The sequence below is a fragment of the Mesocricetus auratus genome, unplaced genomic scaffold (assembly GCF_017639785.1).
Source record: "Mesocricetus auratus isolate SY011 unplaced genomic scaffold, BCM_Maur_2.0 Super-Scaffold_100014, whole genome shotgun sequence".
NCBI lineage: Eukaryota > Metazoa > Chordata > Mammalia > Rodentia > Cricetidae > Mesocricetus > Mesocricetus auratus.
Window position 1 is genome coordinate 73,879,830 of NW_024429197.1, and position 288,358 is coordinate 74,168,187.

Genomic DNA, 288,358 nt, shown 5'->3' on the forward strand with positions numbered 1-288,358 from the left:
TGCGAGGGAGCGTCAAGTGTCGCCGAAGATAAGGAGGCTGCTCTTGTGAGGAGCTGGAAGGAAGCCATCACTGCTGGAAGACAGAGCAGCATGTGCCTTGGGGCAGGAAGTACTGGTGCCTTGAAAAGGGAGCAGCGTGCAGAAGCCATGCCTCGGGCAGACATGACATGGCAGGGGGGATTTTATATTTTCTAAGGTGCTGGGGGAAGAAGGCACCCTGAGGGGCCCAGCTGGGAGTGAGTTTGTCCCCAGACAGTCCTAAGGCCCCTTATGTTGGTAAGGGGGCTGGACCCCCTGGAAAAGCAGGAGCTGGACTTGCCCATCCTAGACATCTCAGACAGCTGACTCCTAGGAGCCCCCTCCCACCATCCACATGCACGCCTGCCGCTCTGCACAGCGGTCCCCTTTATCTCTCCCACCCCTGGTCTTTTGTACACGCTAGTCCCTTCGCCAGAAATGCTTTCCTTCCTTCCTTCTGCTGCCCCAGTTTCTCTTCGCGTTTTCAGGCCAGGCCGAGTGCAGCCTCTTCCAGGAAGCCTTCCTGGATCCTCTAGCTCCTGTTCTCCCGTGGTATTGAGTCCTAGCTGCTCAGAGATCTTCACAAACACTCCCCTAGCATCCTTTCAGTCTCCTATCAGTCTTGGCAGACCCGAGGAAGGAGTCTGAGTTCCATGAAGCAGAGCTTTGACCCACGGGTAGGTGGGTAAGAGTGGATGGCCTGTCTTTGGTAGCCATTCTGTGCTCACAGTGACATCATGGATCACTATCCTGGGACTGTGGCCCTGTGTGTCATGTGCATGGAGTTAACATTCAAGTAGACACGATAGCCACCCCCCCCAGGGAAGAGGGGGGCATGCTTAGAAGAAGCTTGCAGGATCTCAGGGCCTCTTTAGGCTGGGCCTGTGCACAGCTCTGCCCGGTGCAGGAGAAGACTCACAGAAAACCCCAAGCTAGAAAGCAGAGGGAGCCCACTCCCAGAGAGACGGCTCACTAGGAAGAGCAGCCCCAACCCATAGAAGGGCGGAGCGAGAAGCAGACACAGAGCTGGGATGCAGCTCAGCTGGCAGAGTGCTCACCAGCATGCTCAAAGCCCCGGGGTGCAATCTCAGCACCGCTTGAAGCCAGACATGGTGGGACAGGCCTGCCATGCCAGCATTTGGGGCATAGAGCCAGGAGGATTGAGAGTTCAGTGTCGTCTTTCAATACATAGTGAGTTTGAGGCCAACCTGGGGTCCATTAAAAAAGGAACCAGTGTGACGGTTCAGCAGGTAAAAGCACTTGCCGCCAAACCAGAAGAACCGAATTCGCCCCCTGAGTCCACATGGCATAAGGAGAGGACCTACTCCTGCAAGTTCTCATCTGACCTCAGCAGGACTCCAAGGCGTGTCTATACGGTAAACTTCAGGTATCCGCCTGTTACAGTCTTGCAAACAACCTGTGGGGGCCGGCCTCAGAGAGCCCGGCCAGAACAGGAGTTCTGATCCTGTTGAAGAAGCTGCTTAGCCTCTCAGTCTGTCTCACTGTTTGTAAAGCAGGGACAGCGGCTGTTTTGGTTCATTCAAGGGAAAGAAGAAAAAGTACCCATAGTCAATAGCTGTGAATTCAACCCTCCAAAACAGACACAGAGCATCCTTGAGCAAGAAGGGTCCAACACACTGTTCAGCATCCTTGCCCAGAAGTGTCATCACTCTGAGAGGAAAATTAATACCAGGGACATTCTTCCTGGCAAGTCTTTGATTCCCCCGCCACCCAGAGAGGCTCATTACTACCAATAAGTCAAAGTCTGGCTTCAGGGTGCCAGCATTTCTCTTGCCAGACTCCCATCCCTCCACCAAGCAGCAGGGGCAGGCAGGACTTGTTTGGGGCAGTGGTAGTGATCCCTGCCCCCACACAGAGCCTTGCCTGATGGGAGCCCGACACAGCTGCTACAATCTCCCGGTGGGGAGAATGGCCAGGGTGCCACCCATGACTCTCCACCTCTGCTCCAAGCCGCTGGTGTTTTCCACACCGCCCCAGCCAGCACCTCCTTCAGCTTTCTGTATGAAAAACATGGCCATGGCCACTTGTTTCCTGCTCCGGAGGACTTTGTGAAGCAAGTCCTATAGCCTACACCTTTTTATGAGCAGTCACCGTAAGCGGGAACATCTTCCAGCAGGCCCTGTGAGATTCTAGCTTTCATGCTCAGAGTGAGCACTGAAAAGCGAGCAATGCGATGATGGAGAAACTGTCTGGGCAGCAGAGGGAGCCCTAGACTGCACCACTCCTGCTCCTGACAACAGGGAGCAAGCCTGCCTGAGCCCACCAGAGAGGAGTTCTGGGACTAACCAAGAGCACTGACATGTGGGTATACCTGGACCAAGCAAAGCCCAGCTTCCTCCCTCTGGGAACCCTAAAGTTGCAGATGACTGGGTTGGTCCCAGCAAGGACAATGTCACCTATCTTTGGGAACATTTCAGAGTGCTCTATGGAAGGAGCTGATGATCTCCAGAGTCCTTCCATCATGAAGTTGAGGGTTGGGGTGGCGGGGGGAGGGGGCAGGGAGGGGAGGACCTCCTGCTCTCCTGACCAGCTCCCTTGCCTCCTTCCTGACTCCTTCCTTTCCTCTACCCACTTTTGCTGATTCTGGACCCATGCTGGCTCAGAGGCCATGCTCCTGTCCGCCATCAGTGTCGCCCTGCCCCAAGTCACATGGAGAGCGGAGCAGGAGACTGGGGCTCCAGGGAAGGCCTCTGATGTAGCCTGATGGGAGACGGGAGACTCTCCACAGAAAGATTGGCAAGGTGTGGCCGTCACCAGCCAGGTGGGAAGTGGAGCTCCTGGCCAAGGTGACAACGTGGAGATACGCTTTGAAGGCAGGGACATCAAGCGGGAGCAGAGGACAGGAACAGCCAGCAGGTGAGATTTCGAAGTCTCAGCTTAGAATTCACTCAGATACTAGAGGGAATCAGGGTGGGGTTTTCCAGGGAAGCAGTCTAGAGCTGGGGAGGGCAGGGACGTGGTGGGGGAGTCTCCGGATTGAATTTGTCAGGTCCTCAAAGAGCCACCTTGAGTGTCCATTCCTTTGCTTCCCCCAGACCCAGGCTCTCAGCCTTCTCCGTGGTTCCTAAGCTGAGGTAGAGGTGCCCAGAAGACGCAGGGCTCACCCGACAAAGCGCCTTTGTGGCCAGCCCCGAGGCCACGCTGGCACGGAGCTCTGCCGCCCTCTAGTGAGGCCTGGAGCTGTGCCCTCTGAGGACCAGCCACCACTCCATCAGTGTCCCCTGAGCCTCCAGCTTCCCTGGCCCTGGCCCCATCAATGGAGCAGAGGCTGGCTGGGGAGGGCGGGGCACAGAACCAGCCCTAGCTGTGGATGGGCAGCTAGCAGCACAGGCATGGGCCACCAGGCCAGGGAGGGGCCTGTATCCTCAACCTGCTAAAACGAATAAGCACGGGCTGCAAAGGATGGCGTTGGTGAGGGGGTGGCGGAAATGGTGATGGTGTGCGGTAGCTAAATGGCCACGTGGCCACTGGTGATGAAAGCGTTGGGAGTGACAGATTATGGACAGTGCTGATGAAGGTACAAAAAAGGAGAACCATGGGTAATGGAAAGTATGGCTAATGTAGCTCTAAAGCTACTAGAATGTCTTGGCAATGCTTTTTGGTAGACGTGTGTGTCAGTTTTTTTTTTTTTTGTAAGCACAGACAGAGCAGGATAACTGAACAATGGCATACGGATATGCTTAGCATTAGTGCACACCACCAAGCAGAAACACTAAACACAGTGATGTTTCCCCCCTCACCTGAAACATGTGAACATGCCACACATTGTCTCAGGCAGATCTGTGTTCATTCTGAGGCATGTACCGTGGCATCTTACTACAGATTTACTCCCCTTCCTCTCGTGGTTTGGGTATCATTTCTTATGAAATGTTAGTCACAATTTTATTGCCAATTCTATCCCTTTTTAAGACAAGGTCTAAGTATGTAATCCTGACTGGTCTGGAACTATTGAGACCAGGCTGGCCTTGGACTCACAGAGATCCTCCTACTCCTATCTCCTGAGTGTTAGGATGAAAGCCATGTGCCACCATGCCGGGCATTTCTTTTCAGTTCTAAATTGTGCTCTTAGGTTATTTCTTGGACACACAAACACAGACATACACACACACACACACACACACACACACACACACGCAAAATGACTCTCTTCCCAGTCTCTGGATTGCTTTTTACTCTCTTAAATTAAGTCTTTTAATAAACAGAAAAAATAATTTCAATATGCCCAATGCACCACTATTTTTGTGCTTGGTGTGCTCTATGTGTATGTGCACCTGTGTGTGTGCGCCTGTGTATGTGTGTGTGTGTATATATATGTGTGTGTATGTGTGTGTGTGAACTGTTTTGCACTTTGCCTACTCCAACATCATGAAGACATTATCTAACTTTTCCTTTAAACATGGCTCTAATACATTTCACATTACCTTTGTGGGTAGTCTGAGGGATAGTACCATGGATTCCCCACTGTGGGTGCACATTTGAGTGCATGTATGCCTATGAGGAAGCCCTGTTCTCCACTTTATTCCTTTGAGACAGGGTCTCTCACTGAAGCTGGAGCTAGGCTGGCTGCCAGCAATCCTCCATCTCAGTCCCCTAGCACTAGGGTTACGGTTGAGCATGGCCACACCCAGATTTTCCTCACCTGTGTGCTGGGAATTTGAATTCATGCCCTCATGCTTTGTGTAGTCAACACTCTTACCAGCTGAGCCAGCTGCCCAGCCCCAATTATGAAAGGAATTTGAGCATCCTTGGGTGCTGGTGTGAGAGAGTGCCCTGAAACTAGCCCTCCAAGGACACCAAGAGACAACTTTACCAATGTGCACCATGGTCGTGGAAGAAAGAGTAATCTTAATCATTAAATAGGATGTTAAACATAGATTTTTTTATAGATAACCTTTTCTTCAGTTAAGGAGTATCCATTGTATGCCTCCTTGCTGCTTGGAGCTTTTATTTTAATCATTAACACTGTTACATTTTATAGTTGTTTTCAGTATTTATTGGGATGACGTTTTGCATTTTTCTTGCAGTGTGTTGAACAACACAGGTTAATTTTCAAGTCTTATGCATTTTATATCTCTCTGTGTTTGACTGGATGACAATTCTTTGGGATTTTATTATTTGTAGTCATTAGAGTTAATGCCTGTCATTTTCTTTTGTCTAATGTCATTGTAAGGCCTGGATATCGGGGACTAATTCATTAAAAACAAAATAAAACAAAGCAACAACAACAAAAAGCAAACTTGGAACTGCTCCCTCTGGTTCCAGTGCTGAGTTTGTACAAGACTGACATTACTGCTTTATTTTTGGCTTTTTGTGTGTGTGTGTTTGAAAGATTACCCAGAGAGGGCCGCTGGGCCAAGAGTTTCCTTTGTAGGAAGGTTTTCAATCACAAATCCACCTTGTTCAACAGATATATAATTACACAGATAACAGATATCTACTCATTTTCCCCATTTTACTAAGTGTGTATCTTAACAGATTTGTCCACAAATTTATGAATGGGACAAGTTCAGATTTATTAGTATAAAGTTACTGATAGTAGCATCTTATTCTTTATTGTGTATAATATCCATAGTGAAGTCCCCTACTTGTTCCTGATACTGAAATTTTTTGTTTTCTCCATCCTCTTTCTGTGTTAATTAGCTTGGTATTTATACAAGTTAATGGTCTCATCCAAAAGCCAATTTCTGCTTTTTTTTTTTTTTTTTCGAGACAGGGTTTCTCTGCGGCTTTGGAGGCTGTCTTGGAACTAACTCTTGTTGACCAGTCTGGTCTTGAACTCACAGTGATCCGCCTGCCTCTGCCTCTCGAGTGCTGGGATTAAAGGCATGCGCCACCAATGCCCGGCTCAACTTCTGCTTCTTCATCAAGATGGCGTACAAAGCAGAGGAGGAACTGACTCCAGCCTCCTTGTCGTCACTTCCTGACTCTGGTGGGGAGAGGACACACATTCCCCTGGCTCCTCAATGCAGCGCTTCGGTGTCCTTAACAACACTGGGCTCATCTAGATGGAGTCCAACGGGCTAACTCTAAAAATGTGCTTTTGCACCATTCTCGATTGTGTGGTGCCCTTAGAGGCCTGCAGAGGGTGTTCAATCCCCCAGAGCTAGAGATACGGGCAGCGTGAGCCGCTCGATACTGGTGTTGGCAACTGAACTTTGGTCCTCTGTGAGAACAGGGACTTGCTTATAACTTCTCAGGCCCCTCTCCAGCCCCCTCATTATCATTATTTCTTAAAAAGACAACTTTTGTCTTTGCTGGCATTTTGTCTCTGCTCTTAGCCCCGCCATTTCTGTCCTTTTCCTGTGTTGACTATCTGTGTTTCCAGGTTCCTGAGATGGAACAGGGATGACTGGATTTTGTCTGTTTTCCTTTCTATTTGCATTTATTTATTTATTTGTGGGTGCATGTGGGGGTGCACATGTACCACAGAGTGTGTGTGTGTGTATGTGTGTGTGTGCAGTCAGAGGGCAGCTCACGAGAGTCTGTTCCATCGCATGGGTCCCAAGAACGGAACTGAGATCTTCAGTCTTCCCTCAAGTCACTTCGCTCACCAAGCCATCTTCCAGGTTCAGATGATTTCTTTAAACAGATTTTTAAAACCGTATTTTATGTTTAGCAATATAATATACACATTAAATAACACCATAATACTATGATTTGATATAGTTTCAAATGTTTTTTTTTTAAGACAGGTCTCATTATGTATCCCTGGCTGGTCTGGAACTTGCTATGTAGATCAGACTGGGTTGGAGCTCACAGAGATCTGCCTACCTCTGCCTTCTGAGTGCCAGGATTAAAGGCTTACACCATCGTGGCTGGCTTGATATTATTTTTTAAAAAGTGGGGACAAGCTTTCAGGTTAGAAAACCTCTCTTTTCCTGTTGTTGTTGTTTTTTTGTGTTTTTTGTAAATCACTCTTTCTAAATGGGTCAATGAGAAAAAAGATTTGGTGAAATTTCATGTCCTGTTCCTAGTGCATTAACAGCAAATGGAATTAAAAAGAGTGGTGGCCTCAAAGGAATAACATATGTTCAATTCTTTGGAGTGCAAAAATGTTTTTTGCTATTTCAAGACACAGAAAGTTGAATTTACAGATCCATTCCAAAAACAGCACAAAAATCAGGATGGGGTTAAAACTAGAAAAAAAATTAGCTTTAGATGCTCTTTCATGATTGGTACATGGTGACAAAGCATCTTGCAGAAGCAACTTCAAGAAGGGCTTATTTTGGCTCACAGTTTGAGGGCGCACAAGTCATCACCATGGGAGAGTCATGGCAACGGCAATTGAGATGCACGGTCACATTGCATCCAGTCAGGAGGCAGGGACTGACGGACGCTGGAGTTCAGCTTGCTTCCTCCTTCTTACTCAACCCAGGGCCCCAGCCCATCGATGCTGTCCCCAACAGTTAAGATGGGAAGACCTCTCTTCATGAGGGTGGTACATTCCCGTGGCAGCACAGAAACAAGCTATCCTAAGGGACAAGCTTTTTTCTTTTGGCTATTTGCCTTTTAGTCTTGCTGGCAAGCTCATCTAGCCTGTCTAAGGCTGCCACCATTCTTCCCTGATGTCCAAACCCAGCTTTTTCATCCTTCCAGCGTGGACTGAAGACAAGTGACTCTGCGACTTGCCTCCAGGCCTGCAGTGGCAGATTGGGAGTGCTGAGGCCTCCAGACTCATGATGGAGCATCTTTCGGGGCTCAGCCTTTACTGCATGAAGACAGATTGCTGGAGTACATAGACTGTGTCTTGTGAGCCAAACTAATAAACCCCTCTTCAGTACATGTGTACATGTTCCTCCCATGACTTCTCTTCCTCCAGAGACACCGATGCACGCACCATCTATGACAGTGGACTTGTCTATTTCTCCTCTGTGCTGGGATCTGAAGAAGCTGGTTCTAATGCCAGCAAAAGGATGCTGCAGCAGAGGCAGCAACAGAGTAGATGAACTTGCCTGCAAACTGAAGGCAAGCAGGCAAAACAGCAAAGTTTCCTTCTCCATGGCCTTTTCTCCAGGCTGCCACCAGAAGGTGCTACCCACATTTAGAGTGTGTCTTTACACCTCAAACAATCAGATCAAAAGAATCCCTCAAATGAGTGCCCTGCTTGTGTTTTAAATAATCCCAGATCCTGTCAAGTTGACCACCAAGAGTAACTGTTGTACAGGTTATCATGGATTCCAGACTGGTCTTGAACTTGCTATGTAGCTTAAGAGACTTTGAATTTCTGATGTCCATGTCTCCCTCCTGAGCGTTGGGATTACAGGTATGTGCTAGCTTTTGTGGTATTAGGGACTCAATTTAGTTCATCCACGCTAGGCAAGCACTCTGCCAGCTGAGCTGCATCTGTCTGCCACACCCTTAGGGGAAGGCAAGACTGATACCCAAGATTGTCCTCTGACTGCCTGCCACACTCGTGCCATGACATGCTCATACATGAACATGTATTCACACACACACACAGAGGGGGGTCTTTACAGTTATACTTACATACTCCATCTACTATTGTTCTTGACTATCCAAAGCCTGACTCTTCCCTTCACCTCCACCACCAGCCCCGAGTAGAAGTCAAAGACTTAGCATACCCTATGGCAGACGTTGCCCATGACACCTCCTGTGCTCTCTTATGTTCTTTTTCTCTTACCGACTCAACGATGGCAACCTGACTGTCAATTCCATTTGTGACCCTACTGGCTTCCTGGTTCTCCGAGGACCGCTCGCCAGCCCCGAAGCCTCTTTCCTTGCGGTGTCTCTGCACCTCTCCTCTGGCTTCCTGAGGCATGGGCTTCACTTGGAGCAGCTCACCTGCCCTCTCACTCCATGCGCCCTCAGCCACAAACCTCGGCGCTTCCCCAAAGACTCCACGCCGTGGTTTTTACCACCTGTCACCTCAGCAGCAACAGGTCTAAAACCATCTGGTCAGGCCTGGGGTCATCCTGGCCACTGGCAAGGAAGAGTGATGGCCCATCCTGAGCACACCCAACATCTCTGCTGCTCGGGTAAGCCAGACAGTGGGGTTTAACACCACACTGGCTTTGGATTAGCTTTGGCCTGGCATAGTTGAAGGCACCAATGTTTAACCAGATGCTGGGAAGCCGATGTCAGCTCAGCACAGAGGCTGCCCAGACAGGTTTTCTGTGATCCTCCATTCCTGGGGCTTGTGCTAACAAAAGGCTGAGCTATTGGGAGAGGGAGGGTATGTGTGCCAGAGAGCCTAGATCTTTCTCTGGCTCTGTGGCCTTGGCTGAGTCCTTCCCACCCCTGATTTGTGTCTCTGTGACAAAGAAGGATGGCCTGGGTAGTCCTCTGGATCCCTCCTGAGAAGACTGGCCACAAGCAAGGGATCCTTAGACTCCAGAACCCCCTAGCTAGAATGCCCTGGCACGGGACTTTCCCTACCTCACGGGGTGGAGTGGGTAAATCTTTAACTCGCTACCTCTGGGCAGGCTGGAGTCTTTCTGGATGACTGGTTGTGGGGGGTTGGGGATGAGGATGTAATGTGTGTGTGGACAGGGGCTGTGGTGGGAGGGATACCGAAAAAGGAAAGGAATCGTGTGTGGAACAGGACATGGAGGAACGTGGGTCTCCTGACGGGTAAGCACAATTCATGTGAGATTCTGAGCCCTTGAAGCGTGCCCAGAGGACAGTGAGGAAGCTCGGGGTAGTAACTCTCTTTGTGGCCACAGAGACCCAGCACGGAGCCAGGAGCAGGGGCCAGAAGGACCAGAAACCCCCATTCAAGTGGTGCTCAGGTAAGTACGCATGGGCTAGGAAGCACCTGGTCCAGGAAGGACCAAAAGCATTATCCGGATGGGCCATCTGGTCTCTCTTGGATGCCAGGGTGCGTCCCATGAGCGCCACAGAGCTGCGTAGAGGGGAGCAGAGTGTTCTGCGCTGCTCAGGGACCCGGACTCTGCAGGTGAGAAGTCTTCCACAAGGGACACTGTGGAGAAGACCCGGGGAGGGGCGGGGGACGAGTGGAGCAACATTGCCTTAGGACCCTTCTCTCCTCAGATTGCTCCTCCTCTACAAAGTGCCCCGCCCTCCTTTTAGTTGTCCCGCTCCAGAACGACCCCTCCCCAGATACCCCGCTCATTCCAGTGTGTTCGCCTCTCCAAATGCCCCATTCCTGCTCGGTGCTTCGCTCATCCCACAGGGTCCCTCCCCTCCAGGGTGTCTCCTCTAAAGACCCGTCCTCCAGAGTGTCCCGCACCCTTTCAGACGGCCTTTCCCATCCTGGTGCCCTGCCCCTGTGCCACCATCCCTCCAGGTGAGCCCCCCAGGTGGAGGCCCCGACATGGCGTTCCGCTTCGGTGCGGTGCTGGACGGGGCGTGCACGCAGGAGGACGTGTTCAGGGTGTGCGGTGTGAAGCGCCTGGGCGAGCTGGCGCTGCGCGGGTGAGTGGGAGTGGGCTGCGAGGGGCGTGGGTCCCCGCCCCGCCCCCCCGCCTCCCGGGCCCAGCCACGCCCTTGCCGCCCGCAGTTTCTCCTGCACCGTCTTCACTTTCGGCCAGACGGGCTCGGGGAAGACTTACACTCTGACAGGACCTCCTCCGCAGGTGGGTGACGGGATTGGCTTCTGGATCCCCCCACCCCCCCGGTCGGTTTGTGGGCGGGACTCCGGGATGGAAGGGGAGTGCTCAAAGATGCAGCCTCATCGGTTCATCACAGTCTTGGTATCCGAGACACCGAAGGCTCCCAGGGACTTGCAGAGTTTGGAGCCTTGTATTCTAAGTTGGGCAACTTCAGTTACTTGCTTTCAGTTAGTTCGACTGTGAGCTGGCACTGATGAACTACAGACTGTGAGATTCCAACGAGATAGTCGGGGCGGGGTGGGGGGGCGTGGCACCGCTTCCGGCGCAGTTAGTGCACTGCAAAGAGGGTGGACTATGCCGCTGCCGCCGCCGCCGCCGCCGCTGCTGCAGCTCAGGCTGGCTGTCTTTGTCCTCAGGGGGAAGGGGTGCCTGTACCCCCCCAGCCTGGCTGGCATCATGCAAAGGACCTTCGCCTGGCTATTAGATCGCGTGCAGCACCTTGGTGTCCCTGTCACCCTCCGAGCCTCCTACGTGGAGATCTACAACGAGCAGGTAGGCGAATGGCAATCCACCTGCAATGAAGCTCATGAATTTCAAGGACCAAGGATGCTAAGAAGCAGAGCGGGAGGAGGGACTATTGTCAAAGGGCTATGCGCGGATGGAGCCTGTTTCTCCTCCCTCCTCTCCCAGGTTCGGGACTTGCTGGGCCTGGGGACTCCACGGCCTCTGCCTGTTAGGTGGAACAAGGCTCGAGGCTTCTATGTGGAGCAACTTCGGGTGGTAGAGTTTGGCAGTCTGGAGGCCCTGATGGAGCTCCTGCAGATGGGTAGGATGCTTCACAGAAACTTCGGGAGCAGAGATTCCTCAACTCCCTCTGAGGCACCCTGGGGATGTGGGCTGCTGGAATTGGGACTTCAGAAAGAATTCTTGAGGCAGAGAAGGGCCAGCCAAGCAGCAATTCAAAGATGTGGCAAGGGCACCTACATGCTGTCCCCTTGCCTTCCAGATAGTCTGTGCATGCCCCTTGCTCACGTCCCTTGGTTTCAGACCTTCCACTCCTGCAGAGACTAAGGGGGTCCTACCCCTTAGCCTAGCTTATCTATAAGCTCCTACTATCCAACCTTAGTTACTCATTTGAGCATTTACTTCGAACCCTCCACCTGCAGTCACCGCAGACACTGGGACACTGGGTCTGGTCCCAGCATCGCACTGCTCTGCTGATCTCTGCTTTTGTTTCTCTGTCTTTCCACACAGTAGGAGAGTTTCTTCTCTGCCAATCTCCCGCTTCCTTCCCCTCGCACCTGTCAGCACCGGCTCCCTGAGCAGGTCCTTCGTGCCTCTGCTGATACCTCTCTGACACTCTTGTTCCTGGGGGATGGCCCTTCATTGGGATGCCCATTCTTTTTAGCGGCACAGCTCCTGATGTCCCCTTCCCCAGGTCTCAGCCGCCGTCAGAGCTCCTCACATACCTTGAACCAGGCCTCCAGCAGAAGCCATGCCCTGCTCACACTCTATGTCAGCCGCCCAACTGTGAGTGCCCAGCCTGGGGAAGGGCTGGGGGAAGGCTACCCAGCAAAGCTCTGTCTTTGCATATGTAAACCGATTCTGATCTTCTGGGTGTATGGGGGGAAACCTTTGGCCTTGAGACCTTGTGACTTCGATGGAGACAGTCTTCTCCAAGTTCCCATCAAGCCCTGGCCCACCAGCCTCAGCAGGTACCTCCTGTGGACCCTGGAGAGGCTCCTGTTGGGGGGAAACTGTGCTTCGTGGACCTGGCAGGCAGTGAGAAGGTGGCAGCAACGGGATCCCGAGGGCAGCTGATGCTTGAGGCCAATAGTATTAACCGAAGCCTACTGGCACTGGGTAAGAACGGGGGCCTCCAGGTCTGACTCCTGGGTCCCTTCTCTGCTCTGGATCCGTTGCGACACTACGGAGACCACAGGACTTGTGGTTACAGAGGAAGGCTGGAGCACTGGCATGCAGTCTGAGGCTAACTTTCCCCCTCTGGTTATCATTAGCCTGTGCATTCTGAAGCCAGCAGCATCACACATGTCCTTGGGAGACAGGCTCAGTAAGGGGAAAGGAATGGCTCTGTGTGCACAGCTTAATGGCTGTCCAGGTCCCCAGGGGTCTAGTCTCAGTAGTTGCCTGCGGGTGGGAGCTTCTGGTGACATTCCTTCTCAGTTAGTTATTTGTGGAGGTCTCTCAAGTCTCTACTGAATGTTGGAAAGTGGGTGGGCAGCACATCCGTGCCTTCAGAGAGCCCCCAGTCTGCTGCGGGACACCACTGTGCAAAGTGGTGAGATGCCAGCCTGGCAGAGCTCCCCGCTCTGTAGCAGCCTGGCCAGACAGCTCTGGGCGCACAGCGCAATCTCTCTGTGCCTTCCTCTTCCCACCAGGCCACTGCATCTCCCTTCTGTTGGACCCGCAGAGGAGGCAGAGCCACATTCCCTTCCGAGACAGCAAGCTCACCAAGTTGCTGGCAGACTCACTTGGGGGCCGTGGGGTCACCCTCATGGTATCTGGTGGTATCTGGCAGCGGGGCTGGGCCCTGAGGAGGATCTCTTCCAGATAAGCACTCAGGGGAGGTTCTCTCTAGGTGGCCTGCGTGTCCCCATCAGCCCAGTGCCTCCCTGAGACTCTCAGCACCCTGCGATATGCAAGCCGAGCTCAGAGGGTCACCACGCGACCACAAGGTCCCAAGGTGAGCGGGCAACAGCCTGAGCCTGACTGATCATCCTGGTTGAAATCGAGGTGGGATTTGGGTTGGAATCCTGGGAGTGACGTCATGGTTGACATCAGGGTCATAGCGGTCATAGTTAGGGGTCTATGTCACAAGTCTAGGGGTGGAGACTGAGTTGGGCTGTCATCAGAGTCTACCCAGGATTTCAGATGGTTAGGTCTAATATGGGGTCTGCTATGTGGTTAACTTGGGGATCACAATCTAACCCAAGACTGGGGCAGACAGAACTGAGCTTGGCCTTGGAATCAAGTCAGATTCTGAGTCCTTTCAGGAGGACCCAGTGAGGACAAGGAGCAGCCTGGGCCAGCCTGCAAAGCTGGCAGGTGAAGCAGGGCCTGGAGTTTGGCCTCCACAAATGCCCACACCAGGAAGCCTTTGCACAGTGCCTCAGCCTATGCAGCCGTCAACAGTGGCCCTGGGTTTCTTCCTTGGCAGTCCCCTGGAGTAAAGCCTCCCCAGCAAGCGGAGGCTGAGCTGCTGCAGCTCCAGGAGGAGAATCGTCACTTGCGGTTCCAACTGGATCAAATGCAGTCCAAGGGTATGAGCTCCCTGGGGGCCAGGAAGGGGTGTGGCTAGAGTGTGGGTTGCAGTCCAGCAATGCCCTGTCTCCCTGCAGCACCAGGGCTCCATGGGGCCCGGGAAGCCTGGGCCCAGCGGAGCCTCTATGGGATGCTGCAGGAGTTTATGCTGGAGAATGAAAGGCTCAGGTAAAGCAAGACGGGGCCAGGCCAGGGACTCTGTCCCTACCCTTCCATGCTCCTCTGCCCTGGCCAAGATACTACCTACCCATCCCTGGTTCTCTGCTCTCCACGGTTCCCACCTTCCTCGTGGGGCTGGCTCTCATCACCTAGAGCCTGCTCCCTGGCAGGAAGGAAATGAGACAGCTGCGGAGTAGCCGGGACCTGGCCCGGGCAGAGGAGCATGTCCTGGCCCAGCAGGTCCATGAGCTGGAGAGGTGAGTGTAGCCATGTGGAAGGCCTGGGATGTGGGAGCTGGCAGAGGGGACTTTATGAAACAAGCGAGAGTCAGGTTCCTGATTCTGTCACCTGCCTGCCTTGTCACCCTCGACCAGTCATATAACCATAGATCGCCTGGGCCCCTCTTCCGGGAGATGTGGTCTCAGCTTGGCTGCCTTACAGGGTTGTTTGTGGGTGAGGGGCTGAGTTCAGAGAGAGGTGTCAAGGCTGCAGGCTCACACCCACTCTTCTCCATAGGCACCTCCATTCTGCTTGCTCCCTTCCCCAGCAGGGCTCCGCCCGCGTGTGCCCCTGCTCCACAGGCCCAGCTGCTTCCTGCCATGTGAGTCTCCCTGCTCAACCTGGGTGGTGGGAGGCAAACTAGAATGTCACAGAGTCACTAATGTGGCCTCTCGCAGGCTCTGCCACCCCTCTGCTCATGCTTCTACATCTGTCCTCTGTGTCGAGTGTCCCTGGCCCACTGGTCCTGCCCACGGAGGGAGGGCTATGTGCCACAGGTAAGAAAGGGCAGGAGGACCCTGGAAAACTGCAAACACTGATCTGGGGTTCCGCAATCCTGGTGATTCCAGGGCTCTGGACTGGACACGGGGGTGAAGGCTGGGTCCCTCCCTCCCCAGGATGTGGAATGTCTGCTTGTCCTTCTCCTTTAGGAGTGTCCATTCTCTCCCTCACTTACTGTTTCATTTACACATGTTCATCCAAGTCTTCATTTACCTCTTCATCCATTTACCCATTCCTTCGGGACATCTCCCTAAGCTAGCCCTGGGCCCACCTCTGTTTTAGTCTCTGCCTTCAAGGTGCTGCCAGTCCCTGGAAAAGACATTACAAGAACCATCTGTTGCCCGCAGAGGACATGAGAGATCCATCTCTATATAATGGCCTGTGGTTCCTGGCATCCTGTGCAACTTATATAGCTAGGGTCAGCATTGGGGAAACGGTACCCAGACAGGAAAGCCCGAGGTCACCCAGTACGGGCTTTCATCTTTTCAGCAGGCCCTAGAGCCCGAGGCCCCAGGTCACAGGTCTCTGTCTGCGCGGCCCCCGCCCTGGGTACCTCCACCAAGCTCTGGCTCTTCCAAGCCCCCACGAGAGAGGTGGGCCAGACCTGGGTATTGGAGCGGGAGGGGGAGGCCAGGAACCACTAGGCTCACTCTTGCTTCACACCCACCAGGTGCCATAGTGACTGGACACAGACACCAGTCCTGGCAGAGATGCTGACAGGGGAGGAGGTGGTACCCTCTGCACCACCCCTGCCCACCGGGTCCTCGAACATGCCACCCGCTCTAAGAGGTGAAAATTTGGGGTTTAGTGCTTTGTGGGTCACAGGCTTCTTACCTTGAGCCAGGGAATTACGGAAAGTGATTTCTAGTCCCCAGTCTTTGGGTTTCATGGCAGAGTCCCCTCCTCTAGTCCTGACCTCTACTGGAGCCTAGGGACTTGGGGAGAGAGTGCTTGAGGCCTCCACAGAAGAGCCTGGCCTTTGAGTCTCGTTGTTCCTTAGGAGGATCTGGGATCTCGAACCTGACCCAGAGGCTGGAGGCTCTCACACACCAGATGAGCAACCCCTTGAACCTTGGCCAGAAGCAGCCACAGCCCAGCGAGGGCATGCAGAGTCCTGGCCAAGGCCTCTCTCTTCGTTAAATACTGCCAGACTGGCTCTACCCACTGGGCCTGCATGTCTCTGTCTGTGAATGGGAAATAAATGTCTCTGGGTAGAGCTGGGGGATTCTAAGGCGGTACGACTGCCCCCACCAGACCTTGAACCTGAGCCTGGGTTCAGGAGACACTGGCAGTAGGCGGGGATATCTGAATAAAGAGCGGCATCAGCTCTAATCTGGTTGGTCTTATGCTCTGGGTGTCATCTCGGTGGCCATCACTCCCATGAGGGGTGGTCCATGAGGGGTGAGGGGCTGGAAGAGGCAGTAGGCCTGACAAGCAAACCCCAAAGACTTCAGGGTGCTGTAGCACATCCAGAGTCTGGGGGGCCGTGCCAAGGGCACAGGGGAGCCATGGAAGGCTGATGAGAAGTCCCCAGCTTAGGTCTGTGTCTTGGCCATGTTGACCCCATGGGAGGTAGAAGCAGCACCCTGATAGAGGTTGGCAGAGAGAGGGAGACACATGGTTTGCAGGACATCCAGTTGGAACTCCTCTGAGACCTGAGCCATGGAACTAGCCAGGGCTCCAAGCAGGCAAGCCTCAGCCATAGGCCTGTGGGAGCCTTGTGGAAATAGCAGGCCAAGCTAGGTAGGGAGTTTCAGGGAGCCTCTAGAAGCCTGGGTCGGTTGGAGGGCTGCTGGACTGTCCTGGATATCTCCTGTCTTCTGAATAGGGTAGCCCAGCTATGGATACCAGGACCCGTTTCTCCACCACACTCCCTGGTACAAGACCCAGAGAAGATGACTCTGGGCTCTCTTATCCAGCATTCTAAAAAGAGGACCCGAGTGTCTCCAAAACATGTTCCTTTTGGGAATAAGGACAAAAAGAGAAAACCTCAGGGTGTCCTGAGGCCCCTCTGAATATGGTGTGTTGTAGGCTTTTCTGTGTCTTCCCGAGCCCTGAGTCTGTGTAGGGAAGGTTCTGGAACCTGGGACTATCTAGTCAGCCTAGGCTGCAGCCCTCGGTGAACAGATGCTGAGAGGCATGGCTTGTGAGTGGACACTGAGGGATTTCAGCAGAGGCCAGGGTGTCCCTAGAAGATCAGGGTCAAAGCAGAGTCTAGAGACAAGGTGATGACCCAATGCAGGCAGGCCACATGGTCTCCAGTCATTTGTCACTTCTCCACAAGTGGTCCCGGGCAACTTAGCTGCTCAGAGAGTAGGCAATCTAGTGTCCAAAATGGGCACAACAGTGATGCTCCTTTACACGGCTCTTATGGAGATGAAATTCTCCAGAGGCTTCTTCCCTTGCCAAGAGTTTGGTCCAAACAGTTCAGTAGAATTGCCAGTCCTGATCTGGAGATGGTTCTGGAGTTGACAAAGTGCTTGCCTCACAAGCATCAGTCTGCAGCGCACACGCAGACATCAAGGTGTGGGGCGGGTGAAACGGCGCAGCACGTAAGGCCCCGCCTGCCAAGCCCGGTGACCTGAGTTCAATCCGCAGGGCCTCCCTGTGGAAAGAGAGCCATCTCTGAGTGCCCTGACCCTCACTTGAGTAGCAGGGAAACTGAGGACAGACAGACACACAGACACACAGACAAGCATGTACACACACACACACACACACACACACACGTGCAGTGGCACATGTTTGCAATCCCACCTCTGGCCCCCATATGCATGTTCACACATGTACACACAGACACATTCATACAAACTGCTCACAGGTGCATAGGGGAACCTGCCTGGGGTGTGGGCTGTTCTCATAGAACACAGGCAGTGTCAAGGAGCTCTGTCTGGGCAGGGGTACGGTTCTCAATACAGGATTCTAGAAAGGTCTTGAGGAGGTGATGCTTATGCAGAGACCCAAAGGGAGAGGGGACCCCAGTTGGCAGTATAAGGTCCCCTTTCCTGACACTTCCACAGCACCGTATCAGTGTGGGTGGCTTTGCAGCTCCCCCGTGGCCCCTGAACCCTTACCTTACCGCCCTGAGTGTAGCCCCGCCTGCTGGGAGGTCCTCTGCCCCAGGCAGAGGAGGCCCTGGCACTGAGCCTTCCCCATCCTCCCGGGAGGCGGAGGATGGATGGGGACCACCCATGGGGATCCTGGCCACAGAGGTCTCAGCAGCACTTGGAGGACCCTCTTCAGCCAGCCAGGTGCCCCGTTCCAGCCCTTAGCTCAACAAAAGCCTCATTTCCTCTCCACAAGACACACGGGACTCTGCTGACCTCCATTGGCCCTGGCTGCCCTGTGCCTCCCCAGGGGATGGTCCCTATACTCCCCGGGGTTCCACAGGATCCTGGTCCCAGGTGAGACTTCACATCCGTGTGGCCCTTCGTGAGATCTGCAGACACCAAAGGGCTCCTCTGGAGTATGAATGCAGACTGCTGGAATCTGGAGGCTTTGGCCCCCATTGTCTGAAGAAGGCTGCCAGTACCTCAGAACACTGGAATTGAGGGAGGCTCTTGGAAGTCCTAGGGACTACACATTTCCCATAATTCCAATTCCTTAGATCTCTGTGAAATTTTAAAACATCGTGTTGAAGTTGGAATGGATCTGGTGGGGAGGAGACACATTTGCCCAAATTCATATTCACAGACAGGGAATTCTTCAGACTGGGTCATTGGTGACATGGTTCAGCAGGTAATGGCATCTCTCTCCAAGTCTACTGATCAGAGTTCAATCCCGGGGATCCCTAGGTTAGGGAGAGAAGCAACTTCTGAACGCTGTCCTGACATCCACGCATGGCAGAGGTGTACCCATAGACACATACAGACATGCACATAGAGAGAGAAATGACTCTCAGACTTCACAGTGGAGCAGGCCCTGTGCAGCCCCAGAGATGGATGGAGTGCTCTAACTGCTGCTCCATGGACAGGACCTTGGGCAAGCCAGGTCTGAATGGTCCCCAGGCTCTGAAGTCTCAGCAGGGTTTGCTCTTTCTCAGTCCCAGTTTCCCAGCTATGGGAGCCTGGATGAAGATTAATCTCTCTGAGCCTCAATTTCTTCTGTGAAGTAAGGAAGATAAAATTACTCTAAAGGGATCCAAACATCTTGGGGATGACAGGGTTAAATGTTGATGCTTACAGACTGAAGCCCCAAGCTGCATAGACACCATCTGTTATCACTAGGTCACCATTAAGGGATGCTCCCAGCACCAGCAGGGACCTGTCATTCCTGTGCCTGCCCAGAGAGAACTGGGCTAGCCTCCTGCTATGACAGATGGTGACATCATCTCTGCTGGTGTCTTCCTTCACTAGATGCTCTGGACACTGATTCTGTAGGGACAACTAGGGCCAGGCAGAGGAGAGCCAGGAAAAGTTTCCATAGTCTTCCTAAACATTAGCTGGGGAATTTTCACTTGTCTTTCTCCAGGAAAGACCAGTGGTACTTTTTTAACGACCCTCACTGGCCTTGTGGTTGCAGGAAGGGACAAGTTTATCTTTTCACACGTTAGATGAGTGCACTCACATGGTCGGCTGGGATCGGGAAGGCCCTGAAGTCTTGTTTCTATGGGCAGACAAGTCCAGCCTGCAAAAATGTGAGACAGTGACAGCATGTCCTTCCTGGGCATCCACAAAGACTTCACAAATTCCTTCTGGAAGCCTTCTTCCTGGTGCCATATCCCAGATGACGAGCCTGGTCTCCAGTACTGCTGGGTCTCTAGGATGCTCTGAACTCGGCAGTGTTCCTCTTCCATGTGAGTGTGTGTGTGGTAATGTGTGCACATGCTCATATGTGTGCAAGTACATGTGTGTGTATAGATGCACACTCACATGTGCTTGTAGAGGCCAGAAGTCAACCTCAAGTACAACTCTCAAGTGTCATTCGCCTTGGTTCTGGAGGCAGGCCCAGAATTTGCTGATTCAGCCAGGCAGGTGGACAGTGATCTCTTGGAATCTACCTGTGGACAATGCCTCTCATTACTGGAGCGTACACACACACACACACACACACACACACACACACACACACACTGGCCTCACAGTGACCTCTCTATGTGGCTTCTGAGGACAGAACTCAAGTCCTCATGTTTGCATGGCAAGCACTGTATTGAGTCACCCGCCCCAGTGTGTCCCACTCTCTAAGACATCTCTCCATACTAAGCCACCAGGTCCCTCCAGTCCCAACTAACAGCATCTCGGGGTTGACCCACTAAGCCTAGCTCTCTCCAAGGAACAACAGCAGGATGGGCTAGTCATTTATCTTCATATGTACCTTTGGACTCTGACTTAGCCAGCTTCACTCAAGACAGAAAGCAGTCACAACGGGCATGAATGACTGGTAGCAGGGGCCATGGGTGTCCTGGGAAGTGTGGCCAAGAGGTCCTGCTGGTAAGGATGTCAGCAGAGCGCCTTGGGGGTCAGATGCTGGTTTTTAATGGTGACTTACCTGCAGGTGGCCTTCTTGACACCTGCTCTCTCAGCTTCAGCTTTCCTACCTGCAAACAGGGCTACCAACATCTTCAGAGCCTGAAGAGAGACTTCAGAGAGACAACCTGCAGGACACTCAGGTCTCCTGGGTGCCCGACATCCTGCTGTCCCCCAGTAGAATGTTTAAGGGCCTCTCTCAACCCTTCAGCCCTCTAACAGGCACGGAGATAGGCAGGTCAAGATGGAGGCTTACAAGGGGGTTACAGCAGGCTAGAAGGAAGACAGGCTCTAACCATGGTTTCTGTTTGTGTGTTTGTTTTGTTTTTACATGCCTTTGATGCAGGCCTCTCTCTGCTCACCTCTTTGGCTTTCAATAAGTTCTCTGCTGCCCCCTGGTGGACAACAGACATTCATGCATTCCGAGCACAATTCCAACCAGGTATGGAGGCCAAAGCCGAGCAGGCTCAGTGCCCTGTGCCAGTAATAACGTGGCTTTCTCAAGGCCACACACTTTGGGGATGTTTCCACGAGTGTCTGCCATGGCCTGTTTCAGCCGTGTCACTTGAGTGAGTACTACTGTCCTACTGGATGTTTAGATGAAACAGCCGGAGCCAAGGAGGGAAAGGACTGCCCTATAGCCCCCTGTAAGTCACTGGGGACTGATACCCAAGTCTCCAGGTGCCCCCCCAACTCCTTTTTTCTTTTTGACAGGGTCTCAGGTAGCCCAGTCCGGCCTTGCATTTTATATGTAGCTGAGGACGACCTTGAACTCCTGATCCTCTTTCCCTCGGCCTCTCAAGTGATGGGACTACAGTAAGTGCCACTATCTTTTCTGCAGCTGTAGGGATTCCAACCCAGGGCTTCACGCATGCTGCGATCCTGGATTTGCTCTTGGGTAAGGGGCAGGGAGTGAAGTTGGGCAGCGAGGACCTCCTCTTTCAGCTGGCACAGCACCCACCCCCCTTCCCTCTGGAGGCTCTGAATGGATCGCCCGTGACAGGAAGTGGGCAGGGCCTCCACCCTGCCACGCCCTGGGCGCTAAGCTTGCCCACACCCGATGACCTTGGTTCTACCCTGAGGCCCCTGCTGGTCCAGCCACAGCTTCTAGTGTCCAGTCCTTCCCTCTTCCTGGAAGCCTCCTGAGTTCCTGAGTACTTACTGTCCCCCAACCCCTTTCTTGTCTCCCCACTGATCTCCCGTGACCCCGGATATGATGCCTACCACCTTCTGAAACTGTGCCCAGGGCAAGGAGCAAGCCCCAGGCCTGCCAATCCCCTCTGTCCTCCAAGTTCCCAGCTTAGGGCTGCTTTTAATTTTAATTACAAATATTTCTACAACTACTTATTTTAGGAGCGTGCACACGTGTGCACAGGAGTGTAGGGGTCAGAGGACAGCTCGCAGGAGTCAGTGCTCTCTTTCCATTATGTGGGTTTTGAGGACAACACTCCAGTCATTGAGTCAGGAAGTACGTTCATCTACTGAGCCATCCCACCTGCCCTGGTATTTATTTATTTGTGTGCTGTATCCCAAACGCATTTCTCTCTCCATTTTCCTCTTCTGGGACTTTTGTGACTTCATCCCCAGCGCTGAGGTGACTTCCCTGGGCCCTCACGCCCCTGTGCACGCATGTCTGGCCAGGCCCTCTCTCAGGGTGAGTCCTCCCCTCCTGGCCTCTGTTTCCCGTCACTGTGCCTGCCTTAGATGACTTCCTCATTTGCCTGCTCCTCCTCCATCCCTGTCAGGGTCCCTATCCTGCTCCTAGTGACAAGCCTGGAAGAATAAACACTTGAGTAGCCGAGACATAAGCGTGGGTGTAGACCTGTTAGGGCTGCACCCGGCCCCCCATGTGCTTGTCTGGAAACTACGGCCTCTAATGTCTGCTGTACTGGTTATCCTGGAGGCCCCTGGATGGGCAACGTCCTCCCCACCTTCAAATCTTCCCGGAATCCTGAGGATTCCTGTGAACTCTGGGTCCCCTGGGGGGGGGGGACTCTCAGCTCCCATACTCTGAGAAACAGAGGAGGAGAGGGATGGGGTCCTCGGCACTGCCTGCTTTCTGTCCCCGCAGCCCCTGTTAATGTTTAAAAATGGTTCAAAGTTCAGATGGCCTTGGCTGGGGTCCTCTCTGTTTGCTCTCGTTAATAATCTCAGGAGTGCAAACATCTAGAGCAAGAGGGGAGATCAGCACCCTGGCCATCCTCTATGCCCTCCTCACGCACATGGGCATGTTGAGTACTCAGTAAAACAGCTTACTGAGCTGTCCTTGCAGCTTTCCCTCACCCCGGCAGGTTGTACTATGAGCATATGGGCTTGTCCCAAACAGTCTGAGGTCAGAGCTGGCATGCCCTGAGTGCTTTAGGCCTGCCAGGAAGGTCAGCAAGGTCATGCTGGAGCCTAGAGAGATAATTCAGCGTTAAGAGCACTGGCCGTTCCAGAGGCCCCAGGTTCAATTCCCAGCACCCACGTGGCAGCTCATACCTGTCTGTAAGTCCAGTTTCACGGCTTCTGGCGCCCTCACACAGACATACATGCAGGTAAAACACTAATGAACATAAAGTAAATTATATAATAATTTATTATATATTATTATATATACCATTGTAAATATATTGCTATGTGCTTACATAAATATATAAACTTATATTTATTATAGTATTGTGTGTTGTACTACTACTATTAGTATAGTAATATCAAATAGGTTTATATAAATGTATATATGGTTATGTTGCTGCAATGTATGTAGCCCAGGTAGTAGGACAGTTCCTGGAGTGGGCATGGCTGCTCACAGAATGCCTCTACAAGTGGGTCTCTCTTGCCCTCTAAGTGGGTCACATGACAGCTGCTCTGTTCTCATTTACAGATCAGGAAAGAGGGAACGCTGTCCCCAAGCTCCCACAGAACAAGGACTCAAGATGCCTAGCTTCTGCTTCTCTGTTCTCCCTCTCAGTTCACCCCGTGTCCACCATTAGCCAACCATGACACACTGAGAAACCGGGCTGCCGAGACGGCTTAGTGGGCAAGGGGCTTGCGGCTAACCTTGACAACCAGAGTTCCATCCCCGGAACCCACAGGGTGGAAGGAGAGAACTGAGTCCTGCAAGCTGTCCTCTGACCGCCACATGTCCCCCCGACACAGCACACGCACCGAGGCATGTGTACTCCCGAGTAAACTATTCCCACATGTAAATAAATATTTTTTTAAAAGTCTGAGAACCAGGGACATAAAGGAAGGTAACTGTGCCAGGAAGTTAAGCCAAGACAGTTGCTGTGTTGGACTGTGCACGGAGGCCTTGTGCTCTCTGGCAGGCAGAGCAAGACAAAGCAAATTCCATCCATGGACAAGCTTTCTGTTATGATGCACAGAAAATCCTCCATCTACGAGTAGACACATATGTGCTCTGGATACCAGCAAAAGGGGACTTGTTGGCTGGGCCTCGCAGAAGGTCATGGCGCACCATGTGCCCAGGCACTGACTATGGGAGGGACCCCCTGAATCTTCCAGGCCTCTTGTTCTCTGGAGACAGCCGTGGCAGGGACTGCTTGCTGCATGCAGGAATCTTCCAGAGAGGAGCAAGGGGGAAGAAAGGATGGTCGCTGGAACCCCTGGAGGAGACAGGAGCTCAAGGGCAGGGATCATAGTATCATGGTCGGGAATCTGAGCTCTGGAGATAATGGTGTTTTAAAAAACTCCTATTAGAATATATAAATCTAGAGGCTAAGGATGGCGCTCAGTTGGTAGAGTTCTTGCCCAGCATGCAAGATGCCCTGAGTTTCACCCCCACCACAGCATAAAACAGGCATGGCAGTGCATGCCTGTGACCCTGATACTCAAGAGGTGGACACAGGAGGACCAGATATTCAAGGGAGTTCTGAGTTGGAGGGGAGTTCAAGGCTGGCCTGAGCTATAGAAATCCCTGTCTCAAACAGAGTATGTTTGTTGTTGTTTCTGACTGAAAGGTGACTGTCACCTCCCTTGGGCTGCAAAAGACTCCAAATCATTAGGAACAAAACAAAAGAGGTGTGCCATCCTGTACAAACTTGCCTTAGCCGATCTCATCTAAAAGTAGGATCCTGCTCTGTGGGTCTAGACGACATGCATTCTACAGAGGCTGCATGTTACCCTGCACAGACACTTCAGCTCTTACCACACTCCAGGGTTAATGCTGTTGCTCACTGGGACCAACTCTGTCAACCTTCACCCCAGTACTAGGATCCAGGTACTGATGCTAGCCCGATTATTGGTGAGGACATGAGCACTAGAGGCTCACACAGCAGGAGGACCACAGGAAGCCCTCTCCCTGTCTCAGGGTGGGACCCTGAGTCATCCTTGTCTCTCCTGGGATATTCATGAAATGTCTGTGAAGGGGGTTACACAGGCTTCCGAGGCGGGTGTGGCGTTCAGCTGGGTCCTGACACTTTCACTGGGGGAGGCAGTGCGGCTCCGTGAAGGGACAGCATCCGTCCTTACTACAGTTATCTCCAGGGATACGAGAAATTGGCGATGAGAAAGGACCTTGCAGGGAAGGATGCCTGGGCCTGGTCTTGCTCTGCAGCCGGCTTCCCCAGGCCTCCGTTTCGTTGTGTGAGAAACAGGCCAGAGCAGGCTGCCTGTTCCTACTGGCTCACTGGCATGAGGTCCAAGGGGAAGGACTAGAGGGAAGGCCATTGCCCGACTCCCCCACCTGTGCTTCGGGGGGGGGGAGAGTTGGGCCTACAAGGAAGCCTTTCTGGGGTCTGAACCTTCTGAGCTTGGCCAATGTCCCTTCGGAGTAAGGAGCCATAGCTTCCTGTCCGGAGAGTTGGACCTGAGCCAGGCTGCATGGATCGATCAGAGCTGGCTCAGGACCCTGGCTGGCCTTGGCTGAGCAGAGCAAACACCAAGGCCATCACTTGTCTCCGGCCCCTTCCCCAGCTTCAGTCTGCAGCTGCTTCTGGCAGGGAACTTGTCCCTTGCTCCCACACCAAGCTGTGAGAAATTAAGGGCCAAAGACTCCGGAGCCATGCTGGGTCTCGGGACCCTGTTCCTGCTGCTGGCTGCCTGTGCCGCTTCCAGGGCTGACCCTGTGCCTGCACTTCCAGACATCCAGGTTCAGGAGAATTTCAGTGAGTCCCGGGTAAGCTCGGCTTCCCTGGCTGAGATGGCCACAGTGGTGGCATGTCCATGCCACTGGGACTTGTGGGCCAAGGCCTGTCTGTCTTGGGGTGCCTGTCTTCCCCTTGTACACAACATCTCAATCCCTAGGGGCCCTTCCTGGCCTGACTGTTGGGTAGGCTAATCTGGGATTCTCTGGAGTCACAGCTCCCTCACATGGCACTCATTCTGTGGGGCCCTCTGTGAGCCTACCATCTTCCCAGTCTGTCCGTCTTCTTGGACTCCCAGAGGAACCCACACATGGCAGGTGGCACAGGATGGGTATGGACCGGTGAGCTTCGGGGACAGGCTGTGGGCTTATTGGAGGAAGAGAAGCAGGACACAGGTCGATGCAGCCGGGAGAGCTGGGAAGGGCTAGCCCAAGGGCACCCTGGCCTGTGGCAGCCATGGCACTACATGGACTGTGGATGTGCAGGTGTGTGTGAGTGTGCGTGTGTGCGCGCGCATGTGTGCCTGTGTGTCTCTGTGTGTATGCTGTGCGTGTGTGTGTGTGTGTGTGTGTGTGTGTAAGTATTGTAGAGCCAGAAGCCCCAGCTTTGTCCTCAATCATAAAATGGGTGGGGGACTGTGTCTCTCAGAAGTGGGGGGCTCTCAGAACTCTCCAGGGGTCTCTCAGGACAAGGAACAGGTGTGCTGGAGGCCCAGGGGTTGGAAGGTCAGCACCATCGGAATGGTGTCAAGGGGAAGAGGTGGTTGGCTGGTCCTACAAGGTCCTATCAGGTTTGTGGTGTCTCCATGGCCCTTGCTCAGGCTGCCTCACAAGGTGGCTGACCACTCTGTATGGAAGGTACGCAACCAGAGCCTCGCAATCCTGAGCTGTGGCGGCTAGTGACCTCAGAGTGTGTCGTCTGGACCCCACTTGCCCACAGGGGTATCACAGACACTCTACATCTGTGGAGTAGGCCTTGTGTAAGGCAGGGGGACGTTGCCCACCTCTGCCCTAACTATGCTGTACCTGGAGCTTCACCATCGGCCTTAAGACACTGCTGGCCCTGGAGGAGGGAAGGGGAGTGTGGGCATGTCTTCTTGAAGGCCTGGGTAAACCGAGGTTTCAGCCTGTGGTTCTTCTAGATCTACGGAAAATGGTTCAACCTGGCTGTGGGTTCCACCTGCCCGTGGCTGCGGAGGATTAAGAACAAGATGAGCATCAGCACACTGGTGCTGCGAGAGGGGGCGACCGGAGCTGAGATCAGCACGACCAGCACCCGGTGGCGGTGAGTGGGGGCAGGGGTGACCAGGGTCTCCAATCTTCCGGTGAGTGGGTGCAGGGGTGACCAGGGTCTCCAATCTCCATGGTGAGTGGGTGCAGGGGTGACCAGGGTCTCCAATCTCCATGGTGAGTGGGGGCAGGGGTGACCAGGGTCTCCAATCTTCCGGTGAGTGGGTGCAGGGGTGACCAAGGTCTCCAATCTCCATGGTGAGTGGGGGCAGGGGTGACCAGGGTCTCCAATCTCCATGGTGAGTGGGGGCAGGGGTAACCAGGGTCTCCAATCTTCCGGTGAGTGGGGGCAGGGGTGACCAGGGTCTCCAATCTCCGCGGTAAGTGGGTGCAGGGGTGACCAGGGTCTCCAGTCTCCGCGGTGAGGGGGCAGGGGTGACCAGGGTCTCCAGTCTCCATGGTGAGTGGGGGCAGGGGTGACCAGGGTCTCCAATCTCCATGGTGAGTGGGTGCAGGGGTGACCAGGGTCTCCAATCTTCCAGTGAGTGGGTGCAGGGGTGACCAAGGTCTCCAATCTCCATGGTGAGTGGGGGCAGGGGTGACCAGGGTCTCCAATCTCCATGGTGAGTGGGGGCAGGGGTAACCAGGGTCTCCAATCTTCCGGTGAGTGGGTGCAGGGGTGACCAGGGTCTCCAATCTCCATGGTGAGTGGGTGCAGGGGTGACCAGGGTCTCCAATCTCCATGGTGAGTGGGGGCAGGGGTGACCAGGGTCTCCAATCTTCCGGTGAGTGGGTGCAGGGGTGACCAAGGTCTCCAATCTCCATGGTGAGTGGGGGCAGGGGTGACCAGGGTCTCCAATCTCCATGGTGAGTGGGGGCAGGGGTAACCAGGGTCTCCAATCTTCCGGTGAGTGGGGGCAGGGGTGACCAGGGTCTCCAATCTCCGCGGTAAGTGGGTGCAGGGGTGACCAGGGTCTCCAGTCTCCGCGGTGAGGGGGCAGGGGTGACCAGGGTCTCCAGTCTCCATGGTGAGTGGGGGCAGGGGTGACCAGGGTCTCCAATCTCCATGGTGTGTGGGGGCAGGGGTGACCAGGGTCTCCAATCTCCATGGTGAGTGGGGGCAGGGGTAACCAGGGTCTCCAATCTCCATGGTGAGTGGGGGCAGGGGTGACCAGGGTCTCCAATCTCCATGGTGAGTGGGGGGCAGGGGTGACCAGGGTCTCCAATCTTCCGGTGAGTGGGGGCAGGGGTGACCAGGGTCTCCAATCTCCATGGTGAGTGGGGGGCAGGGGTGACCAGGGTCTCCAATCCCCCCCACTGTGTCCTGGGATCTGAGTCTCAGGTATCACTGCTGCCTGCCCGAGGACCATGTCTCCAACACAAGGCTTCTTGTGCACCCTGCCTCCCCTTGGGAATTCCTCGGCGGGGGGAGGGGGGACAACTACCCCAAGGACCTAGCCAAAGAGTCTCAGGCCAGTAGGTCTAGGGTGGAGTTCCTAGAATATTCATTCTTCCCTGTGCCAGACAGCCATCATGAAGATTTGCCCCTCCTTCAAGCCTCTCCCATTTATCCTCTATCCCCTGCTGCCAGGGTGGTCCAAGCCTCCCCCTCCCTGCCTCCCTCTCCCCTTCCTCCCTCCCTCCCCTTCCCTCCCTTTCCCCTCCCTCTCCCCCTCCCTGCCTCCCTCCCTCCTTGTTTCCTGCAAGCCACCTACCATCCTTTCCACCTTCAACCTCAGTCTTTCCCTCTGATCCAGCCTTCACCAGGCAACCAGAAAGACCTTTTAAAAAAGGCCATACCTGCTGGAGAGAACTTTCCATGGCTCCCCAGTGCCCTCAGCACTAAGAGTGAAATCTTGACATGGCCTCTAGGCTTCCCAGCCTTCACCTCACCCTGCTCTGTGCTTGCCCATGGCCTTTGAACCCTCTGCAGCGGTTGCTTCAGTTTTCAGTGTCCTCCAGGCTTTGCGCATTTCCCTGCCTCCCGGCCTAACTCTGAGTCCTTGGGATGCCAGTCCCGCATTACTTCTCCCGGAAAGCCCCCTGGATCCCCAGGTTCAGGCCACATCTCAAGGCCTCTTGAGTACAGTGTTTCTACATCCTGCTCTGAGTACATTGCTTGCATCTGGCCCTGGCTGGGCTTCCTGGCTCACGTTACGACAAAGGACAGGCCTGTCTGGCTTTCCTCTGTGTCCCCAGACTGGGGCACAAGAGCTCTTCACAGGACAGAGAGTGATTTCATGAAATAGCGATAGCTAAAATACCATGAGAGGTGTTGTGCGACCTCAATGTGTCACCCCCGCTGGGGACATGAGCAGTGGATGAAAGCTGAGCATGGTTTGCCACTACCACCAGGGTAGGGTGCAGCAGTGACTTTCTTGTTCACCCAGCAGGAAGCGTGACAGTACCCCTTTCCTGTGTTCCTCATGCAAACAAGGGGGATGTCCAGGGGCTAGGATGACCATGAAACAAGGCATTTGGAGATGTCCGTTTCCAAATAAACATAAAAAGGACCTTTTGGCTTGGTCATTGCCAGGAGAGGTGTCTGCGAAGAGGTCTCTGGGACATATGAGAAGACAGACATGGATGGAAAGTTCCTCTACCACAAATCCAGTGAGTGTGGGGACACACCACAGTCCCCTCTCTTCTCTCTCTACCCTTGCAGCCTTCCTTCCCATGTATCTGAGGCGTCATCCAGCCTGCCCTCAAATGCTTGGCATTCCACAGCTTCTCCCATTGAGCATATGTCCAGAGCAGGGAGGGGTGTGGGATGCCAAGGGTGACATCAGCAGCTCCCCACGAGCAGGCATCATGCTTGGTGCTAAGTGACAAAGGGACGTGGGTCCAAAGTTACTACAACTGTCTGTGGAGTCTCCTCCATGTGCCAAATCATTGCACATGAGATCAACACCTGAATGTCTGACAGAAGAATGGCAACACTGAGTGTGTGAGCAGCAGTAAGTAAATGGACAGGCAGATGTATGACAGAGGAGTGGGCTGGTCCTCTGAAAGACAGGTAGAAGGAAAGACAGACAGAACCGAAGGAAACCAGGCATGGTGGTTCATGCTTGCACTCCTCACGATGAGGAGGAGGAGGGCCATAAGTTCTAGGGTATCTTTGGCTACCTAGCAAGCTAAAAGGCTAGCCTGGGCTGAATGAGACTCTGCTTTAAGAAATAAATAAGAAGGAAAGAGCGGGAATGGAAGGAGAGGTAACAGGGAAGGGGGAGGGAGAAAGAGAACGGGAGGGTGGGAGGAGCATGGAAGGGATGAGAAGAGGAAAGCGGGAAAGAGGAAAGGAGCCAGGGAGGGAGGAAGCAGAGGAGGAAAGGGCAGATGGAAGAGGGAAGGTGAGTGAGAGGGAGGCTGACCCTGGACGGGACATATGGCTGTGGGGTGGCTTGCTGAATGCAGGAGGGGTGACGGCCTCCAGGGTGAAGAGCCTGACCAATCTCCCACACAGAATGGAACGTGACCTTGGAGTCCTATGTGGTCCACACCAACTATGACGAGTATGCCATTTTCCTCACCAAAAAGTTCAGCCGCCACCACGGGCCCACCATCACCGCCAAGCTCTACGGTAAAGGCCTCAACAATGAGTCTGCTACTTTATGGACCATGGGCAGGGAGCAGGAAGCTTGCTTTTTCCTGGGGAGAGAACTCTGGTTAGGGAGGGACTAGGGGTCCTGGATTGAGGAAGAAGAGCTCAGCCTCCCCGGTGAGGCAGACGTCTCCTTCCATCTCTAGAAGGAACTCCGGGGGCTGCGGAGACAGAGCAGTGGTTAAATCCCATGAGGCCGAAGTGGGATTCAGAGAACCCACATAAACAGCAGGTGGGCATGGTCACCGCCTGTAATTCCAGTCAACAGGGGACCCCCACACAAGCTGGCAAGTGAGACTCACTGAGTTTGACTGAGAGACCCTGCCCCAATGAGTAAGGCAGGAGAGCAGTGGAAGTTGATTTCCTTCTTCGGCGCCTAGCCTTCAGCTGCAAGCTGCCCACAAACACAAGTGCCCCCATGAAAATGGACAGGGGCAGGGAGAAATAGCTCCAGAGCCACCAGGGCTCAGACAGAGCCGGCAGGAAGAGCCCTGACCTACAATGGGTCTCCTCCCCTCTCTCGGGAAGCCATTTTCAACAGTGTGTCAAGGAGAATTAGTGGCTCAATCTTTCCACACTTTTCCCTGGACACAGTTACCCTAGTGGGCCAGCCCAGGTGCCCTAGTCTCTAGACATTTCCCCCGCTTTCCGTTTGCAGGCCGGGAGCCACAGCTGAGAGACAGCCTTCTGCAGGAGTTCAGGGAGGTGGCCCTGAGCGTGGGCATCCCTGAGAACTCCATCGTTTTTATGGAGGACAGAGGTAAGTGGTATCTTGCCCACTCTGAATTTCAGTCCTCTCTTCCTTCCTGCCCCCAGTGGACACCTTCAGTCCCTGAGTCTTTCTTATAACACTCAGAGACAAAAAAGGCCGCAGAGAGTTCCTGTGCTTGCCCCAAGTCTCAGAGCACACACTATCAGAATAAACATTTGACCAACTCCATTCTTATGCCAGGGTCATGAGTCTCCATAAGGGAACCCACAGACACTGCTGAGCAGACAGCAGACCCCTGGGTTTGAGAGTACAGACTCCATAGAGTACCTCCATTTATGTTAAGTGCTTCAAGCAGAGAGGTGTGGCTTCTGGCTAGCCTTCCTAGAACCTTACTTTTCCTCATCTGTCAAATGGGATAACAGTGCTCTCCCTCAAGAGCTGCTGTGAGGAGTCAGGGAGATAAAACCATTAGGGACTGCAGCATGGTGCCTTGGAAGTGCTCTGTAGATGCTACTGCTGCTGACCTTCTGGGGACACTGATGGGGTGATGCTGGGGTGACAGTGGTAATGATGGCACAGCCACCAGTCTTTTGAGTGTTCCATCAGTGGCTTTGAGTGGTGCGAGGAGGGCTCTCTATGAAGTGCTCTAATGCACAGGACACGATGTTCACCCAGTACCAGAGATCCGTGTCTAGGATCTGCCTGCCTTCCCGAACCTGGGCCTCTTGCTCATTCTTCTTTTGTGTCCTCTGCCTAGGGGAATGTGTCCCTGGGGATCTGGAGCAAGAGTCCACTTCACTTCTGGTGAGTGTTCCTTCCGCCGTTCCCCAGCAGCCATGTTCCAGGCACTCTGCACCATCAACACGTCAGTTAGCCTTCTGGAGTTTAAGAACTTGCCAGCAATATCAGCTTCTCGGGCACAGGAGCAGAGACAAGGCCAGTGTTGGAGGGGGGCAGGGTGAGGCACACAAGCAGAGTCACAGCAGCCTGTCACCTTTCATGGGGCAGTGTGCAGCTTTCCAGTATTGTTCCCCAGTAGCCTCTCCACACTGGGACACTGGAAGGCTTGGCCAAGATGCTGGTTTCTTGGATGACAGTGGCTGCCTCTTTGGAGCATCCAGACCAACATGACCACTGTAGTCCCCAAGAGTGACAAAAACATTGAACCTGGTCCAATGGCTAGCCGAGGTCTGCTTCTGCATGGCCATGATCTTTAAAACCTCATCGTTAAGAGAAATTCAATAATCTATCTCCAGGATAGGCAAGAGAGACTTGAACTTCATGTCCTTGACCAGGCAGCCCAGCCTGATGACAAAGATCCCCTTGTCTTCAGCTTTGTCTCCATGTTATTACAGGGATCTCACCAGAGATGACCTCTAAGACATAGTATGCAGCCAATTGAAATTACTTATTCCAGGTGGCCAGGACCACACACAAGTGTTTGGGGGACCTGGGTATACGCATCTCACTCTGTGGTTGCATGGGGGGAGGACTTCTCAGAAATTAAGTAGTTTGAAGCAAGTAGTTTCAACAGAAGCTAAGTTAGTTGAGGCATCCCGACTTGGCTCCTATGATAGAGCTGGGTAATTTCCCATGGGATTCTCCATTAAGGAGGCCAGATTCTAGTTAAACCTGAAATGGTCTCAGCAAGAATACAGGATGGAGGACCTCTGTGCTGTCTTGTCCATCGTCCATCAGCCACAACCACGGCGGGATCCTCCATGGAAGATGCTCCAAGCCTCCTTATGCTTACATTTTACTCCCAACATTGAAATTTCCTTTCTTCGGTAGAAATGTTTCTATAATGAACATTTTTCTCCCCAGGAAAAACACACGAGCCATATTTCTGGATCCTTGCTGTCTTAGGGTTTCTATTGCTGTGATGAAGCACCATGACCAAAAGCAACTCGGGCAAGGGTTTGCTCACACAGGGCAGGAACCTGGAGGCAGGAGCTGATGCAGAGGCCGTGGAGGGAGCTGCTTACTGCCTTGCTCCTATAGTTAGCTCAGCTTGCTGTCTTACCGAAGCCGGGGCAGTGCCACTCACAGCAGGATGGGCCCTCCCATTTCAAGCTTTAGTTCTGAAAATGCTCTCTTGGCTTGCCTACAGCCCGATTTTATGGGGACATTTTCTCAGTTCAGGTTCTCCCCCGTCCCAGATGACTCTAGCTTGTGTCAAGGTGACATAAAAACCAGGCAGCACACTTGCCAAGCATAGACTGTGTTTCTGCGAGTCTATCTTGTGGCCAACAGCTCCGGTGAGGGGAGAATTACTGGGTTGCAATCTTTCCCATGACCTCATGTCATTTATCCACTAGGCTCCTTATCCTTCTTTTCTGGAATGCCTATAAAAAGTTTTGGTTTTGTTGTTGTTTGTTTTTAGTTTTGATAATTCATTTTCCTTCATAACTGGGCAACGTAAGTTTTCCTTCAACTCAGAACAGTTTCTTCTATTATTTCTACTTTTTTCCCTTCCTTCCAAAACACCTAGGATGTGATTTATTTCCTGCATATCTAAATGGCAATTTATTATGTCAACTGTGAGGTTAAACCCAACATCTTTCCCAACTCTAATGATTTCCATTGCTGCTGGTGGCTGTTATATTAGTGGATATCACTGAGAATTTATTGGTTGCTTTATCTTTTTTCCCATTTCCTGCCCTCATCCTTGTGAAGTGGAAATAGTCTTTATTTAATCCAGTTCCTCTGAGTAGCTGTGTCATCTAGCTTGTCCCTTTTTCTTCTGTCTCTCCTTTTTCACCAAGGAAGGCCTCTAAGCCACCAGGTTAAGATGGGCCTGGATGAGACCAGGGGCCTGAAAGCTTTCAGTTGCCTCTTAAAGAAACAATCCTAGATTACCACAGTCTTAGACCACCGCTGTGAGCAGAAAGGCAGTGACCAGCAGTCTCCCTACCCATCCCTTTTAAAATTGGCCTCAGGGGACTCTACAGCCAGATACCCTCTTGAGCATGGCACTCTGTGAAGCCCTTTCTGGAATTCAGGTTGATACTGGGGCGGTCTAGTCTGTTCACACAACTCCAGTGGTTCAGGTGCAAGGCAGTGAGATCTCTGCAAAGCTGTTGTCTCCTCTCTCTAGAGAGCCCGGAGGGCGGTGCTGCCCCAAGAAAATGAGGGATCAGGGACTGGGCCACTGGTAACTGATGTCCTCAAGAAAGAAGGTAAGGACTCCCATCTGTTCACCTGCTTCAGCCATGCTCTAAAGAAGAGAGTCTGTGGCTGTCCCGCCCTGGCTGCCTCAGCACTGTGAGGCCCATCTCTCCGCCACAGAGTTGACGGTTGCCAAGATAGGGCAGATGAAGCTCTCTACCCTGTGGAACTGGAGGGAGAGGAGCAGCAGATATGGTCTCAGGCTCAGGAGAGCTCAGCTCTGCCAGGAGTGAATTTCTGTCCTGCCTGTATGCTCACCAAGCCTTGGTTTTCTCTGCTATATAATGGGATGCTTGTCTCCTGAGCTGACCATTAGGGGAGGGACATGAAGATGACTCGTGTGGATGACAGTTCTTTTAACTTGCTCAGCAAATGCCAAGCCTGCCCCACCTGAGGCCTTGCAGGGCCATTGGGTCTGTTGGCTCTTTGGTTTTAGTGGGGAGACTTTCGAGGGAACAAATAATAGGCCCAAAGGAGAGCATCAAAGGGCTGGTGATCTCAAGTAGACAGAGGTGAGGTGAGGAGGGACGCTTCCCACGCCAAGGGAATTCAGGCGTGTCCAGGTATCAAGAAGGGTTTTATGGGTCACAGGAGAGCAAAGGCATGGGTGGCATCTGGCTGAAAGGGTCAAGGAGGCTGTTGGGGAAAGGGGGGACCAGCTATTCTCTGGGCAGATAGGTCTTTGGGTCACTGGTAAACCTTCCATTCTGGGTATGGGGTGTTTCCGAGTCTTTGGATTTGGATATTAATCGAGTTTGACCCATATAGGGGTGAAGAAGGTAAGGGGCACCTGTTTCTCATCCAAAGGATGGGTGGTGCACATGAGACACACGCATGCAGACACACAGCACTGTTAGAACGGGTGATGTATATGTAAGCACGCATGGGCACACGCATGGGCACACGCATGGGCACACGCATGCAGACACACAGCACTGTTAGAACGGGTGATGTATATCTAAGCACGCATGGGCACACGCAAGCACTGTTAGCACAGGCGATGCATACAAAGTCATACACAGGCACACGGCAAAGCACGCATGGGCACACACAAGCGCTTAGTAAGAGCTGTTCTTCTGTTCCTTCCCAGATTCCTGCCAGCTCAGCTACTCCGAAGGCCCCTGCCTGGGGATGATAGAGAAGTATTACTACAATGGCGCTTCCATGGCCTGTGAGACCTTCCATTATGGGGGCTGCCTGGGCAATGGCAACAACTTCAACTCTGAGAAGGAGTGTCTGCAGACGTGCCGGACCGTAGGTAGGTGCATTTCGTCTCTGCACCCTCCTCCCCTCATTCTCTTATATTTTTGGTTGTGAGCCTAGCCTTTAACGGCTGAGCCATCTCTCCAGCCCTCCTCCCCTCATTCTCATGGTGCCACAGGCCACCTGACCATGAGCCCCAGTTAAGGTTTCTCAGGGTGGAATCCAGGGGAAGCTGCTCATAGGATCTAGATGCAGGTGGCCTAGGTCAGTCACGTCCCCACGCAGCACCCCATTCTGTAAAAGGACCACATGCTCTAGACGTTCAGGGCTCTCTGTCCCTGTCTCGGTAGTCCTGCCCAGCTGCAAGGGTGACTAACACTCCGCGTCCCGCTCTCTTCCACAGCGGCCTGCAGTCTCCCCATAGTCCAAGGTCCCTGCCGTGCCTACGTCGAGCTCTGGGCATTCGATGCAGCACAAGGGAAATGCGTCCAGTTCAGTTATGGCGGCTGCAAAGGCAACGGCAACAAGTTCTACTCCGAGAAGGAGTGCAAGGAGTACTGTGGCGTTCCTGGTGACGGTAAGAGGCCCCGGCCGTCCAGGGAGGCTGGGAGGGGAGTCCTGCTAAGACATGGTGGCTGGAGAGTCCAACGATGGATTTTTTCCCAGGTGAGCAGCCTGGTCCACGCTCTGGGCCTTAGCTTCTCACCTGGGAAATGGGTTAAAGCTAGGACCACGACCTAGGCTGTCCTAGCTGGACCAGAGAAGATGGCTAGGCATCAGCAGAAGGCAGGCAGGGTAGCTGAGGAGCCTGGTGGAGTGAGCCTCCAAGTTTTTCAGGCTAACCACATGGACCGAAGGGCACTCCTTCCCTTGCTTAGTGTCAAACCCAGGCCCTTGTCGCACCTGCTGTGCGGCCTGCATCCGAGAATGTAGCGAGGTGGTTGGGATAGATGACACAGAGACCGGTTGATTGCTTTAAGAAAAACTTTATGCTTCCCAAGTCAGCTTAGGAGGAGACTCCAAGTCCGCTTAGGAGAGAGAAGTCTCTCCAAGAAAAAAACGCTTCCCCTTTTTAAGGACTTCTGCCATCCATCTACATACAATTCTTTCCAGACTTCTCACCCTCCTGGCTGGTGGTTTAATCTCCGGCCCCAGAATCGGGGAGACACAGCAGGGGAACAGGAAGAGGCATCTAGCCGTATGGGGTGTCAAAGTCATGGTGTTTCAGTGAGCCCTTATCTGAGCCCTAGCAAGAGCTTTATAGCACTGACTTGTTTTCAGTAAACATTACACAGCTGCCTGCTCCCAGGCTGAAGGGGAAGTGGGTTTCTGCTCAAGGTCTGGTGTCCCCACAGGCCCTGTCACATGATAGGTGCCATGTGGTTTTGTTTATTTTTAATGCTTTTGTTTTGAGTCAGGGTCTCAGTGAGTTGTTCAGCCTGCCTTGTATTTCCCCAGTAGCCCAGGAAGGCCTTGGTTTATCATTTTCTTGAGTAGCTGTGAATACAAGCCATACCACCAGGCCAGGCTTCAAGGGAAATTAGAAGCTGGCTTCACAGTCTTGTAAAAAGGAACAAAGCACCCACCTCTCCAGCTTCACAGTGCCCACTGTATGGTTAGCGCTCGGCCAGGGGGAGCAGCTCTTAAAAGGACGCTCAGGCTATGATGGCCACTTAACATTCTCAGGGCCTTGCTATTCCCACTGGAAAATGGTACCTACAGTAAGTCAGAAAGCCAGGCTGTCCCATTCATCAGCCTTGGGAGAGAAGTCATTTAGCAAGTGATGTTTCATCCCAGCCCAAGGACCCATCCTGAGTTACTCTGTATCCGCAGGGTATGAGGAGCTCACACGAAGCTGAAGATGCCAGTCTGCAAGCCAGAGGATAGCCACTGTCCATCCCAGTGTGGGCTGGCCCAGGTGGTCTGGGTCCAAATAAAACAAGCTGTCAACTCCTAGCATTCTGTGTGCTGGCATCTCACTGTCACGGTGGTTGTAACCAGGGGGTGGGGGTGTGGCGGCAGGAAGATTAGGGCATGAATAACCCAGCCTTCCCAGGAGAGACAGATGCATGGCTTGCAATGTGACAACTTCCTGTAGAACAAGATCCTGGCTGTGCACCACAATTCTGCAGCAGTGTAGAGTAGGGTTATTTTGTTTTACTTCAACAAACAGAAAAAAAAGAAAGCCCAGGAACTCCAGCACTTGTTTCTAGAAGAGGTTGGATGGGGGCCACAAAAACCCAAGGACAAAGAAATAGTGGTGTCCTGGAGTGCCCAGGTGCCTGAGGCTGTCCCCATCCTTGCCACACCCAATTCCTTTCTAGTAGTTCCCTCCAGCTGCCAGCTTGTCTCACACACATCCCAAATCATCTGGAGCGGTGGTATCTGCTTTTTCTCCACCTTGATCTAGAGTGCCTGTCTCCTGGGGTCCCCACCCTGCCCTGTGCCCTCGTAGATTGTCTACTGGCTTTCCCAGTGCATCTGCAGCAGCCAGCTGGGCCCTGGACCAGAGCTCAAAGCACTGGGTTGGGCTGGATTCTTGCCATGTGGGAAAGAGAGGAGTTGATCTGGCCAAGGTAGCACGAGGACAGGCATGGCCCATGACCATGCCCTGGGGAGCCTCGTGTAATTGGCACTAATTACATCCACCCAGAGCCCCGATGGTGGGCAGATGAGCAGAGGGTGAAGATTCCCAGCTTGATAATACTCTCCAGAGGAAAGCCATCTCTGCAGGAGAAACAAGGGGGTAGTCCCCAGCGTGGAGGGCCAGTTCTGCAAGGGGATTGCTTTTCATGCCTGAGAATTTGCTAGTGTTCTGTCAGCAAGGGAGGATGAGAGTCTAGAACATGCAATAGCTCCCTGAGATACGCACAGATCCTACCTTGTCCTTCAAAGTCTGGAATTTGGGGTTTCTAGTTTCCAACAGAAGAGATTATCTGAAGGGACAGTATTAATGATCACAGCTCTGGTTTGAAGTGGACAGGATAGAAGTTGGTAGGGAGACAGGCAACTGTGTAGAAAGAAGTTTCCGGAAGGTCCCCCAGCTGGGGCTAACAAACATCATCACAATGTATATTCATCCTCATATGCCAGAGACAGCTACCAATGGGAATCTGAGCCACCACTCTGAATTGGGGTGTTTTGGATTGGTCTGGAGCACAAATCTTTAACAGAGGGTAAGGCTCCATATGCTGGCTGGCTCCCATCAGTGGGTGGAATGCCAGGTTCATGGGGTATGCAATTGTATAGTCCTGAATTCCCTATTTCATGAGAACAAGTGTCCTCATGGAAACCTGCTCAGTTCCTGGAGGCTTTGAGATAAGAGCCTTCTGTGTAGCCCAGGCTGGTCTCACATCTCTGAATAAGAGCCTTCTGTGTAGCCCAGGTTGGCCTCACATCTATTTGCTCTGCCTCTACCTGTCCAGTGTTGGGAACAGAGGTGTGTGCCACCACACCCTGGGAAGACACCAGGGCTAGGAGCTGTGTCCTAAGGTTATGTTACCTGGGCTCACTTGTCCTACCTCCAATTTTCTGTGACAGTGTATGCTCTCTCAGGACAGGCTTCCCCTGGGCTTGCTTTAAACAAACAATAGTGTACCCCAACAACACAATTATCCCTCTGGTAGAATGGTGGTGAGGCCTGCCTGTATACAACCTAGTGCCAGGAATCCACACCACTCACCCCAAAAGGGACCAAGATTCATTCCCTCCCAGGAGGCCCCTACCCTGAAGAGGCACGCAGCACATCCGGTCTTGCTGTGGGGTTTTTGATAATTACTAGTCAGGGTTACTTGCTATGGTATGGGTGCAGCTGCTTAACAACCGCCTTCTTAATGATCATACAACCCAGAGGTTAGCCCTTTGTGGTGAGGCTCACAGGCCACAATCTGGCATTATTTGACCCCCAAGGTCAAGGCAATTCAGAAAAATCTGTGGATGCCACCAACTTCCCGATAGCTTCAGTTGTGGAGAAACTTCTTCACCAACTTTACCTGCTGGCACACAGATACCCATAGTTCCTGTGTAGAAGCTTCCTTGGGGCATGCCTGCAGGGCAGAGCTGTTGCCCTCTGGGAAGGGGCCAAGTATAGAGATGACAACTGCCCATAATTTGATAGGATTTTTTTCCAGAAGACTCAAGTGACTCAGCTTCTGAGAGTGGGGTTACCCACTCTAAGTCAGAGACATGGGTGGAGCCTGATGTGGGGGGTTGCTTTACTTACCTGGAGACCAAGAAGGCAACCTTCCTGCACTGGGCTCCCTTGAGGAGTTTTCTGCCTCCCCTCTACACAGGCCTCGGTTCATTTTCTGGTGGGATCTTTTCTCACTCAACTTTGGATCTATAGAAGAGAAGCATGAATGTTCTCGACTGTGACATCGGGGCCAGAGTTGTGGGAGCCCACTGTGTACTTAGAGCTCCAACGCTATCAAGACTGGGCTAGTCTTCCCCAGGAAATGAACGGTAGAGATGGCAGACGTCAACACACATGCACTGCAGCTGTATTAAAGGCACAAGAGCCTCACGGATGGCTCTGGGTTCCTCTTTGATTTGTGCCTTACATACTGAACCAGCAGGACCAATTAAATCCTTCCCATACTCTGAGACAAACCTCTACAAGCCAGCCCACAGCAGACCAAGGTCTCCTTGGATACCGTTACCCACATGCATCAAACAGTGGCTGAGCCAGGTCTATGCTGTGACAAGCAATGACCCTTAGTTTAAGAGTGGGCAAGTGTGACCTCAGAGTATGACAGGCTGAGGCCACCTGGGTGCCTGACTTCTGTCCTCCTCACCCATGCCTGTGCAAAGCGGGCAGCATGGCCCAACTCCAACCCTAAGAAAGGCATCACACACCGGAGGTTCCTAAAGGTTGTTTTATTGTAAAACCATGAATACAGCACTGACATGAACTTGTGAACGCACTTAGACGACTGATCCTCTAGTTGTTGGAAGGATCTCTTTTTGCCTTGGCAACAACCAACTGGGAAATGGTTTGGGGGTCGGGGAGGAACCGAATCTTGGGCTGGGGCTTTTGGTGACTTAAGGAACCCAGTGGAACCTTCCTCTTCTCCATTGGAGCATTCCACTTTTGAACAAGAACAAGACAGGTAAAAACAGCAACATTGAAACAGCTCAGTTTTAAATTTTATTACTTTGTAAAAATCTTTTTTTATTTTTCTGTTCCTTTCCTCCATTTAACATCAGTAAATTTTTAAACATCATGAAACCAATTTAGCTGTAAAATGGAGAAATGGTATCCAAACCAAAAACAAAACACCCCAAAGGGCACACAGAAAACCCTAAATAAACCCACAAGTTTGGCCTTGGGAGTTTATCACAAGAACTGGCGACTCAACCCCCATGCAATGTGGCTCCTTGAAGGGCTGCTGTACCCACACCATTGATACAGGAGGCCACCGACAACATGTGACACTAGGTAACTTTTTTTTTTAAAATACAGTACATGGTACACAGGGTCCCTAAGATAGCCCTGCATAAACCCCCGTGAAGAGTTGAGCCAAGCACTGGCTGTTTATAAAAATATTATGTTGCTACAAAAGTATAAATTAATGCTACTGGTATTAAGAAATATTAAACACATAAAACTTATAAGGATTAAGAAAAATACTCATTAATACCTGTAGAAAACTCTGGCCTAAAAAAGATATTTTTTTGTGTGTGTGTTTGCTTTTTTTGTAAATTTTTTTGTGTTTTTAATTTTTTTTAAAGATGACTTGAGTTTCTTGCACTCGAAGCGAGACACGGATGTGTCTATGGTATTGCCTAGAACGTCTTTACTACTGAGACAGGATGGGGGGCGCACACATGTGGTCACTGAGTAGGGGGGGCAGGAGGGATGGGGGCACCAAGGCTTTCTCAAGATTTACCTGATGTGAACTGATCACCCACACGAAGTTGTGGGGAAAAGAAAAAGACAGGATCAGGAGACAACTGAAAATAACTCATGCCTCTTAAAAAATATCTCTGCTCCAGGGTGTTCTACAAAATGGTTTCCTGATGCTTAGGGTCTGGAAGGCCCTGTCACATGACTCTTGCTCTTTGCCAGCTGGCCAGACCCAGCCTACATCAGGTCACAAGCTTGAGCCCTGCTGGGTGGGAGAAGGGTCCTGAGAGCCTGCAGACACCTGGGTTGTGGGAGGAGCCCTCCTTCCAGGCGGCCTGCAGATTCAGGCTCCTAAGAACAAGGCTGGGCTCTGCCCTTTAAGGAACTTTGGTTCAAAGAGTCAAGGTGCCTAATGGGAGGCTTGGGTGGGTAGGACCTTGGTGAGCCTTGATGCCGATGCCAACCCCAAGCCTAGAGATTTTTCCCATCTGGGAGTGGAGACTCAAATGCACCATCCTCTTCCACATGAGGCCTATATCTGCTCAGAGACCACAGGTTCCCTTTGGTCAAAGTCAGGGCTCTCTAGACTGCCGTCCTCGGACCCAAATGAGACAGGAAGGAAAACAACCACAGCCATAAAATCCCCCTGGAGGCCCCAAAAAAGGGGAGATGGGAGGGGAACACAAGAGGAAACCCTGCATCATTGGTTCGCCATAACTGGCCTAGCAAACATTAGCCACAGTGAAAGGGAGGGGCGACCTCCTCGCCCGATCTCCCACTGCCCTGGAGACAGGAGCTCCTGTGCCCTGTCTCCAGGGCATAGCCTGAGCCTCAGTCTCTTGGTTCTGCCCCCCAGAAGCCTTCCTCTAGATATATTCCAGACACAATAGTGCCAGACCGCTGCCAAGGCCAGGAAGCTAGATGCTTGGCACAGCTTATGGGGTAAGGAGTTTCCTGTGAGTTCTTCTTCAAGCATGACGTGGCAACGTCTGGGGTGGCATCTCACAGGGTTTCCCTTCACATACATCCCAGCTTTGATCCTTCCTGGTGGCCCTGTGTCTTCAGAGTGAGTATGTATGGTGCCCAGACTCTCCTCAGGTGTCCCCCTCCTTGGGCAATGTAGCCTGAGGCCAGAAGTGGGCTCCAAAGGCAGATTCAGCTTCACAGTGGAAAACACTCCTTGTAGAATTCTTCCATTTCTTCAAAGTGCAGGAGATAAAACTTGTCAAACTGAAAGGAAGACCGTGGGCCAGCCTACACAGCCGGTGGCAGGTCCTTCCTAGAAACCTGGAGCGGAGTTCCCATCACATCACCAGCTGTTCTTCTCACCAGGAAATGGGTACCTTTGCCTCAGCCAAGAGCCAGCCCCACAACACTGGCCAAATGTGAAGCCATCAAGTGGGATGCTGACATCATTCTCGCTGAGGCCCCCTAGGGACGAAGGGCAGACAGCTGTGCTCAGAAAGCACCAGCCTTGCCCCTGGGTGCTGAATGCCACGCAAAGGCAGCCTGGCAGGTAGACCTGGGTTCTGGGAACAGAGCCATGCTGAGAACAAGTACTTCCGTGGGCAACCACTCCTCACAGACCTGAGACCTTTTGAGTGTTGAATCCCAGGCAAACAAGCCACAGACCTTGGCTTGGGCTTCACTGGTGAAACAAAGCGACCTCAGATTCACAGAGAGCCTTGCTAACGAAGCACATCTTCTCTACTTCCATTTGGGTTCACGGATGTCAAAGCAAAGACCATTTTTGGTCAGGTAGTCATACAGCTTGAGGTAAGCCGTGAGAACAGGATAGAAATGGCCCAGCTTCCTGGTCTCCCAGCCTCCACAAGCCTATGAATCAGGAGGCAGATGACGAAACCATTCTGAAGGTCAAGGCCAGCCCAGGCCATTGGAGATGAACTGGAAGAGCCTATCTTAGTGCTTTGGCTGAACTAGAATTTGGTAAGGTGGATACTGCTGCTGATGGGGCCTGCGGCTGCACCTGGGAGATCTTTGGGATTTATTGAGCTATGTGTTGCAGGATGTGCGCTGTGAGATGGCCCACAAAACAGTGGACACCGGGCACAGTCTTTCAGGTTGGTGACACTAGTAAGAAATGATTGACAGCCTGCCACCTAGTAATCCTTGAGAATGAGGCAGCCTGAGAGACAGGTTTCTGAGGACTAAGCGGGACTCGCATTGAACCTACAGAGGCTATCTAAGCCCAAGGGTAGATTCAAGGTGCCAGTGAACTTGGTAGGAGGTGATGACCTATGACCAGACGCCTGGAGTTTAACACTAAATTTTTTTTTCTGGAGGGCGAATGCTCCATGTTCCGAAAAGAATGCCTGAAATGCACATCTGGGCATGGCTGACGATTAGCAAATAACAGCAGCTCTGCCTGAGGCTCTGTTCTCACTGACTAATAAGCTTCCAGTGTGGCTACAAGTGCCAGGTGTGGCCCCTTTCCCAACAGCTGAGAGAGACTGGAGGCATCCATCATTAGCTATCCAGAGCCCACCTCCTGGAATGGCCCCTGGCAGTCTGAAGACACTCCTACATTCTTCAGCTCTAGTCTGGATTTCTCCACTGTGGGCAGAGGTTTCTCTGATGGTTAGACCCAAGTTGAAGACATTGTGATGAAATCACCTAGAACTTTCCCTGGAGTAGACTGTTATGTACGGTGGTTCCTGAGAACATAGCTTGCCAGAGCGAATGTGGAAACAGCCTTCTCCGGTCTGTTTGTATATCTGACTCTGTGGGAGAGCTCATCTAGTCTTGTGTGTGAGGCAGACTCCAGGCTGAATCCTCAAGGACAGTGCTCTGGGACCTGGAGCACAACCGGGAGCCTTCGAGTCTTTAAACCCATCTTCACGCCCCTCCTGCGGGGGCACCTGGGGCCAGAGCTGTGGGTACAGTGCTTCTGAAGTCGAGGTATCTTTCAGTTGGGGAAGGGGGGGCAGTCCAAGCCCAGGATGTAGAGGTGCTTTTGCAAGTAGCCCACAGAGGTGGCCATCCTTAGTCTGATGTGTACGCCTCTCCATCCCACAGTTGCGGTCACCGGAGGATCAGGGACACCGAGGTCTTTATTTATGGGGTGGCTATGCTCATCATCCCGTGAAGAGAATGGGGTCCCCTCTTGGCATTTGGACTGTGTGGAGAAGCACTAGCTCCTGGCCAGGGGGATCAGAAGCAAGGGCTAACAATCCCTTTCACAGCATTGAGTCAAACACATCCACCCACAGGATGTCACCCATTGAACAGCAACACGCCGTGTCCCACCACGGCCCTGACTGCAGGTCTGAGGTGCCTGTGGGGACCTCTGAGGGCTATAAACTCCCAGAAGCCCTGAGGTCTGGGGAGGGAGGAAGGGAGGGAGACTGTGGTTCTGGCAGACACAAATGTGGGGTAGGTCACAGTCCCTGCAGAGCTGGGGGTCAGACGTGGTGAGCAGTATGAAGGACTCTGAAGGTGGACATTCACACTTCCACAGGCAGGGGCCAGGCAGCGGCTCTCTCGTTGACATTCAGGACCCCTAAAGCCACATGCTGCCCACCATGGCTTCCACCATACCTCACAGCCAAGGAACCACGACTCCTCTCAACTCCCTACTCCAGACACACAGCCACGTCCTTGGTCTTTGTTGTGTGAGTCCTGAACACGGCCACTGAGATGAGCTAGTTTACAGTGTGACTTGAGAACAAAAAGGACAAGTAAAACGAAACAAAACTCCAGAACATAAGTTACACATTCAGTGCCTCCCAGGAGAGCCTAAACCAAATGTGAAAAGAAGCTGAATCCCCCAAAAGATAAAAGGTTGCTAAAGCATTGGAGTGACAAACAACAAACAAACAAACAAACCCAAAGAAACCTTGAGTGTAGAGTCAGCTATACATCTCTGCAAAAAGATGTCTTTTTTTCTCTCTCTTATATTAAAAAGTAAAACATCAGCTTTATATTTTAAAGTCTCCTTTCCTGATCTGGGGAGATAGATAGTGTGTATTCTAAGGCAGCTGCCCCAGACATCCGAGAGGGAGGTCACAGGTACAGCAGCTTAATGCCCTGAAGGTGAAACAAGAAACTAAGTCCAGTGCAGAAACTGTCCATCTGATGCAGTTTGGAGAATCTGTCAGAGCAGCTGGGGCAGAGCATGGGCACCGTGGCTTGAAGGGATGGAGGATGGAAAGGAAGGGCTGGGGTTGGGATTGGGAGTTCCAGCCACTTCAGCCCTCAGCTGCCTGAGTATTTTACAATCTCAGCTTCTCTCACTCTGCACACCTGAAAACGGAGTCCTTAGAGCCCCTGCCCGAGGAAAGTGAAACCATCCCGCTTTCCCAGTCTCTCGGCTTTCCTGACACACCCAGCTCAATGCACACACGCCTGAGGACGGGCATGCATACTTGCACCAGGTTTGTGTGTAACTGTGTGTGTGTATGCACGCATGTGTGAGTGCATGTGCACTTGTGGAGCTTCTCTGGATGTGCATTCAAGCATGAGCTCCGCATACCCTTTACCCATATAATGTCACATGTGTGGGTGTGGACACATGTGCACACACACTCACACACACACACACACACACTGAAAAAAAAGCACTTAAGTTTCCAGGGGGCATTTACAATGAGGTTCCACAGTGTTTAGAACTTAAATTTCTTTGTGACAGTGTTGTGTGTGTGTTTTCCTAACGTCTTTCTTCTTTTTGTCTTTTTTGTTTTTCCCCAAAGTTGAGTCTTAAAGCATGTTGGATTTCAAAAACATGAGCTTGTTCATGTCTTCTGGACTAAGCAGTCGCCTCCTTTTGATCAGAAGTGCTTGTTCACACATATTTACACACCCGCTTCGAGCCCCCACAGCAGGAACAGCCAGGAGCCAGAAGGCGAGCTTGGCGAGTTTCGTGTGCTTTTGGGTCACGCACGACCAGTACTGGAAGAGGTCGGGAGTAGCTTGGAAGAGGGGCTCCTGAAGGTAGTCATACACTTCGTTCTTGCCCAGCCGGTCATCCTCCTGAGCTGCCGGGTGCTCCCCAGTGGCTGAGCGTGCCTTCTTGGCGGCAGGCTCAAAGTCAGCCTCCTCAGCCCAGGACTCCTTCACCTCATTGATGAGCTCACACACCTTGCTGATGATCTCCTCATGCTGGTAGGGGGGCACCGGCCGCAGTTTCTGCTGAGGATCCAGGATCATGGCCACCTTGTGGGCTGGGTGCACCTTGAAGTTCTCCTTGAGTGCTTCTAGAAAGAGATGGCACAGTTTGCTGACAGTGCCTGCGTCGTTGGCTTTGGCTGTGAACAGCTTCTCTAGCCGGACATAGGTGGGCAGCACCAGCTGCAGGGTGGGCTGGCTCTCGTTGCTGAGCTCGATGACCGCCTGCTTCACAGGTGTCAGGATGGCGGCCAGGTTGCTCAGCAAGTGCTTGTTGAGGCTCTGAATGAGGTTCATTTTCTTGGCACGGCTGTAGAACTCACAGATCTGCTCATAGCGCTCGTGCACCAGGAGCAGCGAGTCTGTCACTGAGTTCCAGCAGGGTGGGGGTGACGTCTCCTCCAGAGAGCCGAAGGTCTCCTTGGCCAGGCCCGTAGAGCCTGCTAGGTCCTCACACACATTGAGCAGCTCGATGACCTCATGCATGCTGCGGGCCTGCAGTGTTCGCTTGCTCAGCACACTCTGCACCACCGAGTTCAAGGCACAGGCTGAGCAGCGGAGGCACATGCCAGCCTTGGAGAAGGCGGACGTGCTCACCCGGCAGTCCGTTACATACACGGTCCGGATCTCCGACATCACAAACTCTGACAGCACGTTCTGCACCCAGTGATGCACCAGGTCACCGCTGTCACGGATGTCCGCACCCTTCACACCTAGCACGTAACTCTTGATGTGGTTGCCCTCGGCCTGGTAGGCTGTGAGGATGTAGCAGGAGTCGGGGCCCACACTCTGGGAGTGGCAAGTGACGCCGATGCCCAGGCAGGCATTGCTGCCCAGGGCACACGTCACCTTCACCTTCACCTGGTTGTACATGCGGGGCAGGTGCTTCAGTGCTAGCGTGTTGAAGTTGCCCAGGATCTCGGTGACTGAGAAGGCCCCGTAGCGGGCGCCGCTGTCTACCAGGGTTTGCGCCAACTTGAGGAACTCCTTCCCACTGACCACGCTCAGGGCACCCAGGTCGGCGCACATGACCCGCAGTAGCCGTTCCGCAATGTTCTGCCGCTCCTTCTCGGGTATTACACTGTTGGGTGTCAAACCACTGGCTGTGGCTGGCGGGGGACACACACACACACAGAGAGGGAGAGGGAGAGAGAGAGAGAGAGAGAGAGAGAGAGAGAGAGAGAGAGAGAGAGAGAGAGAGAGAGAGAGAGAGAGAGAGAGAGAGAAAGAATCACTTTTGACATTCAAAGGTGCTTAACCTGGCAGCAGCAATACCTAAAGGGCTACTATGAAGAATAACAAATAGATTTTTGTCTTTCATACAAATTGGTGAGGTCTGCTTTTATCAGCATAGGGATAAAGTTCTATGATTGATTAATAATGCCTGCCATGGGTATGACAATCGTAGACAGTGACATGTGTGTAACATACTTGCCACACACACCAAACACCTAAACCTCTGAATACAACTCTTTTCCTCAACAGGAATTACATAGGAATCTTAGAGTGAGTAACATGTTTTATGGCCAGGGTCACGAAAAGAGCTTACGAAAACCGTGAAAATGTGGGGCTCTAGCTGTGAGTCTGGCTTTGGGCACACACGTGCCCGCCCTTGCCTCCCTTTGCCTCCCCACACGTTGAGGATCCCCGCCCGAGTCCTAAGCACGAGTAGGCTTTGGAGGCGAGTGCATCATCTCCAGCCCCACAGGAGGTGCAGACGCCAACCATGGGGCACAGGACATGGCTGCAGGCCTCCAGGAGCCCCGGCTCCAGCATGCTGAGACCTACTGTTGTTGGCGCTGTTCCTCTGGGCCTGCGGCTTCCACTTTTCCTCCACGGCAGCAGGTGGAGATCGGGACTGGTTGGAGGTGACGTTGTTTTCGTTGTCAGCTGCAGGCACAACAGGAATAATGGGTCACGTTAAAGGGTGAGAGGAAGCTGAAGAGTAATACAGGAACATGTGTATGGGGGGGCAAGGGTGACAACACATGACCACAGGGAGTTGAGTTCAGGCTTCTCAGAGACTGTCTAGTCTTTCAAAGCCTCCTCTGCTCACTCTGGAAGCTGAGGCCAGTGGTGGCATGGCTACCACACAACTTCAGGAAGGACTATGGAGAGGACAGGGAAGAGGCAAGGACACAGAGGACCCTTAGAGAGGACATGAGACCTCTGGGTGTGCTATACCCACCACAGCCACAAAGCGCAGCTCTGAAGTGAGTGTGCGCTTAAGTGCTCTAAAGCGTCTCACGCTCTCTTACTTCTTCAAAGCGTGAGGATGTATTTCCAGTGTGCGACTGCATTAGACAAACTGTATTAAATGGGCGCCCCACCCCTACTTAACATGCTAAGAAGCACAGAAGTGTTCCACTGGACATGGAGACAAGGCTCAGAATTAAAACAGGTTTGCTCAGGGCCACACAGAGTGGCAGCAGGATGGTTACAAACACATTTCAATGATGAGGACCGGCAGAATCCAGGCCTCTGAAACCAAATCTGCCACGGACTAAGGGCTGCCCCATCCCTGCTCTCACATCCTCAGAGTGAGCTTCAAAGGTGGAACGGCTGGGTCAGAGAGATGGTGCAGTGGTTAAGAGTGCTTGTTCTCCCAGAGAATCCAAGTCTGGTTCCCAGGACTCAGTCAGGCAGCTACAACTGCTGTAACTCCAGCTCCTGGGGATCTGACACTGTCTTCTCACCTCTGTGGGCACCTGAATTAACACGGCATATACACTTGCAGACACATACATGTACACACAGATTTCTTAAAAAAAAAACAATCTTGAAGAAGTACAAAGCCTTGGGAAGACAAATTACACTCTTCGTGGAAACACAGCAGATCCGGCACTCACGTCCTGTCCAGTTCTAAGTATCCAATACAGAAAAGTACAACCTACAGCTGGACAACCAAAGAACCCAGCATGGTACAAAGGATAGAATTAGCCGATCAGGCCTCAAGAATAGCAGTTGTAAACATCATAAATACATTCAAGATCATGAGCTAAATGTACATTTTTCCACCAGCATTAAGCCACAGACTAACTGAAATAGAATTAATGTGTTAAAAGTGTGTGTGAGGCCAGCAAGACGACTCAGCTGGTGAAAGTGCTGTCCACATGGCCCAGATTGAGTTCCGCACCTAGAGCCCGCGTGACGGAATGAGAGAACTGAGAGGCAGGCTGGCCTCTGACCTCTCGTGCGCATGCCCCTCACCCCCCACAATAGATAATGTGAGGGAAAGAGGGGGAGGGACAAAGTGGGTTGGGGAGGAGAGGGAAGAGCAAAGAGCACAGGAGATGAATAGCACACAAGCATCAAAATTACATCAAATACAAAGTCTCCAAATGGTAAAGACAGAAACTCTTAATTATTAAAACTCAATAATAAGTGCTGTTTAAGACATCTACTGAAATGTAGAGCTAGAGATAGCTGAAACATAAAAGGTTAAATGAAGACATGCCAGGCAATAAAAGGAAGGCGGAACACGGGAGACACATTGTAACATTAGGTAATCAGACCGGAGCAAACGTTGCCAGGGATAACAAGAGAATCTGCATGATGACAAAGTGGCCAATTGACCCGGAATATACAAGTCTAAAACCACACATAGCTTTAAAAACAAAAGTGAAAACTGAATTGACACAAATGGACGAACTACTACCAGAGATCTGACATATTTCTCTTAGCAACTGTTACCGAGCATAACAGTGTTGGGGACGAGCACACGTGGGCTGAGCAGACAACAGGAAGTCTACCTGCAGGCTGGAGAGACAGCTCGGTGGTTAAGCATACACACTGATCTCCCAGAAAGCCTGCGCATATTCCATAGTCTCACACTCTGTAATTCCACCTCCAAGAGACCTAATGGTCTCCTCTGGTCTCCACAGGTACCTCACACACATGTGCAATTCACTCACCCAGACACATAACACATAAAACATAAATAAGATTTTTTTAAAGAGGTCTAATAATAAGTAACTTGAGCCAAAGGTAAGGAGATGAAATAATTAAGCAGAAGCATAAAATGAATGAAATAGAAAATGGATAAGCATAAAGAGCAAAACCGGTGAAAACAAAAGCCATTTCTCTATAAAGATCAATACAATTGATGAGCCTCTCATCCGAGGATACAGATCATTAGGATCAAGAATGAAAAGGAGTCATCACTACAGAGCCCACGGATGGCAAAGGAGCTAAAAGTAGTAACTATGAACTTTGGGCCAATGAATTCAACAAGTCAGGCAAGATAAACACCTCAAAGCCACAAAGAAACAAAGTTCATCCCAGAAGAAATTGATAACTTGAAATCATGTGTTCATTAAAGAAACAGCTCAAAGCTAAGTAATTTCCCATAAAGAAACCTCCCGACCCTTAAAGGTTCATCGGTTGATTTTATAAAAAACAAAAAACAAAAACAAAAAAAAACAACTTAGTAATAATATAAATTCTAACAAATTATTCTCTAAAACATGGGTAGTAAGACTATCCCACAATTCATTTTATGAGACTATTACTGCTGTCATTTGTATTTTTGATGATAGCTTTCTGACTGGAGATGGAATCTTTTAATTCAACATTAAAAAGTATTCTATGTGCATGCATGCTTTACCTGCATGCAAGTCTGGGTAGCACATGCAAGCCTAGTATCTGTGGAGACTGGAAGAGGGTCTCCTTGGATCCCCTTGAACTAGAGTTACAGATGATTTTAAGCTGTCATGTGGGAGCTGGGAATTGAACCTGCGTCCTCTGCAAGAGCAGCCAGTGCTTTTACTCACTGAGCCAGCTCTCCAGCCCCACGATACGAAATCTTACAGTAGCTTTAACCTGCATTTCCCTGAACACTAAGGATGTTATACACTGTCAAGGTTTTATTAGCCATCTGTATTTCTTCTTTTTGAGAACTCTGCTTAATTCTACAAACCCCCTTTTAATGGCTTGTTTCCTTCATGTTTATTTTCTTAGTTCTTTCTAGACACTAATCCTCTGCTCAATATACAGACACAATGTTTTTCTTCCATTTTGCAGGCTGCCTCTTTTCTGATAGACTCCTTTGCTGTACAGATGCTTTCTAGTTTCAGGAGATCCCATTTATCCACTGTTAGTTGTATTCCCTATGCTTCTGTGAGTCCTAGTCAGAAGGTGTCTATTGAAGCATACTCCCTACTTCCTTCTCTGGCAGCTTCAGAGTATCCATTCTTATGCTGAGGTCACTGAATTGAGTTTTGTGCAAGATGAGAAATTGGGATCCAGTTTTGCTGTAAAACCAGAAGAGACATTTTGGAAATCTTGTTTCTCAAATGAATGAACAAACAAAAAACTAGAAATCAAACTACCTGGTATATTTTCCCTGGGCATAAGCCCAAAAGAACTTGTATCACACCACAGAGATACTTGGATATCCATTTTCACTGCTGTTTGAGTCACAATTGCAAGGAAATGAAAGCAGCCTAGACGTCCATCAACTGATGAATGGATAATGAAAAATGTGGTACAGATACACCTTGGAATTTCATCCAACTATAAAAAATTAAATTATGATGTTTTCGGGTAAATGACTGGAACTGGAAAGAAAATTCTACTTGAATGAGAAAACCCAGACCAGAAGAAATGCTACACAGTCTGTTTCAAATGCCTATTCCAGCTTCCACACTTTAGCTTAAACTGGAAGCCTGGAGACTAGAAGGAGGAAATTGGGATATGGGAGTTCCTTTTAAAGGATTGGGAGGGGGCAGGTGGTGGTGGCGCAAGCCTTTAATCCCAGGATTTGGGAGGCAGAAGCAGGCAGATCTCTTTGAGTTCAAGGCCAGCCTGGTTTATAGAGTGAGTTACAGAAGAGTCAAGGCTACACACACAGAAACCTCTTGAAAAAAAGGAGGGGAGGGCCAGAACACAGGAGAGAGAGAGACAACCCCAGGGGTAGAAATGTTTAAGTGGGGTGGGGGAGTGGGGGTCAGGGAGAGAGGGTGGGGGAAGGTTAGCCCAAACAGAGGCACCATGAAAATGTCCTAAGAAAATTTACTATTTTGTAATCCAATTTAAAAATATAAAAGCAAGATTAATGACAGACACCCATCATGGCTTGATGATGCTTCTCCTAGAAGCAGTGAGTCACCATACAAAATTCAAGGTGCCAGGTGTTGGGTACCTTCCAAAGGGTTCGTCAGGCTCTTGTCAGTCTTCTTGGATGCCATTCAAAACAGAGTGTAGCACCCTGTGGTTTGAAGTTTGTGAAGTCTGACACCCTTCCGCTTCCAGGCATTTCAGGAGAGGGATACTCAGCCTGTACCTCCAATAGGTGATGGAGTAATCGGCACCCGTCAGGCTGGATCTCAAATGTACCACAGTCTGCGAATACATCACCCCTGTAACCCTCGTCCTGGGGAGGAAAGGCCTGATAAACTTTTACAGTGGGAACCAGGGAGTTCTGAACCCTGGAGTGGCTAAAGGCATCAGAAATCAGGTGGCCACCTCCGGAGTCTAAAACACAGACTTGATTTATTCTCTGGAGTCTCCTGGTGTCTCTTAGCTGTGCTTTCCAGCCCTCCTGGTGAGGTCCGCAAGGGCTGAGCTCCGAGGGGCCAGGCCCACTCACTCCACCAGGACAGACCACAGCTTCAGTATGGATGCCCACGTGATCTGGAGGGAGCTCACCCCTGGGAGAGAATACTGGCTTTTACCGCTGGTTTCATAGCCTTGGCAAGTGGATTAAACTACTTTTGCCTGGGATTCCCTTTTCTTGGTGAGCATACGCGAATGTGGAGGCGCAGGTAAGCGTTCCGGTCTGTGTGAAGGCTGGAGGATAGCCTTGCCTGCTGCTCCTCAGGGGCCACTTGCTCCCTACCTTACTTTTCCGTTCGAGACAGGGTCTATCACTGGCATGTGCCCCCCTAGACAGGCCAGGCTGGCTGGCCAGGAAGCCCCAAGGACCCATTCACCTGTTTTTGCCTCCCGTGTGCTTTGCCGTGCCTGCTCTGTGTGGCTTTGTGGAATCAAACTCGGATTCCAACTCTTACAAGGCAAACACTGCTGACAGCGCTTTCCCAGCTCTTCAGAGTCCTTTGCGGTGAAATGGTGTTAAAATGGCATTTAGAGGCCACTTTGAGAGTTAAGTGGTGAACATGTCTAAAACTCTCAGACCAAGGCTGGCAGCAAGGACCAGCTGAAATGATGCCAGTTAGTTCTAACGAACTGTGCCAGGGATTGTGTTTTCTGGACCTTTATAAAGGGGATGGAAATGTCAAACTTGTAGAGTTTCATGTACCACAGTCAACACATACCCCTGACACACGGCAAGCTACCATTCACTATAGGTAGCATTGTGACTGCTACTCCAACTCCTGAACAGCTGCCAAGGCAGACGGGTTCCCTCTAGCACACACGTTTACTAGAGTGAATTAGCCTGAGCCATTCCGCAGCTCTTAATGAGATTGGTGTTACTTGAGGCCGATTCCCCTTATCAGCAGCGCTGTGAACTGCACAGCTCACAACGCTTAATTTCCCTCCACGAAGTCAATCCTTTAATCCCGATTCAGCCTGGCTGGGATTCTGTCTGGCTCTGTACTGGATTGGGGGCAGGCATTCTCTGGCTGCGCTGGACCAGCACAAAGCAACTCTGAACAAGCCAAGATGCTGGGGAATAGTGGGACCACTTCCCGGCTCAGCCATCATAGTGGTTTTCTTTTCCAGCTGCCACATACAGACTCACGCCTAATTGTAGCTCCCCCCAGCTGGTGGAAACAGGGGAAGCCCAGGAGAGAAAGAGAGACAGAGACGAGAGACAGAGAAAGAGAGACAGATGGAAGGAGGCATGAGTATGAATTACTGTGGGAGGCTGGGCTGTGAGATCAGGAACCAGGCTTGGTACCCAAAGAGAGGGACCATGGCTACCACCACTCCAGAGCTGTCAGTTGCCCTCGAGGGCGTGTCTACATGCTTTGAACCATTTCTGGCTGATCACGGAGTCAATGGGAGATGGGAAACACCCGGAAGTGGGGCCAAGACACCAGGCAACAGGAGTCTGTGTGTCCTCGCTTCAGAGATGGGGACAGTTTACCACCTGAGGTCTCACAGCACCTGGGGAGCAGAACTAGAATCCCAGAATCCTGATCACCACTCACAGCTCAACAGTGTTTTCAGAGTGATTTATAAGCACAGGGAGGCCCCCAAGACACCATGAATTAGTGCCTCATGCAGAGCACACCCCATGAAGTGAGTGGATGGAGGGTGGAGTAACATCACATTTTCTAGTGCAAGATGGAGTCTGACTCTGTGTACTGGTTTGAATAAGGATGGCGCCCACAGGCTTATATATTGAATGCTTGGTCCTCAGGGAGTAGCACCACCTGAGACAGATTAGGAGGTGTGACTTTGTCAGGGTAGCTGTGGCCTTGTGGGACAAAGTGAGTCACTGGGGGGGGGGGGAGGGCTTTGAGGTTTCAAAAGCCAAAGTCAGGGTTAGTGCCTCTCTCCTCCTGCTGCCTGTGGATATGGGTGCTGAGCTCTCAGCCAGCTCACCAGCGCCATCCCTGGTGACACTGGACTAAACCTCTGAAACTCTAAGCAAGGCCCCAGTGAAATGTTTTCTTTTATAAGGGTTGCCTAGGTCATGGTGTCCCTTCACCACAAAAGAACTAAGATGGTACCAGGAACTGGGGTATTGTTAAGACAGGCCTGGCCATATTGCTTGTGGGTGGAATGTTGATTTTGGGATTTTTGGATTAGGAAATCAGTTGAAGGCTTTGAGTGGGGCTTAATGGGCCATATTAGTAGACGCACAGAAGACAGTTCTAAGAGTGACATGAACTCTAGGGCCCAGCTCAAGAAGTTTCTGAGGGGAAGAATATTAGTAAATGGCCTAGAGATAATTTTTGTGATATTCTGGCAAAGAATGTGAGTACTTTTTGTTCTTATTTGAAAAATCTGCTTGAGTGTAAATTGACTGTGTCATGTATTTATTTATTTTTTATTTTTTGAGACAGGGTTTTTCTGTATTGTTTTGGAGCCTATCCTGGAACTCGCTCTGTAGACCAGGCTGGCCTGGAACTCACAGAGATCTGCCTGCCTCTGCTTCCCAAGTGCTGGGATTAAAGGCATTCACCAACGCCTGGCTGTCATGTATTTATTAGTGGCCAGTCTTGTCCAGATCTACAAGGACACTGAGCAAGGAAAAATACAAATTATAGAGTTTGAGGAGAAAAGGAGTATTGGGAAATGTAATAGAGTGAAGTCCTGTGCTCAAGAACAAAAAAAAAAAAAAAAAAGAAAAGAAAAGCTTGAAGCTAAATGGGATAAAGAGAGTGGTGACCTCAGGGCAAGACCCCATCCAGCTAAGCTTCCAACGTGTAAAAAGGAATTAAAGAAAAGATTAAGCAGTGAAGGAAATCATCAGCAACAGAAAGCTAGAGCAGGTGTAACTGAACACGGTGCCAAGCTCCAACCCCAGCAAGCATAGAACCTGGCAGCGCTGGCCACGTGGCTCTGGCTTTAGAGCTAAGGATAGAAGAAAGGGGTTGTGGTATCTCCCTAAAAACCTTTCTCGTGGCTAAGGAAATCTGCTGAGGCCAGGCACGTGCCAGGGGTGTCTGTGAATGGAGGTCCACAGAGGCCATTGTGTGAAACTGTGAAGGTGAAGACTGGATTGTGCTGGAAACCCCAAGATGTTGGAGATGCCAGAGTCATGAGATTCCCGCCAAGGAGAGCTGCAGACTGGGTGTGGAACCAGTCCAAGAAAGAGGAATGCGTTGCAGTCAGCAAAGCTGGCAGGACTTGGAGATCTGAAGAGCATGCTGACATCAGACATGATGAAGGGGAATGTGAAGTCTGCTCAGCTGAGCTCCAGTCTTGCTTTGGTCCAGTATTTCCTCACTCCCTTCCTCCCTTTTGGAATGGTAAAGAATATTCTGTGCCATTGTATGTTGGAAGCATGTCATCTGCTTTTTGATTTTGGCTTTTGCAGGGGATTACAGTTAAGAGACTGTCATAAATCTTACAAGACACTTAGAACTTTGGAGTTTCAAACAGTGTTGAGACTGTGATAGACTATGGGCTTTTGAGGTTGGATTGAATGCCATTTCTGCATTAGGATATAGCTACCAGTCTATGAAGGCCAGGGAGTGGAATGTGGAGGGCCTGTGAGGCGCAGTAGCCCAGTGTCTTAGGTCCAGAAGCCTGCGGACAGTCTCAGCATCCTCTGGGCTAGTTCCTTCAAGGGCTCCTGTTTGAGCACTGGGGCTTCGAACAGGCAGAAGTCAGTGAGTGCACTGCCTGGGGAAGGCCCAAGCCCAGTGTACCCCATTGCTGGCCTCTCTACCAACAAACACTGCCCATGCTGACCTAGAACCACATTCAATGCCCATTTCCAGGTCTCTTCCTGGCCAGCAACCTCTGGGAAGCTCTTCTTCCAGCACCCCCCGCACCCCATCCTGAGCCTGAGCTGAGATCCCAGAGCTCAGAGCAGCCAGTGACGAAGGACCAGCTGTCTGGGGCTCAGAGGGTGGGTGCCCAGGAAGTGACAGCATTGCTGTGTGTGCTCTGGGCGGGCTCTGCTGGCCGCTCCCATTTGTGTGTTTGGGGGTCCCTCTTGGCCTTACCTGCGTGTGACTGCATGTGCTCCAGGAGGTTGCTGTAGAACTGGAACTGGATGCCACAGGCGCCGCATGTGTAGGGCTCTGGGGAAGACAGGTGACATGTGACGGGTGACTCGTACCCAGGTATCCTGACACTGGGCTGCAGGAGGTTTTGAAGGTGGGGATCCAGATGTAGACTTGGGGCGCTGGGCCCTGCCTGCCCACTGGCCTGTCACTGGCCTGGAGAGGGCAATGCTGGGGAGAGGCAGAAGCCCGCAGAAGGGAAGAGAGCAGACACAGGCTGCCCGTCAATGGGCCTGCTCTTCACCGAGCTCACTTCAGGCCAGGCGCTGCTCGGCGTGCTCGGCAAGGGCAACACCCAGGCTCCAGAGCTCCCGGGAAACACACTGTCCCTTGGGGTCTACAGCTTAGCTCTCTGCCTGTGGGGCCACACAGGGGTCTCTGCTCATAGAGGGGACAAATGAACAAGGAAACTCACAATGGGAGGCGAAGAAAGCAGGGTGGGAAAGAGGAAGAGACGGGACAATGCACAGTGTGGGGGTGACTGGAGAGGGGCAGGAGGGCGGGCAGAGGGGCACAGGCTGCACCTGCACCAGCTCTGGGTGGCCAGGGCTCCCGCCAGCACCTGGCAAAGAGGGAGGACGAAGGGAAAAAAACATTGTTAGGTAGAAGGGGAGGGACAGAGGGAGGGAGGCGGCTTGGAGGAGGGGTCCTGAGGCTGTCTGGATAGCCAGGAGCAGTAAACTCGGCTTCCTTCCTGTGTGCTCAGGGTTCCAGTCTACCTGTCCACACCTCTCCACCCTCCTGGCCCCTCTGCAGCCTCCCAAGGCTGGTGCTGGGTGTTCCCCGGAGGGTGGCCCAAGGCCCGTCTAAGAGAGGCCAGCAGTGCTCATTCCCTGCCCTGCCTAGCCCTATTCAGCCCCCAGCAGGACCAACACGTACTCTGCAGGAGAGGGAAGGGATTGGAAACCAGAGGGCTTGCAGTTTCTGCAAAAGAGAAACAGTTCAGCTAACGTTTGGTTTTCCAGTCCTGGAGCTGTGAGGTTGTCACACTTGCTGAGGCAGGGGCCGCTCTCAGTAGGCACACAATCTGTGTGGGAAGGCGGGTGAGAGGGTGCCAGCAGAGCGAGGACACTCAAGGAGAAGGCAGGTATCACGTGGTGTGCGAGGGCCATTCGCTTAGGGTGCTCTCACAGTGAGGCTGTGCCCGTAAGTGGCCACACACTTGGCGGCAGCATGTTGGAAGCTGTTTCCGGGTTCTGACCCTAGGATGCCTGCGCTTGGTACCAAAGCACGGGAGTGGCCCTGGCAGAGTGTCTGCTTCAAACCCCATGCCTCCTGGCATTGCCAGAGGGTGAGCGTGACAAGCCCGCATCGTAGCAGGCAGCCAAGTGAAGTGCAGGCGAGCGTGGGGGTCCTGGCTCCACCTACAGTGGGGGGGACCTGGGGCTACAATGGACATATCCCGAGCCTCAGTTTCCTCATCCAGAAAGTAGAACTAAAAGGAACACAGGATGGTGGGATAGGTGAAAACAGACACGACACACAAAGCTCCGAACGCATGCCAGCCACGTTGTAAGCGCTCAATAAACGGTGGCTACCAGTAGCAGCAGCAGCCCACGCAGTGCCGCTCCCAAGCAAATGTTAGCCTTGGCGGCAGGAGAGCTGCAAGGGGTATGTCATGGCGTGGCTGGGAGCCCAAGCCATGCCAGGAGGACTTGGTTCTAGTTCCAGACTGCCACTCAATCCTCTGTGGCCTCGGACGGGTCATGGCATCCCTCCTGGATTAACCCCTTAGAGGGGCTCCAAGGATCACAGTGGCACCCCTGCATTGGTACTTGTGCTGATTGCTTGGTTTACATCAAAGCAAAGCAAGGTAAACAAATCTAAAAGCAACATGCCCTCCTCTCCTGCCTGTGATCTTTGGGGCTGTCTGTGCTCCTTAAGCACTTACAGCCAAGAAGGAATAGGGGCTCATCTAGGGCACACACAGCAGGCAGTGGAGCTAAATTCAAGCCTGGGTTCCAGGGAGGTTGCGTCTATTACTAGGCTGAAGCCTCCACCTGGTGTTTGTGCTCCGAACCACTTGCTGAAGCCTATGGTGGCCAAGATGCACCCCTTACCTGTGCACATCAGGCAGTGCTGGCATGGGGGCATTCACTTGGGCCTAGTATTCAGGGAAGTCAATGGCAGAAGGCCTTCCCGTCCTGTCCTGGCCATCACTGTGCATACCAGCTTGCTGTCCCTTTCTCAGACAGAGTGCTGGTGACCACCCACAATCCCGCCAAGGGTAAACCCTGGAGTTCAAAGCTATCCGTCCTGCAGGCCCCAAGGTGCCACTAGGATCCAGAACAAGGCAGCCACCAGGTGGCAGCAAACACTACCGGGAGTGCTCATGCAAAGCCATAGCACTGCAGAGACTAGAAGAGCATCGTTTGGTTCTGTGGCTCCAGGTCCAGTGTGGGACCAGAACCTGGGACCTCTGGCTTCTGTAAATCATCTTTCTACGGCACCCTGCTTGCATCTCCTTTAAAGAAACCTGCTACAGCATTACTTTTAACTTAGCAACTGGCACTCTTGGGGCTACCCAATCTGGGTTGGGTGAATTGATGCCTGAATCTGGGACTGAGGAAGTTCCCCTCTCCTGTGCAAGGGACACAGGCCCCTCTGCTCTTCACAGGCCCCGCTGTCTCTTGATTTCACGACTCGGCTCTCATGTATCAAAAGACCCCAGGCAGAGGTGCCCACAGTACAGGCCATACCCGTGATGTCACATCACAGGCGCACTCACCGCTGGAATTCTGTGAGTTGCTATTGGTCTCTTCAAAGTGGTTCTGTGCTTTGCCTTCCACTCGCCGGCTGAAGGTGCTTTCTGTTGGGTGGGTAGAGATGGAGAGGGACAGGGAGAGAGGGGGGGGGATATGACACAGGGAGGGGTCAGCTTGTCTGTCAGGTCAGAATGAGCAGGAGGCTCCTGGAACTGGGAGAATCCAAGAACCCTGCTGCTCCCCGAGCCACCTGGTCCCAAGAAACTCTCTAGGTAGTGTCTGAGAGGGTTAGGGATGGAGGGGGAAGGAGTGACCGGCCTAAGGACATGCCCATGAAATGCAGCCAATGAGAAGAGAGCAAACAGGTCAAGGGCCCCACATTTTACTCCACATTTACGCGCGCGCACACACACACACACACACACACACACACACACGACAAGGACGAAGGGGGTAGTTTCATACTTTTCATACTTGCTCAGGAAAGGCCCAAATCTAGGTGAGGAGGGTTGGACTCATGCATGGGAGGGACAGTGCTCGACTCCTTGTGAACCATGTCTCCCACCTGCCCAAAAGCTCACCGTCTCCCAGACTCTCTCTGGAAACCCCATCATACAGACATGGGTTTGGCCAAGCAGAACTATAGTTATGGCCCCATCCACAGAAGATAATACAGCCTTTGCCCAGTGCTCCAGGTACTACAAGGCATGGTTGGTCCAGGGGATGAGGGTCTCGGGAAAGTCAATGAGATACCCAGTCAGCCCTGTTCCGTTAAACAGTTTGGGTGAGGCTACTCAAGGCTCAGAGAAACTGACTAGGATGTGAGCCACTGAACTTTAATTAATGTATCCTCCAAAACACGGTGGGGAGAGGGCTTCTAGCAGAGCTCCATTTTAAAGATTGGATCCTGCAATATCCTTCCAAGTGGTGTTTCTGGGAAGTCACTTGGAGAAACACCACTCACCAGGTCCACCCTGCCCAACTAAGAGCTGGGTGACGGTGCTCTGGGTCGCAGGTGACGTGGGTGATGGATGCAACGGCAGCCGGAGGCAACTCGGTTCTTTTGCCATCACCTCAAAGTCTCCCATAGCCTGCAGAGGCTGCTGGCATTAGGACCACGCCCTCTCTGTGTCCATAACAGCCTGGGTTGATGCTCCAGAGAGCATGTGAACTGGCAGAGGCCCATTCATTCTCTCTCTACAGAGGGCGAGGGGCTCTCACTCTTGAGCACCTACTGTATACCAGACAATAGGTCGGAACTTCGCCATCATGGTCTCCTTTACTCCTCCCAACACCATGAGGCTGTGCAGTACAGCCCATTGAACAGACAGACAAACCGAGGCTAGCGGCTCTGTCCACCAAGAGCACGTGAGGCTTGACTGGAGGCAGGCGCTTCCCTTGTGAGAAGGAAGAGAGGCCCTTCTCTACCGTGGCTTGTGTTCACAGGAGCACAGGCAAGGAGGCAGGACCCTTGCTCTGACTAGCACATGGGTTAGACTCAGTGCAACTCAGGTCACCAGCTCCTGTAATAAGTCCCTCATTGCTCGACTTCCCTGGTGCAAGGGAGCTGCTTAGAAACCAGTGTGTGGTATTTCACGTGTCACATGCACACAAACAGCCATATTCTCCTGGACCACGGCAGTGACAGTCTCCACCTGGCATCTCCACAGACCCTGCCACTTCCTGTCCCAGTCTGCCGCCCTCAGACTTGACCAGACAAGATCCACCACAGGGCTTCCGAGTCTGGTAGAGGCAGCCGCTGATGCGCCCATGGCTTGCTGGACACTTGCCTGAAGATAATGACATTCAGTGAGTGTCAAACGCCAGTCCCCACAGGCAATTCTGAACAAGAGCTCAGGGCCTTTGAAAACCCAGCCACACCGGGCGTTGGTGCCGCACACCTTTAACCCCAGCACTTGGGAGGCAGAGACAGGTGGATCTCTGTGAGTTCGAGGTCAGCCTGGTCTACAGAGCGAGTTCCAGGACAGCCTCCAAAGCTACACAGAGAAACCCTGTCTCCTCAAAAAACAAAACAAAACAAAAACAAAGAAACCAAAAACCCAAACTAAGCCACAAAGCCCAAGAGGAGGCCAAAGCAGAGAGCCATGATGGTTCCATCTGGTGAGTCCGTGTCTGCCTCTGAGAGCATCATCACTGTCAGGCTTTCTCCCTTTCCAGGCGCTGAGGACTGAACCCAAGCATGCCCCCCACATCACTGTCACTGACCTACCTCCCCAACCCTGTTTCCTTACTTTAAGACATGCCTAACTAAGTTGCCCAGTCTGGCCTTGAACCCACTCATAGCCCACTCAGGGCTTGAACTTTTGACCCTCCTGACTGGAGTCAAAAAACACAACTGTTACAACATGGTACTTGAAAATCCCACACTTCAAGGTTGGCTGACTCCCCTCCTTTTGGGAGATCAAGCACATTAAACAAAAGACCACAGCTTGGCCCAAATTAACTCGTAAACCACGAGAAAGGCAGGCACCACTAATTACCTAGCCAGCTCACCAGTTCTCAAACGGCACCAGTGGCTCACCTATCTGACCTTTCAATGCGATCACTCGGTTTAGTGGATCGTTTCGGCCTCCTGAAGGCCACTGAAAGGCCACAGCACCAGAAAGTCTAGCATCATCTGTGTAGGTGGCTCAAGGCTTTCCTCAGGCAAATCCGAGACCCAGGATCCCTGGTAACTGGTACCTAGCACATAGTAGGTCTTATAATCTGGAGGAAATGACTGGGGACTTCACTGCTTAGTCACCTTCTAGAGCCAGGGCTCCTTTTAGCATGAGCCTGGAACTTCTGGACTGACATCCTCTGGTTTCCTGCTGGGTCTCTATCTACAGGAGGGTTTCATGGGGAGGGGACTCTAGGAAGTGGGAGGCCAGGGAGACAGAGCTCCAGTCAGCTACCCTACTTGATGGAGCAGCCTGAGATAGTTTTCTGAAAGGCGAACATGCAAGCTCACGCCAAGGGGTCCAGACAGAATAAACAGGGCTAGACAGTCACAGACAGCAGAGTGATCACAAAGGTAAGTGAGCCTGCCCTGGGGCCATTGCGGCAGGGGTGGGGCAGGGAGCGGTGGGGACTGCAGAACAGGGGAAGTGCACAGACACCAACTGTGAAGGAGGCACCCACCATTCCCTGCAGGAACATAGCCTAGGCCAGTGAGACATCTCAGCACAGCCAGAAACCCCGAGTTCCTACATACACTCTTCTCATGTTCAAACACTTCAAGTTACTCTTTAATATCTTTAATAGAAAGCTTTTAAACTTCATAAAGGCCAAATAAAACAGACCCCCTTAGGCCATGATTTGGGGAAAAATAAACTACTTTAAAAATGTTCATAAAATTTGTTGTTTAACCCTGCAATTGAGGTCCATAACTTGGTCTGCCAGGTTCACAGGTGTCGAGAGGCCATGGGCCCTAATCTGTACCAAAGCATGATGGGACCTCCAGTCTTGTTCCTGCAGGGGAACAGCTGTGGCAGATGATGGGCAGGGAGCCAGGGAGGCACGGGTAGGAAACAGAGGCCATCCGTACCTGCAGTTGCCTTGCTTGCTGGAGATCCGGAGTTTGGAGTTCGGAACGTCTGAGTTTGGGTAGCTGGAGGGGTTCGGTGTAAGAGGGTGGTGCATCGGACCACGGAGGCTGGAGCTTTTTTCCCGGACTGGTTCGTCTGGGTCTTCGTTGCCACGAAGCGTGGAGACGGGGTGACCTCTGGATGGGAACACTCAGAACCCGTGTCTGGATCTTCCGGTGGCTCCCACCCAGGGGCGGTACCTGAGAGGGTCATGCTCTCAGTCTCTGAGGGCCTTCACAGCCTGCCAAGTGACTGGCCTCTCAGGCCACCCGTCCCAGAATGCCCGCTGTGACACACCCACGACCAACCTGCCCTCACTCTATGGAGAGTAAGGGCTCACGCTCTTACCCACAGCCTGAGAACCTTTCAAAGTTGTTTTCTTTTCACTTTAAGGAAACCTGACCTCCGGTTCATGCTCAGAGCTAGCTGCTGGTGCCATGGCTTCTGTGTAGTTTCTGAGTGTCTACATCCTTAGGCTTAGGGCTTCTGGACTATGACTTCAAACCCAACTATATTTTCCTAGAATGTTGGTTTCTTGGCCCTTTTCCTTCATGGGAGTCTGGCTCACACTCGGTGATAACAGGCAGACAGGCAGCATGGGCTGGGGTTGAGTGGTGGAGTAGGGAAGGGACTGGGGTTGGGAACTGTTGTCCTTAGGAGACTCAGGCCCGTCACAGTCACTGTCCCCCGTGAGGCTTGGGAAGTCCTCTACAGAGCTAGACTTCTCAGGCGATGTCCTCCTCTGGTGGTCCTGGGTGCCCTGAGCCTGGTCCTAACCCGCCCCACTGAGAAGAGCAGCAGACAAGGCTGCTTCCTGAGACCATGTAATGTCTACAGCTATGTCCCTTGAAGGAAAGAAGGGGAGCTGGCAGAGAGGGGAGGGATCCTGACGCCCTACCTGTGCTTAGGGCTTGCGGTCATTGCTCTAAGCCAATTTGGTTTTCTGGCTCTGTGAGGCTGGTGGGGCATTGATAGAATACTGCTCTCAGGGCCGTGTCCATCCTGGGACATATCAGAGGCTGAGATGAAGGGCTTTGAGCCGTTGTCAGCGCTGAGGCAGAAGTTACGGTCCAAGGAATCCAGGCCCCATGCGAACCGTGGCTCCCTTTCACGAGGAGCTTAGCACAGCTCAGAGATGCTTGCCTTTTACAGGGCTGCCCGTGCCAGGGGAACGGGAGTCATTCTGTGGCAGCCCTAATGAGCTCCAGACTGAGGAGGTCCCGGGGCCTCAGTCTGAGAAAGCCCAGGGAGCTGTCACAGGCAAAGGACACCTCAATGTTTTCTTTCTCTCCCTTCTCCCTTCCTCACTTGAGTCAAACAGGAAGGAAGGCTTATCTGATAGCCCCCCCCCCCCCGTTATCCCAGAATAACCCAGCACATTGAACACCATGCTGCTATCTGGGTCCACCCCTGACTGCTCCACTGTCTCTCTGTGGGAGGGCAGTTTAGGAGCCATAGCTAGTGGCCTTTACTGAGGCTGGAGAAGTCAGCTCATGGTGGAAGCACAGCTCCATGACTTCTGGCCTCAACAGTCCTGGATTCTGTACTATACAGGGAATAGTTCCCCTTCCGACCTGTAATGAGGCAGGATGACCCTGACTGGGCAGCCCCCTGGGGATTCAGTGAGACACCCAGAAGCCAGAGACAGAGAGAGACCCTGAAGTAACTGTTCCTCACATTGCCTACTTAGTGACAGGCAATCTAAGCCCAGGAGCTCCAAGGGGACAGCCAGCAAGAAGGTTCTCGGTGGGACAGGACCTGAGGCCAGCCAGAAGCTCAACAAGACCTGTGAGTATCCCCTCCATGCACCATGAGACACTCGCCCATACGTCCAGAGCCCTGGCACAAGGACAGAGTCCATGAGCTGCCCGGCCACCTGCTTTCCTGAGAGACCCACCTGTCATGGCAGAACCACTTCTGGGGACTGTTTTGCAGTTGATTCCTGCTGTGAAAACCCTAGCATTCCTTACAGCAGGGACCTCAGGGACCTATGAAGCACTTGATCTAATAAGCCATCGTGTTTGCTCCTGCTGCCCTGCCAGACTCTGCCCAGGCCCCTCACCTCCCCACTTTCTCAACTCCTCCACTACCTGTTCTCCTCCAAACGCAAGGCCGTTGTCCAAGCTGCTTCCTTTCATCCCCTGACACTTTGACTGTTGGGCCTATGTGCTTACGTGCTGCACTGACAGCGTGTCCTTAGGGAGCCCTCCTCAAGAAGGACTTTCTTGACCATCTGATCACCTCTTCCTTTCCAGGAACTGACTGCCATCAATGCCGATCGCTGTGACCTTTGATGGCTCTGCTTTGGAAGGCCCGAGAGGTCCAGTTTGTCTCCCTATCTTCATGCATTGAGTGTAGAGCTCATCACAGGGAGTGACCAGGAAGAATCACGCCATCCGCGAATGAATGCACAGAATAGCCGCAAGAGCGAAACTTGGAATGCGGAAGCAGAGGGCCTTAGAGTCAGGAAGCTCAACACGAGAGGCTGTCACAGAGCCACGAGGCGATCCTTACCCTCCCACTGCCCCAACGCATAAAGCACACGGGGCCACGGAGGTCAGTTCACCACCTCAGGGTCACTCAGTGGGTTGGTCCCGAGCATGGATGGATCCCATCAGTCCACTCCATATGGTGACCTCACACGGAACACCATCAGGCTGGAGCTCCTGCCTGCCTGGGCTTGTCCCGGGAATGAGCATCTCCGACAGGCTGGCTACTTTCCATTGCAAGAAACACACATAAGATTTTTATACGCCACACGCCTAAAAAATGACAGGGCGCCAAGTCTCTCGTGCAGGAAGACAAAAAGTCAACAAGAGAAAAGCAAGAGGCGAGAGAGGCATGGGCTGTCTCTAAACTTAAGAAGCGGAGCTAAAGTCTGGGAATCTTGTGCTCCAACCCCGAGAGTGGGAACAAGTAGAAACCTTCATGGAGTCTCGTCCTGGAAAGAGAACTTCTGGCTATGATGCAGTGACTGGGACAGGACTGGTGTCTCTGATGAAGCTAGACAAAGAAACCACAGCGTGTAGACCCCATCAGCAGATGGAGTGATTCACAGAGTCGACCTGGTGAGTCCCAGCTCAATCCAAAATCTCTACTGGAGATAGTCAGCTCAGAGGACAGAGCAGGGCCCAATGGCACACCCACTCACTGAACCTGAACCAGAGGACAGGGGTCAAGATCAGGAGGCTGGACACCACAGGGCAGAATAAAAGAAGAGATACTTGAGCCAAGAAAGAATTCCAGAAATGTGCAGTAGGGCCTCCTTAAAGGCTTCGGCTGACTACTTCTAAATCATTTGTCTGCACTGAGAAAGCAATTATTTGTGTGTAGGTGTTCATTTGTGCGTGCATGCATGTGTGTGTGCGCGTGAGTGTGTGTGTGTGTGTGTGTGTGTGTGTGTGTGTGTGATGTGGATGAGGACTCAGAGGTCACACAAGGTTAGGAGATCTTTGGGACTTTGGCAGAGTTCCAGAAATGCCATGCCCTGGAGAGCTACCACAATGCTGAGTAAGAGCTACTCCTGTTGCTCTAACCTAGCTTAGAAACAAGACTCTGAAGCATTAAGTTGATCTATAAGGAAATTAATTGCCTTCCAGAACAAAGGCAATGCTTTCAAAGGAAGAAAACACAACCTAGTCAAGTCCACAACATGCCATCTACAATGAGCAGCACAAAACAATTACTTATGAGAGGAACCAGGAAAATGTAGTTAAAAATGAAAATGAAAACCATTCAGAAGAAACACAGAAAGAAATATGATGAGATAAAGACCTTAAAGCCATTATTATAAGTGCGTCAAAAGAAGACCAGGAATATAACTGCGAACAAGGAAAGCTATAAAAAAGAATTTGCAGAAATTAGACAGTACAGGAGAAAAGATTAAAGAATTTGAGAGCAGGGCAAACCGAAGCACAGAGGAATACTTAGGCCGAAAAACTAAACACAGACTGAACCTACTATAAGCACCACAGATATCGAATGCACGTGCAATTAAAGTCCTAGGAGAGGAAAAAGAAATTAACAAAGGAAAATAATCTCTTGGTCAAAGGTTATGAATCTCAGCAAAAGTCAGATTAGTTGCCAGTTAGTACTTAAAAGGCTTCAGAGGGCTAGAAAGACAACTCAGTGGCTATGGTCTAAATTCATGACAGACTATAACACATCAAAGATGTGTACCATCAACCACAAAGTGAAAATAAGTTAATAGCAGAATATCCATGGAATAAATTTAAAAATACTTCATTAGTACTATAGCAGGCAAGAAAATAAGAGTGAAAATGAACAATATGAACAAATAGAAAAATATATAGTGCCAAATGAAATCCAATCATATCAACATGCTACATTAAATGTAAATGGATTAAATTTCAATTAAAAATAAATTGTTTATTTATTGTACCACAACTGTATGTTCTTTTTTTTTTTAAATTAGGGTTTCTCTATGAAGCCCTGGCTGGTCTGGAACTCACAGAGAACCTTGGGACTTTGCCTCCTGAGTGCTGGGATTAAAGTCATGTACCATCATGCCTGACTTATATGTTCCATTTTAATTTGAAGCTTAAAATAAAAGCTTTGAACATTCTAAAGAGGAGGAGTACAGATTTGATACAGTGAATGAATGAATCTAACAGCAGACATCCAAAGAAACTAGTCAAAACTGGATGCATCTTAAAGAGGAATGGAAAAACCCAGACTGGGAAGTGAGGACTTTGAGGCTTTTGGCTTTAGTATCTGCTAAGGCAAACCAATTTATTTTTAAAGTCAAGGAAGGACACACAGACTTGAAAATTATCAGCTAACTTAACCTGACACTTCAAAACATATACCAAACTTACTCATAATTAACTAATTAATTTTGGTCAAGTGAACACGAAACGTGGCAAAGAGAGGCCATGTAGATCATAAAACAAAACTCAATAAATTCCAAAGATTATAATCATAATATATATTTAACCATAACAGAATTAAATTAAAAATAAATTCAATTTTAAATAATTAATTTATTAATATATGGAAGGGGAACACATTTTTCTCTATGATGTTTCCTATGATGAAATTACCAGGTTTGACAACATAAGTGTTGTATTTCTATAAAATTATTTATAGAAAGCAATTCCAACTCTATATAAATTCTTCAGAAAATGGAAGAGAAAGGAATTTTCTTTGGAGCTGCTTCTATGAAACAGGATTTTTCTGACACATAATAAATACAAGGAGGTTATAAGAGTTGGAGTTAAAGTGGCTCAATTCTCTTGGAAAACAGCAGCTAATCTGTGGGTATGCATGTGTTGTGTACATGCATGCTGTGAGCACACTCACCTGTGTGTGCAGATATGGAGGTCAGAGGTCAGCCTGGGAAACCTTTATTAGTCCACCACGTTGTCGTTGTTGTTCACGGCAGTGTTTCTGAGATAGGGTCTGCCACTGACTCTCCAGAGCTCACTGTTTTGGCGAGAAGGGCTGGCCCGCAAGCCCTTGGTACGCACCTCTCTCCACTTCTATTCCAGTGCTGGGGTCACAGGCACGTGCTGCCAGCGTTCAGCTTTTAAGTGGGTGCCGGGGAACCAAGCTCAGGTTTTCACGCTTGCACTTGAAGCACTTTTTACCCACAGAGCTACCCATCAGTCTCAACCACTAGCTATTCTCAAACATATGCCTACCAGATGATCTAGCCATTCCACAAAGACTTGAACATGTAGTTATGGGAGCTCCATTCACAGGAAATCCAAGGTGGAGATGCTCCAAACACTCAAGAGTAAACAGACAAAGGTCTATCCAGACCGCGGTGCATTGTTTCTGATTTGCCATTCGGTGCTTTGGCCAATGACAGACCATACTATGTGGTGGTTTCACGATGTCACACCATTTAATAAAGCCACAGTTGTCTTAGCTTGTGTAAGTTGCACTCTGATGCTTGCACAACACAATGCCCTAACGATCAGCGTCTCTCAGAATGTGCCTGATCTTAATGGAGATACGGCTGCATTCACAGTGGTCTACTGAGGACAGGCTACACCTCCATAATGGAGCACATTCTGTCAGAGTCCACATGTCAGGAATGCAAACTCATCAACAACAACACGAGCAGACTGGTGCCTGCTGGGGATGGGAACGTGGTAAATAAGGGCACAAGATGACTGTGGATTTACATTTGCTATCTGAATTTTGGTACATCCATTGACCAAAGGTTACCACTTTTACACTATAAATGGTGGGAGCTTAGTTATGGGATTAATATATTTTACTGGTGGCATTTAGTGTTTTAAAGACTCATTAGAAATAGTTACTTTATTTTGTTGCTGTTGTTGTTTTTGTTTTTTCAAGACAGGGCTTCTCTGTGTAGCCCTGGCTGTCCTGGAACTCACTCTGCAGACCAGAACTCAGAGATCCACCTGCCCCTGCTTCCCAGTGCTGGGATTAAAGGTGTGTGCCACCCCTGCCCGGTCAATATTTACTCTCTTGATTAAGGACCCTTGATCACCCCACTGGTTGATCATGGGGCACATTCCTAGTCTAGGATTATAATTCCCTGCCCTTGGGAGAGTTTGTTTAAATGTCAGGGAAGATCCTGAGAAAGTTTACACAGAAGTGAGTATAAAACATGACCTTGAAAGCAAAGTAACTGATCAAACTACCTAGACTCTTCTGTAATTTAGAATTCCTCTGCAAAACCGTCTCCTGCTGAGATGGCCTCTTCAGTGTGCACTCCTGTGTATGTATGTGTGTACATAATCAGAGTTGTACACACTAAATATATACTAACATCGCTGGGAAGGCATCTTCAGTGTGCTCCTGTGTATGTATGTGTATATTATCAGAGTTGTACACACTAAATATGTACTAACATCACTGGGAAGGCCTCTTCAGTGTGCTCCTGTGTATGTATGTGTATACATAATCAGAGTTGTATACATTAAATATACAGTTTAAAAACAGAAATTCTGACAAAGAGACATCCTAATATTATAACATTCTTCAGTTCATGTTGTACTCTGATTTTCTGATATTCTCAACCTATTTTAATAAAACATAGGCTTAGTGACACATTAAAAAATGTCATCTACTACACTAGCAAAACAACTCAAAATAAATAAACAAACATGTTAAGAATCCACGCAATCATCTTAACAGAAGAAAACGCCACACAGCCCTGATTTACAAGGCCCAGCTTCCAGTAAGCGAGTGACAGGCAGCTACGGGAGCCTGCGGTGGCTGACACAATAGGTGATGATGAAAATGATGACACTTAGCAGTGAGCAACCGAACCCCACGATGGGGAGCAGGCAGGTGCACCCGCTCATTTCTTCCATTCAACACTGTGCAGCGAACCCTAAAACGGGACTGTGGAGCGCACAGCCCCCTCGGATATCACAAAGAACACTGCCCATGATCAGAGTTGCTTTTTATCAGTGGGTCACTTCACCACGGCAAGAAGGAACCTACGAGGACTGACAAGCAATTTTAGTAAACTTGCAGGACACAAATCCAGAGTGCAAAACCCTACCGTTCCTACGGAATAGCAGGAACAATCGGGAAATTCAAGTTCAAGAATTACAGTGGCAGCAGAAGATTCAGACACCTAACGAAACAGGTGTTGAGACTGAAGAGTACACACGTGCAGAGAGAACCAAAGCATGCCCAGCTCCATGGAGGGCTAGCCATGGCCAGGGGTTGCCTGGGAGATACAACACCATAGCCATGAACAGGTCCCGAAGACACGCCACCACTGGGCGTCTACAGGTTCAATGTCAACCCCCCCAAAATGTAACTGATGTTTTCCTTTCTCATCATTATTATTTTGGTAGAACTTGGCAAGCCTCTAGCATTTACATGAAAAAAATAAAGTTCCTAGATGAACCATACATTCTTTAAAATGAAAGGATAAAGTGGAAAATCTAAGGAGAGCTGTTTTAAGACTTCCCAAAGAGGTGCAGTAAATCAGAACACATGTGCACGTATAAAGGTAGAAAAATGAATCAATAGAAAAGAAAGACAGTAACCCTGGATGTTCAACGGGCTCCAGCAAGGGCACCAAGCCACTGAACAGGAAAAGGTAACTTCCACGGAGGCTGTTAGACAAGCAGGTGTCTACATAGAATAGGACAAACCTTCTATCTCACCTCAGTCACGGGCTAACAGCCCAGCTCAACCGCAGACCTGAGTGTGGAAGTTAAAATGACCTAAAACACTTTTAAAAGAACCTCACCACCATGAAGTAGGTAAGGATGGATCCAGAAAGCACCTACTGTAGAGACGAATGATAAATCATGCTTCATAAATGAAAATCACCTGCTTATCAGTGGGTGACGCATGGAAACTATCAAAGGCTAGGAGAAAATATCCATGAGATGGAGGATGTGGACCAACTCTAAGGTAAAAAGAATTCCTACAGCCAATGAAAAAAGGGCAAACAACTGGAGAGAGAGAGAGAGAGAGAGAGAGAGAGAGAGAGAGAGAGAGAGAGAGAGAGAGAGAGAGAGTAAGAAAGAGAGGAAGAGAGGGAAGGGAAGTGAGATAATACATCATCTACACAAATATTTACCAGACTCAAATAAGAAAAAGGTCAATAAGTCCATGCAAAAAGGGTGAACATCACCAGTTACCAAGAAAATAGACATCAATTCCACAAGATGCCACTGTCCACACACTAGAACAACCAGAAGCAGACAGCCTGATGCACCCCAAACCCTAGAACACTGGGCCAGCAGAGTTCCTGGGGGAGGCCGATGCTATGGGCATTTTGGAAACGGTTTGTCAGTGCCAATAAAAAGGAAACAAACCTACTCCCCCATAGCTCCACCCCTTGTTTGGTATTTATCCTGGGGACGACCCACAGGCCCACAGAATGTGTCACACAGGCCTCTCAAAGTAGTTCTATTCATGTCAGCCTAAAGCTGGAATTAACCCAAGTGAGCAGGCAAGTGATCAAACAGACTCAGATTCTGCACAGTAGGGGATCCATCAGCAGTGAAAAGGGAGCCGATATCGTGACACACGATATTAAGAATGTTTTGTGAGTGAAATCAAAAGCAGACATAAGTGCACACATGGGACTCAGGAGAACTTTCGCAGGCAGCCTTCTGCATTCGCATCAGAAGCAGGGACACATGTCCATTGCCACCACCCAATCACACCTTCACCGAACCCAGACTCCCACACACAGATCTAATCCTGAGGCCATCAAAACACTGTCTCCTGCCCAGGCTCGCAGAAACCATCCATTGTTGAAACTAGATCAAATCTAGTATTTTAAACAGGTGTTTCTAAAATCCGCAGAAGACATCAGTGAGTACCAGAGAAACATTTCAATAAACACACACAGAAAAAGAGTCTAAAACAGAGAGAAAAGCCAAATGAAAGTCAGGACGAGACACAGGGAGTCCTTTGGGAGGGAAGCACCAGCATGTCAGAGAAGTTAGGGTACAAGTGGGGCTCCCCTTTCTGTGCCAAGGGAGGCTGGAGAGCTTTGGAAGGCTTACCACTGCCTGGTGGGGTTCAGGACCCACTCCCCATCTAACTGACACCATAACTTTATCAACACACTCTGGGAATGAAAGGACGTAGCATAGATACTGAATCCCAGCTGCCTTTGGCCTTGTGAGTAATGCCTTTCTAAGTGCATTCCGGGTAACATCCTCTTTGGCACTTGGCAGCAGCTACCCACAAACAGCCCAATGCCTGGGCACCACTATCAGGAGTGGAGACCAAATGGACAGGGCGGTACCCACCCAGTAGAACTCTGACACCCTCTCCAAGGTCTAGCTACACAGTATGCATAGGACCACAGTAGATACCTACCTGAAAGTACCTGCCTGCTGCAGATGTCAGTTCAGACTCTGGCATAGAAAGACCCCCAAGAACTCTTCACAGATGGGAAACTTGGGCCCAGAGAAGCTAACCAGGCAAAGGGTCACACAACAGCCAGGCATTGAACCAGATGAAGAACCACAGCCCAGTGTAAACACAGGATTGAAGCTGCTACCATCCAAAGAGGAGGGGGCCCCAGCCTTACCACCCTGCCAGCAGTGAGGAAATCCTTGGGAAGCCACTGATCTCACTGTGCAAGCACTAGACACCTCTCCCCCTACTCCATTACCCTCAGGGAGCCGCCTGCCTACGCTGCTCCTGAAGGTCTGCAACCACCCCAGACAAGTGGCTTTGACGCTGTGACGTCCATGGCTACACCTCTTACTCTACCCCAGATCTTCTCAGTCTCAGAAAAGGGACTGATCCCCAGTTCTACACTGAGATGTCCACATAGGGAAATTAGCAGAGGCTCTTGAACATCCACTCGGACTATCTGACTCTTCCAGAGGCCATGTAGGTCCTGCCTCATTACAACTTATGTGTCTATTTGCATAGGAGAGGGTGAAAGGCCCTCTGGCTGTCAGACGGACCTTCCTCTGACTGTCATCTGCAGAAAGACACCCGGAAGTCACCGGGCAGGCTGACAGGCATCCGGAAAGTGGAGGGCCGGGGTACCAGATGGAGATCCTTCTTATCCTTGTCAGGAGAGGAGTAAGGGATTATGGGTCATGGCCACCAGGAAGCACATGATGCCCGGTCCTGGCTTTCAGGTCTTCTGCCTTACACATAAGCACACTGTCTGCTTCCTTAGCTTTCTACCACCAAAGCATAGGATTGTCTTTCCCAGCCACCCTGCCATCAGGTAGGTTGGGCCTTGGTCAACTAGGAGGAAAGCCACATCCCAGGATGGATACTATGGGGGTGGGAGCAGGTCAGGAAGTCCACATGTGCAGGTGTTTGGAGATGTGGGGACAGGGCCCACCAGGTTATTGGACAAACAATATTCACTCTCCTGATGTCCAATATGAGTGCCAGTCCTCTGAGCTACTGTGAGAGCTCTACCTGATTGGGGCACGCCAGACCCCTGACAGCCCAGACCCAAGCTCACCTTGCTGGCACCTTCTCTGGCAAAGCTCCAGAGTTCTGGCCAGTGGCTAACCCCACCCCTCCCCAGGTCTCCCCATCCCCCAGCTAGAGAAGGGACTCACTGATGGGGGCGTGTAAGGCCACGTGCTCCTGGTAGGGCGTGTAGTACTTGTACTGCTTCCCACAGAACTCACAGGTGTAATTGCCGGTTTCTGCGGAAGGAGAAGGAGGTATGAGAACAGGTGACCCCCACCCCAAATAAAGCACCAGCATCTTTAGTCCTCAAACCCCTCTTCACTGGGGACCACCATCAGACTCAACTTGGACTGTGGAGTTGAACTGTTCAAATCCCAGTGTGGTCTCTCCTGTAACCTCTGACAGCTAGTGTTCTGTGTGTGGTGGTAGAGGCAATTGCACGTATACATGTGTGCGTAGGTTATCATACATGTGGAGGCAAGGTCAGCTTTGGGTGTTTTTTTCCACAGCTGTTTGCTTGTTTGTTTATTTATTTATTTGAGACAAGCCTTCTTGCAGAACCCGGAGATCACTGTTTTCAAAGAACTGGCTGGCCAGTGTGCTCGAGGAAGCTCATGCTTTTGTCTTCTCCATCTGGGATTAGATGCTGCACCTGACTATACATGGGCCCTGGAGATCTGAACTCAGGTCCTCATCCCTGCGTGCAAGCATGTTACAAACTGAGCCAATTCTCCAGCCCCTCAACGCCTCCATTTTCTACCTTTAAGAGGGAGGTAACAAAGAGCCATCTTCTTGGATTCCTGTGGAGTAAACCGACTGAAATGATTAGAACAATGCCTGCAGCCTTGGTGCCAGGGGACCCCAGCTGACACGCAAAGTCAACCTTTCCACAAGCCCTGCCCACTGCAGGGGTCACTACCGTGGTCCCTTATCTCCACCACTTGGTCCTCAGGTATTTCTACCCACCGGAGCTGGGGGCACACTTCTTAGTCCTCACTAAGCCTAAATACTTATTATTTATTTATCATTGCATGTGTCTGACGACATACGTGTGTATGTATGTGTGCGCTACAGAGCCCATGTAAAGGTCAGAGAACAACATGGGTCCTGCAGATCAAGTTCAGATGTTAGGCATCAGGTGCGCACTAACCCTTGCGCCAGCTGACTGGTCTATCACTAGACTTTTATCTGTATATCTCTCTAGGGTCTGCCTAAACTCTCCTTTGAAGAAGTCTGACATAAAACAGTTCATTTGGGGACATTGACAAACACTGATAAACACAAGCTTTAAGTTCTTTAATGGCGCAGGTGCTGCCTTCTGCAATGCCCCCCCCCAAAGGGGGACATCTTCCCCGGGGGCACCACCAGCTGCCCCGCCCTGCTCCACAGCACCTTTGCCCTCCTCTAGGGCGTTTCTCTGCTGCTCCCATTTGTCTGGCTCCTATGGCCTTGAATTAGCCAGCCCTGGTCGATATCCTCTTTGTAACCTGGTGTATTCAATCGACAATACTTTGTGGACATCTTGCCCAATCAATAAGTATTGATCTCCAGGACTGCCTTTATCGGCTGCATGGCTCCCATGGGACTTGGGAATTTGCTGAGCCAGTTGCCCTACACCAAGGGACATTCAGACTGTTTCAAGTCACTGCCCCCCCCCTTGTTTAAAGAAACTGCTGAAATCCACATCCTTGCAGGGGCTTTTGCATATCTGCTCATTAGTTTGGCACAAGATTACAAAATACAGCTCAGAAGCCTGCGTGTCACCGGGATAAAGAGGTGGGGAGGCGCTGCTTCCGGAGGCTTCTGGTAACCAAGTGCCATCACCCAACCACACACCGCATCCCTGTCCCCTCTATTTTGCATATCTGACCTGGGAGAGAGGGCCCAATTACACTGCAGGTTTAGTCTCCATTTCCTTGACTTCTAAGGAAACTGACTGCTTTTCTTGGATAATTAACTATAGCTTTTCTTTTGTGAATTTCCTTTAAGAATCACTACATTATTTGTGAATTTGTGACATCAACATTTTGTCACTTGTATTACAGGCAGCTTTGTCTCTGCTGGCTTCTTAGTCTCCTCTGCTTTCCTTCCCAAAATGGAAGCTTTGGGATTTGAGGTAGTTAAACAATTTTTGGAGCTGACTCACGAATGCCGAAAAGGCACACATTTTAGTTTCTGTCAAGGTTGTTATATCAACTGTATTAATTATATTACTCCAATTTTACACAACCTTGTCTGCTTGCTCCAGCAGCTAAGACTAAAGGTTGCAATAAGTCCTCCCATTCCACTGCTTCCCTGGATTTACTTTGCCATTTAAGTACATTATTGCTCTGTGTATGACAGCTTATGGCTCAAATTTCTACTGGAGGGCTGGGAACGGAGCTGTCAAATTTCCCCAGCATGCAGGATGTCCTAGGTTCCCTCCCTAGTTCTGTGTAAACTCATCATGGTGGTAGCAGCAACAGGAAGGCAGAGGGAAGAGGACCAGAGCTGTAAAGGATCCTCAGCTTCACATGGCGCTCCAAGTCACCCTGGGCTATGTGACCTGAGACCCAGTCCTAACACACTGCTCCCAAGTGGTTCCTGGGCCACAGCAGCCTGACAGAAACCCAAGTATCTCAAGACTGCCGAGGACCTGCTGAGAGAAAATTTCTGTGGGTGTGGCCCATAAATTTATGTTTTAATAAGAACATTCTAATGCATGGGAAAATTTAAGAAGCATTGCTTGAACATTTAATTAAACCATTTTATTAGTTCGTCTGGTATTAATATTACTAAGTTTCTAGTGATCTGTCAGGTCGTGCTTTCTACTTGTTTGCATGTGTCTAATGACATGTTCTTACACGTTCCTATACTTTCATTCATTAAGCAGGGATGGCACTGCAGTAGAGGCTGAGCAGAAACTGTCATGTCCCTGTCTTCAAGGAGCTGTGTGGAAGGGGAAACACGATCAAACCATCACACGACTTTCAAACATGCGCACTCAGGGAAACAGACAGTGTCTCAAAAAGCCGTGACGGGGCCTTTAATCTCTTTAGGGGAGTAGGGAAAAGTCCCCAAGAAAGACACAAAAAAAAAAAGAAGCAAAAAGAAAAGATAAGGAGTGAACTAGGTGCGATGCTTGTAAACCATTAGTGATTGGGATTATTTCAAATGAGCTTGACAGCTCCCGTTTTCTCACTGGAGAGATTATACCACTCGCTTTTATTGCAAAGATCGATTGGGTTTTATATGGTGAACATTCCTAATCCCCCTTAGCCTGAAATGCCCCAACAAGATACCACAAGTAGGAAACTCCATGCTCTGAGTCTTTGTGTCACACATAATGTCATTACAAATGTTTAATGGAATCACTTAGAGGTTATCTATTCACATATATGAAGGGCAAGTAATTCTGTATTTAGACTCAGGTCCCATCCTAGGATATTACATTATGATATAAAAAAATCTAAAAATCCAAAACATTACTGGTCTTAAGCATTTTGGCTACTGGACAGCCAACCTGCATGCGTTTTCCGTTTGTTTGTGTTTCACACTCTCTGGTTTGTCATTCTGGGCTCTGGTTGTTTGGGATATGAGTTCTTTGCTTTTCCATTTCATCTGTGTTACATTATTTTTCAATAGTCCTTATTATTTTAGAAAGCATATGAGATCTATCTTTAATTGTTAACGGGGTAGAAATAGCATTTTGATGTCTTTTATGGCCAAGAAAGGGAACTTATAGGTGCTTATTAAAATGAAAAAGTATTTATTTGTATTTACATGTCTCTGTGTGTATGCGAGTGCTCATGGAAGCCAGAAGAGGGCATCAGATTCTCTGGAGCTGGGGTTATAGGTGTGTGCTATGAACTGTTGGATGTGGGTGCTGGGAGTTGAACTTGGGTCCTCTGGGGGAGCAGCATTTAACCATTAGCCCTCTCTCCAGACCTGTTCTGAGACTTCAGCACATACAAAACTCGCCACAAAGTCTCATAGATCAACCACTGGTTTCTAGTCTAGAGAGTCTGATGCCACAGATGTGGACTAGAGTCAGAGAATTCACGTTGCACATAAACTTCAAGGAGCAGCTGACCCTGCTGGTATGGGAGCACAGCTGAGCAGGGTGGGATTAGTGAGTCTTTCCTGTGCATAGCGCTGTGACACTTTGTAATGTACTATTCACCAACCCATCTCTCTCTTTCTGCTTTATTCTTTGTTGGGGTGGGCAGGGTCTCACATAGCTCAGGCTGGCCCTAAACTCACTATGTAGCTGAAGATGACTGTGACATGCACAACCATGCCTGATTTATGGGGTTCTGGAGATCAAATCCAGGATGGGTTTATGCATGCTAGGTAAGTACCTTACCTACCAACTGAGCTAACCCTGGTTCTTTTTGGTACTCACCTCTGTATTTAAGCTAATTGTTAACATACACTCAACTTCCATATTTGGATTAGGTTAAAACTTACTTGTTAAGAGTTCATAGCTCTCTCACACTACAGCTACTCAGGTACCTACACATGCTCCATCAACCAGTTCCCTGAGTGAATACTTTCACAAAACGTTTTATGAATCCCCTCATTTTTATTTGAATGCCAATTCCAATTTTGCCAGGCATAAAACTCTTACAGTCTCTTTCCTTCCAAACACACCCACTTTCTTTGGATATACAATGTTGCAGAGAAGTCTCAAGAAGTCTACGTGGAACTCTAGGTATAACTTGCTTCTTAAGTGCAGATATCTCAGTTTTCCTTTCTGTCTTGTACCTTTAAAGCCACTAAGGTCTACTGACATTTAGGATCTCCTTATGTTGACTCTGTCCGACACCATGGCAACCCTTCCAGACTCACACATACAAAAGCTAAAAACATTTTCTTCTATTAGATCTTTGCATTCTTTGCCTGTCATGCTGGTCACACCATCCGTCACCTGGAGGCGGTTCCCCGTTTTCACACAGTTCTTACAGTCTTCTGTTATCCGAGGTCCCTGATGTCACTATCAGTTCTGTGCAGGCCAATTGTGTCATTACTGTCACGGGGCTTCCCATCCTGCCCTTGATTGTGTTTTCCTCTGTTCTGTGCCTCTTCATCTTATCCCACGACCCCGGGCTCCTTCACCACAGGGCCATCCAAAGGGTGAATTGTCCCTCTCCTATCTACAGGCTAACGCACTGGCCTCCACTGTGATGGCATCTGGAGTTGGGGCCTTTGATAGGTAATTAGGATTCGCTGAGATCACGGGGTAGGAACCACATGATGGGACTAGTGTCCTTAGGACAGACACCAGATCGCAGTCTCCTGTCTTCCTCCCTGACACCGTAAGTAATGACTTAAGGTCATCTGCAAGCCAGGAAGAGATATCTCACAAGAACCCAACCCTCGGGGCTTCCAGTTTCCAGAGCTGGAGTAGTTACTCCTCAGCCTTTGGGCTACGGTCTGTTGGTTGGTTGGTTGGTTTTATGGCAGGCCAAGTGGGAGATGAGTGGTGACAATCTCCTCCTCCTGATACATGGTTCTTGCTGTGTAGTCTAGGCTGGCCTTGAACTTGAAATCCTCCTGCTTTCGTATTCTTAGTACTAGGCTTACAAGTGTGTGCCGCCATAATGAACCTATTAGAATTTCTTATATGTGGTGGTGGTTGTACAAAATGTTTCTGTCTAGACTTTGCAATGGACAGTGTTTAGAGACATACTCTCCCTGGCTTTCCTGCACCTTCTTTTTGGAGTGGAGTTCTCATTGGTCTTGTGCTTTTGTTTCTGCTTTTCAAGCTGTCTCCCTTATCCAAGCACAAAGACCCCGTGAAACCTGCTTTCCTGTCTCAACAGATGATGGGAACCATTCTCCACGTCCCTCCTGCCCACAGCCGCAGCAGTCATCCTCAGCCGGTAGGCATCGGGACCGACATGGACGCCATTCTTCCAGCTGCGGCCCTCTCGCACACCACAGCTCGGCCTCTTCCTCGCCCATTTGCTCAGCCGGTTCCGTGTGGAAAACAGACTTTCCTGTGGGATCCTCCTCTTCCTCGGACCTTCAGGGCCTTCCTCAGGGTAACCAGGATACCCTTGTCCTATGCCTGGCTTACTTTTTAGGGATGCATGGCACCGACTTCTCAAGAAGCAGCATCCTCAAACTTCCCACACAGCCTCACTCTACAAGGGCCCTGGCACGGCTGCAGCACAGCAGCAATCTCTGTCCCGCTGGGGCGAGCTGGGTGTGTGCTTGCTGTCAACCCTTGTCGAGTTTCCTCAGGGCAATCCCAGTGCACTCAGTGGGGAGTTCTTCAGACCCTAGCAAGGGCTGCCTATCAGATAAGGCACAGAACACGGCTCACCCTGCCTTCTTCTTGATGGGCAGTCTGCACACTTAGATAACGTGACAAGCACCATGCTGATTCACCTACAGTAGAGTCCCACCCCATCCCTGATTCAACCCTGAAAGGGAGGGCTGATGAACTGCACTGTGGAGTACATCCAACAGACTTCAGAAATAAGGACATCCCTCAGCTTGGTGTAGAGTTTGGGATGTAGGTTTGGACTAGGTCTCGAATACCTGTCCCCGATGGCTTCCCCAGTGACATCCCTCGTCTCACGCCCTGGACAAGGGACAGGAGCTGGGCTAGACGCTACTGCACATATGCTGTTGCTGTGGATGCTTTGGGTTCTAATTGTCTGCTCACTTCCCTACCATCCCACTTCCCTGGTCTCCACGTGAATCACCCGCGTGCAGGGCCATGTCTGTCATTCACATCTGTACAACATCCAAGACAAGTCTACCGAAGACACACAAGTTACAAGCGGGGTTCCTGTCTTTAGGGGTTGTAGGGAAAAGTGTCCATGTCTGTAAGTGGCTGTCCTACTTAGTTTTGTTCACTGAAATGCCCCTTGAAAGCCCTCAGTCATTGCCCTCGGAGCATCTAGTATGTTCCAGGGAATGTGCTACAGTGCAAGCGGTCTGTGATCTCATTAACATAACACCAAGTCTGCAGGGAGGATTTCCCTCACTGCTGTGGGAAGCTAACACAGGTGGCTAACAGACTGCGGGGGAGCCATAAATGAAAGGATGAAGCGAGGCTGTGGACTGGCTGCGTCCACCATCCTGACCTTGACTTCACGCTGCCTGCAGCCGCTTGCAGGCTAGTGTCCTGAGAAAGCCTAGACCAACCTACAGGTGGGCGGGCGCACGCTGCAAGGCGTGGGCTCCAGCCTGTCTAGCAGCTGGCTCAGGCCACCTCCCTCACCCAGCCCCTCCAGCCCCAGGTCCCAGAGTCCCGCATACTTGGTCCAATTTTCTGGAAAGGCTCCGGAGGCTCCTCCTTCACCTCATCCGTGGCCACGACACCTTGGTCAAAGGGGTCTGTGGGAGAACACATGGCCTTAGCATGCTGGTCACCCAAGACACAGGAACCCAGTTGGAGACAGAGAAAACGGACAGCCACAAAGACTTACCTGCCCGATTCTCGGGAGCCCCTTCCACACTGAACACTGCACCCAGGCGGGAGGAAAAAGCAAACAGGAGCCCTGTTAGTCCCTGGCCGCAGCTATCTCTTCCAGTCATGCATAGCTTCACGGGGCTGCCTGTGCCACCAGGAGGCCTGACCGGCCACGAGGAAACCCAGGAAGGCAGGGCCTCAGTAGGGCACATCTCCATCCTGGCCCATTCCTCCTAACTAGGAGCAGGAGCCCACCCTAGACACCAGCATGCATTGAGGCTGAAAGGGGACAAGAGACAAGGGAGGCGAGGAGGCATTGTGGCAAAGGCAAGCCCTGTGTTATATCACTGCTCAGCGGCCCAGGTGCAGGGTTAGACAGGGAACCCCAACTCCTTTCTGGGGCCAAGCCCCTCTCTAGGAGTCTTAGGACTCTGTAGATGAGTCACTTGAATTTATTGTTCTAAGTTCCACCCCTACAATCTAAGATGCTCAAAGGACTAACTGTTTTAATTTCACTACAGCATGCAAACACCCCACATAAAACTGTAAAATGACACGAGACGAAGATTCAACGTTTGACTCATTTCGACCTATAAAAAAATCCAGCAGTTTCATTTGGATCAGTTACAGAAGTGAACATGGATATGCAGGGACACTCCCTCCCCAGAACCCTGCAGCGTAGGTCCCTCTCCTAAGGGCTCTGTCCTGAGGAGACAGTGGGGACAGGGTCCGCCCAAGAGTGAGGGGCCTGACTCACCATCCACAGCATGAAGATCTCGGTGCTCCTGGAAGCAGCTGTAGTATTTGTATTTCTTTCCACAAATGTCACATGTGTACCTGAAATTGTCTGGGGGAAGGAGCAGAAAGATAACGGTCACTTGGAACCAAGATGAGAACAAGCCATGGAGAACTTGATCCTGAACTGTGTGAGAGCCAACACTACACACATTTTCTGAGCTGAGGAGGCCACTGCTACTCACTGCCTGGACCTCTCTCTGAGCAGCTCCTCCTCCATGCTTAACCAGGTCCTGCTCTACACCTCCCTCAGCCTCCATTCCAGGACAGCCTTAGAATGCAATGCGTTCTGGGACTACAAGGCTTGGATTGTGATAATAGGTGTCCTTTGTAGAGATCCAAAACCATAAAATGCCTGGGAGCCCTGATTCCCAAACTAACCCCTAAACCCTCCCTGCAAGACCTAAGTTCTCCAGGACCTGGTTCTAGATGGATCTCATCTCCCATCACAGAAGAGTAACCGTGACTGCAGCTCCCATGGCGAAGTCCAGATGTAACCGTGAGCACCGTGTTAGCCCCTTCTCTCAGCAAGTCTTTTCAACAGAGGGAAGAAGCTGTCTCCCATTAATGTATGAGAAACTAAGAGGACGTGATCTGCCGTCCTGCAGTAAAGTGGCTTCAGCGACACGGTGGTGCCCCTTGCAGCCAGTGTTCACACCCTGTGTGACTCCTCTTGGGGTGCTTCTTATTGGAACGCGGTCAAAGGGATGGGATGCCACTCTGGAAGGTGGGTGACAGGCAGCCAGGGTGTTGGCCTTGTGCCTGTCCCTTGCTCAGTCTGTGGTTGGCTAGTGTGTTCTTAGTTGAGCAGTGGAGAAACGCAGATGGCAAGGAACTGAGTTTGGCCCTCTGTGAGTGGCTCTCGGGAACTGAGTTTGGCCCTCTGTGAGTGGCTCTCGGGAACTGAGTTTGGTCCTCTGTGAGTGGCTCTCGGGAACTGAGTTTGGCCCTCTGTGAGTGGCTCTCGGGAACTGAGTTTGGCCCTCTGTGAGTGGCTCTCGGGAACTCAGGCCCTTGGAGCAACAGTTTGAGAGGTACAGAGTCCTGCAGCCCCCACCTCTCACTGGAGCAAAGCTAGGAGAAAGCACCCCCAGCTGAGCCCAGGACTAAAGCTCTGACCAAACATGCCGTCCTCCTGTGGGAGTCTCTGAGCCAGACGACCCTGAAAAGCCACACACGAATTCCCAATCATAGGAACTGGGAGAAAACCAGGGTTGATTGCTTTGAGTCATTAAGTTTTATAGATTTGTCAGCTAACACTGGTCCAAGTTGCCTGTTCCCTAGGCCTCCCACAGAGAGGCCAGCAGCAACCAGACCTATACCTCTCCCTCCAGGGCATACCCTCTTGCCTTTGAACTGGCTCAGACCTGGTCAAATGTGGTCCTCTGGTTGCTCTATGGAGAGCCCACCAATCTGATCTCCCTGAGGTCCCTAGACAGCATACAGCAGCTCGCTCAAAGCTGTACAGAAGGAAGAAGAGAGCCAGGGGCCAATATTCACTGAACACCAAGCCAGAGTCAGGGTACACAGTCAGGGTTCACAGCCTTTCTCTGCTGGGATAAACCATGCTGGGTGCTTTGTTCTGGACTCATTTCCTGCTCCTCAGCATCCACCACAGGAGCCAATGGAATACTCCACGCCAAGGCTGTACCACTCTGCAAAAGGGTGGGCGGTTTCTGCCCCCCCCTCCGCCAGCTGAACTCAGGGACATGAAGGACATTAGATTAGCCATCTTTCCTCCCATCTCCGCCCTCAGTTTATCCCTGGAACTGGTGGTCCCTGAAGGTATCTTAGCAGTCACCAAGGCTGCAGAGAGGAACTGTCACCAAGGAGCCTATGGCTTAGGCACTTGTAGACATTCACAGGAAGTAAGTTCCAGGGTCTTCCAAAGGAGAGCTGGTGGGGTACAGGGGATGATGGTAGGTGTGGTCTCTGGCCCCTCATTTTCCCTACCTCATTGTTGAGGTGGGGACCCAGATCAGGTGACCCTGGATCTGTTCTATGTCAGCATCACCTCTTTTCCCATGGCAAGCCAGGCAGCTCAGAGAAAACCTGTCCTTCCATTCAGTCCCATCTGGACCCTAACCCTCAGCTTCTCCCACAATTTCGTCATCTTCTCTGGGGCTAACTCCAGATGAGGTTTCCTCCTGACCTTCCTCTCTCAGGCTACCCGGAACTGCCTGCCCTCCGCAGCTGCTCACTCTGCCCACAGACTGTCCTGTCAGCCAGCCCGCTTCTCTCTCCACAGGCCACAGTTTCCAGCTCTAATAAAACACATCCCCACAACTTTCTGTCACTGAACCACCCCCATCTGCCCTGCTGAATCTACACTGTCTCATGTTCCAAAACGTTAATGGAGGAGTTGAACCGGGAGACTGAGTTATTCCCAAGGGAGTCTGCCAGTGAAACCGTGTTTTCGAAACAGAGCCCAGCATCTAGGGAATGCCACCATGGACCTGCTATAGGACGCAGATTCTGGAGTGAGATACCTAAGTCCAAACTCCACTCTACCATTGACAAAAATATGACTGACTTTGGACACACTCCCTAATGCCTCTGTGACATGGGAATAACAACAGCTCCTTGTAACAAAGAAAGGAACAAGATCTAGCTGTAGGGCATTCTCTTAATTAGTGATTGATGGTGAAGGGCCCAACCCACTTCAAGTGGTACTATCCCTGGGCTGGTGGTTCTGGGTTCTATAAAAAAGCAGGCTGAGCCAAGCTCCCCTCCATGGCCTCTGCATCAGCTCCTGCCTCCAGGTTTAGGTAAATAAAATGTCATGTGGCAGGGCTTCCCAAAGAAGACCTAGGAGATGAAGATGGGAGCTAGGGAAGCATATTGCAGGGACTGGTCTTTGACCCTCTCATACTGAAAGACCGGTGAGTGGGTGGGTGTGTCTCTATGTCTGTGTGTGGCTGGATCATCTCCCAGCTAAACATACACAGGTCATTGGACTAGGAAGCATAAGGCCTGCCTCTATTGCTAACAAGCTGCCTGATCTCCACACCCGGGGACTCAGGGTCTTCATGTACAAAGTGGCGGCCAGAGCTGACCTTCTCCACAGGAACCTTTAAGCTCTACAGCCCTGTGCTAGGGCTGACCCATCGGCTCACTAACAGAGAACAGAAAAGACAGCACCCTGGCCCTGGGGAAACGGCTCATACAGAGGAATGGAAAAGTGAAGATAGGTCTAAACTTTTTCCCACCACAGCACCAATACTAGGGCATCTGTAGAGAGGAATCTGGGCACAGAACAACAGCCCATTGACTGGCTCCCAGGGACACCAGAATAGCCGTGCAAGGAAGGGTACACAGGGAAGGTCTTTACTGTGTGGCTGACCACAGGCCGACCTCGGGGGTCCAGGAAAGAAGGGAGGAGCTATTGAAGCAGACAGAGACAGGGCTGGCCTGGGGGTGGGGGTCAGCTGTCGGTGCCTCCCAGATTCAGTCTATGGCAGGTGTCCAGGCAAGCTGAACACAGAGGGTCGTGTCAGCTCTGCTCACCTCTCCAGAGTGAGTGGCTCAAGAACCATGTTCTCAGGGCTTAGCCTCAGGTGGGGCCTTTCTTCAGCTCAGGCTAGTTCATACTCTAACCTCCTTTTAAAAAATTTGTTATCTGTAACTGTTTTTAACACAAGTAACAGGTGACATTCCCTGGGCACACCCTGCCGCCACCTTTACTGGCAGGACTCTAGCCTCGTGCTGTCCCCTTGGAGCTCCCCCTACAAGTGAGGGGCTGAGGATGGAAATGCCGTGCCCCTGGACAGTCTCCTTACTGTCCGGTTCTCTACAGAAAACACTTCTTGGCCCCCACAGAACAAAGTATTTAGGTCTTAAGCAAGCAGCTTGGCCATGTTCCACCCACAGAAAGCCCTGTGGAACTGGACCCTTGGCTCAAGAAGCGTAAAACAGACGCTTTCAGGGTTGCCCAGTCTCCTGAATTCCATGGCGCCCCTGTCACCTACGCCTGTGCGTTCTGACGTGGCTTCACTCCTCGGGGTTGAGAGCTCTGTGCAGCTAGCCATGGATGGCCGGACCCCACTCGCCCCCACTTCTGCGCGCAGCCCTTTATGTGAGTGCACTTATTAGCCACGCCTAACACTGGACATCGGGGTGGCCTCTGCTTCAGAGTTGCTGGGGACAACACACTAGAACATTCTAGTTTGCATCTTCTGATGGATCTAGACATATGTCCCTGTGGGATAGTCACCTAGGGTAGAACTCTTGAAGATCATGCTGTGCTGGGGGTGGTGGTGGAGGGGGTTGGGGTGGAGGGGGTGGGGTGTGGAAGGGCAGAGGTTTCACCTCGAAGTGTACCCCATGGGCTGTCTGCTTATGATCCCATGGAGCTGGAGTTGAAGGGAGGGCAAGCAGGACCTGTGAGCAACTATCACAGGGCCCCAGCATCTGGAACCCTAGGACCAAGCACCTACGACCAACTGTGCCCAAGGCTGAGGGTCTTCCAAGAGAACTGCTCCCTAGCACAGGCTACAGAACCCCAGGTCCATGAGCCAGGGTCCAAAGTACAATGAAGGTTCCTCCCAGAGATGTTCATGATGGCACAGGACACCCATTGCAAGATTTCAGTTATGCCTATGTGGGTGAACTCAAGGTTTCCCCAAGTTACTTGGCCACAGAACCCTTCTTTTGAGAGAGCCCTCCTCAGAATGTGCACGCTGTGGAACCCACTTTGAGAAGGCCTGTTCTGATTTCTGAAGGCCTGTCTGGTCCTGAGGCCTGGCCTCCAGCAATGTGTTTCTCAAAGGCTGTCCCAGGGAGGAGGTGACAGCTCCTCTCCAGGCCCTGTGCTTGGTCCCCACACACCCAGGAGGCGGGAAAGTACTCACTGCTCTGGGAGGCTCCCTCCCCTGAGGCGGCTTCGGTATCTGTGAGAGACAGAGAGAGAGGTAGAAGAAGGAGATAAGCCAGTGAGCAAAGATGATGGCAGTGGCAGGCTGCACCGAGGAAGAGACTCTGAATGGAGCAACTGAGGGGAATCGGGAACTGCTGTCCGTCCATGGATGCTATAAGGGACAAAGGCTAATCCCTGCCCTGAGGCTCAAGATCACCCAGGCCTGAACTGGCTTCTCTTCCCTGCCTCCTGGCTCACGAGGGGCAGGCGCCAGTTCATTTGTCCCCCGAACTTCAGAATGGGGAACGGCTGGTGGCCCCTCCCTTGAGCTGTCAAGAGGGACACAAGATGATGTGAGCACATGACCTTTCGAGGGATGGGGAGGTGACACTCCTACTGAGCGTCCCCAGAGCCCTCCACGCCAAAACCAGGGCCCTGATCTCACACGCACGGTCTCACACACACACACTCACACACACACACACACACAACACACTCACACACACTCACTCACACACTCACACTCACACACACTCACTCACACACACACTCACACACTCACACACACACTCACACACTCACACACTCACAACACACACACTCACACACACACTACACACTCACACACACTCACACACACACTCACACAACACACTCACTCACACACACGCACTCACACACACTCACACACACACTCACACACACTCACTCACACACAACACACACACTCACAACACACACACTCACACACTCACACACACTCACTCACACACACTCACAAACAACACACACTCACAACACACACACTCACACACACACTCACACACACACAACACTCACACACACCCACACACACTCACTCACACTCACACACTCACACACACTCACTCACACACACACTCACACGCACTCACACACACCCACACCCACACTCACACACACTCACACACACACCACACACTCACACACACTCACACATGCAGACAACACACACACTCACACACTCACACACACACACACGCACGATCTCACACACACACACTCAACACACACACACACACACTCACACACACTCACACGACATCAAGAAGGCTTCTCCCTTCCTCCATGCCCCCCATCCTATGGCTGAAGGAGGATGAACTCTCAGTGTCCCTAGGGACACGGCGAGCATGGGGCAGGCAGCAGGGCGCCACTCACCTCGGTGTGCCCGCACGTGGGTCTGGAAGCAGTTGTAGTACTTGTACTTCTTGCCGCAGATGCCACATTCATAGGACCCTGGAACACAGTAGGGGAAAGGGCTGGTGAGGACCCACAGTGTCACCAGTAGGGATGGTCCACTGGCAGACAAAAGGGGATTGAGGACCAGCAGGGACAGCACTGAGATGGGGTTCATGAAGCGTGCGCCTTACACACCTGTAACCATCTCTCTTCCCCGGCTTCCAAACCTGTAGGATAAAGGTGACACCCTGGCTGAGTCCTGCAGTTACACATCGAGAGGAAAAAGGAGAGGGACCCAGAGTGCGCTGTGATGGCCACCATACCACAAGGATGCCACTCCTGAATTTGAAGCCGACCTGTTTCCAGCATGGGACAGAGAGGAAGACTACAGGCTTCAGATCAGGCCACAGGGGCTCCAGCCGCCATTCCGCACCTGGCAGCAATCTGACCGTGGTGATTCCTCCAGACACAGCAGGCTGTGGTCTGGGCACCTCCCTCCAGCTGGTTCTCATCTCTGCCTAGCAAGTGTCCTGCCCCACTACAGACAAGCTCCTAAGGACAGCTGCTGAGGAGCCACGGTGCTCAGCACACAACATCCACGGCACATGCACACCTGACTTCCGCTGCTTGGAGCCTTTTCCCAGGTGCAGAGAAGTAAAATGGCTGACCATCAAGTGGACCCAAAAATGACCATGCAGAGCCTGGGACCAAGTGCATGGCAGGGAGGGTGGACACGGCTAGCAGGGATTAATCTGGCAGGGACCCCAGGTAAAGAGCCTGCCCATCTCCAACGGGCAGAGCTCTCCTGCAGGCGGGAGGCTACCTGGGCCCAGCATCCACTTTCTAGAAGGCCAGGGAGCATATGCAGGAGGTGTTGGTCCCGGAAGAGTCATCCTCAAGCTGATGGGTCTGGGGGCCTAGGCATGCGCCTTTTCAGGAAACGTCAGGCACCCACAGCTGAGGTGGGTAAAACCACTCCTTTAGTGTAGGCCCAGAGACGGAGCCTGGCTCTCACAGTCTGTGCCTGAGTGCCTTCTCTGGGGAAGACCAGGGGCTAAGGGAAGAACTAATACAGGAGGACCACGTTCCCCGGAGACACATGGTCACCATCACTAACTGCCACTCCGTTTCTCTGTGCCGAGAAGCAGAGACTTCTGTCGGGCAGCCTGGGAGACTGTCTGCCAATCCCGCTCCCCCACTAGGACTCACTCTCACCTGTCTGAGGCTTGGATTCCAAAACAGAGAAACCCTGTCTCGTAAAACCAAAAAAAAAATCATTTTATGGCTGGGCGTCACCGCAACATGAGGAACTGTATGAGGGGTCGCAGCACTAGGAAGACACAGGTATGACGCAACGGAGCGCGCATTTCTCTGCATTCAGCCCTGAGCTGGCACACGGTGAGGACAAGCGTTGCATGGGGGCTTGCGGCTATACTCATCGACCAAGTGATAACTCCCTGACTCCCTTCCTGGAGCCTCCACCCGCCCTGACAGTTTCTGCCAGTTTCTTCCCACCAACCAAGGATTCATTGGGCATTTGCGATGGCCAGGCACGGAGGCTCGGCTGTGAGACAGATGTGACCCCTGCCCTCCATCTAATGGGGGCACAGAGGTCAGCAGGCCTGGGGATAACTTGGTGATGGTGTTGTGACAGCCAGAGTAGGACCTGGAGGCTGGAGGTGGAACCCTGGCCCAGCTGGAGGGAGGAGTTCAGTCTACAGTCAATACTGTTTATAACCAGTGGCTTTACGGCAAACTATCTCTTCTGCTTGTGGAGAGCTGAGGGTTCACGCTGCCTTGTGTGAGGCCGCCGATCATCTCGCCACCCCTGACAGAGTGAGGATGAGCGGGAGGGACTCCTAAGCTCACCTTCCAATCCCCCTCAGTTCCGGAGCTCCAGAGTCCCTGTGGGTAGAAGGTGGTAAATGGACAGAGAGTTGAGACGCTCGTGGTGGCCTCATTGAGCAGCGAGGGCAACCAACGAGAGTCTACATCTTAACTCCCTGCGAGCCAGTCAGGAAAACCCCCAGGATCCCGCTCCATAAAACAACAGCCATGGGAATGAGTGGTGTACTGGGAGTCCTTAGTGTGAGGCCTGGTACGCAGCAGGTACTCAGTGAGTGAAGGCTGCGGCTACCACCAGCATTTCAAGTGTTTTCTTCAGAACCAGATTTCTGGAATGCCCAGGAGGAGGAGGGTCACAGGCAGCAGAGACAGAGGAAGTGCTCAACACATGACCCTGTGCTGGTGGGAGACAAGGCTGCTACAGGCTGGGAGTTCCTGCAGGGAAGGGACGAGCCGCCAAACACAGGTGGCTGTGAGACCACTCTTTTCCCATGGCTGTCGGTGACCCATAGGAAGTCCTGGTGAAATGGTACAGGGAGTCTAGACCACCAGATTTCCACATGTCCTGTCATCCCTTGAGGGTAGACTCAAGATCTGCTCACAGTGGCCGGACGGGGGAAGGGAGAGGGGGCCCCTCAGGCCCTGAGATACTAGCAGAGTTCGCTTGCTCAGGGTGTGAGGCTGGCAGCCGTGGCCAGCTGTGCCCACCCTCCATGCTGACCCGACCAGGCCACGTCCCTCAGCCATCACGTACCAGATGCATATCTCAAAGCTTGGTCAAAAATCCAGGTCCCTGAATACCGGCTCCGAACAGATCCACCGTGGGGGCTGCCTTCTGAAGCTTTTCCATCTGAATTACGTAAGAAATCAGAAAGAGCCCTTAATGTTGGGGAATGACTGAGCTTATGGTCAAGGCCAGCTGGGGGAAGGGGGCGGCCAGGCACCTGGGACACCAGGGCCTCAGTCTCCCTAGCTGACATCAGTAAGAGTAGGTAGGGCCATGTGGCAGCCTCCCCACTTGAAAACTTGTGCTGGCTGCTGGGTGAGGTGGTACATGCCTATAATTCCAGATCTCAGGAGGCTGAGGCAGAAGGATGGCAGGTTCAAGGTTAGACCGTTACACTACCTAGTGCATCTTAGGCCAGCCTGAGCTAAAGAGCTAGGCCCTTTTTCAAAACAAGTAAACAGGGCTGGGGAGACAGCTCAGCTGGTGTAGTATTAACTTAAAGTGTGAGGATCTGGATCCGATCCCCAGAAATCACATAAAAGACACTGTAGTACACACTTGCAATCCCAGCACTGGACTGAAAGATCCCTGGTACTGGCCGGACAGCTAGCTTATCACACTTGGTGAGTTTTGGGCCAATGAGAGGCTCTGCCTGGATCCAAAAAAAGGAGGGATGTGGTACCTGAGGAATGACACCTGAGTACCCGAGATTGTCCCGTGACCTCTACACACAAGCGTGTGCATGCACACATACACACACATATATGTACACCTCCAAACACACACACACACACACACACACACACACACACACACACACACACACACACACACTAGTACTGACCATGGCCATTCACGTGTTCTCCAGGGCTGCTAGGAGGGCAGAAGCAGCTGACAGGCCAACCCCCCTGAGGTTTTGTGTTGTTGGAATTCTCATTTGTACATGGGCATTACACCCCCCAATAAAAACTTTCCAGTAAAATGATCCTTAAAGGAGACACATGGCATGCTTACTTTGACCTCTGGTCACCTGCCATGGCCACCACTGACCACTGCCCCTACCCCCACCTCCACCCCAGCCCTGCTGCCCTGTCCTGCATGCCTCTGCTTCTGCTGGAGCCTTTGTGAAGCACTACAGTGGCTGTCACCTGGAGCATCTCGGAACAGGGCTGGCTCAGACCATGCTTGGGTGGAGGGGCAGAGATGGAGGAGGCACCCTCAGGAATCTGTCCAGGCTGAAGGGCTGGGGTACAAGACGCCAGCTCGGGGCTTCTCCCATTAGCTTAACACATCTCCAAAGCTCCAGAGAAGAGGGGTAACTATTATCTCCATTTTTCAACGGGGGGGCTGGGGGGAGAACTAGGCGGTGCCACATCCTGACCCAAGGTTGCTCATCTCGGCTGAACTGAGTGTCACACCATCAAGTTCACAAGGGACATCCTCAGGGCAGGCCTTGCTTCCCTTCCCCAACACCCTTTCAGTCCTCTGGATGACTGGTGAGCACATGGTCCTGGAGGTGCCCGGGCCAGGGACTCTAGAGCTGGTGAGGCCACACGGTCAAAGCCAGTTTCCAGGATGCCAGCACAGCCAAGCAAGCTGTATTCTCCTTAGTGGTGAGGCCACACTCCTCTAGAACAAGCATGACCCGGCACCACTTACAGGCCTCGCCGATCTGGGAGGGACTATTTTGCTCTAAAGGGGAGGGCTGACAGGACTTGCCTGCCCAGTTTAGTCTTTCCCTGTCCCTGTCCTTGCTGTTGCTTTTGCTGCAAGATGGTTCCCTGGCCACAAACAGATGCTTGCCAGAAGCTCCCACCCAGCACTTGGCTACACCCCTGGCAGAGGCGTTGACTTGAGGGAGAGGGATGCGTGAGGGGCCCAGAAGAGGAGGAAGTATTCTGAAGACAGGAAATGTGGGTAGGACTCTTGATTCCCAAGTGTATACCCAGCTGCCATCCCCAGAGAAGACTGGACATCTAGACAAAATACAAAAGGTAGACATGCGAAGGAAAAGGATATCTCATGGACATCCCATGGATAGCTACCCCCTCAGTGCCCAGAAGCCATAGCAGCTGGTCCCAGAACGCGCTAAAGTCAGCATTTGGAGTGGGAAGTTGTGACAAGTGGGATTCCAAAGGCTCTCAAGGGCTTGGCCTCAAACTGGACATCCCCTGGAGCAGGGTCTTCTAAAAGGGGCGCCTGAGGACAGTGGCTTTAAGAAAACTGTTTCCCTGCTGTCAACTCGAAAGTACTTTCCCCCTGAACCCAATGAGCCAGAACAGGGGGAGGAACTGCCCAATGGTCTCCTCTGTCACTCTCTCCTCCAGCCAAGGAGGACCATCCCGCCAGAGCTAACCGCTAAGCACTAACTGCTAAGCGCTAACCTGTCATAGGGCCACTGCTCTCCCTGGAGCAGGACAACGCTGAAGTCCTGAGCATAAAGAAGTGACTGGATCAAAAGACCGGGGACAGTTCCTGTTCTTCGTTCAGGGATCTCCAATTCCCCCCTTGCACTCAGAATAAAGATGGGGGGCTAGGGAGACGGCTCAGTTGGTGAAGTGCCCGAGGTACAAGCATGAGCGTCCCCACACTCACACAAAAGCCAGGTGGGGCACAGCATAGCAAGCAGTCTAACCAAACAGGTGAGTCACAGGCGCAGCAAGAGACCTCGTCTCAAAACATAAAGGTGGAGAGGAAGAAAGGAACCCCACACTGACTGCTATGTCCATATTCTTGCCTGTGGACACACATGCGCGCGCACACACACACACACACACACACACACACACACACGCACACACACGCACACCCCTCCCTAGCAGAGCTGTAAATGAAGAGGCCATTACAAATACTGTCTGAAGATAGACCCGCATGTGGTTTTTGGCTTACATCTTGGAAGGAGTTCAAAGAATCAAGTGACACATGAAACAAACCCCATGGTCTCTGCTCCCTGGTCACGCAAGCCAGTGCTCCGAGCAACCTTCCCCACAAACACTGAGAATCACATGGAACGAGGACGAATCCCTGTCTCAATCTAGCGGTAAGAAATACTAATTCACAGATCGACGAGCCAGTTCAGAAAGAAAGGACGCCTTATCCATTTTATCAAGAAGTGTGCTTTTGATAACTTTTTATTTTTACACTACTATTTATCTAAATTTGTTTTTGCCAATTTGCATGCTAATCATAACCCAATCTGGGGGAGAAATTAAAAGGTTTTAAAATGTAGAGCTTTATGATCCCAGGGAATTTTTTTCCTCCAGAAATTTCTATTTCAATTTATGTACCTCTTGTTGTGGCAGATGAGTGTGAAACAGTGATCAATAAAAGACTTTCAAGCATAAAAATATATTACATTAGGATAAAACCCCATGGGGGAAGTGGACTAGAAATAGGAGTTCAAGGAGAAAAAAAGAAGATATAAAATTTCTGTCTGCTAAAAATGAGCTTGTTCATATGCCTTTTTAAAGTGACAGTGGCGGGTCCTAAATAGCAGTGGCTTCGTGATTTCCACAATTCTACTGTTAAAAAACAAGACAATATTCCAGGAATTATAACCTTTGCAACTGGTGAAAAATGCAAGACATTCTTTCAGGAGGCACCAAACAGAAGGTGTCTGATGCATGGTCTGTGGATTCCTCTCATTGCCGCATTCACCCTGGGAGTTCAATGCCCCGAGGCCTCCGCTGATGCCAGAACCTATCTTATGTTTTAGCCCACTTTTGAAGATTCTCACAACTATAGTTTCCCTCTTGTCCTAACAATCCCGCAGATTTAAACCACCGAGCATTCCAAACACAGTGGGGTAGACCCCAAGTCTCCTAACTTACAGCCGGGATCCTTTTCAACAAGGATTCTCCACTCAGGCTCCTTCCCAGTTTACCCCAGACCCAGAGTCAATAGCAAAGGAAACTGGCCGGGCGGGCAGCCAGAATTCCTTTCCTCGTGGCTGTAGCAAAAAACTAAATTTTGGTTCTGGCAGGCTCCGGCACCAAGACCTGCCAACAGCCTACTGAAATAGGAAACTCGCTATCAGCTGGCTCTACCTAGTAGGACCTGGCACCTTCACCTCCTGGACTTGTCAAGGACGGAAGTCCACATGGCTGCGTGAGTAGCTGTGGAACTCGTCACTCCATCCAGAGCCACAGACTGGGGTTCCCTCTTCCTCCTCCATTCCCTCTCCAGGGATGGCTTTGTGGGCATGAGCTCCCGTGCATGCATGTGCGTGCATGTGTGTGTGTACGTCCATGTGTGTGTATGTGTGCATAAACTGTCCTTCCCCCTTGGGTGTACCTACTCATTGCTTAGGACACCTCCCTGCAGAACCCAGTTTCCATCTGACCCTGATTCTTCTCTTATAGCTTGGATGGCCACCATTCATCCTTTGTTTACCCACCTCTAAGACCAGAAACTCATTCTCTCACAGGTTTTTTTTTTTTGGTTACCAAACAATTTCTGTCACAAATGACTTCCTGGTGGCCACTCCATGCTGGTTGGGCCTCCTGGAAGATGTATGTTTAGTGTGCTAGAATGCTGTAGGCTGTGGATATCTAGCCTCCATCTCCCTGCCTCCTGCTCCCCTGCAGGCTCTGTCGAGTCTCTAGGACACATAGTCCTCGGCTTTGCCTGTGTCCTTTCCCACGCTGGTTAACACCTGGAAATGACCCGGTTGGTTCAGACTTCACAAGAAGTGGAGTGCAGTGTAGGCAAGACTGTTCACGCGCTCTGTCTCCATGAACACGAACCCTCCCTGGGCCACCCGGCCTCGGGCTGGTCCACAGTGTAGAGAAGAGCACGCACTGAACTGATGGTACATTCTGAAAACTAGGACGGTGCCTGCCATCCTTATCTGCTGGGACCAGACAATAGTCCACACTGACGTCCCAACTGTGGTGAGCCCAGCTGGCCTTCCTTATTTCCATCTAGCACAATGTTAGCAAACAGGTTTCCATTTCCAGTTTTCTGATTTCAGCCACCTGGCAGTGTGCTGTGCTGAGGGTTCTGAGAAACACTGACAGAGCAATGTACATGGGTTTGTTAGTGATGCTTACCATGAACATGGAATTGGTAGTAACAGCAGTGATGTCTGCCTATGTCATTCGTCATACAGCAGCTGAAACCTCAGAGTCCAGCCCCTCCCAAGTCTATAGTGCAGAGCTATGCCTATAGCTTGTCAGATGGGCAAGGCATCTATTAACTCATCCATTCACTTCCGGTTTTATTTAATAACACCGTCAAGCTCAATATCAACTCGTTTTTGCTAAGAAAACGAACCGTGGGCCTGGCCCATAAATCCTTTGCCAGTCGTAACTGCATTGACAGGCTGAGAGCAAGACATGCCCTTCTGAGCACAGGCCCTCTCTAGGCAGAAGCCAGCCTTCTGGTCATAGACACCTACGGCAGGATTCTCCCAGCCAATGTCATCCTTGTGGCCATGACCCTGGTTCCTCCAAGGGAGATAATGGTTGTGTCCCTGGAAAAACCATCTGACAGCTTAGGTCCAGTGAGGACCTCGGGAGGCTTCCAATGCCCAGAGCTGTGTGAATGAACAGGGACACCAAAGCCTGTTTCTGAGCCCAGAGTGTGCTATGTGAGCAATGCACATGCTTGCTACATAGTGCCTGAGGAGCATGAACTCAGCACACTCAGACACCAGAGCACAGGAGGGGCCCTCACTAACACTTTCTGTCTCCTTTCACATATGCGCAAAAGCAGGCGTAAGCACGTACTGTCGGGAGAGTGGGCCTTTTAAAAACAGGAGCAACATGCCACCCGTGTGTTGTGTGGCTAAGGACTCTCCTGCTTGCCACACGATTTGCCTCCCTATAAAATGGTAGGGTCAGGTTAAGTGGTAGCATGCACAGTCCCAGTGTCCACATATATACCCTGCAGAGACTCCGCCAGTCAACCCTTCACTCTTCAAGACCCTCAGCCCTGAAGTCTCCACGGCCATGGGTGAGACTGGGGCTTCAGGTAAAATCCACTTGCTGACCCTCTGCACAAACCACACAGCAAGGAGGAGAACCTGCCTTGGGGACAGGAGAGGACCCACATGGTCCTCTGTGGCACAGTTTTCCAAATAGTAGTTTGCCTGGAGGTCATCTCTGGGGTTCCTACAACTTCTTCCAGCAGGTTATGGGGAAATTACCCAAGTTACTCAAGACTTGAGTTTTGGGGAGGTCAACCTAGAAGGGATGTGGGACTCATCCAATACTGACTTTCCTTCTCACCCCCAACCCCCAGTCCACATCACACTGACTTAGTTCTTAGACTAGGAGAAACGCAGGTACCAAAGAGTACTTTACATCACCTGCTGTGGGATATTTGCACGCTGTGTAAAACTCTACTGCTGTGATTGGTGTAATAAAAAGCTGACAGCCAATAGCTAGGCAGAGGAGGGTTAGGTGGGGCTGGTGGGCAGAGAGAAAAGGGGACCAGCCAGCCAGATGTGGAAGAAACTGGAAAGCAGGGTAGACGGTATGTAGACGAGGTAAACAAGCCTCGGGGCAGCACATAGATTAATAGAAACGTGTTGATTTAAGTAAAAAAAAAGCCAGCTAGAAACAAGAGCATTCACAGTAAGTCTCTGTGTCATGATTTGCGCATTGATGGTCCAAGAAAGCCTAATGCTTTTGGCACCTAATGTGAGGAGCATATTTCTACATAGAGTCTGAAAAGGCCGGGGGGTGGAGGGACTTACACAGCTTCCTAGTAACCCAGTGCTCGTAACACACAGAGACTCTGCCGTACAGGGAGCACTTAAGCAGCCAGCATGTTAAGTAGAAACAGCAAGCCGAGTAAAATCACCTGCCACAATTCAGGCACAGCTTCCTAGAGCTGGGGCAGTTAAACGCAGCTCTCTGCCAGGCCTGTGGGCATAAGGATTGGCCCTAACAGACCCAAGGAGGGGACAGAGCCAACTGCTGGAGCCACACGGACCTCGCAGAGCCAGATTGGAAAACAAAACCAAAACAAACAAACAAACAAACAATGAAATAAATCCCTCTAAACAGGTTTCAGTGTGTTTAAAATGTGTATGCACTTAAGAAAGAAAATGGGTACAGACAGTCATAAGAAAGAATAGTTTAAAAATAATAAAGTCTTTAAAGAGAGAGTAAAGTAATAGAAAGGAAAAAACCATGTAAAGATGGGAAAAGCACGGGGCGTCTGGATCCTGTGTGGTGCTGTGCTGACTTTGAATTTTTTGAATATTGATGAGTGAATGACATCTGCTGAGAGACATGGAATTGTAAAAGGGACTGCTGAATAAACCTGCCTAGATACTTTAGCGATATCTTACCTTTAAAGTGGAATTCAGAAAATGTATTGTGTTGGGAAAAAGGCTATGTTTTTGTTTCCACAGGAAATGGAAGGCTGTCGATTCCTTCAAGGTTAACAGAGATCAGATATGATAGGGGGAGACATCCTGAAAATCTTGACCATAGACATAAAGAAATAAATGAGGAAAATCTACAAGACAGGTGACATATATACTGATCCCTCTACATGGGGACAGTTCTGAGACTGGACAACAAAAGTTTCAACTAGTTTTCTCAGCTTTGACCATTGTCTCAGAGTCCCCCAGAGATTCAGCTGCCCCCAGACAACAGGAAGCAGTCTAGAGAATACAATGCCCATATTTCCAACAGGCGGGGTGAGTGATTTTGGTAACTTTGGTAGGTTATGGATATTTGTCATCATCTAGTGGGGATATAGGAGTGTAGGATAAAAGGACAACTGTTAATCTCAAATATTTTACACTGGCATGGATTTTTGTATATTGACACAATTTGAAGGTTAATTTTGTTATACCATATAAGTTTCTGCTCTTGTTTAAGGTATTGTACCTATACAGCTCATTTAAAAATGTAATATGAAGCTCTAGTCCTTGAAAGCTATTATTACAAACTCATTAGGATAGTTAAAAAATTCAAGTTAGTAGTCATCTATAACAATCAAACTTGTAGTCATGTTAGGTATGTTTTCAAGGTCAAACAGATATATGTTAGATAGACAGGTGATCTTCAAACACTTCAGAGACCCACAGAATAATAACATTTAAGATGTTTAATAACCGACGGCTTTTCATGACAGTGAAACGCGTCTGCTCCTTCCAGCACCAGTCTACTTCATATAAGGATGATAGGTGTTGAAGAACTTCCATGTGGAGTTTGTTTTCATTGTGGCAAAGCTAGCCATTTGGGCAAGAAACTGCACTTGCCTCAACTGCTGACCGTACACTGTACAAACCCGACAAGCAAGACACAAAGGAAAAAGACTGCCAAACTGCCAAGACAAGGTGATACAGTCCTTCAAAATTTCTGCTTCATAGAAAAGCCTGCCAGACATTCTAGGCCTGTAGGCCAAAGACGGATGCCCCAACATTGCAGAGCAGCCTTGGGTGACTGCCCAGGCAGCCAGATGTCTCTGTCATTTCTATAGATTTGGATGTGGCTTGCACAGCACTTCCTGTTTGTTCAGTTTTCCTTAGTTACGATAGAAGGTAACTTAGGTACGAAACTTTACACTCACCAAGGTAAGATAAATAATGGCTTATTTTCTCTGAATGTTTCAAATATAAATAGACTGTGTATTATTGTAAATGTAATTCTTACCTGATAATTTTTCTTATTGTGTATAGTTTTGCTATGTTGGAGTTAAAACCTTTCCTTTTTATTTAGACAAAAAAGGGGACATGTGGGATATTTGTACAGTGTGCAAAGGTATCGGAATGATTGGTGTGAGAAGAAGCTGAGTGACCAGTAGCTAAGCAGGCCTTCCGGGCACAGAAAGAGGAAGCAGGAGATAACCAAGGCGTCAACGAGACTTGAGGGAGTCAGACACACAGCATGAAAGAAAGGTAAAAGGCCACGAGGTAGGATGTAGATGAACAGAAACTGGTTTAATTAAGTTATCAGAGCAGGCGGGACAATCTTAGGCTAAAGTCTGAGCTTCCATAATTAATAAGAGGTTTCCACTGCTGGTGGCCCAAAGAAAATTCCAACTACGATTGCCAACATTCAGACTATACTACCAAGAGTTTGTCCACCCATCACAAGGCACAGCACCAGGCACTTAGCACATATCCTACTATGTCCTCACATAACCCATGAGTCTGTATGTTGTGCACTGTAGTACACAGAGATCTCACACCATGAGTCGGAGAACCTAGATGTGCTCTCCATCACAGGCACCTCAGATACAAGTTCCTTGGTCAATACTGTCCACTAATGTTTTGGTTCCCACACCCAGGAGGTGGCCAGGGTGGGTCCTCATCTAGCAGAGGAGGACACCACTGGACAGTGAGACCGAAGACCTGGCTGTTGAGCAGCAGCTGAGTGAGAAATGAATGCTCGGGCTAGCAGAAGGCCTAAGGTCCCAGGGCCTCCACCATGTGGGCTGCTGGCTGAGGGGAGGCTGTACACATTTCCCTGGCCTGCCTGCTACAGGCCTCCCTGACCGAATCTGCACTCAGTTTCCCCTCACAGGACATCTGGGGCTGGGCTTAAAGAGTAGAGACATAATATTCTTCAGTGAGAGTAAGAACACATTCTCTCCTCCATTCACAGATCCTGGAGGAGGAAGCTTGGTCCTTGGCTTTGGGGAGTGAATGCTGAGGGGCAGAGGTCAGGCAAGGTTCCCCACCAAGCGTCTCCTTACGCCCAATTGTCCTTCGTAGTGACCTTGGGATGTGGGCACCTCCTGGCCCCTCAGATGATGCGGTCCACATGAACAGTTCTGACGGCTGTGAGAGCCTCTCCCTTCTGACTCTAGCAGCCAATGGCCTCCTTGGTTTCACCTAGCACTTGCTCTCCTCTGCCATCTGGTCATCTGTGAGAACAGCTAACTTGTGTTAGAGTCTACAGACGAGTGGAGTCCTGCGTGGGTCACAGTGGACAGAATGTTAAGAAGAAATGAATTTTCAGGGCTCTGAGTTAGTAAGATCCGCTACTTTTGAGACTTTCATTACTGCTGCGTCTCCTAGTCTCATCCCGACGGTCACAGTACCACAGCCAACACAACTCGCCACAAGCTGGCACCTTGCTAGGCACTGTGGAGTAGGAGTGAGGAGCAGAAATCAAGCAGGTCCCAGAGATCCAACCTCTAGGGGGCTCCCAGACTTGGCAGGGTCAGGCACAGTCCATGTAGACCCCTCTGACCATGGGAGACCAGAGAAGGAGGGAGGTGGCCCTAGAACTGGCCTTGAAGGACATGCTGGGCTTGGGAAAAGGATAGTATTCCTAGAGGGGGGAGAAGGAAGAGTAGACAGGATGTCAGGAGGAGCACTGTGATGAGAGGTCTGGGGTGATCAGAGATAGGATGTCAGGATGAGCACTGTGATGAGAGGTCTGGGGTGATCAGAGACAGGATGTCAGGAGGAGCACTGTGATGAAAGGTCTGGGGTGATCAGAGATAGGATGTCAGGATGAGCACTGTGATGAGAGGTCTGGGGTGATCAGAGACAGGATGTCAGGATGAGCACTGTGATGAGAGGTCTGGGGTGATCAGAGACAAAGGGACAATGGGGGATCTCGGTGCTGTGGCCGCTGCTCTGGATGGCAGGAGTCAGTTCCAAGGTTTGTAGGGAAGGACGACATAGCACGATGTCTTTGTGCTGCGGCTTCCTTGCAGCCAGCTGAATGGCATGTGTCAGGCAGAGAGACACGAAGTATGGCTGGTCATGGGATGCTGTGGTGATGCGCGTGGGGACATTGAGTATGGGCTGGAAAGAGAGAAGCCTGAGGCCTAAGGAGAAAAGGCGTCAAGACTTGCGGGCGGACCTTGGAAACAAAGGGCATCTCCCCATGATGTGAGCAGCAAACAGTATGCAAACCACGAAGACAGAGGAGCTTAAAAGTCAGGAGGGGCAGGCCAGACCTGGACCGTGAAGGGCAGATGACGATGGTGGAGGGAGCAGCATGCCCATGAACACTCTGGGCGTGGCAACCATGGAGGAAGGTAAGGATGGACATGTACATGTGGTGCCAGTCTAGGACGCAGGCTGAGGAACATGAGCCTTGTTTCGCTGTCCCTGAGATTCAAATCTGTGGCTCATGGAACAACGCTAAGCCACCAATATGTTTTGTTTGGCAGATTTCAAAAGCCAATCTGAGAGCCAATGTTGAAAGCCAAAAGAATTCACACCCATATGTTCACATATTGGGCATAGGATCCGAGCAGGGATGGGACAAAGCTGAGTCCCGGTTCCCACTTGAGAGGTGACTCTCAAGAGGCTGTCAAGCATTGAGTGTAGGAGTGGCTGCCCTCTCTGCATAGAGCAGTTGGACACAATCCCCAGCTCGTGTCCTGCAGGCTCTATCTGCATATGCTAAATCAGCCTGTTAGGCCTTGTGGCCATCTGAGCCCTTGAATCGTCACTGCCTGAGAGCAGGTTATTACAGCACTCTTCCAAGTATAGGAAGGCGTCTACCTGTCACTGATCAAAAGCAGACCAGGACCAGCACTGGGGACATCCCCAAGAGCTCCCATTCAAACCAGGGACAAGGCAGATGGGACATGCATTCAGGATACCAAGAAAGCAGTAAGGGCTTATGCTGGTCCCCAACCAGGAGCTTGGGGGCCTGAAGGTGTGATGGATGCATCGGGCCAGCATGCATCCATCACATTCTAAATATCTGAGCTCAGCCAAGGCTTGACAGAAGCATGGGGTCTTGTCACATCAGGAAGAAGGGGAGCTCTCCAGGCTAGAACTCAACATGCAGAGGGAACTCGCAGGAGCTCTGCTCTCTCCCTGCAGCAGAGCAAGACACAGAAGGTTCTGTCCCAGAGACCCCAGCCTCTTTCTGGTCACGCATTTCTACCCTGGCCCCGTCCCCACTTGGGCACTCACCCAGGGTCTGCTGGTTGCGGACGCCGCCAATCACCACACAGATCTCGGCAGGCACATCCCCAGTTCCATCCTTGCTGACCGCCTTCTTCTCCTCCTTGGCCTCGCCCCGCCAGATGACCTCCTGGACGTAGTCATCCGGTAGCTCCGTTTTCACCTTCACCTCCGTCATCGTTCCCTGCTCGGCACTCAGTGAGGCCTCAGCAGGCACTGGCTCTGTGCCCTCCACCTTGGCGTTCTTCTGACTGCGCTTCAAGCGCTCCCTGGGAGAGAAGAGAGGCCGTTCAGAGGGCATCCGCAACGGCGCACGGGCACACGGGAACCCCCCAGCTCTTAGCACTGTACACACTCACAACAACGCTCTGTACTGGATGGAAAGGAGGGCTCCTCGGCCTCCTGAACCAGCTCCATTTCACATCTGGGTAAGTGGAGGTCATTTGTACAACTGGAGTTGCAAGGAACCTCAAAGGGCACCTCTGGCTACTGGAAATGTATACCTGTCCAGCTTGAAGCTGGGGGCCTTCACAGATGCAGGGGCTGTTCAGGAAGCCTGGGCCAGTGCCTGAGACGCTATTTCTAGCAAGCCCCAGGCCAAGCTGGGGTCTGGTCTGCCAACAGCATTCGAGCATCGTGATCAGAGCATGCCAAGTATCTCACTCTGTTTCTGTTCCTTGGCAGCAGGACCATAGATCACATCCAAGCTCTTCTCTACTCCCACTTTAGATGGGAAAACACCAGTCCCAAGAGGCTCTCATGGTGAGGATGTCAGGGAGCCAACAGGTTTGGCACGGGGATGCTCTCCAAGCATTCGAGAACATCTCAAGGAACGGGCTCAGATGGAACTGGCCAGGAAGCTCAGTGCATTCTGTAGCTTGGAACGGAGCCATGACTTGCTGAGGTCACAAAGGCAGGCACAGACGAACACACGCAGCCTGGGCTCTGGCACCCCACTTCTCCATGGGCTCCCACATCCTTTCAGTAGGCAAACTATCCTCACGACTCCTGTTTTAGAGGTGAGTGAGGCACGGTAGGCCCAGGATGAAAACCAAATCTCATTCCAGGCCCAGGTTCTTTCTTCTGCTCAGAGAAGCCTAGACTCAAGAAATCCTCAGGCCTGCACACATGGAAAGCCAAGAGGGCACTGTGAAGGCATGGGGCCTGGGAGGCAGGGCCTGGGAGGTGGGGCCTGGAACGTGACCTTGGATCCACCTGGACCCTGTGTGTCTCTGGGTCTCAGCAGCTACCATAGTTGAGGAGCAATGGCTACACTGTACAAGTCGATTCTCCAGTTGTAGCTGCTCCCAGAGGGGCAAAAGATTGATGCTGAGCAGAGAGAGACTCCTTGAGGCCGGCTTACAAGGGAGGCACAGAGAAATGCAGCTGGGGAACTACTCTGAAGCAAACTGTGACCACCCACCCCCAGATTCACACATTAATATCCAAACCGCAAATGTGGTTGTTTCTGGGGCTGGGATGATTAGGAAGTAATTAGTGTTAAACGAGATCTCCCCATGGTGGAGCCTTTATGACGAGGTTAGGGACTTTATAAAAGCACTCCTGGGCCAGCAGCAAGGCTTAGCCAGTAAAGGAGTTTGTCATCCAGCCCGATGACCTGAGTTTCATCCCTGGGTCTCATAGGCTGAAGTAGAGAACCGACTCCCACGGGCTGCTCTCTGACCTCCACACACTTTATTACACGCCCCCCCCCCAACAAAAGTTATTCTCTCCAACAGAGGACACAGTGGTTGCCTGCAAGCCTGGTGGTAGTGGCCCCTCCCCAGAGCCTAAGCCATCTGAGCCCTGAGTTAACTTCAGGTCTCCAGCCTGGTGAAACACTGGCCTGGTGTCATTAACCACCCAGGCAGTCTGCTACCACCATCCAAGGAAATCAGGGGAGGGGCCAGCTGTTACTTCCCTACTCACCCCCTCACCTTAAGGTCAGGGTCTCCTCATCTGAAAGCACAGATAACAGAATTGTCACATGGGGTTTAAACAGTGAATACACAGAAAACAGCAGAGTACTTGGCCCATTAATAGTGACTTGCTACTAGGTCATGGTGAAGCTGTCTGCCAGGAGACCTCACCAGAGCAGAACTCTCACTGGTGTTTCAACTTTCATGACGGTCAGCTGACTCAACCTCTGTTCTTTATAAACTACTCAGTCTTGAGCATTTTATTACAGCAACAGAAAACAGACTAACACAGAGAAACATCAACCTCTGTTCTTTATAAACTGCTCAGTCTTGAGCATTTTATTACAGCAACAGAAAACAGATGAACACAGAGAGCATGGCATAGATGCTAGCACATGGACTACAGTGAATTCAACCCATGGGTCTCCAAACTGCAGCTCCACCACTACTGAGAACTAGGAGTGAGACCGCAAGCCTTCGTTTCCACTGTAAGGAGGCTAACGGGGGCACTGGCCTGCAATGGATGTCCATACAAATTTCAAATAGTAGTTATCATCATGACAATGACATTGGTTCCTGATGTCACTCTTGCCACTAGGAAGCCTTCCTAGCACGATGGAGCCATAATTCCTCTGTGGAAGTCATATCTCCCTCCCACAGTTGACTCTCAAAGTGACTGGACATGTTGATGAATTCTCTCTGGCACACTGTCCAGTGTCTGTCATCACCTTGTTCTAGTTTCTTCATAGCCCTGGCTGCTATTTGAAAATGTCTTGTCCATTAATGACTCACCAAACTGTACACCTCTAAGAGCTGTCTGGGTAACACTGTATCTCCAGCATACAGTAGGCATACGGTAGATGCCCCATAAATGCTGTACTTACTTAAAGATCAAGAGAAGATGTACCTCCTAGTAAATAGGCATTGGGATTTTTGCCTGTTGAGACACACAAGGGCCCACTGGGAAAGCAGATGGTAGCCATCCACATCTACAACAGGCCTGGGTGGAAATATACCACAGGGAGACTCCTGAGTCTAACCCTGATTGGAGCTAACTCAGGACTTGAGGCCACATCTCCTGACCCCTGGGACCTCCAGCCAGGTCACCAGGGTTCTGGAGGGAGGAAGAGGGAATGAATTCCTCCCAAGGGCAGGTAGACTCTTGGTTCCCACTCCCACTTCCCTACAGCACACACACACACACACACACACACACACACACACACACACACACACACACACACACGCCACCCCGCTACAGTCTAGATAAGTCAGAGCTTGCTCTGGAAATCCAGCTGCTGCTGTGTGAGCAGCCTGACCCTGACTCAGTCTATGGATGGGGATCAAGTGAGCCACTCTCTCACCACAGGTGTGCACAATGGCACAGCACAGAGCCACCGGCTCCCCTTCTGCAAACGCTCGTGGTGCTAAGGACACAGGCAGCTTCCATCTCTTCCCCGACTCCTGCACTGAGATTTACAAGCCCAAACCTCTCTTTTCCTCAGCTGCTCCGCATTTAATTAGGTGTCCTAATAACAACAGCATCACACAAGTACTTAGATCACTTTGAATTAGTGGTGCAGCTCCTTCCAACTTCTTTAAAATTTTTTTTCATATATCATTTTTTAAAATAGAGCTCATTATTTTAATTATATCCATTTAAATGTACAGTGGAGCCCTTGAATATTCTCAGCACGAATCATTAGGTATATTAGTGGAAAAGCACTCAGAATCTATCTACATGCTGACACTCCATAATCTATTCTATTTGTGTCGCTGTAAAATAGATTTATATATAGATAACTACAAAATAGTTGCTCAAGATATGCTGTGAATTTTATATTTAACCCGAGTCACACTTCAACATAGAATCCAAAGATGGGCACTAAACGGGTATTTCTCAGTAAGTACCTGCTTTCCCTGGTCACTGGTTCCCGCGAGCGTGAACTGCCTGGAGAGAGGCCAGACCAAATGGTCCCCTGCCCAAGGAGGTGCTGAAAGCTCCTGCCATCTCTTAGGTAATGGTCCTCCAAGTGTGTTCCTCGAGGGCTTAGGTGTTCTGTTGCAAAGGCTCACAGGCACCCAGGAGGCTGGGACACTAAGGGTGGCCTTGAGTTTGACTCTAAAACCCCATTCCCTCCATTTTCAATAGATACAACTTTGTTTTGTTGCCTGACATACAGATATTTGAGTTTCTTCCTTGTAGTGGGGTGACTGGTGCTTCCCCAAAAGGTATGTCTAAATCCTAACCCCAGAATCTGTGATCATGCTTTTTCTGCATGTGTATGCGTGTGTACGCACGCTCATGTGTGGGCTTACATGTGTGTAGGGGGAGGGGTGCTAGCATGAAGCTGACACTGGCTCTTCCTTGCCCACTCTACCCTTTACCGTCAGGGTCTCCCCTACACCAGAGCTCATGGATCCATTAGGTGTCTGGCTCGCCAGCTGACTCTGAGGATTCCGTTTCTACCTCTCCAGTGGTGCTGGGATTCCAAGCATGCCACCACGCCCATCTGGTCTTTGTGTGAGTTGCTGAGATCTGAACCCTGGTCCTCGTGCTGTGTGGCAGGCACTTTATCCACTGACCTATCTCAGCAGCCCCAAATGTGAGCTTATGTGAAAAAAGCAGATGTTTGCAGCTGTAAGGATGTTGGAATTGAACCCGTCCTATAAGCAGCTGCAAGTGTTGCTGAGAGCACAGATATTTGAGACACAAGAGGTTCCAGAGAATTGGAGGAAGCTATTTGACACCCAGGTAGATGTGGCCATAAGTCAAGGACCAACGACAGCTGTAAAAAGTAAGAGGAAACATTTCCCCCCTAAAGGCCTCTTGAGTGAGTGTAAACCTGCTGGCCCACTGATTTCTGACTTGTGGCTCAAGATTTTGAAGGAAAAGACCTCTGTTACTCTAAGCCACCCAGTCTGGGGTGCAACAGGCCCTTCTTCTCTATAAGGGACATATTCAAGATTCCCTACTGTGTATTACTGAAGCGAAGGCTGTGTTGACATTTTTTTCTATGTGCCCCATAGCGCTGTCACACAGCTCCAAAGACACACCATCCTTCCACTGTGCTTGTGGTCCGCTCTCCTCTGCATCATGACTTTGGGAACACTACTGAGTGGCATCAGGGATACTTAGCCGCAAGCTGGGACAGCTGAGATGAGAACCAAGATGACACTGGAGAGAAGGGGTGGGTGGCACACTGGCTGGCACCCTGAGCACACCAGGGCTGCATGGGATTTCACAACACCACTGAGAACTGACAAACTTACAAGCTACGCATTTCTGATCGTTTTGTTTAGCATTTTTTTGGATATAGTTCTGAAGCCACAGAAAGCGAAACTGAGCAGCAGAGCGGGCTGGGGGACTACTGTACTTTGCTGATAGGCCACAGGGAACAAACACTGTACAGAAGCAATTCTGAAGCAATGGCTCCAAACAGTGAAGTCTATGAATCCAGCCCTCCTCTCGCCCCAGAGCTCGCTCATCATGTTCCTGGCTTATTGTCCCAGGCCATATGGCCAGTCTCCTGAGCCCAAAGACTCTGAGTGAAGCCCCAGAAACAATCTCCTTCCTCTGAGTCTTACCTGGCTGTTCAAGAACACATAGACACCCACTCCAAGTCCTGAGTTCCAAGTCCTGCTGCCAGACGGGGAACCCAAAGCACAGAAGAGGGCAACAACCCAGTGCACACCGTGAAAGGAGGACATGCCAAGGCCATAGAACTTTTCACGATAACCAACTTAGTGTAAAAACAATTCTGGCTTCTGCTGTTGTCCAGTTATCATAAACCCTACGGCCTAAGATAACATCATCAAGAAGATCCGAAGTTCCAAGTCCAAAGGCATGCAATTTCTAAGAATGTTGGAGGACAAGTTCCAAGTGACCCCAGGTGCCTGAGCCTGACAATGCTGCTCTTAGACACAATTTCTACACCACCCCACCAAAACCACTACCATATGATGATGTTCTGCAGTCCCAGAAAACAGAGGCATCAACTCCCTGGACTTGAACCCTGCTACTGCTGACTCCCTCAGACTGATGTTGCAATCCCTTTTGCCTTTTGAAATGGGGTCTCACTGTGCTGCCTAAGCCAGTCCCACACTTCTGAGCTCAACTAATCCTTGAGCCTCAGCCTCCCGAATGCCTGGGACCATCAGCGCAATGATTCCATGTCAGGCTTTCAAGTTGCTCTTCCTGAGATGCACAAAGCCCACACAGAGGTGAACCCCGCATGCTCAGGTGTGTGCCTCCCTCTATAAGATGGGTGTGTTCACCTGCACCCCCAGATTCAGCCTATTTCTTCCAAAGGTGCCATTTACCCTGATGCCCATTCATTTAAAACAGCGTTAATGGTGAGGAGGGGAAACCCTCTTCTTGCAGCATGCAAATTGTGCCTTGCTTACTTCCTCCACAATAAAACTTCCCTATGACTCAGGCTACGTTTAACTCCAGATCATACAGATGCAGGCATCTGAAACAAACTGAAGCACACAGCGCATGCCTTTGGCCATTTGATCCTGCGGCAGAGGCTGACCTCAGGTTTGCCCTACTGCTGATGACATGCGTCAGAATGCTTCCTGTGGGTTATCACAGACCCTGTCTTGGCAATACTTCTTCATTCTATAAAGCTGTGGGTCTCCACTGCAACCCCAGAGCTCTTTTCTGAGGCCCCATGACCTCTAGGGTGTTAAATACAACTGTCCCCTCCCAGTGCCCACCCCATGTCTATCTTTGGCCGCTGATAGTGCCTGCTCCCCCACTCAACGCTTCCCCACACTCTGCACTGAACTCTCCTGAGGGCCTCCCACCTTCTGGCCACTCTTGCATGTTTTGTGGAGTCCTCACTGCCTCACCTTCGTATGCTAGCACACCCAAGGAGCAGTGGTACAGCCCTCTGTGCCTCCACACCAGATTCAGCCCTACTCCTCTTCGCCTCACCCCAACCAACACACCCACCAACAAATCCCACCTGGAAAGTGTATCCTGACATTCTCCTTAGGGGGTTCAGCCACCCCTCACCTGGAGCCACACACATCCCTCACCCCGTCTTGTTGTAACTGCCAGCTTCTCTCCTCTCCACTGCTGCTCTGAGATCATGTTTGACAGCTACATGGAGTGATGCTGACACTTACAATCCAGGTTGTAGCACGTCTGGTCTCAGAACCCATTTTTTTCTCCTGAGTATTTTCCCAGCCAACACTGTCTATAGTCTCTTTGTCAACTTCATCATCTGTCTCTCCATCTAGAACGTGAGCTACAAGAAGACAGGACTTGTTTCGTTGGTTCACTGTCCTCAGAAGAGAGGTGGCACAGCCTGGTCACAAGGGAGGCCAATGGCAGCCCATAGCCTCGGACAAGGGCAAGCCCTTTCTATGGACAACTAATTCCTGTCACCACTGATGGTGCCTTGTTTCTGGAATGTTCAGAACTACATGGAAGGATGTCTCTTACACGCCTCCCTCTTTGTGTTGTGGGCAGGAGATGGTCCAAGGAGGCCAATTTTGTGAATGAATGAACCGTGTTCTTTTACTATCAGCTTATCTTCATTCTTCCAGGTGAAGAATTGTTCTCCCGAGGGTCTAAAATGTGGCACATGGATACCTGTAATAGACTTACTGACAGAGTGTAGGGTTACCATGTGTAGTGGTTTGAAAGAAAATGGCCCCAAAGGGAGTGACACTATTAGGAGATGTGGCTTTGTTGGAGTAGGTGTGGCCTTGCTGAAGGAAATGTTTCACTGTGGGGGTGGGCTTTGAGTTTCTTATGCTCAGGATACCACCCAGTGTCTCAGTTGACTTCCTGTTGCCTGTAGGATGTCGAACACTCAGCTACCTCTCCAGTACCATGTCTGCCTGCACACCACCATACTCCCCACCATGATAATGGACTGAACCTCTGAAACGCTAAGCAAATCCCCCCTTAATTAAATGTTTTCCTTATAAGAGTTGTCATGGTCATGGTGTCTCTTCATAGCAAGAGAAACTCTAAGACATCATGGAAAACACTCCTGGGTGAGGATTCGGCCCTGGAATCTATAGGCTTACTCTGATCTGATGCACCCTGCTTCAAGCCCTCACCTGCACCTATGCTTCCCATGCAACTCTGAAAGACATCCAGAGGCCACAGGTCCACTGGATGCGCTTGTCTTCTGTGCCTGGGCCTGGTGGGGAGCTTGCAAGGTCTGCTGAGAGAACAATACAAACAGAAGATGGCTAGACACCAGCACATCAGTGCACACAGCAGAGGTGAGGATGGTGGTGATGCTGTGATGACGGTGTGGGGAGTGGTCATGGTGATGTTGATAGTGATCTCTACAGTGTACACGGTGTGGGGAGTGGTCATGGTGATGTAGATCTCTGTGGTGTACACGGTGTGGGGAGTGGTCATGGTGATGGTGATGGTGATCTCTATGGTGTACACGGTGTGGGGAGTGGTCATGGTCATGGTGATGTAGATCTCTGTGGTGTACACGGTGTGGGGAGTGGTCATGGTGATGTTGATAGTGATCTCTACGGTGTACACGGTGTGGGGATGATGTAGATCTCTAAGGTGTACACGGTGTGGGGAGTGGTCATGGTGATGGTGATGTAGATCTCTATGGTGTACATGGTGTGGGGAGTGGTCATGGTGATGGTGATGTAGATCTCTATGGTGTACACGGTGTGGGGAGTGGTCATGGTGATGTAGATCTCTACGGTGTACACGGTGTGGGGAGTGGTCATGGTGATGGTGATCTCTATGGTGTACATGGTGTGGGGAGTGGTCATGGTGATGTAGATCTCTATGGTGTGGTGTCCAGGTGTGACACCTGGTGCTGGACAGCTGCTCCTACTATTTCTGTATGGTACCTTACAAGGTATGCAGTTCCTTTAATATTACAGGTGAGAAGGTAGGGACGGGAATAACAACGTGAGTTTGCAGAGCCTCTGGGTTCCCTAATGACAGAAAGAAGATTCTACCAGGGTCTGCCTAACTCCAACGCTGAGACTTTTAAACTACTTGGACAGGTTTAGTTTTCCCTTCTCAGGAAAAGAGAGAATAGTAAAACAGATGTTGACTGAATAAACAGGTGTGGAGCTAGCATCTACGCAGAACTGAGACAGTGAAGACAGGAGGAAATATCTCCTGCTGAGAGAAAACTACCAAGGCTTGGTGCCCACTGTCAACTTATAATTCTCCCTGATGCTGCTCAGGTAGTTGCTTGGTACAATGTGTCCTTAGGACATACAGCCAAATGACAGACTTCTGACTGAGGGACTTGGGAGGGGCCAAGCACTCTGGAGTGAGACCTCAAGTTGGAGAGACAGGGGACTATCCTGGGGTCTGTATTTATTATTCTGCCCAAGTTTCCAATCCCTGCTCCATTATCTGCCCCTCAATAACCCTCCAAATTGTCTATGCTTCCATTCCTGTCATGTATCGCTGATATATTTTAATAAATAGTCAGAAAGAAAAGATTAAATTAATAGATTGGAGCTATTAACCTATTAAACAACTCTTAACATTCTAGAAACTCAAAATAACCTACAATGCATAAATACATCATTACTTTGAGATAATTCTTAGGCACTTAATTTTCTTCAATGCACAGTGTCAGTCAGCCACAACACTGACTAATATTGCCACTCAGAAAGACAACGTTAAGATTTAAATATTAAGAGAAAATTCCCTGGTTAATTGAAAAACTAAAGCAGGAAAAGGAAATAGTCTCAGGCAACCCCATCAAGTCGCACATGCCAAGATTCAGCTACTGGGTTGTTCTGCTTAAAGCTCGGCGCTTACTTCATAGGCACTGGGGCAAACGGGAGGCTGGTCCAGACCTGGCCATTACAAGGGATTAGCAGCGTTAGTGGCATTTTAAACACATGGGTTTCCTTTGCCAATGGGCCGGGGAGTACAGTAATTCTGAACTGTCCCAAATGTGTCGTGCTCCTTGCTCTCACACAGAATGACACTGCAGCCCCAGCCACTAGATCTACACAACAACCTCTGAATAGACAGATGGGGAATAGAAGCCATACAGATGTCTGTGCCCAAGGTCATACACAGCCTTGCTTCAGGATACATAGGCTCATGGTGACGGATCCCAGAGGGCAGGCAGCTCCATGGGTGTCTTTCTGCCCATTCAGGGTACATAGGCTCATATATACAGATCCCAGAGGTCAGGTAGCTCCATGGGCGTCTTTCTGCCCACTGACCTCATTTCCCAACAAGCCTATGCTTAATAATTTTCATTCCTTTCCTTTCTTGCCCCTCTCCAACTTCTTCCTAAGATTGACAGAAGTTCCTCACAGGATGGCTGCTCTCCTCTTGGTCCCCTGCTAGCAGATGCTCTATAGTGCCCCCCCTGATGTGTTTCCCCCTCAACCCCCAGCCAGACTTTCAGACTAGTGGGCCACACACAATGTCTGCTGTACCCAGCCATCTCTCCAGAGAGCACCCAGCTCAAGTACACAGCCCTCAGACCCGCACACTCTACTGTGCGGCTACCCTCACAAGGGCCCCGAGGATGAGAACTTGGTTCACAGCAAGCTAACACTGGATTCTCTAGCCTGCTTACCGCCCCCTCTCTTTATGTGTTATCAGCAACACTAATACGGACACCAAAACAGCTCAGAAGATTAAAGGACAGACGTGCACCAGGCACCCTGTATGCTACCACACACAGCTAACTCTCGGTCTCCTTAGACTCCACGTATCCACATTCCAAGTGCTAAATTGTTGGTGTGTGTGTGTGTATTGGGCACAGACAGAGTTGTATCCTTGTCATAACTCCCTAAGCTGTGCATGCAGTCTAGCAACCCATTACAGGGCAATTATACGGTACTAGAATGAACAACCCAGAGGCAATTCAAAGCAGATGGAAAGATGTGCAGAGATTATAGGCAGAGGTAGCACATTTTCAGAGGGGCCTGCGCATCATAGAACTTAGTATCCTTGGGGTGGGTGGTAGTCCTGGACCTTCCTCATCCCACACAGACATCTGTCCGTATCAGGGACCCAACAAGTAGTTATTTTCTCTAGTCCCTACAAAGAGGACAAAACGTGACATTTTCTTGGACCATGAAAAAGGACGGGCAGCCTTTCAGTCCATCGGTCAGATGCTTTCTACATGAAGGGAACAGGGGAATTTGCAGCCCCAATGAAAACAAAAGAAGTGGTGGGCATGGCTGCTCTCCAGCCAGCAGCAAAGATGAGAAACAGACAGGAAGGAACCAGGAGGCAGCTGTGGAGTGGGGGGGGGGGTCTTTACCACTGTGCCTCGAATGCTGTGGGAGCAAGAAGCAGCTGAGCAAGGGCGCTTCCTCCCCATCAGCAGAGCCAGGTTCTCAGGAAGAGCCCCCTCAGCCCATGGAGCACACACAGCAGGATGCAGAGAAGAGAGCCAAGCAAAAGTCCCAGGACACCCTGCTCAGTTCTCTGTGCAAGGTCGTCCCAAACTCAAATGCCCTTTGGTGAAGACGACCTGTAGAACCCAATTCATGTGAGCGAGTTTGTGCATTTCTCTGCTGTCTCCATCAGGCAGCAAGGGTTGCATATGAACTTTCCAGAATCTGCTTTACTTACAGTCTAGGTTTAACAGTAACCGATTAAGCAAAGAGTGAACCCTGCCTACCACAAAAGCAACAAGTCCGGCGGAGCAAGGGCATAGACCTTACAGTCGCCCTTCATTGGCCTAGAGTCTGGCAGAGAGAGAAGAGCCATTTCTGTCACTGAGAGCAAAAGTCTGAAGCCAAAGGAAGATGCTGTCTGACTGAGCAAAGCAATTCTCAACGAATCTCTTCCATCTACACCATACCACTCGCTAGCACAAGGTGACAGTTACTATGAAAAGTCGGTGCTAATGAAATGGGTTTGTCTAGGACAATCTTTATTTTACTGCTGAAAACCAGGATGCTAAACAAGAATTACTCCCTAAAGAATAGAATGCAGGCTCACACATGAGGTCAGGATGACACAGTCAACTGGTGAAAGGCCTTGGCTTTGAGGGTAAGACTCAGTTAAGCCCAAAGCCATTTCACTGGATGGGTAACCTTGAGTGCCTTCAACTAGATATGAAGGAGGTTCTGGGCACCGTTTTAGAAAGTGTTTTAAGGAGCCAGGAAGGCAAGTGTGATGTCACGAAATGGTGACCAGATCTCAAGGGTCCCTCAACAATCAAACTCCATCCACACCCTGTCCCCTACACCCTGCCAGCATGGTGGCAAGCGAAATAGATGTCTACTGATCACCTTCAATGGCTAGGCATTTCGTAAAGACAGCCATGTTACCAGCACACTGTGTGTGGAACTGACACAACTTCCACCATTCTGATGAAGAAACCAAAATGCACCAACGCAGGAGGTCGGGTATCAACCAGGCGGTGGCAAACACCAGGATCTAAACCCAGGCAGACTCCGTGTGAGCTGCTGGGCCCTCAGCATGGCTAGAGGGAAGGCAAGAGAATATGTACAACCAACCAATCAACCAAGCAGGGAATACCAAGGTCGGGGAGAGGGGCAGCATATAGATATGACTGCCAGTGTGGGACTGTCCCAGGACCAAGCAGGAGGCTGTGCGTTTCCAGATGTAGGCTCCTCCCAGCCAGTGTCCCTGGAGCAGAAAACACAGCAATCTATCATGTGCTTACCTCTATGGCTACCTTTTTCTGCCCTGTGGGTCTGACCCCTCAGCAGTATCTCTTCTAACATCTTGCCCCCTGCCCCTACTCCTGTCCTCTTAAAGGCACAATGAGCCTTTTCAAATCATAGTATCAGCTCTGCTCAGAATCCCTAGTGGCTCCTGATGTTGAGCACAGTTAAGTGTCGAGGTCCTGGCACCTGCAAGTCTCTCTGACCCGAATGCACTTCTCTCAAAGAACCACTAGCTTAGAAATACCTTATAGAATGGGTGAGTGCATGAATGAGACCTGGCTTCCTTCCATCGGGGTCCTGTGCACAGAGACCTGGCTTCCTACCATCAGGGTCCTGTGCACACCTGCCATATGGCTGACCCTCTCTTATCTCTGGCTGTCTGGAGGGTTTGACTACATCATTTGGATCTTTCCACGGGCCAAATGGGCACAGTTCTCTAAGACAGTATGACTGAGGATGTCTGTATCTGCTTAATCACAAAGCCTGCATTGCCTCTAGAACTTTCCAGTTATGGTCATCTACCCCTGGGAACAGGTAACGTTTGGCTGTTGTGCAGGAACATGCACAGAAACCTGCACATCAGCAGCTTTCACCCAAACCCTGGATCACTGTGCTGGGAACAGCAGCCCGGCCTGGGTTACGAGGAAGTACTGCAAACTACATTTGTCTGTTCCTTAACACCAGGAACACTGTCTCTCCTTGTCTCCCTCAATTTAAGTCTAATTCCTTAGCAGACCATGCTGTTGGTTTTGGGGGTCAGCCAGAAGCCCTCAGGAAAAGATAACAAAACTGAGTGTACTAGGCCAAAAAGGGGGCACAGGGATAACAGGGCACTTGGTACAATAACAGGGTGCCATGACAGACAGGGAGCATGGGCCTACAGAGGGCACTGTCATCCTTCAGGGTCATTTCTGCTCAGGGTTTTCTAGTCTTCACTTGGGGGGGGGATGTGAAACCTTCATTTTTCCATCTGAAACTGGCGTGGTAAGCTCTAATGTACCAGTGTCCACCATACCTGACCTGTCCAGGGTCTCACTCTCTAGAGGCTTTATCTCAGGTTCTCTTAATGCCACAACATGTCAGTGACTCCTGGGGATACACTGTGTGGCCATTTAGAGCATCAGTTCTCAACTTGTGGGTCACAACCCCTTTGGAGTCTAACAACCATTTCACAGGGGTCATGGAAGACCATCAGAAAACACAGATATTTACACTGTGATTCCTAACAGTAGCAGATTACAGTTATGAAGTGCAATGAAAATAATTTTATGGTTAGAGGTCACCACAGCACGAGGACCTTTTAATAAGGTCGTAGCAGCAGGAAGGTTGGGAACCACTGCTCTAGAGGCTACTGTTAATTCCAATCCCAGAATCATAATACTTACCCAGGAACCCTCTCCTTTTCCTTTTCTATGGCCTTTTTAAAATTTTGAAATAGTGTCCCCCTAAGTTATTCAGGCCAGTCTTAAACTCATTCTGAAACCCAGGTAGTCTTTGAACTCATAATCCCTCTGTCTCTCAACCTTCCAAATAGCCAGGGTTACAAGTCTATAGCACCAGGCTCAGCTACTACTCAATAGTAGCTTCTCTACTCCTCTCCGACCCCTAGCTGGCTACTGAACTCCTAACTGAGTCCCTTTACCTGGAGAAACAGGAGAGCAGAGTGGGCAAAGCCATCAGAGAGGTCAGGCCTGGCAGGCAGCCGGGCCTCCTGCACCTTTCCAACTGAGCACCCTGAGGCACATCCATCCCTCTACCTCAGCTTCCTCACCAACAACCCAGAATACAAGCCTGTCCCTCACAGGGGGTTTAGTCCCTAAATATACGTGGTGGAGAGCCCAGGCTGGTCAGGAAAAGACATCACATATGACCCTTCTACCCTTCCTCATCAGGAATCAATAATCCATCTCCACACTCGTGATTATGGTCACAAGATTCTTGTCAAGGCACAGCCACTACTACCAACACTAAGGGAAGTCGCATCTATGTGCTCTGGCTACCAGCACTAAGGGAAATCACTTCATCTATGTGCTCTGGCTAGCATGCCCCAGATGCATGCTCTGGAGCAGAAGAGGTTAATGTATTAGATGATAAACACAAGTGCCTCCTCCCTGGTTGAGCGACAGGGTGGGTGGGGCTTCACTTCTGTGCGTGGCTATGGACACAACACTTTGAACAGTGCCTGGCACACAGAAGCCACACTAGGTGACTGGATGGTTTACTATTTGATCCCTCTAAGCACACACACACAGCACACACACATAGCACACACACACACAACACACACACAACACACACACACAGCACACACACAGCATACACAGCACACACACAGCACACACACACACATACAATCACAAAGCACACACACAGCACGCACACACACAATCACACAGCACGCACACACAGCACACACACACAGCACACACACACAGCGCGCGCACACAGCACACACACAGCGCGCGCACAGCATACACAGCACACACAGCATACACAGCACACACAGCATACACAGCATATACACACAGCACACACATACACAGCACACACATACACACAGCACACACACAGCACACACAGCATACACAGCACACACACAGCACACACACAGCACACACACACACATAGCACACACACAGTGCACACACACAGCACATACACACAGCACGCAAACAGTGCACACACACAGCACATACACACAGCACGCAAACAGCATACACAGCACACACAGCACGCACACACACAATTACACAACACACACACAGCACGCACACACACACAGCACACACACATACACACAGCATACACAGCACACACAGCGCGCACACACACATACAATCACACAGCACACACACACAGCACACACACACACAATCACACAACACACACAGCACACACACACAGCATACACAGCACACACACACATACACACAGCACACACACAGTACACACAGCATACACAGCATACACACAGCATACACAGCACACACAGCATACACAGCACACACACACACACAGCACGCAGCACGAGCTCTACCTCAGCAGGTGCAGGGCAGATCCAGAAGAAGGTGGGAGCAGCTGACCACACCCAGCTTGAGTGCAGGAGGGGAGGGCACTGTCTCTGACAAGTTCCAGGCCTGGCAAAGGCCCTTGCTCTCCTGATGGCCCTGAGCAGGAAAGTCCCTTGCAGTGGCCTCAGTGTCCCCACATGTACAATGACAGCAGTGACTACCCAGGCCCTTCTAGTCCTGAACCTAGGGAACCACTGCTTGGAGGCCAGACTCACACACAAAGTCCACCACCAGGTTCCAGGAAACGCTGCACCCAGAGCCATGCTGGCTAAGGCTGGCTGTAAGCTTCACCACCAATGCTACCAACAATGTTCACAGACCTGGTCTGACCAACCAACCTGAGCTCTTCAGGTATTAGCAAACACACCCAGACTTACCAGAGAAGAATCTTAAGCCAGGAACTGTCTACATTGGAGTAGCCCATGGGTATATACCTGTGGGAGACTGTGTGGTAATACCCACCCCACTGTGGGTGGCAACATTCCCTAAGCTAGGGCCCCAAATTGTATAAAAGTTTGAAACCAAGATGAGCACACACAAATGAGCACAAACGCTCACCTTCATCCCCCCTGCTCTTGACAAGCCGTTTCAGGACACTGCTACACTGGCCTCTCCACCATCTACCGCATCCTGCTTTGTGAGGGAAAATAAACACGCTCTCCTCTAAGCTGGTTCTGTCAGGACATTTTATCATAGGAACATAAATTATAAAAAATCTCTCCTCCGTTCCAGCCCACACACTCTGTTCCTGCATCATCCTCACTTAACCCTTATCTTGTATTGTAAAATGTGTAGCCGTACCTGACCCTCCTGATGGTCAGGACCTCACCCCGTTCACTGTACAAAAGGCTGCTGAAACAAAGATGAGAGTGTGGCCCTTCAGCTCAAAGACCATTCTTCCCAAGATGTGTTCCAAGGGACACGCACCACGTGACTGAATCCCAATAAAAGTTCATTAGGTTTAGAAAACATGACATTATCAACCCTTCTCCCCACCCCAAGAGAGTGCACACCCACATTTAAGCCTAAAAAACGTCCCATAGCAAGCAAAAAAACCAAAACCAAAACCAAAAAAACCACTTGACTTTGTTTATTCCAGTGTCATCCCAGTAAATTTGGTCACAGAAAGAGCCTTCTAAAGTCCTGACACAAAAAGCCATCCACACTCGGGGCCCAAAGGCAGATTTTTCCAATAGGCACTCAAAGCATGACCCTCCAGGCTAGCAGGTGACCCTGACTGTCTGGGCAGGGAGCCATCTCTCTCCTCTGTCCTTTACTCCCTTCTGCTCCCAAGGCCCCCAAACCAAGGCCACGTGGTCACTCGAGCTCTACGCAAGGCCAAGCAGCAGCACTGGTGTTAATCTCGCCAACTGGGCAACACCAGGCCTTATGGATGTGTCTGTATGTCCTTCTCCCTACTCTGGAAAGACGACCCCGCTCTCCTCTGACTGTCCTCTCCCATTTCCTGCCAACTTCAAGGATGAGGATGGACCCTTCGCCCAGCACATGGATGGCCCACTGCTTTGCTTTGGAGTGATGGGTTCAGACAAAAAGCCCAGGTCCAACTACGGGGGCCCAGGAGCGCCATACTAAGTTGGGCTGGCACCCTAAAATTGCCACTCATCTGCTGAACTCCCCACTTGTGCTCACCCTAACTTTAGCAGTCACTGGCTAAGTTCTCCAATGAGTCACTGTCACAGATGCCCAAGGAGGGCACATGGGAAATACTGCCCACCAGGTCATATCCTTGCGGATGTGTGACTGCTCCTCCTTCCAGTGGCCAAGACCAGGGACAGGAAGGGGTATGTTGTGGTGAGGGATGTACCTGCTAACCGTGCTTTTCCTTCCAGCCGCACTGGCTCCGTCAGCCTGCAAAAGAAACCCAGAACACCTCCATCAGCCAAGGCAGAAGACACAGATGCTGGCAACCACTACTACCCTGTGCGGTGCCCACAGAACGCTCGCCTTCAGAGGGGTAGCCGGGCCACAAACTGCCATTCCATCCCTCCAGGCAAGAGAACTTGTCCTCAGTAGCAGGAGGGAGTGGGGACACCTGCCCACCCCCATCTGCTTGGCCCTTTAAATCAAGGAGAGCACCCACTGCCAACACAGAGCCAGTAACTGCACACCCTGGGGACTGGTGAGAAGTAAGTAACTAGTTAAATCTGAGATTGAATTGCTCTGCTTTTATTTTCAGCTGGGATTTCCAATAAAACAGTGGCTGCAGATTTATTCCTACCAACCGGAGGGGAAAAATCCCATTATGTTAAAATATTCTGTCCCCCAACCCTATGAGGAAAGCAAGAGAGGGCCAGCTCTTAATCTTTTTATTTGGGGGTGAGGGGGATGGGGAGATAAAGCTGACCAAATGAAAGTTCCACAAATCAGAAAAGTCTGGTTCAGATGGAGAGACCATGACTCTGGGAGTTGCTTCTCGTCTTACGAGGACCAACTGGCAGCGGCCTGGGGTCATGACTCTTGGTCAAGGGCTCAGGAGGACTTTGGTACAGAAACCAAAGGAGGCCACAGGGATGTGAACATGAACATTGCCACCACTGGCTGAAGGCAATGTCCTTCTTGGCTGTCTCCAAACGCCTGCAGGCATAGTCATTCTAGAACATGTCCAAAGCTCAAGAGCACGTGCCCGTTACCCAGAATCCAGACAGGCTGAGAGAGCTCACACTGCATACCCCACGTTTTCCAACGCTCCTAGCAGGGTGTGCGGCTACCCTGGTAGATTTCAGTGAGGAAACCCACACAGCCACCATGCATGGATTCCCGAGTGATAACCACACACCAAACTCCCCTGTTCCCGACCCCGTCACCAGGCAAGTCAAGTTCTACTGCCCAAAGGACATGATCTTTTTGTGTGCAAGCTTTCTAAACTTCAGAACTGTGGATGAAGGGCTGAGGACCTAAAATAAAAACAGCAGCTACATTTTGATGTGTGCTTACAAGGAGCTAAAAACTGGTGAAACCATGAGGCTAGGTAGGTTTGATTCGAACAGACTATTGATATAATAAACAAACAAACAAATAAATAAGTAAATAAATAATGCATCCTCAAAAGGCCATGTTTTCAGTTTCTCTTAAAAACAAACCAAACCCAAACACCAGGTGACCCAGTAGTTACAGTCAGTCCAGCGGACACCAGGTGACCCAGTAGTTACAGTCAGTCCAGCAGACACCAGGTAACCCAGTAGTTACAGTCAGTCCAGCGGTGACATTTCTGCTTCTCCATAGTCCCCATCCCTCCCTCCTGCCTCAGATCTAGCACCTGCTTGGTTCCTGTGAGTGTCCTACGGCTCTCCTCACCCACTTCTCAGTGAGTGTCAGTGTAGGGCATGGATGCCTCCTCCCTGTAGTGCTCACTGTGGGTCCCACGCAGAGGCTTAAGGACTTTATACAAAGTCTCACAGCTATGAGTCCAGACCAAAGTCACTCCAAAAGTCACCTTTCTCGACCCTAGTGTTTGTCCTCTGCCAGTGTTTGGGAACAGCAAAGTAACATCGTGGAGCTCCCAGTCGCCACACAGGGACAGTGGAAAAGGTGAAGGCAGGAAAGGTGCCCTGAGCACCAATGGCTTGGAAAGAATGACAACCTGTGATGTCAGAAGAAGCGGGTAGGAAAGGTCTGGCATTTCACAGAAGCAGAGCAACGGGATCAACTACAGCTGCTCCCCACACCCTGCACTCCTCAAACTTGATGCAAGGCTGCCTTTGTGCTCAGGCAGGTTCCACAAAGCAAGAGACCTTTGGCCCTAAGAGATTTAAGCAATTGTATGATCCCAAATAATCTCTTGCCTTTCAGACTGAACTCTGGGTGTGGGTTTAGAACATTTCATATATACTTTTAATGTTGTCTCTTCCATCACAACTTTTAAAAGATTATTATTTCTGTGTGTGTGTGTGTGTGTGTGTGTGTGTGTGTGTGTGTGTACTGCATGTATACAGGTGTCCGTGGCAGACAGAAGGTGTAGGAGCCCCTGGAGCTGGAGTTGTAGGTGGTTGTGAGTTGCCCTATGTGGGTGCTGAGAACCAAACCCTGGTCCTCTACAGGAGCAGCAAGTGCTCTTAAATGCTGAGCCACCTCTCCAGCCTTTTCCGCCACGATTTTGTGTCGGGTTGGCACAGCACAGTAAATCTGCAACAGAAGGGGGACAGATGCTCTGCTGGGCAGCACACCTGACAGTCTTCACCTGTTTTTCTGTCACTGACTCTTGGCTTCACATAGCTGAGGTCACTCCTACTTGTTCTATACAAATGAATGGCAAAGACAGAATGTTCCCAACTATTCAAACTATTGTTGAAACAAGTCCTTTTGTGGAGAACGTGGGGGTGGCGCCAGGTACCAGAGCTGCTAAAGGAAGGACTATCTAGACTGGGGAATCTTCATTCTCATGTGCAGATTCTGGGACAGAACGGAGGATGACTGGGCAATGAATATAGCAGGGATGTCACTATCACAACAGCACATGGAAAGCACAGCTTTTTATGGCAGGTGTGAGAAAAATAGGGTCACATGGGTTAAAATATTTAGTATGGATTTGGCAGTAATAACTACTAACAGCCCCAGAAGTGGTTACAGAAGCTAACACTTACGGGGTCTAGGAAATCAAGGCTCAGCAAAGCAAAAGGGTCTGAACAAGCTGCGGAGTCAGGCTGGACTTCCAGAATGCTTTGCTCAAGATGGCATCTCACTGGCTTCAATGGCCCAGCTGACACCAATTACTGTTTAGCATCAAGCCTAGGGAGCACCCAAGCTGTAACAGCTCAGATAACGTGACTGCTGTGGTCATATGCCATCGTCTACTAAGAGACAAGTGCTCCAAAAGGAGGGAGCTTCTAGCCCTGGTTCTGTCTGGGTCCTTACTCTGAACTTCAGGCCAACTCTTCTTCTAGACCTGAAGCTCTCCACGGGTCAAAGTGGGGGTGGGCACAGAGGGATAAGTCAGATCCCACCCCTCTCTGTCATCTCTGCCATTCTATGTTGAGTGGACCCAACCTTTAGGGCCAATGAGATATGGAGGGGGTGGAACCATGGGGAACCCTCCTCCTCATTCTTGCCAGCTGGGAGTAGAGATGGTAGCCCTCCAGCCCCTATCTGGTTCCCCAGCTTCTCGAACAGCTCCACCCATTTCTTATTCCCAGATTCTCTCCAGCACCTGGGCAAGGCTATTTTTGGTTTCCTTCCTCCCTCTTCTTTCCTCCCAAAAGCACGTTAAGTTGTTCTTTTCCATTCTCTTATTAAGGGTTTTCTTGGAAAGAAAATATTATTCCAAACCCAGAAATTTTATTTCTAAATTTGTGCAAATGTAAGTTGTAAGACATTAGCTGCATTTCACATTTTGTGCAAATGGCAGAAACAGGCAATTCGTGTGCTACGGGGATGGGGGCTGGCCAACGATTTCGATAAAATAAACCCTTTTTTAATTTAAATGCTAATGCACTGAATTAAAATTTAATAACTGAGGAAATTGAAAAGCCGAGCAGGAATATTGGAAATAAATCCAAGCAGAAACAGCTGAAATTAAAAATTCTAGAGAGTGGGAGGACAGCAGCTAAGCTGTCTTATATGATTACATTTTTTTTTCAGAATGAAGCAAAAAAAAAATCCTATCTCTCGCTGGCTCTAGGGCAGTAAATCCACAGCGCTGTGATTTATTGCTCAATTTTCCTGGGGGAAAAAGGCTTTCTTTCATGCTGAAATATTTCATAAATTTCAAGCCAGCATAAATTCTTAATTTAAAAGTTATGGAGGTCACATTTAGTGCACGGGTACAGTTCCAAAATCTTAAAGGCACAGCAAACAAAAATTTTAAAAAGCAAAAGGAGGGGTAAAATATGAGCATTCCCCCCTCTCTCTCTTCCCCTCCTTTTTTTTCAATTTGGCTTTAATTCACAAGCTGAGATTTCATTCTTAAAGATTCTTCCTGAATGGACAAAACCAGCACATGGAGAACTGGTGTGTGTTTGGAAATCAGCTGTAAAAGATAAAGAGATAAAGATTTAATTCAGTTATGAAAAGGGTTTTTTTTGTGTGCATTTTTTTTTTGGAAAGCCACTTGAGGAATTCTGGTAAAAATTTCCTCCTTTCCCTGGCTGGGAAGGGGTGGGGGAGGGGGAGAGTGGCCAATGTAATTGCTTCTCTTAGATCTCCAATCTTTTGTGCACTGTGATATATTCATTTGTTATACAGCTGTTCAGTGGCGGAAAGAATGCTGGGGCGCCCATAATTCTAAGCAAATCAATCAAAAATTAATGATTTGTCATGCTTGCACAATGGAGGAAAAACAGCTCCTTGGGTCCTGGCTGCCTGATCTCCAGGAATGAAATGACTTTCTGTGATAACAGAGCAGAGACAGGCTGACGTGGTACCACGAATGTGACTCCCCGCCTCCGAGAAGGTGGAAGGGCCACCACCTTGGAGTGGGCATGTGCAAGATGGCGCCAGGACAGGCCCCTGCGTGGTACATTTCCATAGTGGTATAATTAGGTTCTCAGCTTTGCCATCCCCCGGGGCAACTTGAAGATCACTTCCTTTCTGGACTGGCTCCCCTTCCCCAACAAGATTTAATCTATCCCTGTGCATTACTCTCCCAGCACCATCAGAATCTTCTACCAACTCCACCGGACAATGACCACCCTTCTTGGAGTGCCTGATGTACCCAGACTCGCAGGCAAAGACCACATCCCACACATGGCCATATCTGCAGCACCCAGCTCAGGAAAAACACCCAGCAAATACTGTTGATTTGTTAATAGGGATCACTGCTCAGAAAACTCCATTTCAAGGTTGTCCTGGTAAACAAACCACACTGGGAATGCAACACACATAAACACACACACACACACACACACACACACTCACACATATGGAGACAAGAGGTCAGCATGAAGTATTTGCTTCAATTACTTTCTACCTTATTTATTGGGACAAGGTCTCTCACAGACTCAGCTACACTGGCTAGACAGCAAGTCCCATGATCCTCCTGTCTTCACCTCCTCGGTGCCGGGATTACAAGGGCATACTGTTCTTTCCTCAGTTCTCATGGGGGTGCTGGGGTCCAAACTTAGGTCCTCACGCCCGTGCTGCAATCACTGCACCAGCTGAGCTACCTCCCCAATCTTCATCAACTGAGTTTCAATGATGGTCCACTCCTTACTCACTCTAAGTATTTCATAGAAACCTACTATGTGTCAAATGCTATGCTGAGTTCTGAGCAATCCTGACTCCAGTGGTCAGTACAGTTTGCTCTTTGTTATATCCCCAGGAACTGGAAACATGCAAAGAAAAGCTTTCTGCATGCTCCATCATACCAACTCACATGAAGGTCACATTCTTAGGTGTCCATAAAATACATATGTGTCTATGTCCACATTTAGTATGTATGTTAGTTCAAAATTTAAATTAAAATAAAATTCTGTTTTTATGTCAACTGGTACACTCAGCCCTGTAGGAAGGGTGAAGCCCTACCAGCAAGAAGCAGCTGTCAGAGCCCCAGGACCTGCCCAGGGGACAATCCAATGTTCCTTACTATTTATGGAGGACAGTCAAGGAGCTGGAGCCATGTTAACATATTCCTTTCCTTTCCAACAGCCAGCACAGCCTCTAGATTCCTTCCACAATGAGCAAGGACTCAAATAAGAAGTCACCTGTTCATCACCCACAGAGTGCCTTCCCACTGCAGGATATTTGATCACACTGTATGAAAGGTGCCTTCTGATTGGTTTAATAAAGAGCTGAATGGCCAATAGTGAGGCAGGAGAGAATAGGCGGGGAGTTCCAGGGAGAAAGAGGAACTGGAGAAGAATCTAGGTGCATGGGAGATGCCGGCAGAACGGAGAAGTAAAAAGTCATTGGCATAACAGATTAATAGAAACAGACTAATTTAAGTTGTAAGAGTTAGTTGGGAACAAGCCTAAAAGCCAAGTTTTCATAATTAATAGTAAGTCTCCAGGTCACTATTTGGGGGCTGGTTGTTCAAGAAAGTCCAACAAGATTCATTATTCCTTCCACAAGCCATCGTGACCCTCACAGCACTGCAGTCAAGTGGCAGATGCTAGGTGTTATCAGGAAAATATGTGTCACTCTTAAAGGGTTCTATGCAGGGCGGGCAACCGTGGAGATGTCAGGGATGCTGGGCTCAGGGCCGAGCTGTGTGTGAGCAGAACTGAAAGTGGTCAGGACAGGCACCACGGGGAGAACTCTAGAGGAGGCGAGGGTTCAGCCATGAGGTAGCAGGGCCAGGGAGAGTGCCACAGGCCAGAGGTGTGGCTAGTGACCAAAAAGGGTACTGATGGACAGGGTACGTGAGAGAGACAAGGAGAAGTAGCGAAAAGTCAGTTCACAGGGGCCCTGAGAGGCAACTAAAGAGTCTTGGTTTTTAAATTTTGTTTTATTTATTTATTTATTTATTTATTTATTTATTTATTTATTTCTCCCCTGGGGAGCCACAAAAAGGTTTTGGCAAAGCAACACCATCTGACTTCCTTCCATTTCAAAGAGACAGCAGTGGCTGCTGTGTGGGAAACAGATCCTGAGCAGGAAGCTGGCCAGTCTATGGCTGGGCCACAATAAGTGATAGTGACTGGCGTGTGGCAGCCGAGTAGGTAGAGGAAGCAGGACAGGACTCACTCAAGAAATGGATGTGGGTGGGGAGAGAGAAAATTGCAAGGAAAAGTTTAAAAGACATGGAACCAGAAGACCAAGGGGACAAAATGCATTGTTTTCTGGTATGCGATGTCAAAAACCCATGGTACATGGGAGGATAGAGGGTTGTACCACGTGGACTGTGCTGAAGACCCTTAGGAGGAAACACCACCATTAACCACACCCTTCTCATAGCAATTAACCAGCAGCCATGGGGACCAAAGAAAAGTTTCAGTGTCACATGGCCATGAGCAGTTGGCTGGGTTCAGAGAGTTCTCACTCTGTGTCCATGTGCACTGGGACCTTCATGGCCAAACCTCGGAACAAAATGTGGCTCTGAACAAAGGGGATGGAGTCCTCCTACCTCACCTCCAGCCCCACTGAGGCTCAGCGAGCCCTTACTTTTATTCCTCCAGTGTTCATGAAAGCAGGCTGGCTATGCCAGCGCAGAGCCAAGACTCTGCATGTTATAAAGGGGGTTCTGTTCCCCCAAATGGAGTGTATCATGATCTCCCCAGTTAAACCTCTTTTCTCATACCACACTCAGTGATTTGTTTTATTTATATGGTACTTGGATTTCACATGTGTATCTTCTTTCCCAACTGAACATGGTTCTCAAAGCCACCGACTGCCCCCTTGATTCCAAGCCGAAGTGGTGAGTAGGGAGAGACGGGGGATTTGGAGAAGAAAGAACTAGAACTCAGATGAATGTTGTTTCCAGTAAACACATAGGTGTTGAAGCAAGGCCTTGGGCGACTGAAATCACACACGGTCTTTGCTCACTCACACAGACATTTCTGTGTATTACTACCTACGATGGGCTGGGCACCGGAACATTTACTGGGGACCCCTCAACAAGAACAGTTGAGAAGAGAGCCATGGTGAATAATGACTTCCCGTTACCACCACTGGCTACAGTTATCATCAGTGTGCTCAAAAGAGAAAGGCAGGGTTCCAAGCACATCTCTAATGCCAGGCTCTAACAAGACCGTAGGGTCCACAGGGCTTCCCTGAGGGAGGGAAAGGGAGCGAGGCCATTAGGGCGGGTGGGGGGAGTAAAAGATGTAGGTTTGAATGGAGCTTGCATAAGGCGAAAAGAAGGGACCAACGCCACACAAGGTGCAGCGCAGAGGCAAGGACACCATATTGTCCGTGTTGCAGCCTCCACCTCTGGGTGGGGCACCCATCTACCAGTGTGTACAGGCTCTCACCAAGCACTCCCGACTAGTCCCCTCAGCCAGAGCTCAGGCTGTCCTATGGACACGGATCAATCAACTAAGATGGCATGAAGAAAATGCCCAAATACCACAGACACACAGGTGCTGAGCAGACAGTAGCGAGATTTTGTTGCTACTTCTCAAAATAGAGTTCTGTGCTGTTACGAAGTCCCTGCCACTCTTCCAGGGTATGCCGAGGGTGGGATCACCTGCTTGCACAGACCTGCACAAAAACGAGGAGATAAGATACAAGGTCCCTCTGGTGGGACCTTAGAAGTGGCAGCAGTGCCCCTGCACTGCCAGATAGGGACCTTGAGACTGCACAGTCCTGGTCCCCACTCTGGGGACCAGTTGTCACCAACACGCCCGGAGCCCCAAGTCTGCTCATGAATCCAAATGGTGCTGTGGCGGCTCTAGTTCCCCACACTGGGTGGATCACAGAGCTTCTAGATGTTGCTTCAGAAAGCGAGTTCTCCTGGGTCAGGCCCAGTGAGGTGCTATGGTTTTAAATGTGTTAAACTCATTTTATATTTTCAAAGGGCAGACCGAGGTAGCACAGGGGACACTTGTTCATCTTTCATCCAAAATGAGGGCTTTCAGGAGAGCAGACACAGTTAGAATCCTGTCTTCAAAGTAGCTCAGACCAGAGATGTTGAAAGTAGGTAGAGGTAGAAGTAGAAGCCCAGGCAGGGCAAGCTCAGGTCTGGACTAAGAAATCACAAAATCCTTACAACTATCTAGACAAGTTGGGACTTCAGGATGGCCCAACTCTTTTCTCTGTAAATGAAGAAGGGAGGTATTGCGTCCATTTCTTCCTGCTGTGGTGAGGATGAAATATCGTCATCAGCCACATGCTCCAAGCGGGGTCTCCCATCATAGCGATGGCAGCACAGTTAGCAGCAGGAAGAGCTCTAGGAAAGACAGCGTGGCAATGCAGGCACGTCCTCTGCCACTCGCCAAGGTGGGGACACTTCTGACGGCCAGGCAAAGCCTCCCAGTGGGCTGCATACAGAGACCAGTTGGGAAAAGCTCACAGGACGTGGGCCAATGGCAGCCTGACTGCCAGGTTGCAAGGTGACCTTGGAGAGTGACTTTCTCTGTCATGTGGAGGGGCCACACTCCTCTGGGTGCATCAATGCAGCTGCTTGTTTTCTTAAACGAAAAAAAGAGAAAAAAATCTCTTTGCAGTCACATGGTTAACCTCTCAGTTTACAGAAGAATGAGTCATGTGACCGAATTCCACAAAAATTCTCTCTCCAGGTTTATGATTTTACAGAAAACTCCAGGGAAAACCGCCTGGAGCCAGTTAAAACCAGATCAGCCATAAACCACGTTCTGGCACACTCTCATCATGCCAAGACTTAGATTACTCATTAAATACGTGATAAATATTCACTTCAGATTTGCAGGGAGTGGGGGAGGGGCGCACACAAAAAGAGAAAACTATTTTTTTTCTTGTTGTTTCCTGAAGAGAGAAAAAAATCTATTATAAGTACAGGAAGGGCTTTGAAGTCTGAATGAGATGACCAAGAATGGCGGGACAGGACTGTCTTTAAGTGAGATGGGTACGGTAGAGGCCACCCTACAATGCTTCAAGAACAGACTCAGGCTTGAGCACCCTGTAAACTGCCCAGACAGCCTTGCCAGGGAAGAGCAAGAGTCTATATGGCCTGCTGGGATGAATGCTCCTGACCCCACAGCTTGCCCATTTGCCCAGTGGAGTGCCAGACTGGAAGGTTCTCAAACCCTCTAACACCTACGTGTGAAACCAGGTAGGCAGACTTGAATTCAAATTCTGCCAGGACAATTAGGCTCTGTGACCTTGCTCCAGTCAATCAGCCCATCTCCTTTTCTTCCCATGTCAAACAGAGATTAAAAATCATCCCGTTTACAAGGCTTCCAGGACATTCTCAGTCATATTCCATGACCCAATGACCCAAAGAGCATCATTCTGATGACACAGATGGTAAGATGTAAAATTAATGCTTAAAAAAATACCAATTACTCCAGAAAGACAGATTTTGTATAGTGATTTCTCAGTATGGAATACGGAGGTTGATGGCTGGGTTTAAACTCTGGTTGCACAGCTCAATGTCTGGGTGACACATTAACTTTTGACTCAGTTTCCTTATCCACCAAAGGGGGATAATAACAGCGGTCACATCACAAGATTGCAGAGGACTGAATCTGTGATACAAAGCTCTTTAAACAGTGGCCGGCACACACTGAGACCTGCACAAATAATGACCTCTTACTGAAATGGTTTCTCAGTAGTGGACGTCATAAAACTATCATTTGTTGCCAGGAGTGGAGAGGCTCACCCACAATCCCAGCAGCCAGGAGACTATAACAAGGGGTCAGAGTTCCAGGCCAGCTTGGGCTACACCACAAGACCCTGTTCTGAAGTGTCCTGACTCTGCTGTCTCTCTCTTTGTCCTGCTGCCAGGAAGCCCTCACTAATCACAGGGACAACTTGGTCCTACAGATCCAAGGACCCAAGCTGCCCAGGTCCACCATCAACTTCTGCAGTCTTGTTCCCAGCTGCACTGTAGACTCCCTGAGGGTCGTTAGCTGTTTTGTGCTCCTTTGTAGCACCTGAGTATCCAGAGCTGGGGCTGTGCGACATGTGGGTGGAGCTTAATGGGACCAGTGGACTGGTTGAAAACATAAATGAATTGTACTGCCAATACCGAGAGAACTGTGGCACTAACCGGGGTCTGGGGAATCATCTAGTCCAAGAATGGCAAGCAGGTTTTGTTTCAGTGCCAATTTTAATCAATTAGTAGTGGCTGCCTGGGACAATGTGCCCAGAGGATTCTGAGCACATTAGAGTGCCTCTAGAGAGTGCTCTGATCCATTACTGATGTGTGCAGGAAACTAAGTTGAGGATGGTAACCTGCTCACACCTCTAAGCTAGCCCAATACTTCCTTTGAACAGATGGAGTCTCCTGACCCCCAAACACCCCTTTCCAGGTCATCCAACGCAATGCAAACTATCCCAACACAATGGAGTTTGGGACTTTTAAGTTTTGGAGAAAAAAATGTACATACATATATATTATATATGTACACGACACAGAGAGAGGGAAAGAGAGGCAAAGTAGATGTTCTAAGATTTTTTTTAATAAGGAAAAAAATTTAGAACACATGCTCCAAGTTGAAATCTTACGAATTCCTCTTGCAAAATAACTCCTGGCCAGCCAAGCACAAGCTCTATAAATACATCACAAGATCAACAGTCCAGGAAAACGGGAGGGGGGATGGGGAGGAACAACTGCATGAGTTTTTTTCAAAGTCAAAACAGTTCCTCTCTCGTTTGGAAAGGAAGAAGTCACCCACTTCCCAACAAAACCAGAAGCCACACAAAGCAAAGAAGATGGTAACGCTTCACATCCTGGTGGATGCTGCTAGGAAATCCGGGCAGCCAGAATATTTTGAAATTATTCTATAATTCTGTTTTCTTCTCAAAGGCAAGAACAAAAAATTGCTGAACTCATTGGGGTAGCTGTGATGCTGTGACTTTTCATGTCGGCTTCCATGTGACAGTGTGGTGTGGAGCAGCCAGTCGGGGTGTCCAACTGGTTATGTCTCCCAGGGAATGGGCCAAAACAAAAAGATGAAAGGACAAACAAGCAAACAAATACAGGTGATTTAACTTGGACATCTGAGCTCTAACGGGACTGAAAGCTCTTTGAGCAGAGCAGCATCTAGGGGCCTTCTGCTGGCAGCCAGGACCTGGAGAGTCAAAGAACTCATGTTGCCAAAAGTTAGAGCTGTTCAACAGCAGTAAAATTACAAAAGCTACCCAAAAGACCACAAAGGGAGGCCTGCAGTCACACAGGAGACATCTCATGAAGCAGAGAGAAGAGAAAAACCCCAGGCTTCTACTTCTTCTATTCCAATCTCCCTGCTGAATATCCTATGGGACGAAGGAGTTGAAGGCCAGACAGCAAAGATACCTGGGAAATGTAGTCCTCTACCAAACACCACAACTAGGAAAGATGACATTGTTAGGCCTCGGAGAAGACACCAGGATCTCAGGGTTGCAGTGGAAAGTGTGTGATGTTTGTTCATAGCCTCCACCCCGACACGTGACGGGAGATACCTGCCTGCACAACCTTCATGAATACTTTTACTTCCAGCATTTTCTGAGAGCCTACTGTTAACCAAAACCATGTAAGGCTAGATGTCCCAATCCCAGGGGATCCAAGCACTAGGGAAGAACCCTTTGACCCGACCACTACCTCGGGGACAAAGCTCCTCAGGTTCCAGACTCTTCCCCCTTCCAGGCCGCTCCGGATCACTGCTACTTTCTGTTGCTGTTCAAGTTTGCTAAAGACAACAGCAATCCTACCACCCTAGGGCACTGCTGCCGCCTTGGACATCCCTGTCCTGGCTATTGGAAAAGCCTTGATGTAAACGCACTCTATGGAAGACTGCCTCCAAGGCTCAGTCCCACCTCCCCTGAGCCACAGGGGCCACCTCCCTCCCTGTTTTGTTAAAGCACTTATGGACTGAGCCATTCAAACAGTATTGATCAAGCAGCTGGGATACTCAGTCATCTTTTTATGACCTGTCTTCTCAGCTGGACCATCCATCTTCCCCCGCAGGGGCCATGCCTCTGTATTCCCTGGCGTCCAAAGACGAGCCTGTCTCCATAGCATCCTTAAAGGGGAAGATGATTCAGGTTCTGCGAAGCCTGGGTCTGGTAGGGAGGAGGACATGTCCCATCTGCCCCATGCATCCATTTGCTTAGTGATGGGGACTGCTACACCCATGACTTCACTCGGCTGCACAGGCTGGAGTCATGGTTTCCATGTCAGGGAGGAGTGAGCAGGCTTTGGGTCGCTTTATTGAAAGTCAGACACCTAGGAGCAGTGCAGGATTTAAATTCTCATCTTCTAAGACAAACTCCAAGTTCCTTTATTTTCCTGGGTCCCACATCTCATTTCTCTTTCATAAGTTGGGTTAATTGGATGAAATTATTCAATGAAGAGGAGTTCATAAGCGCAAGGCTCGTAGATCAATGGCCAGCACAGATCAAGCTCTATGAAAGTCACAACTCCATGGACTTCACCATCACCATCCATGCTGCTGTATCCATCACCAGTGAATTTGTCTCCACAATCCAAACTATCACAATAGTCACAGTAAGCAAAATACAGAAGCAGAGGAGTAGACCAGGGAAAACTAGGAAACTGCACAATGAGTTAGGACTTAACAATTAAAGAGGACATTTGAAGACATAGCAAGATTCTCAGAAGTCCACCACAGCACTAACCTCCCTGTGCCACGGCCAACTGCTGGATTCAAAGCCAGGCTTGCATTTCCTCTTCCTGTACTCACATCAGTTTCGCTAGTGGGAGTGTTCAGTGTAGATTTGCCGTGGATTCATGGCTTTTGAGCCGGGTAGCATGATGCATGCGTAGAAAATAAGGCCTGGAAGGAGTATACAAGGCCGTATGTGTTTGAATGCAGGCTGCAAGCCTCCATAGCCTTATCTCCTCCTTTAGCTAGGCTGGATATGGGGCTAGGTGATCACAACCACCAAGTGTGAGCTTCCAGCTTGGCATGGAAAAATGAGCATTCCAGTCACTAGTTCATGGCTTGGTCCAGAATCTACCGCCAAGTCAGCAACCACCCACCCCACCAAGATTTAGAATGAGGGCATAGACTCCAGGATCTCACTTTGTGGAATGGCACCTGTGAATATCATACAAAAGAAGAAACATGATTCACACACAAAGATGCCCACTGTACTGCTTATATAGAACTTGGAGACAGCCAATAAGAACACCAGCAAACCCATGCTTCCGAAGCTCTCAAGACAGATGCTTGGAATTGGTAGAGCTATGTAAAACACACATGCTAAACTGAAGTGACAAGGGCTGTTAAAACTACAGAAACCTTCACATAAAGTAAGTCAAAACAAATGCACCAGCCGTACGCACAAGATCCCCAAAGTAACTGTCCTGGAGGGGCTAAAACGGAATGACATTTCCCCTCCTCCCTGTTCAGCCCCTTTACTGCTACTTATGAGGAAAGCCTCAAATAATATAAGTAATTAGGCTACACATCTACAGGGTCTGGCACTGGAGCAGTGTCACTGAAGTGTCATCCCACTCGAGAAGGAAGACTTGCAACTTTACAAAACCCTGGGGTGGGGCCGGCAAGATGGCTCGGTCAGTAGAGGCGCAAGCTAACACTTGAGTTCAATCTCTGGGTCCAGCATGGTGGAAGGAGAGAACAGACTCTTAGAAATTAATCTCTGACCTCCACACATACTTGAGTGACACATGATAGTGTCCTTGGAGATCAGAGGATGGTGTTGGATCTCCAGGATGTTGAGTTACAGGCAGTAGTGAAAACTTTGATGTGGGTGCTGGGACCTGAACTCTAGAAGAGAGCAGCAAGCTCTCCTGGATGCTGAGCTGTCTCCTTCCAGCCCCAACTGTCCCCTTCTGAGGTGGCTTGGAGCAGCAAATCATTAAGCTAAGTGGCTCTGTAATACAACGCGCACACACACATGCTAGGTAAGTTTCTGTAACACAAATGATGGCAATCACTACAGCAGGACACTGCTGCTGTGCAGAAGACCCTCTGCAGGGGAAAGTCTCATCATATCCGGTATGAAGATCTTGTCTAGCGGCCAGCCTCATTACTGGAGTCACTCATTCACTTTACAACCGAGTAAACCAAAGTGTCAAAAGCGGACAGGTCCTGCGGGTGGTAGAGCGGAACCAGACTGAGCACACCTGTGGATGACAAAGTGATCCAATCACACAGTGCAGGCTGGAACGAGAATGGAGGTAGGCCACACTCCGTTTCATCCTTACCAGGTGACTGTGTGGCAGAGGTTATTCATGAACTAGTGATATAGCTCAGTCGGCAGAATGTTTGCCTAGCATTTCAATCCACGGCACTGCACAAGCCAGACACAGTGCACGCCTGCAACACTAGCACTCAGAAGGGTCAGGGAAGGAAGACAGGAAGTTCAAATATAACAACAAAATATCCATGTCATTTTCCTGCAGCTTCCTAGAGTTTCTAGCACTATTACAATTTCATACAAATAGAGGATTCAATTAGTAAAGTCACATGTCCCCAATATTTGAGGCCAAGCTTGTCTGGCCCTGAAGCCCACATACTCAACCATCAAGTCATCCTATCTTCCCCTAAAGGAAAGAAAACAAGAGCCACACAACAACACAGACTCTAACATCGGGAAACACGCAGAGTCACTGCCAGATGTGGTATGCTTCCACAGGCCATCAGCAAAGGCATCAGATGCTTCATGACAAGGTGGAGGCTGAGTGGATCTCCAGTACGGTAATAGAAAAGGTGTGTGTGGTGTGTGTGTGTGTGTGTGTGTGTGTGTGTGTGTGTGTTGGCAGGAGGGAGCCCTTTAGTCTTAGATACTTCTAGAAGATCCCAGACCTTCCTAATGCATCTCAGACCAGCCTTCATCACTCACCTTTTATGCTCCCTATTTAAGGGCCACCATCTTTGAGTGAAACTCTGTAGGCCAAATATTTCATTTCCTTTATTCCCTTTTCCTGGCTTCACAAGTGTTGTAAAAAATTTAATGAATCTATAAATTGCTCATTGGTTTAAAATAAAAAGAAAAAATAGCTAATGGAATTTTAATGAAATGCCAGTTCTACATAGCTGTTGGCAAGCCCAGGGTTGAGACACCTGACACCAAGTAGCCCAAGTTGGGTGTCACTGGGAATGAGGATGGATGACAAAAGGAAGCTCCGAGCAGAGCTACATCTAAAGCATGACAAGACCTCTCCACCCCAGATTCGCCATGAGGTGACATCTGTCCTAAGGGAACATGGTCACATGTGTTACCCAATCTCTCTCTCTCTCTCTCTCTCTCTCTCTCTCTCTCTCTCTCTCTCTCTCTCTCTCTCTCTCTCTCTCTCTCTCTCTCTCTCCCTCTCTCACACACACACACACACACACACAAGTTCTTCCATGGGCTGAGCACAAGAGGCACAGCTGGAAAAATGCATCACGTCTTGAAAGGGTCACAGCCACAGAACCACAGAACTTCACCCATCCAGAAGCAGAAACCGGGCAGAGGATGCATACAGAAGAAGACACTTTGGGCTCGGTTGGTACAAGGTTCCCAGGCAGAAATGCTGATCTGATCCCTGCTCTGTGTCAGGCGCTGAGCCAGAAGCTCTACAAAAACCCCGCCCCTTCAGATCTGGTGAGGACAGTGAAGTCACACAGCTAGTCCAGCTCTGTCCCCGATCAGGTTGTCTTCTCTCCCACCTTAACTTGGCCCCGGATGGCCTTCACACCAGGACAGCCCTGGAACATCCTCTACAGCCCTGTCCTTCGCCCTTGGAGACAGGAGTGGAGCGCTTCTGATGTCACTCTTCCCAGAGGCCCCGCTGTTGAGTTGCCTACCTGACTCTTCCCCAGGCTGAGCGCAGCCTAGAGGACCAAGGCTCATTCATCAACCCCTGACCCGGCCCCAAGAAGACACTCAGGCAAATGCTAAAGATGAGTAGGGTGACAGGAACTGTCACCCCAGGGCAACCATGTCATACAACCCTTGGGTTCAAACCCTAGGATCTGGGCCAATTCTGCCCAATCTCCCTGGGTTCCCACAACCTCCTAAGAGACAGCACAAACAAGAACGGAAAGAAAAGCTGTCTCCTTCATCCTTTGGCCTCCATATCCTTGTCTTCATTTTCTACAAGTGAATACAGGTCAACCAATCACATGAGAGTCACGGTCAGCAAAGGCAGGGTACGAGAAATGAGAAACTACAGGACAGGGACAGGGAAGAGCCATGGCACACTTAGGAGAAGAGACAGTGCTAGGGTCGTTCTCGCAACAGCCTAGACCAAGTCTAGTGACACTAAGAGAAAGAGGCACCAGCCCCCAGCAACCAGACACAAAAAATACCTGGAATTACAACCGTGGCTTTTGGGTTCCAGAAATTTCAAAGCCTCTTTCTCTTTGTTTTTCCCCTAAACCAGTTACAATTAGCATGGAGGGGGGATATAATTACGTTGTTAGTCTAATTGCGTGTTTGAAACAGGATCTACGGGGGTTTAATGGAAGATTTCAAGGGGGGCAGATAATATAAAAAGTCAGGGTAATCACAGAAGAACCTTGTAATGTGACTTTCTTCTCAGGTAGAGACAAGACCTCCCCACGCCGAAGCCTCCTGTGTCAACTCCCTGGCCTGACTGTGTGGGGAACGACACTAACCAGACGGCTCAACGTCGCTGGAAATTGATTTTGGAAATGTTGACCTAGTTAATCAGGAAACAATCCTAGTGAAGCCCTTGCTTTTGGAGCCATCCAACTATTATTGGCAGTGACACAATTACACGTCTGAGGGTGGTATTTTCCCAGGTGGAGCCAGCGTCTGCGTGCCGGCTGACACGGGCCCCTCCACTGTGCTCGGGGACCACGCGTGTCGGCTGACACGGGCCCCTCTATTGTGCTCGGGGACCACGCAGTCCACTGAAAACAGAAGCCAGATGGGATGAAAAGGAGAATCTGCTTCAAGGGAAGAATCTGAACGAGGGGCAGTAAGCACCTTGGCAACAGAGTCATTCGAGTTGGACGACCCGGCTGTGGGATGCTGAGGAGCCTGCTGGGAGGATGAACTGGGTGACTAAAGGAAGGCAGCTGCTCTCTCTCCAGGCCACAGAGAGGAAAGGAGGCTTTGGGGAAAGCAACGCTCACTTCCTCTTCAGGACCGCTCCATCTATGATCCCGAGTTATGGCTACAAGGAAAACGTTCCTCCTCTAGTCATTTTCTCAAATGCAGGTAGCATCCTAACAATCCATAGATACCTCCATGTGGAAGTAGTTATGTTCCAACAGGAAGTCCAAAACCCAGCAAGCTCACTGCTGTGGTGGCCCCAGGTCTGGAAACCAGGCAGCTGGGATTCTAGCTTCACTCCTGCCAGGCTGAGAAAACCGACAGGATACCAGCTGCATTGCTGCCCTTCCATTTCCTGTGGTGATAAATTGTCTACTATTTATTAAGGCCACTGAAGATCAGAAAAGCAAAGCAGCCAGGCCACTAGCTCTTACCTCTACCTCAGGCTGAAAGGGTTAATCCTGTCTCCATGAGCTCTCACCAAGCCTCAGACTGCTGCCTCTCCTCAGCGTGGCTGGAGAGAATCAATGCCTTCCTTTCCTCAATGTGACTGGAAAATGAATGCCAGCTCTGAGACCCTGTTCTTGTCTTAAATAACTCTCTTGAGTCCTGGGATTAAAGGCGTGAAGTCTGTTACTCTTTTAGACAAATTCAATCTTGTGAAGGCCTGGGTGGCCTTGAACTCAGAGAGATCCATCTGCCTTTGTCTATTGAGACCTGGGATTAAAAGTGTGTGCCAACACTACCTGGCGTCTATGGATAACTAGTATGGCTGCTTTGCTATTTATCAATATATCACCACAGTTTCCACTTCTGGGAGAAGGGCAAAGGACAAGGAGTCATGGTGACCCAGCTTCCAACTGCTAAGAAGCATCACACTTCCCAGTCAAGGCGGTGATCACTCTGACCTTGGGTGCACCTTGCATCAGTGGGGGCAGAGCCATCTCAATTAGTACCCACTGGCACTGTTTTCAGTACCTGCCATGAGATCATGGATAGAAATGCCTGATAGAGATGAATGAATGGCATAGCCAGGGCCCCTAAGAGTGACTACCAGGTACTCTGATAAAACAACACGCGATGGTTGAATTTCCCAGGATCCTTCCCGAACCTCCTAATTCCCAAGGCCACACACTTCCTCTGCTCCACTGTGGAGCAGTGAGGCCTAAGGCTGTGGAGACCCTTTAGGGCCCGGATACATTCCACAGCATTGATAAGGGCATGGATTCCAGGAAAACACCCCACACTCAGGAGTCTCAGGCAGGGCAGGCCTTGTAACTGGCAGCCCAGGAGAAGTCAGTATGCTGGGTTTTCTGTGGAGTATGCTGAGGACCCACAGTACACAAGCAGCCAACATCCCACAACTCTGTTTATGAGGGTTCATAGTACACGTGACCCAGTGTAGACAGACTCACTGATACCTGAAGATGGGAGGGAGAGCGGTCTGATGCTGAGGGGAGCCCCTACCTAGCCAAATGGTCCTTTGGCTCCACCATGGACTGTCCTTGTCAAGAGAGCCAAGATGCCCACTAGAGACACATCCATCCTGGACCTCCCTGTTTCCTAGGAGGGATGGGAAGCTGACACTCTCCTTAGAAAGCCTCGGGTCAGGCCTGGCAGCTGAGACCTGACGTAGGCGGAGGGCAGAGTCCCCATTCGGCTCACTGATCGGGGCATGCGGCGATGCAACTGGAAGGTTCTACCGGGCATCTGTGGCACTCCCTGTGCTGAATTTGGGGTAAGAGGAACACCTCAGAAACTCCCTGTCCAGAAGGGCCAACAAGGCAGCATGAGTCACTAGGACACTGTCCACGCTGACATGACTGGAGTTCCCACTCAGTTAGCTGCAACTAGCACCAAGACCTGCGGCCATCCTTCTTGTGCTGACACAAGCACTCCAGAGTAGTTGCTCCCGCCCCAGTGTCCACAGGCAGGGCAACTGAGAGTATCTTGCTCCAGAAGAAGTCAGGCTCAAATACAGTTGTGTCTGAATTCAGGGTTCCCTGGATGATACTAACCACTGGTAGTGGAAAATTCACTAAAAAACCCAGGCTGGACTTGATCAAGCTTGCCTCCTTGCTCCCTGAGCCTCTGCCCTCCACACCTGAGCACTGTGTGTGACTTTGATGGCTAGTATCACTGGGGAATGAAGCCTCCTTCAGCAGGGAGACCAGAGACTCAACTCTCAAAAGATAAAGACTTGTGGAGCAGAGGCAGCCAGGCAGACACTCCCAGGGGGCACACCTTTCCAAAACCATCCCCGACAGGGGAGGCTGCTGAGAGAAGTGGGTGAGCTCATCTTGCCACATACTTACAGAAAAGAGTGAGCGAGCACGGAGGGTCTCGGATGACCAAGCCGTGTGTGAGGTCCCTCTCAGCTCTGACTCCAGAAGGCTGTGAGATCCAAGGAGATTCATGGTCTCCATCTCCTAGGTCCCACTTCCTAAAGGACACTGACATGCCCTCTTCCAAAAAGACAGGAAGGAGCATGCAGTCACTCAATTAACACAGCAGCGCCCCCCACCTTGCTCTGGTAATTACATACGAGGGAGGGGCTGTCTTCCTCCCTCTAGAAACCGTGTTTCATCAGGGAGTGAAGGTGAGGTGTCCTGAAGGAGGAAAGGGCTGTCTGTCTGTCTCTGAGAACTCCCAGCAAGTCCCAGAGGGCCCTGTTTCATGGGCAAACAAATTCTAGACTCTTCACCAATAAATTGTCTGAACCCTTTTTGAATGGCTTCTCCCATTTTAATAATTGCAATTGCTGCATTTTTTTCTCCATAAATTTAATTAACTTGCTACCTGACCTTGGGTTAGGAGTCACTGCCTCCCATTCAAACTCAGTTTCCCTCTCTGTAAAACAGAGCTAAACTCTTGGCTCACCTACAGCTGGAACATCCCAGAATTCTGTGACAGGGATAGGCCATGACCTTGATAGTACAGGCCACTGCAGCTGGAGGCTCCCTGGAGGGCCACGACCCTCCCACTCAGAAAGCTGTGGCCGGGCAACAGTGCAAGCTCTCCAGGCCTTGTCTCATTCTGTGTGGACGGCAGCACCAGCTAACCTGGTGAGGTACTCTGATCCCCACAGGACCTCAGAGCTCCCATCTGCCTTACTCGGCCGTGGGATGCAGAGCGACTCCAGATCAGGGTCTGGATCCAGGGCACAAGCATGAAGCTGAGATTGTAATAATAATAACTGACATTTATATCACGCCTTTCATCCCCAAATCCCAAATTAATTAACTTTTTACGAGACATTTTTAAACTAGTGCCATTTAATAAAATTCTATTAGGAGAAGTCTTTTTTTTCCCCAGCCCTATATTTTTATTAACAGCCACCAAAAATATAATTTACAGGCAACTGAAAGCCAGTCAAGAGAGGGAGAGGAAGAGGACAGTTCTGTCAAAAATGAAGCAGGAAGGCTAGTGCTGCCTGGAAGGGTTGAGCTCTTGATCTTGCTGTCAGGGGCCTGGGAACTCTGGGTGGGGGGGTGGGGTGGGGTCCCATGGGTCTAGATTGATTCAGCCCGCCGTCATTCATTTCCTATTTATTGATCATCAGTGTTCTGTAGCCACCTGGACAGCAGCAATGGAGAAATTAGAGAACAAAGAAGTCAGGGCCCTTTTGCTGATGGAACGAGCAGCCCAAGGGCTAGAGAGGCATCCAAGAGCTAATTATCACTGCATTGGGTGCTGAGAGACCCTCTCCTCCTCACAGCAGCGCCAGACATGGGTCCTGGAGATGGGGCATTGGAGGCGAACAAACACCACCCTGAAAAATGCTTACTTAACCTGAAAAATAGCCTCGTGCCTGAGCCAGGCATTGGGAGGGAAGAACCCAACCCAGGAGGCAGGAATAAAGCATCGTCAGAGGGTTCAGAAGCCAGAAGAGAACTCAAGGCAAAGCAGTGGGAGGCAGGGGGGAGATGGAACTAGAAAGGTAAGGGAGTGGGAAATTTCATCCCAAGAAGAGGGGCTGACCAAGGCTCAGACAGGCAAGAAACAGAAAGACACAGGTCCTTCTACACAGCTGGTCACTGGGGTTTTTGGGTTTTTCCCCATCCGTACATACAGCCTCAGTGTCCAGTGTGGCCACCACAGCCCCATGAGGCTATTACGCCATTGTGATGGGGTTCATCCCCAAAATGAGACACACCGTCCTTGGAAAACATGAACTGACTTTGGAGACGCTCTACAAGACGAGAAACATGCACTACCTTTGTAAGGGTTTTTATTATGATTACATGTTGGCCAGATAACCCTGTGGAGAGACTGGGTTATATGAAATACGTTATTCAAATTAATTTCACCTGTGCCATTTTTCCGTTTTCAATTCGGCCACTAGAAAATTTAAAGCGACACGCACAGCTTGCTTTGTATTTCTGCTAGATGGCTGTGTGATCTGTGTTTAAGAACAAAGGCTTTTTAAACAAAAATGTAGCTACCTAGCACAGGGGAGGGGGCAGCAGGCCCTCCTCCAGGGCTGGCTTAGGCCTGAGCCTATTTCTCTGATCCTCTTCCTACTCTTCAACAAAGCCAAGGAGAAGAAAAGGGAGGAATTCCAGGGGGTTCCAACTGTGGGGGGCTGAGCAAGGGGCATTAAAAGGCCATTGCATCTCCTCTGTCTGCCATCACAGCTGCCAGCCAGACTTATCAATGAAAAAATGCTAAAAGAAAACCAAAAAATGTAACCACCACCCTTCATAGCTTTATTTTTAGATTTTAGAAACAGAGACACCCCTCTGTCGCCCAGAATGGCCCAGAACTCACTAGGTCACCCAGGCAGGTCTGGACCTCCAGCCTCTAAGTATTGTGATGTCAGTGATAAGGGGCCTGCTAGGCCTTCAACTTCACTGCCTGGAGCCTGATAAAGACAGTGGGGTAGGCAGTCCCCAACACTTCATCTTCAAACCTGAAGGCCAAGCCCTCTTTCCTGCTATTGGCTAGGGAAACACAGCTCAGGAAGCAGAGTGTCGGTATTCTAACAGCCTCCCTGATGCTCCCTATTCCTGTGGTTCGGCTAGCAAACAGAGCATAAAAACTGCCTGCTAAGCAAAGACAAGACATTTGGTTACCACAATCACCTCCCCCCACTCCCACCCCTTGGACAGATCTGTCTTCCCAGTGATGCTCCCGGGCCAGTGGTCCACTTGGTGAAACCTACCCTGAGCATCCTTCTAAACACATTACACTTTCATTACCTACCCTTGTAGGTTAAAAAAAATCACTAGAAGCGGAAGATTACACAAAGTTTGAGGTGACTCTGAAGCCATGTTGCCACCTCTCTTTCTGTTGTGCAAACAAGAATTCTTGATTGCCTCCTTTGAAGTGGCCTGAGCCCTGCCTCCCTGCTATTAAAAATGGAGTTTCACAATGGCTCCAAACCAGTTCTTCTAGTTTTCCTGAAAGAACTCCTGCTGTCATTCAACCACAAATAAAACCTTTCATGAAACTGTAAATGCAAGGGAACCCTGCCCAGTGAGGTGAGCCCAGGAAGAGTGGGGTGAGTGCTGGCTCCTGCTTCCCACACATTCCCTAAGCACCTACTGCAAGCAGGGCCTGGAGGTGCACAGCTGCAGGGGGAGGGGCGTCTGCTCAGCTGACAAGTGGCCGCACACAGAAGGGAACAGGCACACCAGGAACCAAACACACACAACGCCCTGGGCTTCTTATTTACTGGTAAAGTCTAAAGCATGCTACATCAAAGTAAAAGCTCTCGGTGTCCAGATTCTCACTTTCGCAAAGTCTAATTAACCAGGAAAACTAAATATAATGGGTGGGGGTGCAGAGGAGATGAGGGAGAGGTGAGGACGAGGAGGGGGTAATGGGGAAGAGATGGGAAGGGAATGATGAGGAGGGTGGGTGAGGAGAATTAAGATTCAAGCATGCAAAATTATCTCCCATCAAGCCACTTTTTTAACATAAAGATTTTAAATAATAAAACGAAGGTAAAAATCTACAAGTTCTATTGGTTTCCCTGGGAAAGTGAGGCTCCGAAGTTTCAGCCTGCCCACTCTCCAAGTCTGATTCAAATCCTGCCTCCACCTCTGCTATCTGCTAGGAAGAACCCTTCCTACTCCAGTCTTAAGCCAGATGAGGAAAGTCAGTCTTAGCAGGGTGCCAGAAGTACTAAGTGTCCCAGGCACCCTGGCTGCAGGGGATTCAGGACCTCTCCACCCCAAAGACTGAATAAGCCAGCACTTAAAGCCTCTCCACAGCAGAGAACAGGACCAGGAAAAGGGCCAGAGTTTCCAGAGCCTAAGACCAAGTACCAAAGAGGAAGAGAAATAAAACAAGACACCTAGACACTTCCACTAAGACTCCCAATCTGAAGACAATGAGGAAATCCTTAAGGGCTCCGCAAAAGAGAAAGCCTACAGAGAAACAAAACCCAGGCCAGCTAGCTAAGACCAAGGGTACAGTGGCTAGAGACCTGGAGAACAGTTCCCAACCCAACACTCAGGGCTGAGACAATGTCCTTTCAAGCCTGCACGATCTCACCCACACTGAGCACATGAGGGGAAAGTTGAGATTGTAAAAGGAATACCCAACTGGACCAGAGAGCTAACTCTAAGCGGTGACAAAGGACTCCAGGTGGCTTAGGACCTCCCAAAATAATACAGATGGATTTCCCTCCCTCTTAAAACTTAAAATTAAAATTCCGTATTCCATTAACCAAGAAGAGACTGAAGAAGGACCAGCCAGGTACAAGTGCATAGAAAGGTTAATTCTACTGTCCAAGTAGAATTAACCTCTTTGCGAGGGGCTGGGGTAGAGTGTTAGTAATGCTAATTTATTCTTGCTCAAGTTTAAATATCTTTGTTACAGATTTACCCATAAGAAATTAGAAATAAGGAGCTGGGAAGTGACAGCACATGCCTTTAGTCCCAGCACTCTGGAGGCAGAGGCAGGCGGATCTCTGAATTCAAGACCAGCCTGTTCTACAAGAGCTAGTTCCAGGACAGTCTCCAAAGTCACAGAGAAACCCTGTCTCAAAAAACCAAATAAGTAAATAAACAAATAAATAAATAAATAAATAAAGTGAGAAATAGGACCACGACTTCCAAATAATAAAGAACACGAGGTGGAATAAGTGCAGGAGGACAGAAAAAAAAAAAGATGCGAGTGGAATTAAAAGGAAAAAAAACTTTGGCAACCCAACAAAATTGGGGACAGGAATCAAAATGAGGCATAAATGAAGACGTTGGAAATTTAAAAAGTAATCGTATTGAATATGGATGGCATGCAAATTCTCCTGTTAAAAACTGGGCATCACAAACTGGGTGATGCAGGCAGGTCAGCAGCTAGAAAGAGACACGAAATGGTGAGAGAAACAGGGGGCCTGAGGAGATGGGGAGGCAGCCATGAAGAAGGCTGGCCAGCACACGAGGGGGTCTCCAACATTCCACTTGTGTATTGTATGTCAAAGCAAAAAGTTTTATTGTTCAGTAAGAAATTAATAAATTACACCAGACCCTTGTCTATAATATGTGGAAATCACAATAGGACCCTAGACTAAAACAAATTTATAAAGAACAAAATCTTCTTCTTCTTCTTCTTCTTCTTCTTCTTCTTCTTCCTCTTCCTCCTCCTCCTCCTCCTCCTCCTCCTCCTCCTCCTCCTCCTCCTCCTCCTCCTCCTCCTCCTCCTCCTCCTCCTCCTCCTCCTCCTCCTCCTCCTCCTCCTCCTCCTCCTCCTCCTCCTCCTCCTCCTCCTCCTCCTCCTCCTCCTCCTCCTCCTCCTCCTCCTCCTCCTCCTTCTTCTTGGTTTTTCGAGACAGGGTTTCTTTGTGCAACAGTCCTGCCTATCTTGTAACTCATGTTGTAAACCAGGCTAACTTCAAACTCAGAGGTCCACCTGCCTCTGAACAAAATCTTAATGTATCAAAAGATGCACAATAAGGAAATTTTGTATCTCCATAAAAAATGCATGGATGAAAACTGCAGGAAATGCATAGAGAAATGAAGGGAAAGTTTATTAACTAGGAGATGGGGTACTCTTCCCAGAAATGGATAGATCATGATTAAAACAACAAACACACACAGATGAGACAATAAAAAACTTTAAAAATACAGTTAACCTGCTTGATATATTTCACACACTTTTATAATATAATATAATATAATATAATATATATCCAATTGATGATGTGAGAGACCACAAAGAAAACCTCAATTTTTTAAAAATTAGAAGTTATACAGGTCGTCGTCTCTGACCTGACCGCAAAGCAATAAAAGTAAAAATTAAACAAAAAGAAAACCACAAAATTTTAACCACTTGGTACAGTAACCTGAAGGTCATTTAAGGGAGTTTTTTTTAAAGAAATTAAAGAATGCAGACCCTTTAAAAATAAACAATGAGGGTACTATATAGGAATGCCCCAGGGGTATTTCTGAAGCCATCATTCAAAAATGGTAACAAATGAGAAGGGAAAAAAATAGAAAAAGGAAATGAGTGAAAAATAAAAAGTTGAAGGAAAGAAAATCACAAGACAGAACAAGAACTCTGAAATCAGTAATCAGACAATTACCTGCCTGTCCCTCGTAAGTCTAAGTAAATACAAATAAATTCAAGATGTTAATAAGGAGGGCTTTATATGCATGTGGTTTAAAATGTACATGGGATTTTCTAAATAAATGAAAATTATACAAAACTGACTCAAGAGGAAACAAAAATCTTGAACAGGTAAATAATCTGAGAGAAAAATAGGAATTATAAAATTATTGAGACTAGGGCTGGACCGATAGCCTCCAAAACAATACAGAGAAACCCTGTCTCGTAAAAATAAAAAAAAAATTTATTGAGACTATACAAATAATTCCACAGGCAAATTATACTAAACTCTCAGTTAAAAACAAACAAAAACCTGTTTTCTGAATTGCTGGGCAGGAGGTGGTGGGGGGGAAACGGGACATTCAAATTCTTGCTACAAAGCCAAATTTTCTATTGAAACCAACAAGAAATATTTGTGTTTAAATTTTATGCAAACCATACAAATCCAAACTTCTTTTAAATAAATGTTAGCAAAAGACTGTGACTAAATTTTACATAAATCTTACAGATTCAAACTTTCTTAAATAAATGCTAACAAATAAAATATGGCACCAGATTGCAAAAGCAATAGTATTTCCAAAAAGAAAGATTTATTTTACTAGGTGTTTTCTTTACACCTTTTTAATAGATACCTCTCAGAAACTTCCTACAAATAATAGTAGAACAGGGACACTATTCCGGTTAAAGTTGGGGATGTCCAAAAGTGTCCGTATTCATCAACGCTGTTCTGGAGATCCTGGCCACTGTAAAAAGACTGGGGGAAACAAAACAGGAAGTATAAATACTGAAAAGGAAGAGGTAAAGTTGCCATTGTCCATAAACACAGCTGTATTCATCAAAAATCTAAGAGGACCAACTGGAAAAGTATTTTCAGAACAACAGAGATTCCTAACCAACTAACCAGGTGCAGGCTACATAGGCCCAAGTCAGTATCCGTGATAATGAGAAATAGAACCATAGCTCAGGGGTAGAGAGCTCACCTAGCATGCCTACCACCCTAAGTTCAATTCCCAGCACAGAGCTTTGTAACAGCAAGCAGCAAACTGGGTGAGAAGAGTGGCTTACCCAGGGGACGATCGTGAAGTTTCCTAGAAACCTCACAGACACAACAATGAGGAGAGCAGTTTCCGTACAGGAAGTTGGCACACCATAAATATATCACTTCCTCCAAAATGAATCCACAGCTCCAGCGAATCTAGGTAGAATCCTACGAGGATTCCTGGGAGACCTTGTGGAGGCTCACACTGCTGGCGGCTGGTACGAACTGTGCACATCTTTCAAAATAATAACCTATGGCCTCATTAATACAGCACTGAGCACCTAAAACAGGTGGAAAAAAACATCAGGTAAGCCAGCCAGTGCATTTAAAAGAACAAGTCCACAGACAGCCCTACAGACATTGGAGGATTCGGGAAACTCTGAATATATCAGGGCAAGTCGGGGGAAGGACAGCTATGCAACTGGTCGCACGGCCCTCAAGAGAAGCTCGGAAAGCCCCACTGCTTCCGGAGAGTTCTCAAAATCACGCTTATCTTTAATCCAGCTATCAAGAAGGTCACACAGGTCCTAAGAGACCCAAGATTAGACAGGAAAACTGAACCACCTAGTGACTCCGGCTTCTCCTCCTCTAGAGGCTGGAGTAGAGAGGCGGTGTGAACCAGGTCTATGGATTAACAGTATGCTTCTGCATGAATCTCCCGATCTGATCACTGTGCTGTAGCTAGCAGGTGAACGTCCTCGCTTTCAGGGGCTGAATCCCAGAGTGTGTAGTGGAGCTGGCTTAAATGTTGAGAAGTCAAGTCCTATAAAAGTAGGGAAGGCAGGAGAAGGGAGAGGAGGACCCAGCGGGAGGGAGTGCTAAGAATCTGGGGAAAGTGAGTGAAGAGCTGTGAGTATTCTCTGTACAATTCGTACGACTTTTCAATAAGCCTACATTACATCAAAAAAAAAAAAAGGTTTCTGAAAAGGAAAAGTCAGAGTTGGGATAGTTACATTTCACCCACGCATAACATAAATCCTGCCTGGGAGTTGGAGGCACCAAATCCTCTGTTACCTCCAGAGAGGGGAAGGAGGCCAGGAGAGCAGGGACAGCTCCATTGTCAACTTTCATTAAATGACTCAGGTACCATTAAAAAAAATAAAGTGAAGAGATAGGAGTGAGACACCTGGAAAAATAGAGACAAGTGAATTCCAGATGGATTAAATAGCTAAATGGGAACTAGGAGGGAAAACACTAAGAACTACTAAATACAGAAAAAAATCGAAAATACTGGAATGAAGAGGTACCTCTAAGCAAAGTAAAACAAAAACAGTATGAGACTGGAGATCCTTGGACTGCTCTGTCGGAAGCGTCAGGTCACTAGGTCACTAGCCAGTGCTCTGGGTCTGCTCTAAGCCATTTCCATGTGTATCTCACCCGACCCTCAGGGACCAGATGGCACAGGTGTGAAGTCGGCACTCAGAGAGAACCTTGGGTCACGGGCCAGGGCACCCTCCACACTCCAGATGCAGAAGTCCCAGGTCCATAATTTATGGTAGCACAAAGCAGACAGACTCTAAAAGATTCTCAACCGTTCCTTCCACGCTTCGCAACATCACCACAGTAGACACTTCATTTCCTGTCTTTGGATTCACACCACCATCCTGAGGATGGACTAGGCTATAAGACAGCTTCACACCAAGTCACTGGCCCATCCTCACCTTAGCGACCAGGGCTCTAGCCAGGCTGTCCACAGAACTGTCATCCTTGCTCATCTCTGGTGTCTTGCAACCTTTGCAAAATCAGGCTTTGGATCAGCAGTCGCTCTGGCCTGTGCCTGCGCAGAGGAAGGCTTGGGGGACCCTGAGCATGACTTGACAATTACAATCCTCATTCTCCTCTGCACTGTGCCCCCATGGAAGCTTTTGGAAGTCGCCATGGCAAATGAGCTTACATGGCATGAAGGACCACGCCCTGCCATGTTCAGACTACTTTCAGAGCTGCCCAAGCCTCCCCTCCTCCAATCCTCCCCTCCACCCAGGTGACACCAGCTCAGAACGTACCTCCATCCAACATAAATCCAGCAGATGTACCTCCATCATCAAGTACCTGAAACCTGCCAGGGAGAATATAACCAAAGGAGTCCCTTTCAGAGAGCCCTCCTGGGCCATGCACCCTTCTAGCCATCCTCTTTGGGGAAGCACACTGTGTCTGAAAGTCCTCACTGAGGACAACTCTGCTTCTCTTGAGGGCAGCATCCAGTTCTAGGAGCTTCCCATTAAGAGATCACTGGGCTTAGGGACCACCTCGTACACTCTGTCACTTCTTCACAACTGACACAAGATATTAGACAACTGTTGTTCCCTACTCTCAAAGAAGGTGGCAAATCTAGGGAGTGACACACACTTGAGTGTCCTCTTCACTGATGTCACTCACCTCCATGGCACTGTCCCACCAGTCTCCTCCAAATTATGGCAGTGACACAGAAGCCGCTCCTGTGGGACAGCCCTCCCCCACTAGTTGAGGATTTCATAGTGACACTAAACACGTTACATCATGTGCTGAAGTGTAGAGGCACTCATTGCTTCTCACTGTCACCCTTATGCCTGGCCTCAATTTTAGCAGCAGCAACAGTCTAGCCACCAGGGTTCATTCATGAACGAACCTCTTTTACTCCAGGGTTTTCCTATCCCAGACCCTCCCACATGTAACACCTCAGGCTCCCGCCTCACCAGAGACGCCATCTAAACCTCAAGCCTCTATCAGTCCTGGATCCCCGTAGGGTTCTCACCTCAGTGACCACGGCTAACCTTGCTTTGTTCTTGGTAGCTTTGAGGAGCCTTCCTTCCTGGCTTTCCTTACCCTCACTCTCCAGGTGAAGCCACGAGGCCCACAGTCAAACGCCCACAGACACGGTTGACCTGGTCCAGACTTGCTCCTGGCTCCTGACTTAGCATTAATGCTGGGGCAGCTCAAACTCTGTGCAAAGGTTCCTACCCCCACTCCCACCCCCCAAGACCATTCTCCGAGTCCCTTCCCATCAATCACTGGTGCCAGGCCTAGAGCTGAGCTTGGAAAGCTGTGCTTCATCTTCTCACCCTCCATCGCCTGTGTGACGTGCAGAAGCTCAGGGCTCCACCATCCACCTCCACCTCTCTCCCCAATGCCCTTCCACCACCAGCACCGCCTGTCTCTGGGGCTCCATCTAAGTTTCCCAGTGTCCTCATCTCCACTGTTTCTTCTTACAGCAGCCAGGAGATCCTTTTAAACCCCAAGCCAGGACCTGTTAACATGCCAAGACCTTGCCCAAACAGAAACAGAAACAATAAAAAAGCCAACTCCTCCTCAGTGGCCTCTGAGATGATCTGTCATCCAGTTACTTCTTATTCCCCCCACCTTCCCACAGGGGAAGTGGCTTCCTCCAACACACCTAGCTCATTCCAACCTCAGGGCCTTCCCACTTACTGTTCTGCCCGTAGATTACTTTCTCCTATTAATCATGAGGTTTGCTTCAGAGTGACTTTTCCTGGCTGGCTCCCAGTCTCAGCACTCTGCCTCATTTCTAACCCTCTTCATATCCCAAACCTAGTTACTCATCCCAAAAACTTCCTCATGCCTAGGAAGAAACCAACTGAAGGCTACTATTCTCATGGCAGCAGGGATGTTGGCGGGCTTTGACCCTGTCCCCGTTGCACAGCTGGGAAAGGTAAGACCTAGGTCAGAGCAGAGTATACCAGGACACAAGAAATCTAGCTCTGTACTCTGTTCACCCACCACTGGCCCCTCACAAGAGCAGTAATGCTAACCAAATTCCAGAGCCAAGAATGAAGAGACAGGAACAGGTTATTGCCCATGCCCAGGCCTGTTTGGCTGTGCCAGTCTCAAGGCTAGTTTAGAGACACCAAGCTCTCCAGAACCATCACTGTTAGTATTCAAGCATCTGTACTGGCCTGCCCTTGGGGTTCTGACAGGATATGCCCTCAGCTGCAGCCACTAAGAGCATCACCTGTGCACATTCACTACATTCCCTTTAAAAGGGCCCTGCCCACCTCCCATTTTTCTCTTTTTTTTCTTTGTCTCTGTCTCTCCCCACTCTCTTTTCTTCTACTCCTGTCCCCAGAGGCCAGTCTCCCTTCTCCCCTTCCCCCTTTTCCCATTCAATTAAAAAACCCTCCATCCAAGCTCCATCCCATGGCTTCTTTCCCTCGCTTTCCACTTTTTAAATTACAACAATCATGACATCAGAGAATGTCAAGAACCACCACGTGGGGATTTCCAGTGTCCGCTAAAACATCATCCGTATGTCCTCACAAGATGAGACATGGAAAAACTGAAACCAACTCTTCTTAGGATTCACTAGAGAACATCGGCAACAGAGCAAATGGCACCTTATAAACTGGGCACGCAAATGCAGACCCACATGGCTATGGTTGGGTCTTAAATGTCCCCCGAGCGCCATGTGCTGATGTTGGCCCAGGCCTGTGGCTACTGGAAAGGAAAAGAGCCTTTGGGAGGTAAAGAGGCTAAGAAAGGTGTGAGGCATGGGAGGGGCTCCACTCTGGTTTATAGCTCCCACAAGGGGAGCAACTGTGTTCACACCATGGGCTCCCTTCCATACGCCTGCCTCTCCTCAAGCCCACAGACCATGGGCTGAAAACCCTGAAACGGTTAGCTCAAATCGTCCTTTCTTCCTTGATGCTCACCTTAGCAAAGAAGAGCTAGCTAACAACAGAGAGAACCTCTTCACACAGGGCTCGGGCTGGCTCATACAAGGCTCAGGCTGGCTCACACAGGGCTCAGGCTGGCTCACACGGGGCTCAGGCTGGCTCACACGGGACTCAGGCTGGCTCACACGGGACTCAGGCTGGCTCACACGGGACTCAGGCTGGCTCACACGGGGCTCAGGCTGGCTCACACAGGGCTCAGGCTGGCTCACACGGGGCTCAGGCTGGCTCACACGGGGCTCAGGCTGGCTCACACGGGGCTCAGGCTGGCTCACACGGGGCTCAGGCTGGCTCACACAGTACTCAGGCTGGCTCACACGGGGCTCAGGCTGGCTCACACGGGGCTCAGGCTGGCTCACACGGGGCTCAGGCTGGCTCACACGGGGCTCAGGCTGGCTCACACAGTACTCAGGCTGGCTCACACGGGGCTCAGGCTGGCTCACACAGGGCTCAGGCTGGCTCACACGGGGCTCAGGCTGGCTCACACAGGGCTCAGGCTGGCTCACACGGGACTCAGGCTGGCTCACACAGGACTCAGGCTGGCTCACACGGGGCTCAGGCTGGCTCACACAGGACTCAGGCTGGCTCACACGGGGCTCAGGCTGGCTCACACGGGGCTCAGGCTGGCTCACACGGGGCTCAGGCTGGCTCACACGGGGCTCAGGCTGGCTCACACGGGGCTCAGGCTGGCTCACACGGGACTCAGGCTGGCTCACACGGGGCTCAGGCTGGCTCACACGGGGCTCAGGCTGGCTCACATGGGGCTCAGGCTGGCTCACACAGGGCTCAGGCTGGCTCACACAGTACTCAGGCTGGCTCACACGGGGCTCAGGCTGGCTCACACAGGGCTCAGGCTGGCTCACACGGGGCTCAGGCTGGCTCACACAGGGCTCAGGCTGGCTCACACGGGACTCAGGCTGGCTCACACAGGGCTCAGGCTGGCTCACACGGGGCTCAGGCTGGCTCACACGGGGCTCAGGCTGGCTCACACGGGGCTCAGGCTGGCTCACACGGGGCTCAGGCTGGCTCACACGGGGCTCAGGCTGGCTCACACGGGGCTCAGGCTGGCTCACACAGTACTCAGGCTGGCTCACACGGGGCTCAGGCTGGCTCACACAGGGCTCAGGCTGGCTCACACGGGGCTCAGGCTGGCTCACACAGGGCTCAGGCTGGCTCACACGGGACTCAGGCTGGCTCACACAGGACTCAGGCTGGCTCACACGGGGCTCAGGCTGGCTCACACGGGACTCAGGCTGGCTCACACGGGGCTCAGGCTGGCTCACACGGGACTCAGGCTGGCTCACACGGGACTCAGGCTGGCTCACACGGGGCTCAGGCTGGCTCACACAGGGCTCAGGCTGGCTCACACGGGACTCAGGCTGGCTCACACAGGACTCAGGCTGGCTCACACGGGGCTCAGGCTGGCTCACACGGGACTCAGGCTGGCTCACACGGGGCTCAGGCTGGCTCACACGGGACTCAGGCTGGCTCACACGGGACTCAGGCTGGCTCACACAGGACTCAGGCTGGCTCACACGGGGCTCAGGCTGGCTCACACGGGACTCAGGCTGGCTCACACGGGACTCAGGCTGGCTCACACGGGGCTCAGGCTGGCTCACACGGGGCTCAGGCTGGCTCACACGGGGCTCAGGCTGGCTCACACGGGGCTCAGGCTGGCTCACACGGGGCTCAGGCTGGCTCACACGGGGCTCAGGCTGGCTCACACAGTACTCAGGCTGGCTCACACAGGGCTCAGGCTGGCTCACACAGGGCTCAGGCTGGCTCATACAAGGCTCAGGCTGGCTCACACGGGGCTCAGGCTGGCTCACACGGGACTCAGGCTGGCTCACACGGGACTCAGGCTGGCTCACACAGGACTCAGGCTGGCTCACACGGGGCTCAGGCTGGCTCACACGGGGCTCAGGCTGGCTCACACGGGGCTCAGGCTGGCTCACACGGGGCTCAGGCTGGCTCACATGGGGCTCAGGCTGGCTCACACGGGACTCAGGCTGGCTCACATGGGACTCAGGCTGGCTCACACGGGGCTCAGGCTGGCTCACATGGGGCTCAGGCTGGCTCACACAGGACTCAGGCTGGCTCACACAGGGCTCAGGCTGGCTCACACGGGACTCAGGCTGGCTCACACGGGGCTCAGGCTGGCTCACACGGGGCTCAGGCTGGCTCACACGGGGCTCAGGCTGGCTCACACAGGACTCAGGCTGGCTCACACAGGACTCAGGCTGGCTCACACAGGACTCAGGCTGGCTCACACGGGACTCAGGCTGGCTCACATGGGGCTCAGGCTGGCTCACACAGGGCTCAGGCTGGCTCACACGGGGCTCAGGCTGGCTCACACGGGGCTCAGGCTGGCTCACACGGGACTCAGGCTGGCTCATAACAATCAACAGGACCACTGGCAAGTATGGGGAAGGAACAAGCCCATGCTCACCTCCCTGAGCCTGTCTGTTTCATCAGGGGAGGGTCTGAGAAGCATTTGTGATGTTTGCTTTCTAGAGGAACAGGCCCACTCAGGACTGAGCACTGCACAGAAGGTTCTAGAGCACTTTCCAAACACGTTGCTGTATCAGTTGGCTCCTCTCTGAGAGCCCCACATGAAATCACATGGCCCAGGCAGGCACGATCAAATGAACACAAGAAAACCCAGCAGGACCGGAGACACAAACAAGGAGGACGCTGCCCTGTGACACCCACAGGTTAGACTGTGCTGTGACACCCACAGATTACACTGTGCTGGGCAGCAGTGGAGGCTGTTAAAGGCACTGTTAAAATCAATTATCAGTGTTAACAGTGAGCTCTTATTGTAAGTACTTCTGTGTTTATTTTCCTGTAAATAAAGATATTGGGGGATGGGTGACCTGACTCCCTAAGTGTCAATTGTTAAGACGTTTCTGGAATTGGCTGTCTTGGGAAAAGGGCTGTCTGGGGTCCAGGAAGATGTCTCGGTTGGTGAAGTGCTTGCTGTATTTGTATAAGGAGCTGAGTTTGGATCCTAACACCCACGTAAAAGCCAGACATACAAAGCCTGTTTCTAACCCCAGCACCTAGGAGTTGGGTGAGACAGCAAACCCTGGAACTCACTGGTCAGCCAGCTTAGTCAATCAGTGAATTCTAAGTTCAGAGAGAGAGACAGAGAGACAGAGAGACAGAGAGAGAGACCCTCAAAAAATACGGTGGAGAGCAAATGAGGAACACATTCCACGTCAACATAAGGCCTGCACACACACATGTACACAAACATGAACACTCATGTCACAGACAAACCACAAAAAAGGAAGAAAGGGAGGGAAGGAAGGAAAGAAGGAGGGAGGGAAGGAAGGAAGGAGGGAGGGAGGAAAGAAAGAAGGGAAGGAAGGAGGGAGGGGAGGAGGGAGGGAAGGAAGGAAGGAAGGAGGGAGGGAGGAAAGAAAGAAGGGAAGGAAGGAAGGAGGGAGTGAAGAGAGGAGGGAAGGAAAGAGGGAGGGAAGGAAGAAAGAAAGGAAGGAAGGAGGGAGGGAGGGAAGGAAAGAAGGAAAAAGAAACGGAAAGAAGGAAGGAAGGAGGGATGGAAGGAAGGAAGGAAGGAAAAAGAAACGGAAAGAAGGAAGGAAGGGAGGAAGGAGGAAGGGAGGGAGGGAAGGAAGGAGGGAGGGAAGGAGGGATGGAAGGAAGGAAGGAAAAAGAAACGGAAAGAAGGAAGGAAGGGAGGAAGGAGGAAGGGAGGGAGGGAAGGAAGGAGGGAGGGAAGGAGGGATGGAAGGAAGGAAGGAAAAAGAAACGGAAAGAAGGAAGGGAGGAAGGAGGAAGGGAGGGAGGGAAGGAAGGAGGGAGGGAAGGAGGGATGGAAGGAAGGAAGGAAGGAAGGAAGGAAGGAAGGAAGGAAGGCAGGCAGGCAGGCAGGCTATCACTCAATGCAGCTGCATGACCATGTACCAGCACCCGCGGCTGAGATCACTCCATAGACACCTTGGTGAAGCAACATGACAACTGCAGCCAATTGCTGTCCAAGCTCAACCCCAGCTCCTAAAGTGTGCTACCAGCCAGGACTGTTTCAAACAGCTTTCACCAGATCTTCCCTGCAACCATTTCCACAAATGCCTGAGGGATGGTAACTCCCCTGTGGCCCAATTCAGGGACCACTGTCACTAGTGCACAAGGGACAAGGCATGATGTATGCAAGCAATCCGACACTTGCAACAAAGTCAGCCGGTGTGACTTCCCTTTGGGGGGACATTCATTCGCAGACTGTTGGGCTCCCTGGGGCTGTCCAGGAGGCACCTCTATCCTGCACCCTACTCCCTCCAACTTTAACCCCAGCCGACCCCAGAGTTACCCAACGAAGCTATCTTGAGTTATAGCTTTTGACAGAGTGCACTGAGCTGACACCACAGAGGAGGAAGCAGAGGCGGTGGCCACAGCAGGGCGGCTGGTGGACCCACAAGTGGAGGAGCTGGAAAGCGGCCGGCAGCCTTGGCAGCTACAGAAGCTGGAAGGCTGGGGTGATGAGAGACCCTGAGAGGAGCAGGGGAGGCAGCCTGAGTGCAGCAGAGCAGAGAGCAGTGAGCAGCAGGGGAGGCAGAGGGGGCTGGAGCCAGGGTGTAACAAGGCATGCCAAAAAAATATGCAGAGACACAGTAGACAGTAGACTTAGACATGAGTTACATTTGTGGGTTTAAAATAACTGATTCATGCACTAATTCTAATGGAAAAGGTAGACACTATACAAAACAGGTGGTGATTTGAATAGAGAAATGAAAGCTCTCAAGAATCAGAAGGCAGTGCTAGGAGATTTGATGGGGAAGTCTGTTGGGGAAGTCTTATGCTAATAAAGCACTGTCTGGCCAATAGGAATCTAGATAGTTGGGGCTAGGAGTCGAGGAGGATTCTGGGAAGGGGAAACACAAGAGAGTTCGAGATGTAACCGCCATTGGGGTAGGAAGCCTGGAACCTCCCCGGTAAGAAACATACTTAGATTAACAATTATGGGGTAATTACTTAAGGCAGAGCTAGCCAGTAAGAGACAAACAAGGCCAACAGCTTCATAATTCATATAGCCTCCTGTGTGTTTACTTGGGACTGATAACGGCTCTAGAACCAGGCTGGCGGGAAAGCGGCTCTGAAACCAGGCGGGCAGAAAGGCTTCTCTCAAAGAAAAAGCTTCTCTTAACAGAAGTCCTTCTGTGTATATATACATAAAGCACTGTTGGCCAATAGGGAGGCAAGATAGGTGGGACTAGGAGTCCAGGAGGGTTCTGGGAAATGAAGTGAAGAGAGTCGTCACCATGTGATCATGGTAAGAGGATGTGTCCTTGGAAAGATAAGTCCTTATAAAAATTTACATGAGTAATTATGGGTTAATAATTAAGTCAGGGCCAACAGCTTCATAATTAATATAGTGTCTTGTGTGTTATTTGGGGTCTAAAGCAGCAACGGGACCCAGGCGGGAATCCTGCAACAAAGACTGGCTCAGCCAGTAAAATGCCTGTTATGCAAGCATGAGGTCCTGAGTTTGGATCCCAGAACTCTTATAAAATGGCAAACGGGTAGGAGAAAGCCTGTATGCCGCCATTAACCATGTGACTTACTAGAGGCGCATACGGATGAGGTAATAAAAGGGCAGTTTATCACACCGCTAACCACACCCACTTTAGGCATGACTAAAGACATATACGGCCAGACGTAAAGGCGTATACGTACGTAGGCATTACGGGGGAAGGCATAAAAGACAGCACACAGGAAGTCTCAGTCTCTTTTCCCGGAGTTCGGCTTCCGGTTCGGCAGCGGAAAACTACTTGGCTCATCTGGGTTACTTGTTTGGTATCTTGTGAGTAATTTCTACAATAAATACTTAGTTTTACATTCAGTAAGTGTGTCGCTTATCGTTACAGTGTCATTTGGAGCCTCATTTGGTGTCGGAAGTGGGATTGGAATCTGGATCCAGGCGCCCAGAAAAGCGGCTGCTCCTCGGCCCGACCAGGCACATGTGGACTCTACTTTCACTAAGTTCCTCACCACTTTGCTTAGCAAGGCATGATTCCTGCCGCCAGGAACCAGCACCTGCTACCTGCCGGTAAGGTTAGGTGGTATTCCGAGATTTCTCTCGAGGCCACGTGCTGTTTTGCTGGAGGCCTGCTGACTTCGGCCACGTGCTCTTTTGCTGGCAGCCTGTTGATTTCGGCCTGAATTACTCCACTGGTAACAAACTTAACTGCTTTACACGATATCAGCTAACATTATGATGCAGGATGTTAAGAATTTTCTTGATTTTTGTATGGATGGGATTTTAGAAAGGGTTGAGGACCTACCTGAAAGGTACTTCCTACCCATGATGGTGATAATTAGTTTCATAATCAATATAATTTTGCTAAAGAAATGGCCCAAAAATAGGACTAAACTTATACAGGTCATACGGTCATCGCAGGATAGTTTTGAAATCTTAATACAAAGAATTCAGGAAATGCAAAATTCCTTGCAGGATAGTAAGAAAGGGTTGGTAGAAAATATTCAGGATATTAAAAATGATAATGTAGGTCTAACAAACAGGTTTAAAGAGACGGAACACAAAATTGAATTAATTTCAGGAAAAATGTGTTCAACAGATAGAATTGAAAAAGTGGAACATAATGTTGAAACAAAACTGTTCCATGTTCAATGATTTCACTAGCAAACTAGAAAGACTGGAACATAAGATTGAAATGCTAATAGAAAAGAATTGTTCCATGTCTGAGAGCAATGATAAACTAACTGATAGAATATCATTTGTGGAAGGCAGTTTACATGCCATTGAGGTACTTTCTAAGGATGAGAATATTAAATATTTGGAATCACATGAATGTAAAAAAATGAAAGATTCCATGACATCCTTAGAAAATTATTTGTCCCAAGAACTTCCTGGGAACCTATACAGATAAAGGATCTAAAGGGAATCAAGGAGGCCATTGTCTCGTATGGTCTTCATTCTCCCTTTGTCAGAGAGCTCCTAACCTCATGGGCCACTGTAAATAAAGTAATCCCAAAAGACTGGGCCCAGTTAGCCTCAGCAGTGCTCGAAAAATTCTTGTCAAATTCAATGGAGAGCTTTATGGAGGCAAGAAGCAAAAGCCAATAGAGATTCAGGAATTAAAGAACGATCATGAAGTACCCCAAGACAAGATTCTTGGGGAGGGTCCTTACACTGACACGCAAGTTGAATGTGCATATGACGAGCACATGTTGTCTTTATGCCATACAGCTGCTTTAAATGCCTTGGATAATGTTTGTGAAACAGGAGAGATAATGCAACCCTATACCAAGGTATTACAGGGCCCAAGGGAAAGGTTCACTGAATTTTTAGAGAGATTATCCAGAGCAGTAGAAGTACAGGTAGCGAATCCAGAATCCAGGCGACTCCTTATAGAATCTTTGGCATATGAGAACGCGAATCCTCAATGCATGCAGGTAATTTGGCCATTAAAAATAAGATCAGCGCTATTGGAGGAATGGGTCCTACATACAGCGAACCTGGAATGTAAAAGTCAGGATACGGGAGCTTGTGTAGGCGAAGCTATTTCTACAGGCTTGAGGAGGCACCAGGATGCCAAATACCCTACCTGTGATGATATAGAGGCCTGGGTAGGGAAGGCAATCTCCAAGAATTTTAACAGGCATACAGATGCAACATGCTTTAACTGTGGTAGAATAGGACATCTTAGTAGGAACTGTAGACAACGCATTCCTAGAAATAATGCTTTTACCAGGAATGCATCAAACAGAAGGCCTCAGGCTCCTGGTCTTTGCAGGAGGTGTGGAAAGGGCCGTCATTGGACTAATGAATGCTGGTCCACAAGCGATAGACAAGGTAGATCTTTAAAGCCGGGAAACGGGGATCAGGAGCTCAATCAAGCCCCAAAAAGAAAGATTAACCAGTCATTCCCAGTGACAGTGGAGGACAGCCTCTCCCAGGACAATTAGAAGATCCACTGCCCATTGTAAATAATACGGCACTGGATAATACATTAGCTCCAGAGGATGAATCAATTATATCAGGAGGAGATACAAAACATATATTTTGGCAAACTTCTATACAATATCATAGACCCAAGTTATCAGTTAAGGTAAATAATATGGTGATTAACGGCATTTTAGACACCGGAAGTGACGTCACTATCCTTAATCAGAAGTCCTGGCCCCCCAATTGGGCTTTAAAAGAGGTTAATATTCAATTCTTAGGGATTGGAACCCTATCTGAAGTTAAACAGAGTGTCAGATGGATTGACTTTATTGGGCCAGAAGGACAGAGAGGAAGGTTAAAGCCATATGTTGCAGATATTGCTATAAACCTCTGGGGTCGTGATCTGCTCCAGCAATGGAATACGCAGATTAACATTCCTCCTGTATCAGCTAGGAATTATAGACAAGCTCTTAGTGGTAGAAAGAATATAGTAAGGCAGTACAGAAAGCAGATGCCACATGTACAGGCTGTACAGAAGCAAGATGCTAGTGCCAAATCTACAGAGCAACCAAAAGCTCTACCCTTAAAATGGCTGACAGATGAACCTGTCTGGGTGGGTCAATGGCCTATGACATCTGAGAAGTTAGAGGCTTTGGAGAAGTTAGTTCAGGAACAGCTAGATGCTGGACATATTGAGGCATCAACTAGTGCATGGAATTCACCTGTTTTTGTTGTCAAGAAGAAGTCTGGTAAGTGGAGAATGGTTACTGATCTTAGAGCCATCAACAAGGCAATTCAGCCTATGGGGTCTCTACAACCTGGGATGCCGTTACCTTCTCTAATTCCAAAGGATTGGTCAATTATAGTTATAGACTTAAAAGATTGCTTCTTCACCATACCGTTACAAGAAAACAACAGCGAAAAGTTCGCCTTCACAGTACCTACCTATAATAATTCCCGTGCGGTACAGAGATTCCAGTGGAAGGTACTACCTCAAGGTATGTTAAACAGTCCAACTTTGTTTCAATATTTTGTGAATAAACCTCTAGAAATAATTCGTAAAAAATTTCCACATTCGTTAATATATCATTATATGGATGACATATTATTGTCTGATTCAAATAAGGATACTTTGGAAAAGATGTTTGAAGCAGTAAAGGAAACTTTGCCTCGCTGGGGATTACAAATTGCCCCAGAAAAAATACAGAGGAGATTCTATTAACTATTTAGGTTATAAAATAGATACTCAGAAAATTAGACCACAGAAAGTACAGATCAGAAGAGATCGTTACCGGACTCTTAATGATCTTCAAAAACTATTGGGAGAAATCTCTCAATTACAGACAATTATCGGTGTAGAAGGGCATGATTTAAAACACCTAAAAATGGCTTTAAAAGAGGATAAAGACCTAAACAGCCCACGAGTACTATCAGCTGAGGCTGAGAAAGAATTAGAATGGGTAGAAAAGAGAATATTAGAAGCACATGTGGACCATGTGGATCAAAATCTGGACTGTATTCTGGTTATTTTACCATCTAGAGAATACCCCTCAGGAATATTAATGCAGAGGGAAGACATCATTCTAGAATGGGTATTTCTGCCACATAAACAGAATAAAAAATTGAAAACATATATAGAAAAGATCTCCGATTTGATATTAAAAGGTAAGTTAAGACTTCGTCAACTGACTGGGAAAGACCCAGCTGAAATTATTGTACCTTTAACGAATGAGGAAATTTCTTCCTTATGGAAGGATAATGAGTATTGGCAAATAGCTTGCAGTGACTTTTTGGGAAGTATTAGTAATAACTATCCCAAAACAGAGAGAATCAAATTCATAAAGAAAACAATTTGGATTCTTCCACGTATCGTGAGGCAAACACCTATTTCTGGAGTTCTTACCTTCTACACAGATGCAAACAAATCAGGTAAGGCAGGGTATAAATCAGGAAATATAAGTAAAATAGTTCAAAGCCCTTACAACTCCGTACAAAAGGCAGAGTTATATGCCATTCTCATGGTACTTAAAGACTTTACAGAGACTCTCAATATAGTCACGGATTCTCAGTATGCAGAAAGAGTTGTCTTGCACATTGAGACTGCAGAATTTGTTCCTGATAATACAAAATTAACCTCATTGTTTTTACAATTGCAGGAAATCATCAGAAACAGGACTCATCCTATATATATAACACACATCAGATCCCATACAGGTCGGTCAGGTCCTCTGGCACAAGGCAATGATGAAATTGATCGTTTATTAGTAGGTAATGTGTTGGAAGCTTCAGAATTTCATAAGAAACACCATGTTAACAGCAAAGGTTTAAAGAAGGATTTTTCTATCACCTGGCAACAAGCCAAAGAAATAGTAAGAAATTGTCCCAGTTGCTCATTCTACAATCAAACTCCATTACCAGCAGGTTGTAATCCTAAAGGTATTCACAGAAATGAACTTTTGCAAATGGATGTATTTCACTTCCCAGAATTTGGCAGTTTGAAATACGTACACCATACCATAGACACGTTCTCAGGCTTCCAATGGGCTACTGCCCTCAGCTCTGAAAAAGCTGATTCTGTTATTACACACCTCTTAGAGGTGATGGCTATTATGGGTATACCTAAAACAATAAAAACTGACAATGCTCCAGCATATGTCTCCAGTAAATTGGAACAATTTGTCAAATATTATAATATAAAACATGTAACTGGTATACCTTACAATCCCACAGGACAAGCAGTAATTGAAAGATCTAACAGAACCTTAAAAGAGATGCTTCATAAACAGCCAGGGAAAACAAAGACACCTAAACACAGGTTACATAATGCTTTACTACCGTTGAATTTTCTTAATGCTGATGAAAAAGGACAAACTGCAGCAGAAAGACACTGGACTACAGAGAAGACTTCTGAACTGAAACAACCAGTGTATTTTAAGGATGTTATGACCTCAGTCTGAAACCCAGGATATGTGTTACGTTGGGGAAGGGGTTATGCTTTTGTTTCCACAGGAGAAGAAAAGGTTTGGGTTCCATCAAAATTAATCAAAATTCGATCAGAACAGAAAACATCTCAGGAGGAGGAAGATAACAGCCCATCTACAAATTCATATTCCACCATGGGTAAAGTGACCTCCTAAAAGGAAAGAGAAATGTTTTGTTTTTTGTCTTCACAGGTAAACTCAGCAAAGAATACTGGACATATGGATTCCTGAAGAAAAATGAATAGCTACCCTGAGGACCATCAAACAAACAGTAACTCACTGTGTGGTATCAAAGTCTAAATCTATCTATTGTTTTTTCATAGTACCCTTTTATCTTTATTTCTTGACATACCTCAGTCCCCATTCATTTAACTGAAGCTGGCTTTGGAGTTGGATTGGCTCTCCTACTCTAAATTCAAGCATATTATTTAAATAAAATTCAGAATTTCTGTATTATATCAAAGAGCCATTGATATGACAGAAAAAAATAAAATTAGGGACTGTTATCTGTGGATTTCTTTTTCTGAAAAGTCTATTTTCGTTCAGGTTTACCATCTTCCCTATTGTCACCTCTTCCAGGATGCATACATATAAAAGTTAAAATATTTCTTTAACATTAATGTTTGAGTTTTCCAGAGAACAAGGGATTTCCTGACAGCAATCTTCAACTGCTTCCGAAAGAGAATGAGGATCCACTTCCTTGACTTCACCTGATTCGACTGGAGGCATCTGAACTGCCCCACATCATTGATTCCACCTGACAAGCACTATCCTGAAACTGGCTTGAAACTACATCACTCTACACAACTCCGGACCAAGAAACTGAAATAACACATCTTCTACAATCTGGCCAGAGCTTCAGATGAGAGCTTCAATCAACACTAGAACCCCAGTCAAGAACTTCAATCAAGCATCTCCTGCCATACAGAGACTGTGTGATCTACTGAGATTTTGTTATACTAACATTTTTCTTCTCACAGGTCCCCATGAGATTATCATCGTCCCATCTCAGCAGGAAGTAGTTTTGAGAATTCCACGCCCCCTCTCCCTACTATTGATATTATAAGATAGTTACAACTGGTAGTGTTAGTTTTCAATTATTTTAGAGTTGGGATTGGAAGGAGGTGTTCAGATTTGGGTGTTTCTTTCAGATAAGTTTAGGTTTAATAGAATAGATGTTTGATACATTTTGTTCATGGACACAAGTTAGTTGTCCTTTTTAGACTAAAAGGGGAATTGTAGGAGAAAGCCTGTATGCCGCCATTAACCATGTGACTTACTAGAGGCGCATACAGATGAGGTAATAAAAGGGCGGTTTACCACACCGCTAAACACACCCACTTTAGGCATGACTAAAGACGTATACGGCCGGACGTAAAGACGCATACGTACGTAGGCGGTGAACTACGTCACTAGCCAGGCCCACTTTTGGGCATGGCTAGGGGGCGTTACGGGAGAAGGCATAAAAGACAGCACACAGGAAGTCTCGGTCTCTTTTCCCGGAGTTCAGCTTCCGGTTCGGCAGCGGAAAACTACTTGGCTCATCTGTGTTACTTGTTTGGTATCTTGTGAGTAATTTCTACAATAAATACTTAGTTTTACTTTCAGTAAGTGTGCTGCTTATCGTTACAGCATCATTTGGAGCCTCACAAAAGCAAGCCGCAAAGTGGCTTAAAGGGCAAAGACACCTGCTGCCAAGACTAGAAGCCTGAGTTCAACACCTGGGACCCAGATACGGAAGAGGAGGAAGATGAGGAGAGGAGGAAGAAGGACAGATACGGAAGAGGAAGACGAGAGGGTAGAGAACAAGCCCTCAGTTAAATCTTCAACAGTAAAAAAAGAGAGAATGTAAAAGAGAAATAAAGACAAACTGGAGGCAGGGTGTTGCCAACATGCCTACCTTGCAAGAAACTATTTTTAGAAAGTTCTTCAGAGACAAGGAAAATAATACAGGTCAAAAACTCAATATACACACAAAGAAAGGTAGAAGAGTAGAGCAGGAATCACCAAACCCAAATCAATTATTTTGTTTTCCTTATTTTTAATTGATCCAACAGTTAAGTTTGTCAGAAAGAGCATCAAAGTTGCATTTACAGCATATTCATAAATGAAGTGAATAAAAACAATGTTGTAAGGGGTTGAGACTTGAGACTGCCACTGATTAGGACTGTTCAACTCATCCTGTTTGACCTCATGATGACCCAGGGGCATTAGATACATTGTTAACAATGGTGTTTTTGAGGTACACTGGGTTTATAAGGTATATAGTACCTATCAGAAGTCAAAAAGTGTACATTAAGAAAAGTATCCGGTATTCATGAAGTGTCAAGGTGTTCTTTGAAAATAAATGAGTTATACATGTAAACTGCAGACTCATGGGTAATTAAGAGTTCATAATAGTAAAAAGAAGAAAAGGAAAGGAAAAAAGGACAAGGCAAGAAAATGTGTAATTAAAATCAAAGAAAGAAGAAGAGTAAAGACACTGCTGTCCTCCCCGCCCCCCAAAAAAAAAATCAAGGGAAAGAAACAATGGATGCAGGTAGCAAATAGAAAGCAATGACAACTATGGCAATGACTTTAAATGCACATGTTCTAAATACATAATTAAGAGAAAGAGACTATCAGAACAGATGAATAAAACAACATCCAACTATATACTGGCTACAAGAAACCTACATTAAACAAAAAATACAGATATAAGGCTGGGCAGATATTGGACTGAAAGTCAAGACATACAGAAAAAGGTACACCATGCCAACAACTAATTAAAACACACAGTACATTAATTCAGGCAAAGCAGAAGTCAGAACTACCAGACATAAAAGAATGTATTCCACAATGATTAAGGAACCAATACATAGAGAAGACCTCAAGCCTCAACTGAATAACACAGCATCACTATGTAAGGCTAAACCCCTTGAAAGAAAGGTGAACAAATCCACTATTAATGTTATCTACCTGCAGCTAACAGATACAGAGAGCAGAAAATCAGTATAAACACAGTTAAAACTGAACAGCACTGTCAATCAACTTCATCTAATTGACATTTATTGAATATTTCATTCAGCAACACCATAGGATTTGTTTTTCTCAAGCCCATATGGAATATTCACTGAGTAGATCATACTCGGGGTCATAGATACACCTTAACAAGCTGAAATGGACAGAAAGCCTTTGAGTCCTTAGATTATATGACATTAAACTAGAAATTCAGTAACAGACTACCAGAAAACTCAAAACACTTTGAGAGTTAATAAAAACAGCACAAGTTAAAGTGGAGCTATCAAGAAAGATGAAAAATCTTTAAGTGAAAATTAAAATAAATTTTTTACATTTTAATAGAATATCTTCTATTTATTATTTCACATGTGCAAACAAGGCATCCTGATCATAATATAAGTTCAGCACAAACTCTATTAGTGTAATCCATCATATCAAGAAACTAAAAAGAAATCACACATCCTTCACACACTTTTGGCCAGATCCAGTACCCATTTATGATTGCAAACTAGGAAAACAGAACTTCCCTGAACTTGACAAAGAATATCTACAAAAGGAAATTTCCATACAATTGTTACTATAATTAATGTAGAGAAACCAACCACCACCACCACCACCACCACCACCACCACCACCACCACCACCCCCAGTTCCCATAAGACCAGAAATAAGGCAAAGAGGGCATTTATCACCATTTCCATACCAACTAATGCTAGAAGTCCTAATGAGACAAGGAAGGAAGGAGGTATCTTAGTTAGGGTTTCTATTGCTATAGAGAGACACCATGACCACAGCGACTCTTATAATGGAAAACATTTAATTGAGGTGGCAGTTTACAGTGTCAGAGGTTTAGTCCACTATCATCATGGCAGGGAGCGTGGTAGCATACAAGCAGACATGGCGCTGGAGCCGCTACATGTTGATATGTAGGCAACAGGAAGTAGACTGAGACTGGGGGGGCATATCTTGAGCATATGTGAGGCCTTAAAGCCCTCCTCCACAGTGACACACTTCCTCCAAAAAGACCACACCTACTCCAACAAGGTCATACCTCCTAATAGTGCCACTCCCTTTGGGGGACATTATCTTTCAAGCCACCACAAGTAGGTAGGTACATAGGTTTTTTTTTTCATAGATAACATGGTCATCTGTTGTAGGAAGTAATAAAGAAGCAACAAAAAATCTGAAGCTAACAAGCAATCCCAATATGATTCCCCAGTACAAGATTAACATCCAAGTCAACTGCTCTCCTGTAAAAGATTAACAGTGAGTAACTGTGACCTAAAACTAAAACACAACAGCATTTGTATCAGCACCAGAAAGTTAGGCATAAATATAACCTGACAGAAGGAATAAGAGGAATCAAAGACTTAAATGGAGAGACAGACCATGTTCATGGAGTATTTTCCCAAGATTCTACAATAAGCTCCCCATTGGCGGAGGTGTGAATGAGCCAGCCCCAAAGTTGTGAGCACTGGACATCTGCCTTGTGGCAACATGGGCAGGGAAGATATGCCTTCCCCTGTCCTGGGCAGCACAGTAGAGCTGGCCCTGAAGGTGGGGGTGTGGGAGATGGGACCCTGAGGACATGAAAGCAGGAGAACTGGCTCCGCCCCTGTAGCTGTAAGGAGTAAACTAGCCAAGACAATGCAGGAGACCTCACTCTGGTGACTAGGACAAGGGAGAGCTGGCGGGCTGACCAACCCTGCAACTACCCAAGCCCGGAACCAGAGTTATGTGTTAGCTCCATCCCAACATCCACCCCATCTGTGATTTGCTGGAGCATGTGAATGGATCAGTCCTGCAGACCCAAAGCTGCAGGGTCTCCATGACACAGGGCAGCAGCAGGATATCCAAGAAGAGGAGTATCGACAGGGAATCAGAAACCAGAGGCCTCGAACCAGACCAACGACTCTTGGCCATGAACACTTACAAGTAAAGAAAGACACATGGATTAAAGGGTTAATTGCGTGACTCATTGTGTCACACTACAGCTTCTACAACAAGATTGATTTTCCTTCTCTTTTTCTTTTTTCTCTTGAGTTTTATTTTATTTTACTTGGGGGCATTGAAAGGGCAGAGGATGGATAAGAATGGACGAGAAAATGAATGGGGTGGAGCTGAATGATGTGACATTATTATTATTATTATTTAAAGACAATATCAGTTCTTCCCAAGTTTATGTAGGGATTCAGTCCAGCTAGCTACTAAGTGGCAATAAAACACACTGATTGTAAATGATGTATGAGAAGGCGAAAGACCTATAACACTCAAGCACAACACTGAGGAACAACCAGGTTGGAGGACCACCTGATGTTTTCCAACCTTGGGATTTACTCTAAAGCTACAGTAAACAAGGAAAGAGGTAGATCGCTGCAACGGAGCACAAAACCCAGAAATAGAGCCATGCAGACACCATCAACCCATCCTCAACCAAGGGGCAAGGCCCCCTAGAGGGAGGAAGGAAGATGCCGAAGTAACTGGCACCCACACGGAGAAACCACAACAAAGGACCTCTCAGGCCTGCCTTCACACTCCAACCCTAAGTCCTCCCGCTGAACAGCACAGCTGCCCACCTGCTTCCACTCTGCTCTGGTTGTGGGAAGGGCCCCAGTGTCTTCTCTTCCTTCCCCTACAGACGTTATTCTCTGAAGTAATTGGCATAGGCATGTTGGCCCTTAACTATCTCCCAGCAGTAGACATTCAGTAAGTATTTCATGAATATGTAGTTGTGTGACTGTTGAATACACTCTGAATAGGTGCACCATTTTAAAGTCTCAACAGTCAGACACTGACATCCACAGTGAATATGTCTGGGGGTGAATGCATCTTGACACCTCTTTGCTCACCTAAACAGTCTCCTGACAACATATATTGCTTCTGATATAACCAAAAAAGTAGTAACAGAAGCAAGAGTAAGAAAACACAAGGAAGGCCAGGTTTATAGGAAACATCGGGAGTAAATACTCATTTTTTGAAGGAGTCCTTTGCTTTGAAGGAAGCATTTATGAAAGAATCTCGTATGTAGGAAGTTGCCAGTATAAGAGTTGATGTGAAGGAAGCTAAGCTCAGAAAGCCTTGCTTCTCAAGAAGGCAGCACAAGAGCTTGTCCTCCATCCTCCCCTCTCCTCAAGGGTCTGCAGTCAGATCCAAGCTAAATGACTCATGACCCATTAGCCTCTACAGCAACAGTTCTCAACCTGTGTTGACCTCCTGGGGGTGGATGATCCTTTCACAGGGGTCCCGTATCAGATATCCTGCACACATATCAGATATTTACATTATGATTCATAACAGTAGCAAAATTAAGGTTGTGAAGCAGCAAAGAAAAAAATGTTATGGTTGGGGGTCACCACAACATGAGGAACTGTATTAAAGGGTCGCAGTATTAGGGAAGTTGAGAACCACTGAACTGGAGTATCCCTTTTGGATCTGGAACACCAGGCAGGGCTCACTGCTGGGTCATGCCAGGGAAGAGCCCCTTCGATGACTGGATGGAGACAGAACAGATCCCAACAACAGGTCAGGGGCTAAAGCAACTTCCAATCTCAACCCCAAGAATCCCAAGGTACCAGAACAGCAACTCCTACCCACTGACCACACCCCACTCCAGGGCCCACTTCCCTCCCTTCACTCCAAAGCCCAGAGCAATAGCTGGGTATGTAACAGTGACCCAGTAAGGAAGCAGACAAGAGAGCTGGAGGGATGTGCCTATAGTTAGCAAGTAGAAAGAAGACCCAGGGTGCACAAAACAGGACAGAGTTCCAACCTTGGTCTCATGGGTGCCAAAGCATTATAATAAGACAATATATACGTTCAAGTACCAAAAGTAGCAAAGCTAAGGAATGTGTGATCCCAGGCAAGCTCTGAGCAACGCCAGTTCTGAAAGCTGCTGTTCATGCATGCACTGTGGAGAGAGAAAGAGAACACTACAGCAAGCTACCAGCCCTGCTGTTATCTCCAAGGCTAAGTGCCATGAGGACTACCACCAACTGTTAATGGCATAGCCCCTCTCATGGACCAGGCATTGTGGTGGCTCTTAAAATTAACTTGCTGCCTCCTCCAGCTGTCTATGGCAGAAGCTGGTGTATGCCCACTTTATAGGGAGGCAAACTGAGTACATTCATGTACCTTGCCCCCAACATTGCAGTGAATGGCCCCTTGTGGGCTGTGTTCTATGGCCCCTCTTCACCCTCAGTCATAAGCACAGGCCCCTAGTCACTTAGGTGCACTGTACTTACAGCTTCTCTTAAAAGAAGTCAAGACACACAGAGGTGATTCCTGTTGCCAGGGTAACTGGCTGAGGGAAGCAGTTCAGAAACATGAGTAAAGATACAGGGAGGACGACCTCATTAGGGCCCAGGACCACTTCCCTAAACTGTGCCCCAGGAGCTACACCACCTATGTCCAGCCCATAGGTCCCCTCACTGCCTAATTCTGACCAGGTGTTCAGTCCCCTGCTCAACACAGCTTTACCCAGCACAGGCCAGGTGAAGCTGCAGCTGCCATCATCCTACAGGTGGAGCGGTAAGGCCTCTTTCTCCCAGCTCTACTAGGAACTGAAGAGTAGTTTTAGAATCATTAGCATTTCCACTCCCCTCTGCACTGTGGAGAGCTGATCACTTTCTCTGGGCCTCAGTTTCTCCTTCTGCAGAGGTAAGCCAACCATCCTCCCCTCGCCCACTTCCCAAGGCCAACGTGCAGAGTCAGCGAGCACAGTCACCCACCAGGGCCGCTGGGCAGCTGGATGAAGGCAGCGCTCATGTGGCTGCTGCTCCAGAGAAGGTTCACTTCCCAAAGATCCAACGCTGTTAGAGGAAGACCTGGCAGCAGGAGAGCAGGAGCCAGCCAGGCCTCTCTTGACTGCGAAATGGCTACAAGTTGCCAAGTTCGCTGCTGGCACTAGAGTCTGCCAGGAGGGATGGCTAGAGGCCCCACCAGCCAGTTTCCTCCTCAGGGACAAGCACACTCATACATTCATGAGTGCGAGCACACGTGCGCTCTCCCTCTCTCTCTCTCTCTCTCTCTCTCTCTCTCACACACACACACACACACACACACTCATAAATAAAAATCTGATTATCACAGGCTTTTCTAAAACCAATGTGACTGAGTTTCAAATCTTTCATAAAGAAATACTCATAAAATATTCAAGTGAGCCCTGCCTGTCTCTGGAGACTAAACATGGCTTCAGGCAAGCCAAGCCACCCACTCCATGGGACCCCAAGGAGCTCTGCCATTAGCCACAGAGCAACATGCCCACCATGGCTGGGCTTCAATAGAGCCTGTGGCAAGGACTATGCTGGCCAGGCCCTCAACTGCCAGCTTTCTCCCTGCTGCGCTCTGTGTGCTCGGTTCTGGGCCCACATGATTGGGAAGCCCTGGGCTCAGACCATTAACATGGATAATAAGACTGACAATAAACGAGGGACATATACACAGACAGTCCCTCCCCTGGCAATGGCTCATTCAAACCTTTTGGAGAGGCATCTGGAAGCTGGCCGCCACATCTTCCTTTCTAGATTTCTCTATATATTCGCTCACCCAGCAACAATTCCCCAGGAGCCTACCATGTGCCTTGACACTGTGTACAGCAGTGAACAATACAGGCAGAACTCTCCCCTTGTGTCCTGGACTAGAGACTGATCTCAAGGATGAGGTATAAGGTGATCCAGGAGCACCTTCCCAAGAGCCCAGATGTGCTCAAGGAAAGAGGGCAACTTGTCTAAAAGGTGGGAGGGAGGGGATTGTGATGGGACTGCCACTAACTAAATGCACAACAATTTAAGCCACAGAAAAACCAATGACAGTAAAACACCAAAATACATGCCCTAAGTCTACACCCATGTGATGGATTTGGACACATAAAATATACATCTACATGTACACAAGGGAAAAAGAGAAGGAATGAAAGAAATTCAGAAGGAAGGGCTCTTCCTATAGGAGAATCCTAATTAATAAGTATAAGGGGGATGAAGGAAACATAAACTCGCTCAGCCCTCACTGTTGAGTTGGGAATCCGGAAGAGATGCTCAAACCGGTGGAGGAAAGGTAACAAAATGTAGGCACAGTCTCCAAATACCAGGCCATGAATGTGTTAGTGTAAACCAGGCAGACACCACCTTCGGGAGCTCAAGGTTAAAGTCTCTCAGTAGCAACAAGTCACAGCATCGACATCAAAACTGGGATGTTCCTAGTTGAAATGCATGGCTCTAGCCATCCGACAAGTAATGGACAGGCCAGGAGGTAAGGTTACACAATTACTAGGGGCTCATTAAAAGGCCAAAGACTCAGAAGCCAAGAAAGGCCAAGGATCTCGCCCCAGACAAAGGAGACAACACAGCTACATGTAAGTGGGACCACGGATTGGATGCTGGGCCAGAAGAGGGCCATTATGGGACTACTGCTGGAGTCTGAGTAAGAAACAGAGATGAATTTATAGCATTGTTGTTACAAGCTGAGCCAACCCGGATCAACAGCCAGAAATCTAAATTATGTGAAATTCAGAACTTTTGGATAGGGATGGATGGTATGGTATGGTTTGGTACGGTATTATAGATATTGAATCATTTACCCATAAAACTTTAGTTTTGGGGGCTCAAGTGACGGAGGGCTTGCTTAGTGAGCACAAAGACCTGGCTTTGGACCCTCAGAACCCATGTGAGAAACGGGGAACAGTGGTACATGCTTGTGATCCCAGCAGTGTGAAGATGAGCGATGGAGACAGGTGGATCCTAGAGCTTTGTGGTCGGCCAGCTCAGGTCCAGGCCAAGACCCAAACAAACAGTTCCTGGGAAATAGCAGCCAACCTTGTCTTCTGACCTTCACACACATGAAACTTACATGTTGTATTTCAACACATTTTTTGATTTCTGATTTTTAAGACTAGAGAGGACTAACCAGCAGAGTCTATGCAAGGGTTCCAAAATCTGAAAAAGTATGAAATCTAGAATACTTATGGCCTAAGAATTGCAGATGAGGGAAACTCCACCTGTAATTTAATTTCCTGTATCAATATTAACTTCATAGCATAACTTGAACATCATACAATAATTATACAAGGTGTTAACATTTGAAGAAGCTGGGTAAAATGTGTGGAAATGTTTGATATTATTTTTGTACTTTTTTAAGTTTGAAATTATTTTAAAATGAAAAGATGGCTGTGGAGGGAGGTAAGAAGGGCGTTTGCTGTCAAGACTAGGTCCATCCCTGGAACCCACATGATGGGAGGAGACAACCGACTTCTGTATGTTGTCCTCTGGCTTTCCGCTGTGGGGCATGTGTGTACATGCACAAATGTATACATACATATACATATACATATGTACATAATACACACACACACATACATATATTTTAAAAGTGAAAAGCTCAAAGTAATGTCGAGCCCTGTCTTGGGTTATTCTTGAGAAACACAGACATGGAGGACAGAGAAACCTGTCAGTCTCTCTTCACAGGGTATGTGCTGTTAGATGGGAACAGAACCACAGAAGAAAATGAAGCCAAAAACGATGGGGGGTAGAATGATTTTAAAGAGTCCTTAAGAAAAGGCTTGATGAGAAAGACACCTCCACACGGCAGAATGAGCCCAGGAAGGAAGCCGGCTGAGGGTCAGTCAGTGTGGAGACCCTGAGATGGTCATGCATGGGGTGAAGAAGACCAAACAAGGTCAGACCGAGCTGGGGCCATCTTTCCTTTCCATCCTTGCCTCTATGGGATCTGGTTGCCCCATTCTACCCTCTCTTCACCCAGTTCCCTCTGAGCAAGGTCGACCACCCCCAAACAAAGCAGACTCCAGTCCCCACGCCAGCAACACAGCTAAACTTCCCGTAAGAAGACCTAGCTGCTGCTTCTAGAAGTCCCACCCCCTTTACCCTGGAGAACTGAGACAGAAAGGGCTTTTCTTGCTGAGAAGATGACGTCCTGCATGGAGGGTCACAAAGCGAGACCCTCAGCTGAAGAGCTACAATCAGCTGGACGAGGTCCTTTCACTCCCAATGGGATCAGATGAGCAGGTGTCCTCATCTCTCTGTCACCATCACCAGGGCACTGGTTACCCACAGGATTCACAGTCTTCATGGTTAGGTACACAGCCGATGAGATACCATGATACCTGTTCATCAGCCACGCCTCTGCTCCCAAATCCACTGGGCTCATCACTTCCCACAAAACATGCTCCCATCCCCATCAGCACACCTCACCTCTACAATGCAACAACAGTGGACATTTCCTGTTCCCTTCCCCATCAGCCCACCTCACCCCTGCAATGCAACAACAGTGGACATTTCCTGTTCCCTTCCCCATCAGCACACCTCACCCCTGCAATGCAACAACAGTGGACATTTCCTGTTCCCTTCCCCATCAGCACACCTCACCCCTGCAATGCAACAACAGTGGACATTTCCTGTTCCCGTCCCCATCAGCACACCTCTCCCCTGCAATGCAACAACAGTGGACATTTCCTGCTCTTACATCAGCACACCTCACCTCTACAATGCAACAACAGTCCTGCTCACAAGACAAGCTAATGTAACGCCAACAGGAATTGGGTTGTAGGTTTTCAGTCTACAAACTGTCTGCAGGATCCTGCATCCAAGTTGGTCATTAGCACCAGGATGGTGCAGCAAGTTAACCCTAGGGAGACAGAAATCCACAAGCCCAGCCGACACTGAGGTAAACTTGGTTCGTTTTCTCAGCATGGGCTCATGGCTGTGATTTTTTTTTTACTGCAGCCATATAATACAGTCATATTTCCTGCTAGTAAAATTGTTCCTGGGTCAAACAATAGAATCAAATTGATCAATATTTCAAAGCACTGTTAAAAAAAGCTTTCTCTCAAACACATACACACCCCCCCCACACACACACACCTGAGAATAGCCATCATCATTGGCAACAGTTTCTTCTTCCTGGGCTGTCTTGTAAATGAGTGGGGTGAGGCCAACCCAACACAACAGTGGCTCCCCCAGCCCTCTGCTCGCATAGACCACCTGCTATTTTCAGCCTCCCTCAGAAGATATTTTTAAACATCTTGAAATGCCATTTGCATACAAAGACTCAGCTAATTATAATCCCTTCCTCAGAGTCTGGGATAGCCTCTCCTGTCGCCTTTACCTACCTACCCACAAGGTCACACACCTCCTCAAACCTGTCTCTTCTCCCTTCCGTCTTGGTATCCCAAAGCTCCCAAGAACCAACAGCCTAACTTTCAGGGGCTCATCTATCCCGCTCATCTCCGATGACATCAGATGTCACAGACAAACACTGCAGATTTCAGAACGTCTTCCTGGACCAACCCAGCCAAGGCAAAAGCTCTAGGTGACGGACAGCTGATGTTCAGGGATACCCACAGGTACAAGGAGTTAGCTCAGGGAAGGCCCAGAGCATCACTCTTCTGGACACCGGGTCCCAGGGCAGCGTCGAGCTCTTAGTAGGTGCTCAATAAATAAACAGCCGGTGGCTGTCCAGACTGCTGCTGTTTGAGAGCTCTGCTCAGTACGGATTCCCTCCCCAGTTCACTAGGAAGGGAATGAGTAGTCTTACGCTCACTGTGCTCTGACAATAACATGGAAAATTGTTCTTAGAAAGTGAGGGTTACAAGTTTGCAGAGCCTCCATGAAGTACAGGGGAAGTGCTGGGAAGAGCCCCCTGCATTGCAACAGGGCATGTGCCCACACTACCACAGAGGCCGCATTAAAGTGAGTGTTTAAAGATGGGCAACTAAATGGCCTATTGTGGCTAGAACAATTTTGCTGTTGGCTTAACTTCTGCTTCCTCATTTGTTGACAGGACCTTTGCACAGAAAAGCTGTTTTATCATTTAACATCGTGCTTACTTCCCAATGGCTTAAAAATGGACCATGAACACCTTAGGCTCTTCCCCTGAAAAGACTGTTTATGCTAGCATTTTCCTTAACAAGTCTTCTCCCAAAAAGGTCACGTGAGGTCACCAACTCCCTAGCCAGCAGCTAGAACGATTAGGACTGCTAGGCAGCCCCTTAGGAACTCTGCTAGGCAGCCCATTAGGATCGGTCATTGTCACCCACAGTGCTGGGTGAGCAGTGAGTCTTCATGTACCACACAGTCTTCAAAGACATGCATATGAGGCAAGCCCTCAAGGGGCCATGCCCCCAGGTCTTGAGGAATTAGCTCAGGAAGGCTGTAAGAGAGAGTCTCCTAGGGCTCAGCACACCTCTGGGATGTCAGGATAAATACAAACTTTGGTTTAAGAAAGTCTGTGTACTCAAGCACCACCTTGATTGCTAGGAGCCAGTTTATCCTATGATAATCATTATTGATAAAGGAATGTTCAGATGCCAGCCATCACTAACTGTGTGATGGGGACGCTGAGGCCCAAGGGGCAGGACTGATCTCAGTATGCACCCCAGGTCAACGGTGGCACCAGACAGGACCTGTGACACCTGTCCATCCCTCCTGTAGCACTTCCCACTACATGGGAGGAACATAAGGCGTCCCCAAACCCTCCTCACATTTCGCTGATTTTTTAATAGACTTTAACAATTTACTGACACCAGTGGAGCTTATAAAGTAGTTTAATTGAATTAATTAGGCAGTCACGACTTACTCCTGAGTTCCCCCCTTTGGCTCCCGGGAGGCTGTGCCAGCCAACCGTTAACCCCTCATATGCTAGGAAGGCTGTGGCTCATACTCGTATACCACAGTTCATCACATCGCCCATCATTTATCTCCAAAGGTTGCAGCCATCATCTTACCTGGATCTCACACAGCCACCTGGATCTGGCATTAGTAGGTCTAACCCGTATCAGCCAGGCCCAAACTCTGGGAAAGCCAGTCTAATTCAAACCTGGGGGACATCCCTGGATTTGGATCCACATTTTACTCCCCTGTAGGACCCAGATGACGGGCAGCAAGGCAGTGGCTGCAGACCCTATATGGGAGCCAGGTGATGTCTCCTGATGCCCCACCCTCGTGCCCCCATAGCCTTGACTTCCCTCCTAGGAGATCCTGGCCCACACTACGCTCGGGCACGGTACAGGAGGCTGCCTGACACATAGACCGTCAGTGCCAGCTGTGCCTGCTTGTTCAGAAGCTCTGGGATGAGCCTAGGATCTTACACACACCACCACCCTGCCCAGGTCTGTGAAACAATCCAAAATTAGGGAAGAAAGTAGTCTGGGGGGGGGGCTGAGATTCCTTCTACAACTAGAAACAAGAAAACCCATTCACTCACAAGTTACTCCTCAGGTATAAATAGTTCTCAAATGGGGCTAGGCTGAGCCAAGGGGTACACCACTCTCAGAAGCCCTATGAGCAAAACCACAGGGAAATACAAGGCTGGGAATACTAATGGGTTCCAATCAGGAGAGAACTAAGTACCAGTACCCACCAGACTACCCGTAAAAACCAACCCTCAGAAGAGATTGAAACAGCCACCGTCAGCACCTACTGGGGCCTCTAGGTCATTCTCCTTCTTCCTCATTCTTTTCTGTATTTTCTAACTCTTTCTATGCAGAATGGAGCACTTACTACTCTTTATAATGAAGAAGCACAAATTTGGTGTATTATTGTTTCAAATAAAGCAGAAAGGACCTATGTGAAGCAACTGTTTAGGAAGCAGGAAGGTCCCTAGTAATTTGGGAATCACGTGGGCTTCTGAGATCTCAGTCTGAGAGGTTCTTGTCCCTGTTCTTAGGCTGGGAGGAAGAAGAGGGTGGGAGGCAGGAGGGAGGACAGACAGGCAGGATGGACAGATTGACTGGTGGAGGGATGGGCAGGTGAATGGAAGCAAGGGCAGATGAAAGGAGGTGCTGGCAGATGAACCGTATAAGGGATTGTGTGATTTATTGGTTTATAATCAAATGAACTCAAGGAGGGGGGGGAGGGAGACGGAGGGAGGGAGGGAAGCCCATCTAAGAAGCCAGATGGAACCTGGAGCCCAAAGCCCTGTGCCCACAAGGACACACTTCAGATCAGCCACGCACACTTGAACACACCTGGCCTGCAGAGATGCATGTGTTAGTAGGTCAGTAATATGTCACTCTTTCCAGGAACTTCTAAGTCCCAAAGCTGGGTTGGCTGCAGGTCCTGTTAAGTGGCCTTGGCAGGAGCGGTAATTACCAAGTGTCAAACAGGAAGCAGGTGAACAAACAGCAGACCCTGGATGAGGGGATGGCTGGTTAGGAGGCTCACTACCAACAGCCGGAACAGGGTCACCCTGTACCTGTTCTGTAGCCTGGGAAGCCATGGCATAAGCAGCAGGAGAGACATAAGCACCACACTTCTTCTGTTCCCACAGGACAAACACAGGACACCCAGGGAGCACTGGGAAGCTGCCTGCTGGACCCTGGGATGGCCAAATGTCCTTGACAGGGTTTAGAAGAAATTCTGCACCTCCATGGGAACAGAAAAGGGAGCCACACCCTACAGTCACCTGACATTCCTATTCAGGACACCCCATCCCTTCCATGCCTGTTGTTTAAGTCCCATCTGCCCCTGGACCAAGTAGGGTAGGAATATAGGGGCCTTGGCTTTCAGGCAAAAGCCATTGATGCTCCCAGGTCTCCCTTTCATATCACACAACGGGACGCATGACTCCGTCTTCACCTTCTCCTTCCCCAGTGAGGACCTTGGGTCACACAGACCCCAGCCACTTACTCCCATGGCTGCTCGGCAGTGACTGCACTTCAGGACCCACACAAGAGAGGAAGACTCAAACAGAGTGACAAGAAGGCACAGGCTGGGAAGTTGATCAGTTAGCAAGAAGGATGCTAAAGAAACTAAGCAATAGTGGAGAGGCTGCCTTAAATGCCCTTCCCTATAATGAGATTGACGACTACCTTACATGCCATCCTAGAGCCTTCATCCAGCAGCTGATGAAAGTAGAGGCAGACACCCACAGCTAAACACTGAGCTGAACTCTGAAATTCAAGTGATGAGCAAAGGGGTCAAGACCAGAATGGAGAAACCCACAGAAACAGCTGACCTGAACAAGGGGGAGCTCATGGACCCCAGACTGATGGCTGGGAAACAAGCATAGGACTGTCCAGACCCCCTGAACATGGGTGTCAGTTATGAGGTCTGGGCAATCTATGGAGCCTCTGGTACTTATTCCTAGTACACGGATGGACTTTGGGAGCCCACTCCACATGGAGGGATACTCTCTCAGCCTAGACACACAGGAAAGGGCCTAGGCCATGCTCCAAAAGATATGACAGATTTTGAAGATCCCCCATGGAAGGCCTCACCCTCCCTGAGGAGCAGAAAGGGGATGAGATAGGGAGTTAGTGGGGACAGGGGAGGAGGGGAGGGAGAGGGAACTGGGATTGACATGTAAAACAAGCTTGTTTCTAATTTAAATTTAAATTAAAAAAGAGGTTGAAGGACAAGACCTAAGTTGTTATTTTGGTGGCGGAAGAGTGACAAACAGTACTAGCTTCCTGCTCAGAATACCTGGGAGTGGGTGAGCCACAGAAAGCAGAAGCCTGAAAACAGGAAGTGTGGCTTGGAGGCAGGAAGCTGCCCACCATGGAAGGCTACAGGCTCAACTCCCAACACCACCCCACAAAAGAATGCAGGGCAGATGTATTCAGGCCCAGATTCTGGAGCCAGGAAGTCTGACAGCCTGGGTCTACCACCTGGCCAGGGCCTCGGGAAGAGTCTACCCACAGCCTCCTAGGGACAAGGCTGTCATAATATGGCAGAAAAGCAGAAGGCACGAGGCTTATAGAACAGATAAAGTACAAGAGCCTGGAGAGCAGCCCACTCTTGTGAGAACCGACCCAGTCCCCGAGAAAGACATTAATCCCTTTAAACAACTCAATCCTATCTTCAGGCCCCCACCTCCCGACATCACTACAACAGCAGTCAAATTTCAACAGGGGTTTCTGAAGGGACAGGCCTCGTAGGGTGTGAGGGGCTTCTGACGGCCTTCACTGGCCTGTCCTCTGTGTTCTTCAAACACTCCCAGGGAAACTTAAGGCAGCACGTGACAAGGCTGAGGGTGCATCAGACAGACCAGTCCTCCATCTGGTTTCTGGGCCTCCCATGTTAACAGGGACCTGTCACCTTCAGGACTGCTTTTTCCCAGATGCCTGGCAGGCACAGTGGGGCACACAATACTTTAGAAGTACACACACACACACACACACACACACACACACACACACACACACACACACACACACCCCTTTCTTTTAAAAGCCAGAATAAACTTAATTTTCAAGTCAATAACAATGCTTCATACCCCCCCCCCCAAATTAGCCATTAAGGTGCAATTTGAAGTGTTTTCTTTAACAAAGGAAGGAATCCCCCAGAGGCAAAAGTGCCTGAGGTCTACAAAAGTCACAATGTGGTCATACCTCCTCAATTAAGAGAGTAATTTTTACCAACTTAATACTCAAGGCTGCTGTGTAAGATTTCACTCACAAAAGGGACATTAAGCTAACAGTCTGAAAGAAGGTAGCAGATGAAAATAGTGGTTCTCCAAGGGTTAGGGTTGTACCTTAGGGTATGAATTAATCACTGGGCTTTTCCAAGCCCAAGATTGAAGACAGGCAGACCCCTTGGGCTGTCTGTGCCTCAATCCTGTACCACTGGCTTCAGAAGTCAGTGTTTCTCAGTGAGACATATAAACCCTCTGAGTGTCGTCCTTTCTGTGTGTCTGAAGGCACGGGCAGCACAGACTGCAGTATGGAAAACACAGCAGTCCCTTCAGGACTGACACTGTTCTCTGGACTGCTCTTCATTCCTGAAGGAGGAGGCTACCCCTTAAAACATGATAAACTAGTCCACTGATCCCATAAGAAACCAGAGCCCAGGTAAGGTGGGGACCCTTGTGTAAGCACTCAATCTTCACTCTATGCAGAGTCTGCAAACTCATTAACATTTGACAAAATGACATGCCGTTTACATGTTCCCTGTGGGAGGAAGGGTGCAAGTGTGTCAGTGCACATGGGGGGTCAGAGGACAACTGGCAGGAGTTGGGTCTCCCCTTCTACCTTGTGGGGCCCAGGGCTGCATGGCAGCAAGGCCTTTAACTACTGATCTGTCTCACAGACGGCCCCTTCCAGAGACGCAGAAATGCTGGGCCCTGTGGTCCCTCCAAGAGGTCTCTCCACCCGATGCCCCCTCTTACTGATAAATTGGACTGGGGGGAGGTCCCCAGGCTGCTGGAACCAGTTTCCTGGTATCAACCAATGAATAAGGGTGTAGTGTCCTAGGCGCCTCACAGAAAGCCTGAACTTAGCGAGGCAGCTTTCTCTGGTAGCATACAATGGCTACTCCCTCACACCATTCCTCTGCTCTGACCACCCTGGATACTGCTCGGCCCCACGGTGGGGCTGAACAACCTGGCTCCGGTACCAGGAATTTCCAGTCTAATACTGCCTTTACCTGGCTGAAAGCCATGTGCTGCACTGTGGGACTAGAGTTAGCTCTGACATGAGGCACTGGAACCAGGAAGTCTTATCAGCTGGCCAAAGACCCCGCCCAAGGCAATGGGAAAGAAGTTATGGGCCAGAACCTGGGAGGGCAAAGTACCACTGTCACACCAAAGCCAGACCAGAGAAGCCACACTCAGCAGGGCAGGTAAGCTTGTGAGAACCATGAATGGTGGAGTTCCAAGGCACAGAGGCAGCACACACCTTCCTCCAGCGCATAGAGTCATCTCTTCTCTGTGGCAGCCCACTACCCAAGAGCTTGAGCCTAAGGGCTATTATCCCCAGCCTTCAATGCTGAGAGCTGGATGCATGGTTCAGGCACCCACGTTGACCCAGGCTCAGGTGGGAGTTTGGGAGATCCTGTCTTCCCAGTGGAGTGGGCCTGTGTGAGGACTCTGTCAACACAAGGAGCAAGAGCTGGGAGCCCCAGGTTTCTAATGACATCACATGTGATGTGTGTTCAGGCCAGCCACGTCCAACTAACAGCTGGGTCTGAAGTAGGAATGCCGACATGTGCCCCTTGTGGGTGAAGAGGATCTAAAATGAGGTCCTGTCTAGAACGTGGGGTCCACTGAGTGAACGGGAAGACTAGGTGTATGGGCAGGGAAAGCCCTTGCTTTGCCAGGGAGGTGTTGTGTGGTCCTGGGCTAGCCTCATCACTTCTCTGAGTTTCCATTGATATGGGAACAAAATTTCCTCACAGGGACTACCTGGGACACCTGGACACTATTTGGCACTGGCACTCACAAATGTCAGGAAAGAACAAACAGCCTGAAGGAAGACTCCCCCGGCCCTTCATTTGCGAAGGAAACCTCGTGACAAGGACTACAGTGCCTATGGAGCCTAAGAATAGCTTAGGAGAGCAAAGGGGCCACCGGAGACTCCGAACCGAGGAAGAGCTGCCAGGGAAACCCTTCCTTTAGAACCACGGCCACTGCCATGCTGCCAGTGAGCTCTAGGCAGTTTCCTGCCCATCATCTGCCCTAACACAGCTCCTAGGAGATTCTCCAAGGTCCAAGACAGCACAGCCCCTCCACGGTTGAAGTGGTTAATTGTGACACGCACAGTGTGTGGCCAGACATCGAGTCTGCCAATGTGTTCTATTCCAAGGGTACCCTCATTAAAGCCAAATAATAACAACTGAAGAAGCACCGAGGCTTCAAGTAAAGAAGGAGATCAGATTTACTGCCCACTTTAGTAAAGACAGGAACTAACTGCTAGGCCCTGAGTGGCAGGCGATGCAGAGCATGGACCCGAGCGAGAGGCAAGGGAGCTGGCCTCCGAGTGTCCCGGGCCAGTGCCAGGAGGGTTTCAAACTGCAGTGCAAAGGGAGGACCCAGAGCTCAGGGACCTCTGTCCTAAAAGAAAGGCAGGGATTTAAAGAAGTCAAGGAAGGGGTGGGGCCCAGAGACTGAGATGGAACCCCACCCCAGTCCCATACATTTGTTTTTAGCAAAAACAAAAAGTTTAACGCTATATAAATTATTAACTAGAAAAAAGTTTCCACACTACAGATAAGGAGAAAATATTTTTGTTCAGCAATACAGTGCAATCTGTGGTTTGTGTGTTGTAGGGTGTGTGTGACTGCGTTAGGGTATGTGTGACTGCGTTTGTTAGGGTGTGTGTGACTGTGTTTGTGAGGTAGCGGCTGTTTTGTGTGTTGTAGGTGCGTGTGACTGCGTTTGTTAGGGTGTGTGTGACTGCGTTTGTTAGGGTGTGTGTGACTGCGTTTGTGAGGTAGCGGTTGTTTTGTGTGTTGTAGGTGCGTGTGACTGTGTTTGTTAGGGTGCGTGTGACTGCGTTTGTTAGGGTGTGTGTGACTGCGTTTGTTACGGTGCGTGTGACTGCGTTTGTTAGGGTGCGTGTGACTATGTTTGTGTGGTAGCATGTATACAGATGCACTCACTCCGTACATTCACATATGATGGCCAGAAGTGGACACTGGGTGTCTTTTTCTCCACCTTAGTGCCTGAGGCACGGTCTCTTGGACTGAGAGCTTGTGTTTTGGCTGAATTCACAGTCACTCTGTCCTGGGGGCTAGTGAGCCCTCAGGACCCTCCCGTCTCTGTCTCCTCCCCCAGTGCTACAGTTACAGGCACGTCCCCACATCTAGCTTTCCCAGGGGCGTTAGGGATCCAAACTCAGGTACTCGTGCTTGCCAAGCAAGCCCTTCTCTCTAGCCCCATGAATTTGGCTTTAAACCAAAATTTTGCTACAAGTCAAAAAGCTGAAAGAATTAAACTTTACTAAATAAAAGAGTTTACAGTGAGCTAAAGTTAGTTCATCATTAATACTTTTGGTGTGACTGGACCTGAGTGAACTCTTTTCACGATGCGTCCATATGATCTCGAGCTTGAACCTGAAAGGGGGTGGGAGAGACGGGTCAGTCTGTAAACTAGTTTCTGTGCAAGCACAAGGACCTGAGTTCAAATCCCTATAACCCTGTAAAAGCTAGGCAGAGGTAATGCCTAAGGGCTGTCTGTGTTCAGCCCTGGGTGCTGATGGATCAGCTAATGTCTCATTCAAGTTGTCAGCATTTTGTTAGAGCCAATTCAGAGGGTAATTAAGAAAGAAGTTAGGACCAGATGGGGAAACAGATGCTAGCTTGGCTGTGAGTGGCTCTCCGAACACATAGGGAAATAGCGGCCGGCCAGGCAAGGGACAACTGGAGGGGCCACAGCCATTTCAAGGAGAAGAAACTGAGGCCTCAGGGGGCAAGAGAACCTAAAGACAGGGAAAGATGCATGTGAGCAGGGACGCAGAGACAGGAACCTGACGAAAGCATGAGTGGTTCTGGGAGGGAGACGGAGATGAGGGGACCCCACAGGACCCCACAGGAGAGCGAGCTTCTCCAGCAGCCAGGGACTGCAGGGACCTGGGTCTCAGCCTCAACTGCCACCACCTTGCTTCCTCCCCTCAGATAATTCGTCTGAAATTGAGGAAGGATTGCCCATCCAGGCCACTCCAAGTGGTGCTGAGGTGAAATGCAGCGCCCTCATTTGGGGGTTGAAATTACAGAGTTACCGTGCACTCTGGGAATCTCATTTCTAGTTATAAACCCAACGGAACTGAAGGCAGGCTCTCAAAGAGCTGTCTGCGCGCTCATGTTCATAGAGGCCCAAATGTGGGAGCGATGCCAGTGTCCACTGACGGAAGAATCAGTCAACAAACATGGGATACCCACACAGTGAACAGTACTCAGCCTTTGTAGCGGAACGCTTGCCACGGGCCACAGCACGGATGACCCTTGAAAACACTACGCTATCATGCTTGTCTTAAAAAGGCACATACTGCATGCTTCCATGAAGTCCCTGAAGGATCACGGTCACAAGACAAAAAGCGGACGGGTAATTAATTGCCAAAGGCTAGAAGGATGGAAACCCCAGTTGCTTAACTAGTTTAGATACGAGTGCAGCTATCACTCTGGAACTGTGCACTTAAAATGATTAAGATGAGAAATTTTATAAGCACATTTTATCACAAAAATCTGTTGAAAAAAGCAGACACCAACAGAGAGAGAAGTCCTACTATCTGGAGAAGTAGCTAGAACACGAGCCAAGGAATTTGTGCTGGACACTAGGCAGGTGGAGACAAACCAAAGGGCACCACGAGGGCCACCTCCCAGCATCTTCCCTGAGAACTGGCAGGACTGGTTAGACAGAAAGGGGGTGTGGCTCACCTGCAGGACTGAGTTCCCAGAGATGCTCCAGTGATGGCTCCGCCCTTCCAATAGGGTTTTCTAGAGGAATCGCAGTGCAGCCGCCTGGGGCTGCTGGATCACAGTTTGCTGGTCTGCGAGGCCTTGACACTGAACCTTCCTTTCAAATCAAGACCCCGGGAAGCAGCCTCTGGTATCATTTCAGAGCATACATCAAGCACAAAATACAGCTCCCCTTATTTTGAATGAATATATGAACCCAATAGGGGAAGAAAAGGTAAACAGGTATCAACCACCAACAAGGAGTATGCATCCCATTCAAGACTCAGGAAAGAAAAACAGAGATAGCTGTTGGGGAAGTCCTGTGTATTTGTCAATAAAGCACTGTTGGCCAATAGCATACTAAGATAGGTGGGACTAGGAATCCAGAAGGACTCTGGTTAGGAGAAACACAGAGAGTCAAAATGTAACACCATGGGGTAGGAAGCCCAGAAACTTCTCCGGTAAGAGATATACTTAGATTAACAATTATGGGGTAATTACTTAAGTCAGAGCTAGCCAGTAGGAAACAAGCAAGGCCAACAGTTTCATAATTAATATAGCCTCCTGTGTGTTTATGTGGGACTGATGCAGCTCTGGAACCAGGCTGGCGGGAAGGCTTCTCTCAAGGAAAAGGCTTCCCTTTACAGATAGCGAATTGCATTTTAGACATACTCTCCTTTGCACATACAGTAAAACTACAAGCAACAAGAGCAGGGAAGACAGAAAAGGATGCAAGGAGACCAAGGCGGGAAAGCAGGTTGGAGGCAGCTAGCAGCAGAAAAGTGTTCATACAAAGAACCTGGCAGTCCATGACAGAAAGGGCTAGTCGAAGCAGCACATATGGAGCACAAAGCAGGAGACTAAAATAAAAGGAGCAGTGCCTTAGTTGCTGTTGTGCTGGTATGAAAGACAGCATGACTAGAGCAGCTTACAGAAGAAAGCTTTAACTGGGGGCTCACAGTCTCAGAGGGATCGTCCATGACCGCCACGGCATGGAGCACGGCAGCAAGGTGCTGCAGCAGGAGCTGAGAGAGCCTAATCCTGATCCACAGGCAGGAGGCAGAGAGAGAGAGAGACAGAGACAGAGACAGCGGCAGAGAGACACAGAGAGACAGAGGGAGACAGTGACAGAGAAAGAGACAGAGACAGAGAGAGAAACTAGGCCTGGAATGGACTTTGAAACTTCAAATTATCACCCAGTGACACACCTCCTCCAGCAAGGCCATACCTCCTAATCCTTCCTAAACATTCCAACTGGGGGGACGAAGTATTCAAATATATGAGCCTGTCCTAGTTAAGGTTAGTATTGCAATGGGGAACACCATTACCAAAAGCAACTCGGGGAGGAAAAGATTTTTTTGGCTTCTATTTCCATATTGCCGTCCATCAGTGAAGGAAGTCAGAAGCCTCCCCACACCAATCACTAAGAAAATGCCCTCCCAGCTGGCCGACAGCCAATCTTACGGTAGCATTTTCTCAACTGATGCTCTCTCCTCTCCAATGACTCTAGCTTGTGTCAAGTAGACATGAAACTATCGAGCACAGAGCCTGTGGTACTATCCTCACTCAAAGTACCACAAAAAAACTAGGGAAAACAGACACTAGGAATTTATAGACATGTAGACAGAGCCTGTGGTACTATCCTCACTCAAAGTACTACAAAAAAATTAGGGAAAACAGACACTAGGAATTTATAGACATGTAGACAGATAAATGATCATACATATATATACATAAATATAAACATATATATATGTATTTATTTAGTACAAAGACTTACAGGCTATGCTAATGCAACAATGAAGGTCTACAAACAGAATGTCAAAACATCCAGCAATGGTTCAGTCTTTGAAGTTCAATGTCTCAACTGGTCTTCAATACACGCCAGAATCCTGGAGAAGCAAGTTCTAATGCCAGTGACGGAATGGACTGGCCAGCAAGACTGGGGCAAGCAGGCCAAGAGCAAAAGCTCCCGTCTTCCATCTCCAATATACAGGCTGCCACCAGGAGGTGTGGCCCCGGATTTAAGGTGGCTCTTCCATCCTCTAAAGATTAAAAGTGGGTCTTCACACTCAAAATGATTTTTTTAAAAACTCCTTCACAGAGCTGGATCAGTGGTGAAGAGCACCAGCCGCCCCCACAGAGGACCAGGTTCGGTTCCCAGCACACACAATCCTAACTCCAGCACCAGGCATCCAGGGGTCTGACGATCTCTTCTCACCTGCTTGGGTACCCAGCAAGCACATGGTACATACACAAACTTACAAGCAACATATGCATACATAAAATAGAATAAGTAAATCTAAAAAACAAACAAAAATACTAACCAATACCCAGTGTAAGATGAAAGGCCAGCATCCTGGTCCATTTCTCAGCCCATGGGACTAGGTAGGCCTGGGCCTGTCTCCGGCCCACCTTCCAGTGCCCTATGGGCAACCAGCTATGACCTGGGGACTGCACACTGTGCATCCCATCCCAAAGGGAGTCAGCCCGTCCAGAGACTGCCAGCGTCCAAGCCCCATTCTCCATCCAAGAGACAGGCAAGGTAAGCATGGGACTGTTTCCTGCCTGCCTTCTGGAGCCCTGAGTATAACCACCAGAGACCTGGGGACTGCCCACTGCGAATGCCATCCTGACAGGATCTAGTCTACCCAAAGACTGCACAGGCCCTGGTACTAGGACCGCCTTCATCCACACAAGAGGAAAGCCACCAGAGTATTGGACCTGCTTGTACCCACCAGAAGGGAACCGTGGTCACATACACACCAGGAAAGGAAGAGACTCCTTCTGCAACCACTGGAAGCAATGATGGAAAGGAGACAATATAAAAACACACTCAGCAACAGAAAAATCAATGTGACACTGCTATACTCTAGAGATTCTACACCAGCGAGACCTTAAGACCCTAAGGCAGATGAAGAAGAAGAGAATAAACTTTAAAACAACTTCATGAAAATAATAGAGGCCCTCATGAAAATGATACAGGGCCTCAAAGAGGATATGAGAAAATTCCCTAAAGAAATGGAAGAAAAAACAGACCAAAAAAATCCAAAAAATGCAAGAAAGGGAGGAAAAGACAAAGCAAAAATGGCAAGAAACAATTCAAACAGTACAAGGGTTGAAAGCTGAAATAGAGACAAAAAAAAAAACCCCACAGTCTGAAGGAATGCTGGAATAGAATAGCTGGGCAAACGGTCAGGTACTACAGATGCAAGCATAACCAACAGAATACAAGAGATGAAAGACAGAATTTCAGGTGTTGAAAATACACTAGGAGAAATAGATTCATCGACCAAGGAAAATCTTAAGTCCAACAAATCCCTAACACAAAACATCCAGGAAATATGGGACACCATGAAAAGACCAAATCTAAGAATAATAGGTATATAAGAAGGTGAAGAAAACCACGTCAAAGGGGCAGAAAACATATTCAATAAAATCATAGAAGAAAACTTTCCAAACTTAAAGAAAGACATGCCAATGAAAGTACAAGAAGCCTACAGAACACCAAATAGAGTGGACCAAAAAAGGAAATCCCCTCACCACATAACAGTAAAAACCCTGAACATACAAAATAAAGAAAGAATATTAAGAGCAGCAAAGGAAAAAGGGCAAGTAACATACAAAGGCAAACCTATCAGAATTACACCTGACTTCTCCATGGAAACTCTGAAAGCCAGAAGGTCCTGTATAGATATTCTACCAACCTAAGAAACCACAGATGCCAGCAAAGACTACTATACCCAGCAAAGCTTTATATCACTATAAATAGAGAAAACAAGGTATTCCATGATGAAACCAGATTTAAACAATACATATCCACTAAATCAGCCCTACAGAAAGTTCTGGAAGGAAAACTCCAACCCAAGGAAGTTAACTACAACTAGAAAAACATAAGCAATAGATAATCCCACTTTATCAACAGCCAAAAGAAAAAAGGGTTGAAAATACACACACAATTCCAACAACAACAACTCCGAAACGAACAAAAATGAGCAATCAATGGTCATTAGTATCTCTCAATATTAACAGTCTTAACTCGTCCATAAAGAGACATAGGCTAACAGACTGTATTCGAAGACAGAACCCATCCTTCTGCTGCATACAAGAAACACACATCAGCCTCAAAGACAGACATTACCTCAGAGTTAAGGGTTGGGAAAAGATTTTCCAATCAAATGGATCCAAGAAACAAGTGGAGGTAGCAATCCTAATATCTAACAAATTAGACTTCAAAATAAAATCAATCAAAAGAGAAGAAGGTCATTTCATACTCATCACAAGAGAAATCCACCAAGATGAAGTCTCAATTCTGAACATCTATGCCCCAAATACAAAGGCATCCACGTTCGTAAAAGAAACATTACTAAAACTCAAATCATACGTAAAGCCTCACACACTTATAGTGGGAGACTTCAACACCCCACTCTCACCACTAGACAGGACTACAAGACAGAAACTTAACAAAGAAGAAAAGGAACTATAGAAGTTATGACCTAATTGGGTTTAACAGACATCTATCGAACATTCCATCCAAATAAAAAAGAATATACATTCTTCTCAGCTCCACATGGAACCTTCTAAAAATCGACCACACACTCAGCAACATAGCAAACCTCAACAGGTGCAAGAAAACTGGAATAACTCCATGCATTAAAGTTAGAATTCAACAACAACACAAATCGCAGAAACCCTACAAACTCATGGAAATTGAGTAATGCACAATTGCACCATTCCTGGGTTAAAGAAGACATAAGAAAAGATATTAAAGACTTCCTAGAATTCAATGAGAATGAAGACACAACATACCCAAACTTATGAGACACTTTGAAAGCAGTGCTACGGGGGAAGTTCATAGCACTAAGTGCCCACATGAAGAAACTGGAGAATAGTTACATTAGAGAATTAACAACACAAGTGAAAGCGCTAAAACACAAAGAAGCAAACTTACCCGGAAGAAGTAGATGCCAGGAAATAATCAAACTGTGGGCTGAAATCAATAAAGTAGAAACTAGGAAAACAATACAAAGAATCAATGCACCGAAGAGTTGGTTCTTTGAGAAAATCAACAAGATAGACAAACCTTTGTCCAAACTTATCAAATGGCAGAGTGTGAACATGCAAATTAACAAAATCAGAAATGAAAAGGGGGACCTAGCAATGGACACTGAGGAAATCCAGAGAATCATCAGGTCATACTTTGAAAACCTGTACTCCACAAAATTCGAAAATTTAAAGGAAATGGACAATTTTCTGGATAGATCTCACTTGCCAAAATTAAATCAAGAACAGATAAGCGATTTAAACAGACCTATAACCCCTAAGGAAATAGAAGCAGTCATCAAAACTCTCCCAACCAAAAACAGCCCAGGTCCAGATGGCCTCAATGCAGAATTCTACCACTTCTTCTCAAAGTTTTCCACTCTTCCACTGCTGGTGGGAATGCCAACTCATACAGCCATTTTGGAAATCAGTATGGAGATTCCTCAGGAAAATGGGAATCAGTCTACCACAAGACCCAGCAATTCCACTCTTAGGCATATACCCAAAAGATGTACATTCATACAACAAGGACATCTGTTCCACTATATTCATAGCCAGAACCTGGAAGCAACCTAGATGCCCCTCAAATGAAGAGTGGATAGAGAAAATGTGGTACGGTACATTTATACAACGGAGTACTATTCAGCAGGAAAAAAAAAAAACCAATGGAATCTTGAAATTTGCAGGCAAATAGATGGCACTAGAAGAAACCATCCTGAGTGAGGTAACCCAGTCACAAAAAGAGAAACATGGTATGTATTCATTCGTATATGGATTTTAGACATGAATCAGGGGAGCGCCAGCCTACAATCCCACTGCCAGAGAATCTGAGAAACAGAACCTTCATCCAGTGTCTGATGGAAGCAAAGACAGATACCCACAGACAAACACTGAGCTGATCTCCTGGAACCCAGTGAGAGAGAGGGAGGACTATTGAGCAAAGGGGTCAAGACTGGGCTTGTTTAACCCCCAGAAACAGCTGACCTGAACAAGGGGGAGCTCTTGGACCCCAGACTGATCACTGGGAGGCCAGCATGGGACTGATCCAGACACCCTGAATGTGGGTGTCAGTGAGGAGGCCTAAGCAATCTATTGGGTCTTGGGTAGTAGATCAGTATTTATCCCTGGCATCCAAATAGACTTTGGGTGCCCAACCCACAATGAGAGATGCTCTCTTAGCCTGAAGTCTTGGGGGAGGGCCTAGGCCCTGCCCTGAACAAAATGACAGGCTCTGGAGATCCCCCTGGGTATTGGAGTGGGGACTGGGTGGAGGGAAGGGAGAGGGAACTGGGATTGGCATGTGAAGCAAGCTTGTTTCTAATTTAAATTAAAAAAAATAAAGAAAAAAATACCATTGCAGTTAAGTTCCTCTTTATTTATTTCTTCCTTTATTTTGAGACAGGATCTCATGCAACTCAGGCTAGCCTCAGTTTAGCCAAGCGCAGCCCTGAACTGACCCTCGTGCCTGTACCTTCTGAGTGCTGGAACTACAAACAAGCCATCATACCCAGTAAATCCTATATTCTGAAACAGATTCTCAGACTCTTGAGTTTTTGAAAATTTATGGAGAAAAAAAAGCTTTCAGCCAGCCAAATGTGGTAGAGTGCACGCCTGAAATCAGCTCCTACAGAAAGCTGGGTGGTGCAGACAGCAGACTCTCCGGACACTGGCCTGGCATGTGCAGCGAAAATAAAGGAGAGACTCTGTCTTGAAGTGTGAAAGACTGCATCCGAGGTTGACCTCTGACCTCCACATGCTGACACCTGCATCCACATTCAAAAGCCTCAAATACACATCACATATGCACACAGGTTGTGTGTACATACAAACACACACACACACACAGCCACATTCACCAAGAGAGATATAGCTTTTTTATTCAAGAGCATACAAAGCTCAAAGGTGAAATAATTATGTAAAATAGAATCAAGGGCCGGGCGGTGGTGGCACACGCCTTTAATCCCAGCAGAGGCAGGGCAGATCTCTGTGAGTTTGAGGCCCGGATGGACCGATAAGCCTCCAAAACAATACAGAGAAACCCTGTCTCATAAAAACAAACAAACAAAACAAAAAACAAAAAAAAAAATCAAGGAACTCCAGGAGCAAGCAGGAAGTATGCTATTAAAAACCACCCAAAGTGACGGTGAAAGTTAGCCTGTACACACGTGCAATTACTCTGTGTCAGTTTAAATGAAACCATGGAGCAGGAAATAATCAGCAAAAACAGAGAGCTGAAAAAGAAAAAAAAAAAAAGACAGGAATGGAAGACCTATTTTAACAAGTTAAAGACATCCACAATAGACAAAAATGCCCCTACTATGCCCTAGTAATAAAATATAAGGAGTAAAAGGTAAAAATATAAAGAAACCTCACTGGCAAACATTAACAGACTTCTAATTTCTTGATATAATAAATAAAAAATAGTAGGATTAGAGTCCTACAAGAAATCTGAAAAATGTAATTAATCACCCAATGATAGGGGGTATGGGTATATAGCAAGCAATTAAGTCTATAAATAAGAACTATTTCTTTTGCAAATTCACACAATTAATACTGATTTAATACAAATCCAAAATTCTCCATAAGTTACAAAAGCAGAATTATTACAGGCAAAATTTTCTCACAATGGAATGAAAATAAACACAAAAGTCATGCTGAGCCAGATGTGGTGGAGGCTCAGGCAGGAGAATTGCTGTGAGTTTCAGCCCAGCCTGGGCTCCATAGGAAGAACCTGTCTCAAAAGAACAAGCAAAACAAGCTGGGGGTGGCAGCACACACCCTCAATCCCAGCACCCTGGGAGGCAGAGGCAGGCCACAAACTCTATGAGAAAGACAACTAGGAAATTTAAATTAGGCTTTTAAGTAATCTTTAAGCTAAAAATGGTCTCAAAATTATCAAGTGGTTATGAGGAAAGTTAAAATAAGGCTTATGAATATCAATGTGCTAAGAAGAAAAGCATTTTTATTACTAATTAGAAAATAACTCAGAGGTAGCTAGAGGGATGGCTCGGCTGTTCTGCTCTTCCAGAGGACCTGAGTTCAGTTCCAAGCAACCACATTGTAACATCACAGCCACCATCAGCTTCAGGGGAATCCAGCACCCACTGCTGGCCACCATGGGCACTGCACTCAAGTGCACATACCCCACACAGGCACGCATAATTAATAATAAAATATTTTAAAAGACAAAGAGCTGAGTAATCAAGAATTTTAAATTTAAATAAAAAAGGAGTATGAATTTATTTAAAATAAAAGTATAATAATTTGAGACATTTCAAGTAGTGAGAATTGACAAATAACTTTAAAAATTTAGACTATAAGTACAAAAATAATAAAATAGCCCCTAGATACAAGTCATTCAAACTATAAGTAAGAGGGAAAATATAACAGCTATAAAAAAATCAAGTTAGGAGACAGAATCACACAGAGGGACTTTCCAAAAATAACACAACATTCTGCCCTATGCCAATATAGTTCAAACTTTGATGAAATAAGTATGTCCCTAAGAAAATGTAAATGACCAAAACGGTCTTGAGAAGAACAAAGCCCAAAAAGTTATTGGAGGAAAAATTACTCTAGGAAATGTCTCCCAAATTCAATGAGAGTTTTCATACAAACTATTTTAAACTTTCAAAAGATAGACAATCCTTGCTCTGTGTAAATCACCCAGGCCAGGCCTACAAATAAAAATTGGCATGTACACTTAAACTCTCAAGCCTTATGCTCTCACAAAACAGTGAGCTGTGTACACATGCTAAGGCCCTAGGACCCTTCTCCATGCAGAGCAGAGCAGCCATTACCAATAGCTGCCCGACCTCCAATGTTTTAAATCCCCCTGCTCCAGACCTTTGGAGGTGACAGAAAGTGTTCTGACTGATAGCCCATGACAGTAGCATGGAACTACTAAAAAAAAGAGAGAGAGACAAAAACAGCATACTAAAAATAAAACCACAGGGCAATCTCACTAATGAATACAGACACGAAACACCACAAGATGGACCCAGGATCTATTAAAAGAATGAACCACCATGAATAAGATGGGTTCCTTCCAGGATACTTTAATACTCGGAAACCTATTAATATAATTCATCACATCAGCAGATCAAAGGCAGAAAAAACCATACGGCCATCTGGGTACATAATGAAAAGGCGTTTGTTAAAAATTCATCATCCTCTCCCCCTCTTACTCCTAAGTAGCTCTAAGTGGGGGAGGGGCGAGTCACACTGTTGCAAGGGGAAATTTTAGAATATAGAAAAGTGAGAATCACTCCTATAGCCCAGCCCACACCTCCAAACTGATAAAACTGTACAGCTCGGAAGAACACTTACTTAGTGATAACATATTTCTGAAACCCAAATCCAACATCACGCTTAGCCAGAAAGTGCTACAATTTATCCCACCAAGGTAGCAGCAAGACTGTATTATTGCTATTATTCTATTATTCTAGGTCTGGATGATGGATCAGATAAAGCGGGGGAGGCAAAGCTGAACAGTACTTACATACATCAGAGCCTATCTAGAACCCAACGAAACTAAAAACAACACAAGGCACCCTTTAACTAAACCAACACACAAAAACCAACAGTTCGCCGGGTTTGGTGGCTTGGTGGCGCAGACCTGTAATCCCACCTCTGCGGGAGAAGCAAAGGCAGAAGGATGACCAGCTCAAGGTTAGAATGAGTTCAAAGCCAGTCTGGGCAAATCTGTGACACCCCCCTCCAACTCCACCCCATCCTGTGTCAAAATAAAAAGTAAAAAAGTACTACAGGGATAGCTCTGTGATAGAACACTTGCCCAGCATGCAAAAAGCCCCAGGTTCAACGCCCAGTACAGGAAGAAAAAAGAAAAAAACTTACAAATTTGGTAGAATATCTGCATTGTATGCAATGAGAAAAAGCATCCCATTCACAACTGTAGCAAAAATACCAAACGTCTGTGAAAAACAATAAATTTCCAAAAATTAGATGAAAAATTCTAAAACTGCTGAGTCATACATAGGAGTATGAAGCCAAGATACTGACAGAAACACACACACACACACACACACACACACACACCATGGTAATAATTCCCCTCTCTATCTATAGACCTCAAGTTAGTCTATAAATTCAATACAAGTAAAGTCAAAGACATTTGCTCAATGTCTTTTCCACCAAGAACTTGAGTTTCCCAGGGTTCATTTTTCCTGCTACAGCCCTGGCGCCCAGTCAAGGGCACAGAGCGTCCAACTGCTGACAACTAAGCTCTGAGCAGAGCATACACTGACTCGGCAGCTCAGCTCCCCTCATGGGCCAGCACCGCAGTGGGCTCACGCACCGAGTGAGCGGATGGTGGGCAGATGGATTCACTCAAAAGGGCATCGGCATTCAAAGACGAAATGCCAGCGCAAACGTGGGAAGGAGACTCATGAGTGAAGTCTGGTGAACGAAACAATATTTAAAATGTCTTGATGAAAATCAGTATTTGTATAAATAACAATGCAAAATAAATAAGCATGAAATAAGTGGGAATCATTTTGGAAAGGGGATTACTGGTCCTTTTGTACATAAATTCTGTTTTCTTCATTGTATTTATTTAGTAACAAAAGCAAGACTTAAAAAACAAAACAAACAAACAAAAACCAGGGTGTTACACTGTAGCCAGCGCTGACCTGGAACTCACTATGTTGACCAAGCTACTTCCTGTCTCAGCCTCCCAATGCTGGAATACAAGTGTGTCCTCCTCACCTAGCAAGAAGATACTTTTAAAAAGAATTGTTTCTTTTCCAAGTCAGCAGAGGTTCTCAAGCATCCTCCAATAAATATCATAAGAGAGGCAGAACGTCTGGAAACGTTCCGCTAATACCCTTGACCTAGTACCCTCTCTTTGGAAATACAGCAAAAGGAGAAGATTTTAAGATATCAATCTCTTTTCTATATGGAAGATGTAGTTTTATGGAAATGGAAAGCGGGCACCAACATAAAGCTCCAACAACACAGCCTGAGTTAGATACATCGTATCAATTCTCCTCTACAAATATTACCTAGTCTCGAAAGTCATTAAGAAGACAATATAGAAGCAAAATTCTAATAGATTATGACTTAGATAATAAGAAACATGCTCATAAGTACCTGGAAGAAAATGTCCCAGTGTTTTCATGGTGACTATTAGGATCACCTTTTCATTTGTCTGTTTTCTGATTCTGGTTGATTTGTCAGGTTATGTAAATATTTGACTTGTTTATTTTACTATATTAACCATCTTGACATATACAGTCCAACGAGCTTAAGCACAGTCACATTTCTGTGTGACTAACTCAGGAGTTTTCAGAATGGAAACCTCTGTACCCATTAAACAATTTCGCATCTCCCTCTCCTACCTAACAGTTTCCTTTGCATTTCTGAGTTTGACTCTGAAAACTCACATACTTGAACCCTACAGAAAGCTGTCTTTTCTGTGTTCTTAAGCTTCACTCACTCCTTGTGTGGTAAGATCTTCTTTTGAAAGTTTAATAACACTCCATGTGTAGATACACCATCTTGTTTATCTTCTGCTTGAAATTCTCTGGGTTATATGCTGCACTGCATGCATTATAGGATGATTCTGTTTCATTTATGAGAACTCACCACAGATATACCAACAGTCAGGTTCCAATTTCTCCAGAGTCTTGCCAACACTTGCTCATACAGTCTCCCTCTTATATGGGTAAGATAGTTCTTGATGGGTTTGAAGTGCGTCTCCCAGACTGTTGACACTGAGCACTGCTCCATCACGTTGGCTTGCTGCCAACTGTGTATCTTCTATGGGGATGTCTCTGACTGAATCCCTTCCAGTTTTTCAATTGAGTTATTTTGTTGCTGTTGACTTCCTATCACTTTTGTGGTTTGTTATAGGATTTCCTCCTCCTCTTTTTTCTTTCTCTGGTGTTTTCAGACAGTATTTCATGAAGCCCACGATGGTCTTGAACTCAATGTGTAGCTCGGGATGACCTAAGCTCCTGATCCTTTTTTGCCTACACCTCCTGAGTGCCCGATTGCGTGCATGTGCCACCCACTCGGCTATGGAGGGGCTGTTGCTACTGTTTCATCTATAGCGGGAGTGTTCATTAACTCCTCGTCAGGGATGCGTGATTTACAAATATCCCGACCTCCCCCAGCTTGCTGTTTCACTACAAACTCCTAATGCAAAGAACTCTACGCATGATGTAAAAAGAGAACACAAAAGACAGAAAAACATGAATACTGCTTAAAGTTAGACATTTTTCTTAACCACCACCAGTACTAAGTAACAAAAATTGACTTAAAAAATAATGACTGGAATATAAGTAACAGAAAACCAGTCGCTCTAAATCAAGCTAGAGAGAGACAGACAGACAGACACACACAGAGAGAGAGAGAGAGAGAGAGAGTCAGACAGACACACAGAGAGAGAGACAGTCAGGCAGACACACACACACACAGAGAGAGAGAGAGAGAGAGAGAGAGAGAGAGAGAGAGAGAGAGAGAGAGAGAGAGAGAGAGAGAGAGAGAAAGAGACCCTCATTGCCCTACGCCTAGAATCGGGGCGGGTGAGAGGATTTAGGATTTGCAACCCCATCTCATACAACAAAATCAGCAACAACAACTCTGAAGAGAGGACTGGCAAGATGGTTCCGTAGGTAAAGGCACTTAATGCCAAGGCTGACGGCCTGAGTTCAGTCCCCTGCACCCCCTTGGAGGAAGGAGAGAACTGATTCCCAGGTGTCCCTGACAGCCACACAGACCATGGCACATACAGACTCCCGGCTGCACTCATGTACTCGTATAAAAAGTAAATGAAATGTTTAAAAAAACAGCTCAATGACTGGCAATATGAGATGGCAGCCAGAGTGAGTGATGTGTCAGATAAGATCTCCCAGGAGAAGAGCCTGGTAGGGAAGGAGAGAACACGGTGAACTCACTCAGGGCTGTCTTCATGCACACTGTAGACCTCTACACCCCAGCAACAGCTTTTCCGAGCAGGGGGTCAGGAGAACTCCTACAAAGAAGTGGTGACATGTCTAAAGACCTGCCTCACTGTGTGGATTATAATAATGAAAATGAGAGGCAACCAAAATCTGGTAAGACCCTGAACTGGAGAGCATGCATATCGTGGAAAAGTTAAAGTGTTTAAAAGTGTTTATATTCCCAGGTGAAAGACATCTTCAGTTTTACAAGCAAAAAGCAAGCCAGCCACAGAACAGCATGCAAAATATAATCCCATTTGTGTTAAACTGTAATCATAACTACTTAAATATGTAGAAATGACTTGAATACCATTCATCAAAATGTGAACAGTGGTTATCTCAGAATTCAGGTGATTTTTTTTAAAGAATAAACTTCCTGCTTTTCAGGACTGCATAATGTTTTTGTAATGAATGTGTTATTTTTATAGTCAGAAAAAATAAACCTATTTTCACTTATGAGAAAAATGAAAAAAGCCAGGAATGAGGAAAGAACTCTAGAAACACATTTCACACTTGGAGAGCAAACTGGAGCCTGTCTCATCTGTGGAGGGAGCCGGAGACAGTGTGGTCAGGAAGCCCCAGGTTCAAATCTAGTCCCAACACAAACTGGTTTGAGCTTCGGCAGGCCAACTATCCACGGCATTTATTGGTTCCTCTGTGTGAAAATAAAGATGACTAATCTATGTCACAAAACCACTTTGAGAATAAAGAGACTGACATTGGGGATGTTCTCAGTTAATACTGGTCTCTTTTTCCCTTTGAGTCAAATGTTGAATGTTCCTGTGATTGGTCACACCTGGTTCATATTAGGTGTTCAAGATGTATTGGACAGGGCAGACTGATGGATGGATGGATGGATGGATGGATGGATGGATGGATGGATGGATGGATGAGCAGATGACCAGATTAGCAGATGGTGAGGCAGGAGGACAGGTCTCAAAAGGATGGAGGGACAGGATGCATAGATGGGTAGTTCAGGAGATGGATTGAGACAGACTGATTATAGCAGCCTGCATTTTCCCATCAATCTATCTCCCATCCTAAAACTCAAGCCATGCCGGGGTTCCTCCTTAGGTAGGTAGTGTTAACAATGGCATACCTCTAGAACCACTTCAGTCAATGAAATGTCATGGTGAAGTGTGCTACAGGAATGTGTAGTCATAAGGGATGCCATACCACCCACTTTTCCCTCCCATACAGGGATAGGGTCCTTGTCCCTGCAGGCCCAAGGTCTATGAGGTCCCATCAGCCATCCAAGTCTTCAAACTCCTGGCAACAAGGTGTGTAGAAAAACATTTAAGATGGCTTCAGCCCCAGCCTCCATGTGATTGAGACCACAGAGATACCCTACATCAGAACTCACTCCTAAATCAATCCACGGGGACCAGAAGACCAGGAGTGGCTGCTGCTGTGTTAAGCCACTGAGCTTTAGGGTACTGTCTTGCAGAGTGACAAATGCCCCACCCAGGTGGAGAGGCGAGTATGTGCTCAAGAGGCAGGGCTGAGGCAGCTGTTGGCCCTGCAGCTGGAGCCCGGCAAGTGGCAGCATCTGCACCAGGCATCCCGCCGCCTCTCAGTTCTGCTGGTTCCACCGCCTCCTGCTTCCCTTATTGGTCCAGCCTCTCTCGCCTCGGCACTTGTATTTCCAAAATCCAGGCTTTTTCTTCCAAGAAGAAACCCCGCTTCTCTAATTGCCTTCCTTCCCCTGAACAACTGAACAGCATACCTTCCAAGAATACCCAGTCAAAGCTCTTGCTGTGCAGCATGAGACATTGAGGCTCAAAGAAGGAAAGCATTACCCCAGACTGGAGACCTAAAACCCATGGCTATTTCTCTTCCAACTGCCTGTGGGCTCCTGGCATCCCCAGGGCTGAGTCTTGACTCCACTCCTCACTGTCTGTCACTGTCCCATGAGGAGCTTGAGCAACACTGCCAAGCCTGGCTGGGACACACCAGAGCTCTTGGCTGCAAGCTTACCTTACATCTGTCTGGGTAGAAATTTGCATTCTGCAACCGGGAGGCCCCAGTTCCAAGTATGTCAAATGTAATTAATTAGAGCAAACCTGCAACTGTTTTCAAACGCCGTATTAGAGGCATTGTGCACACAGAACACACCCCGCTGGCTTGCTGAGGCTTGTAAGGATCTGGGGAGTAAAAGACAGGGGGTCCTGAGCCTATGGTGAACAGAATGGGGAGCACAGTTCCCCCACATCCCAGTCAGAAAATCTACCACAGCCCAGGTGGAGAGAGAAAGGCAGGGTCTGAAAGACTTGGGCTCAAGTCCAGCCTGGCCAACAACTCACTGCGTGTGTCACCGCACTTTCCCTGACTGTATTATAGAACAAGAGCTCCCAGCTCAGACAGGGCCAAGAATTCTGTGTCCACCAGGACCTGAATCCAACTGCCACCTAAGCCACCTGTACAACAGTGGAGTACCGCCTTTCATGTCCAACCTGAGTTTACTCACATTGAAGACAGGCACAGGGGCATGCATCTGAAACCCCAATGCTGGGGACTGGTGACAGGCAGACCCCAGGGGCTCCACAGACACACTGACACACAGACGCACAGATGCACAAACCACACACACACACACACACACACGCACGCACGCACGCACGCACGCACACACGCACGCACACTTAACCTGTGTGAGTGTGTGCCCCTGAAAAGCCACAGGGATGACTGTACTAAATGGGACGCCAGACGTTAACTGCTCAGCCCAGTGCCCAGCATATAGTACACACTCAGCCAACGTGCACTGGCAGAAACACTTCAAGACAGAAAAAAAAAATCCACTTTGCAAAACTAAAGGAAGACAAATATGAATGTTGTCCTGCAACCTTTTGACAGAGATCCCGATTCAAAACCAGTACTGACTTTCCAACACTTGGCTCAAACTTTCAGAGTGAGAGTCCAGGGTGCAAAGTTAGACACCGGGCTACTGGCTCTTGTCCCCTCCTTGACTCAGGACCAGGTGAGAGGCCAGGGCCAGAGGGCCTCACACCCCCTGCTTTGCCCACTAAGGCAGCATGCACTCTGGGTCTCCTGGAAGTCCTGCTTTCCCAGCAATGATGGGGCAAGCCAGACTCAATAAAAGAATGGCTTCCAGTTCCAACCCCCAGGCCTCAAAGCCAAGGGCCCCCAGTAGAATCAGGTCTCCATGCCCACCTGGAACACACCTACACAAAGACCCCGGCTCCAGGTCAAAGACTGTGTGTGCTCTGCAGTACCTGGCAGGCAGAGAAACTATCAGGGTAGGGGAACAGGTGTCTTCTAGACCGGTTTCCGTCTGTCCTGTTGGTCTTACTTTCTTTCAAAACGCTCAGCTAATGTTTAGAGGTCTTGGTAAGCAGAATGGGATACTTTTTAACTCTTCCCTCTAAATGACCAATCTAAACTATCTCCCTCTGTGTCACAGCTCTGCGAAGTTCCCATTGCCTGGCCTGTTGTCATCACTCAGTCAGACCCTGACCACCCCACCCACCATCATCTTTAGTCTCCTGGCAGGATTGGAGTCCTGAACTCCACCCAGCTTACTCAGGAGGTTGCTGTTGACAACCCAGGTAGGGCTTGTTCCCACTCTCTGGGGCTTTGCATCCTCGGCCACAGAGGGCGTGGGACTAGGTGGCCTGGGTCAGCACTAGCCAGTAGAAATGTAATTTGAGCCCAGGGGGTAATTTCAGTGATCCTAACAGCTACAATACTTTTTTTTAAGGAAAATGAAGACTGGAGGTTGGGAGATCAGCCAGTAAAGTGCTTGCTGTACAAGGTCTTGAGTTCACTTCCCAGCACCCACAGAAAAAGCCAAGTGTGGTGGTGTGAACCTGTAATTCCAGCACTGGGAAGAGGGAGCCAGAAGGACCCTCAGGCTCACTGCCTAACCAGCCTAGCCAAACTGGTGAGCTGTAGGTTCCAATGAGAGACCTTGTCTCAAAACACAAAGCAGACAGTGCCTGTGGGTGATACCTGAGGTTGATTTCTGGTCTTTACACACACACACACACACACACACACACACCACACACAACACACCACACACACATACAACACAACACAACACGCAACACACACACAACACAGCACACACACAACACACACAACACAACACACACATACAACACAACACACACACAGAACACACACATTCAACACAACACACATACAACACAACACACACAACACAACATACACACATTCAACACAACACACACACAACACAACACACACATTCAACACAACACACACACAATACACACACACACACACACAGATACAAAAATAAACATATAAATAAATAAATGGGAAAGGAAGCCAGTGAACTAAATCTTAAGAGTATTATCTTATTTAAGCCAATGTAGAAAATCATTTCAGCCTGCTACCAGTGTTACACATTGTAACTATCATCAGTGGGACTTTTAAGTTTTTAAAAATCTGATGAGGCTCTACAAGCCACATCTCAGCCTGTGGTTTCTAGAGTGCATGTCAGAGGCTCCAACTATCATCATGAGCTGTCCTGACTCAGGCAGAGAGAAGGCCAGAGACACAGCCAGTCCCACCTAGAGCTAGCGGCACCCGAGGAAGTTTCCCTCCCAGGGCCTCATTCCAGCCAGTTTCGGTTTATTTTGGATCCGTTTCATTCTCTGCTTTTCCAGCATCCTCTGGAAGAAACACCCACATAAACACACTTAGATGTTGATGGTTATTTCTCCCAGTAGATGAAATTAAAAGAAAAAAATTCCCAATACCCAACTATGTCTTCATTTCTTCTCTCTGGCCACTCCAAGCATCCTGCTTACATCAAGTTGGCTCACAGAACCCTGAGCTCAAAATAAAGCCAAACACACATTCCTTGCAAAATGTATCCAACAAAAAAAATCCCCATCCCCACTCCTCTGGATTTTTAGAAAAACACCCGGGGCAGATGGGGATTTGTACACCGGGGCTCAGAACTGAAACATGCACGGCCAGCTCAATAACATCCACAACACCAACCCAGAACAGTTTCTGACTCAGAATAGGATGAGCAAACTGAACACCAGAGACTGGACACAGGCCACCAGGTCTCTTATTCACAGGAGACCTGCCAGGCTTCACTCCTCCCTGGCCCTGCCCCAGGCTCACAGCTGGTACCCAAGGATGCCAGCCTAGCCTGCATCCCTGCCCAGGTTCAACTCACATCACAGGGATGCTCCTGTGTGGCCCACAGCCCACTGGAGCCTGGCATCACCTGACCCCACTTATTCTTTCTAGCTCACATGAAGCTCCACTCTGCTTTGTTAGCCAAAATATTTATATCATTTTCCTGTCGACTCAATCCCATCCTCACCTCGTTCTCCCTCCTTCCCCGTTTAAGAAAAGAACAGTCACTGCCGGTGTATTTCTCCACATTTCTGCGGTTCCCAAGCACTTGGAGTCTGTCACATAGTAAGAAGCACACTGGGTCTTTGGTGTTTAAAGAGCATTTTCAAACATGTCATCTCAGTTCCTTCCTGTGAAGTATTCTTACCAGCCCATCTTCCAGATGTAGAAATTAAGACACAGAAGGTCCAAACAAGCATGTCACAAACCCAAACAGGGTCCAGAGATCCCAGGGTCTGCCATTCCCCTCTGCTGTCATCTACACTATACCAGAGAGGGAGGGACACAGCCACAACCATGCCATGCTCCCAGCAGCACCCTCCCTTTGAAATCTGATCAGTCTGCTTGGTTTGGGCTGAGAAACAGGCCATCCAGCACAGCTTTGATGACAGCCCCAAGGGTGTCTAATTATAACAAGGGAAGGAGGAGCCAGGATTCTCTGGCTATTTCTCAAGACCAAATTAGCTTTAATTCCTTTTAACACAGGGATGTGCAGATTGCAGGAAAAGCACTTGTAGAGTCAAGAAATCTGATGCTTTTAATCCTACCTCTGCTTACTTTCTGAGTTTGGGGACCAGTCACTCCACCTTCCTTACCCAGCCTCCACTCCTGTTTGCTCTGTGTGTGTGTGTGTGTGTGTGTGTGTGTGTGTGTGTGTGTGTGTGTGTAAATGTGATTAGCTCAGGAAGGACCAACTGGCTAGTGCTTCATGTGGAACTCAAGTGACTGAGATTCTCATACTGAGAAGCACACTGAGGCTACTGGTCAAGTCAAGGGAAAAGAAGGTGGCCATGGTAGATTAGTAATGCCTGCCACAGGCTTGAAATGGGAAGTGGTAGAATGTATGCTACCCAATTACTACACCTGGATTAGGCAGCAGAAAAGCAGCATGATGATGATGAAAAGCCCCTTGTCTATTAAAAAAGGTTTTTTCTCACATCTCACAACCATAAGCATCACCATCGTCAATAGCATTGTCATCCCCACGCTACATATAAGGAGAGCAATCAGCAAAGAAATAAAGAAGACTGGCCAGGATCCCCATACGATCAAGTGGTGCAGTAGGATGGGGACTAAGCCTTGTGCCTCCAACTCTGACCTGCCCAATGAGCCCCTGGAAATGTCACACTGGTGTTCTGCAATGGGGAGGGCGCCTCATCTCTGTGGCTACAGAGAAGGAAACACTACAGGTTGGTTGCACCTTTTAGAGAAGGCAAAAAGATGGCAACCCGCCCAAAGACACTCCCAAAGCAGGAAGGGGATCTGAAGTCAGATCCAGATGCCAATCCAGGTGAAGCTCTGTCCTCTCTGCACTGACTCCGAGCCCAGCCACGGCAAGAGACAAACAGAAGAGTTCGGTCACAGCCTACACCACCAAGAGCTGGACAACTCATTTGAGAAAAGATTACTAGCACTTGGATACACCTCCTTCACTCAGAAACATGACGATGTGTGCAGTGAGGCTGGGGGGGGTGGTTAGTGCTTGGTGCACACATGAGGGCCTGGGCTCCCCAGTACCTACATGAAACTCCGCACACACGAGTACAGGCCTGTAACGCCACCACTGTCTCGGGAAACAAGGTGGAGAAGCAACATGGGCCTGCATACACTCATGTGTGCACATGAGCACACATGCACACACACGAAATATGAAAGCGGAAGTGAACTTTGAAGGCACACAGTCAACCTTAAACTGAGATTCCCATCCCCTTGCTGAACTGGGGCACAAACTTTCAGAATAATAAAGTTTCATATAAAACAGAAAGAAATTATGCAAACAATAATCTCAGTTTTCCATCATTAAATCTAGCTGAAGTCTGGCATCTACAACTGGACCGGAGATGAGACTAGCTAGGTATCAAATCACACAGCCAGTTGAAGCTTGAGGGCCCTTGTGTCCAACATTCAGGAAACATCCCCCTGGCAAGTAGCTAAAACCCTCTCTTCAAGCAAACACATGCATGGCTGGCATGTCACTCCCATGAGGTGCTGGCTGTGTCCCACTCACAGCCTGCATTTCTACCAAGTAGAGGGTGACTCCTGCTGGCTTCCAACACAGTCTAAAGAAATACTGAATCCTGAGACTGGGTTAGTAAGGTGCTTGCATGCATGAAAACCTGAGTTCAACACCCAGAACACACACTTTAAAAAACGTCAAGTGTGATGGTACACGCCCATAAACCCAGAAAGGATCCCTGGAGTCTGCAGGCCAGTCAAGTTAGCTGAGTGGAAAGCTTCATGTTCAATGGCAGCAGAGAGCAACTAAGAATACATGTTAACCTGACTACACTCACAGAGAAACAGAACAGGGCTTGCTGTGCAAGCATGAAGTCCCAAGTTCAACTCCCAGCATTCAAGTAAAAGCTAGGTACAGTAGTTTACACTTGTACCCCCCCCCCAGGGAGGATTAGAGACAGGAGAATCCCAGGGGCTTGCTGTTCAGTCAGTCCTCATGGGGGGGGCGTTAAAAGCGGTAATATAGTCAAAAATGCTTTTAAAATCTCCAAGACATGTAAAGTCAAAGAAAGCCCACTCCCTGCCCTGCTGAGGATTCCATTTGACTTTTTCCCAAGGAATCCTGGAGCTTCTTAGCCAACCATAAGACAACACTACCTATGACTCCCTAAGAAGACACCAGTTTGAACCAAATAGTCAAACCCAAGTTGGTCATGCACTCCTCACTGGACTCAATTGCAGCTGAGCTATTTCTAAACGCCAAATTAAGTCATCAAATATTTACTGAGCTTCTGCTCTGTGCCAGACCCCAAGATGAATATGCCATGATCTCTAGCCTTAAGGAAGTCACCAGCTAGCTGGAGAAACAGATGTGCCAACAACCAGCTCAGGTTTTAGAGGAACACGGTGAGGAGCTTGACTCCAGCTGCTGGAGAGGAACCTTGGCTGCTCTGGGACAAAGATGGAAGAGGGAAGTCCAGGAAGGGGCCTCAGTGTGGTCACACCTCTGTAAAGACTCTGTAAAGACTAGGCCACTGGCTTTGGAAGGACTCAGAAGCACTCAGTATCCCTGAGCAAGAGTGCAGGGAGCACTGATAAAAAGCCTCACGTCTGCCAGCTTTAAAGGGGGGAAAAGTGTGTGTGTGTGTGTGTGTGTGTGTGTGTGTGTGTGTGTGTGTGTGTGTGTGTGTGTTCAGCTGTTCCCTAGAGAGAAGCATACTACACCACCTATTAAAGAAAAGCCTCCAGGTTTCAGGAACTAGTTTAAGCAGTGTCAATGAGACCTAGTCTCTCCAGATGGAGACCCGCTGGCCCCTTGGTCAAGTGTCAACTAACATACATTGGTCACCCTCTAAGTAGCTCATATGGCCTGGTGTTTTCACTCAGATGCTTCATTTCATCATAAAGTCCCCTTCGAGGTCAGGGCAACTATCTACTCCTTTCTCCATATACAGAAGCTATAGCCCCAAAACCACGGTGACACACAGCTCACCCACACCACCAGGTTGGATTTCAGACTCTAGTCTAGCTTCCCATGTTACCAACAGGGTGAGCGTCAGAAGCTTTCTGAGCATGAGGTAACCCTGACCTGAGGCAGCCCCATGTTTTCACCTAAGTGGAGTTCTTTGACACCTCCTCAGCTCCCCCCTCTCCTCACACCCTCTAAATATCTCTTTCAGACAACACTTTACTTAAATCCCAACTCCAATGACTGCCCTCTTCACAAGAGCTTGGCTTCACCCCACCCCCAACACACGCACACACTCACAGATACATGTGCAGACACACCTGCACATACGCCCACCAAATCCCGCTACATTCCTGGCCACTGTCATTTTCAACTAAGAGAACAGAGGTGTGGACCACGCTGACCAGTACAAACTGACAGAGTGACGGACTTGACCATCCTAAGCTGAAATACTCAAACAGGACTCAGGGAGGAAGCCCCACCCATGGGACTTGAAGGACTCTGATAACCTTCTAAGGCTAACTTGAACAACCAGAAGAATGTAGGTCTGTCCCCGCACTGTCCACTACGATCAATTCTAACACAGGATCCGTGGCTGCCAGTCAGAACTGGGAGTCACTACTATGCTCACAGATTTCCAATACTCATACTCTCCCCCAAAGAGTGCCACATTAATTACTTTTTATATTGATGGCAGGTCAAAATAGTAGCACTGTTCAAATTTAGGGTTAAAAAACATTTTACTAAAATTAATGTCACCTGTTTCTTTTTAGTCTCTTTAATAGGTTACTAGAGAATGCTAAATTACATATGTGGCTCCAACTTGTGGTTTGAATTCTGTTTCTGTTAGACCACACTGCTCTGACATGTTCAAAGGATGAGACTGTGAAAGCAGCAATTCAGGTGCTGCAGAGGAAATACATATACACACACGCGTGCGCGCGCGCGCGCGCGCACACACACACACACACACACACACACACACACAAGCTTCCAGAATGATTAGAACGTAAATATATAATCCCAACATGGACTAACCCCAGAAAGATTTCTCTGGCAACTTACAAGAAAGTAGGCAATAAAAGTAGCCATGCCAGCCACTGGGCCTAGCAGAAGGAGCTCCACACTACTCCCTGCAGCCTCTCCAGCATGAGGACACAGCCCCTGCCTGAGTGTCCCACCAAGGTCAGAAAGCTGGGATTGTGACTCCTGATGTACACAGCCAAGAACTCACGGGTGGCTGTAAAGCCATTCAAACAGGGAACAAAGCCAGTGGCCAAGGACACCTACCCTGCATAGTTCCCCTACAGTCAACCAAGCAATAAACGACAAAACACAGTATAAACAAGGAAGTTCAAGATACTCCCAGCCCACCAAGGGAGTTCGTCTCGGTCAATACCTTCGGATTGGGATCTTCTGACTTCCCACCACACACAAACATCCTCAAGTATAAGTTAAGTTTCATGAGATGGTGCCTGTGCATTTCCTGAAACACCTCTGCAGTGTTCTCCTCTATTCTCCCTTCTCTAACACTGACTGATTTACCAAGTGACTCTGCAATTCACCAACACACAGTGACTCCATGTCTCACTATGAATGCTATGTCTCAATATGGACTACTATGACACAATAATTCAGGGGTGTGCGTGCCATTTGATCACTGCACCTCTCTCTAGAATATGGGAGTCCAGATGTGGCCTCAGCAGCTGTCTCTGCACTAAGATGAAGCAGCTGCAGCTAACTCCTTAAGAGTCAGAATCAGCAAGTAAACCAACACATTCCCACCCTCTAACCGGTCTGACATGTTTACGTCACAAGCACAGCTCTACAGGAAATAGAGACTTGCCCAAGGTCATTTATCAATGCCTTGAGAGAGCTAGCCCTGGGTACCCACAAAGCCACTTTCTCATCACCACAGAGAAGACACAAACCATCATGAAATTCTACAACGTGACAGTTATTGAGAATCCCGACACCCGTGCAAAGCCAGCTTGACTACAACCAGTCAAATGGGGAGAGGAAGATCTTACCACCCAGGAAGAAGGGATTCTGAGTCAGTGGAGACATAGGTCCAAGGACTGAGGCAAAGGTGGGGAAGAAACTGTATCTGTATCTGACATTGGAACAGTTCACAACTCTTCCCAAATGACACACGCCATGGGCCATGAGTCTTCGAGACAGGCAGTTGGCCATCCATCTTGGTGGTTCTGCAACAGCAAGCCTTGTTCACCTCACCTCTGTGCAGAGTTCAAAGTATAAGCAAGCTGTTCTTCCTCCCTTGGTCCAAGCCAAACTATAAATCGAGTCCTTGAAATTTCAAACCTTATTAGAAAAAAAATCTCCTTAGGCAGAAAAGCAAAACATTAAGTAATAAGACTCTCTACTGTGAGAGGAAATATGAAACTATCTTTCACCAAAATAACCCAGGCCGTCATCAAATTACCACCCCTCAAGTCCAATTTGCCAAATCTTTTGGCCAATATTATATGAGCATGATAAACAGACATGAACTAATAAAAATAGCTCCTATATCCATTTTTGACCACATGTCATCTGAGATAGTAGAAGCAGAGAGAGAGGAGGCCCAGGTCAGCTCACACCTCAGTAACACCATGAGAAACAAAAGAAAACTAGGCCCGCCCCCAACAGACCCATCATGCACTTGGTTTTTCTATTTCCTACACAGCAAACATGATGAGAATACCCAATTCTGTAGGAAGGAATAAAAAGGTCTACAAAACAAACGATTTGCAGTTCTAACCATAAACCACAACTACAGAGACAACAAAACAAAATGTTCAGCAGAATAGATTTTAGGGATCTGAGTGGCATGGCAGATTGCAGGCTACACAAAGGGTTGAGCTGAAGGATTTCCATTCCTTTGCACTAGTGGTAACCTGTTATCTTCAGCCCTGACGTTTTCTCAGCTGCCCTTACCCCATCCAACAGTCCCTACGCCAATCCCTCTCCAGCACTGCTAGATTTGAGCCCACAATCTCCTGAGGCCTCTAGAACTCCTGAAATTATAAATTCCTTGACCGTAAAGACATTGCCCTAAATAATTCAACAAAAAATATTTTTTAATTATGCTAGTTAAGGGGAAAGAGAGAGAGAGAGAGAGAGAGAGAGAGAGAGAGAGAGAGAGAGAGAGAGAGAGAAAGGCTCGTTCCAAATATGTCAGGATGTGGCCAGTCAGCCTTGAAGGATTTCGTTAAAAAAAAAAATTAAAATCTCCCAAATGCAATGGCGATGATGGGAACTGTCAAACCTGTGCCACTGTTAAATTCATTTCACAGAATTAGGAGCCCTTGAGAACCCAATTACCATAAGACAAGGTTGGCAAGGCATGGATTAGGGCCACCAGGCCTCCAAGACCTGTTGGCTGTTGGTCATGGGCTCAGAGTGCCCATCCTTACCCCTGGTAAGCCATCCCAGCTCCTACCTCCAGTCCTACAAGATCCCCCCAACTGCTACCAACATACTCCTTTTGGACTGAAAATTTTGAACTTTTTTTTACTCAAAAAAAGAAAAATCTCATTTATCACAAATTTCCCTTCATCTCTGAGCAGAGATTTTATTTTCATCTGTCAAATTTCAATCCAGTCAATATCTGCCATTTGATTTTTTTTCCTTTTTGTTTTACCTCCATTTGATTCATCTGAATGCCCAAATCTCCATGTAAAATACTGTTTGTAAAATGCCTTCAAATTCCAAAGGCAAGCATCTCTGGGTTTGGCTTTTGTGTGTATTCTGATTAGTTTTTCTTTCAAAGAAAAATAATAAATTTTGCTGCTAGAAATAGCTGAGTTGGTGTTTTAGTCCATTTCTTCAGCAAAGTGTTTTTTACCAAGGAAGATGGATACAAATCAGAATTTTCATCTCTCTGCCATTCTCTTTCATCCTTTTTTCTCGCTGGGTCAGTAAAATTTGTGCATTTTTGTTATTACACCCCTCCAACACACACACACACACTCCCCCCCAACACACACACTCCCCCAAATGATCAAGGCTAATGAATCTCTTCTCCTTTGAAAGTAATGGAAAAATTTTGAAAAATACAAAATATTAATAAATTATCCCACCTCACATCACAAAGAACCTGAAGCCAACACAAATTTTATAATAATGATAACAATATTCTAGTTGGAAGAATGAGCAAGATTGAGAAGGAGAAATTCTTTTTAACGAGGATTTATTCAATCCTCATCTTCATCAATTTATTCACTTGTGTGTCGTAAAAATGGGCTTCTGTGAATCCACTGTTAGTTTTCATAATAATGTTAATTATGCATATCTTATTTTAATGGCGGCTTCTCCTACAAATCTGTGGACTACTCACTTTGTACAATATATGAATTGACATTTTTCCCTGCTGAATATTTCTCAAGAAAAGGTCCCTGACATTTTCTAGATAAAACAACAACAAAACAAGAAATGCCTAGTAGACCTTGCAGCAAACAAAATCAGGAAACAGTCATAATTATTCCATCAAAGCAAAACACACACACACACACACACACACACACACACACAACCTAACAAAAAAACAGAAAAAAGACAGGCAGGATTTCACTCTAACTTTTCCAGTTTCTTTTATTCTTAGAACGATAGGTGTTAAATGCAGTAAAATGTAAATGAAAAAAATTTAAAGCTACAATTTTTGGGTGTGTCCAAAGCCAACATTTTAGGTCTATTTTCTCTTCTAAATCCTTCTTTTTTTGGAAATGGAAAAACTTTGAACACTGCCAAATGGTAAAATTAGTCATTTTTGCCCACCGAGCAAAACAAGTCACAAATTACAATGCAACACAATTTCTAATTGCTTCATAAAGCCAATTCTCCCAGCTTTCCCTAAAGTCAACTATTTCCCTCCTCTCCTCATACCAATTACTTGCTTCCCTCAAACTAAAATGACTTGAGCACCTAAACTGTCTTTGCTTTTTTAGGAGGTATTTCTGCTTTCTCCCCTTCAAGAACTGAATTCATTCAAATTCCAGCTTAATTTTCATTTACATATTATCTGGATTTGGCTTCAGAAATAAAAATTGTCTCCATGTTCCTTCAATGATCAAAGTGAAAATTTTCACTCCAAAAAAGATAGAAAAAAAGAATCTCTTCCCTCCTCCACCACTTTGTAGAGGAAACTTTGGAAAAAATAAGAAATAAAAAATATTTCTTTTCAATTTTAATTTCTTTTTTTATTATTTACAAAATAGTATCCTCTAGGTGGCGTCGTTTTAATGGGAAAAAAACTACCGTTTGAAGAAAAATTAGAAAAAAAATTCAGAGAAGGAAATATGGCCTTTTAAAAAAAAAAAGATTGTTGCAAAGATGGGGGCCTGTAAGGAAAGCTCTCCTGGGGGGTCACCAGGGACCCTGAGAGCAGAGAAAGTCAGGGGGAAATTGCAAATTTCGGGGGAGGGGGAAGAGCTGAAGGCTGCATTTTCGTAAAATCTGAATTGTCCAAACTGCAATGGCTGCTCCGTGCTCTCGCCGCTTTGTTTCTGGGCTCCGGTCCGGTGGAGGCCGCGGGGGGCGCCCGGTACGGGGTCCCTGTCAGCCCCGGCCGCCGCCCCCGCCTCGCCCGCGCCCCCGCAGCGCCCCAGGGGGGCCGCTCCCGCGCCCTGGCCGCCCGGCCCCGCTCCCGAGCCCCCAGCCGGTGCCCGCGCTCGGCGAGCCGCGGGGCTAGCGCGGCCCCCACCCCGGCCCCGGCCCCGGCCCCGCGGTACCTGCGGAGTCGCCGCGCCGCCCGGCTGGCTCATCGGTCCGTGCGGGAGGAGGCGGCCCCGGCGCGTCCTGCTCCTCCCGGGCCGGGCTGCGCCGCGCGCACAATGCCGCTGCCACCGCCGCCGCCGCCGCCGCCGCCGCCGCCGCTCCCTCCTCCGCCCGCCCCGCGCGGGCCGGGGGGCGGGGGCCGGGGGCGCCGCGGGGACCGCACCGGGGACCGCAGATCGCCCCACCGGCCCGCGCCCGCCGCGCCGTGCCGCGCCCCGCACCGCCCCCGCCGGCCTCCGGGCAGCCGCCGGCCCCCAGCCTCTCCTCGGCCTCCGCCGCCGGCCTCCGCGCCGCCCCGCGCCGCACACAAAGCCGCCGGCCCCCCGCGCCGCCGCCGGTCCCCCAAACTTTTCCCGCGCCAGCCCCGTGCGCGGGGCATCTGCTCGCGTGCGGCGGGGATGGGGGGCACCAAAAAGTTTTGGGGGAGCGGCCTCCGTTGGGACCGAAGGGGTTAATGGGAACGCCTCTCCCCTCCCCAGAACACCCACCCCCAAAATCAGATTGATGTTTTTTTAAAATAAAAGTTTCAAAGAGCACAATTGGAAGACTTCCTGGGAATATTCGGGTAGCCCAGGCTGACCCCCACTCCCCCCATAAGTTTGAGAACTGAGGGCCATGGGGACTCTCCCTAATCCCCCCCGCCCCCCCCCCCCCCCGCAAGTCTGATTTCTAATGTATTATTTGAGGAGCCTCTCTTCTGTGTCAAGTCAGTGAAGGACTCTTTTACCCTCCCCTGCCAAAAAATTTAAAGTCATTTAAAAACAAAACAAGGCAAAAAAAAAAAAAAAAAAAAAAAAAAAAAAGCTTGAAAACTAGCCCTAAGGTAAAAGGAGAGGGTGAAGTTTGAATAAGGGTTAGCCCCTCCTCCAATTTAGAAAAAGAGAATTTTGACTAATAGCTCTTACTGAACAGTGCAAGAGGCTGGCTTTTTGGAAAATCCTAGAAACACAAACTTGCTCTTACTGAGGAGCCTCTTCCTTGTGACTTGGGAAGATTTAGAGAGTTGGTGAGTTTTGTTTTTGTCCTCCCGTTCCCCAAAATAGATTTTAAAAATAATAAAGCAGAAAGGTCTGGCCTATATGAAACTAGAGAGAGCCCTAGATTCTTTCCCACAACTGGGTGAGTTTTAGAATAAAAAGCTGAAGAATCACCATCTATCAGATGAGAAAGGAACCCACGCATTTTATTACCCCTTCCCTTGAGAAAACAATAAGGGTAGGTTTTTGTTTGGTTGGTGAGTTTTAAAGGAAATTAAGGGTAGAAAATGGGTGCTCTTTCTGACTCTAGCTTAAGAAAGCGTGTGTAGGGGGATTTTACTGTTTAAAGAACGAACTCCACTAGACAGAAGAACTTTAGGATTGTCCCCTTAGAACCACTTCTCACCCCAGCCCCCCCCCACACACACGTAAGTAATTATTTTCAAAGACACCACTCTCCTGGAAGAATGAATCTGTGGATTTGTGGCCCTCTGTTGAAGAAACCCAATTCTCACAACCTGGCCTGGCAAATACACAAGAAATTAAAAGGAATCCTCTAGTTACTTCTGGAAACCTTAAAAGTCAATGATTCATTTAAGATAAAAAAAAAGAAGCGGTGGTTTCTTCTCCCCCAACCCTAACAAGCACGTTCCTGGCAGAGATCTGGCAACATGTGCCAAGGCCAGCATGGGTCAGGTGTGGAGGAGAGCTGGCAGTCGGCTGAACCTGGCAAAAACCCTTAGCTTATGGCTGCCAGTGACCCCCAGTCTGCTGGCCTCTCCTCCTCCAGGATGCTGGAGTCTTGGTATCTGGAGAGACCTCTGGCTCAACGTCTCTCTGACCCCACCACTGTTTGCAGAGCATCTGCCTTCTGGCCAGGCCAGCTCCTAGGCCTAAGCGAAGCCTAAAACATGATGCCCTGAACTAGTTAAGGAAGGACGCCCACAGTGTGATGGGTGTCAAAAGTCCCACTCTGAGAATCAGGAAAACTCGATGCCATCACGTTCACTGAGCAGTTACTGTATACTTGTGTCTAGCCCTGGAGAAATGCTTACCCTTCTTGACCTTCATCCTCCAGACTGGCAATTCTCTCCCTGGAGTTTTTAGTTCGTTCAGTTGAGGTAAGGGACGAATAATTTACATTTCCATTGCATTCCCAGTAGCTGCTTGCCTAAAACACCCTTTTTCAAGCCACTGTCATACCTGGGCAAAGCGAAGAGCGCAGAAGAAAGGCCCATTCACTCCAGGAGCACAGCAATGATCCCAAGAGAAGTTATCCTTGACTGGCCTATGTAGAGCATTCTCCCCCCACCCCTAGCCCTCCTCCCTGGTTCATCAAATAGAGGGTTTCTCCAGAACAGAGGCTGAGTTTACAGGTCTTTGGGTGGATTTAAGGACCCAAGAACTAACTCCTAAACAAAACGTCATTCTACACAGACATTTGACGGGAGAAAACAACTTCCACCATTTTCCCAAAAGGGTTCAGTGACCTGCCACAGGGAGCGATCGACAGCCTGACACCTCCAGCTTGTGAAATCCTGTGGCCCTCCTCAGCCTTTCTGTCTGGAATCAATGCACAGCTCTTCTGCTTCCCGACCACCCACAGGTCAGAGGACCTGAGCATCATCTGGACAGAGCCTCCCAAGAGTATCCAGAACAACGTATAAAGTCTTTCCGCTGGAGTCACAGACCCAGAAAATTCATCACTGCTGCTCTCTACCCTAGCTAGACCGTGGAAAGGCTACCAAAGGGGATGCCATCTAGGCTTAATAAACCTGGTTTATAATTGAACCCACACATTCCCTAAGCCTCTGTAGAACTACACAGTCACCTGCAGCGACTAGGGTAGAGTCACGGCGAGCAGGACCCATGAACACCTTGGAGAGTGTCCTGAGGACCTCAGGGAGTTAGAGGCTAGGTCCTCTAACTGGTAGGGAACAGAGACATGGAGGCCAATATGACAAGGAGACTCAAGTCGCACAAAGAGCTTTGAGGGAAGGGTGCTGATGACACAAAAGACCTCTGGGTGGCTTGGAGGAAGGCGGCAGGTAGAACAGGCAGGGTAGTTTAGGACAGCTCAGTGGACAAGACCCAAACTTCTCAGTGATGGAACAGACAGGCAAAAAGACCGCACTGGCAGACACGTAGTCCAGCAGACCTCCACAGGCTTTCTCAGTTTGTACCTGGGCTTGTCAAAGTCGGGACGCATGTGGCCCTCCCACATGCAGTTCTCATCGGCCCCCCACCCCACCCCATCCAACACCTACAGTGTGCTGTGCTTTCTAAGAGCCTTTCATCCTTAGCAGGGTGAGCCGGCCTTCCAGCAGGAGGATGGGTGACAGGAATTCCACTGGCGGGTTGGCACAGAGACCCCGTCCTTCCTAGGAATGTCTTAGGGACTTTCCTTATGTTTCTCAGCTAGGCTTAGGGCACTCCCAGCCACCCACCATGAAGTAGATGACGTTGTCAAAGCCGTTTCAAAGAAGAGGCCAGAATTGCCTACTTGAGATCCAGAAAGTGAGGTCAGTTCACGGATGAATGAAGTGGAGCCTTTGGTTCTGTATCTGACTAATGATATTCCAAAACCTCACCGTCTCGTGAGCCCTCTTTTAGTTATAATCAGTTAGAAACGAACTCATGCTAGGAAGCTCAAAGTAGAAACATGGGATTAGAAACACAGCTCCATCAGAAAGTGCTTAGGACCCGAGTTTGTGCTCCAAAACTCATTGAAAAACAACAACATCCAAAATATGCAAGTGTTGGCATCACATGGTACAAACGCGAGCATCCCTGGAACTCCCTGGACAGCCCACTCAGTTTATTTGGCAAGCTCCAGGCTAGTTAGAGACTTTGCCTCAACAAGGGGGGAGAAAAGGTGAGTGATACCTGAGACCTGAGGGATGACTTAAGATTGTTCCCTGACCTTGTCAAAATGGCCACCCACAGGTCTGCTTATGCCAACAGGTATATTTGGGCACCACTCCAAACTCTAAAGAGAGAGGCTGTGGTTGGATAGGCCTGGCTCAGGCGTCCCTGGGTGCAGATCATCCATGACCAAGGAGAGGGCAGGGCCACTCAGAGCACAGAGCCTCCTGAGACACTCCCTGATGGAAGCATAGGAAGGATGTGGCCCTGGACAGACCCGTCCATTGGCACCCTTGCGGAGGGACTGGAGAAGTCCCTGAAAGATCCAGTCCAGGGCTGTGGCCTCAGCTGTGCCCACGGCTGGCGCTCTCCACAGCTCTCCTGGAGCCTGTCCACACTCAGGAGTCAGGGTTAGGATGCTGAGACTGGTGGGGGACAAACGTCAGGCCTTCACCACAGGCAGGCGTTTTGGAGACAGAAAGGTACACCATAGAGCCTGGGGGCCTGGCTAAAGCCTAATGGGTGTTTCTTGGTGAGGAAGACTCACATGCAGCAGGCTGAAGGCTGAGAAACTGAACAGAATGGAGACAGCGACCAGCAAACAGCCTCTCTGAGGAGAGAGTGCCACGTTCTTGGACGGGCCCTGCAAAGATGCCGGGGCTCCTGGAAGATCTCACTAGCCAGTCTCACACACCCCTTAAAAGTTTTTCAATAAGTTTCAATTTAAAAGTGAAGGACCCTGGATCCCCAGCCACCTTTTGTTTGTTTGGGGCCCTGGACCAGAGAGTGTGAAAAAATGGCATAAAGGACATTTTGGTAAGAAATAGTGAAATTTCAATATGGATAGTAATTGGATAATAATGTTTCTTGGCATTGGTTTTTTCTTTATAATCATGTTTTTTGAGGTCATGTAAGATGGTGTTCTCCCTCTTAGAAAGTACACACTTAACCGGGCGTTGGTGGCACATGCCTTTAGTTCCAGCTCTTGGGAGGCAGAGGCAGGCAGACCTCTGTGAGTTTGAGCCAGCCTGGACTACAGAGAGAGTACCAGGATAGGCTCCAAAGTTACACAGAGAAACCCTGTCTCAAAAAACAAAAACAAACAAACAAAAAAAGAAAAAGAAAAAGAAAAAGAAAGAAAGTACACACTTGAGGAAATGAAAAGAAATGGCTGAAACTCAAATTGTTCCTGAAAAAAAAAATAGCTATGTCTCTCTATGTACCTATGTGTAAAACATGCATATAAGTGTATACATGCATGCATTATTTACACATGTCTACATAGATTCTTTCTTCCATATATGTCTGCATGCTAAAGCAATAATATGTCACTATATACTAATGATTAGTAAATTTAAATAGTTTTTAAAATTTCTTTGTACTATGTGTGTGTGGTGTGTGTGTGTGTGTTCGGTATGTGTTTGTGGTTGTGTATGCATGTTTGGTGTATGTATATGTGGTATGTGTGGTCTATGCATGTGTGTGGTGTGTATGGGTGTGTGTGTATGTGTGGTTGTGTGGTGTATGTATGTGTGTGTAGTGTGTGTGGTGTGTGATGTGTGTGTGGTGTGTGTGTGTATGTGTGATGTGTGTGGTGTGTGTGTGTGATGTGTGATATGTGTGTGTAGTGTGTATGTGGTGGTGTGTGTGTGCTCATGTTGCTGGGAATTGGACTCAGACTTGAGTAAACCAGACAAGGATTCTACCTCTGAGCTACATCCTCAGTCCTTCTTTGTACTGTTATTACAACTTTCCTGTAATGTTGACATTATTTCAGAATAAAAAGATTAAGAAAAAAGTAAGACGTCTGAGATGTTTGCAGCGTCTCAAAGCTGACCTTGACGTTATATTAAACACAGTGCAGTCTCTCATTGCTTGTCTGACAAAAACAAATTGATTCATTGATCAGAGCTTGTCTGCATCATAATCTGCTGATTTTTTTCCTAATGACATGAGTTTTCATTTGTCGCCAGTATTCCTAGCAGGTCCAATTTTCCTAGGCAAATTTTGTGTTCTAAATTTTACCACAGAGATTTAGGGGCTACCACAATTTGTAGTCAATCACTGCATGTGAGAGTCAGTCATCTTTGTCAGTATTATTTTCTATTATTTGTTTCTACTAGGTGAATTCGTGTGTGTGATTTTTCACTGTTATCCATAAGATGTAATCCTTCAAAAATTAACTTTGTTGGGTTAGCTTAGGGATTGTGTAGACTCCTGGCTGGGCCTTTCAATATGCTGGGAATGTTTGAAATATACAAGCTTGCCAGATGGGGCCTGGGTGCTTGTGTCTCAGTAGACCCCACTCCCAAGTTCTACAGCAGACATGGGCCAGTGCCGACTATGGTGGATGTCTTATGCTCCCCACTATTCTCCTCTCTACTGTTTCAGCCATCTGTTCTCGTCTTAACTGAGAGATCCCTTCAGGAAGGAGTCAAGCTTATTGACTTCTTGTTAGCTGACTCAGACCCTCACATAGACTGGCAGTCACTGAAAATTCATTGGCTATTTTATTAGTGGCCCAAATAAAACCTTAAATAGAGAAGAAACCTGCATTTCTAAATTACGGTGAAATGTATGTAACATAATATCAAGTTTACAGGATGTGACTGATCATTTTCAAGTTGAAGGCTAACCATCACAACCAGAGTCCCCCATCATCCCAAACAGAAACTCTAAGCCTATTAAACACCAACCCCTCTTACCTCCCAGCAGCCTCTGCGGACCACTGATATACTCTGTCTCTGTATAGACTGCTCTCTGTAGCCCCATAAATAACCACACAGTATCTGTCCTGTTGTGCCTAGCACATTTCACGGGTATAATTGATCCGTGATGTTGCATGTGCCAGAATTTTATTTATTTGTTTGTTTTAGCATTTTCATTCTTTCTTTTCAAGATTGACATTTCTACAAAGGGCTTTTGCTGAATGGAACAGGTAGGGACAAAAATAAAGACTGTTCTCAATCCACCCACCCCCTCTTTAAAGCTGACTCTGCATACGAAGACTCCCGTACAGCAGACTCCTTGGCACTGGGATATCACTTTCTATCTGTCACCTCTGACACCGGAACCTTTTCTATGGTAACATTATAGCAGCCAACAAACTGACCTTCAATAAACTGAACTGCCAATGAGGACTTCTCCAGCTTCTGCCACTTTTTAATTACTAGAATTTCACTATTTTTAAGACTGAATAATATTCTATTGTATGGATATACCACATGTTGGTGATGTATTCATCCAGGAACCAGGAACACATGCTTGGACTGTTCCCACCTTTAGCTATTGTGAACAACACTGCTGAGGACATTGTATGTGGGTATTTGTTTGTTTTCTGCTTTCATTTTGTCGGGGTATAGAGACAGATGTAAAATTATCGGTTCACAGGGTAATTCTATTTTTAGATTTTGATGAACCATCACGTTTTCCATAGCAGCTGAAAATGGAATGTCTTTAAAAGATGCTGCAATAAGGTAAAGTGATGATTCTGAATTTTATCCAGAGTCTATTGAGAAACAAAATCCACTCATCTCTATTTAGCAAACTCAAAGAACCAAGGAAAGATATACCCTCCTTTGGTTCTGTGGGAGACTGGCTTAAGGCCCATCCCTTTCTGTAATGTGACTTTGTAGTTTTTACCAAAGAGGTAGGAGCTAATAGGTGGTCCTTGAGACTGAGTTTAGTCCTGTGACTTACTTTGGATCAGGGAGTGTTGGTGAGACTTGCTAGCACCTAGCAGAGGTTACCAAAGTGCTATGCTACTGACTTTGCATTTGGTCTTTCTCTTACAGATCTACTGTGAGGATGTTCTCAAGACAGTCTTCTGTAAGACCTGAAGAGAACGGGAAAAATGTCACCCAGGCCAGATGTGTGAACACATAGCCAATCTCTGGTTTTCCACAGAGGCAGAGAGAGGTAGAGGGTCTGGAAGAATCATCTGCACTGTATTCCAAGTCCATATACTTGTGAGCAGCAGAAACATTTGTTGCTGTGTGTGACTGGGTTTGGGGTGGCTTGTTACACAGCAGTATCATGGCACTAGATAACTGATGCACTCTCTCTCCCCGCACTGATCAACTGTGAAGAAGAAGACAATAAATTTCATTGTTTTCATAGAGCTGTCATGAGATGTAAATGACAGATTCAAACAGATTTAGCATCCGACAGCGTAATAACAGGGCTATTTCTCTCATCCATCTTGAAGGCTGCCTTCCTTGGCTTTGTAAGAAGGCAAACTGGAGCGATTGTTCCTATTCCCTTAGCTCTGGTGACAATGTCTCAGTTTATCTCCAAAACTGTGAAAGTAAATCTTGATTGTCAATTAGACTAAAGTAAGAAACACTCAGAACAGGAGTAACTCCCACACCCAGGTGTGTCTTGGGGGTTCTTCCAAGTGGGGCGTCAAATGAGGCTGTGGGCAACACCTTGCAGCATAGGCGTGTCCAGGTAGGATGCAAAGAGAAGGCGGCTGTCAGTCAGGCACGCTCTGCTTCCTGACCACCGTCATGAGCAGCCTCTGGCACAATCCTGTGGCATGAGACTCTGCCTCCCCTGGCACCCTGAGCCACAGGTCCAGCCAACCATGGACTGAAAACTCTGCAAGTGAACCAAAGCCGTCCTGCCTCGTTCTCTCAGGTCTTTTGTCCCAGTGAGCAAATGTCTGACTCATACATGGAACAAGCCCTCTATGTTCTCAGACTCTGCCCTCTAACCCTGAGCACCATCAGCAAGTCATCTTGGTCTGGCCAACTACTGCATTCCATCCCCTTTGTCCACAAGGATCGTGTGACAGACAGAGCCAATGATACTTGGATTGAAGAGTCTGAGTGGTAAGTTTTGTTCGCCATTGAGGTTGCTAAGGAGACATAAAGTTACAGGATCACAGGGCACCCTTCGAAGAAAGCGACTTGAGGTGACATTTACTTTTCACATTACCGTGACTTAATCGACTTAAGGATGGAAGGTTTCCTTTGGTGGGCAGTTAGAGGGTATGGTCTATCCTGTGGGAAAGCATGGTGGCAGGAACGGGATTGACTGGTCATATTGTGTTCACAGTCAGGAAACAGAGAGAGATGAGTGTGAGTGTCTGGCTCATTTCCTCCATTTTCTGCATCCCAGAATCCTCCCACCACTCCCGATGGAATGGCTCTGTCTGCATTCTGCATGCCTTCTCACAGTCCCCTTTCCTCACAGATGTGCCAGAGGTCTATCACTTAAGGCGATTCTAAACCCTGTGGAGTTTACCATCACACCTGACACAGGCGAGCAGGGCCTAAAGATGGGAAGAATGGGGGTCTTGATGACATTGTTAGAAACCGTAGATCCAGCCAGATCTGAAGCTCGACTGCTTTAGAAGCCTTTGATTATGTGAACCAACAGCATTCTTCGAGTTCATCCTGTGAAAACCATTTCAGTCAGGAGTTTGTTACTGGTTCACGCTCCTCACTGCATGTCCCTCGCTCGCCCCGCTGGGCTCTTTCCCAGTCCTCAGTCCCACGGGTGGACTCCGCTTGGGACTCCCAGGCTAAGTGCAGACAGGATCCTGAAAGAGGGTGATATAGCAGGTCTGGGCTGACGAGGCATGCTAGCTTATTCTAGACAGTTCTGTCTGATGTCCCACTGTGATTGCTGAGACCATGAACTTTGACTACAGTAGTGTCACTGCCTGAATTACAAAAAAAGTATGTGTTCACCCTTAGCAGGCCACTGGTCCTTCTACTGCCACATCTCTGTCTTTTACAACTCCTATCACAGTTTATCAATTTGACATATGGGGCGGGGCTGCTTAACCTTAGGAGCTTGGAAGTTAAGAGCAATGTAGACAATGGAGGCCTAACTTCTGAAGCTACGGAGGGAAGCAAATACTCTACCAGGTCATTTGTGTTAAGACTCTGTGGTGTCGCCGGGCGGTGGTGGCGCACACCTTTAATCCCAGCACTCGGGAGGCAGAGGCAGGCGGATCGCTGTGAGTTCGAGGCCAGGCTGGACCGACAGCCTCCAAAACAATACAGAGAAACCCTGTCTCGTAAAAAGACTCTGTGGTGTCTGGTCAGCTGGAGCTGAAGAATCAGCTGTGATTAACAAGAGACCAGAGCCACTAAAGTGAAACATTTGTTTTACTGGGACAACGAATGCAGCTCAGCTGGGACTGAAGACTTGGCCTTGATGAAAAAAAAAAAAAACCAACATCTTGAGATAAAGTCTTCTGGGAAGTGTTTCCTTAGGGTCAGCACACAGAAGCTGTGTCCCAGAAGTGGCCAAGGTTGTACTTCCTGTTGGCAGCTGAACTTTGTAGTGTAAGAGTCACCCAGATGGTACTGGTTTTGAAGGCATGAAGGGGTCATGGAGAACAACTGAGGCTTGGCACTGTGTGGCAGGGATTGAGCCCCTGGAGAGAGCCCAGGAGAGGCTAGTGTAAAGGTGTGACCCAGTTGCCATAGGAGACCCCAGCATTTTGAAGATGCCAGTATGTCGCACCTGCTGTGCAGCCTGCATCCGAGAATGTAGCAAGGTGGTCGGGACAGATGACACAGAGACCCGTCGGTTGCTTTAAGAAAACTTTATGCATCCCAAGTCAGCTTAGGAAGAGAACTCCCCAAGAAAAAAACGCTTCCCTTTTTAAGGACTTCTGCCATCCATCTACATACAATTCTTTCCAGACTTTTCACCCTCCTGGCTGGTGGTTTAATCTCTGGCCCCAGAATCGGGGAGAAACAGCAGGGAGCAGGAAGGAACATCTAGCCGTAGGGGGGGATCAAAGTCATGGTGTTTCAGTGAGCAAGCCCTTATCTGAGCCCTATCAAGAGCTTTATAGCACTGAATTGTTTTCAGTAAACATCTCACAGCTGCCTGCTCCCAGGCCGAAGGGGAAGTGGGTCTCTGTTCAAGGTCTGGTGTCCCCACACCAGTATTGAGGGATGGGCACCAAGAAGAGCAGCAGGTATTGAATGGAGCTGGCCTGAGTCTAAAAGACAGTGCATCTGTGCTGCAAAGGGAAGAACCCAGAGAAGTGACCCAAGCCTTTGGAGGAGCCTATAAGATTGTGCATGAATCCCAGATATTGGATATCGAGTTATTTACACCATTGGAAGTTTGGTTTTAGTTTCTTAACACTGAGACTGTGCTCTGGTTCTACCCTCTTGAAGTAAGAAAGCATTTAACTAATTTTTAGTTTTACAAGCACCCACATTTGAGAGAATGAATTTTAAAAGAAATTTGGAATTCTAAAACAGACTGGATTTTCAAAGAGACTGAATTTTTTGTGTTTTTTAAAATTTAAATTAGAGCAAGCTTGTTTCACATGTCAATTGCAGCTCCCTCTCCCTCCCCTCCCAACCCCTAACCCAATCCCAACTTCATTCCCCAGGAAGGGTGAGGACCCCCATGGAGGATCTCCAAAGTCTGTCATTTCCTCCAGGACAGGGCCTAGGCCCTCTCCCAAGAGTCCAGGCTGAGAGAGCATCTCTCATTGTTGGATGGGCACACAAAGTCCATTTGTAGGCCAGGGATAAATACTGATCTACTACCCAAGGCCCAATAGATTGCCTACTACTCCTCACTGACACCCACATTCAGGGGGTCTGTATCAGTCCCATAATGGCCTCTCAGCCATCAGAATGGGGTCCAAGAGCTCCCCCTTGTTCAGGTAAACTGTTTCTGTGGGTTTCACCAGCCCCATCTTCACCCCTTTGCTAATCACTCCTCCTTCTCTTGTCACTGGTTTCCCGGAGTTCCCTTTAGTGTTTAGCTGTGGCTGTCTGCAGGATGAAGGTTCTAGGATGGCATATAAGGTAATCATCAAACTCATTATCAGGGAGGGGCATTTAAGGTAGTCTGTCCACTATTGCTTAGTTTGCCAGTTGGTGTCGTCCTTACAGATTTCTGGAAATCTCACTAGTGCCAGATCTCCCCCTCAAACCTATAATGACTCCCTCTACTATGGCATCTCTCATCCTGCTCTCCTCTATTCTGCCCCCAGATTCAACCTTCCTGCTCCCCCATGTCCTCTTCTCTCCTCCTCTTCTCCCCCCTCTCTTTTTCCTCCCAGCCCCCTCTCCTCTCCCTCCATGCTCCCAATCTGCTCAGGAGATCTTGACTCATTCCCCTTCTCTGGGATACCATGCATACCTTTCTTAGGGTCCTTCCTGTTTCTCAGACTCTCTGGCAGTGGGATTGTAGGCTGGCACTCCCCTGATCAATGTCTAAAATCCATATATGAGTGAGTACATACCATGTTTGTCTTTTTGTGACGGGATTGCCACACTCAGGAGGGTTTCTTCTAGTGCTGTCCATTTGCCTGCAAATTACAAGATTATAATGTTTTTTAAATGTACCATATTTTCTCTATCCACTCTTCAGTTGAGGGGCATCTAGGTTGCTTCCAGGTTCTGGCCATGACAAATGATACTGCTATGAACATAGTGGAACAGACATCCTTGTTGTATGAATGTGCATCTTTTGGATATATGCCTAAGAGTGGAATTGCTGGGTCTTGTGGTAGACTTATTTCCATTTTCCTGGGGAATCTCCATACTGATTTTCAAAGTGGTTGTATGAATTGGCACTCCCACAAACGTGAAGGAGTGATCCCCTCTCTCCATAACCTCTCCAGGATAAACTGTCATTGGTGTTTTTTATTTTGGCCATTCTGACAGGAGTAAGATGGCATCTCAGAGTTGTTTTTATTTGCATTTTCCTGATGACTAGGGATGTTGAGCACTTTCTTAAGTGTCTCTCAGCCATTTGAGACTCCTCTGTTGAGAATTCTCTATGTAGTTCTGTAGCCCACTTTTTAATTGGATCCTTTGGTGTTTTGGGGACTTGTTGCTTGAGTTCTTTGCATATTTTGGAGATCAGGCCTCTGTCAGATACAGGATTAGCAAATATTTTTCCCATTCTGTGGGCTGCCATTTTGTCTTGTTGACTGTGTCCTTTGCCTTACAGAAGCTTCTCAGTTTCAGGAGGTCCCATTTATTAAATGTCGATCTCAGTGTCTGTGCTACTGGAGTTATGTTCAGGAAGCTGTCTCCTGTACCAATTTGTTCAAGGGTACCTCTGACTTTCTCTTCTAAGAGGTTCAGTGTGGCTGGGTTTATGTTGAGGTCTTTCATCTATTTGGACTTAAGTTTTGTGCATGGCAATAGACATGGATCTATCTTCAGTCTTCTACATGCCAGTATCCAGTTATGCCAGCACCATTTGTTGAAGATGCTTTCTTTTTTCCATAGTATACATTTAGCTTCTTTGTCAAAGATCAGGTGTTCCTACATGTATGGGTCAATATTGGGGTGTTCAATTAGATTCCTTCAGCCTACCTGTCTATTTTTGTGCCAATACCAAGCTGTTTTCAGGAATATAGCTCTGTAATAGAGTTTTAAGTCAGGGATGGTGATGCCTCCAGACGTTGCTTTGTTGGACAGGGTTGTTTTGGCTATCCTGGGTCTTTTGTTTTTCCATATAAAGACGAGAAGTGCTCTTTCAAGGTCTGTGAAGTATTGTTCTGGGATTTTGATAGGGATTGCACTGAATATATAGATTGCTTATGGCAAGATTGCCATTTTTACTATGTTGATCCTACCTATCCAAGAGCATAGGAGATCTTTCCATTTTCTGGTGTCTTCAATGTCTTTCTTTAAAGACTCAAAGTTCTTGCTGTACAGGTCTTTCAATTGTTTGGTTAGCATTACCCCCAAGGTATATTATGTTGTTTCTGGCAATGTTTCTCTGATTTCTTTCTCAACCCTTTTATAGTCTGTATATAGTAGGGCTACTGATTTTTTTGAGTTGATCTTCTGTCCTGCCACTTTGCTGAAGGGTGTTTATCTGCTGTAGGAGTTTGCTGGTAGAGTTTTTTGGATCCCTTATGTAAACTATCAAATCATCTGCAAATAGTGAAAGTTTGGCCTCTTCCTTTCCAATTTGTATCCCCTTGATCTCCTTTAGTTCTCTTATTGCTCTAGCTAGAACTTCAAGTACAATATTGAAGAAGTATGGAAAGAGGGAATAGCCTTGTATTGTTCCTGATTTTAGAGGGATCAAGTTGAGTTTCTGTCTATTCAGTTTGATGTTGGCTGTTGGTTTATTGTATATTGCTTTTATTATGTTTATGTATGTTTCTGTTATCCCAGATCTCTCCAAGACCTTCATCATGAAGGGGTGTTACATTTTGTTAAAGGCTTTTTCAGCATCTAGTGAGATGATCATGTGACTTTTGTTTCTCAGCTTGTTTATATGGTGGATTACATTGATGGATTTTCATATGTTGAACCATCCCTGCATCCCTGTGATGAAGCCTACTAGATCATGGAGGATGAATTTTCTGATGTGTTCTTGGATCCGATTTGCCAGTATTTTATTGAGTATTTTTGCATCAATATTCATGAGGCATATTGGTCTGATGTTCTTTCTTAAGTCGTGTCTTTGTGTGGTTTGGGTATCAAGGTTATTGAAGCCTCATAAAAAGAATTTGGCAATGGCCCTTCTGCTTCTATTGCATGGAATACTTTGATGAGAATTGGTATGGTGGAATTCTGCACTGAGGTCATCTGGCTCTGGGCTGTTTTGGGTTGGGAGACTTTTGATGACTGCTTCTATTTCCTTAGGGGTTATAAATCTATTTAAATCACTTATCTGCTGTTGATTTAATTTTGGCAAGTGATATCTATCCAGAAAATTGTTCATTTCCTTTAAATTTTTGAACTTTGTGGAGTACAGGTTTTCAAAGTATGATCTGATGATTCTCTGGATTTCCTCAGTGTTTGCTGTTATGTCCCCCTTTTCGTTTCTGATTTTGTTAATTTGCAAGTTCATACTCTGCCTTTTGGTAAGTTTGGATAAAGGTTTGTCTACCTTGTTGGTTTTATCAAAGAAACAACTCTTGGTTATATTGATTCTTTGTATTCTTTTCCTAGTTTCTACTTTATCAATTTCAGCCATCAATTTGATTATTTTCTGGCATCTACTTCTTCTGGGTGAGTTTGCTTCTTTTTGTTCTAGAGCTTTCAATTGTGCTGTTAATTCTCTAGTGTGACAATTCTCCAGTTTCTTCACATGGGCACTTAGTGCTATAAATTTAGCATGCTTTCAAAGTGTCCCATAAGTTTGGGTACGTTGTGTCTTCATTCTCTTTGAATTCTAGGAAGTTTTTAATTTCTTTTTTTTATTTCTTATTTGACCCAGGAATGGTGCAATTATGCAGTATTCAGTTTCCATGAGTTTGTTGGGTTTCTGCAATTTGTGTTGGTAAATTCTAATTTAAAGGATGTTGGTCTGATAGGATACATGGAGTTATTCCAATTTTTTGTACATGTTGAGGTTTTCTATGTAGTCTATTTTTGAGAAGGTTCCATGTGGAGCTGAGAAGAAGGTATATTCTTTTGTGTTTGAATGCAATGTTCTATAGATGTATGTTAATCCCAATTGGGTTGTAACTTCTATTAGTTTCTTTGTTACTTTGATAAGCCTACTCTCACCACTGGTAGTGCTAGTGGTGAGAGTGGGGTGTTGAAGTCTCCCACTACAAGTGTGTGAGGTTTTATATGTGATTTGAGTTTTAGTAATATTTCTTTTATGAATGTGGATGCCTTTGTATTTGGGGCATAGATGTTCAGAATTGAAACTTCATCTTAGTGTATTTCTCCTGTGATGAGTGTGAAAAGGCCTTCTTCATCTCTTTTGATTGATTTTATTTTAAAATCTAATTTGTTAGATATTAGGATTGCTACCCCTGCTTTTGTCTTGAGTCCATTTGATTGTAAAATCTATCCCAAACCTTAACTCTGAGTCAATGTCTGTCTTTGAAGCTGAGGTGTGTTTATTGTATGGAGCAGAAGGATGGGTTCTATCTTCGAATCCATTCTGTTAGCCTGTGTCTCTTTATGGGTAAGTTAAGACCATTAGTATTGAGAGATATTAATGGCCATCAATTATTCAATCTTGTTTGTTTTGGAATGCTTGTTTTTGTTGGAATTGTATGTGGATTTCCACCCCTTTTTACTGTTGACTGTTTGTAAAGTGGGATTATCTATCGCCTATATTTTTATGGTTGTATTTAACTTCCTTGGGTTGGAATTTTCCTTCCTGAACTTTCTGTAGGGCTGCATTAGTGGATATGTATTTTTTTAAATCTGGTTTTGTCATGGAATATTTTGTTTTCTCCATCTATAGTGATTGAAAGCTTTGCTGGGTGTAGTAGTCTGGGCTGGCATCCGTGGTCTCTTAATGTTGGTAGAATATCTATCCAGGACCTTCTGGCTATCAGAGTTTCCATGAAGAAGTCACGTGTAATTCTGATAGGTTTGTCTTTATATGTTACTTGACCCTTTTCCTTAGCTGCTCTTCATATTCTTTCTTTATTCTGTATATTTGGGGTCTTGATTATTATGTGTCAAGGGGATTTTTTTTGTGGTCCAGTGTATTTGGTGTTCTTTAAGCTTCTTGTACCTTTATTGGCATGTCTTTCTTTAGGTTGGGAAAGTTTTCTTCCATGATTTTTGTTGAATATATTTTCTGCCCCTTTGAGGTGGTTTTCTTCACATTCTTCTATAGGTTTGGTCTTTTCACGGTTTCCCATATTTCCTGGATATTTTGTGCTAGGGATTTGTGGGACTTAACATTTTCTTTGGTCGATGAATCTGTTTCTCTTGGTGTATCTTCAACACCTGAGATTTTTCTCTTTCATCTCTTATATTCTGTTGGTTATGCTTGCATCTGTAGTATCTGACCGTTTGCCCAGCCTTTCTATTTCCAGCTTTCCTTCAGACTGTGTTTTTTTAAATTGTCTCTATTTCAACTTTCAACCCTTGCACTGTTTGAATTGTTTCTTGCAATTTTTGCTTTGTCTTTTCCTCCATTTGTTGCATTTTTTTGGTTTGTTTTTCCTTCCATCTCTTTAAGGGATTTTCTCATATCCTCTTTGAGGGCCTCTATTATTTTCATGAAGTTGTTTTTAAGGTTATTGTCTTCTGTTTCATTTGCATTGGAATGTTTTAGTCTTGCTGGTGTGGAGTCTCTAGACTCTGGCAGTGTCACAGTTGTTTTTCTGTGGCTGAGTGTGTTTTATATTGTCTCCTTCCTATCCCTTCTTCCAGTGGTTGCTGAGGGAGTCTCTTTCTCTCCTGATGGGTTTGATTCCAGTGGGCGCAGGCAAGTCCAGTACTCTGGTAGCTCCCCTCTTCCGGATTGTGGGTGAAGAAATGGACTAGGATGTTGGGGTACATTGCCTCCCGCAGGGATGGGAGCGGCAGTGGTGGTCCCTGGGCACAGGAAGGCCGCCATGAGACTGAATTTTAGAGCGTTTGAATTTATAAAAACTGAGATTTTAAAGTTTGTAAAATGTTTCTATTGCTTTGTTGATGTTAATGTGTGATCCTGGGGATGAACAAGAAAGGAAAGGTTATAGCTCACCACTGATACATTTACGTGTCAAATTGACAAGAAGTCAATTGTCCTGGCTAGTTTCATGTCAACTCAACACAAGCTAAAGTCACCTGAAAAGAGGGAACCTCAATTGTAAAAAATGCATCCATAATTTTCTTAATTAGTGATTATGGTGCTTTGAATGCAAATGGCACCCGTAGACCCATAGGCAGTGGCACTATTAGGAGGTATGGCCCTTTTGGAGGAACTGTGTCACTGGGGTTGTGCTTTGAGGTTTCAGAAGCTCAAGCCAGCCCCTGTATCATACTTTCTTCCTGCTGCCTGCAAATTCAGATGTAGAACTCTCAGCTACCTCTCTGGCACCATGTCTGCCTGTGTGGTTCTCTGCTTGTAGCCATGATGATAATGGACTAAACCTCTGAACTATAAGTTACCCCCCAACTAAATGGTTCCCTTTATAAAAGTTGCCACAGCAACAAAATATTAAGACAGCGATTGGTGTGGGGGCAGCCTGCTGTGGCTGGGATCATCCCTGGGCTGGTGGTCCTTGGGCCTATAAGAAAGCAGGCTGAGGAAGCATGGGGAACAAGTCAGTAGGCAACATCCTCCATGGCCTCAGCATCAGCTCTGGTCTCCAGGTCCCTACTCTGACTTCCTTTGATCATGAACTGTGATACAGAAGTGTAAGCCAAGTCATGGTGTTTCATCATAGCAATAGTACCTCTACCAAAGACAGTATTTCTCTTGAAATGAAATCTAATTCTCTTGTCCTCAAATTTGGATAAGTAGGACGTCAAGTAGAATGACCTCCTAGACCCAGGCATGAAAGATAGTATAGTACCCAGATGCAGACTCCCCTCTCAGCATTCAAATCTTTCCTACTGACCCCGGACATCACAGAGGAATGCCAGCTATCTCTTCCATGCCATATCCAAATTCCAACCTTATAACCCAGAAGCTTAATGAAATGGTTCTTTACAACCTCCGCATTTGGAAGTTGTTTGTAACACCGCCGTAAAGAATGGAAGAGAAGGGCCCATTTGAAAACTGTGTAATAACCACGGTGTCATGATCCATGATGGAAGGGAAACCTCAGCTGCCAGGGTCACTGTTGTGTCCTCAGACCCTTGCCCCTGCAAAGACACAGTGTCCACTAGTCTCTTGACCTTATCCAAGCGTATGGTCTTCCAGGCTCTGAACTTCTCTGTAACACAGTCTTGTCCAGGCTTCTTTATAAGGACCTGGCCAAATTCAAGACATTACCACTCTGCTTTTGTGTGATTTAGGTGGGTAGAGGTGATTTTGTTCTTTCAGTTTTATGCAATTGAAATTTTCTAATGTCCAAGGTTCTGACTAATGACGTGGAAGTGCCATGGAGGAGGGGAGGGAGGGAGAGGAAAGATTAGTCAGAGGAGTCAGCAGCGGGACAAGGAGGGTAAATTCTTGCCCATATGTTATCAACCATGAGACAGGAGAAGATAGATGCCTTGTACAAACATGCACGTGGGAGCACACACACACACACACTCACACACACTCACACAAACACTCTCACACACATTCACACACTCACTCACAACACACTCTCACACACTCACATACTCACTCGCACACACACTCACTCACACACATTCACACACTCACTCACAACACACTCACACACACTTACACACAATCTCACACAGACTCACACACTCACACAAACACACTCACAACACTTTCACACACATACTTGCTCATATGCGAACACAATCACTCGTGTGCCTTTCCATCCTTTGCCTTCCCTACTGCAGTAAAACTAAAAGTCACTGACCCACATATGTTACTTTAAAGAATAGTGTAGTAAAAGCCCAGTTTTAAAGTGTCTGCAGAGGCATTCTCACTAGAGGGTTTCTAGAAGTTAAGGGCTTTCTTCCTATGTTCCTAACTCAGATTTCCATAACTTGGAATGGAAGTTTTTCTGAAACTCAGATAGCACCATCCCTCTTACCCTTCCTGAAATTGCACATCCAGTATTGCGCAGAAGAAGTAACTGTGAGCAGGACATTTGTACAATGGAGTGCATTTTCAAAAGAAAAAAGTATTTTCCTCACTACTTTTGGGTATGCATTTAGTGCTTTTAATGGTTACATTAAATAGCCTTTCCAGGATGACGAGCATAGTCCAGCTGCCCACAGAGGTTACCAAACCTTGAGTGTAAATGAGGTCACACTTTACTTATTTAACAAACACTAACTCAGGCCTCACAACGGACAATTCAAAGTGTTTTAAGATCAATTGTTTTGCTAAAATGTCAAGAACACACAGGGGGCAAAGGATAGTTTCTTCTATAAATAGTGTTGGGAAAACTGGGTATCCACATGCAGAAGAGTGAAGCTACAGCTTTATCTCATGACACACACAAAAATCAACTGAAAATGAACTAAACACTTACACGTAGACATAAAACTGTCAAGTATCTAGGAGAAAGCACAGAGCATAAGTTCTATATGACAGTGGTCTGGCCGGTGACATCGTAGCGTTGCTGCAAAAGTGCATGTTAGACAGACAACCACACACGACGGACAACTTCAAGCTTCTGCATAGCAAAGGAAACAAGCCACCAAGGGAGGAGACAATCTACAGGGTAGAAGACAGTATTTACAAACCAAAATATGGGAGAATACTGCCCAACATAACCAAGAAATTTAAGTACCTCAATAGCAAGAAAACAAAGAACCCCTGAATGGGGGCCTGAAGAGACATTTTTTTCTAGAGAAAGTATGCAAGTGCCCAACAGGCATATTACAAGATGCTTGGCATCATTAGTCACCAGGGAAATGCCAATCAAAGCCACAGTGAGATACTACTTCACGCCTGATACAATGGCTGTTTTCCAAAACTCAGAATATGACAAGTGCTGGTGGGGAAGTGGCAGGGAAGGACCCCCGGAATCTGCTAAGAGGAATGTCAATATGTAGCCATGGTGAAGGAAGTATGGCAGTCTCCCAAGTAACCAGAAACAGACCATGTGACCCCGCAATTCTGCTGCTCGGTATACAGCCTAAGGAAGAAAGATCACAAACGTCCTCGGAGGCATCTGCATTTCCATGTTGACTGCAAACACTATTCAGAAGAGCCAGGATGCGCATCTGACCTACCAAGGGATGAATGGCTAAAGAAAACGCGGCAATCATCCACAGCAGAATGTAATTAAAAGCAGACACCCTGCCATCTGTGATAATGTAGATGACCCTAGAGGACATTGCGCTAAGGGAAATGAGCCAGGAGTAGAAAGACCAATGTCCTACAATCTCACCTATTATACAGGATCTGAGTGGCGGGAAGCTCATGGGAGGGTAAAGAGTAGTTACGATGCTCAGGACGGTGTGAAAGGACACAGATTTCAAACCGACATGTGGCGGAAGATCAAGAGCTGTGTTGTACAACCCAGGGAGTATTGTTAACAGCAAAGTATTGCGTATGTGAAAATTACTAAGAGAGTACATTTTAAGCGTTCTCACCAGGAAAAACAATGCATGTGAGGTAATGTGTATGCTAATTAGTTTGGCTTAGCATTCATTTCATAATGAATACATATTTTAAAACATTGTGTTGTGCACTAAAAAATACACATTTTATTTGTCGATTTAAATTTTTGAGATTTAAAAAACCTACTGCTCTTTCTCAGAGCTTTATGAGGTAGGTGCTGTTTATTGTGGTCCTGATTTACAAATAAGGGACACAGGACCAGGGCCTTAAACTACCTTGCTCAAGGACATACGTAGACATGGGCTTTGGACCCAAATGCACCATCCTGGAGCTTTAACTCCTATATGCATCCTACCTATGCTGAATCTCACTGATGCAGATCCCTCCCTTACCTCATGGAAGAAGCATTTGGACGTTACTTTTAAGACTCCTTCCTATTTCCAGTTCTCACCATTTCCAGAGCCCCTTGTGAAGTGTTGTATTTGGGTTCAGTGTCCCCATGATTCTGTTCCCAGAGAGCAGCTCTGTTCCCACAACCTTATTCTACACACTGTCTGTTACCTAACAATGCAGTGTAACAAACATCCCCAAGCCCTGTGACTTTAAACAAGAAGCACAGATTTCACTCATCAGTCTGCAGGCCAGTTGAAGGTTCTGGGCTTGGCTGGGCTTGGCCGCCTGTCTAGATTTAAGTGGCTCCTAGCCGACCTGTGTTGACTGGGACATACTGGGATGCTTGGTTCCGAACCATGTCTCTTAACCTTTCAGCAGGTTAGCCTAGACAATGGCAGAAGGGCAGAAACTGAGCTCATCGTGCCTACACTCAGGAAACTTCTGTGTGGGTTCACCTTTGCTAGCATTTCACTGGCCGAAGCAAGTCATGCATCATATAGTAGGATCCAAGTCCAACTGGGAGAATGCTATGGTTCTACGGTTCAAGGAATGAACACGGAGAGGGGTAAGAAGTTGGGCCATGGATACACAGAACCCATAACTTTTCATCCTTCTTAACAAAAGGCATGACAGAGAGAGACAGAGACAGACAGAGAGACAGGAGAGACAGAAGAGAGAGAGAGGAGGAGGAGAGAGGAGAATGCATCTGTTTGTACAGGCTGTATGGAGCTCAGAGGATGAGCTCAAGCGTCATTCCTCCTCAAGTACCATCTACCTTGTTTTTTGAAGCAGGGTCTCTCACTGACTGCATGATTAGCTAGGCTGGCTGGATGTCACTCTCTCCCCAGCACTAGAATTACATGCACATGCCACCATATCCAGCTTGTTACACCGGTGGTGTTGGGGATTGAACTGAGAGCCTCACACTGGTATGACAAGCCCTTTACAGTCACAGTTCTCATGCCTGCCTCAGAACAAAATTAAATTTCAAGTAAAAGGGCCATTTAGATCAAACACCCCAAGGGCCCACAGACTACAGTTGAGCTCTGAAGGGCCCTGAAGAAGGGGGCACAGTAGGGAAAATGTGCACGAGTGGGTCCTTTAGAGAAAGAAAACAGGTCTCCCTTTGCACCTGCAGGAAACAGAGTGCAGCACTCAGCCAGCGAGGTCCCCGTTCTGGAGGCAAGGCAGCAGACAGTGCCCGCCGCTGTGCCAGTGTCTGAGCAGTGAAGTTAGCGTAGAAGGCACATCAGAAGAGTGGTAGCTACTCCAACTCAGTTAGTGATGTCTCAGCATATCAATGTCTCGTTTTGTTTCTCCTGTAGAAAGCTCAAATATTAGATTGCCTGATTCAACGTCGGCCCCCAGGCAACCCCAGCACTTCCAGGAGGGCATGAGTATCTATTTTCTTTCTGTTCCTGGAAAGCAGCAACTGTCATTTTCTGGGCTTACACACCCTGCACATGGGCTGATTATAATCCTCTCCCTGAGAAATGGGGGAACCCTAGGAAGCCTGCCAAAACCACTCTCCAAATATCCAAATCCATGGCTGTTGCTTCTGGTGGGAGATACCAGAAATGGCCACCCTCCTGAAGAAGGAAAGGCCAGGACCTGTGGGTAAATATTGACTGGTGTAAACATTTTATTTTAAATCAAAAAAGCCTCAGTAGCTGGAAAAACTTACCCTAAACAAAAACTAAACACATAAAGTGAGCCAACGAGCGCTCTGCTTTCTGTCACAGGGATGCCAAGACAGTCTCAGTGACATCATGGCCTTCACTTGGGGCGCTGATAGGGGGAAACAGGCTGCTTGATGGTGACTGGAGGCAAGGGAATCTTGGCTTCCTTCCCAGAGTGCTTTGGCTGGGAGAAATCTGCAGAATCCTCTAAGTCTTTATCATGGACTGGCTCTTTATTCGTTGTCTCAATCAACCCTGAAAGAATCCCAAGGAGGGACAAGGGAGATGATGTGGTTGGTCAAGTGCTTGCCTTGCCAGCATGAGGACCCAGGTTCAGTCCCCAGCACCCAGGTAAAAATGCTAGGCTGGAGGCATGCACTTGTGATCTCAGGTGTGAGAGGGTGAAAACAGTTGGATCCCTGGGTCTAGCTAGGCAGCCAGCCTTGTCTACTTGACAAGTTCCAGACCAGTGAGAGACCCCTGTCTCAAACAACAAAACAAAACAAAACAAACAAAAAACAAGTAGACAGCACCTAGATGTTGACCTCTGGCCAGCACACACACACACACACACGCACGCACGCACGCACGCACGCACGCACGCACGCACGCATAAGAGGAGGGGGGAATCCTAGGTAGAGCTGTGTGCATCTCCATTTTGCAAATCATGGAAATGAGGCAACACACTTTAATGATGGAAACTGCCCAAGCCACTCAGCTATGTATCTGACTGCAGCACTGGTCCTCCCAAACGCGGCTCTGAGAAGCCACCATGCACGGGTGCCCTCCCTTCAGAAAACACCAAGCTAGGCTGCCTTCAACATCCGTGTTCTCTAGGGATACAATTTCCAAGGGGACTGGCCAGCAGGGGGTTGAAGAGAATTTGTGTCTGGAGTTGCTGAAACTGAATTGCCTGGGGCTCCCAGGGAAAGGAATGGACCTGGGTTATTTTCTTATCACATCTTCTTCAGCATCCTTCTCTGTTGATTGTCCACTGCAAATATTTCGTGTGTTCAGAGTGAAAGGCCCCTAGGGACACATATATGGGTGTGCTTGCACTTATGTTCAGGTACATATAAAAGTCGGAGATTGACATTAAATGTGTTCCTTGATTTTTCTCCACCTTATTTTTTGAGACAACCTCCCCTTGAACCCGGAGCTCACTGATTGGCTAGTCTGGTGGGTCAGCAAGCTACAGGGACCTCTGGCCACCATCTCCTTCCAATGATGGCATTGCAGGTGCACACTGCCGTGCCTGGCTTTGTACACAGGTAGCGGGGATCCGAACTTAGGTCCTTAAGCTTGTGTAGGAAGCACTTTTTTCATCTCCCCAGATCTTCACCCTAGCTCTTACTGTGGGGGCATCACCTGGAGAATAAACCCCAGTTTGTAGCAGGGGAGTATCTGGTTCCAAATGTTTTGGGAAACTGAGATTCTTTTAAGGGAGATACCACTTTCCATCCTTTTTGTTGGGACATGAACATCTTAACATTTCATTTGACTTTTCTGTTTAATAATGATCCAAATTTTGATCCACTACATCCCAAAATTGCATTAATGACTCAATTTAATACATAATATATATGATAATATATGTAAGCACGAAAGTCTTATAACTTCAGAAAACATAAAACTTTGAAGTTCCCATCTATAAACAGTATTTGTGTAGCTGTGATGGCAAGATGATCATAGTGGTTTTCTTTGGCTTCCTTCATTCTCTTGGACAAAAGTTTAGCACATCTGCAGCCTCCTCCCTGTTTCTATTAGTGTGTTGTTTCTTTAGAGCAATTCATCTGCGTTTGTGTTGCAGGACACATGGAGCAACAAGATGCTGAATGCTGTGTGTTTGTGCCTAGGCTTCTGACCTCCTTGTTTAAACGACTGTCTGAAAACACCGGCAGACTTCATCTTCTTTAGAGAGACTGAAAAGCTTTAGTATTCTGGTAGCTCTTTTGGGCCCCAGCTACAGGCACAGTAGCATCTGTCAGTCCAGGAATACCCCCCACCTCTCTGTCCTTTCTTATTTCTTTCCTTTTACAAATCACTCTGGTCAGCATCCACAATGCATCTGAAACAGACAGACGGATGCTTCTCTCTTCTCTCCCCAGTTCTCCTTGGTCTATAGCAAGAGCGCCCCTTACTCAACAGCAGGCGCACTCTGCTGTGGGTCAGGACACCTTCTTCATGGAAGCACCTTGTTTGTCGTTCCCTCACTGATTCGGACCACACAATCCTTCCATTCCTTACCCAGAGCACCAGCAGCTACTTACAAAGCTTGGCCAGGCGGTGATGGCGCACGCCTTTAATCCCAGCACTTGGGAGGCAGAGGTAGGCGGGTCTCTGTGAGTTCCAGGCCAGCCTGGTCTACAGAGAGAGTTCCAGGACAGCTAGGACTGTTACACAGAGAAACCCTGTCTCAAAAAAAACCAACAAAAACAAGACAAACAAACAAAATCATGCAGAGCTTGAGTTCATCATTCACTCAAATGAGACTCTTGGCTGGAAAGGAGATATCAGCTTCATCTTGTACAGTCAGCTATCTAGAATGTGCCACGAAAAGGGAGCCATGCATTTTTGTTTACTTTTCCTCAGAGTGGGTGTGAGATGTATCACTAGGCATGATGGGATGGGGTGGGAGGACCGCCCAGTAGAAGCCCTAGGCGCAGTGTTTCAGGCTGGGGTACTGTTGATCTCAGCCATCAGGGATAAGCCGCTTCTCAGCTACTACATCTTCAAGTCATCTGCATTAGAGAAGTCCCATTTCTTTGAGAGATGGATCTTCTGGTAGTTGGAGGAGCTTGAATTTGATACAGTGCAGGGCCTCAATCACTTGCCATTCGGCGCTTAGGGGGAATGTACATGATGACCTGGCCAGTGGGTCCTGGGATTTCCCAAAGCCACCTCACCTACCTGTCAGGAGCCTAGATTGGGGGCAACATTGAGATCACTGACATGAATATACACCAGAACGTTGTCTCCAAGGTCCCTTAGGGCAGTCCATATAGGAAACAGGCTGCTGTGCTACCAAGGAGGGGTTGTTCACAGCCTCTGCAAAGCAGGCCCCTGAGAGTAAAGGGGCCTGGTTGGCTTAACTGCTTGCCAACATCTATTTTTTTAAACAAATGATATTGCATCCAAAAAATCACTAGGAACTGAAATTGCATTGAATATATTTGAAGAAATGATGTAAACATTTTATATTTAAATGTTAATAACAAACTGCATGCTGAATTCTTTATAACTATTTAAGATTACAATACTTTTGGGGGGTGGTTGAGACAGGGTTTATTTGTGTAACCCTGACTGCCCTGGAACTTACCCTGTAAATCAGGCTAACCTCAAACTCAGAGAGCAATATATTTTTAAAGGTGTGTCCTTATGGAGACACTTTACATTTCCTTTCAAGGCACATAGGAAAAAGATGTGTAGAGGCCTCTGATTTTATCCAAGCCCTTCTTTATACAGATGAAGCCCTTGAAATCCAGAGGGGTGAAAGGTCATGCAGCAAAGTAATACCCAACCCAGGCCCACCTCCAAGGTCTTAGAACCCCTTATTGGGTCTTGTATTAGTTACTTTCCTTCTTGCTGTAACGAAACACCTACCAAACACAATTTAAGGAAGGACGGATTGCTTCTGGCTCATGGTTCCAGAGGTTGGTCAATTAGTGGTTGGGGGCGTGGCATTACAGTGACAGCAACTTGAAGCCCTGGCCAGACCCTGTCTACAGTCAGGAAGTAGAGACTGTTTCGAGATACTTGGTTACACTCTATAAAGATATGTCACTGTATTGGTTTAATAAAGACCTGACTGTCCAATAGTGAGGTAGGATTTCCAGGCACAGAGGATGCTGGGAAGGAGAAGTCAGGGTCACCAGTGGACAGGAGTGAGCAGACTTGCAGGAGGAGAGGTAAAGCCACAGGCAACATGTAGATGAATAGAAATGGTTGGAAACAAGCCCAAGCTATTGGTCGAGTTTTCATAATAAATAATACGTCTCCATGTTGTGATTTGGGACCTGGCTGGCGGGACAGAGGAAGTCCGGCTATAGATCATTGCCCGAGTTCAGCCTGCTTTCTCCTTTACTTCTGGCTCAGGACCCCACACCATGGGATGCTGCTGCCCACAGTTAAGGTGGGTCATTCCACTTCAGTTAATTGCATCTAGAAAGTCCCTCACAGGCTGGCCCAGAGGCTTGTCTCCTAGGTGATTCTAGATCCTGTCAAATTGACTATATGAGCACTTTACTCCTAACCAAAGCTAGTTCCCCACTTCAGAGTTCCATGAGGTCCCAGCACTCAGAAGACTTCAAAGACGTCAACAATTTATCTAGGGCAGTGGTTCTCAACCTTTTGCATGCTGTGACCTGTTAACACAGTTCCTTGTGTTGTGGTGCCTCAACTATAAAATTACCTTCATTGCTACTTCATGACTGTAATTTTGCTACTGTTATGAGTCATAAAGTAAATATCTGATATGCAGACAGTCTTCCGTGAAAGGGTTGTTCAGCCCTCAAAGGGCTCTTGACCCACAGGTTGAGAACAGTTGATACGGAAGGTGCTTGCACAGAAATGTCAGGGGTGAGCGAGAACCCCTGCTTTGGCATTACACACACCAAGGACCGTCAAGACGGGAAAGTGGGTACCATTCTTGAGCCCGAGGACCACAGGAAAGGTGTCCTGTCCAGGACACTGGATCCTGTAGCCTCAGCGGGAAGCCACGCCCAGGAGCTGGGTGTTAAATAAAATAACATGGTCACGCCAAACCAGAGCCAAATGTGCCAAATCTCCTGTCTTCTTGCTCGTGCTTTCTGTTGGCCAAACTAACCAAAAGCCGCAGGGCCACGCAGCCAGTGCAGGGACTTTTAGCTCTCAGGGCCACGCAGCCAGTGCAGGGACTTTTAGCTCTCAGGGCCACACAGCCAGTGCAGGGACTTTTAGCTCTCAGTCCCCTCGCAGCCAGTGCAGGGACTTTTAGCTCTCAATCTCCATGCAGCCAGTGCAGGGACTTTTAGCTCTCAATCTCCATGCAGCCAGTGCAGGGACTTTTAGCTCTCAGGGCCACGCAGCCAGTGCAGGGACTTTTAGCTCTCAGGGCCACACAGCCAGTGCAGGGACTTTTAGCTCTCAGTCCCCTCGCAGCCAGTGCAGGGACTTTTAGCTCTCAGTCCCCTCGCAGCCAGTGCAGGGACTTTTAGCTCTCAGTCCCCTCGCAGCCAGTGCAGGGACTTTTAGCTCTCAATCTCCATGCAGCCAGTGCAGGGACTTTTAGCTCTCAATCTCCATGCAGCCAGTGCAGGGACTTTTAGCTCTCAGTCCCCTCGCAGCCAGTGCAGGGACTTTTAGCTCTCAGTCCCCTCGACAGACAGAACAAGCCAGAGGGGAAAGAGTCCACCTCACTCTCCATTTTGAACTGAACATTTGTATTTAAACAAAAACAATAAAAACTCACAGCAGAACCAAGAGATCCGGCCCCAGAGAAACTGAAATCACATGTGGCTGAGGCAGGAGGATTCTCTGAGTCCTTTAGAAGGTTTTTAGTCTTCCTGTAACTCTCATGCACATGTATCTACATATTTGTTTTTATTCCTGTAACTCTCATGCACATGTATCTACACATTTGAACATTATCAGTTCTTTGATATCTTCTTCCACTGGAAACTGATGCTTGCTTCCCTAAAAAGATTGCCTGATTAAATCTCCCCTCATGGAAGTTTTAATAATCTGCTAACCCTTTAACCTAACCCCAGAACTGAAGGGAAGTCCCTGGGAAAAGCAATACGAAATGGGTGCTTTTAAACAGAAATTTATTATTATAGATAATTATATGAATGATTAATAGTTGTCTATTAAAGGGAGATTAGTCCTGCTATTATTAGAACAAAGGAATGTATACAACTGCCATAAACCAAACTTAAAATCCCTTTCTAGGCAACCTGTGATTCCCTTTATGATGACAGCAACACCCTCTAGGGGCCAGGAGTTCCAGGGACCTAGTGATAGGGATGGGCTGGGCCTGGGGGCCTGGGGCCTGGGGGCCAGGGGTGGGGGGGGGGGGGTGGGGGCCTGAGGGCCTGGGGGCCTGGGACCTGGGGGCCAGGGGCCTGGGGGCCAGGGGGCGGAGGGGGAGGGGGGCCTGGGGCCTGGGGGCCAGGGTGGGGGGGTGGGGGGCTGGGGGCCTGGGGGCCTGGGGGCCGGGGTGGGGGGGTGAGGGGGCTGGGGGCCTAGGGGGCGGGGGGCTGGGGACCTGGGGGCCAGGGGGCCGGGGTAGGGGGGTGGGAGGGCTGGGGGCCTAGGGGGCAGGGGGGCTGGGGGCCTGGGGGCAGGGGGGCTGGGGGCCTGGGGGCAGGGGGGGAAGGGGGGCTGGGGAGCCTGGGGGCCTGGGGGCCGGGTGGAGGGGGGGCCAAGGGGGGGTGGGAGGCCAGGGGGCTGGGGACTGGGGGCTGGGGCTGGGCTGGGCTGGGCTGGGCTGGATGCAGAGCAGTACTCTTATCTCCAGAAGAAACCGGGTGGGTGGTATGGCCCAGGCCTTCAGCTGGGAAGCAGAACACCCAAGCTCAGGTTCAAGCAGACTCACTGAGGACTCATTGTTTAGCCTTGCCTAATGTCTTCCTCTCTGAACCCAGTGTCTTTCCTCTGTGTCATTCCTAGTATCTCTTACACCTGAGACTGTCCTCTACCCCCAAGCTAGAGTAAGGAAAGTGAACAATATAATGTCCTGAGTACTACACAGACGAGTAGAAAAAACAACAACTGTGATAAAAATCAGGATCTGGGGTTAAAACTATAGGCAAATTTGAAATTATGGACTAGCCTGATGTACTGGCGCATGCCTGTAGTCTTAGCTCTAGGGAGGGCGTGGACATGAAGGTTCAAAGCCATTCTGGGTTACCTTGCCACAGATGCCAATGGACAAATCAAACCATTGAATGCTGGGTAAGAGCAGACAAAGGACACTGCCTTGGTGGTGCCTTAGCCTGGGCTTCTGAGCCCGCCCTCCCAGCTCTGCTGGGGCCCAGGTCCCGCCAGAGTGTAGCAGGCTGTGCGGAGAGGCAGCAGAGCAGCTGAAGTCACAGGACTTTCTTGGGTGGCAGTAAAAGGTGCACAGTGCAGTAGCACACACAAAAGGCTCTGCACGGGGGTGAACAGCTCCATTAGTCTAAGATTCTGGTCATGGCTAGGGTAAGCGTAATTCTGGCTGGGGTTGCACATACAGGCAGCAGAGAGCAGATGACGGCACAAGCCAAACACACAGTCTGGCTGGCTTCCCAGGCTACACACACGTGTGGGCAAAGCCAGAGGGCTTAGCAGAGAGGAAGTGCTGGAATAGATTTTAAAGTGCCCTGAGTTTTGAGTCTGTTCTCTTACCCATTAATAGATGTCAGCAGCGGATGACAGCCAGACTTGCTTGAAGTGTCTCAATATAACTCTGACAATCCCTGACTATTAAAATACAGACCCGGGACTGGCCCTTAGGAAGATAGTCTTAAAAGAAAAGCAAGAATAAAATGTAAGGAAAATGGGATGTGGGGAGATAGTTGAGTCAGCAAAAGACCTGTTGTATAATCACAAGGACCTGAGTCACGATTCTTAGTACTCATGTAATAATGTAAACCAGACACATGGTAGCTTGTGCCTGTAGTCGCAGCACTGGGGAGATGGACACAGGCAAACTCCTGTAACTTACTTTTCAGCCAGTCTAACTGAATTGAGGAGCCCCAGAATCAATGAGAAACCCTGTCTTAAAAGTAAAGGTGGAGCAAGAGCCAGCGCCCCAGCTGGGTGGCCTGACCAACTTGGCAGCTATCAAGCAGGCCCAGATCCAGTGCCTTCAGTTGGTCAACCCAATAGCTACTCCATCAACAAACTGCTAGACCTTGAGGAGGAGCTGGTGTTGCCAAGCCAGGTCCGGGAGCATATCATCGCTACTGAAGATGAAAACCCAAAGCATGGTTGTGATTAAAGAAGTCATGGCAGTGATCTGGCTTTTACTCTGCTTCAGGGACCAGAGGCCTTGAGCTAGACCAATGACTTGTGGCAGCCACTATTTGCATGTGGAGCTGTGTGGCCAAAAAATGTACCGAGTAACACGATGCAATTCTCAATGCTACTGTGTTGTATGGATTTGCAGTAGAGTGTGGGGGTAGCAAGGCAGATGTGGTGGAGAGAGGCTGAACCACGCCAACAACATCCGAGGCCTGAGCTACCGCGAGGAGGCCATGTTGATGTGTATGTGCTGTCCCCCTGGCTGAGGACCTGCTGGCGTCTGTGGTCCATGCTGACACTAGGGACCATGTCTGGGTCTTTCATCTGGCTACAGTCAGGGTCCCTGTTGATGTCCGTGGCCCATGTTACTATCAAAATCCATGCCATGTCCATGGTTTGTGCTGCCACCTGAAGCCAGGATGACATCCTTGGACTGGGCTGCAACCAGGGACCACATTGGTGTCTGTGACCTGTATTGCCACAGGAGACCATGTCGAGGTCTATGGCACAAGCTAATGCCGGAGGCCAGGTGGATGTCTGTGGTCTGCATTGTGGCCAGATACCATGTGGAAGCCCGTGATCTGTGCTCCTGCTGACTACAAAGGACAAGGAACCTTCTACAGTGGCATCGATGATTGCAGACTCACAGTTGAGGGGGAGAGACACAGAGGACTTCTGAGACAACCCCCACGCCCGTCTCTCCAAAAAGTAACAACCTAGACAGGAAGCTATTAAAAAGACTGGAAAGTTGTGATAAGGATGCGGAAATGCAGCTCTCCACAACAGAGGCGTCTGGGGAGGGGTGTACAGGGGGAAGGACTCACTTTTCTTTAAGGGGTGGCCACTTGGCATGTGACCACACTCTAGTGACTATATAGACAAAGTAAGGGGGAGGCAACAAGGAACCTGGTAGGACTGGGAAGTAAGCGTGATTGGGGTATATTACGAGAAATTCCCAAATAATTAAATCTTTGTCATAAAAAGTTTAAGGTGGGGAATGGCTGAGGAAGTCAGCCAATATTCACTTCTAGCTTCCAGATGCGCAGAGGGGGGTGTGGAAGGAAAATAAATAACACAAGAATATCTATTTCAAAACAAAAGGACCCACACCTACATGCAACACAGTTCAACTGTTAAAAACAAAGACCAAGGAAAAACATCTTAGCAGTAGCAAGAGAAGTTGGGAATGGTGGTGCACACCTTTAGCCCCAGCACTGCAGAGGCAAAGGCAGGAGGAACTCTGTCACTTCCAGGCCAGCCAAGGTTACAACACGGAGTCACTGCCTCAAAAGACAAAACAACAAAGCTACCAAGAGAGGATCACAGAGAGCTTAGTAAAGCCCGTACCTTGTGTCTTACTTAGGGTTTCTATTGCTGTGAAGACACTATGACCATGGTAACTCTTACAAAGGAAAACATTTAGTTGGGTGGCTCACAGTTCAGAGGTTTAGTCCACCATCATCATGGTGGAAAGCAGGACAGCATGCAGGCAGGCATGGTGCTGGAGAGGGAGCTGAGAGCTCTACATCTTCATCTGCAGGCAACAGGAAGTACTCTGTCTCACTGAGCATGGCTTGAGCATGTATGAGACCTCAAAGCCCACCTCCACAGTGACACACTTCCTCCAACAAGGTCACACCCACTCCAACAAAGCCACACCTCCTAATAGTGCCACTCACTGTGGGCCTATGAGGGTCATTCTCATTCAACCTGACACACCTTACAAACAAGATAACCTTAGAACCCACATTAAACATATTTAAAAGTCCAGGAAAGGTGTTACGTGCTTGTGCTTGTAATTCCAGTACTGAGCAGGTAGAGACGAACCCTTGAGTCTCACAGACCAGCCAGCATAGTCTATTTGGTGAAAATAAAATAAAAGATGGAACCCTCCTGAGAAATGACAGCCAAAGTTGTCATATAGCCTCCACATACATGTGCAAATACACATGTGTGTTCAAACCCACAACTACACAAGTACACATGCGCGTGCGCGCACACACACACACACAAAGAAGCAAGAGAAAAATGATTCCACACATCTAGAAAGTATATTAACTTCAATCTTGACTTTCCATATAAGATAATGGAAACCAAAAGGGCATATTAAAAGACACTAGTTAAAAAACACTAAACCTGACAAAAGAAGAATTCTTCAGTAATCAAAAATATCCTTCAAACAAAATCGAAATAAAGACAGTCCGAGATTAAAATATGAGTCAGTGGATAAAAGGGCTAGCAGCAGTGATGACTCGAGGACTTGTCTTATGAGACGATATAAAAAGTCCTTTGGGCAGAAAGGGATTGAAACCAGATGGTAATCAGAATCTACAGGAAGAAATGAAAGCTGCCATAAGTGATAAATATGTGGCTTAATATCAGAGTCTCTCTCTTTCGCAAAAGACAAAATGATGTAAAAATTATACTACCTTTATATAGTCATATTTATTCTGTTATTATATATATGTGCATTAGCACAAATAAGAGAGGGAACAAATGGAGCTAGACAATGATAAGGGGGTTTGTATTTTCCCAGAATTCAGTGCATATTGGTTAGAAGTTCCCAGGGGGCAAGTTACCACATATATGATGACCTTAATGAAGCCAATAAGAAAATAACTAAGGAATCTATAGGAGCCAAAATGCTACAAAAATATTTATTTGGAACTAAATAAGGAAATAAAGAGATGTAAGAAGAAAAAGACAGATATGCATAAGAAGCTCAAAATGGCAGATATAACTCTAACCTGCTAGTAATGACATTAAAACTCAGGGTCTCACTCATCGCCCCAGTCAGAAGGACCATGGCAGACTGGACCACAATGTGCATGCCACCTACATGCCCCCTACAAAGGACACACGTGAGATGGTTCAGAAACAAAGGATGGAAAAGGGCACGCCAAGAATACATTATGTGAAAGAGCCAGCTATAGTCATAGAGTGAAAACAGATGATTAGTAGTATAAGGAAATATAGCAATAGTGATCATTTTATACCCTATTCTCAAATGCTTAGCAATGAGATTTACACAGCACTGCCAATCAACTGCTGTGGGTGACATGTACTGAACACTCCATCCAACAAGAGCAGAATTCACACGCTTTCTGAACACATATGGAGCATTTTCCAAAGTAGACAGTAGGTTAGACCATAAAACAAATCTCAGTAAACCCAAACAGATTGAAACAAAATAAACTGTGTTCTTAAAACATTGTTAGCACTCAACAATGGAAGGGAATTTTGGAAATGAATAAATATTAGGAAATTAAAAAATACATGTAAAGGATAAACTAGTTAACCATGAAACCACAAGGTAGTTAGAAAAATATCTTCATCTTGCTGAAAATGAAGACATGCCAATATTTATGGTACGCAGCTAAAAGTGTCCTGAGAGGAGAATGTATGCTTGTGTCAGAGATAAAAGCTGAAGGGTGTTCAAGGTCCATCAGGACTGTTCTTGTGACCATATCAGTAATGTAAAAATTTACCTTCCGAACCTTGACAAATGAGAGGAGAGGAAAAACACACAGAAAAAGAGTAAATAACAAAGATTAGGGAAGGGGGTGGGATGAAGTAGAAAACAGGAATACGGAAGACGTAGTTAGCAGTTGATTCTTGGAAAAATAGATAGCTCTGCAGTTGAAAGTGCAGGTTACGCTTTCAGGGAACATGTTTTGAGTTCTTGTCTCCATGGTCACCTGCAATCCCAGATCCAGGGGATCTGATACCTTTGGTCTCCACCACACTTATATTTACACCCACACAGAAATACATACACATAATTAAAATAGAATCTGTCTTTAAAAAGTTGATTCTTTGAATTTCGTCTTTTACATAAATTAAAAGATTATAAAGGAATGTTTGAACCATGTGTGCCAATGCATTAGATAATCAAGAAATCCAGTGTTAGAAAAGCAGATGCTCAAAATGACTCAAAAAGAAACTGGAAACCAGAATAGACACATGCAATATACATAATATATAATAAAAATCTAATTAGCAACAAAACTGTTCTACAAAGAAAAACCTCAAGTCTTGAAGACCTTTGCTGGTGAGTTTTATCATACATTTAAGAAAAACATAATTTCACAAAATATATGAGGAGGAAATTCTTTTCCCCCCTCTTTTTCAAACTTACTATTGTAGCTCAACCTGGTCTTGACTCCTACCTTAGTTTCCTGAGTACTTGCATTACAGGAATGCAGCACTACCCCAGACTACGCTTTCTAATATACTCAGTATAGCCAATATTATCCTGAGACTAAGAAGACAAAGTCATCGTAAGAAAGCTACAGACTGTTGTCTCTTCTGAGTCCAGACACAAAATCCTCAACAAAGGCTAGCATAGTGAACACAACATACTTAACTAATAATACTCTGCGACCAAGGGATTTTATCCCAGGAATTCAAGGTTGGTTTGACATGTGAACATCAACCTAGTTTTGAAGGGAAAAGAATTTAATGTTTCCACAGTCATCTCCAGAGATTCAGAGGAGTTATCAAACAAAATCTAACAGCTAAGGTTTTTGATAAGATACCTAAACGCTGGGAGGAGAAGGTGTCTACAAACAGCCAGGGCTGGCATCATACTTAAAAACCTTGACAGGCCATTTTGGAAAGTCCGTTTCAGTGTAGGAACAAAGGGGGTGTGCTCTCATCACTTCTGTGTAACCACAGAGGCTGTCTCCAGCAGGGAAACAAGGCAAAGGACAAAATAAACAAAGAAAGGCAAACAACTTCATAAAGGAGGAGTGAACAACCTCAGCTGAGAGACTGCATGCCAGGTTCCCTAAGGAACCCCCCACAGAGTGGCTAGAACCAAGAAGCCTTTGCAAATATGGTAGCAGGAGACAGAACAGCTGTGCAAAAGCAAATGATCTTCCCACCAACAGCCTAATCAAGTGATTCCATATACAAATAAATCCAGCCCACTTGCAATGAAATGCAAAAGGAATAAAGTGCTTATTTATATTTAACAAAAGCGGTGCTAGATGTGAGCATTGGCAACTGTGAAACACTGCAGAGAAAAACACAAAGAAAATCTAAGTAATAATGAAGGACATCACACGTGTGTGGATTGGAAAACCACATGTTTTTTGCATGAACCCCCCAAGTAGATCTGTAAATCCATCCTCTTTCTGGGGAATTTTTATAAGCCCTCTGAGTCTCACCCTTCCTTCTCAGGTAGCTGTGAGGACTAAATGGTTCAATATAGCAGTCTTCACGGCATCTGTCACATCAGGGAGGAGGTGGTGCCTCGGTGTTGCCTCTGAAGGAGGTGTGGACTATTTTAGGGAGTTATCTCCATTTCTGTTTCAATTTTATCATTTTTGCTAAAGTTAATTATTTGCTATTAATTTCCCACTTTGTAGGATTCATGTTGATTGGTACAAAGTTAAAATTGTATCTAATGGCCAATAAATTCATGTCTAAGACAAGGAGTTATCCCAAGCTAGTTAAAGTCATAGAAATGAAATTTCATGACTCTGAGATCTTTTGACATATATATACATATATATATGAGAGAGGGAGAGGGAGGCAAGGACAGCATATACGTGTGTGTGTGTGTGTGTGTGTGTGTGTGTGTGTGTGTGTGTAGGTCAGAGAGCAACTTGTAGGAGTCACTTGTTTCCTTCCACCATGTGGATTCTAAGGAGGTTGAACTCAGGAGCCAGACTTGGTAGCAAGTGCCTCTACCTGCTGAGTCATCTTGTAGGCCCCACTACACTGAAAAATCTTGAGCAAGCTTGTTTGTTTTTTCAATGGCTTCAGTGCAGGGCTTGTGGTGTCCTAGCATCTGTAAGTGCAGTGGCTGGCCAACATGACAAAGTGTTTCACCCAGAGTTCAAATTCCAGAGTGGGAGGCAAGTGAGAAAGAGAAGAAGAAAGCTTAGAAAAACCTGCTGTGTTGTGTGCTAGACCTTGTGAAGAAACACCAATGAGGACAACACACAAAGAGATGTAGGGTGTTGTTTGAGCCAGGGCAGGGATGAAGCGACAGGGGCAAGGAGGAGGTGATGGGAAGCAAATGTGACGGTCAATGATACACATGTATGAAAACATCTTAGACACCGTTATTTTATATGCTAAGAAAAAGGTGAATTTTAAAAAGTTGGGTCTGTGTCAATTGCAATTTTAAAATGTGAGGTGATGGCTCCCTTCTTGAGTACTCTTTGGGCGTTTTTATTGGCCAACTTTCTGGGACCATTTCTGTGAGAAAAATGTGGCCATGGAACTGTCACTTCCAGAGTTTTGGCAAAGCTGCCACTCTTCAACTTGAGGAAGTATTGACTGGCATCCTCAGGGAGTGAGGAAATTTGGCCCTCACAGGCTGGTGTTTTAATGCCTTGGTGCACTGTTCAGGCTCACTTCCATGCAGGGATTCCAGAAGAACTTTGTTGTCACCCAGAAGGGTTGCACACTGCCAAGATGGAGTTGGTAAGAGAAAAACAGCACAGAGAACATCAATCCACCTTCACCCCCTACTGATGGTACATCAGCCCCCGTATCAACCATGGCTGAAGCAGGAGAGTGGAAAAGTCCCTTACCCCTGAAACCTGTGTTTTATAAATGGCTCTGTTCTTCAGAGGAGACAGGGACTTTATTGAAAGACACCAGCTTGGGAGGCAAGAGGTCTGGGTCTTGAGTCCATGTCAATAGGATTTCTGGGTTCTCTTACGCAAGCTACACCTCCTCCGGACCTTGGAACTCCCACAAATTCTAGTTCTCAGGTTCCACCTTGACCCAAGTGCAAGAGAAAGGAGGCAGTGGTGGGGTCCAGGCAAGGCCCTTCATTGTCACCAGACCTTACTACTCTTATATAATAATCACAAGGAAAATGCCAATAACAGCTGAGGCTCCACTCACTAAACCCAACTCTACCAACTTCACATGCACCGTTTCAATGAGCCATATCAAAGCAGCTCCATAACATATGCTAATTTGGGTTCCCGGCTTACAAGCAAAGAAACAAGTTCCGAAATACAGAGTCATCTGCCCATCATTTCTATGTAGCTGAATCATTATATGATGCTCAAATCCTTGGATTGTCTCTTCTGGTGTGAGAGCTCTGAGTAGAGGAAGCAGGAAGATGGCAGCCTTCTCTTAGCCCATGGCCAAACCTCATTCCTCTGGCCATCTTGTTAGTCACTGAATCTGTGTTTGCCAGCTGCTGGCATGTGCTGCTTACAGGAAAGCAGTGTGTGTTAGTGCAAAGATGGTCTGTGCTGGGCACTTGTTTGAGGGAACGAACGAACGGATGGATGGATTGTATTGGGGAACAGTGGCACATTGAAAATTAGTCGTTAATCTCCAAGGGTCACTAATAGGTTCATGGTGTCTGGCTAAATACGACAGTTTCGGATACAAGTCAGAGGAGTTCCCAGACTAGTGAAAGGCAGGTCTGATGAGAGACACTGGTGCACAAGCATGGAGTCCTGTGGACGTGGTATGTCACTTAACATTGGCTTAGTGAGGACAGAAGGGTCAACCTGATAGTTCAGCGTGGCCATATTTGTCCTCCTCATGGCTCGTTCAGCCTGCTTTCCTATAGAATTCAGGGCCATGAGCCCAGGGATAGTACTACCCCCAATTGGTGGACCCCTCCACCATCAGTCACTAGTTATGGAGATGCCGTACAGCCCAATCCTATAGAGGCCCTTTCTCAATCGAGGTTCCCTAATTTCAGATAATGTTAGCTTGTGTCAGGTGGATATAAAAGTAGCCAGCACAGATACATGAACAGTAAGTTTTTAAAAACAATGAAATTCTATTCAATATATTGCTTGGAATGATACTGTATCATGAAGTCAACTTAGGGATAGTCTGTCAGTATAAATATGACTTTTGCTATATGATATCTTTGGTATATCATGAAGCATAGAAAAATATTCCCTTATGATACAATATACATAAACACAATAAATCCTTATTGTTGATAATTCATGTTTTTGGTATTTTTTTTCTTAAAGGGACAATATTACAAAGAGTGTCCTGAACACATTCATCCTGTCATGAACCTACTTGAATTTCTCCTTAAAACTGAAACTGTTGGGCCAATGAGATGGCTCAGAGGGGAAAGGGGCTTGCTGCCAAGTCTGATGACTCAAGTCTGACCTTTGGGACTTACATGGACATGGTAGAAGGAAGGAACCAACTCCAGCGTGGATTGTCCCCTGATCTCTCTCCACATACACCGAGGCACCTACATATATACACACACACACACAAATAGATAGATAAATTTGCAATGTATTTTTTTAAGAAATGAAACTGCTGTACTATGGGTTGTGTACATTTAAATAAATCTGCCAAGCAAATCTACCTGGCTCCCCCGCGTCCATCCCAAACACTTCTAATTTATACTTTCCTTTTAACTTGTTTTAGTCAATAGACTGTATGATTACTTTTTTTTTCTTTATAGAAAAGTGTAGCCCTGGCTGTCCTGGAACTCCCTCTGTAGACTAGGCTGGCCTCGAACCCACAGAGATTCACCTACCTCTGCCTCCCCATGCTGGCATTAAAGGCGTGTGCCACCACTGTTGACTGTATGATTACTTTTACACTTGGGAAATGTGGTAGATGGAAACTGGTTTCTTGAGTATATGGATTAGTTGTTGGTTTCTGTAGTGCAGGTGAGTGAGCCCAGGGCCCCACCGCCAGCTGGAGGAGTGCTCCTCGATGTAGCCAACCCCCAGTCTCATTCTTTCCTTACAACCAAGTCAGGCTTCTCCCTTTGCTTCCTGGCTGCCTGTGTTGGAATGTCCATTGTATTTGGCTTTTTCTTATGTTGTGCATTATTTTTCTTCAGTCATTTTCTTACTTTCTTACTTACCTGGCCAAGTATCTCATCTTTTTTTTTTTTTTTTTTGGTCTTTACGAGACAGGGTTTCTCTGTATTGTTTCGGAGGCTATCGGTCCAGCCCGGCCTCGAACTCACAGAGATCCGCCTGCCTCTGCCTCCCGAGTGCTGGGATTAAAGGCGTGCGCCACCAACGCCCGGCTCATCTTTTTTTTTTTATGCATAGAAGAGTTTCATGATTGCGTCTGTTTTTTTCTATCTGTGTAAAGTTGCTTTAAATGTCTCATTGATGTTTAAATATTTAATGTTGCTGGGATTTATTTTGGTGTGCTGTAACTTAGGTGTCTTAACTCCCCCCCCCAAATAGTAGCCAGTTGTACCACTGTTTATGGAATAACTCTCTTTTCATTTTAGAATCTGAGGTTATACATACTTGGTCTTTGGGGGGAAAGTATCTGCTCTGTTTTATTTATGTGCTTATTTATTCTGGGCTTAGAACTGTGCTATTTTCATACTGCACTTTTTAATACATATCAACATTTAACAAAGCAGACCAGACACTCTGTCTACTCCTTCCTTTCTGACTCCCTCTCTCTCTCTCTTCTTTCTTTCTTTTTTGTTATTATTGCATATATTTTAAGTCAAATTTAATACAAATACCTCTAATTTTATCAAGTATAAAAATAGCATTATGTTGATGGAAATAGCACTGAACATAGACCATCAGTACATTGAACCCTCTGTTTTGGATAATAATATCATTTCTTTTATGCCCTTGAATCACGTTCTGCTCTTCATATGTGCCAGCATATTTTATTAAATTTAAATTGCACTTGTTATTCAGTAAAATTAGACATAGATGTGGATGCTGATATTCCTATGTGTGTGCGTGTGCACACATGTGTGTGTGAGTGTGTGTTTGTGTGTAAGTGTGTGTGCGTGTGAGTGTGTGTTTGTGTGTGTGCATGTGAGTGTGTGTGCATGTGAGTGTGTGCATGTGTGCGTGCGTGTGTGAGTGTGTGTGCATGTGAGTGTGTGAGTGTGTGCATGTGTGCGTGCGTGTGTGAGTGTGTGTGTTTGTGTGAGTGCGTGTGTGAGTGTGTGTGTTTGTGTGAGTGTGTGTGAGAGTGTGTGCGTGTGTGTGCGTGTGAGTGCACTGACAATCTTCCTTGATTGCTCTTCACCTTACTTTTAGAGACAAGCTATCTTGCTGAACTTAGCTGGCCTTCCAGCTCCAGAAAGCCCCTTGTCATAATTGAGGCTGGTATTACAGACAGGCACCACTACACCCAGAATCTTACATGGGCTCTGGGTTCTAAACTTAGGTCCTCAGGCTCCCATGGCAAACACTTAGCTGACTGAGCCATCTCTGACCTCTCATATGTGCAGTTTTAAATAACAACATATTTTAAGATTTGTTTTCAAAATTATGTGTGTGTATATTATGTGTATGGGTATATGCACATGTGAGTGCAGGGAGCTGTGGAGTCCAGAAGAGGGTGCTAATCTCCTAGGGCTTGAGATACCGGTGACTGTGAACTGTCCTTCCTAAGTGCTGGCAGCTGAACTCTGGCACTTGGTAAGAGCAATACCCACTCTGAGCCACTAAGCCATCTCTCCTGCTCCAGCAACAGAGTATATTAGCAACAACTTTTTCTTACTCAGTACCCTAATTACTTTGTCTTCTTTTCCATTTTTCTTCCTGACTTTTACATGGCACACACAAATGAAGACTGGAACTTTCCTCATTATGTATTTAAAGCCCCCAGCAAGACCAATGTTCTGAGGATGCTGTCCAGCATGCCTGACCAGTCTTTACCTTTTGAAACATATTTGGATGTTGCTTAACAACATTAGTAGGCAGCAAAGTGCATCAAGACCAGTTAATGACATATGTTCTCATGCAAATTGGTTAACTGAAATCCATGGTAACAGCACGTGACAACACCTGCTGACATAGTTTGCTCCCCCATTTCAGTTACATCTTAGCAATCTCTTCTTGCCAGTGTCCCCCATTTCAGAGATGGCATCATGACTTCCTGGAACAATTCGGAAGTGCATACTATGTGCCTAAAGCAGCAGTTGCAAAGGCATGTATAAAGCGTTTGACAGCATTCGGGTTGGTGACTCTGGGATCTCTAGGGAGAAAACAGTTGTAATGCTAAAGCTCATTTGCCCATCTCCCCCTGGTTTTAGCATAGATGGTTTTGGGATGTTTGAAAGCTAAATACCATGAGATAGTCCATGTGTTTGGAATAGTCCAGAGAGTGCATGACATGAGACGGTCCATGTGCTTAGAATGTTCTGAAAGTTGCACGACATGAGATAGTCCATGTGATTGGAATGCTCTGAAGGCTGCTTGACATGAGAAGTCCATCCTACTGAATATGCAAACGGATGGGAGGGGCCAGCTGATTTCTATTAAACCGAACATCAAAGCAGTTTATAAGAATACAGTGACACTGCACTGTTTTGGAAAGTATAGCTATTTTCACAAACATATTATTTATGCTAACATTGAATAACTTTATTATTGTTATTGTAACTAAATAAATAGCAATAAAGTCAAGTTCTGTCTTCACATCTAATACAGTATCGATAGCTATAACTCATCCAAACCAAAGTTCCATGGGTATCTTAAATCATTTTTAACAATGAGAAAGTATTTTGAGAACCCTGGCTTCGGGCAAAATTATGCAATTACTCTTGCTTCTAAGTACAGCCATTTCAGCTTTGGCTTTACTGTTAGTGGCTATAATTAGTTGTGTAAGTAGTAACTGTGCAGTGTTTTTGATGTTTATAAATTCAAGACTTCATAATAAAATATTAACAATGAAATCCAGATTGAAGATATAGCAGACTTTGGGATAAGTTCCTCCGTGTTCTTTTAAAGTATTATAAACATGAATTTTCTGGCTGTGAGAGAACAAAGAAGCCACATTCCTAACATTGAGCCATGTGGGGAAGCAGCCTCTGATACTGTGCAGAGACCAGAACCTGAACTGTTGGAAACTGTAGAAATGCTCCAAAGGAGGGCAGGTAACTGACATGTGGCCCCATCACTAAACACAGCGTGGCAGCACTCGCAATCAGCAAGCTGCCCAGGTCATCAGAATGCCCACAACTTGTGTTTTTAAGAGTTCAAAGTTAGTCTGTGAGGTGTCTCAGTGGGTAAAAGCGCTTGTGGTGCAAGTCTGGTGGCCTGAGTTCAATCCCCAGAACCTACAATGGAGAGAACCAACTCCCCAAAGTTGTTCTACACACACACACACACACACACACACACACACACACACACACACGCTAATAATATAACACACACACAAGCTAGTAATACTTAACACACATAGAAGCTAATAATATATAACACACACACAAGCTAATAATATATAAAAGCTTTAAATAACAAGGGTGGGGGCAGGAAAGACAGGTCAATGGGTCAATGGTTGAGAGCATTGATTGCTCTTGCAGAAGACCTGGGCTTGATTCTCAGCACTCACCTGGAGAATCACAGCCAACTCTACTCTAGTTCTAGGGGATCTGATACCCTCTTCTGACTTCCATGGACACCAGGCATGCCTGTGGTACACACACATATATGCAGCCAAAATACTCATTCACACAAAAATAAAATCAATAAATCTAAAACAGTAATTTTATGGTGAAATACCACATTTCTGTATTTCGCAAGAGTGATGATTATGTCTGTTAAAACTTCTCTCATCTGTTAAAAATTCTCTCATCAACAAGAAAAGTCATAAAAACATTAGGAATCAATTTCACATGATAATTATTTGTAATAAAATATTTCTTAAAGTTTATCAAATTACTGATCAAACAAATGAAAATCTAGAGAATAATGTCTGTGTGCTTAAAAATAATTGTATATCCTCAGACATAAAATATTTAATAAACTTCAAGTAAGGGGTACCATTAATATGAGCTTATCATTGCAATCTAAATATATGGACTTGCTTGTTGCAGAAATATTTATCTACTGAGAGAATAAAACAACTTTTTGGAAAATGTATAAATCAAGGCAGGAAAATGTCAATCATTATTGATGAAACCTCAGCCATTTCATATAAAATAGTTTTAATAATTTATTTAACACGCAAACTTCAAGAGCTTGAAGATAATTTAATGGCCTTTGTTGATCTCTTGAGGCAGGAAGGAAAAACACCTGAAATAATTTATCAAAATTTATCGTTGACGTCTGAGAAAAATGGCTCCAATGAACAATATTTCCATGAAAAACTTATTAGATTTTGTATAAGCCTGTGAAGAGCTGGGGAGAGAACCCACAATTTCAAACATTTTAGAAAACTTGTTAGACGTTTTAATCGGGTTCTGTCTGACTCGCTGAAATTGAGAATCCCCTGCATAAAGTAGGTAAGTGATTATGAATGTCTTCTAAATTAGTGTTTGATTTATTGTCAGGCATTATATAGTTTCAGGAAAAAATTAATAACGGAGCCAACGATCTGAAAGCGGAAACAATGGGATTTGGACTACTTGGGCCAGGATGGATTGCAAAAGTAGTTTGAGATTTTAGAATTTACCATTTTAACAAAAATAGTGGAATAGGAGCAAGCATTGAGAAAATTGCCCTCTTTTATAGGAAGAGATTCTACAGTAAGTTAATTTGAAAGTAAAATAGGAATAGTGACAGTTTAATGTGACGTTTTACTAGAGATTGGAGGCAGACTAATGTGACAAACACTAGCAGATGTGGGAACACAGAAAACCAAACAGGAAAGGAGGTTTGATAAAAATAAAGACAACAGGCTCTTTCTTATGGGAGAAAATACTAAATGGAAAATACATCTAATACATAAACAGTAAAATATATTTGGTGTTTAATAGCAATAGTAAAGACATAGAATTTTTTCTTACTAAACTATGTTTTAAAACGTTTAATTACTTTATATGTTTGGCTCTCCAAATGGATTAAAGGTAAGTGAAGGTTAACAAAATGATCTTTGCAATTAAATACAGTTATGCATCACTTGGCAGTGGGAAAATGTTCTGAGGGTAAGAGTTAGGTAATCCCACATTTGTGCACACACAGCATAGTGTATTGACTATCTCAGATGGTGGTCTCATCACAGGAAGACACAGTCTTTGCAGATGACCAACTGACACGCTGCCTATCCGTCCTTGATCAAAATGTGTTACATGGCATTTTGTTGTACAACATTACAATCCTCAATTTCTGCATGACTTCAAGGATGATAGGTTGGAAAATGTAAAACCTGAGGATTTTAAAGGTTAGAAATGTGTGGATTCCTTGCTGTGTGTTCAGTGGAAGCTGACAGATGCGTCAGCATTTGAACAATATTGTGATCTTAAGAGACTCGTGCCACCAGTCAGCCACTGAGTACTAATTAGTGGTAAGTGGCTGGGAGAATTCGATGTGTTATGTGTGTCAGATTGTTGCTCACTTAATTAGGGATGGTTGTAGCACGAGTCCTAATAGGCCTTAATAATAAAAGCCTGGAGTCAGTTATGGGGGAAAATGCTGAAAGATCAGAGACATGAAGGAGCAAGCCACTGCCCGCCACCTCACCTACTCAACCTCCCAGCTGAAAAGAGACCGGGCTCCTGGCCCTTCCTGTCTTATCTCTCTCTCTGCCTGGCCGTATCACCTTCTGTACAGACCTGCAGATCTCTATGGTTCTTTGATCCTCAGGCAAGCTTTATTTGTTAGAGTATAAACAAGATATCACCACAGCTGGTTGCATTTTTAAAATTGCACCAACAACTTGTGGAAATTAATTAATGGTTTGGAAGTTACTAAAATAATCTGATATCGATATAATTTATGATCTCTATGGATTGTAAGAAATTTTATAAAATGTAGGTAGAGACAAATTGTTTCCCTAAAAAGTACACAGGAATAAATTTTGATTTTTTTTGTTCTTTTAGAGACAGAGTTTCTATGTGTAGACCTAGATGTCCTGAAACTGTCTTGTAGACCAGACTGGCCTTGAACTCATAGATATCGTCCTGCCTCTACCTCCCGACTGCTGGGATTAAAAGCGTGTGCCACCTCCACCTGGCAAGTTTTGATATTTTTAATATATATTAGTTTTGTTACAGAATCCTTACTTAACCTTTGGAATATTCACATTTTATCAGGCTTCATCACTGAACTGCATTGACAGGTGATAAAACAAAACTAAGCAACACTGATGGCTGAGGCCTTGTTGCTTTTACTGAATTTAATTACACTTTTAGTGCTTTTCATAATAGTGATATCTGATTGGATGCAATTAAAAAATCAAATTTTGTGAGCATTATTTTGGTTTATAAAGAGTTTAATATTGTTTGCCAACTTTGATATACTAATATGGTTAGTTAAAATAGTAGACTTTTAATATTGAATTCACCTCTTATTCTCATAATGAGCCCTATTTGGTGGTAGTATATTATTTTCTTAATGTGCAGCTGGATTTAATCATCTTTAAAAAGAGAAATTTTATGTTCACATTCCAAAGTGCAGTTGGTTATTATCTTTCTTTCCTGGGTTTGCGTATAAATGTTATTAGGCTTGAGTCTGAATGATCACCCAATTAAACAACAGAGGTGCAATGTTTTGTATTCTCTCCTTTAAAAACATCATCTCAAGTCCAATTAGAGTTTTTAGTCTATGCAAATTACTCCCACTCTTTTATTTGTTCTCTCTCTTCTCTCTCTCTCTCTCTCTCTCTCTCTCTCTCTCTCTCTCTCTCTCTCTCTCTCTCTCTCTCTCTGTGTGTGTGTGTGTGTGTGTGTGTGTGTTTCTAGCTCCTCAGTGCTGGAATTTGAACTCAGATCCTCTCCCCAGGCCTTGCTATTGTTTTTATTTTTGTTTCAGTTTCTGTTTTTTTGAGTCCATTTTAGGGAGCTAAGTCTCACAAAAGAATTTTGTTCAGCAAAAGTTTCAAGTTTTGACAAAATACATTTATTTTATGCATTTGTGTATTGTGTACCATGTTCATGTCTGTGCACTGTGTGTGAGAGGCCAGCAGAGGGCATCAGATCCCTTGGAACTAGAGTTGTAAATGGTTGTGGGCCGCCCTGTGGGCTCTGGGAACTGAGCCTGAGTCCTCTGCAAGTGCTTAGTTAAGACAGTGTTCTTAATCTCTGAGCCATCTCTCCAGATCCGTAAACATCAAGTTTTGAGCCTAGCAGTTTGTGATTTCTTTAACATATGCTTTAAAACTACACTTTCCTCTAGGTTTGTAGTTAAAGCAGTTTCACCATTCTGAATAGAATAATTTAAAAACTAAGATACAATTACAGACCATATAATTGACCCTTTAATAGTTTATAGCTCCCTGCTTTTTGCTGTATTCACCAACTTCATGACAGCACCACAGGTTAATTCCAGAACATTGCTGCAACTCAGAGGAAACCTGTGCCCCTCAAGCTGTCTTTCCCCAGGCTCCCAACCTGAGCCCATTGGTCACTAATCCACTTTCTGTCCTTGGACTTGAGCATTCAAGAAGTTTCCTATAAACAGGATCACAACACTTGTGGCCTTTTGTGCCCTGATTCTTTCATTTAGCAAAAATATTTTCAAGATTTAACCATGTGATGGGCATATGGATGCTTCCTTCCTTTTCAAGATTAAATACTATTCCACTGTTGTATAAATATGTTGATTTTTCCCCCGTCACTTTTGATGAACCCTTGTATTAGTTACACTTTAAAATGTTATAAATAATACTCAACATTGAAGTTCATTTTTTTGCATGGAGACATTTTTCATTCTCTTCTGTGTATATCCATTCCGAATCTCAGTTCCCTGAATTTCGTATGAATTTTAGGGTCAGCTTTTGATAGTGAGGTGTGGGGAAGAAGGCAGATGGAATTTAATGCAACATTAGAGCTATGCAAGTCTCCTCCTAGTTTCTCCAGCTAAACCTGCTGGCTTTGTCTATGTTTCTGTCTATTGCATCTCCTCAACTCAGGAAGCCAGGAAGTCAAAAAAACATGCCTGTGACTGCAGTTAACAAACACCTCTGTGTTTGGAACTGGATAAAAACTGAGTAAGGTCAGAAAACTATAGCACAAAAGTGAGGAGATCCCATAAGTCACCAGAAATTCAACAGGAAAAAGGCTTTGAAAGGACTGCATTATTTATGATTTATTAAAGCTTGACTGGGTATTCAGAAAAGCAATGTCATCCTCAAGCCATAGAGATCAGGGAATGGTGATACACATTTAAACCCAGCAGCCAGGAGCTAGGAGGTAGTGGTACACACCTTTAACCCTAGGACTCAGGATTAAGAGACAGACAGATCTCTATGAGTTCAAGGCCACCCGGATCCACAGAAGATTGAATAAATCTAAATGAGAATTATAGCTCACACCTTTAAACCCAGCACTAGAGGGGTATAAAAGAAAGGAGAAAGTATGGGAGGCATTCATTCTGCAGCCATGCTGAGGAAGAGGTTACAGTCTGAGGCTTGGTAAGAGTTTATGGAGACAGGATCAGCCCATTCATCCTGAGGTAGAGGTAAGAATCTAGTAACCAGCTGCTTTGCTTTTCTGATCTTAAGCTTGAAGGTTGAGCCCCGATATCAGTCTCTGGGTCTTTTACTTTTCGTGTTACAGACAGCAGCACAGTTCGACTCACTATTGTAGCAACCAGGGAACAGTTTTCACTGAGATGAGGAGTGTTCAAGGCATCTGTAGGACTGCAGAAAGGGAAAGCAATTTACATCAAGGAAAACACCACTAAACTTAATCTGATGCTAGCCCTAACATTGTCCTAACCCTAACATTAACTCTAACCCTGGATTAGAGCAATGAAAACACTACCACCCAAAACTGTAACAGTCGCCCTAATCTGAACCCTACTATTGCCCTGACTTTAACATAACCCTAACCCTATGCAAAACTGAAACAATAGCACTAACCCTAATCCTACTATAAGCATAACCCTAACTCTAAACCTAACCCTAAACCCTAACTCCAACATTAACCCTAGTCCTAACCCTAACCCTAACCTTAAACCCTAACCCTAACTTTAACCCTAACCCTAGCCCTAAACCCTAACCCTAGCCCTAGCCGTGGCCCTAACCCTAACCTTCAGCTGTTTTAACTGAGTAAACACTGCCGCAGCCTTTGGCTTATTTTTCTGAGCCCTGGGAAAAAAATTGCTTCTGACAGTTTACCAGCCTCTTCATCCCTCTCACAGAGGAGAGACTGTACACGTCTTTGGTGTTTTCACAGATGTTCGTCCAAATGCTAACGTTCCCCCACCCCTTAGCCCTTTCTCTTTCTTTCTGGCTGATTTTGACAAGATTTTCCTTCTTCGTTCACATTTTAAAAATTAGATTTCATCAGCTCATTTTTCATTTCTTTTCCAAGTCACTGATTTTATACTTATCATTGAATCTTTTCATTTTAGTTAGTCCATTTTACTGTGCCTTAAAAAAAAACTTCTTGAAATGAATGTGTACTTGTTATTTTGATCCTTCCCTGTTTTGTTTTAAGTAATATTAAAATTACGGGTTGTCCTGGGGGCAGCACCCTGGACTTTCCTGAGTACCCCCATCCACTGCTGTAATTATTTTCTAGGTTTTGTGATGTAATTTTATTTTTGACTTTTTTATTTATGAGGGCATGTTTAATTTTCTAAGTGATTTTTATTTATTTTGCAGCCTGTTGCTTATTGGATTGCATTGTAATATACATCAACAAAGTCCTCCCTTTTGGATCCATTGTTTTCCATTGTGATTCCTGAAATCATTAATTTAAAAACCATTCTGTGAACACTTGAGAATACTACATTCTTAGGCTATGCGTATCATTTCGTGCTCACATATATCTCTATAGTCAGCATCCACTGCCTCTCTTTCGGCATTCAATCCTTACTGACTGAGAACTTCTCAGACTTTTTACTATAAATTTAATTTCTTATAGGTTATGGGATATTCAATTACCTGTTTAATATTGGATGAGTTGCATTAGTTTGTGCCTTTCAAAGGCTCTAGCTGATTTCATCTAAATTTTGGAGTTACCCTTGTGTAGTTTGAATGATTTGTCTAATGTCCTTGTGAGTGGGTGTGGGAAGTGCATGCATGCACGTGTGTCTGTGTGTTGAGTGTGTGCAGGTGTGGAGCTCAGCGGATCAATCACTTTTCCAACTCTTACGGTTTCTGACCTCCTGGAGCTCCTAGGCTCCACTTGTCACTGCTCCGCGGTGCCGGGATTACAGGCACACACTGCACATTCTGCTTTTCACATGAGTCCAAGGGACCAGAACTTCTTCCTTCTTCCTTCCTGCGCAGCAAGCACTTTAACCATGAGCCATCCCCTGGCTCCACCTAATGTCCTTTTGAGATCTGGTTCTCTTTTTGTTGCTGATGCTGGGAAGCGTGTCATCTGGGTGTGTTGCCAGTTTTTAAACTTTATTGATCTTTTCAAAGAATCGGTTCTTTGTTTCATTTATTTTTTCTATTTTTAAAATTTTCATTGATTTTTTTCCATCTTAGATTCATTATTCTCTTTTTTCTCTTTTGCTTTGAGTCTATTCTGCTTTTGTTTTCTGACATTCCTGAGGGAGCTTAGGTTGCTGATTGGAAACTGTTCATCTGTTTAGGCATGCTTGAAGTATAATAAATTTCCCTCAGCAATTCCCTAGCTGTGTCCACACATTTTGATACACTGTGTCTTTACTTTATTAACTTCTTTGTATTTTTTATTCCTCCTGAATTTTTCTTGCTGTCCAGTGGGTCATTTAGTCATTAAGTGCTGGTCTGTTTTCTGGTATTGGGAAATTTCTCCTTCATGTCTCTTACTAATTTATAGTTCAATTCAATGTGACTGAAGAAATTCTCAGTGTCAGTGTCTTTATAAAATTGTTTGCGTTTTGAAAATCTGTTTATTTTTAACATAGTTTTTAGTTAGTTAATTTAATAATTATTTTGGTTTTTCTTTTTCTTTTTTGAGACAGGGTTTCTCTGTAGCATTGGAGGTTGTCCTGGAACTCACTCAGTAGACTACGCTGGCCTCGAACTCACAAAGAACTGCCTGTCTCTCTACCTCCTGAGTGCTAATATTAGAGGCATGAGACTTATTTTAGTTTTTCAAGACAAGGTTTCTCTGTGTAACAGACCTGGCTGTCCTGGAACCCACTTTCTTTTTCATTTAAATTAGCAACAAGATTGCTTCACCTGTCACTTGCAGTCCCTCTCCCAATCCCAGTCCCTCACCCAATCACTGCTCCTTTCCCCAGGGAGGGTGAGGCCCTCTACGGGCTATATCCATAGTCCCTCCCCCAAGACTCCAGACTGAGAGAGGATCCCTCATTGTGGGATGGGCACCCAAAGTCTGATCTACTGATCTACTGCTCTAGGCCCCACAGATTGACCAAGTCTCCTCGCTGACACCCACATTCAGGGGGTCTGGATCAGTCCCATGCTGGCCTCCCAGCCATCAGTCTGGGGTCCAAGAGCTCCCCTTTGTTCAGGTCAGGTGTTTCTGTGGGTTTCACCATCCAGTCTTGACTCCTTTGCTCATCATATCTCCCTGCCTGTCACTGGGTTCCAGAAGTTCTCTTCAAGGTTTAGCTGTGGGTATCTGCCTCTGCTTCCATCAGTCACTGGACGAAGGTTCTAGGATGGCATATAAAGTAGACTTCAAACTCAGGGAGGGCATTTAAGGAGGTCTCTCCACTATTGCTTCCTTGGCAAGTTGGTGCCATCCTTGTAGGTCTCTGGAAATCTCACTAGTGCCAGATCTCTCCTCAAACCCATATCGGCTCCTTCTATTATGATATCTCTTGTACTGCTCTCCTCTATTCTTCCTCCAACACAACCTTCCTGCTCCCCATGTCATCCTCTCCCCTCCTCTTCTAACCCCTCATTTTTCCCAGGTCGCTCTCCCCTCCCCCCATGCTCCCAATCTGCTCAAGAGATCTTTCCTCATTCCCCTTCTCTGGAGTACCATGCATATCTCTCTTAGGGTCCTTCCTGTTTCCCAGACTCTCTGGCAGTGGGATTGTAGGCTGGCACTCCCCTGACTTTTATTTATTACACTCCAAGCATGCATAAACAGATGAACAGTTTCCAATCAGCAACCTAAGCTCCCTCAGGAATGTCGGAAAACAAAAGCAGAATAGACTCAAAGCAAAAGAGAAAAAAGAGAATAATAAATCTAACATGGAAAAAACAATGAAAAGTCTAAAACCCATATATAAGTGTGGACATATCATGTTTGCCTTTTTGTGACTGAGTTACCTCACTCAGGAGGGTTTCTTCTAGTGCCATCCATTTGCCTGCAAATTTCAAGATTCCATTGTTTTTTTCCTCTGAATAGTACTCCATTGTGTAAATGTACCACATTTTCTCTATTCACTCTTTAATTGAGGGGCATCTAGGTTGCTTCCAGGTTCTGGCTATTAAAAATAATGCTGCTGTGAACATAGTGGAACAGACGTTCTTGTTGTATGAATGTGCATTTTTTGGGTATATGCCTAAGAGTGGAATTTCTGGGTCTTGTGGTAGGTTTATTCCCATTTTTCTGAGGAATCTCCATACTGATTTCCAAAGTGGCTGTATGAGTTGGCACTCCCAACAGCAGTGGAGGAGTGTTTCCCTTTCACCACATCCTCTCCAGCATAAATTGTGGTTGGTGTTTTTGTTTTTAGCCATTCTGACAGGAGTGAGATGGTATCTCAGAGTTGTTTTGATTTGCATTTCCCTAATGGCTAAGGATGTTGAACACCTTCTCAAGTGTCTCTCAGCCATTTTAGACTCCTCTATTGAGAATTCTCTATGTAGTTCGGTAGCCAACTTTTTAATTGGATCCTTTGGTGTTTTGGAGACTTGCTTCTTGAGTTCTTGCTAAATTTTGGAGATCAGCCCTCTGTCAGATATGGGGTTAGTGAATATCTTTTCCCATTCTGTGGGCTGACTTTTTGTCTTGTTGACTGTGTCTTTTGCCTTACAGAAGAATCTCAGTTTCAGGGGGTCCCATTTATTAATTGTCGATCTCAGTGTCTGTGCTACTGGTGCTATGTTCAGGAAGTGGTCTCATGTATCAACTCTTTCAAGAGTACTTCCCACTTTCTCTTCTAACAGGTTCAGTGTGGCTGGATTTATGTTGAGGTCTTTGATCCATTTGGAGTGAAGCTCTATGCATGGCTATAAACATGGATCTATCTGCAGTCTTCTACATGCCAGGATCCAGTTATGCCAGCACCATTTGTTGAAGATTCTTAGTTTTTTCCATTGTATAATTTTAACTTGTTGTCAAAAATCAAGTGTTTGTAGGTGTGTGGGTTAATATCATGGTTTTCAATTCTATTCCATTGGTCCAACTGTCCATTTTTATGCCAATACCAAGATGTTTTCAGGACTATGGCTCTATAATAGAGTTTGAAGTCAGGGATGGCGATGCCTTCGGGAGTTCCTTTATTGTACAGGGTTGTTTTGGCTATCCTGGGTCTTTTGTTTTTCCATAGAAGTTGACTGTTGTTCTTTCAAGATCTGTGAAGAATTGTGCGTTTATTTTGATGGGGATTGCATTGATTTTGTAGATTGCTTTTGACAAGATTGCCAGTTATATTATATTGATCCTATCTATCCAAGAGCATGGGAGATCTTTCCATATTCTGGTATCTTCTTTAATTTCTTTAAAGACACAAAGTTCTTGTGATACAGGTCTTTCACTTGTTTGGTTAGTGTTATCCTCAGATATTGAATGTTGTTTGGGGCTATTGTAAAGGGTGATGTTTCTCTGAATTCTTTATTATTATTATTTATTATTAAATTTAAATTAGAAACAAGGTTGCTTCACAAGTCAGTTCCAGGTCCCTCTCTGTTTCCCTCCCCTCCCCCATGCCCTCTCCCCAACCCCCCCCAATATCCCCTCATTTCCTCAGGGAGGGTGAGGTCCTCCACGGGGGTGTCCATAGTCTGTCATTTTATCCAGGGCAGGGCCTAGAACCTCCCCCCAAGAGTTCAGGGTGAGAATGCATCTCACATTGTTGGATGGGAGTCCAAAGTCCATTTGTATAACCAGGATAAATACTGATCTACTGCCCAAGGCTCAATAGATTACCTAGGCCTCCTCACTGACACCCACATTCAGGGGTCTTGATCAGTCCCATGCTGGATTCCCAGGCTGATGCCTGAGATTCAAGAGCTAACCCTTGTCAGGTCAGCTGTTTCTGGGGTTAAACCAGCCCAGTCTTAATCCCTTTGGCCATCAGTCCTCCCTCTCTGTTACTGTTTTTTCTTGAGTTCAGCTCAGTGCTTAGCTGTGGGAGTCTGCTCTTCTTCCATCAGCCACTGAATGAAGATTCTGTTTCCCAGACTCTCTGGCCATGGGATTGTAGGCTGGCACTCCCCAGATATAGGTCTAAAATCCATATATGAGAGAGTACATGCCATGTTTCTCTTTTTGTGCCTGGGTTACCTCGCTCAGGATGGTTTCTTCTAGTGCCATCCATTTGTCTGCAAATTTCAAGATTCCATTGTTTTTTTCCTCTGAATAGTACTCCATTGTGTAAATGTACCAGATTTTCTCTATCCACTCTTTAATTGAGGGACATCTAGGTTGCTTCCAAGTTCTCGCTATTACAAATAATGTTGCTATGAACATAGTAGAACAGACATCCTTGTTGTATGAATGGGCATCTTTTGGATATATGTCTAAGAGTGGAGTTGCTGGGTCTTGTGGTAGGTTTATTCCCATTTTTCTGAGGAATCTCCTTACTGATTCCAAAGTGGCTGAACAAGTTGACACTCCCACCAGCAATGGAGGAGTGTTCCCCTTTTACCACATCCTCTCCAGCATAAATTGTGGTTGGTGTTTTTGATTTTAGCCATTCTGACAGGAGTGAGATGGTATCTCAGAGTTGTTTTGATTTGCATTTCCCTAATGGCTAAGGATGTTGAGCACTTTCTCAAGTGCCTCTCAGCCATTTTAGATTCCTCTATTGAAAATTCTTTATTTAGTTCTGCAGCCCAATTTTTAATTGGATCCTTTGGTGTTTTGGAGACTTGCTTCTTGAGTTCTTTGTAAATTTTGGAGATCAGCCCTCTGTCAGATGTGGGGTTAGTGCATTTTTTCCCATTCTGTGGGCTGCCTTTTTGTCTTGCTGACTGTGCACTTTGCCTTACAGAAGCTTCTCAGTTTCAGGAGGTCCCATTTCTTAATTGTTCATCTCACTGTCTGTGCTACCAGTGTTATGTTCAGGAAGCTGTCTCCTGTACCAATTCGGTCAAGGGTACCACCCACTTTCTCTTCTAACAGGTTCAGTGTGGCTGGATTTATGTTGAGGTCTCAGATCCATTTGGACTTAAGTTTTGTGCATGGCGATAAACATGGATCTATCAGCATTCTTCTTCATGCCAGCCTCCAGTTATGCCAGCACCATTTGTTGAAGATGCTTTCTTTTTTCCATTGGATACTTTTAGCTTCTTTGTCAAAGATCAGATGTTCATATGTGTGTGGGTTAATATCAGGGTTTTCAATTCGATTCCGTTGGTCTACCTGTCTATTTTTGTGCCAATACCAAGCTGTTTTCAGGACTACAGCTCTATAATAGAGCTTGAAGTTCTGGGTCCTTTGTTTTTCCATACAAAATTGATTATTGTTCTTTCAAGGTCTGTGAAGAATTGTGCTGGGATTTTAATGGGGATTGCATTGAATCTGTAGATTGCTTTTGGCAAGATGGCCATTTTTACTACATTGATCCTACCTATCCAAGAGCATGGGAGATCTTTCCATTTTCTGGAGTCTTCTTTAACGTCTTTAAAGAAAGACTCAAAGTTCTTGTGATATAGGTCTTTTACTTGTTTGGTTAGCATTATCCCAAGGTATGTTCCTGTTATCCCAGATCTTTCCAAGACCTTTATCATGAAGGGGTGTTGGATTTTGTCAAAGGCTTTTTCAGCATCTAGTGAGATGATCATGTGATTTTCGTTTTTCAGCTTGCTTATATGGTGGATTACATTGATGGATTTGAGTATGTTGAACCATCCCTTCATCCCTGAAACCTACTTGATCATGGTGAATGATTCTTTTGATGTGTTCTTGGATCCGATTTGCCAGTGTTTTATTGAGTATTTTTGCATCAATGTTCATGAGGGATATTGGTCTGACATTCTCTTTCTTAGTTGTGTCTCTGTGTGGCTTGGGTATCAAGGTTATTGAAGCCACGTAGAAACAGTTTGGCAAAGACCCTTCTGCTTCTATTGCATGGAATACTTTGAGGAGAATTGGTATAAGCTCTTCTTTCAATTTCTGGTAGAATTCTGCACTAAGGTCAACTGGCCCTGGGCTGTTTTGGGTTGGGAGACTTTTGATGACTACTTATATTTCCTTAGGGGTTATAAGTATATTTAAATTGCTTATCTGTTCTTTATTTAATTTTGGTAGGTAATATCTACCCAGAAAATTGTTCATTTCTTTAAATTTCCGAACTTTGTGGAGTACAGGTTTTCAAAGTATGACCTGATGATTTTCTGGATTTCCTCTGTGTGTATTGTTACGTTCCCCTTTTCATTTCTGATTTTGTTCATTTGCATGTTCTTCTGTTTGGTGAGTTTGGATAAAGGTTTGTCTATTTTGTTGATTTTCTCAAAAAAACAACTCTTCGTTGCATTGATTCTTTGTATTGTTTTCCTAGTTTCTACTTTGTTCAGTTCAGCCCTCAATTTGATTATTGCCTGGCGTCTGTTCCTCTGGGGTGAGTTTGCTTCTTTTTGTTCAAGAGCTTTCAGGTGTGCTGTTAATTCTCTGGTGTGACTATTTTCCAGTTTGTTAACGTGGGCAGTTAGTGCTATGAACTTTTCTGTTAGCATTGCTTTCAAAGTGTCCCATAAGTTTGGGTATGTTTTATCTTCATTCTCATTGAATTCTAGGAATACTTCTATTTCTTTTTTTTATTTCTTCTTTGACCCAGGAATTATGCAATTGCACCATGGGTTTGTAGGGTTTCTGTAATTTGTATTGTTGTTGAATTCTAACTTTAAAGCATGATGGTCTGATAAGATACATGGAGTTATTCCATTTTTTTGTACCTATTGATGTTTGCTATGTTGCCAAGTATGTGGTCGATTTTTAAGAAGGTTCCATGTGGCGCTGAGAAAAAGGTATATTCTTTTGTGTTTGGATGGAATGTTCTATAGACGTCTGTCAAACCCAATTGGGTTATAACTTCTGTTAGTTCCATTGTTTCTTTTTTAAGGTTCTGTCTGGTAGTCCTGTCCAGTGCTGAGAATGGGGTGTTGAAGTCTCCCACTATAAGTGTGTGAGGTTTTATATGTGTTTTGTGTTTTATTAATGTTTCTTTTACAAATGTGGATGCCTTTGTGTTTGGTGCACAGATATTCAGAATTGAGACTTGATCTTGGTAGATTTTTCCAGTGATGAATATGAAATGACCTCCTTCATTTATTTTGATTAATTCCAGTTTAGTTTGTTAGATATTAGGATTGCTACCCCTGCTTGTTTCTTGGGTCCATTTGATTGGAAAATCTTTTCCCAACCCTTAACTCTGAGGTAACATCTGTCTTTGAAGCTGAGGTGGGTTTCTTGTGTGCAGCAAAAGGATGGATTCTGTCCTTGAATCCATTCCGCTAGCCTGGGCCTTTTTATGGGCTAGTTAAGACCATTAATATTGAGGGATATTAATGGCCTTTGATTGCTCATTCTTGTTTGCTTTGGAATGGTTGTTGTTGGTGGAATTGTATGTGGATTTCTACCCCTTTTCTCTTTTGGCTGTTGGTAAAGTGGGATTATCTATTGACTATGTTTTTCTGGTTGTAGTTGACTTTCTTGCACTGGAGTTTTCCTTCCTGAAATTTCTGTAGGGCTGGGTTTGTGGATATGTATTGTTTAAATCTGATTTTCTCATGGAATATCCTGCTATCTCCATCTATATTGATTGAAATATTTCTGGGGTATAGTACTCTGGGCTGACATCCTTGGTCTCTTTGTATTGATTGAATATCTATCTAGGATCTTCTGGCTTTCAGAGTTTCCACGGAGAAGTCACGTGTAATTCTTCCAGGTTTACCTTTATATGTTACTTGACCTTTTTCCTTAGTTTCTCTTAGTATTCTTTCTTTATTCTCTGTATTTGGGGTCTTGATTATTATGTGGCAAGGGGACTTTTTTCGTGATCTACTCTATTTGGTGTTCTGTAAGCTTCTTGTACCTTCATTGGCATGTCTTTCTTTAGGTTGGGAAATTGTCTTCTATGATTTTGTTGAATATGTTTTCTGCCCCTTTGAGATGAGTCTCTTCACCTTCTTCTATACCTATTATTCTTAGGTTTGGTCTTTTCATGGTGTCCCATATTTCCTGGATGTTTTGTGTTAGGGATTTGTTGGACTTAAGATTTTCTTTGATTGATGAATCAACTTCTCCTAGTGTATCTTCAACACCTGAGATTCTCTCTTCCATCTCTTGTATTCTGTTGGTTATGCTTGTATCTGTAGTACCTGAGAGTTTTCCCAGCTTTTCTATTTCCAGCCTTCCTTCAGATTGTGGTTTTTTTTATTATCTCCTTATCAGCTTTCAACCCTTGCACTCTTTGAATTGTTTCATGTGATTTTTGTTTTGTGTTTTCCTCCATTTCTTGCATTTGTTGAATTTTTGGTTTGTTGTTTCTTCTATTTCTTTAAGGGATTTTTTATATCCTCTTTGAGGGCCTCTATCATTCTCATGAAGGTGTTTTTAAGGTCATTACCTTCTGGTTCATCTGCACTGGGATGTTCAGGTCTTACTGGTGTAGAATCTCTAGACTCTGGTGGTGTCATATTTGTTTTTCTGTTGCTGAGTGTGTTCTTATATTGTCTCTTTCCCATCACTTCTTCCAATGGGTGTAGAAAGAGCCTCTTCCTCGCCTGGTGGGTAGGTGACCAGGATTCCATTTCGGTGGGTGCAAGCAAATCAAATACTCTCTGGCCTCTGCCCTCTGCCCTGAGTGAGGGCAGGAGTAGACCAGCACTCTCTACAGGCTCCTGGTCACTTGGTTGTCTAGGGGTGAGTCTACCTGGCTGTGGTCCCCAGTTCAGGAGATCCAAGAGTAGGAGAGCAGGAGGAATTCCCCCAAATTGCCTGGTCCCACTTGTGGAAAAGAAGACCAGGGATCTGGGGTGCATAGGCTTCCACTGGGAGGGGAGGCTCAGTTGAGATCCCCAGGCAGTCCCCAGCTACTAGAATGCAGGCTTGAATACAGGCCCCAGTTTACCTGGTCCTGTGGGTAAAGAAGAAGACCACACATTTCCATGGATGGAGAAGAAGAGCAGGCAAGCACTTTCTTAAATATCTCTCAGCCATTTTAGACTCCTTTATTGAGAATTCTCTATGTAGTTCTGTAGCCAACTTTTTAATTGGATCCTTTGGTGTTTTGGAGACTTGCTTCTTGAGTTCTTTGTAAATTTTGGAGATCAGCCCTCTGTCAGATATGGGGTTAGTGAATATCTTTTCCCATTCTGTGGGCTGCCTTTGCCTTCTGTGTCTTTGCCTTGCAAAATCTTCTCAGTTTCAGAAAGTCCCATTGATTAATCGTCTATCTAAGTGTCTGTGCTACTGATGTTATGTTCAGGAAGCAGTCTCCTGTACCAATTTGTAGGGTACCTCCCACTTTCTCTTCTAAACGGTTCAGTGTCGTTGGATTTATTTTGAGGTCTTTCCTTCATTTCAATTTAAGTTTTGTGCATGGTGATAGACATGGATATATCTGCAATCTTCTACATGCCAGCATCCAGTTCTGCCAGCACCATTTGTTGAAGATGCTATCTTTTTTCTATTGTATAATTTTAACTTCTTTGTCAAAAATCAAGTGTTCTTAGGTGTATGAGTTAATATCATGGTTTTCGATTTGATTCCATTGGTCTACCTGTCTATTTTTGTGCCAATACCAAGCTGTTTGCAGGACTATAACTCTGTAATAGAGCCTGATGTCAAGGATGGTGATGCCTCTGGATGTTGCTTTGTTGAACAGGATGTTTTTGCTATCCTGGGTCTTTTGTTTCTGTGTATAAACTTGATTATTGTTCTTTCAATGTTTGTAAAGAATAGTGCCTTTATTTTGATGGGGATTGCATTGAATCTGTTTATTGCTTTTGGCAGGATTGCCATTTTTATTATATTGATCCTACCTATCCAAGAGCATGGGAGATCTTTCCATTTTCTGAGGGCTTCTTTAATTTCTTTAAAGACACAAAGTTCTTGTGACACAGGTCTTTAACTTGTTTGGTTAGTGTTATCCCAAGATATTTATGTTGTTTGTGACAATTGTAAGGGTGATGTTTCTCTGATTTCTTTCTCAGCCCTTTTATTGTCTGTATATAGTAGGGCTACTGATTTTCTTGAGTTCATCTTGAATCCTGCCACATTGCTGAAGGTATTTATCAGCTGTAGGAGTTCCCTGGTAGAGTTTCTTGGGTTACTTATGTAAACTATCATATCGTCTGCAAATAGTGGAAGTTTGACCTCTTCCTTTCCAGTTCTTCTTTTGTTGTCTTATTGCTCTAGCTAGGACTTCAAGTACAATATTGAAGATGTATGGATAGTGTTGACAGCCTTGTCATCTTGTTGATTTTAGAGGAATTGTGTTGAGTTTTTGTCCATTTAGTTTGATGTTGCCATCTTGGTTTGTTGTATATAGCTTTTATTATATTTAGGTATGTTCTGTTATTCTGGTTGTCTCCAAGACCTTTATCATGAAGGGGTGTTGGATTTTGTCAAAGGCTTTTTCAGCATCTAGTGAGATGATCATGTGATTTTTGTTTTTCAGCTTGTTTATATGGTAGATTACATTGGTGGATTTTCCTATGTTGAACCATCCCTGCATATCTGTGAAGAAGCCTACTTGATCATGGTGGGTGATTGTTTTGATGTGTTTTTGGATCCGATTTGCCAGTATTTTATTGAGTTTTTTTGCATCAATGTTCATGAGGGTTATTGATCTGAAGTTCTCTTTCTTATTTATGTCTTTTTGTGGCTTGGGTATCAAGGTTATTGAAGCTTTGTAAAAAGAGTTTGGCAAAGACCAGTCTGCTTCTATTGTGTGGAATAATTTAATAAGATTTGGTATAAGCTGTTCTTTGAATTTCTAGTAGAATTCTCCACTGAGGCCATCTGGCCCTGGGCTTTTTATGGTTAATAGACTTTTGATGACTGTTTCTATTTCCTTAGGGTTTATAGGTCTATTTAAATCATTTATCTGTTATTGATTTAATTTTGGCAAGTGATATCTATTCAGAAAATCATCCATTTCCTTTAAATTTTCCAATTTTGTTGAGTACAGGTTTTCAAAGTATGACCTGATGATTTTCTGGATTTCCTCAGTGTCCGTTGTTATGTCCCCCCTTTCATTTCTGATTTTGTTAATTAGTATGCTCTCTCTCTGCCTTTTGATTAGTTTGAATAAGGGTTTCTCTATCTTGTTGATTTTATCAAAGAACCAACTCTTTGCTTCATTAATTCTTTGCAATGTTTTCCTGGTTTCTACTTTGTTGATTCAGCCCTCAATTTGGTTATTTCCTGCCGTCTGCTCCTCTGGGGTGAGTTTGCTTCTTTTTGTTCTAGACCTTTCAGGTGTGCTGTTAATTCTCTAGTATGACTACTCTTCACTTTCGTTATGTGAACACTAAATGCTATGAACTTTCCTCTCAGCACTGATTTCAAAGTGTCACATAAGTTTGGGTATGTTGTGTCTTCATTTTCATTGAATTCCATGAAGTCTTTAGTTTCTTTTTTATTTCTTCCTTGACCCAGGGATGGTGCAATTGTGCATAATATAATTTCTATGAGTTTGTAGGCTTTCTGTGATTTGTGTTGTTGTTGGATTCTAATTTTAAAGCATGGTGGTCTGATAATATACAAGGGGTTATTCCAATTTTTATGTATCTTTGGAGGTTTGCTATGTTTCCAATAATGTGGTCGATTTTAGAGAGGTTTCATGTGGAGCTCAGAAGAAGGTATATTCTTTTGTGTTTGGATGGAATGTTCTATAGATGTCTGTTAAACCAAGTGTGTCATAACTTCTGTTAGTTTCTTTGTTAAGTTTCTGTCTGGAGGTCTCATCTAGATGTGAGAGTGGAGTGTTGAAGCCTCCTACTACGAGTGTGTGGGTTTTTTTGTGTAAATTGAGGTTTTGTAATGTTTCTTTTTTTAACTTTTTATTTTTAAATTTAAATTTAAATTAAAAACAAGGCTGTTTCACATGTCAATCCCAGGTACCTCTCCCTCTCCCTCCCCTCCTCCCAAGCCCTCCCACCAATACCCTCAATGCCCCCTCATTTCCCCAGGGAGGGTGAGGACCTCCATGGGGTATCCATAGTCTGTCATTTCATCCAAGGCCTAGACCCTCCCCCAAGAGACCAGGGTGAGAATGCATCTCTCATTGTGGGATGGGCACCCAAAGTCCATTTTTATGCCAGGGATAAATACTGATGTATACCCAAGGCCCAGTAGATTGCCTAGGCCTCTTCACTGATGCCCAAATGCAGGGGGTCTTGATCAGTCCCATGCTGGATTCCCAGCCATCAGTTTGGGATTTGAGAGATAACCCTTGTCAGGACAGCTGTTTCTGGAGGTTAAACAAGCCTAGTTTAACCCCCAGAAACAGCTTTGCTCATCAGTCCTCCCTCTCTGTCACTGGGTTCCTCGAGTTCAGCTCAGTGTTTAGCTGTTGGTGTCTGCCTCTGCTTCCATAAGCCATTGAATGAAGGTTTTGCTTCCCAGACTCTCTGGTCATGGGATTGTAGGCTGGCACTCCCCAGATATATGTATAAAATCCATATATGAGAGAGTACATACCATTTTTCTCTTTCTTTAACTGTGTTACCTCACTCATGATGGTTTCTTCTAGTGCCATCCATTTGCCTGCAAATTTCAGGATCCCATTGGTTTTTTTCTGCTGATTAGTACTCAACTGTGCAATTGTACCACATTTTCTCTATCCACTCTTCAGTTTAGGGGCATCTAGGTTGTTTCCAAGTTCTAGCTATTACAAATAATACTGCTATGAACATAGTGGAACAGATGTCCTTGTTATATGAATGTGCATTTTTTGGATATATGCCTAAGAGTGGAATTGCTGGGTCTTGTGGTATGTTTATTGCCATTTTTCTGAGAAATCTCCATACTGATTTCCAAAGTGTCTGTACGAGTTGGCACTCCCAACAGCAGTGGAGGAGTGTTTCCCTTTCTCCACAACCTCTCCAGCATAAACTGCCATCGGTGTTTTTGATTTTAGCCATTCTGACAGGAGTGAGATGGTATCTCAGAGTAGTTTTGATTTGCATTTCCCTGATGGCTAGGGATGTTGAGCACTTTCTCAAGTGTTTCTCAGTCATTTTAGACTCCTCTATTGAGAATTCTCTATGTAGTTCTGTAGCCCACTTTTTTATTGGATCCTTTGGTGTTTTGGAGACTTGCTACTTGAGTTCTTGCTAAATTTTGGAGATCAGCCCTCTGTCAGATGTGGGGTTAGTGAATATCTTTTCCCATTCTGTGGGCTGACTTTTTGTCTTGTTGACTGTGTCCTTTGCCTTACAGAAGCTTCTCAGGTTCAGGAGGTCCCATGTATTAATTATTGACTTCACTGTCTGTGCTACGGGTGTTATGTTCATGAAGCCGTCTCCTGTACCAATTCAATCAAGGGAACCACCCACTTTCTCTTCTAACAGGTTCAGTGTGGCTGGATTTATGTTGAGGTCTTTCATCCATTTGGACTTAAATTTTGTGCATGGCAATAGACATGGATCAGTCTGCAATCATCGACATGCGAGCATCCAATTATGCCAGCACCATTTGTTGAAGATGCTTTCTTTTTTCCATTGGATTTTTTAGCTTCTTTGTCAAAGATCAGATGTTTATACATGCTTGCGTTAATATCAGGGATTTCAATTCGATGCCATTGGTCTACCTGTCTATTTTTGTGCCAATACCAAGCTGTTTTCAGCACTACAGCTTTATAATAGAGCTTGAAATCAGGGATGGTGATGCCTCCAGATGTTGCTTTTTTGAGTAACGTTGTTTTGACAATCCTGGGTCTTTTGTTTTTCCATACAAAACTGACTATTGTTCTTTCAAGGTCTGTGAAGAATTGTGCTGGGATTTTAATGGGGATTTCATTGAATCTGTAGATTGCTTTTGGCAGTATTGCCGTTTTTACTACATTGATCCTACCTATCCAAGAGCATGGGAGATCTCTCTATTTCCTGGTGTCTTCTTTAATTTCTTTCTTTAAAGACTCAAAGTTCTTGCGATACATGTCTTTCACTTGTTTGGTTAGTGTTACCCCAAGATGTTTTATGTTTTTTGTGGCAATTGTATAAGGGTGATGTTTCTCTGATTTCTTTCTCAGTCCTGTTATCGTCTGTATATAGAAGGGCTACTGATTTTCTTGAGTTGATCTTGTATCCTGCCACTTTGCTGAGGATGTTTTTCAGCTGTAGGAGTTCCCTGGTAGATTTTCTTGGGTCACTTATGTAAACTATCATATCATCTGCAAATAGTGAAAGTTTGACCTCTTCCTTTCCAATTTGTATCCCCTTGATCTCCTTTTTTTTTGTTTGTTTGTCTTATTGCTCTACCTAGAACTTTGAGTACAATACTGAAAAGGTATGGAGAGAGTGGACAGCCTTGTCTTGTTCCTGATTTTAGCAGAATAGCATTGAGTTTCTCTTCATTTAGTTTAATGTTGGCTGTTGTTTTGCTGTATATAGCTTTTATTATGTTTAGGCATATTCCTGTTATCCCACATCTCTCCAAGACCTTTATCATTAAGAGTGTTGTCAAAGGCCTTTTCAGCATCTAGTGAGATGATCATGTGATTTTTGTTTCTCAGCTTATTTATGTGGTGGATTACATTGATGGATTTTCGTATATTGTACCATCCCTGCATCCCTGAGATGAAATCCACTTGATCATGGTGAATGATTGTTTTGATGTGTTCTTAGATCTGAATGCCTGTATTTTATTGAGTATTTTTGCATCAATGTTCATGAGGGATATTGGCCTGAAGTTCTCTTTCTTAGTTGTGTCTTTGTGTGGCTTGGGTGTCAAGGTTATTGAAACCTTGCGGAAAGCATTTGGCAAAGCCCCTTCTGCTTCTATTGCGAGGAATACTTTGAGAAGAATTGGTATATGGTGTTCTTTGAATTTCTGGTAGAATTCTGCACCGAGGCCATCTGGACCTGGACTTTTTTTGTTTGGGAGACTTTTGATGACTGCTTCTATTTCTATAGGGATATAGGTCTATTTAAGTTGCTTATCTGTTCTTGATTTAATTTTGGAAATTATCCATTTCCTTTAAATTTTCGAATTTTGTGAATTATAGGTTTTCAAAGTATGACCTGATGATTCTCTGAATTTCCTCAGATTCCATTTTATGTCCCCCTTTTCGTTTCTGATTTTGTTAATTTGCACGTCTACACTCTGCTATTTCATAAGTTTGGACAATGGTTTCTCTATCTTGTTGATTTTCTCAAAGACCCAACTCTTCGTTGCATTGATTCTTTGTATTGTTTTCCTAGTTTCTACTTTATTGATTTCCGCGCTCATTTTGATTATTTCCTGGCGTCTACTCCCCCTGGGTGAGTTTGGTTCTTTGTGTTCTAGAACTTTCAGCTGTGCTGTTAATTCTCTAGTATAACTTTTCTCCAGTTTCTTCATGTGGGCACTTAGTGCTATGAAATTGCCTTGTAGCACAACTTTCAAAGTGTCCCATAGGTTTGGGTATGTTGTGTCCTCATTTTCATTGAATTCTAGGAAGTCTTTAATTTCTTTTTTTATTTCTTCTTCGACCCAGGAATGGAGCAATTGTGCATTATTCAATTTCCATGAGTTTGTATGCTTTCTGCAATTTTTGTTGTTGTTGAATTCTAATTATAATGCATGGTGGTCTGATAAGATGCATGGAGTTATTCCAATTTTTGTACCTGTTGAGGTTTGATATGTTGCTAAGTATGTGGTCAATTTTTGAGAAGGTTCCATGTGATACTGAGAAGGTATATTCTTTAATATTTGGATGGAATGTTCTATAGATGCCTGTTAATCCCAGTTGGGTCATAACTTCTATAGTTCCTTTGTTTCCTTGTTAAGTTTCTGTCTGGTGGTCCTGTCTAGTGGTGAGAGTGGGGTGTTGAAGTCTCCCACTATAAGTGTATGGGGCTTTATATGTGATTTGAATTTTAGTAATGCTTCTTTTATGAATGTGGATGCCTTTGTATTTGGGGCATAGATGTTCAGAACTGAGACTTCGTCTTGGTGGATTTCTCCGGTGATGAGTATATAATGACCCCCTTCATCTCTTTTGATTGATTTTATTTTAAAGTCTAATTTGCTACTCCCGCTTCTTTCTTGGGTCCCTTTGATTTGAAAATCTTTTCCCAAACTTTAACTCTGATGTAATGTCTGTCTTTGAGGCTGAGGTGTGTTTCTTGCATGCAGCAGAAGGATGGGTTCTGTCTTTGAATCCATTCTGTTAGCCTGTGTCTTTTTGTGGGCAAGTTAAGACCATTAATATTGAGGGATATTAATGATCATTGATTGCTCATTCTTCTTTGATTTGGAATGGCTGTTGTTGGTAGAATTATGTGTGGAATTCCATCCCTTTTTCTTTTGGCTGTTTGTAAGTTGGGATTATCTAATGCCTATGTTTTTCTGGTTGTAGTTAACTTCCTTGGGTTGGAGTTTTCCCTCCAGAACTTTCTGTAGGGCTGGGTTAGTGGATATATATTGCTTGAATCTAGTTTTGTCATGGAATATCTTGTTTTCGCCATCTATAGTGATTGAAAGCTTTGCTGGGTATAGTAGTCAGGGCTGGCATCCATGGTCTCTTAGTGTTGATAGAATATCTATCCAGGATCTTCTGGCTTTCAGAGTTTCCATGGAGAAGTCAGGTGTAATTCTGATAGGTTTGCCTTTATATGTTACTTGAACTTTTTCCTTAGCTGCTCTTAATATTCTTTCTTTATTCTGTGTATTTGGGGTCTGGATTATTATGTGGCAAGGGGGCCTTTTTGTGGTCCATTATATTTGGTGTTCTGTAAGCTTCTTGTACCTTCATTGGCATGTCTTTCTTTAGGTTGGGAAATTGTCTTCTATGATTTTGTTGAATATGTTTTCTGCCCCTTTGAGATGGGTCTCTTCACCTTCTTCTATACCTATTATTCTTAGATTTGGCCTTTTCATGGTGTCCCATATTTCCTGGATGTTTTGTGTCAGGGATTTGTTGGACTTAAGATTTTCTTTGGTTGATGAATCAATTTCTCCTAGTGTATCTTCAGCACCTGAGATTCTATCTTCCATCACTTGTATTCTGTTGGTTATGCTTGCATCTGTAGTACCTGAGAGTTTTCCCAGCTTTTCTATTTCCAGCCTTCCTTCAGATTGTGGTTTTTTATTGTCTCTATTTCAATTTTTAACCCTTCCACTGTTTGAATTGCTTCTTGCAATTTTTGCTTTGTCTTTTTATCCATTTGTTGCATTTTTTGAATTTTTTGGTTTGCTTTTTCTTCCAATTCTTTAATTTTTTGTTTGTTTGTTTTTCCATTTCTTTGAGGGATTTTCCTATATCCTTCTATAGAGCCTCTATCATTTTCATGAGGTTGTTTTTAAGGTCATTCTCTTCTGTTTTATTTGCATTGGAATGTTGGAGTCTTGCTGGTGTGGAGTCTCTAGAATCTGGTGGTGTCATATTTGATTTCTGTTGCTGAGTGTGTTTTTGTATTGTCTCTTTCCCATCTCTTCTTCTAGTGGGTGCAGAAAGAGCCCCTTACTGGTCTGGTGGTTAGGGGACCAGAGTTCCCTTTTGGTAGGTGCAAGCAAGTCCAATACTCTGCTAGTTCTCCTTTCCTGGTCCCTAGTCCTGGTTCCATGGGTGGAGAAAAAGACTGAGAATTTGGAGTGGCCAGGCTCCCACAGGCAGTCTGCAGGCACTGCTCCCCTGGTCCTGTTGGTGGAAGAGAAGACCAGGAATCTGGGGTGCGTGGCTCCCTCTGGGATGGGAGGCTCTGTAGCATTCCCAAGGCGGTCCCCAGGCACTGCAAGGCAGGCCCGGATACAGGGCCCAGTTTACCTGATCCCATTAGTGGAAAAAAACCAGGAATCTGGGGTGCGTGGCTCCTGGTCCCCTGGTGTCGTTGGTGGAAGAGAAGGCCAGGTCTCTGGGTGCTTGCTTCTGCCAGAAGGGGAGGCTCTGTAGCAGTTCCCAGGCACTGGAAGACTTAGTAATGTTTCTTTTATGAATGTTTGTGCCTTTTTATTTAGGGCATAGATGATCAGAATTGAGACTTCATCTTGATGGACTTTTCCTGTGATGAATATGAAATGTCCTTCTTCATCTCTTTTGATTGATTTTAGTTTGAAGTCTAATTTGTTTGGATATTAAGATTGCTACACCAGTTTGTTTCTTGAGTCCATTTGATTGGAAAATATTTTCCCTACCATTTACTCTGAGGTAACGTCTGTCTTTGATGTTGAGATGTGTTTCTTTTATGCAGTAGAAGGATGGATTCTGTCTTCATATCCATTCTGTTAGCTTCTTGAGACCATTGATATTGAGGGATATTAATGACCATTGATCGTTGATTCTTGTTTGTTTTGGATTTATTGGTGGTGGTGTTATTGTATGTGTATGCCCCGCCCTTCTTTTTCTTTTGATGTTTGGTAAAGTGGGGTTTTCTTTTGTTTGTTTGTTTGTTTGTTTGTGTTTGTTTTTGTTTTTTTTTTTTGAGACAGGGTTTCTCTGTATTGTTTTGGAGGTTGTACTGGAACTCTCTCTGTAGACCAGGCTGGCCTCGAACTCACAGAGATTCACCTGCCTCTGCCTCCTGAGTTCTGGGATTAAAGCATGCACCACAAATGCCCAGCCTTTGCCTATGTCTTTGTGAGTGTAGTTATCTTTGCTGGGTTGAAGTTTTCCTTCCAGTACTTTCTGTAGGGCTGGCTTTAGGGATACATATTGTTTAAATCTGGTTTTGTCATGGAATATCTTATTTTTTCCATCTGTGGTAATTGAAATTTTGCTGGGTACAGTAGTCTGGGCTGGCATCCTTGTTCCCTTAGCATTTGTAAGGCATCTATCCAGGACCTTCTGTCTTTCATAACTTCCATTGAGAAGTTGGGAGTAATTTGGGTAGGTCTGTATTTATATGTTATTTGGACTTTTTCTTAACTGCTCTTAATATTTTCTCTTTATTCTGTAGGTTTGATGTTTTAATTATTATGTTGCCATTATTATTATGTTCTTTTCCTGGTCCAGTCTATTTGGTGTTCTGTAAGATTCTTGTACTTTCATAGGCATATCTTTCTTTAGGTTAGGGAAGTTTTCTTCTATGATTTTTGTTGAATATGTTTTCTGAGCTATATTTCTTCACCTTCTTCTATACCTGTTATTCTCAGGTTTGGCCTCTTCACAGTGTTCCATTTTTCCTGGATATTTTGTGCTAGGGATTTGTTGGACTTAAGATTTTCTTTGGTGGATGACTGTATATCCTCTAATGAGTCTTCAACAACTGAGATTCTATCTTCCATCTTTTGTATTCTATTGGTGATACTTGCGCCTGTAGTTCCTGATCGTTTACCCAGCCTTTCTATTTCCAGCATCCCCTCGTTCTGTGTTTTCTTTATTGTTTCTATTTAGGTTTTCAAGCCCTGGACTGTTTGAGTTGTTTCCTTCACTTGTTTGTTTTTTCATGACTCTCTTTAGATTCTTTAAGAGATTTGCTTATTTCTTGATTTTTTTGGTTTGTTTTTTCTTCTATTTCCTTAAGGGATATTCCTGTTTCTTCTTTGAGGGTTTCTATCCTCTTCATAAAATAATTTTAAGGTCTGTCTCTTCTGTTTCATCTGTGTTATGCTTTTCAGGTCTTGCTGGTATGGAGTCTCTAGATTCTGATGGTGTCATATTGGTCTTTCTATTGCCAAGTGTATTCTGATACTGTCTTCTTCCCATCCCTTCTTCGAGTGGGTGCAGGTGGGGTCAATCTGATTCCACTGTGGCGTATGTGGGCCAAGGCTTCAGCGTCTGCAACTCTAGAAGGTCTGGTTTCCCCTGGTATTCTCCACACTCATGCAGTGCTCAGTGGGCAGAGGGGGAGCCAAGAGTGGCGTGTGGCAGAAATCTCCTCCTTCCTGAAGCCTAGCGTGCAGGTGTGGGGAGAGCCAAGGATGGGGTCTGGCAGGGCTCACATCCTTCTTGACTGGGCGGGTCCACTGGCTGCCAGGAGCAGAAAAAGGGAGCTCGAGGAAGGGGCTCGTGGGCAGGGTTGTGTCCCTAGGAGGACCCAAGCTCACCTGAAGCCAGGCAAGTTAGTGTGGGGAGGGGAACTCACTTTGTAGACCAGACTTGTGTCGAACTCACAGAGATCCTCCTGCCTCTGCTTCCCAAGTACTGGGATTGAAAGCGAACGGCACCAACGCCTGACGGGATTTGTTTATTATTTCATGGGTGTAAATGTTTTGCCTGCGTGTATGTCAGTGCACCATGTGTGTGCCGTGCTTGGGCAGGCCAGAAGAGTGTGTTGTATTACCTGGAAGGGAGATACAGAGGTTGTGAGACAGAATGGATGTGCTGTGACTAGGGCACTCTGCAAGGGAAGCTGGTGCTCTTAACCTGGAACCATCTGTCTCCTTGGCCCGCTGGTGCTTTTTGACGGTCTTACTTGATATGTGTTTCTGAGCACATCCCTCCCCTCCCCCCGTGTCTTTTTCCTCCCTGTTCTTCAGGGAGAAAATGTATTCAGATTGAATACATTCTATTGCTGATCCTTGCCATTTGATGACTCTTCTGTCTGGTTCGTTCCGCCCTGGTCCTCCCTGCCCTGATCCTCCTCATTTCAGTCTCTGCATTGGACTGCTCCTTCATCATGCATTTTACTTTTACATATGTTGTAACTCGCACCATTATGCCTGCTTCAGGTAATCAAAGATTTTTGGAAAGATGTGGCTAACAAGGAATTATTTACCAGGTAACTACATAATTCCTTTTGTAGATCTACATTTGTCTATATTACCACTATTTATTTGAAGGGATTTTTAAAAGAGTCTCTCTCTCTCTCTCTCTCTCTCTCTCTCTCTCTCTCTCTCTCTCTCTCTCTCTCTCTCTCTCTCTGTGTCTGTGTGTCTGTGTGTCTATGTGTGTCTGTGTGTGTCTGTGTGTGTGATTTGTGAGTGTGGATACTGGGGTGGCCAGAAGAGGGCACCAGATCCTCTGGAGCTGGAGTTACATGCAAGCATCAGCCATTCTAGTTGGATACTTGGAACCAAAACAAGGATTCTCAATTGATGACCCATCCCTCCAGTCCCTAAAGGAATATTTTAATTTGTCATTGTTAAGCTCTCTAGATGAATTCTTCAAAATTCTTCAAGATTGTGTGTCTGAAGACTATTTTGCCTTTTGTTACTCAACTATTGTTGGCTGTGGAATTGGATCTTGAAAGGTATTTTCTTTCAGGTCAATGTTGCTCCAATATACCCCATCTTGGGTTGCTGGTAATGAGAATACTGATGTCATTCTTACCTGGCTCCTCCATCCTTAACACTTCTGTATTTGAAGGCTGCTGTAGAGAATTTCTCTTTAGAGTTATCTGTAAGTAACTACTTGTGGTGCACCTCAGTGTGGCTCTTTTTTCTTTTTATTTTGTGGTCCGAGCTTGTTAACTTTAATCTGTTGGTACATACATTCCATCTAACTTAGAAAACTGTCAGTATTCTTTGGACATGGCTTCTTGCCCTAGACATGTTTATGCTATTCTGCTTGAAGTTTCCCATGATGTGTGTGTCACTGGCTGATGCTTTCCAGCTTCTTATACATTTCATTGTGAAAACTTCCTGGAACTTGCATCATTTCACTAATTTTTCCATATATAACTCCAAGTCCATTGGTAATCCCAGATTTTGTGTGTTTTTCATGTACTATAATTTTTCTCTGTGGATTAAATAATTTTTGTGTATTTTCTACAGCTGCACATGTCTTATTCACTCATTCCTTAGCTCCTTGGTTGTATGAAATGGGATTATAAAGTATTAGCATCTTCAAATACTCATAAGTATCACTTCTGAGGTTCAATGCATGATTTTCCCCTCAGAATTGATATTTTTCTGCTATCCTATGAAGCTGATAAGTTTTTATTGGATGCCAGATCAGTCTGACTTGACAATAGTTGATTAATCAATGCTGCCAAGTTTTCTAGATATTTAAGACAAGAAGTAGCTCATTTTAATTTTCTATCATGGTCAGAAATTAATAGGTAGAAAAATTGTACTGTAAGTCTCTCATCAAGTTGATTGCATTGTGTATTATAATTCCATGTTATTTGGTGGTTAATGTTTACTATTCCTTGTAATGAGAATTTCACTTTTATATATAAAATAGTTCATCCCTGCCAGGCAGTGATGGCACATGTCATTAATCCCAACACTTGAAAGGCAGAGGCAGGTGGATCTCTGTGGGTTCGAGGACAGTCTGGATTACAAAGAGGTCCATGACAGCCAGGGCTACACAAGGAAACCCTATATTGAAAAACCAAACAAGCAAACAAAAAGGGTTTGTTCCTCTTCTCCCATTAAAATATCTGGTTTGAATTAAGGTTTTATGTTAATATTGTCACAACATTCCTTTGACATATTATGATTATCTTATATTGTTTGCCCATTCTTTTATTTTTTTAGATTTAGAATGCTAAGTGATTTATCATTTTAAAATTTCATACTGCTTTGAAATAAATATGTTAGTCATAGCTGTCTTTTTTTCTTTCAATTAGAAACAAACAGGCTTCATATGTCAATTCCAGTTCCCTCTCCCTCCCTTCCTCCCCCACCATGCCCCGCAGCTCCCCACCCAATTCCCCAAGGGGAATGAGGCCCTCCATGGGGCATCTCCAGAGTCTGTCACTTTGTTCAAGAGTCCAGGCTGAGAGAGCATCCCTCATTTCGGGATGGGCACCCAAATTCCATTTGTATGCCAGGGATAAATACTGATCTACTGCCCAAGGCCCCATAGATTGTCTAATCATCCTCACTGACACCCACATTCAGGGGGTCTGAATCAGTCCCATGCTGGCCCCTTAGAGATCAGTCTGGGGTCCAAGAGCACCCTCTTGTTCAGGTCAGCTGTTTCTGTGGGTTAAACCAGCCCAGTCTTGACCTCTTTGCTCATCAGTCCTCCTTCTCTGTCACTAGATTCCAGGAGTTCAGTTAAGTATTTAGCTGTGGGTGTCTGCCTCTGCTTCCATCAGTCATTGGTTGAAGGTTCTGCTTTGCAGACTCTCTGGAAGTGGGATTATAGGCTGGCACTCCCTTGATCCATGTCTAAAATCCATATATGAGTGAGTACATATCATGTTTGTCTTTTTATGACTGGGTTACCTCACTCAGGAGGGTTTCTTCTAGTGCTATCCATTTGCCTGCAAATTACAAGATTCCATTGTTTTTCTTCTGCTAAACAGTACTCCATTGGGAAATGTACCACATTTTCTCTATCCACTCTTCAGTTGAGGGGCATCTAGATTGTTTTCAGGTTTTGGCTACTACAAATAATGCTTCTATGAACATAGTGGAAGAAATGTTCTTGTTGTAAGACTGTGCATCTTTTGGGTATATGCCTAAGAGTGGGTTTGCTGGGTCTTGTGATAGACTGATCCCGTTTTCCTGAGGAATCTTCATTATGATTTCCAAAGTGGCTGTACCAGTTGGCACTCCCACCAGCAGTGGAGGAGTGTTCCCCTTTCTCAACATCTTCTGCAGCATAAACTGTCATTGGTGTTTTTAATTTTTGCCATTCTGACAGGAGTAAGATGGTATCCCAGAGTTGTTTTGATTTGCATTTCCCTGATGGCTAGGGATGTTGAGCACTTCTTAAGAGTCTCTCAGCCATTTGAGACTCCTCTGTTGAGAATTCTCTATTTAGTTCTGTAGCCCACTTTTTAATTGGATCCTTTGGTGTTTTGGAGTCTTGCTTCTTGAGATCTTTGCAAATTTTGGAGACCAGCCCTCTGTCAGATGTAGAGTTAGTGAATATCTTTTCCCATTCTGTGGGCTGCCTTTTTGTCTTGTTGACTGTGTCCTTTGCCTTACAGAAGCTTCTTAGTTTCAGGAGGTCCCATTTTTTAAATATCAATCTCAGTGTCTGTGCTACTAGAGTTATGTTCAGGAAGCAGTTTCCTGTACCGATTCATTAAAGCCTACTTCCCACTTTCTCTTCTAAGAGGGTCAGTGTGGTTGGATTTATGTTGAGGTCTTTTATCCATTTGGACTTAAATTTTGTGCATGGCAATAGACATGGATCTACCTGCAGTCATATACATGCCAGCATCCAGTTATGTTAGCACCATTTGTTGGAGATGTTTTCTTTTTTCATTGCATAATTTTAGCTTCTTTGTCAAAGATCAGGTGTTCATACATGTGTGGGTTAATATCAGGGAGTTCAATTCGATGCCATTGGTCTACCTGTCCATTTTTGTGCCAATCACCAAGCTGTTTTCAGGACTATAACTCTATAACAGAGCTTGAAGTCAGGGATGGTGATGCCTCCTGACATTGCTTTGCTGAGCAGGGTTGTCTTGTCTACCCTGGGTCATTTGTTCTTCCATATAAAGTTGGGAATTGTTCTTTCAAGGTCTGTAAAGAATTGTGCTTGAATTTTAATGGGGATTGCATTGAATCTGTAGATTGCTTTTGGCGGGATTGCCATTTTTACTACATTGATCCTACGTATCCAAGAGCATGGGAGATCTTTCCATTTTCTGGAGTCTTCTTTAACATCTTTCTTTAAAGACTCAAAGTTCTTGTGATATAGGTCTTTTACTTATTTGGTTAGCATTATCCCAAGGAATTTTATATTGTTTGTGGCAATCGTAAAGGGTGATGTTTCTCTAATTTCTTTCTCAGATCTGTCATCATCTGTATATAGTAGGGCTACTGGTTTTCTTGAGTTGATCTTGTATCCTGCCACTTTGCTGAGGGTGTTTATCAGCTGTAGGAGTTCCCTGGTAGTTTTTTGGGTCACTTATGTAAACTATCATATTATCTACAAATAGTGAAAGTTTGATCACTTCCTTTCCAATTTGTATCCTGGTGATCTCCTTTTTTTGTCTTATTTCTCTAGCTAGAACTGCAAGTACAATATTGAAGAGGTATGGAGAGAGGGGCCAGCCTTGTCTTGTTCCTGATTTTAGAGGGTTCGCATTGAGTTTCTGTCCATTTAGTTTGATGTTGGCTGTTGGTTTGCTGTGTATAGCTTTTATTATCCCAGATCTCTTCAAGACCTGGATCATGAAAGAGTGTTGGATTTTGTCAATTTTTTTTCAGCATCTAATGAAATGATGATGTGATTTTTGTTTCTCAGATTGTTTATGTGGTGAATTACATTGATGGATTTTTGTATGTTGAACCATCCCTCCATCCCTTGGATGAAACCTACTTGATCATGATGATTTTTCTGATGTGTTCTTGGATACAATTTTCCAGTATTATATTGAGTATTTTTGCATCAATGTTCATGAGGGATATTGTTCTGAAGTTCTCTTTCTTAGTTGTGTCTTTGTGTGTCTTTGGTATCAAGGTTATTAAAGCCTCGTAAAAAGAGTTTGGCAAAGACCCTTCTGCTTCTATTGCAGAGGAGAATTGGCATAAGCTGTTCTTTGAATTTCTGGTAGAATTCTGCACTGAGGCCATCTGGCCCTGGGCTGTTTTGGGTTGGGAAACTTTTGATGACTGCTTCTATTTCCTTCGGGGTTATAGGTCTATGTAAATTGCTTATCTGTTCTTGATTTAATTTTGGCAAGGGATGTCTATCCAGAAAATTGTTCATTTCCTTTAAATTTTTGAACTTTGTGGAGTACAGGTATTCAATGTATGACCTGATAATTCTCTGGATTTCTTCAGTGTTCGCTGTTATGTCCCCCTTCTCATTTCTGATTTTGTTAATTTGCATGTTCACACTCTGCCTTTGGTAAGTTTGGATAAAGTTTTATCTATCTTGTTGATTTTCTCAAAGAACCAACTCTTTGTTACATTGATTCTTTGTATTGCTTTCCTAGTTTCTACTTTATTGATTTCAGCCCTCAATTTGATTATTTCCTGGCATCTACCCCTCCAGGGTCAATTTGCTTCTGTATGTTCTAGAG

The 288,358-nt window shown here is 47.2% G+C and overlaps 3 protein-coding genes and 1 non-coding gene across 7 annotated transcripts; 2 read left to right on the top strand and 2 right to left on the bottom strand.

Moving 5' to 3' along the window:
• The first annotated feature begins 9,545 nt into the window (after positions 1 to 9,545).
• Positions 9,546 to 16,124, top strand: Kif12 (kinesin family member 12). The gene is given in 20 exon segments (XM_013117138.3): positions 9,546 to 9,630; positions 9,723 to 9,788; positions 9,877 to 9,955; positions 10,307 to 10,434; positions 10,520 to 10,595; positions 10,988 to 11,005; positions 11,007 to 11,123; positions 11,262 to 11,397; positions 12,010 to 12,101; positions 12,278 to 12,434; positions 12,971 to 13,089; positions 13,171 to 13,275; positions 13,750 to 13,852; positions 13,931 to 14,021; positions 14,183 to 14,269; positions 14,529 to 14,613; positions 14,690 to 14,788; positions 15,282 to 15,385; positions 15,463 to 15,581; positions 15,793 to 16,124. Coding segments are annotated over 20 exon segments (1,947 nt in total). The 5' UTR covers positions 9,546 to 9,604; the 3' UTR covers positions 15,933 to 16,124.
• Positions 16,125 to 25,169: 9,045 nt separating this feature from the next.
• On the top strand, positions 25,170 to 37,210 carry LOC101840661 (alpha-1-microglobulin/bikunin precursor). Its single transcript, XM_005075114.3, has 10 exons — positions 25,170 to 25,373; positions 26,483 to 26,625; positions 29,107 to 29,183; positions 30,034 to 30,150; positions 30,830 to 30,931; positions 31,641 to 31,687; positions 33,981 to 34,062; positions 35,142 to 35,309; positions 35,658 to 35,831; positions 37,088 to 37,210. Exons 1-10 carry the CDS (start codon positions 25,260 to 25,262, stop codon positions 37,111 to 37,113), a joined length of 1,050 nt encoding a protein of 349 aa, XP_005075171.1. The 5' UTR covers positions 25,170 to 25,259; the 3' UTR covers positions 37,114 to 37,210.
• Positions 37,211 to 40,114: 2,904 nt separating this feature from the next.
• On the bottom strand, positions 40,115 to 212,768 carry Znf618 (zinc finger protein 618). 4 transcript variants are annotated; one of them, XM_040757351.1, is made up of 15 exons: positions 212,661 to 212,768; positions 120,177 to 120,220; positions 102,733 to 102,992; positions 90,909 to 91,004; positions 88,289 to 88,366; positions 87,087 to 87,125; positions 82,199 to 82,288; positions 81,458 to 81,493; positions 81,288 to 81,365; positions 74,180 to 74,269; positions 63,122 to 63,361; positions 59,598 to 59,678; positions 56,810 to 56,887; positions 48,012 to 48,113; positions 40,115 to 47,332 (listed from the first exon to the last, which is right to left on the bottom strand). In XM_040757351.1, exons 1-15 carry the CDS (start codon positions 212,691 to 212,693, stop codon positions 45,816 to 45,818), a joined length of 2,862 nt encoding a protein of 953 aa, XP_040613285.1. In that variant the 5' UTR covers positions 212,694 to 212,768; the 3' UTR covers positions 40,115 to 45,815. The 4 variants fall into 4 exon arrangements, with proteins under 4 accessions (XP_040613285.1, XP_040613287.1, XP_040613286.1 ...); XM_040757353.1 differs by lacking the exon at positions 90,909 to 91,004; XM_040757352.1 differs by lacking the exon at positions 81,458 to 81,493.
• Positions 212,769 to 238,440: 25,672 nt separating this feature from the next.
• Positions 238,441 to 238,573, bottom strand: LOC121144175. The gene has a single exon (XR_005881499.1). It is a non-coding gene; the product is annotated as a small nucleolar RNA SNORA70 (small nucleolar RNA).
• Between the last annotated feature and the right edge of the window lie 49,785 nt (positions 238,574 to 288,358).

Coding starts and splice junctions, on each gene's coding strand:
- LOC101840661 (XM_005075114.3), top strand. CDS start 25,260: ATGCTGGGTCTCGGGACCCTGTTCCTGCTGCTGGCTGCCTGTGCCGCT. Junction 26,626..29,106: donor ACGACCAGCACCCGGTGGCG/GTGAGTGGGGGC, acceptor GGTCATTGCCAG/GAGAGGTGTCTGCGAAGAGG. Junction 30,932..31,640: donor CGTTTTTATGGAGGACAGAG/GTAAGTGGTATC, acceptor TCCTCTGCCTAG/GGGAATGTGTCCCTGGGGAT.
- Znf618 (XM_040757351.1), bottom strand. CDS start 212,693: ATGAGCCAGCCGGGCGGCGCGGCGACTCCGCAG. Junction 120,221..212,660: donor GCGGCGCGGCGACTCCGCAG/GTACCGCGGGGC, acceptor TTTCTTTTGCAG/GCTGACGGAGCCAGTGCGGC. Junction 47,333..48,011: donor GAGGAACAGCGCCAACAACA/GTAGGTCTCAGC, acceptor GTCCCCCGCCAG/CCACAGCCAGTGGTTTGACA.